This window comes from Phocoena sinus, chromosome 6 (genome assembly GCF_008692025.1).
Source record: "Phocoena sinus isolate mPhoSin1 chromosome 6, mPhoSin1.pri, whole genome shotgun sequence".
Classification (NCBI taxonomy): domain Eukaryota; kingdom Metazoa; phylum Chordata; class Mammalia; order Artiodactyla; family Phocoenidae; genus Phocoena; species Phocoena sinus.
Genome location: NC_045768.1, coordinates 104,013,172 through 104,274,124, shown reverse-complemented (window position 1 = coordinate 104,274,124; position 260,953 = coordinate 104,013,172). Strand labels below are relative to the sequence as shown.

At 45.7% G+C, this 260,953-nt stretch overlaps 2 protein-coding genes and 1 long non-coding RNA gene across 7 annotated transcripts; 2 read left to right on the top strand and 1 right to left on the bottom strand.

The window, feature by feature from the left end:
• Nucleotides 1–81,033: 81,033 nt before the first annotated feature.
• Nucleotides 81,034–197,539, bottom strand: DPYSL2 (dihydropyrimidinase like 2). 3 transcript variants are annotated; one of them, XM_032634124.1, is made up of 14 exons: nt 197,100–197,539; nt 151,510–151,598; nt 149,630–149,814; nt 112,244–112,408; nt 110,006–110,067; nt 109,423–109,503; nt 108,602–108,670; nt 103,467–103,587; nt 94,546–94,702; nt 93,722–93,863; nt 91,512–91,682; nt 86,825–87,004; nt 85,496–85,661; nt 81,034–83,564 (listed from the first exon to the last, which is right to left on the bottom strand). In XM_032634124.1, the coding sequence occupies exons 1-14, from the start codon at nt 197,451–197,453 to the stop codon at nt 83,473–83,475; spliced, it is 2,034 nt and encodes a 677-aa protein (XP_032490015.1). In that variant the 5' UTR covers nt 197,454–197,539; the 3' UTR covers nt 81,034–83,472. The 3 variants fall into 3 exon arrangements, with proteins under 3 accessions (XP_032490015.1, XP_032490017.1, XP_032490016.1); XM_032634126.1 differs by lacking the exon at nt 197,100–197,539 and adding an exon at nt 154,931–155,296; XM_032634125.1 differs by lacking the exon at nt 197,100–197,539 and adding an exon at nt 152,023–152,043.
• A 296-nt stretch (nt 197,540–197,835) lies between these two features.
• PNMA2 (PNMA family member 2) lies at nt 197,836–205,232 on the top strand. The gene is made up of 3 exons (XM_032633862.1): nt 197,836–197,962; nt 200,969–201,097; nt 201,379–205,232. Exon 3 carries the CDS (start codon nt 201,834–201,836, stop codon nt 202,926–202,928), a length of 1,095 nt encoding a protein of 364 aa, XP_032489753.1. The 5' UTR covers nt 197,836–197,962; nt 200,969–201,097; nt 201,379–201,833; the 3' UTR covers nt 202,929–205,232.
• A 43,701-nt stretch (nt 205,233–248,933) lies between these two features.
• LOC116756109 lies at nt 248,934–255,077 on the top strand. 3 transcript variants are annotated; one of them, XR_004350533.1, is made up of 5 exons: nt 248,934–249,089; nt 249,319–250,165; nt 251,039–252,655; nt 254,365–254,513; nt 254,639–255,077. It is a non-coding gene; the product is annotated as an uncharacterized LOC116756109 (long non-coding RNA). The 3 variants fall into 3 exon arrangements; XR_004350532.1 differs by lacking the exon at nt 248,934–249,089 and having other exon boundaries at nt 249,324–249,459; nt 250,076–250,165; XR_004350534.1 differs by lacking the exon at nt 248,934–249,089 and having other exon boundaries at nt 249,324–249,459; nt 250,076–250,165; nt 252,540–252,655; nt 254,639–255,074.
• Nucleotides 255,078–260,953: the final 5,876 nt, after the last annotated feature.

The window sequence follows — 260,953 nt, the reverse complement described above, 5'->3', positions numbered from 1 at the left end:
TCACGGGATACAGTAATAAACAAAGCAGGCGAAAAAAGATTTGCCCCATGAAGTTTCCATTCTAGAGCCTCTTCCAGAAATGCTCTACACATATGCAAATATATGGACCCTTTAAAAATGTTTATAAAAGGAGAATGAGCCAGATATTCTGATTGGTTACAGTAGATGCATTTTTATAGTTCGGTGATTGAGCAATTGGTCGATGCTTGATTATCTTAGATCTGTAAAGTTTTGCCTTAACAAATACCTGACAAAGTTAAGAGAGCAAAGTCTAGTCTCCTGCCCTTGGCAAAGTTCCTGTTTGATACTTTGAATTCTGGAAGTCTAAAACGACTTCAAGAGCCATAAACTTATTTCAACAGCGTTGTCACTGCTTAAAATATTTGGGGAACTCTTTTTTTTTTGCTGTACGCGGGCCTCTCACTGTTGCGGCCTCTCCCGTTACGGAGCACAGGCTCCGGACGCGCAGGCTCAGCAGCCATGGCTCACGGGCCCAGCCGCTCCGCGGCATGTGGGATCCTCCCGGCCCGGGGCGCGAACCCGCGTCCCCTGAATCGGCAGGCGGACTCTCAACCACTGCGCCACCAGGGAAGCCCTGGGGAACTCTTTTGAGAGTACCTTTGGAATCAATTTATATGTGGTACCTCTTCCTCCTCCTTCCCGTGTTATATACTTATGACCACGAATATCCTAGCCTTGACACGCTAGGTCTTTCTGGAACTTCTGGGTCCCCTCTGTTTGACTGTGTGTGTGACTGGTGTCAATGTCTCCGCCAGATTGCTCTGTCATCTTGGTGGCCAAACACAAGCTGGAAGAAGGGTTGAACCACTATAAAAAGTTATTCTGAATAAATTCAGTGGGAAAACATTAGGTCGATGGTGTTCAAATTTTTTTACAAACAGTGCAGTCCTCTCTGTGTATAGAATCCTACACAGAAGGCCGACATGCAGAACAAAGAAAAGCAGAGCCGTTCTGGAACGACGTGGGAGGCAGGGTAACACCGCAAACCACTCAGACACGCCCCACTGCACACACACTCTTCCCTGGTGGCCCCTGAGGAGCCCCCACGGGACCCTTAGGACCCCCAGGAGCAGGGTTTAAGCACCACTGAACTACACATTCTTCTGGGCCAGGGGGTAGCTCACCTTCTCATAGACTTGGCACAAAGCAATCAGCCAATAAAGGTTTTCCAAGTGAGGGAGGGAATCAGGTAGTAAAAGGCTTTTGGGGTCAAAGTGTCTCCCTAAAGAACTTAGTTTTTAAAGAAGCCTGCTAAAGATCAACAGAGGGCTGATAACCAAAGATAACTGCCAAGCAGGGGCCCATTTCTGCAAGAACGATTTGCTGAAGGTTGAAATCCAGAGCCAGCACAAGTTTACGAGGACTGCAGAGGAAAGGGCACTGACGACTCTCTTTGAATCCACGGCCTGGGTGGATGGTGTAACGATAACTGATGACAGAGAAGACAGACACTCAATTTCCAGCAGAGAGAATAATCTATTTAAAAACTGGAAAAGTAGCACAGTGGTATTGAAGCAGGATTCATGGGAATTACAGCCAGGGCAGGTGGGGTGGCCAGGAGATGCTGGGCCTCAGAAACAGTGGCAGGGGTGCAGGGGAGCCGTGGAAGAGCAGAAATGGGGATGGGAGTCTCTGTGGGGCCCAGGGTCCACCATCTGCCTTCCCTGAGCAAGTTCTGAATAAACTGCTGACTGTGACCAGGGACTAGCAAGTAGTTAACACTTGTTTACCAGGTACTGTTCTAAATGTTTTCCATATACTACTGATTCATCCAAAGTTCCCAATAAAACCATCAGGTAGGTTCTATTATTTTTCTCCCTTTTATAGAAGAGAAACTGAGGCCCAATAGGGCTTAGGGGGTTGGAAAATTTACATACCAGTAAGTGGCAGAGCTAAAATTCGAAGCCAGCCAATCTGACTCTGGAGACCAGTCTCTTAATCAATATGCCATGATGCCTCTGGAAGCTAGGCTCTCAGTTTTATTGCCAATAAAGCTTCAGGTTGCAGGAGACAGCTTATACCCGTGGACAACTGAGCTTTGTGAGGAGCTGCCCCATCTGCTCTTTCCAAATTGTCCAATCAGGAAACATCAGGCAAGCAATGAATTCAGGGCAGTACGAAGACCCGGCGACAAAGCAAAGCCGAGGGGCTGATTCCCTGCAAATGGTGGCAAAAGGTAGAGCCATGGGCCTGGGCAAAAAGTCAGCAACTATGACAGTCATTATATGGCTTCAGACACCCCTATATGACAGGCACTTAAGACACACTGCCCAAGCTCCTCTTTACAGCCAGCTTTTAGAGCATGTGGTAAGCTCCTTTTACAGATGAGGAAACCGAGGCATAGCGAGGTCAAGCACAGCTCACAGTTTCCCAGCTGCTGCATGCCAGAGTCACGTTTCCTGTCTGCCTCTAATAAACCTCACTTTCTGGCAAAGATGGAAGAGAAACTTGCTGCAATGCAGAATATTCAAACGCTACCCTAAATTAGTACATTGCCTTTAAAATTCTCCACTGCGTGTAGTCAAGCTTTTAATAAAATGTTGACTATGGCTTCGCTACAAAAGTGTATTCACTGTTGACAATATTCTCTCATTCCAACGTTAGGACATGCGGTTTTCAAATTCAGACAAGATATTTAGAGGTGGGGCATCCCTAGGCCTATGGTTGCTTAACCACACTAATCCCCAGTTCCCCAAGCAAGCATCGTCAGTTTAACACTCTCCTACACGCAACTGCATTAAGCAGCCCCTAAACTAATTTCATGGTCCCATGAGTGAGCTGATACAATCTGACTTCCTGACTTTCTGATGAGAAAGCCAATGAGAGGCCCGGCACCAATAAAACGTGGACACCAGCATCGAGGCACCAAAAATTATTATTCCTTTTGCAGCCCCATTCGGCCTTGCAGCTGGAAGCCTCCCTAAGGACTCAGATCTTGAAATTCTCCAGATAGGAAATATTGCTTCCAGAAAACTTTCCTCCTAGAATTCATCTCAGTAACGCTCTTTTTAATTACTTGCAAAGACAGCAGCAGAGTTACTACCCTTGCCCCCAGTTAGCTGGTAACTGGAGAGTTGCTGACTTAATCACTGCCTGCTACCCACATCAAGGGCGAGAGGGGTCCTGTCACATTAGAATCAATATTTAGGAAGGGAACAAAGAGTCTCTTTTCTCCAGGCTCAGTACTCTGCAGAAATTTGGGAATACTGAGGTGTGAGAAGAATTCACATTCATACTTGGAAGAGACATCTTCAAGTTATGCCTCCAGCTGGAGGAGAAATACTAGATACTAGAATACCTAGAAGAGAAAATACTAGAACAAAACAGGAAAGACAAGATTCTCATGTCTCTGGTACAAGATCCCCGTGCGCTGCTTTGGATCGCAGTCACCTGAGAAATAATCAGTAGAAATGACGAAAAATGTCACTGATCAGCTAGCATCACTTTCCCACCTGCTTAGGGTTAAAAGCTGTGTAGGCAGGCAGGAGAGTCCTCCGCCTTGACCTTGAGGGGCCTCATTTTGGATATGGCAAGAAATCCATGAGGCCAGGGTGACCCTTCCAACCTTCTAGACCACATCCCAGGTACCCTGGAATGCCCAAAATGTCCTGCCCAGTTGGCCCTGAGATTGTTTCCAAAGCTTGCCCGGCTTCTTCCCAAGTCTGTCCATTTAAGCCGTGGCCAAGGAGGGCTGTTTACAGGGTTGTGGGCAGAGCTTGGACCTGCGGCCCAGGGAGTTCAGACACAGGCACACACAGAGCTGAAGGTGGCAAGCAAGTGAGCTGCAGGCCAGGGGCCAGCTCTCCAGCACAGGTCTGGTCATTTGAACCTGCCTTCCAGGTCGTTCTGAATGTGTATTTGTCATAGTAGGAGGAAGAACATACAGTCATTCTTGTTATGGTCCATAATGGGGCTGCAAACCTGAATAGCAAATACGGAACCACTGCTCTTAGGGGAAATACAGGGTTAGGTTCCTGGAAGCCTCTGCTTACAACTTTTGTCAACAGATCAAAATATACCCTTGTTTTATGTGTGCTTCTATTTGAAGAGACCTTATTTAATATATATTGTTGGTTCATTAACATTGAACTCATGGCCAACAACGCTGTTAGATGTCTGAATGAAGCTTATCTAACACAGGTGTTTTCTTCACAAGGCACATCCCAGCCCTCTTGCACTTAAGAACCCCAGACAGCACTTCAGAATTAGACTTGGAGTCATTTTAAACAGTGAAATCCCCAACAAAAAGCAGAAAATGTAAAAAACATGACACTAAATGAACTACAGAAAGGGACCTCGATTACAGTTGGAGTTGAAACAAGAGGCACACTGTTGCTTTGTTCGACCTCAGATGGGGACGCAGGAATGATGGTGAAAATGTCACGAGTATTGATTTGGGAGTTATAAATAAACTTTAGCAAGTAGACAAATTTGCAAATCCGAAATCTGGGAATAATGAAGATGACTGTATTTGATTTAAGATGATGGCATTTGGGCCTCCACTGACACTCTTGCCTTGGTCCAGAAATGCTATGGGTAAGCCTGTAGACAAAAAAAATAGATCCTTCCAGAACTGTATTCTAACTAGTTCCTGGCCAGAGGAAAACCATCAGTCCATTTGTGCAACTTGAAAAAGGTGTGGCTACAAAGAAAAATGACATAACACGGAATTCCCTGGCAGCCCAGTGGTTAGGACTCAGTGCTTTCACTGCTGGAGCCTAGGTTCAGTCCCTGGTTGGAGAACTAAGGCGCCACAATCCACACAGCGTGGAAAAAATAAAATAAAATAATCTGAAAAAGAAAGAAAAATGACATGATAGGTGGTCTGAGTTTCAGAACTTCCACCAGTGAAAGGGCAGAGTGGACTCCTGGGGCCGGGGCTAAAGTATTGGCTGGTGAGGCAAGTTGAAGCCTACATGGATGATTACTAATGTGCTTGGCAACGTCAAAAGAATCATGCCCATATCCTTTGATGGCTCCATGTCTGACCCTCCGCTTCATCCTACTTCTTTCCTCACCATGCCTGGAGCCCTCAGTCCCCTGGCTCAGTCATTCTTCCCTGCATAGCCCAGCAAAACCAACCATCTGCTACAAAACTAATCATTGCTACCACTTATGGAGTCCTCCCCACATGTCAGGCAATATGATAAATGCTTTACATGTGCTATCATTTATTGCTCCCAGCAATACTATAGATGGTTATTATTAATCCACGTTTTACCTATTAGAAAACAGAGGTTTAAAGAGGTTAAGTAATTTGCCCAGGGTCAAGCAGCTAGAGAATCAGTGCTGTAAAACAATACATATTGATTGATGAGGTCCAATATTATTTAGTCCCTCAGCCATACTTGTCCTTGATCAACCTCACTCTCTTCAGCTGCTGCTGCAATCCTGGACATATTTTGGGTCCCAAGACCCTTGCCCCCTTCCTACAAAGAAGTCCTCACTTTCTATTTCAACAACAAAGGTTAGAAGGTAGGTGCTTCTTTGACTGTACCCCCAAACCTACAGATTTATCGAAGCTATCCCAGGAATAAAATAATAACAACTGCCATTTATCAATTGCTAAGAACTTTACAAGTTATGCCTTATTATCTTTACCAAAAAAACCCTGCTGGGAAGCATTTTTGTTCCCCATTTTACAAGCAAGGACGTTTCAGGAAATTCATGGCATGTTTTATGATCTGCTAGGACAAGTTCTCCACATTATCTTTTCCTTTTTCAAAAACTTCTGAAACTTCAAAACCTTAGACTTAACCATTTAGTCAGTCCATCAGATAAATTTTAGTAACGTAGAATTAGTTTGCCATGTTCTAAGAAAATAGTAACAGGATTTTGATTAAAAGGGTATTACATTCATAAATTAATCCAGGGCATACATATCTTTACTATGGGTCTTTCCTCCTGGGCAGGGGGACCTATGCCCAGCCTGGGCTGGGAGTGGGAGCCAGGACCGGGCAAGAGTGGTTGCATCTCTTTCAGCAGGGGGTGACATCCTTCCAAATGCTTAACCTCACCAGTCTCTTGGAAGGAAAGAAAAGCAGCACAAAGCCACACCTGAGACAGGGCCCAGAGCCAGGGAGCTCTCAGCCCAGCTCAGCTGTATTTATAGTCCCTTCACCCCTCCCAGGGGAACCCCCATCCCAAGCCTAATGACACACAGTGCAGGATCCACATCAGTGATTCTGCTGGGGATGGAGTGAGAGAGGGAGCGAGTGATGTTAGAGGTTAAAGAGACACTAACAGGATCCTCAGCCCTCAAGACAACCAAGGATGGATGCTGCTGTATTTTTTTCTTTTTTCAGCTTTATTGAGATATAATTGACAAATACTACTGTGTAAGTTTCAAGCATACAATGTGATGATTGGATGTAATACATATTGTGAAATCATTGCCAAAATAACGTTAGTTAACATGTCCACCATCTCACATAGTGACCATTATTTTCTGTAGTGAGAACATTTTTGTCAAATTTCAAGTATACAATTCAGCATTTTTTTCTTTTAGTTTTATTGAGATATAACTGGCATACACCACTGTATACGTTTAAGGTCTACAGCGTAATGACTTGACTTACATATATTGCAAAATGATTACCACAATAAGTTTAGTTAGCATCTATCTAGATACATGAAAAAAGGGGGGGAAATTGTATTGTTAAGTATAGTCATCATACCGTACCTTAGATCCCTAGAATTTATTCATCTCGTAACTGAAAGTTTATACACTTTGAACACCATCTCCCAATTTCCCCCACTCCCCAGCGCCTGACATCCATCATTCTACTCTGTTTCTACGAGCCTGAAATTTTTAAATTTCATATATAAGTGATATTATATAGTATTAGTCTTTCTCTGCCTGACTTATTTTACTTAACGTAATGCCTTCAAGTTTCATCCATGTTGTCGCAAAGGGCAGGATTTCCCTTTTTACTGCTGAAAACTATTCCATCATAAATATATATATATATATATATATAAATTGGTTTATATGTATCTATATATATCACATTTTATGTATCTAGTCATCTATCAGCAGACACTTAGGTTGTTTCCACATATTGGCTATTGTGAATAATGCTGCAATAAACATGGGGATGCAGATATCTATTTGTGAGAGTGATTTCATTTCCTCCAGATATATACCAAGAAGAGGGATTGCTGGATCATATGGTAATTCTATTCTTAATTTTTTCAGGAACCTCCATAGTGTTTTCCATAGTGGCTGTATCAATTTACATTCCCAATATCACTGCATAAGCTTCCCCTTTTTCCACATCCTTGCCAACAATTGTTATTTCTTTTCCTTTTGATAATCACCATTCTGAAAGATGTGGAGTGATATCTCACTGTGGTTTTGATTTGCACTTCCCTGATGATTAGTGATGTTGAGCATCTTTTCATGTGTCTGCTGGCCATCTGTGTCTCTTCTTTGGGAAAATGTCTATTCAGGTTCTCTGCCCACTTTCAAATTGGATTGCTCTCCAACAAAGTGTGTCCGTTTACTTTTCTGCCAACAATGTTCAAAAGCACAGATGTCCCCCATACTCTCACACCATTCATTCTACTATTATCATCCTATTGTATTCTTTTTCAGTCTGATAGACCAAAATGACATCTTGCTTTGTAAGTATATTTGATTCCTAGGAAGGTGAAACCTTACTTTGTAAGTTTATTGAGAATCTGTGTATCTTCATTTCTTTTTATATCCTTTGTCTCTTTTTCCACTGTGGTGCCTGCCTTTTTAAATTAAATTTCAAATCCCAGCCCTGCCACTGACTAGCAGTAAGGTATCCACTCTGTGTCTTAGTTTCCTCAACTGTAAAATAGGCATTCATCTATTCAGTAGGTTGTTAAACGGATTAAAGGAGTTAATATATGTGAAGGGCTTAGACACATAGGTGACCTGACACGTAAGAACCACTACATGAGGGTAGGCTGTCATTCCAGTTATGTCCCTAAGTAGACAACAAATCCTAAGGTTGTCTAAGCTATACCCTGCTTCCGTCCCAGGTGCTACCAAGCCCGTGCCTCAGGCTCTATCGTCTAGTTAGCCATGCTGCTCTCTGAGTTCGAGTCCTAGGATAGACATCATTAGCTTACTGGAAACATAAACATCTATTTCTTTAAACTTCCTTACTACAATAATACACACCTAAATCTCTTCCCTCTGGAGTGCCAGGTTAAGGAACTGTCAGCCAGTTTAAAGGACCGGATAAGAAGGAATAAAGAGACAAAGATGATAAATGCCAGATTGGGACTGACATATACACACTACTCTATATAAAATAGAATACGAATAAGGACCTACTTTAGAGCACAGGGAACTCTACTCAATGCTCTGTAATGACCTATGTGGGAAAGAATCTAAAAAAGGTTAATATATGTATAACTGATTCACTTTGCTGTACAGCAGAAAGTAGCACAGCACTGTAAATCAACTCTACTCCAATAAAAATTTTTAAAAATAAATAAATAAAATAAGGGTACCAAGAAGCAGTTATAACTGATCAATTTGATATTTCCATATTCAAGAAAATTTTGTATTAATCTCCACTCCGCAATCATTTCATATGTAATATTCTAGCAAACTTGTAAATATATTTTTAAAATAAACTTTATCTAGATTCTAAAAAAAAAAAAAAGAAAAAAATTAAAGGATGATAAACGCTGAGCCAACTCCAACCTGAAAAGCCTACACCCTTGAGATCATTTGAGCTGAGTTCACCACTGTGGCCTTTGAATTAATCTCTAATTTCCCTGGGGCGAGATCTCACCTGCTTCACTGGGGAAATGTCCTGTAGGAAGTGATGGTCCAGATTGACTCTGCTCCGACCCTAGAACTGATTGCTTGTCTCCAGTAACACCCATTCCTCCTTTGAGAACTTCCCCTACCACAAATGCCTGTTCTCTACGGATGGGAACTCACTAAAGAGAGGAGCGTCTGGTCCCACCCCGGCAGGACCTGGAAGAACAGTATTGAACACATCACAGGTCCCTGGGCAGATGTTCCAGACACCCAGCAGTGTGGGTTGAGGTTATGATTCTGATGAGAGAGTGGTCAGGATCCAGAAAACTTGCATCCTATTTTATTTAAAGCTATTCCTGCCAGGTTTCCAAGCCATTTAGGTAAAAAAGGGCAAAGGCAGGCAAGTGACAGCTAATCATAACTAATAAGGATTTGGCCCAAATCCCTCTCTGGTCTCCTGCTTAAAATCCTCCCCGGACTCCCTGCTTAAAATCCTCTACCCTGACCCTCAAGACTAGCTCAGATCCTCTTCATATACATTCTTGCAGCATCCCATACTTCTTGGTAGCACTTATTAAATTATATATATACACAACTCATTTGTAATTATGCGACCAACATATTTAGTAAATTTCACTAAATTTAGTAAAACACAACTGTATTAGTCAGGGTTCTCTGGAGAAACAGAACATTAGGATGTACATATATAAAGATTTATTATAGTTACTATAAAGAGATTTATTATAAGGTGTTGGTTCACACAGTTGTGCAGGCTGAGAATTCCCACAACTGGCTGTCTGCAAGCTAGAGACCCAGGAAGACCAGTGATGAAGTTCAAAGGCCTGAGAGCCAGAGATGGTGTAGATTCCAGCGCAGCTCTGAAGACCTGAGAATTAGGAGAGCAGAGGGCATGAGAGGACCTGTGTCCCAGCTCAAGCAATCGAGCAAAGAAAGTGAACTCAAACTTCCTCTGCTTTTTTGTTCTATTTAGGCCCTCAACAGATTGGAGGATGCTTACCTGCCTTGGTGAGGACCACCTGCATTACTCAATTCAACTCAAATGCTAATCTCTTAAAGAAACACCCTCACAGACACATCCAGAAACAATGTTTAACCAGATACCTGGGTATCCCATGGCCCACTCAAGCTGACACATAACATTAGCCATCACAACAACAACTACCAATTTGGGGTTATACTTTTTAAATTTTCTGTTGGGATTTGGATTTTATGATACCTAGAGTTCTGACAAGTATTTTTTTGCAACCAATTGTTTTCGTATCATGTGGACAGAATCTATGAGAAATCAACACAGAGACACTGCATGGTCCTTAATAAAGTAGAACACATAGAAATGACCTGGGTTGTCAAAACCTCCTCCTACTAGCTAGCTACTCCATCTCTAGGCTCATTGCCCTATGTAATTTACCTACACATCCCCACAGGATTAATATGCTAGGGCTGCTGTAACAAATTACCATAAACTTGGTGATATAAAAACTATAGGAATTGTTCTCTCATAGTTCTGGAGGCCAGAAGTCCGAAATTAAGGTGTGGGCAGGGTTGGTTCCGTGTGGAGGTTTTGAGATAGAAATTGCTTCATGCCACTTTCCTGGATTCTAGTAGTTGCCGGAAAATCTTGGCAGTCCTTGGCTTATAGCTGCATCCCTCCAATCTCTGCCTTTATATTCACATGGCCTTCTCCCCAGTATCTCTGTGTGTATTCTCCTTTACTGTCTCTTATAAGGTCACTTGGCATCAAATTTAGGGCCCAACCTAATCCAGGATGATCTTATCTCGAGATCCTAATAACATCTGCAAAGACCCTTATTCCAAATAAGTTGGTCACATTCTGAAGTTCTGGATGGATATATCCTTTGCAGGGGATATACCATTTCACCCACTATACCCACCGAACTAAATTTTCTCAAGTATCATATGGAAGGCAAATCTTCAGTGGCTATAAAGAGCTATAAAATTAATTGCAGATCATTTAGCCTGGTCTTTGGTGCCTTCCACAATCTTACCTCAGCCTGTGTTTCAATCTTATCATTCCTTCTTTCCATACGTGAAGTTAACACTTCTGCCAGAATTTTCTACTCATTGCCAATCTACACTTTCCTCTCCCTCATCCACACTGAGTAAGTCTTCTCTTGTTTTCTTCATCCTTTGTGATGCATTTTTAACCTCAACTTCTCCAGAAAGGCTCCTCTGAGGATATCTGCGTGGAAGATAAGTATTTATTGTTTGCACTTGCCATTTGAGGGACTCTTGCACTGTCTTTTGACATCTTTTTGTTAGTATCTGAGCAGTTATTTAAATTATATTGTTATTTAGCTTCTCATATGTTTCTGCTTTGTCTTCCCATATTTTAGGTTCTGTGCGATAGGATAACCTGTCCTTAAATTCCTAGCATCCCTCCCTCACAAGGAACCTTTGTTACTTTGATTTAGAGTTCTCCAGAGAAACAGAACCAGTAGGATGTGCATACATATATATACAGAGAGAGAGAGAAAGAATTTATTATAAGGAGTTAGCTCACATGATTATACGGGCTAAGTCCCAAGATCTGAATCAGGAAAGCCGAAGACCCAGGAAAGCTAATGTTTCAGTCTGAGTCCAAAGGCCAGAAAAGACCAATGTCCCAGCTCATGCCCTCAGGCAGGAGTTTCTTCTTACTCAGACTTTTTGTTCTTTCTATTCAGGTCTTCAACTGATTAGATGAGGCCCACATTGAGGAAGGCAATTTGCTTTACACAGTCTACTGATTTAAATGTTAATTTCATCCAGAAACATTTTCACAGACACACTCAGAATAATGTTTGGCCAAATATCTGGGCATTCCATGGCCCAGTCAGGCTGACACATAAAATTAACCATCACAGAGACATACAAAGGAGTAGCAGTTGGCCCCAGCTCTGCTAGTGAATAATGCACCACTGATCTCTAAAATCAGACTCAGCAACTTGGAACCACGAAATTTTACTGCAGGTTCATTCCAGGTTGAGTGAGATGTTTTTCTAGAACCTACTCTTTTTAATTAGAGGCAGTTGCTCTTCCTTTAGTGGCTCCTGAAACAGGATTAATGAAATAGAGCAATGTTTATTAGCAAACCAAATAACAATGTAAATATCAGCTGGCTTCTTATCTTCCCAACCCATATCCCACATGCCATCAGTTCTGACGATGTGTGCTTGAGAGAGACAGAAATCAAGTTCATGGGGTCCACGAGGAATGTTTTAAGATTCCCTCGCGAATCATTACATTTACGCTGATGTACTATATCTGAAAGGTCACTTTGGCTCTACTTTGCCCGTAACAGATAATAAATATTGTTGAATCAGTGACTGCGGAATATTCATTTCTACATTTACACTCACACTGCTAAAATATTTTCCTCCTATGAATGTGATATTGTATGTCATTTCATCATTTGGGGAGATTTATAGAAGAGAATTACGGTGTGATACTGTCATTAATACTGTGAATGAAAATGTACTGAAAATAAAATAAACTCTCTTCAAAATCTGTCTTCCACCGCCTCCACTTTTGCGCTGTAGTACATAATGCCTTACCTAACACTAACTTTTTAATGCTTAGCTTGAAAAAGTTTTCCTGTGACATCCCCTAGTGCCTTTTGTGTGTGTGTGCTATAGAAGCACGTTTTAATATTTAATAGACTTCATTTTTTAGAGTAGTTTTAGATGCACAGCAAAATTGAGAAGAGAAGAGAATTCCCACATACCCCCTCAACTCCCCACACATAGCCTTCCCCACCACCAACATCCAGCACCAAAGTGGCATCCTTGTTACAAGTGCTGAACCTTCACTGATACATCACTATCAAGCCAAGTCCATAATTTACATAAGCAATCACTCTCGGTGCTGTACATTCTCTGAGTTTGGAAAAATGTACAATGACACGTATCTACCATTACAATATCATACAGAGTAGTTTCACTACCCTAAAAATTCCGTGTGTTCCACCTATTCATTCCCTCCCCTAGTGCCTCTGAGTTCCATCTATTTTAGGATAATGGTATCCTGTGTCTGTACCTATGAACCTCCAGAAATAATCTAATTCATTTAAAGTAAGCATTTCTTATTCATCCATTACATGCTGAGCACCGGGCTGCACTCAGAGGCTTGTTAATCAAGAATATGCCACCGTAGCTGTATCTGTCCAGCTGTCACTGTCCTGCCGGGAGGACGCGCATCATTCTAAATAATCCAACAAGGAACACAGTGCAGGGAATCGGTTTTAAATGTGTTTTAATATGTATATGTATAACTGATTCACTGTGTTATAAAGCAGAAACTAACACTCCATTGTAAAGCAATTTAAAAAAAGTGTTTTAAAGTCTGGAAGGGCAAAAGGAATAAGGATATGAACGGGAGGCTAGGAGAACAAGAGAAAAAAGAGAATTGTCACCCGGATATCAGAGAGCTGGCCTGGAAATCCCAAGCCCACACTAGGTGCTGGGCTACTTGAGGTATGCTCACTGCCGCTGGGGGAAAGCGTCGATTGCTTAGGTCAGGGTCCCACTGATACTGCTGAAAACACCTCCGCGTGGGAACCTCCAGATGCCTGTAGTCCCTTAGCCACGTGCCAGTGCCGCTGCCACTGTGCCCAGGGGGTCCCTCATGTTCCTGTGTGCCTTGCTGGGTATGCCAAGGAGGGAAGGCCTTGACAACCAAAACAAATATGGCGACGTCCACGCAATGTGTTGTGTCTGGACTTGCCAGATTTAACAAATAAAAATACTGATTTAGGGTTTCCCTGGTGGCGCAGTGGTTGAGAGTCCACCTGCCGATGCAGGGGACGCGGGTTCGTGCCCCGGTCCAGGAAGATCCCACATGCTGCGGAGCGGTTGGTCCCATGAGCCATGGCCGCTGAGCCTGCGCGTCCGGAGCCTGTGCTCCGCAACGGGAGAGGCCGCAATGGTGAGAGGCCCGCGTACCGCAAAAAAAAAAAAAAAAAATGCCAAGGCAGAAGTCACTTTTTTCCCCCCATGTTTCCTCCTTGCAACCAATCTCAACCCCGAAAATTTCCATTCACTACATCTCTTTCCTGACTCCAAAGTGTATACAGATACACACATATATACATAGCTACACACATTTTTAAAAAGAAAAAAGGAATCCTGCTATTCAAAATGATTGCATCTTACTTTTATATTATTTAATAATATATCTGGAATGAATACTATATCTGAGATGAATCAGGATGTCTAGATCTACTTTGGCCACTTTTTAAAAAAATTGTTATTGGGGTATAATTGATTAACGATGTTGTGTAAGTTTCAGACGTACAGCAAATTGAATCTGTTATACAAAAACATACATCCACTCATTTTTAGATTCTTTTCCCATGTAGTACTTTGGCCACTTTTAATGGCACACACTATAACTTATTCAAAACTCCTCCATAAACGGGCAACTAGGTGGTTTCCACTGTTTTGCTATCATAAGCTAGGCTGCAACAAACTGTCTTACGTACATATGTCTTTATATAATAGCGATATTATTTCTAAAAACATAGATTCCTTGAAGTGATACTGCTGAGTCCGAATACAGACCTGTCTTTAACTGTCTACTGTTTGAAAAAAAAATGTGTTTATCAGGGGTATTTTCTTTTTATTTTATGTACACCTGTATTGCTTAAATTTTTGTAATGAGCGCATAATTTTAATAATAAATAAAACCTCTTTAAAAGAATATAAGGTATAAAAGCCTTTGATCACTTTGGGTCATTCCCTGTAAATCTTTCTTCCCAGAAATACTCTCTGCTATTCAGACTTCTCAATCGAAGCATGTGCACGTGTGTGAGAGCAGGATTTGTCTGGTTGCTTTGTTGATTGGTTGGATCATTGTTTGTTTGGCTTGTTAGGTCTGAGGGAGGGGCTTCTACTGGCTCTTTGTACGTAGGTATGATAACATCTTGCAATCCAAGGAGAGATTTCTACACAAAACTGCAAAAGGACCTGTGCTGTCAAACTCCAAATCCTGTTTTAGAACATCAGATCCATTTCTTCCTGCTCTGGCTTTTGGTATCAGTCCTTTACCATAATCAATCATGGACATATAGGGCTGCAACATCACTTGCTCCTTGATACATAAGTGTACAGATCTCAGAGGACAGGAAAGACACTAAAGATCCAGTTTGCTGAACTAAATCTGTATCTGCCCTGGCCTACCCATTGACAATGTGAATGGCTACACAGCCAAGAAGATTGCTGGTATCCCTACAGCGTGTGATTGGTTTTGTTGAAGCAATCCAATTGATGCAACCATTTCAAGTATTAATTCATTGCCCAGAGCTTGCCCATTATAATTATTTAAAAGTAAATGAATTAGAAATCATTCAGCCTGAACTTCAGTCCAATGGGAGACTCACACACAGAAAAGAACTAATTTTATTTCCTAATGGAGTAGCAATGAGACAATAATAATCCTTTGACCTTAAATATAGAGTCTCAGGACAGGAAGTCAAGACCCGTACCGAATGAACAGGCTCCCAACCCTGAAACCTCCTGGTGAAAACCAAGACTAGTTTTAATAAAACTGTGTGCTCGACTTATTCTATTATCGATAGACTAGTATGTCTCTTGCCAGAAGGACACCTTTCACAGTCTCAAATCTGCAGTCTGGCTATTTCTAGGTGCACCACTGCAATATCACTGACTCCCCTGATGCATTCCACAAAACCAAAGAGGCAGTTAAATTAAATTACGAAGCTTAGTTTTCTTATTCCTGGCCTCCTAGCATTACCCAGAGAGGCTTCTACTTCCATTAGAGAATACTCAACTATAAATCTCGCCCCAAAATGCATTTGCATGTGGCTCTGTAGTCACTGATGGGTCCCAGGGGCTTCCTCAAAATTACCCTCCATTCTTGTCTATATTCCAGTGCTCTGCCTTGCGCTGCCTGAGGATGGGGCTTGATAGCAAGAGGGGCATATCCACAGAGGGGACGGAAGGGAGGGAACACGGTCCAAGGAAGGAAGACGATCCTGTCCTCACAACCAGCTCATAAAAGAAGGAGATGGAGGCTGTCATTTTTCCAGGGGAACTCGTGCCTAAGCCCCTGACCCACAGGAATGCAGTAAAGACCCATCAGTTTTATCCGCAAAGCTTTCTGGGACTTGCCCCACGGTGAATTGGTGCCATGGTTAGATGGCGCCTTAATTAGAATCTAGCTGTTGTAACAGTCCTGGTTCAGTGATGATCTGACAAAGTGTCACAAAAAGAGACAGACTTTATCGTTTGCTTGAAATTTTGTTTTTGCCTAGGGACATCTGGCAGCAATCATAACTTACTCATTTGGACTGAATGAATGGTGTCTTATTTCCTCCCCTATGTGCAAATCCTCAAGTATGGCCATTAGAGGAGGCTGAGTTCTCGCATGTCATCCGATGCTGCTCTGTGCCAAGAAAGTCTCGTTCTCTATTTTTAAGCTCTAAGAACAATCCCATTTTAGGATATTTTTATCTGGACTAGCTTTTCAGTAATTTGCATCACCTGTTTGCCTTTAAAAATGATTTATCTTCTTTCCACATTGGTCACCTTTCTGGATCTCCTGGTGGAATGTTCTTGGGTCTCTATCAAATATTACTGCTCGGGCTTCCCTGGTGGCGCAGTGGTTGAGAGTCCGCCTGCCGATGCAGGGGACACAGGTTCGTGCCCCGGTCCGGGAAGATCCCACATGCCGCCAAGCAACTAAGTCCGTGCGCCACTACTACTGAGCCTGCGTGCCACAACTACTGAAGCCCGCATGCCTAGAGCCCGTGCTCTGCAACAAAGAGTAGCCCCTGCTCGCCGCAACTAGAGAAAGCCTGCGCGCAGCAACGAGGACCCAACGCAGCCAAAACTAAATAAATAAATTTTTAAAAAAAGAAGAAGGAGGAAGCAGCCTTCATCCTTACTGAAGGAACAAGCTACAAAGAATGTCAGTGGTTCTCAACCTTGGCAGCCCATTAGAATCGCCTGGAAAGCTTTTTAAACTCCCAAAGCTCCAAAGGTGACATGCATGTGATTTCATTTAAATGATATTCTTAAAAGGGGGCTGGGGAGACTACAGGGACAGATCAGTGGTTGCCAGGGTCTGGGGCTGAGCGGGGAGCTGAGGGTCTGACCTCAAAAAATGAACCAGGGAAATATGGGGGTTGTTAGAATTGTTCTGTATCCTGATTGTGGTGGTGTAACAAGAGTCTAGGCATGTGTTTAAACTCGAAAGGAGAAAGGTACATCCCCCCAAAAGAGTGAATACCGCTGTATATATTTTTTCTTAAATCCCAATGCCCAGGCTATATCCAGACTAATTAATTCAGAATTTCTGGGTGGGACCCAGGCATCCAAACCTTTGAAAGCTCTTCTGTGGTTTCCTGTGTGTAGTCAAGGTTGAGAAACACTCATCTACGTGAGTCATGTTTGATTGACATGGAAAGTTGCTGCTTTGTCAGTAGCTGATTCCCCACTTCCCAGAGGCAAACTCCATCAGTCAGAACCCTCCCGCCTCAGGTTTGGGTGGGAGGTAGGTTTGTATGATTTGATTCTCAAAGAGATGCTTTTCCTTGTGGATAGTGCGCATCTCTGTCTCTGGGACCCCTTCCCGATGCCCAGAAGTAGTCCCACGAGACATAGAAGGGACTGAGGTCCAGGGTTTCTGGACTATTGCAAATTCACTCTGGCCCCTCCCCCAACCACAGAACGTAAAAGACATTAAAAAGTTGGCACACGTGATCAGAAAGAGGCAAGGGTTCCATGATGGTGCATTTTATGTGTCAACTTGACTGGGCCACAAGGTGCCCAAATATTACTCTGGGTGTCTCTGCCAGGGTGTCTTTGGATGAGATTAACATTTGAATCAGTAGCCTGAGTACAGCAGGTTGCCCTCCGTAACGTGAGTCCAATCAGTTGAAGGTCTCACTAGAACACAAAAGCCAATCCTCTCATGAGTAAGAATTCCTCCTGCCTGTCTGTGTTCAAAGTGGGACATTGGCTTTTTCCTGCCCTTCACACTCAAAATGAAACATCAGCTCTTCCTGGATCTCAAGCCTCTCAGCCTATTGGCCTGCCATTCTAGCACTACACCAATAGCTCTACTGGTTGTCAGGTCTTCAGACTTGGACTGGAATTATACCCTTGCCTCTCCTGGCTCTCTATTTGTTGACTCACCTGCAGATCTTGGGACTTGTCAGCCTCCATAATTGCACGAGCCAATTATGTCTATGTATGTATATGTGTTTATGTAAATGTACGTAGGCGTATGTGTGTCTATCTATAAGTATGTGTGTATGTGTATATGTGTACGTATGTCTACGTGCCCATATGTATATATCCTATTCTATTGGTTCTGCTTCTCTGGAGAACCCTGACTCATACAGATTTCTTAAAATTCACAGCCACTGGCCAGAGAGGCCTAAGCTGCACCAGTTTAATGGTAACGAGAAGCCACTGACCTGGACCTTTCCAGAAAAACTACAGAAAACTTAAATTCCCTGTCTCTTATGCACTTCTGTTTCAAGGCTCCACCTTCAATCCCCAGAATATGGACCTCAGTTCCTTGTACTGCCTTACAGACCACTGCTCCAGAAAGGAGAGCACCAAGGAGAGGAAGGAAGGCTTCTCACAGCTTCGTCCTAGAACACGGTGAACATATCCTCCTTGGAACAAACTCAGGAAGGTCAGTTCACTCAGATCTTTGATTATTGCTTCTATTTCCATTGTTTTGTTTCCTCCTTGGGAATATCTGAAATTCTGAAGCTGGCACTCCCTTTTCTATCTTCAATTGCTATTATCCACTCCCACACCATCTTGGTTAAAAGTCCTTATACTTTTCCTCTGCATTCTGGAAGAGATTATGACATGTGTTCTCCACTTCAGTGCTTCCATTGTTTTCTATCCACCCTGCAGTTTACTGCTTCAATGTGGATAACAATTCAGCTGCTGCCTTTTTAATTCCCTGGCAATTGTCCCTTAATTTACCCAACTGCCTTCTTGTTTGATCCTCTTATGTTTTCATGGCAGCACCTTCTTTTATACATTTCTATCCCTTCACCATTGAAGGCATGTCTTCCTGCATCTTCTTATGCAAATGATACACTAAAATGTGCTTCTACTTCTGCAATAGGTCGTTTCAGACTTTACTCTCCCACTGAATATTCAAAAAGATGTTCCCTCTCCTTTCTTTTGAGGGAGGATTTCATAAGCCCTATGATGAAACGTTTTCTGTTGACTTAACCAATAAAGAGAAGATATCCATCTGGACTCAGTATTTACCAAAATTCAAGGTGTGTGGACTGTCCTTGCCCTGAAATCTCTCCACTAGGGTGATGACGATTTTATTCTCAAATATATGGCTGGAGAGCGGTTGATATATTCAGCTTCTGGATCAATTTTCATGTCCAGGAAGCTTTTATCTGATACAATTGTGTTAAGCTAAAATGTTATCAAATTTTACTTCCAGTACCTGACTCTCTGATGCTGTGAATAGATGAAACGCTTATAAAACTACAATTCCCAAAGTGTGCTACTATCAAGTTCTCTTAGTCTCTGACGCCCACATAGAGTGTTTAATTATGGGGAGTAAGAGAGGGAGTTTAAACTTCTCACGATGCAATGCAACCTTGCCATCTCCCTCCCTCTTCTTTGCACAAGGTTAGTGGAGGTAAAAAAAAAAGGTCAAGCTAGGATGAGGGTGCCTCTAAAAACAGTAGCCACTCAGTGTAACAGTTTTCATTTTTTCTGTCTTTGACTAGATAATAAACATCCACTCTGGGTCTGGCACTCTTGGCGGATGATGAGGATGCAATAGCAAAACAAAGTTTCTCCCTCAAGGAAATTACATTCTAGTGGGTACAGAGTGGATGACCAGCCCAAGAAATTGGTCAGGTGAGTGAGGGGGTAGAAAATGATGAAGGACTTAAGGATTTAGGGAAGACATTTCATAAATTGAGTGTTGTCAGCCCTTTTTCCTCCAGAATAAATATTATACAGAATCCCAATATAGGGGCAGGACAGGAATAAAGATGCAGACCTAGAGAATGGACTTGAGGACACGGGGAGGGGGAAGGGAAAGCTGGGACGAAGTGAGACAGTGGCATGGACATGTATACACTACCAAATGTAAAGTAGATAGCTGGTGGGAAGCAGCTACATAGCACAGGGAGATGAGCTTGGTGCTTTGTGACCACCTAGAGGAGTGGGATAGGGAGGGTGGGAGGGAGATGCAAGAGGGAGGGGATGAGGGGATATGGGGATATGTGTATGCATATGGCTGATTCATTTTGTTGTACAACAGAAACTAACACAACATTGTAAAGCAATTATACTCCAATAAAGAAGTTAAAAAAAGAATCCCAATATAGAAAACACAAAATATCTAGTTAAAATGGAGCGCTCAGCTTCCTTTTGACCCCTCCTGGGACCCCAGGGTATGTCCACAGACCCTAGAGCTTCACGGGACACAGCTGGAAAACCACTAAAATGAGTCCATGAGGCGCATTTTCAATATTTTAGTGTTATTTTTTATTTTTAAACAATCAATAGCCATTCAGAATGGACCCAATTCCTAAAGTGAATGAAAAACCTGGGGAATATCATTTTGATTTCAAAAAAAAGTGAGAAAATTTTAATTTAATAAAACTATTTTGCCTACAAGGCTTATAAACTGACAGTTTCAAATGGTAGTAATTGTGAAAAGAAATCTCCAAATTGTTCAAACCATGGTCTCACTGCTGGAATAAAGAGGTGGACTTCTAAAGTGAGCCCTTTGAGAGAAAGCACTTATTTGAATGAATGATCTCTGATATGTTTATTAAAAACCAGCCCCATTGCTTAAAGAAATAGTGTCAAGTGGTGGGGAAAACAAACGTGTGTTCAGACACACCTGAGTTTGGAGCCCAGGTCTGTCCCACGATAGGTACTTATGTAACCACAGGCAAGATACCTAATGTCTCTGAGCCTAAGTTTTCTCATCTGTAAAATGGGAGTAAAGAGACATTTCATGTAAGAGGAAATACGCATAGCCAAAAAACATGTGGAGATGTTCAGCATCATCTTGTTCAGGGAAATGTAAATCAAGGTTACAGTGAGATGCCATTTTGCCCCAATTTGGTAAGAAAAAAATGTAAAAGTCTGACAATACCAAATGTTGGAAAGCACAGGAAACCATTACATTTCTTACAGATTAATCATAGATACAAAAATTTGTGCAAATATATTGAAACAGTTTGTTGTGATCTTCTAAAGTTGAATATTTAGGGACTTCCCTGGTGGCGCAGTGGTTAAGAATCCGCCTGCCAATGCAGGGGACACGGGTTCGAGCCCTGGTCTGGGAAGATCCCACATGCCGCAGAGCAACTAAGCCCGTGAGCCACAACTACTGAGCCCGCGTGCCACAACTACTGAAACCCGTGCGCCTAGAGCCCGTGCTCCGCAACAAGAGAAGCCACCACAATGAGAAGCCCGCGCACAGCAACAGAGTCGCCCCCGCTCGCCACAACTAGAGAAAGACCACATGCAGCGAAAACCCAACACAGCCAACGATAAATAACTAAATAAAAATTTTTAAAAATAGATTCAAACAAAGTATATTAACTACCGCAACTCAAACAGCCTGTCAAATCAATTGGTGCAGGTCCAGGCCCAGGAAGAGAAAGATACAGGATGAAAGAAAGATGAGTAAGTGAATACAGGCGGAACCAAGGGGGAAAATGGAAACATTCAGGCACTTGTGAGGGAAAGTGAGAAGCCTGGTTTTACTGCAGAAGAGGACTGTGAAATTAGGAAGGAGTGAGCCCCTGGAGCAGAGGGAAGGAAGTAGACCAAAGGGCACTGCAGACAAAATATGCCTCGGTTATCATTCTGTAAATGGGATGGGGGTGGCCCACACACAGCACTGGCACACTGTCTCTCTCTCTCCCAGAAACACACACACACACACACACACACAGTCACACACAATGCAACTCTCTTAGATGACCCCCAAGCAGAATAAAATCTGTCTGCAGAAGTTCATGTTCCCCAAGACTAGAAAAGTGCACAATGATATTTTATTTCTTCAAGATAGTCCCCAGGGCTTCCCTGGTGGCGCAGTGGTTGAGAGTCTGCCTGCTAATGCAGGGGACACGGGTTCGTGCCCCAGTCCGGGAAGATCCCACATGCCACAGAGCAACTAGGCCCGTGAGCCATGGCCGCCGAGCCTGCGCGTCCGGAGCCTGTGCTCCGCAACGGGAGAGGCCACGACAGTGAGAGGCCCGCGTACCGCGATGAAGAGTGGACCCCGCTTGCCACAACTAGAGAAAGCCCTCGCACAGAAACGAAGACCCAACACAGAATAAATAAATAAATTAATTAATAAACTCCTACCCCCAACATCTTCTTTAAAAAAAAAAAAAAGAAATACTGTAACAAATTCAATGAAGACTTTTAAAAAATGGTCCACATCAAAAAAAAAAATCTTAAAATTAATAAATAAATAATAAAAATTTTTAAAAGCTAGTCCCGAATGGATATGGAAGCTATTTCAGTCACTAATTCAGTCTTTCAATCAGTTTTGCGATGTACTGACTATTTATTATAAAAATATCACTATTCAACTAGCTGAAGTATGCACATAAGGAAGGGCGTGTAGCACCTGACTCACAGTAGATGGGACAGCAAACAGGAGGAGAAGGAAGAGGAGAGGAAGGAATCCTCACATCCTGCTGGTGAAAGAGGAAGCTGATTTAATCTTTGTTTGTTTGTTTTGCGGTACGCGGGCCTCTCACCATTGCGGCCTCTCCCGTTGCGGAGCAAAGGCTCCGGATGCGCAGGCTCAGCGGCCATGGCTCACGGGCCTAGTTGCTCTGTGGCATGTGGGATCTTCCCGGACCGGGGCACGAACCCGTATCCCCTGCATCAGCAGGTGGACTCTCAACCACTGCGCCACCAGGGAAGCCCCTGATTTAATCTCTTTGGAAGATAGTTTGTCATTATCTAATAAGTTTAAGATACATACACCCTACGACCCCAAAATTCCACTCCTGAGTAATTACTCTACGAAAATTCATGTTTGTGTGCTCCAGAATATGGTCATAATAGCATCATAGTTAGTGACAGCCCCAAACTGGAAACGAAGTGCCCATAAAAGAATAGCTAAATTGTGGTGTGTTACTCCAATGGAATACTATACAGCAATGAAAATGAAGGAACTACAGCTACACACAGCAAACATGACATGGATGCATCTCAAAAACATAATGTTGAACAAAACAAAAAGATTCGTTCTGTACAATTCCATTTACACAGTTCAAAATCAGGAAAAACCAAATTAATCTTAGGGATGTATACATAGGTGGTAAATCATAAAGCAAAACATGATCCATGTGCTGGTTAATCCTATGTGTCAACCTGGTTAGGATACGGTACCCAGATATTTAATCAAACACCAGTCTAGACGTTGCTGTGAAGGCATTTCTTAGATGCGATTAACATTTCAATCAGTAGACTTTGACTAAAGCAGACTACTCTTCATAATGTGGGTGGGCTTCATCCAATCCATTGAAGACCTTAAGGGGACAAGACTGAGGTCCCCAAAGGAAGAAGGAAGTCTGCCTCTAGACTCAAGCTGCAACATCAGCTCTCCCCTGCATCTCAGCCTGCGGTCCTGCCCTGCCGTTCTGGGACTTGCCAGTCCCCATGACTGCATCTTAAATCTCTCTCAGTCTTTCTTTCTCTCTCACTCTCATTCTCTAAACATGGATGTATGTGTGTGTCCTATGGATTCTGTTTCTTTGGAGAACTCTAATGCAACCATCTAGAACGGGGCTTTGGATCGTTAGGAATATTCTGTGACTTGTCCTAGGTGGTAATTACATAGATGTCCCCTCCTCAATAATGCATTTAGCTGTACATTTATGTTTTATGTACTAGTCTGTACATGTATTATATTTTACAATTTTAAAAAAGGATTTATAAGAGTCTTGCTTTCCTAGCTAGCACTGAGAGGTTCACAAAGAAATGCAAGATACTGCGTCTGGCATCAAAGGACATGCTTTGCAGCTGGATGGCTGGGGAGTCATGATAAAATACCTAGATATCTCCATGTCATATTTTCTTCCAGGGATTTATCTTTGACTCATCTCATTCTCTAAAAACTCAAGTGTCCTTCTTTTGAATCCCTACCATACCGTATCTATACCTCTTTCTACCTTTTCCTGTCTCCTCGTTAGACTATAAGCTCTTTAAGAAAAAGATTTATATCGCTTTCATTTTCGCATCCACTTTTGAGCACAGGATACTTGCCGAACAGTGGGAATACCTACAGGGATGGGGCAGAACATATGAACTGAGAGGTAGAACAAAGCTGGTCGAACACACAAAGCCAGGCAGGGAGACCTGATTCTCTAAGAAACAAGAACCAGTTGTTACCAGCCCCTACTTTCAGAAAGGGGAACCTGCAAACTCCAGTTCTCCATGCGGTGAGATTCTTCATTACTAAAAGATCTAAATTCTATGTTAATGCAGTTCCAAAGCTACTGATGAAAGCTCCTCAAACACTTAGATTTACTCTTTTTGGAGGGGAAGGGTTCAGCCAAGGAGAAATATAATTGTTACTAAGGCATTAATGGAGTACTTTAAAACAGAGAAATGATTGTCTTAGAATTATAGCTTTTAGTTTTTGTCATGTAAGGTTGGGACCCAGGCTCTTACATTAAATTATTGGACACAAGACACAAATGTTAAGACCTCAAAATTGGTTAGATTGAGTTTTGTCCACAGAGCTGACTAATACTTTTCAGTTCTTTAAATGGTTATTTGGACATCAAGTAGACTTAACAACTAACAATTTAGGTTTTCACTTTCTGTGCTCCTGAGTTAATGCATTCAGTGTCTAGAAAAATTAATAACCTTTATGCTAATGTCAGTAACACCACAGAGAGATGCCAACATTTGAGGAATATGTTGGCCCATAATTTCAGTCATTTCTATGCCACTGTCCTCTCTGAAAACTTCTTCATTGCTTTTCTTTTTCTTTATATATCCATGGACTCCTAATGCAGCTTTCTTAACTCTATAGCTTTTTTCTTTTAGTTTATTACATTCAAAACAGAAAGATAAAGCAGCCCTCCATAATTGAATCCTGTGTTAACAGCAAAAAAATGGAATTAAGAAAAAGTAGAGAAGATGGGAAATAAGGAAAGCGTCTGAACAAATGGTTGAAATGGTGGGCAGTTTTCCAGCTTGATCTATGCTGCTCTTAATTGCCAATTCCCAGGAGCTTCTTCTGCTTGTTCTTTAATAAGAGAGGGAATGATCTATGCTTTGACCCAGAGTGAACTTGAAATGATGGATGGTACGAGCATTCAACAATGATGCTCTGTGTGTGCAAAGGAAACGTCTCTTGCCTGGGCTGAAAGCTTAGCTCACTTGGTTTGTAATTCCCATAAACCCCAGAGCCCATGCTCGGTGTGCATTTGAATGTCATAGTGTCACTTCACCTATTTTCAAGGACGATGCTTGTTGTAAACTCTTTGTCCTGGAATTCATAGAAAATGTTTCATACTTCAATGCAAAACCAAGGGAGAAACACATTTGGAGGTCATTTTTCAAAGCTAAGGTGTTGTAATAGCACGTGTCCCCTTATGTAAAAGTTAAATATCTTATGAAAAAAATTATAACTATGTAAAAGCACACTCCCTCTTATCCTACCACACGGAGATAACCACTGTTAATTTGTGCACGTGTGTTATTCCAATGCATTGTAGGTGAGAGTGTTATGCACTGAATGTGTGTTCCCCCAAAATTTATATGTCGAAGTCCTAATCCCCAATGTGAGGGTGTCAGGAGGTGAGGCCTTTGGGAGGTGATTAGGGTTAGATGAGGTCATGAGGACTGAGCCCCCGTAACGGGATTAGTGTCCTCACAAGAAGAGGGAGAGACTACAGCTCTCTTTCTCTCTCTCCCCGTGTGCACACAGAAGATGTCATGGAAGGACACAGCCAGAAGGCAGCTGTCTACAAGCCAGGAACCAGGTTTCACCAAGAACCTAATCAGCCAGCACCTTGATCTTGGACTTTCAGCCACCAGAACTGTAAGAAATAAATTTCTGTTGTTTAAACCACCCAGTCTATGGTATTTTGTTATGGCTTCCTGAGCAGACTAAAACAGGCATGTATTTTTTAATGTGGGCCATAGGTTTTCCATCCCTCTCACTCCTAGCTTTCTTTTTTGACTTTTCCTGGGTGTGAAATGCTCTATAAAAAGAGAAAGGTTTGTCTAAGAGATACTCTTCTCTATAGCAAAGTGGTTAAAAGCAAGGTCTCTAGTCTGTTTGCATTCAAATCTACCATTTACTAGCTCTGCGATACCAGACAAGCTACTTAACCTCTCTGTGCCTCAGTTTCCTCAACTAAAATGAGATGTGTACTGTAACTACTTCAAAGGGCTCTTGTAAGGATTAAATTAGTAAATACATATATTGTACTTAGAATGTCTGCTATACGGTAACCACTCTGTTAAGAATTCACAGCTATTATTCCTATTACTACAATGGAGTTACTGGATGGAGTGCCACGAGCATGAAGCTGAAACTTGAGGAGGAGGTCAGAGAACCAGAGGAGAATCTGGGCAGAAGAGAAAAGAAGAGATACCAGAGAGAGAAAGGTACTCCAAGGCAGCCACCTGACTCCGTAAGGACTAAAAAGCCATGTAAAAGAAAAGTTGCCCTCAGCCCAGCCTGGAACGGAACTTTTTTGTATGATATAATTCAAACTCATTCTGAAAAGAAATTTCTGATCTAATGCTTGAGCAATTTTCTGAAAAACTTTAAAGGAATTAAGACTTGTTCTGGGAAACCATGCTTTGCGCTGTCAGTCAAGAGTGTAGAGGTCCTGCATCCCTGGGTGCATGGTAAAGTCCCAGGTTCACCTCAGTGTAATCAATAATTGTGTGCCTCTGCTCTCTCAAACCGTACCAGCTGGGACGACAAACACTTCGGACAAGTATTCCTTTCTTTATATATAGTGTAACTTTTTGTGTATAGTTTAACAATGATTAGCTAACCATTCTCTTTTCCTTTAAACGTGTCTCCCCCAAAATGAACTCTTAGAATATATTAATTAGTCTTCTCCTTTGCAGCAAGATTAAAATAAAACCCTGACACATGTTCCTAAATGAGCTGCCAGAAAATATGTTTACTTGATAACAACTTGATAGGTAAGAGAAAAGGTGTCTGGTCTCATCTTCTTGTACCCTTGTGATCTGTTAGAAATAAGTTTGTTAACAGCAAAGAATAATTGGAATTTGAAACTAAAAATACAATAGTATTTACATTAGCACCAAAAAAGTACAATACCTAGGTATAATTCTAAAATATATATACAAGATCTTAGGTATAATTCTAAAACTATATATATATATACAAGACCTATATGAAGAAACTACAAAGCTCTGATGAAAGAAATCTAAGAGGAACTAAGTAATTGGAGAGATATTGCATGTTGGTGAATAGAAAGATTCGCTATTGTCAAGAGGTCAGTTCTTTCCAACTTCATCTATAGATTCAATGCAATCACAACCAAAACCCCAGAAAACTATTTTGTGGCTACTGATGAACTGATTCTCAATTTTATATGGAGAGGCAACAGACACAAAATAGCCAACACAATACTGAAGAAGAACAAAGTCAGAGGGCTGACACTACTTGACTTTAAGATTTACTAAAAGCTACAGTAATCAAGACTGTGTGTTACTGATGAAAGAATAAAACAGATGAATGGAACAGAATAGAGAGCCCAGAAATAGACCCACGTAATTATAGTCAACCGATCTTTGACAAAAGAGCAAAGATAATTCAATGAAGAAATGATGGTCTTTTCAACAAATGGTGATGAAACTACTGGACTTGCAGATGCGAAGGAGAAAAAAAACAAACATCTAGACAGACACATCTTTCACAAAACTTAGCTCAAACGGATCATAGTCCTAAATGTAAAACACAAAGCTGTAAAACTCCCAGAAAATAACACAGGAGAAGGTCTAGGGGATCTTGGGTTTGGTGATGACTTTCTTTTTTTCTTTTTTTTTTGGCTGTGCAGCACGGCATGCGGGATCCTAGTTCCCCAACCAGGGATCAAACCCGTGCCCCCTGCAGTGGCAGTGCAGAGTCCTAAGCACTGGACCACCAGGAAATTCCTGGTGATGACTTTTTAGATACAATATGAAGAGCGCAACCCATGAAAGAAAAAATTGATAATTTGACTTCATTAAAATTAAAAACTTCGGCTCCACAGAAGACGTTGTTCAGAGAAAGAAATAAGTCACAGGCTGGGAGAAAATATTTGCAAAACACATACTTGATAAGGGATGGTATCCAAAATATACAGAGAAATCTTAAAACTCAACAGTAAAAAAAAAAAACAACAAGCACCAAATTAAGAAATGGGCAACAGACATCTCACCAAAGAAAAAAAGAAAATATACAGATGATAAATAAGCATATGAAGCAATATCATATGTCATTAATGAATTTCAAATTAATTAGATCAGTAAGATACCACTAACATACCTATTAGAGTGGCCAAAATCCAAAACACTAAAACACCAAATGTTGGCAAAGATGTGGAGCAATAGGAAATCTCATTCATTGTTGGTGGGAATCAAAATGGTTCAAGCCCTTTGGAAGACAGTTTGGTGGTTTCTTGCAAAACTAAACATACTCTTACCATACAATCTAGTAATCACACTCCTTGATATTTACCCAAATGAGCTGAAAATATGTCTACACAAAAACCTGCACATGGATGTTTACAGCAGTTTTGTTCATAACTGCCGAAACTTGGAACCAACCAAGATGCCCTCCAGTAGATGAATGAACAAACAAACTGTGATACATCCAGTCAATGGATTATTATTCAGCAATTAAAAGAAATGAGATATCAAGCCACAGAAAGACATGGAGGGACCTTAAATGCATACTGCTAAGTGAAAGGGGCCAGTCTGAACAGCTACATACTGTATGATTCCAAGTATATGACATTCTGGAAAAGGCAAAACTATTGAGACAGTAAAAAGATGAGTAATCGCTAGGGGATCAGGGAGAAGGAGAAAAGGAGGAGTAAGCGGAGCACAGGAGATTTGAGGACAGTGAAACTACTCTGTAGTTATGGTACTCTGTACCGTGATGGTGGACGCATGACATTATTCGTTTGTCAAAACTCATAGAATCTAAGCTCAAAGAGTGAACCCTGACGTAAACTATGGATTTTATTTAATAATAGAGTATTACTATTGGCTAATCAGTTGTAACAAATGTACCACACTGATGGAAAATGTTAATAATAGGGGAAATTGGGGCATGGGGGTGAATGGGCCTATGGGAACTCTCTGTGCTTTCTGTTCAGTTTTCTATAAATTAAAAGTACTCTAAAAAGTAGTCGGGAATTCGGTGGCGCTCGAGTGGTTAAGATGCAGCGCTTTCACTGCTGTGGCCTGGGTTCAATCCCTGGTGAGGGAATTAAGATCCTGCAAGCCACGCAACGCAGCAATAAAAAGTAAATAAATTTTTTAAATAAAATTAAAAATTGTTTATTAAATTATCTCTAAGTTTGTTTTCTTTCTGACAATGAACTGAGCCTGCACACCCTTCCAAAGGGGTCTTTTTTTTGGCATAAATAAAAAATTAAATGAACAACAAAGATTCATGTTATCAGTACTTTTGTAAACTTTATCTTTTTTGTAACTGTTTATTATGAGCATTTTTCCAAGCTGCTAAATATTCTACAACATTATTTTGGCTATATTGATTTGTGTATCTATATACAATAAGTGATTAACCAATTTCCTATTTTAGATATTTAGATTGGTCCCAACAGTTGGTAAAACAGTAACACTGTGATTACATTCTTCCAGTTACGTTCTTTCAAACATGAGTGATTCTTTGGTTAGGATAAGCTCCTAAAAGCAAAACTGTTTGATAAAGTCATACACAGAGTTAAGGCTTTTAATGTTTATTGCCAAATTTCTCTCCAAAAATGTCACAGTTTTCACTTCCACTGGTCTGTTCTCTTGCCAGACTGCATACTACCATTATGTAAAATCAACTAAGGTAAATGAGGAAAATATACCTGATTATTATTCGTTTAATTTTACTACTAATGAGCGTAAATATATTTTAATACGTTTTTGGCCATTTAGAAGTCCTTATGATTTTACAGAAAGGTACTTTCAGTCAACATATTAAAGGAAATGCTGGCCAGGGATGCAGTTTAATTAAAAAAAAAAACCCTAAATCTCTCAATCTATAGGCCCATGTGTTTAATAATGGCAATTAATTCAAAGAATTGTTTTTAAGTAGAAAAAAAACAAGTGATAGTAATTAATTTTCTTTAAAAAAACTTTAGATTTATAATTTCCCATATTGTTAGTAGCTATCTACTGATAAAAAAGCACAGCACCTATAAAACTTGTCTGTCTAATGTGGGAATGACTAGGAGCAATAATCAGTTTGTTCTATTATGTGATGCCTATGAACATTTTAATCCATTGCAATATGTTTTATATAATTTTAATGAATTTTCTCTTCAGAATGCCAGCTATGGGTTTAAACCTGTGCTATCTAGTGTGTGTATGTGTGTGTGTGTGTATATATATATATATATATATATATATATATATATATATATATATCCACTAACTAGAAGTGGTTAATTTCCCATTTCTTTACTATTTTAACATGGTTACTAGAAAAATTTGAGCTACATTTGTGGTTCACATTACACTTCTGTTTGACAGTGCAGGTTTGGGCTATAAACTCAAAAGTAATACCAGTTGACTAGTGAAAGTATAGGTATTTGTATCTATCAACAAATAAAATTACTATTGGAATTTTTTTTAAAAAAAGCTTTTTGACACCAGCTGGAAATTTTTTAAATAAGATTTTGTTATACAGCACATCTAGTAGAAAAGAATCAATATACAGGAAGACAATAGAGCAAAGCAAATGCCCAAAGCAGGAAGGCTACTTCTACATGCTGACATTTTCATTCTCCTGTACCATGCTAAGGTTGTGCTAATTGATTTGAATCAACTATGTTTGCTGTCAATAGCTGGCCTGGATTCCTTGAAGTCTGAAAACCATCACCCAGAATACAGTAGAATGATAAATCTTCCATTTACTTTGAAACTCACCATCCTGCTACCAATAGGCTTACTGCCAAACCCTTAAAGTTTTATGAAGAGAATGGAAGTTCAACAGTAGATAAGAGATTGCAATACATCTTTGAAAGATGGGAAGTAAATGGAAGTGGGTCGCCAACGAAGCAGAGCTGAGCGTGGATGTCTTGGAACTCAGCCCTGGAAGCCTCAGACTTGCCCTGCAGACTAGGAGGATATGACTGGAAACAGAGCCTTTATGGAAGGTTTGTGTACATGAAAGTTCTCCACCCACCTGCCCTGACAATCACCATAAAGCAAGCAGAGAAAGGGGGTGGCTACAGGCTCCTCCCCAACATACTACCAGAGGACAGAAGAAAAAACACAACATAAATTAGGGATGCTCTTTTGAAAAATGAGGGACTTCCTTGGTGGTCCGGTCGTTAAGACTCCACGCTTTCACTGCAGGGGGTGAGGTTCGATCCCTCGTTGGGGAACTAACATCCTGCACACCGTGTCTCGGCGTGGCCAAAAAATTTTTTTTTTGCGGTACGCGGGCTTCTCACGGTTGTGGCCTCTCCCGTTGCGGAGCACAGGCTCCGGACGCGCAGGCTCAGCGGCCATGGCTGACGGGCCCAGCCACTCCACGGCATGTGGGATCTTCCAGGACTGGGGCACGAACCCGTGTCCCCTGCATCGGCAGGCGGACTCTCAACCACTGCGCCACCAGGGAAGCCCTTTTTTTTTAATTAAAATGAACAATCTGCCTGGCTGTCCACCGACTAAGGATAATGACACCATTTGAAGGGCACTTATGTAACGACTGACCTCTTACCCTCCCACCTGGTTAGCAGGTCACCTCCAAATCAATCATTTTATTGCCTCATGTTTAGATATAAGCAAGCAATCAGTGTTTACTGGACATTTAAGGAAAACCTACAACACGAAAAAAGAGACCAAGATAAATGTACTAATTGCAAGATTTCGTGTGACTAGATTCCTTTTATGAACTCTGAGCAAAACTACAAGTTTGCTTGCAAATTCCAGATGAGCAGCCAGTGTTGCTTCTCTAAAGATACACAGAAGGTCAAGATTGACAGTTTCTGCATGTGGAGCCTGGTGATAAAAAAAGTCAGCCAGGGCTTCCCTGGTGGCGCAGTGGTTGAGAGTCCGCCTGCCGATGCAGGGGACACGGGTTCGTGCCCCGGTCCGGGAGGATCCCACGTGCCGCGGAGCGGCTGGGCCCGTGAGCCATGGCCACTGAGCCTGCGCGTCCGGAGCCTGTGCTCCGCAACGGGAGAGGCCGCAGCAGTGAGAGGCCCGCGTACCGCAAAAAAAAAAAAAAAAAGGTCAGCCAATTAGGGGTTTCTACTAATACCTGTGACTAGTACAACTGGAGAGCATGTTAGTTTGCTACATACTTTAATGCTTCATTTCATCCACTATGGAGTCAGGGTGGTACTTGCAAAATGTTTGCAAGAACTGGACTCATGTTCAGTTGCTAGCTGCTGCTCATGCTTCAAAGTTTGGGAAAAAACTAAATGCTATTATTCAGAACTCCCCAGGAGAAAACAAAAGTAATTCGGATGTACCTTTGTTGATGCTTGCTCTCACTGGAAGAGGAGCTGTTGTCCGACAAACCTTCATTTCCTTGCTTTAAGGCTCTCATGCGGCTATCATTTTAATCACAGGAAATAGACATGAGATGCCGGTGCGTATTCCTTCACGTTTCAGGGAGAATTAAGCCACCACACTCCCGTGATTAAATTCACATCCCAGGCAGTGGCCCCAACGCATCCCAGCAACTCCTAGAAGAGAACCCAGGCAGAACACTCTTTGACATAAATCACAGTGATATTTTTTCGGATTGGTCTCCTAAGGCAAAAGAAATAAAAGCAAAAATAAACAAGTGGGATCTAATTAAACTTAAAAGATTTTGCACAGCCAAAAAAACCATTGACAAAACGAAAAGACAACCTACTGAATGGGAGAAAATATTTGCAAATAATATGACTGATAAGGGATTAATATCCAAACTATATAGACACCTCACACAATTCAGTATCAGAAAAGCAAACAACCCAATTAAAAATGGGCAGAAGACCTAAGGAGACATTTTTCCAAAGATATACAGATGGCCAACAGGCACAAGAAAACATACTCAACAGTGCTTAATAATCAGAGAAATGCACATCAAAACTACAGTGAGATAGCACTCTCATACTGGTTAAAATGACCATCAGCAAAAAGTCTACAAATAACAATTTTATCAAGGTTGTGAAGAAAGGGGAACACTGGTACACTGTTGGTGGGAGTGTAAATTGGTGCAGCTGTTATGCAAAACAGTATGGAGGTTCCTCCAAAAACTAAAAACAGAACTACTATATGATTTAGCAATCCAGATATTTATCCAAAGAAAGAAAGAAAACGAAAACACTAATTCAAAAAAGATACATATGCACCCCAATGTTCACTGCCACATTATTTACAATAGCCAAGATAGGGAAGCAACCTAAGTGTCCATCAATAGATGAATGGATAAAGAAGATATGGTGTGTGTATATATATATATATATAAAATGGAATATTAGCCAAAAACAGAATGAAATTTTGCCGTTTTCCACATGAATGAACCTAGAGGGTATTACGCTAAGCGAAATAAATCAGACAGAGAAAGGCAAATACCATATGATTTCACTTATATGTGGAATCTAAAAGAACAAAACAAACATACAAATGGAATAAAACAGCCACAGATACAGAGAACAAACCATGGAAGTAGGGGGAAAATAGGTGATGAAGAGGTACAAACTTCCAGTAATAAAATAAATGTCATGTGCTATGTTATACATCCGAAACTAATATAATAGTGTAAACCAACTTTATTTCCATTTTAAATTGTTTTTAATTAGTCTGCATCCTAGGCATTGAAAATGATGACTGGGCATTTCTATCAGAGCCCATTATTTTTGAGGGAAGCCAGGGAATGTCATTCTATGGGCTCTTTCAATTCCTTTTTCTTCCCCCGTTTTAGGAATTTATAGAGCTGCTCTATTTGGCTTCCAAAAATAGAACGTGAAGCAAGGAGCTGGTGTGCTTCCTTGACATTTTATACGGAACAGTCACAAACCAACTCTTGGATTTACAGCTTAGTATTGGGTATTCTGGAGGTTTCTGTCCGTGCTCAGCATAGCTGTTGTTAACCTGCTTTCAATAAAATGATGAAAACTTCATTAAGTTGGTGCAGACATCACAATCAGGATGCTAATCTGTTTGGGGGAGTGGACTTGAAGCAATTAGAATGAGTTCTCAGAAAGAAAAATTGAAAGACACAATCTCCAGTGTCTCGATTCTAATCTTGGAAAGCGAAAGTTTGGATGCTTCATGCTACCTAAGGCCAGAAGGAATGCAATTCATGAGTCACCCCTCCCTTGCAACTGCTAAGAAGAACGTAGTAGCAGTTGTCATATCTTTAGGAAACACTTCATAGTGAGTAGTGAAGGGCATGAATTCGTGAGCATAAAACTTGGCTGCATTTCCACCCTGGCCATACAGCGTTGACAGAGGAAGGTGCTGACCTTGCTATCAGTGCTCAGAACCAGAATCTTTGTGCTTTTAACAGGTTCTCATGGAAAGGTCATGGAATTCACACCGGACACTCCTTTAACACACAGGGGATCCACATAAGAGCAAATGTGGCCCAGTCTGTATCCTTGACTCTGATCAACGCTTATCAAGTTGGAAAGGCCACAGAGAGAAACCCTTCCCCAATAATTAACATTTATAAGTGACCCCCAAGTCCAAGTGTTACAAGTCCTATGGGAAGCATAAGTGTCAATGAAGCAGTTAGTATGTTTCATTGCACTTCAGCTGTAACCATATTCAAGCATTAAACCTTCCAAGGATAGAAACTTCCAAACATTGATTTCTCAGATCTCACTTAAGTGGTAAGGAATCCATTCCAGTTATCCCGTGTGAATGTACTTCCTATGAGCAAAGCAGACTCGTGGCCGATGAAAGGGAACAGTCCATTCACACATTCTAACTAGAACTCACCCCCGACTTGTGTTAGTACTTATGGAAATTCTCAAACATTGGTCTGGATTTCTAGAACGAGAATTTTAGTTCTACTTGTAAGCTCTAGGGATCTACAGGAGCAAACAATTCAATATTAGCTGTTCGACCATTTTAATACCAACACAAAAGTAGTTAGCAAACACATTCCTTGCACTTAAAAGCTATCTTGAGCATTCAGAGAAATTTCTGAATAATCATTCATGTTACCAAGGACTAGAATCAAAGCTCTGAATCTTGTGCAATCCTCCCTGAAATGTCAAGTAATCCACACCAACAATTATTTGTATTTTTATATTCCACCAAGAAAGAAGTCACAAGACTATGGATTTTCTATCAGGGGAAATAAAAATTAAGCCTACTGCAGGATTGAAAATGTCTTCTTGAGACGGCATTAAATCCAGACCAACACTGCGTTTCCTGCCGACCCACCGGTACTAATGTTATGGTTTGTTGGGTAATACGGAGTTAGTTTCCCATTGCATTTTCCTAACTGTATCACTTTCTCACAGATGCTTAACAACTTCGCTTTCGTTGTCTACGATGTGAATTAAGCATTTGAGCTTATGTGACTTGGGTCTACCTAAATCTCCAAGAGATTGAGATCAAGTATTCCCTGAAGGTCTGATTCTTATAAACAAACTTGGGTTTGCAATAGGAGCTCCAAGGTTTCCAAAATACAAGCGTTAATGGAAAGCACAGGGCCTCAGTTCTCTTTGACGTTGCAAAAAGTGCAAAGAACTCTTACATTTATCTGCCCCAGAAAGTCCATTTGCTACTAACAAACTAGTAACAATGCTATGTGCTATTAGCAAGAAAAATGTACTTCATCAGAGCCTTACCAACTGTAGACAGAAATATGCAACTATTACTGTTATTGGCTAAGAATTAAAATCAAAGTATTAGCACTTGTGGCCCTCTAGCTTCCCTACACTTAGAGGGATGTACTCCAATTGATCTCTGCCATTCTGCAGCCCACAAAGCAAAGAGGTACATTTTGTTTGTATTTTTAGCCTCACAGCAGGTGCAAGGAAGACATCAACAGCGCTGGACAGACAGCATTCAAAAAAAAAAACTTCCACATGTTGACCTGTATTGTTTGGAGTCAGCTTCAAAGCTCTGGAGCTCCTCCCATACTTTGAAAGGCACACCTGTGGCTTCATCAGGTGTCCTTCAAAAGAAACTGTTTTCAAAACTTTATAGCTTTTCAAATGAAGACATTGGCATATTTTTCTTCCCCATAGTCTTAACTGTGGTGACCCTTCAAAGAAGCCTCTAGACATCACTGTCACCCTCCAAGTAGAGAGCACAGGTGCAAGAGTTGCTCACTCAGTTCTTGGGGAATCACCAAGGAATTGATTCTAGCCTCTTCCTGGAAGCCTGCTTCTGGAAATTGAATTAGTAGAGACAAACATATTTGCGACAGTAAAGCGAAAGTGTTAGTGTACTATTTGATTAGTCATCCTAATGGACACCAACTAAGACACCCCAGGATTGTTATCTTGGCCAAGGAGGAGATTTTAAACCCAGTTATTTCTCTCATCCCAGTAAGCTCAAAACTTTCATGAACCCCTACTAGCTCCCACTATGAACAAAAAGAATGACTGGTATTCATAACAAATATAAATTGTGATCAGCTCCATAAAGGGAGAGAAGTGGGTGATGTGAGAGAGAAACACAGAGAAGAGTCAGGGGTCGGGGAGTAAACTACTGAGGAGGGACAGAGAGCAAACACTGGAATTGCATGACTGACTCTAAAGACACCACTTTCTCCTTCCAAGTCCTTTGCCAGGGAGCAAACAAGGGCGAGCAGGGAGAGCTTCCTCGCAGCAGAAGCGAGGTGTTATCTGCAGTGATGCAGAACAGCACTGCTGCCCTGGCAAGAAGGAATGTTGACAGAGCTTCTAAACATCTCTCATTGCCTAGGACTAGACTCAAGAGCTAGTTAGAGTACAGTAAATTTACCAGCTAGCATTTTTCCTCTTAAAAATTAAAAACTGGGCTTCCCTGGTGGCGCAGTGGTTGAGAGTCCGCCTGCCAATGCAGGGGACACGGGTTCGTGCCCCGGTCCAGGAAGATCCCACATGCCGCGGAGCGGCTGGGCCCGTCAGCCATGGCCTCTGAGCCTGTGCATCCGGAGCCTGTGCTCCGCAACGGGAGAGGCCACAACAGTGAGAGGCCCGCGTACCCCAAAAAAAATAAAAAATAAAAAAACATAAAAACTTTGCCATAGACCGTAGTATGGCTTGAAACACTATGTCTGCGTGCTAATTTAAAACGGAAAATTTTAATTTTGCCATTGTGTAGCTTTGTGTAGCTTTGCACTCCAAAAGCTTACTTGGATTTTTTTTTTCTTGCACTGTTTTGTGTAATGCAAAATCATGATTTTACTGCTACGACAGCATAGATCCTAACATTTATGTATCTTTATTTTCATACTGTATGGTAATTTTAAATTATTAAATAGGCTACTTCACGTATTTCAAATGCAGTTGAGTTGGTTCTATTATTGGACTGTCTGTGCATTGTATGTAGCAAGCATTTTTAATCTATTGCGTACAAGTGGAAAGGGTATTAGAAGTATGTGCTATTATTTCAATAAAGACCTCTTGACACCTAAAAAAAAAAACAAAACAAGTAAGTACATAAGTTAGTCGGTTCTCCTAAAATTTCAAGGATTTCACTCAAGGTGTTCTGCTTTCTGGATTGTTTCCAAGAACAAGCTTCATAAATAAGGGAAAGAAGGAAGTAATAGACCCTTAGTGAGCCTCAGTCCTGGCCACAGGGTATACAGTTAGAAGCTTCCAAGCATCTTCTGAATGCTTGGGATTGGACCATATGCTGGATTTCCCTCACTCAAAAGAATCCACTCACACAAATCATTAATAATGAAACGGAGTGTACTGAAGATCTCACCAAAAAGACAGTGGAGGGACACGTGTTACATCACACAGCCCACAGCACACTCTCTAAAGTCCTCATTAAAGGTCCTTTGGTGTCCCAGCCCCTGCACCAGTTTGCATTCCCTAAACCACCACCGGGGCCCTCCTGTTCACGGGATCCACCCTCCTAGGGAGGTAGTGAGGCGCCATGTTTTATGAAGTTACATGCTCCAGGGCAGGGGTCCGCACCCCCAGGCCACAGACGGGTACTGGTCCCCAGGCTGTTAGGAACCGGGCCGCACAGCAGGAGGTGAGCGGCCGGCAAGCGAGCGAAGCTTCATGCGCCGTTTCCCATCGCTCGCATTACAGCCTGAACCATCCCCTCCCCGCTCTGTCTGTTGAAAAACTGTCTTCCACGAAACCGGTCCCTGGTGCCAAAAAGGTTGGGGACCACAGCTCTAGGGGACCTCACTTAGGATGCTCACCCCTGGCAGTTTATTTTTCTCAACACATTCAGTACTCTTTCAAACAGGAATTATGGTGCGTGAAACTGTCTTAATTACACCCATAAAGGCAAACAAGTAATCGAACAGCAAAGAAAATCAGGCACGGTTGTGCAAGCATCAGCAATAGATAAGCCAGTTTGGAGAGTCAGGGTCACGGTTACAGTCAGCTGCAGCACGTTGGTTCCATGGACAATAGAGCCCAGTCAGTAACTGGGGGCACCCAGGGAGCTGGACCAAGGCCCCAGGAGAAAGGAGCCCCTCAACATCAGCAAGGGTCAAGGCCCAAGCTAAGAGGAACTTGGAACAGGGACCCAGTTTTGGAAGGGAAATAGAGGCAGAAGCCCAGTCCCAAGGAATTGGAGAAGTTAGAGATGGTGTGACTCGAAGGGTATATAGTTGCCCAGAAGTCGTACGCTGCTGTAAGGTCAAAGTACCAAAGCTTTCATTTCTGAGAGCCTTCCTGCACTAACTCAAAACTAGGACTTTCTAATCCGTGGTTTTATATATATATATATATATATATATTTTTTTTTTTTTTTTTGGTGTGTGTGTGTGGTACGCAGGCCTCTCACTGTTGTGGCCTCTCTCGTTGCGGAGCACAGGCTCTGGACGCGCAGGCTCAGTGGCCATGGCTCACGGGCCCAGCTGCTTCGCAGCATGTGGGATCCTCCCGGACCCGGGGCACGAACCCGTGTCCCCTGCATCGGCAGGCAGACCCCCAACCACTGCGCCACCGGGGAAGCCCCTATATTATTTTTATAACTAATAACATTTATCATCCAGGTAATTCTCAGAAATTGTCAATCAGAATGACAAGGTTGAGGAATGTCTGTTTTCCACAAGAATGTAAATTACAACTTTTTTTTTCATTTTTTTTTTTATAACTTTTTAACTTCATGGTTTGTGCTCCATTACTAACAGTCAGCATCAAACTGCAGTGTCTCCGGTTATATGCCCAGGTTCGAAAGGACACATGCATCCCAACGTTCATTGCAGCACTATTTACAATAGTCAAGACATGGAAGCAACCTAAGTATACATCAACAGATGAATGGATAAAGAAGATGTGGTTGGTACACATATATACAATGGAATATTATTCAGCCATTAACACAAATGAAATAATGTCATTTGCAGCAACATGGATGGACCTAGATATTATCACACTAAGTGAAATAAGTCAGAAAGAGAAAGACAAATATCATATGATATCACTTATATATGGAATCTAAAAAAAATGATACAGACTTAGAAAACAAACTTGTGATTACCAAAGGGGAAAAAGGCATGGGGAGGGATAAATTAGGAGTTTGGAATGAACATATACACACTACTATATTTAAAATAGATAACCAACTATATAGTACAGGGAACTCTGCTCAATATTCTGTAATACCCTAAATGGGAAAAGTATTTGAAAACAATGGAACTGTCCTTGGGTTGTTTTTCATCACAACTTTCAATGTCTTTGGTCTAAGATGTTCTATTTTTTCTGATTCTACTTATTTCTCATGTCAGGAAACTAAAGGTGAACTAAACTCCCGCATATGTTTGCTTAGTTTCATTTAATAGAATATTTCACCTTGGTTATTTCCTCCTAATTTTAATTCTTTCTTAGCAAAATGAGACTTAGGGCATATAATGAAATAGTTGTGTATTCAATTTCAGAATGTCTTAAAAATTATTTTTTTGCAAACATCCTAAACTCCCAATAGGAGGAAAATAGGCTAGAAAAGTATATGTCAATATAAAGGACAAGAAAACAGCCATTAAAAGCAACCATTAAGCAGACAACAAAGGAAACGCTGATGATAAACTGTGAAGTAAGAAAAGTAAAATGCTAAATTCTCCTCAGGACATTCTAGAGGCTCAAACACAAAACCTCACCTTGGAGGAAATAGCTTATGCTTCAAACGAAGTTCAGGATTGGGCTAACCTATAGCTGCAGAAACCTGGTAATGTGTGTAGGAGTGGATTGTAAGGATCTCAGGCCAAGAGGACAGAGCGTAGCACAGGACTGGGGTAAATGTATTAATATAGGTCAAACCACCAGAGATGCAGGGGTTCACATGTCCGCTACTACAGCTGGAAATGGTTCTAACAGTCTGCTTGGCTGAAACTTGGACTCAGCAGTAGCCTAAGTCTACTGCGATTGGGATTCTAGAACTTTCCTGGCATGATTTAGAGGAAGGAATTCAAAGGGTTCTCGAGGTAGAAATGTTACAGTGGGACATCATACGTAACCTGCGCACCTATCTGCACCCCTTCAACATTCCCCAAGAGGGCTCAGGAGACCCTTCCTCACTAAGGCATTGAGAATTACAGCAGTGAGCAAACACGGGGACCCTCACAAGCCTCTCTGGTGGCTGTCTCCTGGATGCCAGTGTGACAGTGGACGATGCCTCTGCAGAGATGGGCTCCCGGATTGCAGGTGAATCACGCGATCTGAGAACAGCAGAGGCCAATGGCAATACTTACCCGCCAGGGACAAGGTGGGTGCAATTAGAGTGACAGGCAGCAGAAGCGACATGGCAAGTCAGAAGCTTTTGATCTGTACAGGTCTTTGATCCAATGTGGCTCACTGATTAGTGTTTCTAGGGACAGCATCAATGGGCAACCCACTAACAGAGATCTTGGTGCATATAAAAGGAAAAACTCCAGATCCCGTGATCAGAAACCTGACTTGATTCACTGCAATGAACAACCTTTACTTTAGTTTCTACATTCAAACAATTTCACAGACCCTTGATTGAAGAGGAGACTAGGTCACCTTAAGGAAGGACCCTGCAACATGGTCACAGTTATATACTCCTCCAAGACTCCTCCCAAAGGACATGTGACCCTAATAAATGGTGACTGTGCACTGGGAAAGGAGGATCCCTGAACTTCGGGGATTATAAGACGTGAGTTCAGAATAGGTGATTATTTCTAAGGACCTAAAACCTCTCTGGCATCCACTAATCAAAGTGGGGGGAGGTTATTTATAAAAGTCAGTAGACAGGGGAAGTCTTAGCTCCAATCTACATCACAGTGGGCCCAGTAGGTCCAAGGACTATCCTTAGAGTTGTTTCTCCATTTCCTGAATGTATAATTAGAACAGCTCACTCAGCAACTGCAAGAATCCCCATATTGGCTCCTGACCCCTGGGATGAGAGCTACTGTGGTCAGAAGAGCCCCTGAAATCTCCCCTCTCTGTTAGGATACAAAACCTAAAGCTATACTCCATCCTGAGATGAACGTGCAGAAACAAGGCCACGATCAGACTCAAAAGAAGGAGGAGTGGTGATGCCCATTCTTGTTTAACAGAACTGGCTGGTCTGTCGGGAGAAGGAGAGATCTCGGAGGACGTTGATTATTGTAAATTTAAGCAGGTGCCGGCTTCTATCACAGCTGCTGCTCTAGGTACAGAAACTTAATCTGGAGCCAATCGAACAATTCACAGCTTACATGGCAGATGTTTGGTTTTCTCTACACCACGGACCATAGGAAGCAATCTGCTTTCATTGGCAGAGCCAACAGAACACCTTCAAACGTTGCCAGAGGGTAGAAATAGTGATGGTCCTGACGCCCCACAAATATCATACTGGTCTACGATATTGACATTATGCAGGTCGGCCCTGGTGCACAAGAAAGAGCAACTAAGGGCTTCCCTGGTGGCGCAGTGGTTGAGAGTCCGCCTGCCGATGCAGCGGACGCGAGTTCGTGCCCCGGTCCGGGAAGATCCCACATGCCGCGGAGCGGCTGGGCCCGTGAGCCGTGGCCGCTGAGCCTGCACGTCCGGAGCCTGTGCTCCGCCACGGGAGAGGCCACAGCGGTGAGAGGCCCGTGTACCGCAAAAAAAAAAAAAAAAAGAAAGAAATAGCAACTAAGATGCCTTAGTAAGAAAACAGATGCAAGCCAGAGGCTGAGAGATGAGCCCTGTGGTCTCAGCAGAGCTGGGATGTCCCTTCCGAAGTGAAAACAAGATGCTGCTCCTCGCACCTCTTACCACAGAAAAAGACGTGATAATGCTTTCTTTTTTTATTTTAGAGGAAACATATTGCATTATATATGCTATTCTGACGCATAAGGCTTCGGGTTTCGAGTGGGGCCCAGAGGCCAAAAGGGTACCTGTAGCAGGCCCAGTCTCCAGAGCTAGCTGCTCTGTCATTTGGGCCTTATGACCCAGAATATCCATGACGCGTGAGGTCTCTATGGAAACTAACAATGCAGTGTGAAGTCTCTGAGAAGCTTCAGTAGGGGAATCACAGAGCAGAGCCTCAAGGTTTAGGAGCAAAGCCTGGCCCTCATCCACAGACAATTATTCTCCTTTTGAGAAATGACTCCTGGCTTTCTACTGGGCCTGATAGGCACTGAATACTTAGCTACGGGATATCACAGGGTCATGGGACCTGAGTGTCCCATCACAAACCGGTGTTACCTGATACCCTGCCTCATAATGTTAGGGATGCTCGAGATCAGAGATGCACATTTCCAGGTAGAAATGGTACAATCAGGCTCAAGCACCTTCAGAAGGCACAGGTAAATTGCATGAGCAGGTGTCTCAGACTCCCTGACATGTCTTCTCATTCAGTCCACGTGTACAGTCTCGCGGGGAGTCGCTTAGGACTCACTGACTGAGGAGAGAAAAGCCCCCACCCTTGTCTCAGATGGTCCTGCAGAAGACATGAAGTGGAAATGGCCTACTGCTTACTAACCCAATCAGGAGTGCCCCTGAAAGGCAGCAGGAAGAACTCCAGTAAGAACTCTGTTGTTCTCTTTGGGGAGGGAACCAGAGACACAGGTCTACACTGATTCCTGGGGAGGGGCTGATGGTTTGACAGGTGGTCAGGGACGTAGAGAGAACAGGATTGGAAAACTGGTGATTAGAGTGGTCTGGTGATAAAGAGGTATATGGATGGATCTCTGAGAATAAGCCTGGGGTATGGAGATGTATGTAGCTGGTATGAATGCTAAGCATAGGGAGTCACTGCAGTGAAGGCTGGGTTCGTGCCCCGGTCCAGGAAGATCCCACATGACGCAGAGCTGCTGGGCCTGTGAGCCATGGCCGCTGAGCCTGTGCGTCCGGAGCCTGTGCTCCGCAACGGAGGAGGGAGACAGTGAGAGGCCCACGTACCGCAAAAAAAAAAAAAAAAAAAAGACAACATCCTGAAAAACTGGGCTTCTAACCTTAGAAGAAATAGTATGTATGTTGAATCTGCAGTTCATGTACGATGCTTTTTTCCCTCATAATCAGAATACCTGAGTCCCAGAATCTATGGGTGAAAATGAGAGTAACTCTCTTTACTCACACTCAACAGTACCCTTGCAGAATTTGTTTTCCATCCTTGCCACTGTAAGCTTTGCTGGTTTGAAGACATGGGTTCTCAGGAAAGGCATTCTCCTCCCAGAGACAAATACAATGGTCCCATTATGACTACGTTGGGGTCTTCCTGCCTCTGAACCAACAACAAAAAGGGCACTCCTGAACCAGCTAGGGTTCTTCCAAGTACGTGGGTCACTTCTACACAGCAGAGAAAAGAGGACATTTCTGGAACCCAGTGGCTCCAGTGGATTCTCTAAGAGTCTCTTCATATTTCCCTGCCCAACAGTAATAGTTAATGGAAAACTATGGCAACTAAACCAAGACACGACCTCTGAGGATTCAGATCCTTCAGTGTAAATGGACTCAATTACACTTTGGGTTATAATTCAATACTACCTTATATTCTGTAGCTCCAATTGTTCCATTCTGGCCGTAGGAAACCCTTTCAGATTGGCTCCTATGTCCCTTTGACATACCCTCATCTTTTGGGGTTTTGATCACTTCCTTACTTTCTGGCACTACAAGATGCTCCAGGCTTATCTTATATTTTCCCTGACTTAGATCTAAAATCAGCCATTCCTTCAAAGAATTCTGGTTATTTTTATTGGAGAATAGTATGTAGAAATCAAGATCTGGGCACTGGGTGTGCTCATTGCTACTGGGGTTTCACTGCTTCTAGGCACTCTCAGTGGACAAACCCTAGTGATGTGTATGTATACTAACCCATGTGTATACACACATCATAATCGTTTTAGTATCCATATGTCTGTTTACAAATATTTAGTGAACCTGAGTTCTTACTGATGTCCCCAATTCTAATCCAGTACAACAGAGTTTATTCTAGCCTTTTATCCCTTTGCTTGTCTGTAGCTTTGGGAAAAAAGGTTTAAATATTAACTGCAGCTTTATAAACAAATGAAAACACAAATACTCTAGGAGCTTATGCACATTTTCCCTTTCTTGTGCTTTGTGTGTGTGGTATATATTGAATGCTTTTTCTTTCTCTCTGACTTTCCCCTTTATATTTCATATAAGAATTGTTGGTAGTGGTTAACTGTTGGTTTGTCACTTAGGTGACCGAATATTCCAGGGGGCCTTTAACTGAACTTGGGGAGTAATAAACATCACCCAGAGATGAATGCCATGACTGACTCCTAGAGAGCGCTACTTTTGAGGCTTTATGTCTCCTTTTCTCCTTTTGAGGGGAGAGTCAGAGCCTCATATATTTATGTGAAATATAGTCGCACCTGATTGGGTGGAAGCATAAAGTTGTTACTACTGTCATTTAGCAGTTGGGAATGTGTGTAGAAAGCCGTGTATATGAAGGCTGAGGACCAAAGAGGTGAATTCTAATATTATGCTCTGATCTCTCAGCTCCAAATTCATACTTCTGTGCTGTGCTCTGCGAGGCTAGGACTGGAATTCTAGCCGCAGCAGGCTTCCTGTTAGGTTCTGCCAACAGGGGGCAGTAGCGGGAGATGAGAAGGCTGTAGGAGGAAAAGGGCCACACTCCCTCCTGCGTGCTGTCTGTTCCTTCCAGCACCAGCGGTGGAAGCAGCAGATGCTTCGTTTCCAGCCTCTCTCTGAGTTTCTAGAACCAGCCTCCCGTGCCACCTCAGAGCCTCGGAGATCTGAGTCCCAGCTCCCCAGAGACCGTCCCCCCTCCAAGATGATCCTGCTTTCTGATCATCTCACCCCATTCCCTTCCCTGCCCCACTCCCCTAAGGAGTGGTAGCTGTTCCCTACAACTACTGTCTCTGTGTTGCCTCAGTTTCCCCTTTTTGCTTTGTCAACTCTCCAACTCCTGTTTAGCCAATTCTCTGTATTAAATTTTCTCCGTGAAAACAATTTAGTTCATGCTTTCGTGCCTGGATCCTCACAGATATTGAACAAAATATATAAGCATGAGACTGAGAAACCACAAGCCACAGGCAAGGTGAAAAGAGTTGTCTCAATGTGCTGAGCTCATGGGTGTTTCTGTATCTTTCTCCAAATATTTCTAAATTCCTGGTATGATTTGGTTTCGTAACTGTGCCCTTTCCAGAGGACAGCCTGTATCCTAGGTACCAGGGCGAGCGACTCCTATGCGTAATGATAGGTAAGGAAACCAATTTATGTAACTCACTGGTAATCGCCAGATGGGAGGGGGCAGAAGACAAGTGCTCGGAGGAAAAGCAAATAGAATACTGACAGAGATGCTACCTAACAGAGAAAAAAATGTTTTCTGGGAACAGGAAAACAACCCCAGAGTTCAAAAAGAGAACTCTGTTTTATTACATTAGAAGTTGTCTCTCTTTTTCTTTCCCCGCCATTTGGAAGGAGATGGGGTAACAAGTGAACTGGGGTACTCCCAGGACAAACAAGCTGTGTTTCTAGAAACATTCTTCAAGGGAGGTTGACCATCTGGCCGGCCGTATCCTGTGAGCTGGACGGCAAGCATTAGCACCCTCTGCTGGACAGGACTCTGGGGATAAGTGGACAGCACCCTGCATGTTAGGGACTGAATTGTGCCCCTCTCAAAATTCATATGCTGAAGTCCTAACCCCAGTACCTCCGAATATGATTTTATTTGTAGATGGGGCCTTTAAAGAGGTAATTAAGGTTAAATGAGGTTGTTAGGGTGGGCCCTCATCCAACCTGACCGTTGTCCATATAAGAAGAGATTAGGACACAGACACATACAGGGGGAAGACTGTGTGAGGACACAGGGAGAAGACAGCTCTCTACAAGCCAAGGAGAGAGTCGTCGGGAGAAGCCTTGACACCTGGACCTTGGATTTCTTGTCTCCAGAACTGTAAGAAAACAAACATCTGTTGTGTAAGACACCAACCTGTGTGCTTTATTATGGCAGCCCTCAAGTGAGTATACTGAGTCCTTGATTACCTTGGCCACAGCGCCTCTGCTTTGATCCCACTCCAGAAAAATGCATATTTTGTTTCTAGATAGGGCCGTGGTCCCAAACCCTTATCAAGTCTCCTTCACTGGTGAATTGGGCTGGACAGTGAATGGCAAGGGCTCATCACTGTCTCAAGGCCAAGATGCACCAGGCTTCTATCCAAGAATAAGGAACATCAGGCCATGCGGCACAGTGGGAAGAGCCCCAGCTCTGGAGTCAGGTAGATCTGGTTTCAATCCCAATCACGACACTCATTGCATGAAAAAGCAAAACAATTCCTTACAGATTCCTTCTCTGTAGAATAAGGATAAAGATTTTTACCCCATTGTTGTGGACTGAATGTTTGTGTACTCCAAATTCGTATGTTGAAGCCATAACTTCCTGTGTGGCTGTATTTGGAGATGGGGCCACTAAAGAAGTAATCAAGGTGGGGCCCTGATCCACTGAATTAGCATCCTTGTAAGAAGAGACACCAGAGAACACTCTCTCCCTGTGCACACACGCTGAGAAAGGGCCATGCGAAGACATAGCAAGAAGGCAGCCATCTAAAAGCCGGGAAGAGAACTCTCACCAGAAACCGAACTAGGCAGATCTTGACCTTGGACTTATAACCTCCTGAACTGCGAGAAGATAAATTTCTGTTTTTAAGTCACCCAGGCTATGACACTTTGTTATGGCAGCCGAGTTATCTAATACACCCATAGAGATGCTTTAGGGGATAAAATAAAAGAACACCTAACCAGCTCCCAGTGTTCAATAAACACTGGCAGTGATCATTAAAAATCTGAGACCAGTGGATAGAAATGAAAGGTGAGCACCCAACATGGAAGGGGATGCCTTGGCAGGTGTAACAGCCACCATGAAGAAATTCAAGCATAGGCCAGAGTCCCTTTGGGGAGTGTTGTCACAGAGACAATTCAAGCATCAAAAAGTGGTTGGAGAACATGTCTTTTCAGCTCCTTTCCAATCCCAAGAGTTTTGGAAAGTTTGCACTAGGATTTTAAAGTCCCTGCAAGCTGCCTTAGTATTCACTTTCTCTGGGTAATATATTCCCAAACCTATAAAGTGATGGTAAATGCCATAAAAAATAATCAGAGGGCTTCCCTGGTGGCGCAGTGGTTGAGAATCCGCCTGCTGATGCAGGGGACATGGGTTCGTGCCCCGGTCCGGGAAGATCCCACATGCTGCGGAGTGGCTGGGCCCGTGAGCCGTGGCCGCTGAGCCTGCGCGTCCGGAGCCTGTGCTCCGCAACGGGAGAGGCCACAACAGTGAGAGGCCCGCGTACCAAAAAAAAAAAAATCAGAAAAAGTGCCCCTGTTGAGCTGTCCTCTTTTGTGTGTGTGCGTGTGTACATGGTAGGTGCCATGTGTATATGTGTGTGTGTGCTTGTAGTATTGAAATTTTCTGCTTTCATGCTCCTCTAATATCAGTGTAGCAGCTTTTTCATAGACCACCTGCCAGGTGACAATATTGTCATGTACACACACACAGAGAGGAAAAAGCCAACAGAACAGTTCATCTGTGGCTTCTTCAACTATGTGCAACATGGCAGGGCAGCCCTAAAAAATCCCTCACTGTTTGGCTTATCAAGGAAACTTCTTCCCCACCTGAGTCACTGCATAGGCATTAAGAGCTGATTTTATTAATTGGCAACTCAGGGTTCTTAGTCAAAGGACCCACTCTTGGCTCCAAATGTGTCCCAACATTTTCCTCCTGAAGAGAGACCACTCCCTGGTCTGCCAGCATCACATCACACCGGCCTGGTGTGTGCCTGTGAGGCGTCCAACTTGGGCTCTGGTCCTGGGATCCCCCTCACCGGACCCCAGAATCATCACGATGACTCAGACAACTCTGCCCTTCTCCACTGGTTTCCTCTCCTTGAGAAAAGCCACAACAGGACGCTACAATGAGCAGAACTCCCATCTGTTTTACTATTTGGAAGTAACAATTCCTTTGTCTGTGCTTTGAACGCCTTTGAGTTTTGTCAAAGATGGACAGCTGGGTGAGGCTGGCTACTATCATCAGTAGATGATGGCACAGACCCAATGTGTTAAAACCACGAAAGATGCTGAGAATCGTGAATTCGCGGATTGTGCTGGCAGCGCCCTCTGGTGGACAAAGAGAATGCTGCCTCTTGGTCTCCGCAAAACTACTAAAAAATTGTATTAAACTGTAAAATCCATCTGATAAAGTTAATAAAGTCAAGCATATTTTCCTGTTTTCCAAAATTAATTGGTAAGTTTATTTAATGTTATTGAAGTAGCACAGCGGCTAGGAGTGTAGGATTTTTTTTTTTGCGGTACGCGGGCCTCTCACTGTTGTGGCCTCTCCCGTTGCGGAGCACAGGCTCCAGACGCGCAGGCTCAGCGGCCATGACTCACGGGCCCAGCCGCTCCGCGGCACGTGGGATCTTCCCAGACCGGGGTACGAACTCGTGTTCTCTACATCCGCAGGCGGACTCTCAACCACTGCGCCACCAGGGAAGCCCCAGAAGTGTAGGATTTATAGATATCCAGCTTGTGGGGCTTCCTTGGTGGTGCAGTGGTTGAGAATCCGACTGACAGTGCAGGGAATACGGGTTCGATCCCTGGTCCGGGAAGATCCCACACGCCGCGGAGCAACTAAGCCCGTGCACCACAACTATTGAGCCGGCACTCTAGAGCCCACAAGCCACAACTACTGTGCCCATGTGCCACAACTACTGAAGCCCGCACGTCTAGAGCCCGTGCTCCTCAACAAGAGAAGCCACCGCAATGAGAAGCCTGCACACAGCAACGAAGACCCAACGCAGCCAAAATAAATTAATAAAAATAAAAAAAAAAAAAGACAGCCAGCTTCGGTTTGACTCTCAGCAAAGCTATTTTGTACCTGTATAAACTTTGGCAAATTATTTTAACTCTTTATGCTTCAGTTTCCTACTCCACAAAATATCTCATACTGTGTTGTAATAATTAAATGGGTAAATACATGCAAAGTGCTTAGAACAGTGCCTAGTACTAAATAAATGCTAATTTTTAGTCTTAAAAGATGCTGAGAAATCAGGTGTCTAATTCAAAGTTACCTTTTCTCCAGAAATCTTTTATTAACCAAGGGCCCTGCTTTGATCAGTGCCATAATCAAGATTTCTACCTCTGAAACTGACACAATCTTTGTATCTACCCTTCAGCAGGTGTTTCCTGCCCTCACTGCAGGCTCTTAGCCCCTGTACTGACCCGGACTAGTCTAGCTGGGTCACACCACTATCCCATGATTGTGACAAATACAGTATGATGTCACTTATACGTGGAATCTAAAACAGCCAAACTCAAAGAAACAGAATAGATTGGCGGTCCCAGGAGCAGGAGGGGTGGGGGAAATGGGGACATGTTGGTCAAAGGGTATAAACTTTCAGTTATAAGGTTAACAAGCTCTGGGGATCCTGTGTACGCATGGTGATCATAGCTAATAATACTTTATTATATATTCGCAAGTGGCTAAGAGAGTAAATCTTAAATGTTCTCACCCCAAAAGAGAAATGGTCATTATGTGACGTGATGGAGGTGTGAGCTAATGGTAGCACCAAAATGGTAATCATTTTGCAATAGAGAAATGTGTCAAATGTACACCTTAAACTTACACAATGTTACGTGTCAATTACATCTCAATAAACCTGGGGAAATTTTTTTTAAATAAATGTCTGGGCATGTCCTTTGTTCATTTATCTGTAGGGTCTTGTGTTCTGCTTATCTGTTTTTCTGAGTACTTCATCTATGGAGCTATTGATGTCGCTCTATTAGTATCAAATATCGTTTGCATTATATTGTGTTCATTTTTCCTAAATCTTACGTTTGTTTCTAGATAATCAGGTCTTTGTTTTTAAATAGAAACCTATCTCAATGGAAAAAATAAACAAATAATAAAAATAAAAAATGAGCCCACAGAAGGATTATGGGTGAGGCTATTGGCACATAACGGCATTCTTTTTTTTTTAATAGATTTATTCATTTATTTATTTATTTTTGGCTGCGTTGGGTCTTCGTTGCTGTACGCAGGTTTGCTCTAGCTGCGGTGAGCAGGGGCTACTCTTCATCGCGTGCACGGGCTTCTCATTGCGGTGGCTTCTCTTGTTGTGGAGCACAGGCTCTAGGTGCATGGGCTCAGTAGTTGTGGCGCAGGGACTTAGCTGCTCTGCAGCACGTGGGATCTTCCCGGACCAGGACTCAAACCCATGTCACCTGCATTGGCAGGCAGATTCTTAACCACTGTGCCACCAGGGAAGCCCCATAACGGCGTTCTTGAATCAGACAGATCAGAATCCCACTAAGTTTTTCAAGGGGTTATACATCCAAATGAACAACCAGTATAGACTAAAGGGGACTGCAATAACTTCAGGCCCTATTTGAGACCCAGTCTATGCACCTCCGCAGACAACTGCCCCTGGGCCTCAGCCATTTGCCTTTCTCCCTACACAAAGCGACCCCAGCAAAGGTTCACAGCACTCCTCTGCTCATACAATCTGGCTGCTGCCCCATTACTTCATCTTCTTCTCTCATACAATATTTATTGGGATATAATTCACATATCACAAAATTCACCCATTTAAAGCGTTCCACTCAGTGGTCTAGTATATTCAAAAACTTGGGCAACTGTCACCACTAATTCTAGTACATTTTCATCACCCCAGAAAGAAACCTTGTACCCAGGAGGAGTCACTCCCCCCCCTCCCCCCCCACCCCCAAGTCCCCGATGGTACTAATCTACTTTCTGTCTCTAGGAGTTTGCCTATCCTGGGCATTTCATATAGATGAAACAACATAAGAACTGGCCCTTTTGTCTGGTTTCTTTCACCTACTGTAATGTTTTTACTGTTCATCCACGCTGTAACATGTTTCAGTACTTTATTCTTTCTATGTCTGAATAATATTCCATTGTATGGCTATACTACATTTTCTTATCCATTCATCAACTGATGGGCATTTGGGTTATTTCAACTTTGTGGCTATTATGAATGAATCATGTTCATTCGTGTACGAATTTTTGTGTGGACCCAGGCTTTCGGTTCTCTTGGAGAACACCTAGGAGTAGAATTGCTGGGCCATATGGTGTCTTTATGTTTGACTTTTTGAGGAATGCCCAAGCTGTTTTCCATGGCAGCTACAACATTTTACCTCTCCACCAGCAGCGTATGAGGGGTCCAGTGTTTCTACATCCTCACCAACACTCTTTGTTTATAGTCATCCTAGCAGGTGTGAAGTGGTATCTCGTGTTTCACTTGCCTTTTTCCCTAATGGCAAACGATAACAAGCCTCTTGTCCTGTGCTTATTGATTATTTGTGAATATTTTTTGGAGAAATTTCCATTCAAATCCTCTGTCCATTTTTACACATATCCAGAGAAGCTATGGTTCAAAAGGATACATGCACCCCAATGTTCATTGCCGTGCTGTTTACAATAGCCAAGACATGAAAACCACCTAAATGTCCATCAACAGATGAATGGATAAAGAAGATGTGGTACATATATACAATGGAATATTACACAGCCACTAACAAGAATGAAATAATGCCATTTGCAGCAACATGGATGGACCTGGAGATTATCATTCTAAGTGAAGTAAGTCAGAGAGAGAAAGACAAATATCATATGATATTGCTTATATGCAGCATCTTTAAAAAAATGATACAAATGAATTTATTTACAAACAGAAACAGACTCACAGACTTAGAAAACAAACTGATGGTTACCAAAGGAGAAAGGTGAGAGGGGGTGATAAATTGGGAGTTTGGGACTGACACAGACACACTACTATATTTAAAAGAGATAACCAAAAAGGACCTACTGTACAGCACAGGGAACTCTGCTCAATATACTGTAACAACCTAAATGGGAAAAGAATTAGAAAAAGAATAGATACATGTATACATATAACATATGTATACGCATCACTCTGCTGTACACCTGAAACTAACACAACATTCTTAATCAACTCTACTCCAGGATAAAGTTAAAACTCTTTTTAAAGAAATTAAAAAAAAAACAAATCCGTTGCCCATTTTTAAACTGGGTTTTCTTTTCATTATTGAATTTTAATATTTCTTTGTATATTCTAGATACTAGTCTTTTATCAGAGATGATTTGCAAATATTTTATTCTATTCTCACCTCTGATTTATCTTCTAACCCTACTGATTATCACAGTCTTTCCCAGGTGTGAGCACCAGGGTTCATCACAGCTTTGTTGTTTTTATCACAGCAGTATTCAAACACTCCAGCGCCCAGTTCAGCCAGCTGGAGCCAGGGAAACTCTGGCTTCCCCAGGGGCCACTCAGTAGGATCAGATACTACAACCCAGAAACATGACGGAGTTAGTGCCTCAAGAGGTGGGCACTGGTTAGTGAGGGACAGAAGATTGGAAGGGTCAGCAGACAATCGCCTATTCCTCCTCCATATGATGGACGATTCTGAGACACAGTAGCTTTGATGTGATCAAGCAACCTCCCGCATTTTCTTGTGAAGTTGTGACCAGCTAGGGACCCGTAGGCTGAGACAGGGGCCCCACCTATCTACAAGACCAAAAAAGCTGGTCAGCCCTCCAAAAGGGCACATTTTCCAAAGCTCATTTCTTATGTGACCAAGGAAGATCACGGAAAAGGAAGACCATCACAGAGGCTGGAGTAAGGGACCATGGGAGTAGCACTGGAGACTAGTCAATGTCGTTGACTAGAACACCATGCACTGGCTATCCATCCCCAAGGGGAGAACACCAAACACTGCTTCCCACTGCATCTTGGTATCAAAAAAACACAACATACTCAAGCACTGAATGAAACAATGCTTTACTTACATGGAGAACAGTCAGAGCCAGTTCAGCTCCAATCATGCTCAATGGTCCCTCATGACCAGTGGGTCCCCCCAGCAGCCAACAAAGGGCAGATGGCTTATGTGCACCCCTCTCATGCCACAGTCCCTCCCCCAGAGAGTTTGAAAGACTGAAAGCTGGGGGCTTAACTGAAGGCCATTGGTGCACACACTTAAGCAGAACAAAGGAATATTCACTGAACATGAAACAGGAGAAGACGTTCCCGCACAAGGCATAAGCCCTGCACGGGCTATGTGGGCTTCCTCTGGTAGGAAGTGTTCCAGGCCCAACGCCCATCCTTCTACAGCTGAGTGGAGGTTGAAAGACCAAATGCATGAGACTCTCTTTCCCAACAAATCGCGGGTCCTGCTGCCACCAGTCTCTAGGTTGCTTCCCTATCCTGTGTATCTGCTCAGCTCTTTCTTCACTTGTGTGACGGAGTCTCTGTTTCATAACATTTCTTTGAGATGCATAGAGTGCTTCTGAGGTCCAAGAGTTTGGGAGTTCCTCAAAAAGCTAAACATAAGGAAACTCCCCCCCCCCAAATATGATTTGAGGACACCTCAGGATAATAGCTGTGCCTCAGGTACAGAGGAAAATCACTCCGAACTGGAGACGATCAGAAATTTCAGGGTGACGATTCCTCAGGAAGATGAAATTGATAGAATACCTGATGAGTCTGAATATCATGAGAGAAGATTTAGACAATCGTGGCTTAGGGATTATATGTGTGGTAAGCTCATGAAAACAAAATAATAACCGCTTAAACCGTCATTACGTTGGGAAAATATAGTTTTATCCTCATATTCCATGGAGCTTAAAACTAAAAAGAAAAAGCAAAAAGCAATAAAGCCATGTTCTTTAGAGTTATTGAGATAAATCCCAAAATTATCAGCTAAAAGGAATAAAAAGAATTGCTTCTGGGAGACGGACCAAGGGGCTACTGCTACTTTTTCTAACAAAGCCTGGTAGAATGTGGTACCTCTTAAAGTCCAAAACAACAACATGCATAACTTGACACCAATAAAAGCTGAAAAAACTATTTTTTTTTAAAAGGAAGGAATCTAGAGGCCTAAGCTGCATGGGACTCTCCTCCCAGCATGGAATGCAAGGCTGAGTTTTTTGTCGTTGTTGTTGTTTCTGGCTGCATTGGGTCTTTGTTGCTGCGCGCGAGCTTTCTCTAGTTGCGCGAGCGGGGGCTACTCTTCGTGGCGGTGCGCGGGCTTCTCATTGGGATGGCTTCTCTTGTTGCAGAACACGGGCTCTAGGTGCACGGGCTTCAGTAGTTGTGGCTCCTGGGCTCAGCAGTTGTGGCTTGTGGGCTCAGTAGTTGTGGCTTGCGGGCTCCAGAGTGCAGGCTCAGTAGTTGTGCCACACGGGATTTGTTGCTCCATGGCCTGTGGAATCTTCCCCAACCAGGGCTCGAACCTGTGTCCCCTGCATTGCAGACGGATTCTGAACTACTGAGCCACCAGGGACGTCCCAAGGCTGAGTTTGAGAAAGGTGAGAGTGTATTTCTTGTTGGTGAAGAGGATAATATATTTTGCTAGTCAAAATCAGCTGTTATAGCACCTTGCTCTTCTCCTCCCCCACAAATATGCCACTACACCAGCAAAGACCTGTGAGGACCACACTCGACCCTGAAAAGCAAGGACCAGAGCCAGGCAGTGTGTTCTGTCTCATAGCTCTGGGGGGAGGTCATTTTAAATAATCCCAGAGAAAGAGCTCTGATGGTTTTATTTTTATTTTTTTCAATTAAATTGCTTTTATTTGAATTAAAATTAAATTTTGAATATAATTGGTTTAGCTATTGATTCAGCTGGGTCAAACAAGTCATTTTTTATTTTTACAAAGACAGTCATACTTCATCTCAGGCAGCTCACCCAGCATTTTTTACAGATAACGTTGTTCATAATTCCCATCAAAGAGTGCTCTAAACATGCAACTGAGTCATGCTGATAGACAGGAAACATCTAAGTCATGAGCATGAGGATCTGCTTTCTTGTAACACTGACTTTCTATCCTTTGCAAATTATTCTAACTCCGTAGGAAAAATGGGTAGCCCTTTGGCATTGTGCCTATTAGCTCAAGAAGCTCTGATGGTTTTAAAATCTCAAGGAGGAGGCTGGCTAGAAGATGTCTTGAAGCTGCCAAAGGAATAGGAAATCGAAGGCCATTTCATCTGGGGATGGTGCCTTGGTCGTGTGTCACCTTGGCTGGGCTGAGTTACATTTCCCACAACTGCCTTTCTTTTGTGTTTCCGGTTAGAGTGGTCCCAGAGCAGAGGGGAAACAGCAGCTCGCACACTTTGCTGAGGATCTGCTGACTCATCTCACTGGCGTGAAGCAGCTGCTGGACCTGGACCAGCTCTTCCTTCCCCGGGAGCCTCCCTCCACCTCTCCGACTCCTGGGCCAGGCGTGTGTGTTTAGCTGCATTAAAAAAGTCTCCACCTTCTGCAGGACACTCATACCACAAGGTCAGAGGCAACAAGAACTGACACGGTTTCAGTCCATCCTCAGGGGTTCCAGCCATGCTTGCACCTTCCACGCTGCCCCTGACATTCATCTTCCCTTCCCGACTCCGTGTCCCGTGGACTTAAAGCTCCAGCATCAAGCGTGGAGACCACAGCCTCAGAGAGACTGCCTAACCAGCTCCCACGATTGTGGAGGCCGCCTCTGTAACAATCCCTTGACCCTTTATCCTGTTGCATATTTAGATCCCTTTTCCTATGGGTTCTGCTTCTCTGGTTGAAGCCAGAATAATACACTTGGGATTTTTAGATGAATTTTATCTCCTTCCAGGGATGGGAGTGGGGCAGACTCTGTGTGGAGGCTGACTTGGAAGAGTTAGAGCAGCAATGTTGCACGCTGCATGTGCGGGGCCGGAAAAGCCTGGAGCAAGAGGTGACTGAGGTACCAGAGAGGTCACAACCATGCTTTTAACGGGTGAAGGAGGGAGCTGAGGCACAGAGCCAGTGTCAGTCACATGCAAAACACGTTAGTAAGAGCCATGATAGTTGATGGCAGACAAGCGTCATACCTGTGCTACAGAAGCCTCAGTGGCCAAGGTGCTCGGGGTTGAGTAGAGCAGAGAAGAAACTGGCTTGAGAAGCCAGTGACCCCTTCTCCCCGGACCCCATCCAGACACACGCCTGATCAGGGTGTGTTTGCATCAGCTCACCTGCATGTTGTGTCAGTCAATACCCAGACAGAGAAACAGAAATCGCCTGCATCGTCAGAGTAGAATGGAATTTAACAAAACGTATTGCTTACAAGTGTGTTGGCATCACGGCAGACGTAAAATAGGAGGGGTTGGGGGTTACCCAGAGATCAGGAAGCTGCTCCCAGAGCTGCAGCTGCACTTGCTGCTTCCTGAGCCAGAAACAGGAAGCTCTTGGTATCTGGTTTCCCGCTAGGGCTTCCACTGACAGCCCTTACCTGGGAAGCAGCTAGCAACAGGGACTGGGGAAGGCGTTTTGGGGGCAGCTGTGGGGCTGAGTATTAACAGCACCTGATATGCATGGAGCACTTTTATTTTTCCAATTTGGCTACGAGGAATGGGGAAGACATTTTTATGAACCGCCGCTGTCTTGGGGAGAAATGTGGACAAGAGGAGATGGCACGAAATCTGTTTCACCTAGTCCCTTGGGCCAATTATGATCCATCCTGGAGCAAAGTCAGAGGCATCAGCAGCTGCAGGAGATGGTTTTTTGAAAGAAAGCGGGAGGGCCTGAGGGACAGGGCGTGAAAAATCTGCGGGAATTGGGTTTGCTGGATCGCATCCAAGTGTTGAAATTCCCAGGAACATGAGAGGAGCATGCAAACCGCTTGTTCAGCTGTAAGGATCCAGGTACAAAGAGGGTGGGAAGGAAGATGGAACACTGCTTTGCAGGCAGAGGGAGTTTGTGAAGCTCTGAGGAGCCCCGCGCTAGTTGGCTGGACTCTCATAAAAAGGCACCGCGGGCTGGACAGCTTAAACGACAGACCTATAGTGTCTCATAGTTCTGGAGGCTGGAAGTCCAAGATCAAGGTGTTGACAGGCTTGGTTTTCCCTGAGGACTCTCTCCTTGGCTTGTAGATGGTGGTCTTCCCTCTATGTGTCTGTGTCCTAATCTCCTCTTCTTATAAGAACAGCAGTCATACTGGGTTGTAAGGCCCATCCTAATGACCTCATTTAACTTAATTACCTCTCTGAAGACCTGCTCTCCAAATATAGTCACATCTGAGGTCCTGGGGGTTAGAACTTCAACTTATGAATGGGGGGTGGGAGATACACATTTCATCCTATAACAATTCCAGAGGTCTGCAGAGTCAGGAGCCAAAGAATTCTCAGTAATCTCTCCAGCTCCGAGCAGCCACTCTTCCGTACCAGAGAGCCTCATGCAACTTCTCAACATAAGAAGACATATATAAACACATTAAGGTTAAAAGGACACCTACGCTTCTTTAACAGGTGACACTGCTTCTGATCACTGCCCGCTAATTTATAATGTTGGATGACTACACTCAGGGTCCAGGCCAGTGCTTCTTAAACGTTCACATGCACACAGATCTCCTGGGAGCTTGTTTACATGCAGATTCTGACTCAGTGGGTTGGGGGGATGGGGCAATGTGGCCTGAGATTTTGCATTTCTGTACACTCCTAAGGCCTACCCATATTCCTGGTCTGCAAACCGTACTTTAGGTAGCAAGGTAGTGATTCTCAACCTTGACCATGTCAGAATCTGGGGAGCTTTTAAAACTTCCAAGGTCCAGGCTATACCCTCAAACCAATTAAATCAGAATGTTGATTTCCAGGGCAGGGGCATCCGAATTTGTGTAGCTTCCCAGGTGATTCCAAGGTCCAGCCAAGATGGAGAACCACTTCTGTTGTTGAATTCCCACTACCCAAAGTGTGATGGAATTGGGGAAAAGACAATTCCTGCAGCTGTACCCGCACCATGTCACCCCTACCAGGCATCTTTGACACCGGGTGGCACTCAGAGTGGCAGCCAGTGACACTGCATTCGTGTGGCAGTGCCAGAAACAAAGGCATGGGACCTCTACCAGAGACAGAGAGGATGTGGGGAAACACAGGTGACTCCCCGAAATAACTGGGGGAGAATTTAAGGAAGTTTAACTTTCAGTCAGACCAGCACGTGCCAGATACAAGGTTAGAAAAGTCTGGTGTCCATTTTAAAGTGACCACTTTCACACCACGAGTCTGGTGAAATGCAGGTATGAAATTCAGCTTACAGAGGTTCAAAGACCAGAGCAATCAACGAGGCGAGTGGAGCTATCATCAGAGGCAAAAAACAGCCTAAAAACCTGCACAGCATCCGGAGACGGGAGACTGGTCACCAGGCACAGGCCTGCCTGTTATTGTGCAAAGTGACTTAAAGGTATGAAGCAAGGCAGCCTGGTCTGGACTCATGCAGACGCTGGCCTGACTGCACACAGCTGTCGTCCTGTGTCTAGGAAAAGCATTTCTTTTTCTTAGTGCATTTGGGCAAATGTACAGGACATCTGAACGCTCCCCACACGCATGTACTCTCAGAATAAAGAGGCTTAATGTATAGCAAACAAAAGATCCTATACTAAGTTGACAGATTGTAGAGGGAAACCGAGTTTCCTCCGTATTCCAATTGTCTAAATATAACTGGATCACCCTGGGGGCTGGAGGGATGAGGGTCTGCCTGTCTGAGGTCCTCCACGTGGAACATCTTCAACCTGAACTAGGCCGCTCAATCCAGACTCCCTGGTCTCAGTCTGCCTTCCCCCTGCGCTGTGCTCCCTCCACCCTGGAATCTGCAGGATGCTAAGCAGGCAGGTGAAGCAGGACGAAGGAGGAGGAATTGCCCTGTACTTCTGCTACAATGGTGGCCTTTCAATTTTCCTTCTCTCTCCTTGTTCAAGGTTTGATATTGGAAGCCCTCTGCTCACCCTCAACATGGGGGGCATGTAAAGAACATTCTACAGGGATCTGTGTTATTCTTCCTGTAGGTGGCCACTCTGTACTATATGATGCACTACATGATCACTGATCATGGAGGACAGGACCAGGGTGGGCCCCGGAGCACCTTTACCGTGCTAGACCAGTTAAAGCCCTGACCTCAGTGTTTGGAATCCAGGACACGTAGAGTCAGACCCTTGATCTGCAGGGAATCAAACTGTCAGATCATGAAGGTTAGGTCTGTGTCAAGCCAAAGCCACCTGCAAAGCAAAGTGGACAGGGAAGTCAGCGAGGAGACTGGTCTCCATGGGCCGAAAGCAGCAGACACAGAGGCGCGTGATCGCTGAGAGCAGGAGGGTAGCCAAGTTCACATGAAGCCCAGCGGCATCTCATTTCCTCGCCTCAAAGTCCCATGAGAATAGGAGCTTTAAACTCAGCTTCCTTAGAGAGAGGGATTCCCAGGACTAGTGTAGCTGCTGGCCTGGAGGGCGGTGCTAGTGAATTTCTCCTCCCTCCAGGTTCATGGTTCAATTACCAGATACACAGAGTGGACCCTAAGGAAGAGGCAACAGGAATTGATTTGCCCATGAAGAAGAGCATTTTGACGTTGGGTGATGACACGGTACTACCTTGACATTGATAACTGGGAACTATAGGCACCTGGGCCTGTGCTGTACCTGCTGTCTCTGAGACGGTGAGACCCTTGCTTAGTGGAATGCTCTGTTCCCATCAACCTCTCTCAGGTTCACTCACTTTGGGCCAGTGTCAAGTTATCCAGTACGGACTGAGAAGTGTTTAAACACCATCGTTTCTTCTGTTGCTGGTAAAGATATAGCCAGGGGCCTCTGTTCTAGTCAACATACAGTTTACACCTTTTACTTAAAGCCTTAGCTTCCTGAAAAAGGGAAACCCTAAGTCAAATAACACAGAGGGAGCCCATCTTTTCTTGGAATGGATGTCAAGGGGCTCTATTACTTTAAGGAGGCCTCTTCAATACATCAAGCATTTGATAATCCCCCAGTCTTTACATACAAAGCAAATCACATTCCCTTAATTGCGTACATTTATAACCTAGTTATGGCTCTAAGCACAGACAGTTTTGTTTTTGGGGTTTTTTTTGCAGTACGCGGGCCTCTCACTGTTGTGGCCTCTCCCGTTGCGGAGCACAGGCTCTGGACGCGCAGGCTCAGCGGCCATGGCTCACGGGCCCAGCCGCTCCGCGGCACGTGGGATCTTCCCGGACCAGGGCACGAACCCGTGTCCCCTGCATCGGCAGGCGGACTCTCAACCACTGCGCCACCAGGGAAGCCCAGCACAGACAGTTTTATGGGCAAGTCTTTTTGAACTTTCAAAAAACAGACAATTCTTATGCTATGTAAACTATTCTGTAGCACAGAAACAAAAGGAAACAATCCCAATTAGTTGAAGAAGATATCATAGCCCTAAAGCCGAAATCTGACCAAATTAGCATATACATAAAAAATAGACCAATCTCAATTACAAAAATGTACCCAAAAAGTCTAAATAAAATTCTAACAAATCGATATCCGTTTTCTGATAAAAAAATAATATGCCTGAGTTAATTTGATTTGTCACTTTAACAGATCAGAAAGGAAAAATCACATAATCATCCCAATAGCATTTGTTATAGTTTGGCATCTGTTCTTTAAAAAAAAGAGAATTCTTTCTAAAATAGGCTTTAAAAAATACTTTCCTAGCATGATAAAGAATAACTATGTGAACACAATAGCCGTATTTGGTATTTCTTAAAATGTGTTCTAAATAATTTTAGTACTGAGGGATTTTATCAGTAAGTGTAGAAATGGTGCTGTGGCCAAATCAACTTGAGAAATGACTAACCAAATTAAACAGGCTTTTATGAGCTTATGTGTATTCTAACTTTCCAAATGTTCCATAACCCTTTGACCTTATAGGACATTGTTTGCACAGAGCATCTCATCAGACTAGTATTTTATAGGAAGTCACTTTGGAAAATGTTATAGTGATGGTCTCTCAATAATGTGGAAAACAAAATAAGAATGTTACTGGCTCCACTTGAATGTTGTTCTACAATTTCAGATCAAGTTGTTCTCAGCTAACATACCAGGATGAGTTAATGTAAGAAGTAGACAGATAATCACTGTGGACATTAGGAGATTTGAATGATTCTATCAGCCAACTTGACCTACTGACATTTACAGAACACTTCATCCCCCAACAGCAGAAAATCCATTCATCTCAAGTGTGCTTGGAACATTTTCCAAGATGGACCACATTTAGGGCCATAAAACAATTCTCAATAAATTTAAAGTTATTTAAGTCATATAAAATATGTTCTTTAACTACAATTAAGTTAACATAGAAATGAATAACAGAAAGATCTCTAGATAGTCTTCAAATATTTAGAAACTAACATACGTCTCAATAACTCATGGATAAAAGAAGAAAGTAAAACAGTAACTAGGGTAAGATTTATGGCACTAAAGGCCTATATTAGAAAACAAGAAATAGCTCAGGTTCACTGTGGGAAACTAGAAAAAGAAGGGCAAATTAAACCCAAAGCAAATAAAAGAAAGGAAATTATATAGGACTTCCCTCATGGCGCAGTGGTTAAGAATCCGCCTGCCAATGCAGGGAACATGGGTTCGAGCCCTGGTCCGGGAAGATCCCACATGCGCAGAGCAACTAAGCCCGTGCGCCACAACTACTGAAGTCCGAGTGCCTAGAGCCCATGCTCCACAACAAGAGAAGCCACCGCAATGAGAAGCCTGTGCACGGCAATGAAGAGTAGCCCCCGCTCACCACAACTAGAGAAAGCCCACGCACAGCAACAAAGACCTAGGGCAGCCAAAAGTTAATTAATTTTTAATTAATTAATTAAAAAAATTTTTTAAAAATAAGGCATGAAAAATAAAGGCACCAAGATTAGAAAGAAAGAAGCAAAATTGTTTTTATTTGCAGACTACCTGGTTGTCTAGGTAGAAAATCAAATAGGCCCTACAAAAAGCTACTGGGACATATAAGCAAGATTATCAAGATTGCAAGATTGATATACGAAGATGATTGTATTTCTAAACACTAACAATGAAAAACTGGAACTTAGAATCTATGAAACAATCCCATATAAAATAACAACAAAAATACAAAGTACTTAGGGATAAATCTGACAAACATGAAAGATCTGTCACTAAAAATCTACATGCTCTGCCCTTAAAGAAGTGGGGCATAACTCTTCACTCCTTAAGTGCGAAATGTGCATAAAGTAAGTCCCTTCCATACTAACGAGTTCCGTTCGGAGAGCATGTTTGTAAGTCTAATTTGTTCGGTAAGTCCAACAAAGTTAGCACAGGTACCCAACTAACACAATCAGCTATATAGTACTGTACTGTGATAGGTTTATAATACTTTTCACACAAATAATACGTAAAAAAGAAACAAAAAAATAAAGAAAACATTTTTAATCTTACAGTACAGTACCTTGAAAAGTACAGTAGTACAGAACAACAGCTGGCATCCAGGGGCTGGCGTGGAGTGAACAGGCAAGAAGAGTTACTGACTGGAGGAGGGGGAGGAGGGGGGAGATGGTAGAGCTGAAGGATGGTCAGCGATAGGAGAGGGAGGGCAGGCTGCAATGTCACTCACGCCTGATGTTGATGGCACAGGTTCTGGTTCCTTGCTGGATTTAATTCTATCTACCCTCTTGAAAAAACAATCCAGTTTTTTCAAACGATCCAGTTTTGCATCTTTGAAAGTTCGCAACTTGAAGGTTCGTATGTAGGGAACTTACTGTAATGACTGCCTTCCAAAGGGGACAGTAAGTAATGAAGGAAAAAAAGGGTAACTTCACAGAAGAGAAACCTGAAAAACACTACCTCAATCAGGAGACCAAGACTTACATCGATAGTAATAAGCTATGTCGATAGTATATACCCTTGATATGATGTGATGAGAGACAATATGACACTTTACCTTTGTGGTCATCCTCCAAAAACCAGTAACTCCAGTCTAATCATGAGAAAAAACATCTGACAAATCCCTACTGAGGGACATTCTTCAAAACGCCTGACCAGTACTCCTAAACACTATCAAGATCATCAAACACAAGGGAAATCTGAGAAACTGCACAGCCAAGAGGAGCCTAAGGAGACATGACAACTAATAATGTGGTATCCTGGGTGGGATCCTGGACCAGAAAGAGGACATCGGGTAGAAACTAAGGATACATGAGCAAAGTATGGACTTTAGTTATTAATAGCATATCAATATCGGTTCACTAAATTTGACAAATGTGCCACGCTTACATAAGATGTTAATATTAGGGGAAACTGGGTGTGGAGTACATGGGAAATCTCTGTACTATCTTCACAATTTTTCTGTAACTCCAAAACTATTATAAAGAAAAAATATATATAATTTTAAAATATATATAATTAAAATGAAAATGTATATGCTGATAGAAATTCTATAAAGACCTTAATAAATGGAGAGATGTACCATGTTTACAGGTCAGAAAATTCAATATTGTTAGAATGTTAATTCTCCCCCAAATTGATCTATCCAGTCAATGCAATTCCAATCAGGCTTTTTCTGTAAAAACTGACAAACTGATTCTAAAATTCATACAGAAGTTCCGGAATAGCCCAAGCAACTTTGAAAAAGGAGAACTAAGTTTGAGAACTAAAACTAACTGATTTCAAGACTGATTATCAAGACAGTGGGACACTGGAGTCAAGATAGAAAAATAGGTCAACACCACAGACTATAAAGTTCAGAAATAGGTCCACACAGAGATGGACATCTGTTTTTTAATATAAGTACAAAGGCAATTCAGTGGAGAATGAAAAGGCAATCCATAAATTGGGAGAGAATACCTAAGAACTTGAATCCAGAATATTTTTAAATGCTTAAATATCAACAATATTAAGTGCCAGAGAAGACAGACAGACAGCAAATAAGCATATGCGTCATTGAGGAAACGCAATTTAAATACTAAAAAGACAGACCATACTGTGTATTAGTTAGGGGAGGAAGCAACTGGAACTCTCACCTGCTGGTGGAAATGTAAAGTGGTGCAACCACGTGGAAGTAGCTGGGCAATTTCCTTTAAAAAGCCAAACGTGCCGTGTGACCTAGCCATTCCACGCCTAGGTATCTACATATGAACACATATGTCCAACTGTACAAGAAAGTCCATAACAGTTTTTATGTTATAGCCATAAACTGGAAATAATCCAAATGTCTATTAACAAGCGAATGAATAAACAACCTGTCTCTGTGATGTAATACTACCCAGCGATGAAAAAGAAACGAACTCTTGAGATACGCAACAACATGGATGAAAATAAAGGGAATTAAATTGAGAGAACGAAGCCAGACAAAGAGAAAGAATCCAGGTAAAATGAATCATCCTTACCACATGATTCCATTTACATAAAAATTCTAGAAAATCCAAATTAATTCATAGTGACAGAAAGCAGGTTAACGGTTGCCTGGGGATAGGCATAGGAGGCAGGGAGGGGAGAGAGAGAGGAATTACATGGGTTCAGTGAAACTTTCAGGGTAATTGAAATGTTTATTATCTTTTTGGTCATTACCTTTATCAGTATATGTCAATTATACTTCAATAAAGCTATTTTAAAATTAAAATTAACACTTATTTGGGGCTTCCCTGGTGGCACAGTGGTTAAGAATCCGCCTGCCAATGCAGGGGACACGGGTTCGAGCCCTGGTCCGGGAAGATCCCACCTGCCGCGGGGCAACTAAGCCCATGCGCCACAACTACTGAGACTGAGCTCTAGAGCCCATGTGCCACAAATACTGAAGCCCACGTGCCTAGAGCCCATGCTCCGCAACAAGAGAAGCCACCACAATGAGAAGCCCGCGCACCACAAGAAAGAGTAGCCCCCGCTCACTGCAACTAGAGAAAGCCCGCGTGCAGCAGCGAAGACCCAGTGCAGCCAAAAATAAAATAAATAAAAATTTTTAAAAATTAACACTTATTTTAACTTTTAAAAAGCAAGTGATGGGACTTCCCTGGTGGTCCAGTGGTTAAGACTCCACGCTTCCACTGCAGGGGGCACCAGTTCGATCCCTGGTTAGGGAACTAGGATCCCACGTGCCACTTGGTGCCACCAAAACAGAAAAAAAAAAAAAAAAGCAAGTAAAATTGGAGAAAATAATTGTAAATACATTACAGGAAAAGGGTAAATATAATTCACATACAAAGAGTTTATACAAATCAATGAGGAAAAAATCACTATAAATTGTAAATGGACAAATGACATGAATATACAGTTCACAAAGAATAAGTACGAATGGTTAATAAAGATAAGAAACAGTAACAGAAACATAAATAACACAAAAAATAGAATACTCTCAACTATCAAATTGGCAATACTATTTCAAAAGTTATTATATTCAGTGTTAGAGAGGACACGAGGGCTCATACACACTTTCTCAAGGTCACTTTGATGACGCTTATCGTCTCAAAATGGGCATACCTTTTGACTAAAGAATTCAGCTTCTAGCAATTTGTACTAAGGCTATAATCATGAATGAATCCAAATATTTACCTGCAAGTATGTTCATTAAAGAATTAATTATAATAGAAAAAATGAAAACCAACATAACTACCCAAGAATAGGGGATTAAACATACTATACTTCCTTAGAATCGAGAACCGGCCAGTCATTTAAAATGATATTACTGAAAACTATGTCTGTACAGTATACACAGAATGACATCAGTTTGGCAATGGTGGGGGGGGAATATATGAATATACATACCAAAATGTATTTCCTCCTTTTTGTTTTTTTTTTTACATCTAACATGTATTACTATATTGTTTTTTAAAAGCTTACTTGTCATGTTCCATTCATTTAGGGTGCTAAGCCTTAATTAGTACAGATAAATGAATTTGCATCAGTGGTATATAAGCAGCTAATATATTACCTATCCCAGTTTTCGTAACACCTTGACTCACTTAAAATACAAATGTAAAGAGAACACCTCTCCAACAAATGACTCTATAATGGAAAGCCCATGTCTCCCAGGATACCCTAAATGGCAATGTGTATCCTCATACCCCTGTACATCAAGCAGTAGGACAGCCAAACATGGGCATGGGGAGTGGGAACCGGGATGGGAAGGAATAAGATGAAGTATGGAGAGAGACAGAGAGAGAGAGAGAGAGAGAAACTGACTCTGACTACAGGACATCAACATGAAACACCAGAACAGCCTACAAGAAGAAATGAAGAGCCCAATCTTATTGTATCTGGTTAGTTAGTTGACAACTTGGCTGTAAACTATTAGAAAACAGGCCACCTCTAACAGGAAGACCATCTTATTAATGAGGGACTTTGAGACTTTGACCCCGAGTAGTCAACTGTTTTAGTGATTCGTAAAATCTACACACCCACTTTGCATTAATACATAAAACTCTCCAAACAAGGAGCCATCCCTCGGTCTCTTCATGGACAGAACGTAGCCCATGCATTAGGGAGCTCGCTGGGTGCTCGTTTAGGAATGGGTCATTCACTGACTTTCTCTGTTCATGCTCTGTTTCAAGGGTTGGGAACTGGTGTTTGCACAGCTCATGCACTGCTGCCATCTACTGGAAAACCTGTGTAACCTGTCAGAGCTAAGTTTTTTAATTTGTTTTGTAAATTTATTTTTGGCTGCGTTGGGTCTTTGTTGCTGTGCGCGGGCTTTCTATAGTTGTGGCGAGCAGGGGCTGCTCTTTGTTGTGGTGCGCGGGCTTCTCATTGCAGTGGCTTCTCTTGTTGCGGAGCATGGGCTCTAGGCGAGTGGGCTTGGTAGTTGTGGCGCAGACTTAGGTGCTCCGGGGCATGTGGGATCTTCCCAGAGCAGGGCTCGAACCCATGTCCACTGCATTGGCAGATGGATTCTTAACCACTGTGCCACCAGAGAAGCCCCAGAGCTAAGTTTTTAATAGGCTTCCTTCCAAATTCCTCAACAAACGTTTTGTCAACCGAGCCTATCATCTTGTCATAGCCCTGCCATCCAGGAGGGAAAGGACACAGCAAGAGCAGACAGGACCCTTATTAAAGTGGAATTAAGCATTTAAAGGCCATCGGGTGAAGGACCATTCTAAGTAAGAACCTGAAGAAGAGGATGCCCACTCAAATGGGTAGAAGCTGAATGTCCAAGTTGGGTGTGGAGGAAAAGCTGGAGAACTGGGAATGAGGAAGAGACAGAGAAATAATAATCCCAATGAAGTAACCCTTTATGAACATTACAGCATTTCAATAAGTGGTCCAATATCAGATTTGCAAATGAGTCACTGAGAACGGATAGAAAATTCTTGAGGAATAATAAACAGGACCAGAGAAATAGGACTTCTGTCACATCACTAATCACAATTATTTGCTTATACATTTGCCTTCCCCTCTAGACTGAGACCTAACTAGATTCATTTTCTATTGTATTGGAAGAGCCCACAGACACCTGGGTTTGGTGGAGATTCACCTCTCTACAAGCAGACAGCTATGGTTACCAAAGGGGAAAGGGATGGGGCAGGGAAGGAGGAATTGAGAGTATGGAATTAACAAACTACTATACATAAAACAGATAATCAATGAGGATATACTGTATAGCACAGGGAATTATATTCAATATCTTGTAATAACCTATAATGGAAACTAATCTGAAATACATATATAAATGTATATATATACACACATATAACTGAATCACTTTGCTGTACACCTGAAACTAACACAATATTGTAAATCAACTACACTTCAATAAAAAAAAGAAAGACTCAAATAAGCAAAATAAGAAAGAGGAGAAATAATGACAAATACCACAGAGATACAAAAAAAACTATAAGACAATAGTACAAACAGTTATATTCAAACAAATGGGACAACCTAGAGGAAATGGACAAAAAAAACTATTAGAACTAATAAATGAATTCAGTGAAGTTGCAGGATACAAGATTAATACACAGAAATCTGTTGTTTTTGTATACACTAATAAAGAACTATCAGAGAGAGAAAGCAAGAATACAATCCCGGAGGCTTCCGGGAAGATGGCGGAAGAGTAAGACGCGGAGATCACCTTCCTCCCCACAGATACACCAGAAATACATCTACACGTGGAACAACTCCTACAGAACACCTACTGAACGCTGGCAGAAGACCTCAGACCTCCCAAAAGGCAAGAAACCCCCCACGTACCTGGGTAGGGCAAAAGAAAACAGAGACAAAAGGATAGGGACGGTACCTGCACCAGTGGGAGGGAGCCGTGAAGGAGGAAAGCTTTCCACACATTAGAAGCCCCTTCGCGGGCGGAGACTGCGGGTGGCGGAGGGGGAAAGCTTCGGAGCCGCGGAGGAGAGCACAGCAACAGGGGTGCAGAGGGCAAAGTGGGGAGATTCCCGCACAGAGGATCAGGGCCGACCGGCACTCACCAGTCCGAGAGGCTTGTCTGCTCACCCGCCGGGGCGGGCAGGGCCTGGAGTTGAGGCTTGGGCTTCGGTCGGAGCGCAGGGAGAAGACTGGGGTTGGCGGCGTGAACACAGCCTGAAGGGGCTAGTGCGCCACGGCTAGCCGGGAGGGAGTCCGGGGAAAAGTCTGGACCAGCCGAAGAAGCAAGAGACTTTTTCTTCCCTCTTTGTTTCCTGGTGCGCGAGGAGAGGGGATTGAGAGCGCCGCTTAAAGGAGCTCCAGAGACGGGCGCGAGCCGCGGCTAAAAGTGCGGACCCCAGAGACGGGCATGAGACGCTAAGGCTGCTGCTGCCGCCACCAAGAAGCCTGTGTGCCATTCCGGGGAGGCTGTGCAGCCCGCCACTGCCAGCGTCCCGGGATCCCAGAACGACTTTCCCGGGAGAACACCCGGCGCGCCTCAGGCTGGTGCAACGTCACGCCGGCCTCTGCCGCCGCAGGCCCGCCCCGCCCTCCGTGCCCCGCCCTCCCCCCCCCCCACCGGCCTGAGTGAGCCAGAGCCCCCGAATCAGCGGCTCCTTTAACCCCGGCCTGTCTGAGCGAAGAACAGAGGCCCTCCGGCGACCTACACGCAGAGGCGGGGCCAAATCCAAAGCTGAGCCCCGTGAGCTGTGAGAACAAAGAAGAGAAAGTGAAATCTCTCCCAGCAGCCTCAGGAGCAGTGGATTAAAGCTCCACAATCAACTTGATGTACCCTGCATCTGTGGAATACATGAATAGACAATGAATCATCCCAAATTAAGGGGGTGGACTTTGAGAGCAAGATTTATGATTTTTCCCCTTTTCCTCTCTTTGTGAGTATGTATGTGTATGCTTCTGTGTGAGATTTTTGTCTGTATAGCTTTGCTTCCACCATTTGTCCTAGGGTTCTATCCGTCCGTTTTGTTTTGTTTAAAATTTTTCTTCTTAATAATTATATTTTATTTTAATAACTTTATTTTATTTTACTTTATCTTCTTTCTTTTTTTCCTTCCTTCTCTCCTTCTTTCCTTCCTCCCTCCCACCCTCCCTCCCCCCCCCTTTCTTTCTTTCTTTCTTTCTTTCTTCTTCTACTAATTCTTTCTTTCTACTTTTTCTCTCTTTTATTCTGAGCCATGTGGATGAAAGGTTCTTGGTGCTGCAGCCAGGAGTCAGTGCTGTGCCTTTGAGGTGGGAGAGCCAACTTCAGGGCACTGGTCCACAAGAGACCTCCCAGCTCCACGTAATATCAAACGGCGAAAATCTCCCAGAGATCTCCATCTCAACACCAGCACCCAGCTTCACTCAATGACCAGCAAGCTACAGTGCTGGACATCCTATGCCAAACAACTAGCAAGACAGGAACACAACCCCACCCATTATCAGAGAGGCTGCCTAAAATCATAACAAGTCCACAGACACCCCAAAACAAACCACCAGACGTGGACCTGACCACCAGAAAGACAAGATCCAGCCTCATCCACCAGAACACAGGCACTAGTCCCCTCCACCAGGAAGCCTACACAACCCACTGAACCAACCTTAGCCACTGGGGACAGACACCGAAAACAACGGGAACTACAAACCTGCAGCCTGCAAAAAGGAGACCCCAAACACAGTAAGATAAGCAAAATGAGAAGACAGAAAAACACACAGCAGATGAAGGAGCAAGATAAAAACCCACCAGACCTAACAAATGAAGAGGAAATAGGCAGTCTACCTGAAAAAGAATTCAGAATAATGATAGTAAAGATGATCCAAAATCTTGGAAATAGAATAGACAAGATGCAAGAAACATTTAACAAGGACCTAGAAGAACTAAAGAGGAAACAAACAGTGATGAACAACACAATAAATGAAATGAAAAATACTCTAGATGGTATCAATAGCAGAATAACTGAGGCAGAAGAATGGATAAGTGACCTGGAAGATAAAATAGTGGAAATAACTATTGCAGAGGAGAATAAAGAAAAAAGAATGAAAAGAACTGAGGACAGTCTCAGAGACCTCTGGGACAACATTAAACGCACCAACATTCGAATTATAGGGGTTCCAGAAGAAGAAGAGAAAAAGAAAGGGACAGAAAATATTTGAAGAGATTGTAGTTGAAAACTTCCCTAATATGGGAAAGGAAATAGTTAATCAAGTCCAGGAAGCACAGAGAGTCCCATACAGGATAAATCCAAGGAGAAATACACCAAGACACATATTAATCATACTGTCAAAAATTAAATACCAAGAAAACATATTAAAAGTAGCAAGGGAAAAACAACAAATAACACACAAGGGAATCCCCATAAGGTTAACAGCTGATCTTTCAGCAGAAACTCTGCAAGCCAGAAGGGAGTGGCAGGACATATTTAAAGTGATGAAGGAGAAAAACCTTCACCCAAGATTACTCTACCCAGCAAGGTTCTCATTCAGATTTGATGGAGAAATTAAAACCTTTACAGACAAGCAAAAGCTGAGAGAGTTCAGCACCACCAAACCAGCTTTACAACAACTGCTAAAGGAACTTCTCTAGGCAAGAAACACAAGAGAAGGAAAAGGCCTACAATAACGAACCCAAAGCAATTAAAAAATGGGAATAGGAACATACATATCGATAATTACCTTAAATGTAAATGGACTAAATGCTCCCACCAAAAGACACAGATTGGCTGAATGGATACAAAAACAAGACCCATATATTTGCTGTCTACAAGAGACCCACTTCAGACCTAGAGACAAATACAGACTGAAAGTAAGGGGTTGGAAAAAGATATTTCATGCAAATGGAAACCAAAAGAAAGCTGGAGTAGCAATTCTCATATCAGACAAAATAGACTTTAAAATAAAGACTATTACAAGAGACAAAGAAGGACACTACATAATGATCAAGGGATCGATCCAAGAAGAAGATATAACAATTGTAAATATTTATGCACCCAACATAGGAGCACCTCAATACATAAGGCAAATACTAACAGCCATAAAAGGGGAAATCGACAGTAACACATTCATAGTAGGGGACTTTAACACCCCACTTTCACCAATGGACAGATCATCCAAAATGAAAATAAATAAGGAAACACAAGCTTTAAATGATACATTAAACAAGATGGACTTAATTGATATTTATAGGACATTCCATCCAAAAACAACAGAATACACATTTTTCTCAAGTGCTCATGGAACATTCTCCAGGATAGATCATATTTTGGGTCACAAATCAAGCCTTGGTAAATTTAAGAAAGTTGAAATTGTATCAAGTATCTTTTCCGACCACAACACCATGAGATTAGATATCAATTACAGGAAAAGATCTGTAAAAAACACAAACACATGGAGGCTAAGCAATACACTACTTAATAACGAAGTGATCACTGAAGAAATCAAAGAGGAAATAAAAAAATACTAGAAACAAATGACAATGGAGACATGACGACCCAAAATCTATGAGATGCAGCAAAAGCAGTTTTAAGAGGGAAGTTTATAGCAATACAGTCCTACCTTAAGAAACAAGAAACACCTCAAATAAACAACCTAATGTTGCACCTAAAGCAATTAGAGAAAGAAGAACAAAAAAACTCCAAAGTTAGCAGAAGGAAAGAAATTTTAAAAATCAGATCAGAAATAAATGAAAAAGAAATGAAGGAAACAATAGCAAAGATCAATAAAACTAAAAGCTGATTCTTTGAGAAGATAAACAAAATAGATAAACCACTAGCCAGACTCATCAAGAAAAAAAGGGAGAAGACTCAAATCAATAGAATTAGAAATGAAAAAGGAGAAGTAACAACTGACACTGCAGAAATACAAAAGATCATGAGAGATTACTACAAGCAACTCTATGCCAATAAAATGGACAACCTGGAAGAAATGGACAAATTCTTAGAAATGCACAACCTGCCCAGACTGAATCAGGAAGAAATAGAAAATATGAACAGACCAGTCACAAGCACTGAAATTGAAACTGTGATTAAAAATCTTCCAACAGGGCTTCCCTGGTGGCGCAGTGGTTGAGAGTCCGCCTGCCGATGCAGGGGACACGGGTTCGTGCCCCGGTCCGGGAAGATCCCACATGCCGCGGAGTGGCTGGCCCGTGAGCCATGGCTGCTGAGCCTGCGCGTCCGGAGCCTGTGCTCCGCAAACAGTGAGAGGCCCGCATCGCGCAAAAAAAAAAAAAAAAAAAAAAAAAAAAAATTCCAACAAACAAAGCCCAGGACCAGACGGCTTCACAGGCGAATTCTATCAAACATTTAGAGAAGAGCTAACACCTATGCTTCTCAAACTCTTCCAAAATATAGCAGAGGGAGGAACACTCCCAAACTCATTCTATGAGGCCACCAACACCCTGATACCAAAACCAGACAAGGATGTGACAAAGAAAGAAAACTACAGGCCAATATCACTGATGAACATAGATGCAAAAATCCTCAACAAAATACTAGCAAACAGACTCCAACAGCACATTAAATGGATCATACACCATGATCAAGTGGGGTTTATTCCAGGAATGCAAGGATTCTTCAATATACGCAAATCAATCAATGTGATACACCATATTAACAAATTGAAGGAGAAAAACCATATGATCATCTCAATAGATGCAGAGAAAGCTTTTGACAAAATTCAACACCCATTTATGATAAAATCCCTGCAGAACGTAGGCATAGAGGGAACTTTCCTCAACATAATAAAGGCCATATATGACAAACCCACAGCCAACATCATCCTCAATGGTGAAAAACTGAAAGCATTTCCACTAACATCAGGAACAAGACAAGGTTGCCCACTCTCACCACTCTTATTCAACATAGTTTTGGAAGTTTTAGCCCCAGCAATCAGAGAAGAAAAGGAAATAAAAGGAATCCAAATTGGAAAAGAAGAAGTAAAGCTGTCACTGTTTGCAGATGACATGATACTCTACATAGAGAATCCTAAAGATGCTACCAGAAAACTGCTAGAGCTAATCAATGAATTTGGTAAAGTAGCAGGATACAAAATTAATGCACAGAAATCTCTGGCATTCCTATACACTAATGATGAAAAATCTGAAAGTGAAATTAAGGAAACACTCCCATTTACCACTGCAACAAAAAGAATAAAATATCTAGGAATAAACCTACCTAAGGAGACAAAAGACCTGTATGCAGAAAACTATAAGACACTGAAGAAAGAAATTAAAGATGATACAAACAGATGGAGAGATATCCCATGTTCTTGGATTGGAAGAATCAACACTGTGGAAATGACTATACTACCCAAAGCAATCTACAGATTCAATGCAATCCCTATCAACCTCCCAGAGTGCTTCTCGCTGCAATCCATCTTGGCTGAGAGATGTGAGCGCCACCAGGAAGGACCCTAAGTCAGACCAAATATGGACCAAGCAAGATGATTGGCCAGAGACAACTCGAAAACTAACCCCATTACCGTAAAACCTGAGACTGAGCCATGTGACAGAGCAGTTCTCCCGGGTTTCCTTACCCTGCTGCTCTCTGCCCGGGAAACCCTTTCCCAGTAAAATCTTTTGCTTTGTCAATTTGTCAGCACGTGTGTCTCCTCGGACAATTCATTTCCAAGTATTAGACAAGAGCCCACTCTCAGGCCCTGGAAAGGATCCCCATTCCTGCAACAAATCTACATACCTCATCCAAGAAAATTGGCTCTGAAGAGGGGATAAAATCGAATGGTATCTGAATGGCAATATAGAGTTAGGGGAGTGATTTGATTTTTTTTTTTTTTTTTTTTTTTTTTTCGGTACGCAGGCCTCTCACTGTTGTGGCCTCTCCCGTCGCGAAGCACAGGCTCCGGACGCGCAGGCTCAGCGGCCATGGCTCACGGGCCCAGCCGCTCCGCGGCATGTGGGATCTTCCCGGACCGGGGCACGAACCCGCGTCCCCTGCATCGGCAGGCAGACTCTCAACCACCGCGCCACCAGGGAAGCCTCAGGGGAGTGATTTTTTTATAAAGATATTTGAACGTGTTTCGATGTTGACAATATTAGCCAGTAGAGAGAGAGAGATTAAAGGTACAGGTGAGCAAGTTTTCTGAGATGGTGGGAGCATCTGGCAAAGGTAAAGGGACTGACTTGGATAAGCTGTGGGATTAGGGAGCAGGATAGGGTGGGTGGGTATAGCTGCAGATAGCTTTATTCATCTGGAAGAGAGATGTCGAAGAAGTTTCTGCTTGCTGGTTTACACCTTCCTTGTGGAGAGGCAAGAACACCTCCTGGGGCGGACATGGGGAAAAGAGGGACAGAGATTTGAGGTACAGAATGTAGGGCAGCAGGATGGTAGGATTCCTGGGAAGTAGTCAGTGCTCAGTGTACAGCTGGGGTTAGTGCCACAATGTTCTCAGGATAGCAACCTGCCTAGTTGTGCGATTTCCTCTAATGTAACTCTGGGGTTCGTGCCCAAGCTAGAGAGGAGAATGGTTGGGTTCATTTAGGTTTGAATTTTGACAAAGAAGAAGCAATGAGAGGACAGAGGTCAAGGGATTTTGTTGTTGGCCAGAGAATGAATGAAACGATGTATCTAAGTAGGATAGGGAGGGAAGGCAGGAGGGAGAAGACAGATGGAATGATGGACAGGAGGGCCTGGTGCCGCCAGAAAACGGGAGCAGTGGTGGTATTTGAACAAGTCAACCAAAAGGACCAGAGGATTGGTCAGAGAAGGGATGCGATTGCAACAAGTACAGCAATTCGGGGAAACGCAATGGCCTGGGGAGTAGATAGTAGCTAAGACAGAGTGGGGATTGGATCATAAAATTGAAAGTCTAGGACACTGGATGGGTCATCTACACGGACGTTGAAGTAACTCCTCCTGTTTGGTGGGAGCGAAACTGTGCCATGGTTTGACACCAAATGTCTCCAAATCGGGAGACAACAGCAGGAAGCACGGGAGGGGGCAGTGCAGCCAGATGGCCGAACGTGGAAGAAGTATTGAGGCTTGAGCAGCAAGGTCATCAACCCCCCACCACCTGAAGGATATGGGAAGTTAGACGCAGAGGAAGCTCCACCTAAAAAGACTGAGGACAAAACTTTGTCCTCAGAAAGTGGGACCAGATTTTCTTTTAAGACAAAGATATAGGGATGAATGTTCCGTGAAGATGGGTGTTTATGGAATCATGTCAGAAAGTTTGTTGATCATGAAGCATATATAGAGAGAGAGCTTGGCAGTGGTCAAGGGGAAGACGCACAGAAGAGAACAGATGCCCAGAGGACAATATGTAGGTGAAAATGGAGAAAAGAAAGGAAGATGAGGTACGGGGAACTGGCTTTCCCTAGTCCCGTAAAAAATTAACAAACGGAAATCTCAGTTAAATAGAGCTGGGCCACCAGAAGGGGGAGCTCTCACGTCCTGAGATGATCACAGGGCCCAACAGGAAGAAGAAAAACTCTTCTTCCCTGGCAAGAGTTCAGCCAATGAAAGCCACCGACTCTTTGTTTACTAGAGCCTCCCAACTTCATTTTCCTCTATTTAAATTAAAAAAAAAAAGTGTTCTCCTTCCCTTGCCCCACGGGAACTTGCACATGGCTCACCGTGGTCACAGACGGTTAAGGGCAATTCTCTGCAGATCCCAAATAAACCCATCTTTGCTGGAGAAATATCTGGCAGTGTGTTTCAGGTCAACAGTCCCATGTTGCACAGTAGGCCTTGGGCCTCCCAGAACTCAGCCGTGGCCTGGAAGGAGGCCAGGCAGTTGGGGGTTGGTCACGAATTCACATTCCTCACGACCTGGCACATGGTGTGGATTGCCAGGGAGGAATTAAGCAATAGGCAGGGAGTCCTTCACCCTGGTGGGGCTGTGTCTGCCCTTTGCAGTTGGTGCTCTACATCAACATAGCTGTGCAGGGGCTGCTGGCTGGCAGGGCTGCTATGCTTGGGGATCCAGAGCCAGAGTGTGTTCAACGGGAACAGTGGGAGGACATTAAGGGAACTAGTAGGAGAGTGAAAACACCCATCACGGGGCACTGGTGGGATGCTAGGGGTAGGCTAACAGCTGGAGGACAACCAAGTAACAAGACTGAAGGTGTATGACATCAAAAAGTGGGTGGTCAGGGCTCCTGGTGGCGCAGTGGTTGAGAGTCCGCCTGCCGATGCAGGGGACACGGGTTCGTGCCCCGGCCCGGGAGGATCCCACATGCCGTGGAGCGGCTGGGCCCGTGAGCCACGGCCGCTGGGCCTGCGCGTCCGGAGCCTGTGCTCCGCAAAGGGAGAGGCCACAACAGTGAGAGGCCCAGGTAGCGCAAAAAATAAAAAGTGGGTGGTCAAAAAGAGAGTGGAAGTTAAAGCTGGGAGCCCACTTCCCCGCTGGCCCCCCAGAGTATCCCAGCAGGTGGCCGGCCTGTCTCCTCCTTGCTCCCTTGAGAGACAAAGTGGCCCCTGACAACATTCTGTGCTTTCTCACCTAACACTTAAACATGTAGGAAAAGATAAAAGATGTGTGTCTCCAGCTGGGGGAGAGCAAGACCACAGTAAGCTGACCTCTTTTACTAGGTTTATTCAGGAGTTCCCCAGAGGCCCCCTGAATTGCTGAGGGATGGAAACAGCAAATCTTTGGAGTGACAGGAACACTCAAGGGCAATAACCATCAGACATGTAAGCTCAGTGTGAAGTCCACTGCACATCCGGTCTTTCCTGAGGAGGGATGGACCCTAAAGACCTGTGAACAGCCAGACAGGAAGTTCTCCCCTTCTGCCCCCTTCTGCCCTGAGGGGTCCACCCTCGGGTGCTATCCAGCGTTCCTGGTGTCCCCAGATCCCAAGATGAAGCTGAAGGTCATCACTGGAGGGGGTCAGGACACTTCTCTCTGACACCCCCCTCCCCCCAGCCCCGTTCCCATCACACACACCAGGTTCTGGGCTGCGGGATGAAGTTTATTAGGATGTGGACCGTTTGTGTAACTACAGCACGGACAAGGCTTAGCTGCCAAAACTAATCACATAAATAATCTCAATGTAATAAATTATTTGAACCATACAACTTTATCTGGCATACTGTTTGACCTTCGACCCTCCCAGTGTTCCTTCCAAGGGCCCCTCATGTCACGTCCAGCCCCGCAAAGCCCAAAGCCCTGAGCAGAGGTTACGCTCCTAGCTGCTAAGGGTGGGGGTGGTCCCTGCCTGCCCCATCCGACTGCAACATCCCTCTCCTGACATCAATCTTCAGAAAACGACAACGCGTTCCCACGTCTAGGTCCCTTTGCTCCTCTTCAAGTATTTTTTTTTTTAAGATTTATTTTTATTTATTTATTTATTTTGGCTACATCAGGTCTTAGTTGAGACACATGGGATCTTTAGTTGCGGCATGCAGGTGGGATCTAGTTCCCCAACCAGGGATCGAACCCAGGTCCCCTGCGCTGGGAGCACAAGTCTCACCCACTGGACCACCCTGGAAGTCCCCAAAGTATTTTCAATAGACACTATTTTATTCATTCTTTTGAGATCCTTATAAAAATTATACACATATGTTCATCTCTGCACATACACACATTTGTAATTTTTCACCAAATCAACACAATTTCCCCACATCTGGTATATAAAACATAATGGCCTCAAATTATTGTTTTCCCTTACCCTTTTTGCCCTTCTCTAAACTCTTTTTTCCCTGGCTTTCTGTGTATTTTCTAGGCCTCTCATTTCTTCTTACCTAAAGGCCACATAGCTCCAAATCTGTGTTGGGCTTCGTGAGATCATCGTTCTTTTCTGCAAATCTCTCGTTTGTCCACAATTCTCCTCCATGAGTCTCCCTCACTACCTGCACAGTCATATTCTCTGTCACTTTCCATCTCTCTTTTCCCACCCCCTTCTAAGCAGGAGATTTCTCGTAAGAGAGAGTGGAATCACCATGAGTATAAATCTGGCCACTGGCCCCAGACTGAACGGGGGCCAAAGCCTGGTTCTGGGCAAGTCACTGACGCTCTGTGCTTCTGTACCCTCATCTGTGTGATGGTGTAAGTCATAGTACCTTCTTCTGGGTTGCTGCAAAGACTGAGTTAATGTGTGAAACGCCTTTTGGAGCAGGGCCTGGCACATAATAACCTCTGCTATTATCAGCGTGACTTCAACAGATGTTTTCATTTAACGACTGACACCAGCTCTGATGTCTCATCGTTCTGAGGTCTCTGCAGTCAACTAAAGACCTCTGCATTCATCAGTCTTCATCAGCTAATCTCTTTCTCTTTCAGGAGAGACACTTAGGACACCGTTCCCGACAGCTTCCTGTTCCTCTACTCTGCACCGTATCTGATTTATGGCTTGTCCATTATGGGAGTTAGGTTGGGTAGATAACATCGCCTCTGTCTCACAGAGAGGGGAAATAAGGCCCAGAGATGTGAACCAGCTTTCCCAAACATACATACCTAATCAGTAGCACCATCAAAACAACCCCATCTCAGTTCATAGGAAAGGAGATCTGCCTTTTCTTTTTTTTTTTTTTGTTTTTGTTTTTGTTCGTTCAATACTGAATTTGATCATTTTCATTTTAGCTCTGCCTTTTCTTACAGGACGTGTACTGCAGAAACTTGCCAGACAGTATAACCTTCAACTCCCATCAATTCAACACAAAAACACTTCCTGAAGGATATGCGCTCCACTTACTTATTCTAGATGCTCTAACATCTGTCTTTGGATTAAATTATACCACCAGAGTTATATACCTGGCCCCATCGTTCAGCCACCTGGCACCCATGGGACTCCCCTCTTTAGAGTACCTGCTCTTTGGCCACCTGCCTTCAATTCCCTCCTCAGATGGACACAAGCCTCTTCCCAGCATCTTCACGGGCCTCTCCGTCAGAGGACGAGCCTCACGGCAGGTGTGGACGGCCCTTGGACTGGCTGCTTGCTAGAGGCTGGGCCAGACTTGGACACGTGGGCGGAGCGTCCACAGGCCTGACCGCGAGGACTGTCTTGGAGTGGGGTGAAGCCAGGTGGGTACTAGGGGGAGGCTGGCTCTGGGCCTGGGATTTTCCACCTCAACTCTTATCAGGGGTCCCATGTCAGGGGGAGCCTCTTTGCCCTCCTCTCCCGGACAGGCTCTATTTTCCTAGATCTCGGTGCTCTACCATTAGCCTACAGTGAAGGCAGGACGAGCTCCAGCCCTAGACATGAAATACTGTCATTCTTGGGGGGAACCAGGACCTGCCCTCAGGGCTGCGGACCAGGAATCTCTGTATTCTTTTGGAAGGACTAATTCCTCTTCGGGTCGCTATAGATGTTATACGGTCTTCTGGCTATGTTTCTGTTTTTTTCTATTTGTTGCTAGAACACTCAGTGTTCCCTCACAAATTTACCACCTCATGGCAGTGTGTTGTACCAACCAAACGCAGACCTTATCTTACTTTTCCTGCTCTTATTTTCCCTTAACTCCAACACCCTGTTCATCAAAGCTTGGTAGAGTGTGCATATTTTTGTAAATCACCTTCTATCCTGTTTGCATAGGGCTGGATAGAAAACAAGAGAAAAGAGTAAAAAACTTCATCGACCACATGATGGGCCAGGGGAGCCCCCAAGCACACAGCCTCTTTGCACAGTGTTTTGTGAACAATAATACCGATGCCAGTTAACAAGGTAACTATGGGAACCAAGCACCCGGTAGGCAGGGGTGGGCATGGCTCACCCTCCCCCCACGATGTGCATTCTTGGCAATTGCCTGGAGGGTAGAGGAACGTGTGCTTTACGTCCTGGTTTCCTGCAAGCTCCTTTTTTTTTTTTTTTTTTTGCCCGCGACAGGGATTGAACCAGGCCCCCAGCAGTGAGAGCACGGAGTCTTAACCACTGGACCACCAGGGAATTCCCTCCTGCAAGCTCCTTAACTGGACTCTGGGTGCAGGCCCATATATCTCAGTCTTTTATCTTCCATGCCCCCCATGTGGCTTGAGGATTTCCCAGAGTGCACAAGCTCTAAGGATGCACAGATCCCAGGGGTCACTACACTAACCCACATGGTCCCACCGGATTTCTGAATCAGCTTGAAGGTGACACAATTCCCAACTTAACGTGTGCAGCTCGATTTGGGCGGCTCCCTGGGCCTGTCTTGGGGTAGACTATGAATTTCTGAGACTCAGGGCTCTGCCCAGAATTAGACCTCAGTGGCCTGGACAAAACCACCCGCAACACCCAGTGAAAACACTTGAATTGACACAGTCATCAAAACGAGGCCAAAGGCATCCAGAATTTTCCAGAAAGGGAAGTTCTGATGGAGGCCCAGGCCGAGCAGCCACCTCCTTGAACATCTCAACACAGACACACCCGGAAACAACCACATTTTGCTTTATTAGGCGTTCCATGGTAATATAACACAGAGTTCTTAAGGAATAATAAACACGAGACTTGTTTTTTTACCATAATTATTTTGCCATTAAGACAGTGGTAACAAAAAAAAAAAAAAAAAAAGGTACTCTTCTGGCTACACACATAATCAGCTTTAGCACTGAAAGTTCCTCCACTCGTGGGTCACAATCACAATTCCAAGGATTAAAAACCATCTATGATTAAATCCTACACTGGTTTAGAGCATCAGGTCACTGCAGTTATTCAGTTCTGAGACACGGTCAATTTATTTTAGCATTTACACATGACATTCATTTAACAGACACACAAAGCAAGCCAAAAGGTAAACATGCTTAACACAGCCTGCGGAGATCTTCAGGTTTTAAGTTGTTTGAAGGAAACAATCGTAACAACCGAAATGACCGTCATGGAAAAACAGGAAGACTCAAGTGAAGAGAAGAGAGCTGCAAGCGTTTCTCAGAATTGAAACAAAATTTTTTTTCCGACTGGTTCAAATTCCCTCGAAGGGCAGAGGAGAAGAAAAAAAAGCAAATATATTAAGTTAACCAATTATTCTTTAAAAGTGCAATTTACTTTTAAAATAACAAACAACAACAACAACAACAAAAGAAACCCCAGCCATAACCCCAAAGGCAAGACTTGTGGAGAGACGAGTGTCATGATGGGATGAGCGACTTCTTGATGTTACGCTTTACAAAAGCAGATTTGGTTTTATAAAAGCCTGCAAACATAACGTGGCTTGGGAGGACCTGTAAACACGCTCGGAAGGAGATGCAACAAAGCTCAGCTAAGACAGGGACAAGCACGGGATGGCGAGTGGAAAGGGTCTCCGAGACCAGGAGAGGGCGGGGTGTGGACACAAGGTCGCCTGCGGTCTCTAAGGGGCCACTCGTCAAATTTACAAGGTTTTCTCCCCGCAAGAGCTCTGACTCACAAAACAGATTTTTCCTCTTGCAAACTGAAATGGTCTTTAAGTCAAATTTCCCATGGGTTTCCCGAGGTTAGCAGGCTTCCCTATGTTGCGTGATGTCTTTCTAAATAATTGGACAAGAAAACAAATTTCTTTTCCTCCAAAGTGAGAAGCCCAGTGTGCTCTGGCATCCCAAAAACTACCTAGTTGGTAAACAGCAGGCCCTCAGGGCCAGACCACCATCAGCTCAGCACCTCTGAGCTGGTGGTTGGCTTGAGGCTGATCGGCTCCCTTGGGTGTTGGGCTTGATTTACAGATTTGTTTGTGTCTTTAGCCACTTAGCATTGCACAGAGGAAAAACTCTCAGGTCCTAGAGCCTCAGACTTCTTCAACAGCTCGGCACTGTCTGAGGTCTATCCTGGGCCCGCGTGTGACAGTGTGGATAACTTGGCCCTTTTCTGCACCTGGGAAGCATTTCAAACTCAATCGCACATCCTGGAGACATGGGTGGGTAGCGCTGGTCTTATATGGACTAGGATAGCACATTACGATGGTTGCGATGACAAAGCTCGTATCTTTCCAGGCAGGTTCGTGGGGCCACAATAAAATGGCGGACCTGGTCACTGGAAAAGACCACGGGGGATAGAAGGCAAAAACAGCATGTCAGAGACGAAGGCTGGAAGAAACACAAAGAAAGAGCCAGACACGTGAAAATATCCATGAATGAAGAAGCAAGAGGGAGAGAGTGTAAGCAGAAGAGAGGTGAAGAGAGGAGAAGAGAATCCTCCAAAGATTTCATCTGCAGCAAAATCTAGGCCAGAAAGAAAACCTGCCCTTTATTAACAGTTGACCCAGAAGACGATGGAATGGCGGTGTGGATGCTGTACAGCCTCTCAGGAGGGACATGACGAGTCTGCCCACCACCCTGAATCAGCTTGAAGGTGACACAATTGCATCATTAGGATGTCCAGTTCGAACCCCTTGTATTAATATTGCATTAGGCTTTCCAATTTAGTATTTAAAGAAAAACAAACCTCTCCCCCCCTTCCCCTGCCCACCCCACCTGCAGCCCCACAAAGAAAACTTTTCTAAAAATTTAAAAAGAAAAAGGCAGCTCTGGGCAATTCACTTTATCTTCCCCTCCCCCCGATGAAAAGGAAGAGGATGCAAGCACAACAGAGGCTGGAGATGAGCAACACCCTCACTGTGATTTGCTTTGTTTCGCATGTCTGAGTGTTGGACGCAGTTCTGTGTACGGGCCTGGTGGAGAGACGCAGGTGTGATATTCGTTGATGTGTAGGGAGGTGGGTGACCAAAACTGGTGACTCCGGGTGAGGGACGGAGTGCGGGGGGCCCGAGAGAGGGAGCCCCAGGAACTGGCTGCCCCACAGTAACTATCACAGGCTCTTTAAAAAAAAAAAAAAAAAAAAAAGGGAGGAAGGAAGGAAGGAAGGAAGTCTCCGAATGTCCTCAGGTGTCCCATCTCCCATCCCTAAGCCGACGGCGGCCCTGAACTCTAGCCCAGACTGGTGATGTTAGCACGGCCACCAGGGGGCGCCACGATGCGCTGGGTGGTGCGGCGGGGAATGTTGTCATCAATCTGGGCACCTGGAGATGAGAGAGAAGATGAGGGTCAGAGAAAGCTATACGGATCCCTGCTCTAAACCGAAATGACATAGCTTGGGTTTTTTAAATTAATTTTTATTGGAGTCTAGTTGATTTACACTGGTGTGTTAGTGTCTGCTGTACAGCATAGTGAGTCAGTTATCCATATACATACCTCACTCTTTGTTAGATTCTATTTCCATCTAGGTCATTACAGAGTACTGACCTATAGGGTAGGTCCTCGTTGATTATCTATTTTACATATAGTCGTGTGTATATGTCCATCCCAATCTCCCAATTTATCCCTCCCCCCTCCCTTTCCCCCTTGGTAACCGTAAGTTTGGTTTCTACATCCGTGACTCTATTTCTGTTTTGTAACGAAATAACATAGCTTGGGAGAAAAAGTGTCAGGCCCATTCTTTGTCGTACTAAAACCTCACCAAAAGTATAAGCTACAAAAAAAGGATGGGCCTCACGTGGCCTAGGAATCACACACTGAATAAAGCCATCCTTGTAGAAGCTAGTTGGATCCCATACCTAAAAAGTAAAACTATATGTAAAAGGACACTATATTTCAGGTTTTTGAGCAACTCAGACTACATCCTGTCCCTATTCTCAGTGATCAAATCGAGTGTGGCTTTTCCAGAGGTGCATTCTGTTCCCCTAACACTATCCATCCTCTGTGTAATCAAAGATAGAAGTCATGATATTGAATACAGAATATAGTTCCCTGTGCTCTACAGTAGGACCTTGTTGTTTATCCATCCTATATATAATAGTTTACATCTGCTAGCCCCAAACTCCCACTCCATCCCTCACCCACCCCACTCCCCCTTGGCAACCACAAGTCTGTTCTCTATGTCTGTGAGTCTGTTTTTTTTGTAGGTATAGCACAGGGAACTATATTCAATATCCTGTGATAAACCATAATGGAAAAGAATATGAAAAAGAATATATATGTATAACAGAGTCACTTTGCTGTACAGCAGAAATTAACACAACACTGTAAATCAACTATACTTCAATAAAATTTTTTTTAAAAAGACAGGCGTCATAATGGTCTTTATATTTCAATGGCCTGGTGAAAGCACAGACTGTATCATGCCCATGTTACTTTACGGAAAAACTCATTTTCATTATTTTTAATTTTTTTTGAAAATGGGTAATCTGTATATGGCAACTTTCTAAAAACCAGTATATCTGACAAGAAAAAAAAAATGTATCTGCTTTACTGTTTCTTTAACCCACCATAAAAATTTAGATACGTATCTGTGACTCAAGGAACTAGAAAAGTAGGTTTTTAATCACAGGCAAAATGAAATATTGAAGTTCAAGGAAGGAAGCTCTAAAATCTGGACTCTTCCCTCTCACCTCCCCTGACATCACATAGTTTATCCAGGCAAATAGCGAACAATTATCAAATGGCTTGATTCTAAGCATTTTACGTGTATATTAAGTCATTTAATCCTCAGAACAACCCCATGAGGTAACTACTACCATTATACCCATCTTATAGGTGAGGAGACGGGAGGCACAGTTCGAATCTGGGCTACGAAGTTAAGCTGTTGAAACTCTAGATTCCACAAGCTGAACCGCTACAGTATATCGCATACGTCGGGGAGAAGAGAGTCCTAAAACACCCAATATCCTTTTCCACAATGGACATGATGCACTGAAAAAATGTCCTCTAATATCCTGGGTATGACACATGGTACGCACATCATGACATTATATGTGATATAGACTCGTGTCAAGTTTCTTGAAACCCAACCCATCATCTGCTATGAATTACATCTCTAGCGAGTTACATCTTTGGGAAGAATAGGTCCATCATTCACTTCCACTTCTTCTCCTTCTCAAAAGTGATGCCAGACCCACCAGCAACACGGAATACAGCCCTTCAGAACTGGGCCCTGACCAAACCATAACCATACCAGACAAGCTGAATCCAGACTGATGCAGGTTCCGGACAGGTGGGGCCTGCTGCTTGGCCGGAGACGTCTTAGCCGAGGAGGCTGGAGTGACTGTCTTGGGTGTCACAGACACCTCACACACAGGTCCATCATACAGGCCACGAGGAACCCCTCTCAGCTCTGCCAGCTGCAAAAACACAAGAGCCCCTCGACTCAGGCCACATTCACAGAGGATGCCTCCCTGGCAACCCTCCTGATGGGGAAGGAACAGGTGCCAGGATGGGCCGGTGACATTTGGGGATGGAGGGCTTTCTATGGTCGGGTACAGCAGGGACAGATGTCAGCATGAGGCAGGGCCCCTGGCTCCAGGGCAAAGCTACCCCAACATGGGTCACATAAAAACTGATAAACAGTTCTTCCTATTTTCTCCCAAGACACTTCACCTTAAACCCTGCAGCAATTCCCAAACATGCTGTGAAGAGGATCTGGTCTCACGTTCAAGATCTGGCCCCATACTTACCAATCTTACTGTCCCTTTAATTCCTTTACATCCCTACCCATTCCCTGCCTCACCGTCCCCAAGCACCAGTGCTGGAGACTGTTCACCACGTCCTGAATACTCTCTACATTTTCCATGCTCGTAACATTCTCTCTACTTAATTCCCTTGCCTCCCTTCTTTGACTTATCCAACTTCTACTTAACCTTCAAGATCCAACTCAAAATGCCCTCTCCCCATGACACTTTCCCTTAAGACTCCGCAGCAGGGCTTCCCTGGTGGCGCAGTGGTTAAGAATCCGCCTGCCAATGCAGGGGACACAGGTTCGAGCCCTCGTCCCACATGCCGCGGAGCAACTAAGCCCGTGCGCCACAGCTACTGAGCCTGCGCTCTAGAGCCCGCGAGCCACAATTACTGAGCCCACGTGCCACAACTACTGAAGCCCGTGTGCCTAGAGCCCATGCTCTGCAGCAAAGAGTAGCCCCTGCTTGCCACAACTACAGAAAGCCCGCACACAGCTACGAAGACCCAACACAGCCAAAAATAAATAAAATAAATTTATTTAAAAAAAAAAAAAAAAAAGAAAAAAAAAAAAAAAGACTCCACAGCAGCGGTTCCCTCCTCTGAGTCTCATCACACACTCCTCATGACAGCAGTCTCCCTTCAATCTGGCTGGCTGCGGACATGCCTGGCTCCTCCACTGGCATTCTGAACTCCAGGAATAAAAAGACTGTGTTTCCCTTATCTATGAATCCTCTGTATATACCTCAGTAGTCTGACTCAAGGTGCTTAGTGATTTTGGAATTGAACTTAATCCACGATAGGAACCACTCATAAGATCAGAGGTACTCACCCTGCTCCTTGCCTTGATACGCTTATAAACAAAGTCAGGGAAGGGCTTCCGGGGGATGTAGCGCCCAGAGCCTTCGGTGACATGAAGGGTGCCGTCTTCCAGAACAATCTTCCCCTGGCTGATGACCACCAGGGGAGAGCCACGGCACTCCATGCCTTCAAAGATGTTGTATTCAAGAGACTAGAGGAAGGGAACACAGTAAACTTCAGAATCCACCCTCCATCCTGGCGAGATCTCATCGATCTGGCGGCACCCATGACCCAACATCACTCGGACGAAAGAAAAGCCCAGAGATGAACTCCCTCTCCTGACTGGCCACCCAACAGGACTTAATCTCTATGTCTTAATTCTGTCTAGAACATGGAATAATCTTTCCTACCTCTCAAAAGTTTGCGTTTGTTCATTCCTGAGTTTCGGCACCAAAAAAATCCCCAAAAAACTGGGGGGTAAAAATAATTGAACAGAAAAATCGTATGGAAAAGCACGAGGGTTTGTAAATGCCACATAAATGTAAGAAAATGATGTCTCGTATTAGCAGTGACTTTGTTCTTACTAACTCAAGCTCCAATCAGGTTAAAATCCCAAGAAGCCTTCTCTGACCAAGTTCTAAATTTAATCTTGAAATGAGCCATCCACGAGTAGGTTTTCCCACTGGTTTGCCTGGATTTCCAATCTCTTAAGAGATGTGGTCAAGCTGACGTTCCTAAATGAAAGGACTGTGGTAACTCCAGAGAGAGGCCTTTGATAAAACGTTTGAGGTTTAATTTCCCACCAAGGCAGCCATCCCTTTAGTATCCAGCTTTTCACGGTGAAAGGGGGACATATCCACGTGCCCTCTTGGAAACTATGTGGGGTCTCTGAGTGAGTTTGTTACTGTGACAACAGGAAATAGGGGCACTACAGTCAATGGTAAAACCTCAACTCCTCCACTGCTTCTTCCCCAGATTCCAGACGCCTGCCCTGCTCACAGGTACACGTGGCTGGACCTGGAGAATTAATAGGCAGCTCCATCCATAAAAAGCAGCTGGGCTTCTGGGGAGATTCAGACCAGGTTATCAGCACTGAAGAGTCTGTCTGTGACTAGAGCTGTTGCACTGCCGTTCAGGGTAACAACCCCTGCCTGGTGCAGAGGCTGGTGAGTATGGAGAAGCCTCAGGCTGGCTCTACAGCTCACATTCGACCAGTGGTGTTGATAGAAAAGGGCAACAGGGGGCTGGCAGCCCTACTCAGAGACTCAAAGGTGTAACGTGGAAGCTACTGAAGGAATGAGGGAAAGAGGCACCTGGGGGAGGGAAGGGGTCTCTACACGTGGATTCCCGGGACCAAAGTGTGTCCCCCCCAAGCTTTTCATCGGTTCTAAGACACTCATCCCTGAAATGAGAACGTGTCTCACAGCACGTGGAGCTGCACAGTCAGTGGCAGCCTAGGCTGAACTGAGTCCTTCCAGAGAATTGGGGTCAGCTTTTCCCACTCGTCTGGGGAATGACCACACTGAGGCCGTTTTATGAGAAAGTCTCGGCCTCTGGTTTTTCTGGACCATTGCTGGATGCAGGACTCAGACCAACTTGCCTGACTCAGTTCAGAGGAGCCATTCTTGCCCTTTCTGCACCCAATGCCAAGGTTGAGGAAGGCCATATTCTTTGCCACACTTTCTATCTGGCAGATCCACATCTCATCATCCCAAACTCAGAACGAGCTGGCCCTCGGCAGCACGGCGTATTTTTAAAGGAGTCTTGCATTAGACTCCTCCTCCTGGGTATGTTTTCTTTCACAGCAGCGCCTAAGCTAATGGAATATCTTAAAATCAGTGGCATCTTAGATCTGGTGAAATTCAGGAGTTGTGTGACTCCAGGCAGATCAAATTAATCCTGCCTCAGACCTTCAGTTTTTTCACTTGCCTCCCGCGCAAGGCTTATGTGAAAATGACAACACAAGAAGAAACATATGGGTGTAGATTACCAGCAGAGAATTCCGTCCGCTCTGAAAAGACCTTTGAAAGGGTCATCCTTTAAGGGGTGAATTGAGCCCCATCTCTTCCATGTTCCTGCACGGCTGTCTATACAAGCTCCTCTTGTGACCTCCTGGAGTCATGGAGACAACTTTGGCCATGGTGCCATCGGCCTGGGGTCCACATCCCAGGTCTGCTCTTGGCCAGCTGAGTGACTTTGGACAAATCCCTTGCACTGATCTGAGATCCAGCATCCTCATCTATAAGGGGACATGGCCCACCTTACAGAAATGATGCTAGGATCACAAGAAATAAAAGGAACAAAAGCATCTAGCCCACTACTCATCACTAATTAGGCATTTAGAAAATCCCTGATTAACTGGTTTTTTATTGCACTCTCCCAACAAGACTGCAAGCCCTTTAGTGTCGAAGACATCCTAAGACGCAGATCTTGAGTTTAGTTGCCTATAAATGAGGGACCACAGTGCCCAGAAGAGCTTTGGGCCACCTCCCAGTCTTCAAAGATGGAGGAACCAGTCCCATGACTCGAAGTGACTTAAAATGAACAAGTTCAATGGTCAGATCACAGCTCGGGGCATTCAGAGCCTACTCTGTCCAACTGTGAGGCACTGAGGCTTCGTCACTTACCAGGTGGAGACATTTTTAACCTCTATCCACATAGGTTTCCTAGAATGACTCATCTGGCTGGATGCTTGGCAAATCCAGAAGAGACTTAGCAACAGTGCTGCCAACAAGTTAGCTAACTACTCCAAACTAAAGTTAATTAGCCCCGTGGTAGGAAACACTGTATCACACGGGGAAAGCCTCTTGCTTGCGTTCTCCCAGATAATTAAAGCTGCACAAGCATGCTTAGTGTGGGCTCTTTCAAACAGGTGAGGACAGGCAAGCGGCACTTCTGGAAGCCATGATTTCCCATATGGGGTTGCCTGGAGGTAAAGCCAGGGCAGTGCTACTGAATGTCCAGAGAGCAGCATCTGTCTTCTCAAACCATCACTCCTTTACATCCTGTCTTGTGCTGGGTTAAGAACTCCAAACGCAGGCTCCCTAGCTAGGTCATCTGCAGCTTACACGATGAGTCCAGTCTGCCCTTTCCATTACCTCTGGGGAGGGGGACTCTGGAAGGGAGGAGGAGCATGTCCTCCCTCTAACCCTGACCAAGAGGCTGCACACGCAGTCTGGCAGGGAAGAGCCCTGGACAATTTTGGGTTCTAATCCTGGCTCCACCGCAAAATAGCTATGTAATGTTAGACTGGTCACTTAAGCTCTCTAAGTGTCCGTTTATTTATCTTCCCGATTGGGATAGTAATACCATCCCTTTATTGAGAAGGCCAAATGAAAGGGTAAATGGAGCTGTGATGCTAAATGCATAGGAAGAGATAGGTTCACCAGGCAGGACCCTAGGACCCCTGCCCATAAAGAAGCCAATTCTGGACCCCCGGGAGGTTATGATCGAAGTCACAAGTTGGTGCGGCTAAAAGGCTCTGCTGTGTAGCTAAGCCAGCCAGTGCGGGAGAAGAGAAAAGCCAACTATTAATACTGAGAGCCGAGCAGCCTTCCCTAAAGGCACCCACCATCCTGGCACCCACGGGTGCCAGGGCAGCTCAAGCCCCTCTGCCCAAAGGAGAAAGAGGACTGGGATTTGGCCAAGAGTCCAGTGCTGTCCTGGAGAAATGCCAGAAGCCCAGCCCTGAGCTGGCCCTTGGAGGAGGTGTCGGGACTTGCTGGTCCAGGCCACCCGGGGTGGGCAATCTAGAATCAGATTCCCCATTGAGCAGGCTTTCAATTTAGACCTTGATCTTGAAGAGCCTCTTCATTCACTAAGAATTCACTTCAAGAGTCATATGGGTTTCTGACATAAAACACTCTGTCCTATGACCATTTCTTTTCCAAAGCTCTCCCTTTGTCCTTGGCCTCTCGATATTAAACAGACACACACAATTTTTTCTACGAAGAACCAATGGCACCTACACCTCTACCTAATGCCCACTGACCTCGCAGAATCACAGGACACCCAGGGGCCTCATCTAAACTCCTCATTCTCAGCTGACAAGCCTGAGACATGACATGAAGTCACCTGCCCAGGGTCCCATTAACAAGACAGGGCATCCCCAATCTCTGCAGTCTAGACCGAAAGGCAAGAGACACCCCAGACCTGCAGATCCTAAACTCCTAATCAGAATGGCTGCCCGAGTATTTCTTCTATTTCTTCAAAGTCAATTCATTCCTTTAGGACATAAGAGCATCTGCCTTTTAGGCTTTCGGACGACAACACTGACATGAGAAAACAGTTGCTTCAAAGAATCAAAGTGCCCAGTGGGCATCTCGGGAGTGGACATTTGAATGTTTTATTTGGATCCCTTGCACCAAGGGACGGCATGAGAGGTGCTGCACCAAACTATTAAAATGGAACGCTGCCTGACTTCTAGAAGCTTCTGACATCCAGGCATGAGGCTGGAGGCTCGGAAGGTCCATAGATAGAGACTTCTATCCAGAGAGAGGCCATCGTACTCCAAAGTGATAAGATTAACAGTCTTATTGACCTCACTAACGAAAAGGAAAGAGCTATTTTTTCTCAGTAAATTGCAAGTTATAACATATCCTGTCGGGAAGAGTTCTTTCCTATCACAGCGAGTTCTTTTCATAAATCCTGAGGACTCTCCCTGCCCCTGTCCCTTTCTGTGACTGTAGTTCATTTGGACTGGGTCCACGCGGCCTTACACTGTTGTGGGTCTTGGCAGAGATGGTTTTCACGCTGTCAGGGTCCCAGATGACCAGGTCAGCATCGGATCCCACAGCAATGCGGCCTTTCCGGGGGTAAAGGTTGAACACTTTGGCTGCATTGGTGCTGGTCACGGCCACAAACTGGTTCTCGTCCATCTTCCCAGTGACCTGAGGAGGACAACACACCCATGCACAACACGCACGCACACAACAAAAGCAGACTAAAAAGTTGAAGGGTGGAATACTACTTAGCCATAAAAAGGAACACACTTTTGATACACACGACAACTTGGATACTAAAGACATCATACTGAGTGGAAAAAACAACCTCCAAAGGTCACATACTGTATGATTTCATTTATATAACATTGGCAAAATAACCAAGTTATAGAGATGCACAGACCAGGGGTGAGACGGAGATTCTTCCAAGGGTTAGGGGTGGGTGTGACTATAAAGGGGCAGTAGGAGAGGGGTCTCTGTGGTGACGGAGGACATCTCTATCTTGATTGCGGTGATGGTTACATGGATCTACATATGACAAAATGGCACAGAACTATACACACGCGTTGCACCACTGTCCATCTCTGGGTTTGGATATCACACTCTAATTATGTAAGATGTAACCATGGGGGAAACTGGGTGAAGGGTACACAGGACCTCTCTGTCCTATCTCTGCGAGTTCCTCTGGATCTATAATCATTTCAAAGTCAAAAGTTTTAAAAAAAATTTGAAGGGGCTGCAGGGCCTCTTCAGGAAACATCATTTGGCTTATGTCCTCTTCAAAGATACAGGCACAGACCTTGTAGGCCAGCCAACATGGGAGTCTCAGCCGCCCGTCCCGCAGCAAACCCTGGGTGCCAATCACACTCCCCATGTCCTGCCCCCCACCTTCTCGTCTCTACCACTTGCGCCTCATGTCCCTTTAAATGCAGAACTTGAGGAGATGAATGCATTTCTCTGAGTTCGGAAACCTGCTCTAAATGCAACAGAAAAATGGCCAAAGGAAATGAGCAGGTAGTAAGAGGGAGAGAAAAATACAAATGGCCAAAAACATACAAAAGAAATATACACTTTAGTCAGTCATTGAAGAGACTGAATGTAAAACAATGAGACACAACATTCACCAATCAAATCGGTGATACTCTGGGTTTTTTGATGATAACACCAATTCAGACCTGGTAGAAGTAACTGGGTAATGCCACATATCGCTGGCAGCATACAAATTGGTGCAATCTTTTTGGGAGGAATTTTGACAATATATATCAAAAGCCTTAAAAATATGCACACCCCTTGACCCAGCACTACCACTTCTAGAAGTTTCTCCTACAAGCATCATTAAAGATGTATCCAAGGATGTAGCTATAAGGGTGTTCATCCCAGTAAGAAAATCAGAAACAACGTAAGTGACCAACCAAAGGATTACAAATGAATTACAGTTCAGCATTAAGATGGAATGGTCTGCTCTTAAAAACCAAGTTGTTCAAGTATGTTTAAGGATGTGGAGACTTTTTCATGCTATAGGTTTTTTAAAAGATAGGCTGCAAAATAGTATTCCAGTCACACACTCACACTCACACACACACACACACACACACACACGTGCAATCTCTCACTGGCAAAAAATGAAAGACATTTGCTAAAACGTTCATTGCAGTTGTATCTGAAATAGGGTGTCATAAGTGATTTTTATTTTCTTTTTGGAATAACGATACATAGTTTACATAATTGAAAAAATTCATTAAGAAACAGAAAACCTATTGTTATTACGTTTTAAAATAGTAAAAATAAAAAAACCCACAGATCCCTTAAAGGTCAGGACATGTTCAAAGCAGGCTGAGCCCAGAGACTCCAAAAGACCATTTTAAGGAAACTGAGTCCATTTCCACGAGTGGATTAACTAAGTCACCAGGTTGCTAAGGAAGCTTTTTCTGGACTGATCGAAAGAGTCATATTGTAAAGACTGGTTTTTTCCAGTCTCTACTGGTCCACAGACGATAATGGTGACAAATACATATGGGATACTTAGGAGGAAATGACCTCTGAGGAGTGGTCTTATATTTCTAAACCTAAGAAGTATTACCACACAAGTTCCAGTTTCCAGAATTCTCTCAACTGCCGTTTCCAGGCCTGCATGAGGCCCAGGGCCCTCGGATGAGGAGGCAGGAGAAAGCTGAGCCCTCCCCCTGTGTGAGACCATCGCCCCTTACCACAGCCTTATCCCAGATGACGGACATCCGCTCCTCCGTGCCATTGGTGCCTTCAGGGATCAGGGTGAAGTTGTCCTTTCCTACGGCCTTCTGGGCAGTGTTGAAGGTACAGTGGGCACTGCCAGTGACCTGGAGATCTCCACTGGAAGGAAAACATACCACTGGCTTTTCACTAATCTTTGACCTCAGATCATCATTGAATGTACTTTTTTTTTTTTTGCGGTACGCGGGCTTCTCACTGCTGTGGCCTCTCCCGTTGCGGAGCACAGGCTCCGGACGCGCAGGCTCAGCGGCCACGGCTCACGGGCCCAGCCGCTCCGCAGCATGTGGGATCTTCCCAGACCGGGGCACGAACCCGTGTCCCCTGCATCGGCAGGCGGACTCTCAACCACTGCGCCACCAGGGAAGCCCTTGAATGTACTTTTTAATGGGCCAGGCCACTGAAAGTTTCTGACTTAACTGTCTTCTCCTCAGGAGACAGGAAATTTGGGAAGCTATGGCCTGAGGCGGAAGCTTCATTCTAACGCTGTGTATCTACGTCTAGTTTGTGAGGTATCTTACGGGTGACACTGCACCACAGTGGAACCCTTCTGCTACCTCATTCATCCCCTTTGGTTGACTTTCAGGATGGCCCTTGTTTTTACCCAGAATTGCCCCCAAAAGCGTCAGGGTGACAATCCCCTGCTGCTGTCCGGCAATCCGAGTTTGGAGAACGAGGTCTCTGTTTGCAAGTTTGCTTCTGCCCACCACGTTGGAACCCGCCGGTCAGCTTGGTGCAAGGAAAGACCAAGAACGGAAGGTGGGAACGAGTCGCCAACACTCACCACGACAGCAGGGAGTTCAGAAAGTCCGGAGTGGTCGGGTCGGGGCTCAGGGGCGGGGAGGTGACAAAAGCAGCAGCCTTGGCCCAGTTCTTGCTCCAGTACTGGGAGCCGTCAGTCCCCAAGCTGGCGGTGATGGGCTCGCCATACACCACGGTCCCTGAGAAACAGAGAGCAGAGCTGAGCGCTGTGCAAAGAGCGGGGAGGAAACCACCACTGCTGGGACTCACTGCCTGCCCAGAGGCCATGGCTCACGGGCCCAGCCGCTCCGCGGCATGTGGGATCCTCCCAGACCGGGGCACGAACCCGCATCCCCTGCATCGGCAGGCGGACTCTCAACCGCTGCGCCACCAGGGAAGCCCTTCTTTTTCTTTAATTTTTATTTTATATGGGAGTAGAGTTGATTAACAATGTTGTGTTAGTTTCAGGTGTACAGCAAAGTGATTCAGTTATACATATATCGATTCTTTTTCAGATTCTTTTCCCATGCAGGTTATTACAGAGTATTGAGTAGAGTTCCCTGAGCTGTACAGTAGGTCCTTGCTGAGTACTTATTTTCTGTATAGTAGTGTGTGTATGGTAATGCCAACCTCCTAATAATCCCTCCCCCTTACCCCTGCTCTTGTAACTCAACCCTCTCCCGCTAGGGGATCCCAAACATTTCCACCTCCTATTCTGTTGATTCCCGAATCTATTCACAATCTCCAGCTCAGACTGCATTCAAACACCCAATCCCGAGCGCCATCTAGACTCTTATTTTGGGTGATGCAGGGCACCTCACACTTGACCTCACTGCTCACCAAAACATGCCCCTTGCTCTCCCAGTGTCTCCCAGCCCTTCTCCCAGTGTCCAGCTCTGGTTAACGAGCTGAGAGAGGAAACAATACGTGACATCAGTGGGATGAAGCATTTGAGAGCAAGTACACAACTCTCCACACCTGCCCAAGAGACAGCCTGGATCCCCGAGTCACCAGCCTGAGGGTCCCCAGATTCACAGCAGACTTTGTAAGAGGGCAAAGGAAAGGACTTTGCACACTTACGTTACTGAGATTTCAGAGTTTGCAGAAGCCTAGCCTAATTCAGTATATTGTCAAGAAAGAATGCTGATTTCCTGATGCTTAAATCACGTCCTCTTCTCTATCCACTCATGTCCAAGCCAGAAAATTGGGAATCATTTATATCCATCGAATGCCAATGCTTTAATGCCTTAAATGCATCCTTTCCTTTCCACTCTGCATACCTTCCCTTAAAATCAGGACTTCCTCATTTCTCCCCAGCTCACCTCCTTCCCCACCTCTTCATCCATTCTCCATGGCACTTCCAGAGTGATCTTCCTAAAACATAATCTTCCCGTGTCACTCTCTTGCATAAAATCCTCCCAAGGAGCCCTTCTGACTTCAAGGATAGAAACAAACTTCTCACTGAAGCATCTTGGCCGGCCTCACATCAAAACTGGTCTCTTCTCTACCATCATCCAAAAACTCCATCCCGTCCTCCACTCCAATAATCCAATAATCATTTGGTTTTAAATTTTTTGATTTTTCAGACAAAGACAAATATCATATGATATCACATATGTGGAATCTAATTTTTAAAAAATGATACAAATGAACTTATTTACAAAACAGAAACAGACTCACAGATTTCAAAAACAAACTTATGGTTACCAAAGGGGAAACGTGGAGGGGAGGGATAAATTAGGAGTTGGGGATTAACATACACACACTACTATATATAAAATAGATATGCAACAAGGACCTACTGTACAGCACAGGGAACTCTACTCAGTATTCTGTAGGAACCTTTATGGGGAAAGAACCTGAAAAAGAATGAATATATGCATAACTGAATCACTTTGCTGCATACCTGAAACTAATACAACACCGTATATCAACTACACGCCAATACAATTTTTTTAAAAATAATAATCAATTTTTGATTTTTCCACTTGATGGAGATACCCTTAGGAAAGTGACTCAGTAAATGTGCGTTGAGCTGATTGAAGGGTGAGATATTTTATTAAGTAAAGGCTTCAGAGCTAGAGTTTGATCCCAGGCCAGCCTCACCACCACCGGGAATTCACCTCTTCTACCTGCTCCCACCAAGGGCTCCCCTGCCCCCACAGTGGTCCTGCCAAGTGGGCCCTTTTCTCCAAACCCAGGGCCCTCAAGACCAAACACTCCTCAGTCTGGAATGTGTCTCCTTTCCTCTCCGCGGCCTCTTCCAAGACTTTATCTCTTGGTAACACAGCACTACACCCACTCTGGGACAGCCGCTGCCCTGAGAGCTGGCTCCGGGAGCTGGCCCCTACCCTGACCCCAGCCTCAGGAATCTCACAAAGGACGCTCTGTTCCGCCAGGGAGTGTTAGAGGCCCTAGAGGCCCGGCAGGCAGCTCACTTGAGGAAATCGGTGACAATCCCCAAGCAGGAGGGAGGGCTCCAGCACTCAGGGGAAGCCTCCCTCTGAAGGAAGCCCCAGGAAGAGACGGGTAATGCTCAGAATCACCTGGAAGGTCTCCAGCGTTCCTGACCTACTCAAAGCCTCCCAGGCAGGACTGGGTCAAGGAGCTGCTGGGCAGCTGCAAAAACCACTCTAGCTCATCCCAAAGTAGTAAAACCCCGCAACAAGAAGGCCTTGGCTGCTGTCAGGTACATGTCTATGAAATGCAAATGGCTGAGCAGGCCCCAGCTCCTCCAAGGGCCACAGTTTTCGACTGGAGCATCGGCCAGAATTGGTAGCTCTTCCAAGCCAGCCAAGTCTGGAGGTCCCACTGGCTATTGACTGAGCATGAAGGTGAGGTCTGGGCGAGTCACTAGGAAAACAAAGGATCCGCAACCCTAAAGGTTTCCTGGCTTTGTGGACATGAAACCAATCAAGAGACAGAACTGCCTGGAGAAAAAGAGTGGCTGCCAGTCTTTGGACATCCTTGGACGAGCATCAGTAGTTTCCTGATCTTCCCGTAATTTGATATTCCTCACCCTCTCCCTGAATCCGCACTTCAGTCCTGCCTTTGGAAACTTGAGTACAAGGAGGGGCTGGTTCCTGGAATGTGTCCTGAATCCTACAAGTGTGAGTGCCCTTGACCTCGGCCTTCATCTTACTCTGCAAAATACAAGTCAGATTTGGGTGGAGGAGCCGGTAGAGGAGACAGGGCCCATCCCTTCCATGTCCCGGCCCATGCACCTCGCCGCAAGGGAATGAACTCGGCCTTCGGCCTATGCAAAACCCAGACGTGGGTCAGAATTCAAGGCCACTGCTGACCAGACCTGCCTCCTTAGACCAAGGCAGAGCTAGGACTCCTGGGCCGGGGCCAAGCAAAGATGTGGGCACTTAGAGAAGGAGAAAGACATCTTTCTTTTTTTAAAAACTGGAGTATAGCTGCTTTACAATGGTGTGTTAGTTTCTGCTGTGTAACAAAGTGACTCAGCTCGATGTATACATATATCCCCTCCCTCCTGGACCTCTCTGTCACTTCCCGCCTCATCCCACCCATCTAGGTCATCACAGAGCACCGAGCTGAGCTCCCTGTGCTATACAGCAGGTTCCCACTATCTATTTTACACATGGTGGTGTATATATGTCAATCCTAATCTCCCAGTTCGTCCCACCCTCCCCTTCCCCCTCGTGCCCACATGTCCATTCTCTACATCTGCGTCTCTATTCCTGCCCTGCAAATAGGTTCATCTGTATCATTTTTCTAGATTCCACATATATGCGTTCATATATGATATTTGTTTTTCTCTTTCTGACTTACTAGAGTCTGTCATACAGAGTGAAGTAAGTCAGGGAGAAAGCCATCTTTGCAGCTCATTCCTGCTTTGCCCTGTTCAGGGATTCAGAGGTCCTTGCTGTCTTTTGGGTTTTCTTCTTTTCGGCCCCCAAAGGCAGGGCAGGAGTTACACCGTCCTGAGGAGGCCTCCACCTCTGCCCGTTTTATAAACACTGTACCTGAGACAGCCATGGATGGGGCTTCTGGACCTCGGTCAGGCCGCAGACATCACTGCACTGCATGCCGGAAATAATTACCACTAATAATAATAAACCAGCAAACAGGCTTCACTGGCCTTTCTGCCCTCTTCCAAACACACTTCTGATGTTTTCTTCGTGGCAGTTAGATCTTCATGCTCTCCTTCTGCGGGGAAAGTCTAAACTGAAGGATGTGATCCCAGGCCGGCCTTTGGCAGGCTCCCTAGGATGGCTGGGAACAGCAGGGCTGGGGGTGGTATTTATTTACAACGGGCCTGAGCGCATTCATGAAGAATAAAGGAAGGCTGGGGGTTAGATATGTTTGACAGCTTCCGCCCGGGCAGTTAGTCATTTCCCATGAACGAGAAGCAAGAGGACAAATCCAGAGCAGAAACAACGGAAAACCGTGTGTGTGTGTGTGTGTGTGTGTGTGTGTGTGTGTGTGTGTATTTCAAAACACAGCCACAAAAGCACAGTGAGAAACTACACAAACACTGGGAATTCCCTGGCAGTCCAGTGGTTAAGACTCTGCGCTTCCACTGCAGGGGGAGCTGGGTTCAATCCCTGGTCAGGGAACTAAGATCCCGCAGGCACCTTGACATGGCCAAAAAAACAAAAAACAAAAATCTACACAAATACACACACACACCACTCTCCCTCTCCTCTCAGAGACCCCAGGCCAGAACTCAACACCCTGGCACCTGTCCATGGATAACCCTGTCAGATTTTGGTATCAAGAGTGGTTCTAAAGGAACAGAATCTTAAAGTTTTCTGAACTGGCTCTGGGGTTTCTGAAGTTGGCTCTCTAATCTGATGTGATTTAAAGCACTAATGACTCCACTCCCACTAGTTAAGAGAGCACTGATAGTACATGGCGTGATGGGGCAAAAGAAATGCACAAAACACCACACCCAGTACTTAAAACAGGCAAAGTTCTGGGTAACTGTGTACTTGACACCTTAGAACATTTTTGTCAAACCGAGTATAACAAGATTAGCTGGTTGTTCCTAATTACACTGGACAAAGTGGGGAAAGGCAAGGATGACTCAGGGATTCAAATTCCCAGCTCAAGGGTCCCATAAATGACCCAAACGTTTCTACATCTGCCCCAAAAGAGATCCTCATCTCCAGTAGCCTAAACCAGCTGAAAACTGAACCCAGAGTCTCACCCTGCAAGTGGCTGAACTGAATTCCCAACTTGCAAGCATCTGCCATTAAGGTGAGGGTATTTGGCTGCAATGGCAACTCTTCCGAGTCTCCAGCCTGCCAGCCCACCCTGTAGACTCCAGACTTGCCAGTGCCCATATGGCATGAGCCAATTCCTTAAAATGTGTGTGTGTGTGTGTGTGTGTGTGTGTGTCTGTGTGTGTGTGTGAGAGAGAGAGAGAGAGAGTGCGAGAGAGCACGAGCGCGCGAGCGCGAGCGAGAGCGATTGGTTGTGTTTCTCCAGAGACCTGACCAACACAGATCTTGGTGAGATTTTATAACATTCACAGCCCAACCCATGGGCCACTCTCTGGGTTCAAGATTACTAGGTTGTGCATTAACTTAACACGAAAGAATCGTCCCCCAGGTTGGGTCAGTCCTCACGGGGCCCGTGACCATGTGCTTCTCATTACATCGCCACCATTCCCACTGACCCGCGGGGCATAGGAAGTCTCGTCTCAAGTTTGGGTTGTGAACGTTTCTGCATCTGGGTTCCGGGGGTGGGGAGGGGGGAGAAGGGGGAGGGGTGTGCACGGGATGAGGTCATCAGGCACTGCCTACACGCCACCACTCACACACGGAAGGCATCAGCGCCATGCTCGACCCCTCACGTGGACAAAATGCAGACGGAGGGTGCCTGTTCGCAAGAAATCCCGACAGTCGGTGGAAAGAGAGCTGCCCCGGAGTCTGGAACTAAGGGTTCTATTTCCCACGGGCTGGATGACCTGGGGCAAGATAGTTAATCTCCGCATTGCAGTTTCCTTTCTGTGACATGAGCCTATTACATCGACCTGTGTCTACGGTCTTTTGAAGAGTGAAAACTGCCCAAGGTATCGTGGTGCTGGCTGTGTCTTCATTTCCTTATCTGCAGAGTGGGGTTGGTGACACGTTGTCCTGTGGAAGGACACAGAATGAAGGAAGCAGCACAGGCAATGCAGCCCCGTGGAAACAGTCCTCACTCACGCTCCATCTCACACCTTCACTTACCTAAACACCTCCTGTCTTGGACTTAGGACCTGCAGGTCTCTGGGTGGGAGGCACATGGAGACCAGCAGGGGAGATGCTACTGCTCTAGCCATTGATGGAGTTCTGGTTTTTCAACGGGTCACATTCGCACAGAGATGCTGAGTTGCTTTACACAGCCTGACCCCTCTAAGACCGGGTAGGGGGCTGCACTGCGTGTCTGTGAACAGTGGCACCTTCCTCTGCGCTCTAACCATACTTGGCTCGCACCTCTTTGATAAACTATTTCCCATGTGACCATCTGCTCCTGCACCCTCCCACTGCTAGTAAAGGAGCTAACAGGGCTGGGACCATTTCTCACCTCCAGCTCAAACGCCTTAAGTATCACATAGTAAAAGTTCGTGGAATAAATAAGGGAACTCTCTATTTTACAGGGGAAGAAAAGGAGCCACAGCATGTCGGCAGCGTCCCATACTTGCCTCCAGGGTCCAGGTCAGAGGCATCTTTGCTTTGCTCTTCTAACAAGCCCAAAGTTAAACCAGCCCTTCACTCTTTAATCATCATAGTAGTAGGTACCGTTATTTCATAGCCCTTACGTGCATTATCTCATTTAAGCATCATCCTTTTGCCTTTGTCACCTCTACTATCCTCCCCTGAAGATGGAAAATGAGACCTAGAGGTGGTAAGTCCCCTGCCTACCATCACTTGCTAGTGCCTCGTGGAGCTGGGATTTCATCCAGGACAGGATACTGATCCCAGAGCCCTAACGCTCAATACAGCTTTATGGTGTATTGTATGTATATGTTATGTACCACTGAAGTGGTCCCTTCTTGGTGCTCAGCCCCCAATACACACACAGGGTCTAAGTCATAAAGACAACAGAACGACATCCTGGGGTGCTGAGTCGTGGATATTTGAGAGGGCCTGGACTCCAGCTCTGCGTCTTCAGTTGGGAAAACTGAGACACAGAAAGGAGAAAGGAGCCTCAGCACTGCCGGTAGGGAGGCCTGGAGCCCAGAGCTCCCTCTGCAGCCCCAGAGCAGGGCCAGTGCCACCTGCCCCAGAACCGAGACACCTCCATCTTGAAATTCAGACAAGTGAGAATCCGAATTGGAAAACATGGCCTCGGTGTTTCAATTCTGCTAAATCGAATGTTTAATTATATTAAAACTATATTAAAATGTTCGCTTAACTTTCTATCTCTAATTTTCACCTGGGTATGGTACGGTTACTAAAATAAGCAGCCCCCAACTTCCCCTTTGCACACGTCGTGCCAGCTGTCCACCCCACCCCGCTACATGGAAGCAGCGATTCTGTGATTAGCGTTGGGTGCTCAGGCTGATTCCCGTATTGCAAATGTGTGCCTGGGTGATAAAGGGCCCAGGTGAGGGAGGGTCACCGACAGTAATCATCCACATGTCTCCTAGAAACAACTCAGAGCCGATTCGAAGCGAATGTTCCATTTCAAAAAGGCAGTTCCTTCTAGCTGCCAGGAGAGGGCAGGTTTCCAAAAAACTGGTATCGCAGCAACCATTTCATGAAGAGCCTAAGGACAAAGGCCCCAGGGGAGCTGCAAAGAACAGGGGCTAGGAGTTCATTGCTGGGTCCATCTAGAGGCTGTCAGCTCCTGGGACGGGCTGACTCAGTGGTCATTGAGCAATTTGTTCTAAGTCTTGCACCAACTCACCCACCAGTGAAAAAATCCGGATCCACGTGGATCACACCCCACAGAGAACCAGAAACAAACCAGAGAGGTCAGACTTCTCCCTTGCTGACAGAGAAAGAAAGACACATGGGGAGAGATAAAGGAATCAAAAAAGAATGAGGGGTCGGGGGGAGGGAGAGAGAGACACCAAGAAAGTGGCACAGAGACCAGGAGAAAGCTAGAAGAAAGTCAAGAGAGAAATGGAGACACCGAGCTGGAGAAATGCAAAGAGGCAATCGGGTTGGGAAATAAAATGGGGAAAGAGGGAGGAAGGAAGAAAGGAGGGAGGGAGGGAGGGAGGGAGAACTCTTCTATGATACTCATGTTCTGATCCAGACAAGATCCACCCCAAGTCCACTAAACAGGATCAGGCTTTCTTTCTGTAAGTGGAGCTACACTCCCAAGCACAGACCACGTGGTGTGATCACCCGTACTCACAGTCAAAGGCAGGTTCAGTAGGGCTGTGCTGCATTCATAATGCATTAAGGTGCTCACAGCACATCTCCTGGAAGCAGCACTTAGTAAATTAGTTTCCAAGAACCTTCCCGCTGGAACAGAGGACCAGCCTCAGTCCAGAATATATCGCTATAATCTACAAAAAGCCACTCCAGCACGAGGAGAACAGGACACGAGGGCGGCCAGGGCAAAATCCCCATCCTACGCCCCCATGAGACTCTCTCACACACCCCAGCGGAAATCACTACCAGCCACGGAGGGGAACGGTGCTTAGCCATAGAAGGTTCCCCAGGATTCTGTGGCGCATGGACTGACGTCATCTGTGTATGTGCCTGGTCCATTTAGACTGCGTCAAACGAACTCCGACTTCTCTACAGAAGTGGGGGCAGGAGGCAAGTGTGCCCGTCCACCCACCCTGCGCTGTGCGCGGCTTTAAATAGATGCCAACACGGCCGCGGCCCCGGAACACAGCAAGAAACTGGAGCTCCCCGCCGTGCCCAGCTGTAATTAGGTTAATGCTGGAACGTGAGGAGAGCAGAACGACCCACTTGGCAGGAGGGGTTGGAAAAGCAGCCCTCCCCCCCGCCCCCGGAACCTGCGCGCAGTCAGACCGCAGGGGGCGCTTACCCTTTTTCCGGGCCTGGGCGATGACTTCCGCGGCACTCTTGCTCATCACCTTGGTGATGTACAGGGGGCAGTTGGTCTGGTTGGCTATGGTGATGGAACGGTTCACGGCTTCAGCCTCGACCTGCAGTAGAGCATCCAAGCGTGAGAACTGCACCCACGCTCAGTCTGTCCCCCTGAGCCCGTCTCTACCCTCCTCCCACCGGGAGAGGCCACGGTGAACCAGAGACCACTGTGTCCTCAGGGCTCTACCGTGAGTGGCACTGCAGGCGGGGGATGTGACGTGCCCAGTGTCACTCGATATTGATTGGTTGAAAGGATGGGGCAATTCCTTCCTGGCCCTTGTGGATGATTCTAAGCGTGGTCAGCATCGGCTGGGGTCTGTAAGACATGCAGATTCTCAGGTGCCTCGGGCCCTCCCCCAGACCCACAGGATCAGTAACTCTGGGGGTGGGACCCAGAAATGTGGCTCTTATGGACCCCAGGTGATATTTACACTCGCTAATGTTTGAGAACCACCATGCCTGGAAACCAATGGCTCCCAGTTTGGTGCATTCACTCCAGGGGCATGGTCTCCAGTCAGAACATTCAGTGATGAATTTTTGAGTTGGGCTTCTGTCCCACGCCCACAAATGAAGCCAGCATCATCTAAGAAACAATGCGACCTCACAGGGCTCTGGGAACGGAGCAGGCAGATTTGTGTAAACCAAAGGCCCCTCTGTATAGGCAAACCAATCATCACCAGCCACAGACTGGTACACCCTTCAGCACGAGATGGGAGGGCTGCTCTAACCAGAAACCTGATTCTTTAAGCAGGATGCTTCAGTGAATGATGTAATCCCTTGGCATTACTGCTAAATAACCCCAAGGGATTACCGGTCAGGTGAGACTAGCTCTTAGACCGTTATACCGTACAGGGGAATCAGCAGTGTGTGCCTGGCATGAGCAGCTGAAGGGGCAAGTGAGACGATGTAACAGAGGACCTCAGAAAGCCTTTTGCTCTCTCCCGGATCCGGGCAAAAAGGCTGGCTCCAACTCTTTCAGGCAAGGGACTGGGTCCTCCTTGGTTTGTTGCATCCTCTGGGCAGTTCTCCCGGGATAGCACCTGGTACCCAGCAGGTGCTCAAAAATGTTTACTGAGCAAATAAGTGACTTCATTTTGGGTTAATGGTTAAAGCTAGGCTGTTCCATAAAGAGCTGCTACTTTTCATAAGAAATGACCAAGCTCTGGACTGAATCATCTTAGCTAACCAGTCTCTACGGCAGCTCGGCCAAGAGCTGAAGTTCCGCAACTGCGCTAAGGGGTGATCTAATTTAATATACGAGGACATCCTTCACATTTGGTCTCTTGGGCCTCAACTATGTGAAGAGAGATGTCTCGAGACGCAAAGGCAAACCAAACAGCTCTTGAAAAAGCTCATTAAACATCCAAGTGTTTCTAATTCCTGGCATAGCTGAACAATCGGCCTCCCCTCTCCTGGGCTCCAGTTGCAACACAAGGGCCTCCAGCCCAGGCAGCACGGAGGAGGGACGTCTTGCATCTCTGCGGTCACCATAAAAGTCCACAGGGTGAAATGCAAACAGGACGCCACTAGAATCTGCATGGCTTCCAGGGGTGCAGGTGACTGCCCAAATTCACTGTCCCAACCCAGACTCTTCTGAAAGCGAACAGAGGCGCTATTCATAACTTCACGGGGCAACGGGTTTGGACCAGGACTGCCCCGGGGGAACCAGAATGCACAGTCATGCTGATTAGGGAGTAAATGGAGCAGAAGTGCCAGTTCTAGGGGGCCCTACCCTGGAGCACTGGCTTCTGTGAAGACTGCTTTGGTGGGAGAATCTGGGCCCCAGGGCCCTGTCTGGATTGGCTCATCCGCTGGAAGGTGAGCTCTGAGCCCTCCCCACCCCGTAGTCGGGCAACTGCCGTGAGGGCAGAGGCTCTAAGGTCACCTCGCGGAGAGAGAAGGTCATGTAAACCCCACGTCTCCACGTTTCACCCAGAACCATGGAAGGATCCACGTGTACCGTTCTGGTGCACATGTGTATGCCTCCGATATTAAACATAAACTGTCTCACACACAGTGAACTCTGGCTTCAATATTATGACAACAGTATTACAGTTTAAACATAAAATTTTGTATTTGTCTCCTTACAGAGCTGTCAGGGATTTAGGGGGTCACCTGAGCCCTGGTTTCTGGTTTTAAAGATGGACCACCCCAAGGTCCAGGGAGCAAAGCAACCTATACAGGCACGCACAGAAGTGTCAGTACATGACACTCCCCTTGCGGCCCAGGTCCCCAGCTGTCTGCATACCCCAGCCATCCCATGCTTCAAGGCCCAGTTAGGAGGCTCCCTCCTCCATCAAGAATTCTGTCACCCTTACCTCCAGTGCCCCACTCTCCTCCCAGACACCAGTCTTTGTGTGTGTGTGTGTGTGTGTGTGTGTGTGTTCTGTTTGTTTGTTTTGTGCCACACCACACGGCTTGCGGGATCTCAGTTCCTCGACCAGGGACTGAACCCAGGCCACAGCAGTGAAAAGCCAGAATCCTAACCACTAGGCCACAAGGGAACTCCCCAGACACCTGTCTTACAGCTGTAACTGGCTCAGAACTCCATCACATGCCACGCCCCTACTTACTTTGCATCTCCCCCTTCCTCCCCAGCTTGTCTGGAATCCCTCTCAGAAGGGACCACTTTCTCATCCACTTCTACGTCCCCCACAGGCCTCCATCATAACACATAACAGTGGTGCTTGGGTACCACTGACGGACAGGAGGTTTCTAGATTTCCACATCCCCTATCGTCTCCCTCTCAATCTTCTCAGCTGAAAACTGGGGGAAATCCGACTGGCAGTCTCACACGGTTGGGTTGGAAAGGCCAGCAGGAAGAAGAACAGATTTTGTGTGGTTCAAGCACAAGTTAACTCAGTTCCCTCAGAATGCATCCATGTTTTATCCTAATTATCTCTTACAGAGGTTTAACACACTGTTAACAGATTCCTGGCGATGAACTAAAAAACCACCCCCAGCAGCCAAGGGAGAAGGGGGCGGCTGGCGCCTGGCAGCTCACAGGGCTGACCTAGAGGTGCACCTGCTCAGGGGAAGCACCACATGCTGTGCCCGGCCTAGAGTCGGTGCCTCTGAATCAGCTGAGAGGCAGGTGACCGTGGAAAGCAGACAGAAGAGAAAGTCCCCAAAGCAGCCTCTCGTGAGACCACAGGACCCTCCCGAGGAGCCAGAAGCTCCCCGTGTTGGAGCGTTGCCGCTCTGCCAGCCCCTGAAAGAGCCTTCCCAATCTACGGCTGGGGATTCTGAGGTTCGCAGTACAACAGCGGCTACAAGAGAACTCTCCCGGCCTCGATGTGGAAAAACAGGTTTGATGTTTGTGGTCAAAATAGCAACCAGGACCCCTCTCCTCTGATAGCTTTGGCCTGTTCAGTAAACCCAGGGCGGGCTTGCTTTCTATTTGGGGTTTGCAGGGACCTGGGGATGCAAAGGAGACGGTGGGGGAGACGGAAGCAAGCCCCAGGGAAGGCTCTGAAATGGAAACAAGTGCGCGGCTCTCACGAGGAGCCCCAGGTATCAGGAAGAGGGGCGTTTGCTTTTCCCAGAGGACAATGCCCTCTTCCTCTTCCCAGCTGATCCAGCCCAGCCACCGGATGAGGTGAGAGTCCACTTTCCAATGAAGCCCAGCCCCAAGTGTCACCACCTGGTTACACACAGGCCTGCTGGCTTCCGGCAGGATACTGCTTGCACTTTCTAGCTCTCTGATGCTAAACTTCACACCCCCCGTGATTTCTTTACACGAGACACACTTCACTGCAGGACACCTCCGGGCAGCACCACACAAAGGCAGCAGAATGGAATGGGTCCCCTGGATCCAGCCGTGCAATGGACTGAATGGCGTCCCCTGGAGTTGTGAGAAGGAGGCTGTGTTGCGTTGCCCTCACAGGACGCTCTAAAGCTGAAATGTGGGCTGTTACGCACAGTGTCTGGCACCTCTGGGTACTCAGGAAATGCTAGCTCCCAGTGGGGCTTACAAGGAAAAGAAGGGAGAGGCATCCCTCTGCCCCTCCTGGAGACCTTGCAGCTCCAAGGCTGGATCCCAAAACTGTTTCAAGACTGAACGCAGGGCCAGCCACCTCCAAGGAGGATGGGTCTGGGGACCGTCATGCCTGCGCCGCCCTTCCCACTCCCACAGCTTTATCCAGGGAGATGCGGTTAAAATGATCACCGAGGCCAGCCTTGAAGGGGAAACAAAGGCACAGAAAGGAATCTTCGGAGTATCTGTGCAAGTACCCCTCTCACCCAGCAACTCCCTCCACCTGTTTCCAGGAGGAAAAATCCTAATTTTAAGTCACCATCCACTCCCGTGATGATTTTATCTGCCCCCTCTGCCTGTCTCTTTTCCTGGAAGGACAAAAATCTATTCATTTCCACGAGACCCCCAGCATCCTCTGCTCAGAGCTGCCAAGTCCTCCAACGCCTGACCTTGAGCCTTTCCTTAAAGAGCCAACTCCTGAAAAGCATTCAGAGACCACAGATTCTAATTTAGAAAAACAGGTGCTCTGTCACATAAGATGTGAGCACCCCCTCCTCACTCACAAGCCTCGCCACCCAGGACGGTGACTCTCAGCGTCGGGGCCAGCAAGAACCCTGCTCTGAACTCTCCCTCCTCGATTTTGAAAGATTCTGTCTACCACACCCTGCTGATTATGTTATACCCTGTGCAGACTTATCACGGAAAAACTTACAGTCCCCCTTCTGCTTTCTAGACACTTAGAAGAGCTGTTATGGTAAGATTCTGGAGGCCCTGGTTTATGAACCACAAAACCCCAACTGCTGGAGGCTAATAAAAAAGCTGTTTGTGTCTGTCTACCCAAGAAAGGGCTTGAAGAATTAGAGACAGAAAGAGGAGTCTTTAGGCTAAACAAGCCATACTGCTTTACCCCACGGCACAGTCTAACCCTTCACTTTGCCTGTGTAGACACTTCTCAGTGGGTGATGTGACTTCTCAGAGGAACCAAAACCAGCACCCGAGGAGCCCAATTCTCAACAGGCAGGAAGTGGGTTCTCCGTGGCTCTGGTGGCGCCTGCCCCAGAACAAGGATTCACGCATTCCATTCCACAGACGCTCACCTCCTCGGGCCGGCTCAGCACATGTCCCTCAGGGCCCGTGATGCCCAGATCCAGGATCCGCTGCTGCTCCTGCAATGTTTAAAGAAAAGCAGACTTTCAGGGAGAGCTGGACCCCAGATGGCTCTGACTGCTGAGACGTGGGTAAAAATTACTCGGGCAAGACCTCAAAATGGCACGCTGGGGCTTCCCTGGTGGCGCAGTGGTTGAGAGTCCACCTGCTGATGCAGGGGACCCGGGTTTGTGCCCCGGTCCGGGAAGACCCCGCATGCCGCGGAGCGGCTGGGCCCGTGAGCCATGGCCACTGGGCCTGTGCGTCCGGAGCCTGTGCTCCGCAACGGGAGAGGCCGCCACGGTGAGGGGACCGCGTACCGCAAAAAAAACTGGCACGCTGACCACTCAGCTCTCATCCCAAGACCCCACGAAGAGAGGGCACGGTACCCTGCTTCCACTGCTGCCCGAGCTATGACAGATCGGTTCCAGCCTCCCAAATATGTGCAGCTGTCCCCTGGGATGCCGAGAGCCAATGTGTCCCCAGCCCTGGGCTACAGTGTAAAACATCTATACGTGGACATCCACAGGCAGCCGCGTCACAGCGCCGAGAGGAAGGACTTCTCTGTGGAAAGGCTACACGTCCTACAGAAGATGCCGAGCGGCACGGCACGTGCGTCCCCAACATTCACGCTGTCAGTGAGGCTGTTTGTACAGTCCTACTGGCTCACTCCGCTTTTCCCCACCGGAGCTGAGCTACGGAAGCTGCTCCACTCTCGAGCCTGCCTCTCACCCTGTGGGTCACATCGAGGTGATGAAGAGAAAGCACATACCTCTGCAATGATGTCACCGTTTTCCGCGTGGACTTGAGCAATCGCTCCAATGTCCCGGATCACACTCAGGACTTCATAGATCTGAGAGAGGAAGGGGGTGGGATCAGAGACGGGGACCTCTGTCTTCCTGGTCACAAGTACAACACCTCCCTGACAGCCACAGGGACCAGCACAGGGACCCCTCGCTGCTTCTGTTAAGGCCACGCCCGAGGGCAGTGTTTCTGGCCACAGGTGGCAGAGCAGGACCTCTCGGTAATTAACCGATAATTAGCAGAGGCAGCGTAACCTAAAAGGGCTTGAATTAGGAGAAGCTCTCGGGTGACACCTTCTCTGCACCAGGTTTGCTAAAGAGGGTCGGGGAACACCTCTCGGCCACACTGGCCCACGGCAGGTGGCCGATTCCAGAGCTTGGTGGAACACCTGTCCTGGGGGACCAGGGCACTGGGTTCGTACCCTCCCTAAAGGGAGTTACATCAGGGGCTTCACCCACCAGCCATTTCCCTTGAGCACTCACTGGAGGCAGCTTTCAAGACAACAGCAGTGGTCCGAACATACCGAATGCCAGTGAGCAGGCTTTTCTCACCTGGGAATCCGTTAGCTGGAAGCGATCTTTGAAAGCCATGTACACGAGGAAGGAATTTACCCCTAGTGGACAGACAAAACAGAGAGGTGGAGACGTGACAAACAGATAAACCAATAATCTGGAAGAGAATAAGGAAGGAATCATATTATGCATATGTATGCAGAGAGACAGAAAGAGAGAGAAAGAGGGAGAGACAAAGAGAGACAGAGATGGAGACAGAGAGAATGATAAGGCGAATGTGGTAAAACGTGAACAACAGGCGAATCTGGCAACAGGGTGCGTAAGGATTCTTTATAGTATTTTTACAATTTTCTCTAAAGTTAAAACTGTATCAAAAGTTTAAATTGCCCGTATCTGTACACCCATGTTCAAGCAGCATTACTCACAATAGCCAAGAGGTGGAAGCAAAATGCGTCTGTGGAGGAATGGATAAACAAAATGTGGTCCAGCCACACGATGGGATACTATCCAGCCTTAAAAAGGAAGGGAATTCTGACACAGGCTACAATATGGAGATGAGCCTCGAGGACATTCTGCTAAGGGGAATACGCCAGTCACAAAAGGACAAATACCGTAGGATTCCACCTATAGGCCAAATTCATAGACGCAGAAAGTAGAATGGGGGTTGCCAGGGGCTGGGAGGAGGGAGAAGGGGAAGTTATTGTTTAATGGGTACAGAGTTGCATTTTGGAACGATGAAAAAAGGTCTGCAGACGGATGGGGGTGATGGCTGTACAACAATGTGAATGTCCTTAACGTCAATGAACTGCACACTTAAAAATGGTTCAGATGGTAAAGTGTACTCTATGTTGTATTTTACCACAATTAAAAGTCAAAAATAAAAGTTCCTAACTGTTGGGACTTTAACAAGAAGATGAATTAGAAGACCCTGCAGATGAAGATCTATAATAAATGTCGTTTCTCTGGTAAACCGATTGCCTTTCAGGCCGATTTTTAAGAAACGTTTCTTTAACAAGAAAAGGGCTGTGAGTGTGACGAGCAGATGTCATGGTTCTCACCCTGGCATTTTAGGGTTCTTGCTTCCAGAGGCACCAGACCAGACATCCCTGCTCAGCATTCGTCACAATGGTAAACGACTGTACTGACAACCTACTAGCCTTGGAGCTTAATTCAAGTTGTCGGGGGTGCTGGAAGCCGCCTTGCTTCAGTGCCTCAGGACATCCCTGCCCTTGGCCCCTGCTAGGCAACAGTTGCTATGAGAACCCTCCAGGCTGATGTGGAGTAAATTTATTATAAGTATTGAATCCATTTGAGTGTCGGTACTCTCAAAAGTGAGAAAGGTCAAGGGTTACCTAGTTGCAGTCACATGGGACCTCCATGCCGCAATGAATCTTAAGGTATCTAACCCAATAGCCTCATGTGAGTTTTTTTTCCTAATTGAGACTCATAAAATTTAAGTGATTTGCCCAAGGTCATACTAGCTAGCTTCTGGAAGAGCAGAGGGATAAACCCAAGACTCCAGATTTTTATTCTAGGCTTTTTCTACCAAATCTATAGATAGCTACCAGATCCATGCCTAGATTTTACTCATAGCTCATGGCATTTCTGGGCCTAGCAGTCCCAGATTAGGATCCAAAGAGGTCAACATGTGACCCCACGTGACCTCCAGTCTACAGCCAAGGTCAAGGAGACGCCCAAAGATGATGTGGTCTGGTAACACCACCCAAACCCCCAAGGTTCCTGTGGACAAGAGGGTCCCAGAGGCACCTTGAGGTGGTTAAGATTTCCCCCAGCCTCCCTGGGAATCTTTCAGAACCCAATCCTTAGAACCTTCCTCCCCAAAATAGTCCTATGGACAAAGACAGAGCCCACAGGTGGTCCCAGAGCCTCATCACCCTCAAATCTACGCTGATTCTTCTGGGTCTGCAGGAAGAGACTGCTCAAGTCCTGTACTCAGGGTCCCGGGCTCTCTCCTAAGACCGCCCAGAATCCTCCCTGGGATATCCATGTTATCCTTTGAGGGCAAATCACTCTCACAGCCTCAACTCTCCAGCCTGGCTGGCGCACACAGCTCGCTCGCACCAGTAAGCTGTGACTAGCTGTCTGGCCACCTGCAATGAGCACGAGCTGCAGCCTACTAAGCCCTCCCTCCTGGCAGGCACGGGGATGCAGAAGGCATCGATCAGCACTCTTCCCAGAAGCTCTCCTTCAGGGCTCAGCCAGCTCGTGGGCTGAGAAGGAAATATCCCCAGAAGGCGCTGGGGCAGCACAACCTACCGTGGTCCTTCACCAGGGTCTCCATCTCCTCCTGGATGCCCTTGTGCCACTCGGTGATGTCCACGTGCAGAGAGTAGTCGCAGCAGGACTTGCTGTCGGCCCATTCCCTCCACTGGTCGAAGGCAGCCAGCAGGCTGGTCCCAGGCTCGGGAACCACATGGTCAACTAGAAAGGAACAGACATGCGTCGTCACCAACAGGAGCTTCAAGGGTTGCGGGCCAGCAGCTCTTTCCCCATTTCGACCCTGAACAAGGGCTTCTTGGGTTCAAAATTGAGATGGTGATCTCTACAACCAGATTCTAAGAATCCACTTAAGTCAGCCGACTACCCAAGAAGGAGAAAGCAGAAACTTGGCACGGCACGACTCCTCCAGTGAAACCACGCACGACCTGCCCTGATCTGATTTCCCAGCTCAAAACCGCTGAAAGCACAGAGCTCAGGCACATTTCAAGGACAATGAGTCCTTACGGACAATGGCAGTGTCAGATGGCTGGCCAGAGCCGGCAAGCCCTTCCTTGTGTTGATAGCTGGCCCGTGAGACGCCCCCTACCAGACGGCAAGGAACTTGAGGATGCTGGACCGGAGCCATGCAGACTGGGCCTTTTAGAAGTTCCCCGGCATATCCACTCTCTCATCACCACTCGGATTTCTGCGGCATAATACCACTTTGTAATTTAAGGGAGATCTTTCATCCTACGAGTTCAAAGCATTTTAAAACTGCGGTTATTGTTATATTATTATTGAGGTAGGCTGATACGGAGGACAGAGGCCTCTGGAGTCAGGCTCACCTGAGTCTCTTTCTTGCCTCCACCCCCCACCAGCAAGGTGAGCCACTTAATCTCCACTACCCTGAGTTTCTGTGCTGGTTTAAAATAGGGATATTACGTACCTCATACATTTGTTACGAGGACTCAATGAGACGGCATGTCAACCTTGTGTCACTCCCCAATTTAAATCCTCCAACGGCTTCCCCTTACTCTTCAGATAAAAATTAAAGTTCCCAACAAGGTCCTCAAGATTTTGGCTTGGCCCCTGCCTACCTCTACAGATCACCCTGGACCACCTACCCCTTGCACTCTGATCTCCAAACACAAAGGCCATCTTTCAGCCTCCTCCCTTCTGCCACATGGCCTTTGCACATGTTGTCTCTCCTAGGTCCTGAAGAGCTCTTGCCCAGTTACCATGATTATTATTACTCATCCTCTGCACACAGACACTGAAATACAAACTGAAATGACGTGTCCAAGGTTGGATCAACCTTACATAACCAAGAAGACAAAACCCAGGACTCTTGATGCCTAAAGCAATGAATCATTCCTCTGAATATTAGATTTTCTACACCCAGGGAAGCAGTTCTCAGCTAAGAAAATGCCAGTCCAGGCAATGCTAGTGAGCTCAGATTTCTGAAGTGGATCAAATCTTGCAGACACTGCTCGACTGTAATCAACTGAGCTTGGCTTCGTATGCCTGAAGATACGGACACCTAGGCTGAATTTTCTTTTGACAAAATTTACTTTTTATAAGTAGTAGCATATGTAATTAAATGGGTAAATACATGGCCGGTATTGTAATACATATAACATATAATGGTACCTAACGAAAGCAATGAGCATATACACTTCTAATACAAGTCTGTTCCATCTGTAAAATACTAACACAGAAACCCTGACAAAGTGATTTCAAGTTTTTTTCTTAAATTGTGTCCCCCCTGCCCCTGGCAAAAAGAAAAAAAAAGAAAAAAGAAAAAGAAAAAAAAAAAACGGATGAAAACCTGACTTTGTAGCAATCGCAGTTTGGGCAGTATCTCCCTAGTCACGCCCCTGGTTTCATCACCTGCCCTCCTCCAAAAAGCCTTTGGTAGCTGTCCACCATCTCTAGAGTGAAATTCTAACTCCTTTTCTTGGTTCCTCCGAAAAGCCTTTGGTAGCTGTCCACCATCTCTAGAGTGAAATTCTAACTCCTTTTCTTGGTTCCTCCGAAAAGCCTTTGGTAGCTGTCCACCATCTCTAGAGTGAAATTCTAACTCCTTTTCTTGGTTCCTCCGAAAAGCCTTTGGTAGCTGTCCACCATCTCTAGAGTGAAATTCTAACTCCTTTTCTTGGTCCTGAAGACCGGTCCCTGCTCATCTCTCCAACATAATCTCTGCCACCTACCCCCTGCTCACCACCTTCAGGCCACCCCAGCCTTACTTCACTCTTTGACCTGCCCAACTCCCCGACCTCCAGGCCTTTGCACAAGCAGTGCTCTTTCTTTGGAAATCCATTCACCTGGCTATTTCCTTGGGCATCTCGTTTTTCTCCCTCTGATTGGGTTAAATGTCACCATCCCAGGGTCGCACCCCCATGTGTAGTAGTTTCTGCATCGTTTCCGTACTTTACTCTCTGATTCTCCCCCTCCCATCCCCTGTCTCTGGGATGTAAACTCCCTCAGAGCAGGGGGTGGGTGCCTAGACATAGAAGTGCTCAATACCTATTTTCAACAAATGAATGAATGCTCCCTTCCAGCTCCCACACCACCCTGCAAGATCAGGACATGCCCTCCTGGGAACACAATCAGATTTTCCTGCTCAACTCCAAGCATAGGTAAGATCATCGGGTGCTATGCTCCTTGAAGTTCAGGGTGTATAAAAATTATCTTGAGAGCTTATTAAAACCCAGGTTCCGGGCCTCCCTGGTGGCGCAGTGGTTGAGAGCCCGCCTGCCGATGCGGGGGACACGGGTTCGTGCCCCGGTGCGGGAAGATCCCACATGCCGTGGAGCGGCTGGGCCCGTGAGCCATGGCCGCTGAGCCTGCGCGTCCGGAGCCTGTGCTCTGCAACGGGAGAGGCCACAACAGTGAGAGGTCCGCGTACCGCAAAAAAACCCCCAAAAACCCAGGTTCCTTGACATCAACCCCAGACTTTCGGATTCTGTAGGTCTGGGCTGGGCCCTGAGAACCTGAACTTTTAATAAGCTCCCTGGGAGCTTCCACTCTGAGCATCAGTAACTGAGGGCAAATCTTTTCCCACTGATTTCTTCTGCCAAACCGCCATTCACTCATGCCCACTTTACCATCAGGGTCCTGTTTACTACACAACAGCATTACCACTGACCAAAAATATCTGGTTCTCTCCATATCCAAAAGCAGCTCCTAGAGTTATGAACCCTTGAAAACTCAGGACACAGGCAAAGTTGAGGGCTTCAGGGAAATAAACACATTTCCTCCAAGGGCTAATGACACTCAGAAACGTGTCCACGAAAAGCCTCCACATGTTTTCCCACAGTTCTCTTTAAATAGAAGCTCTCCCGGGAAGAGCTGCTCCAGGGAACAGGGCAGAGCATCATACTCATTTCCGGAGGGAGCAGAGATTCTCCTCCGAGGACAAAGCCTGGAAATGACTTGCATGGAACTCACAGGCCTTTTCCCCGGTGATTTTCCTAAGCCATCTGTCCCTACGAGAGCCTGGCTTCTGCCTGACAGTTGACTTCTCTCCGCTCTTGTAAGACGTGAGGGACAGCTCATCAACCCAGCCTGGCATCGGACCAGGAAAGGATGGCCTTTGGGGTTGGTGAACCCCAAGTTCTGATTCTGACTCCTGCTGCTTCACCCCCCTGCTGTGTATATTCCCTGGGACCCTCCTCTCTTCACATATAAAACGCGGGCATGAAACAACTACCGTTGAGTGCAGGGCTGTAAGAAGTTCAAGAGAGCGTGTGAAAGCACCTGGCAAAACATCTGGCACACGCCGAGTCTTCATTCCCTCGGGATGAGCCATCGGAAACACCACTGTGGTTTCAGGAGGAGGCCTGTGAACCTGGTTTATGAGACAGCCAGAAAGATGCCCCAGGACGGCGGCCTGAACTGAGGGGTTCCAACCAGCGTCCGGAAGTGCTTGTAGTTAGAAGACACCAGCTCTTTCCAAAGGACTGTTATTAACTTCTCTTAAAACTGTCAAAGGACCCTACTTTTTTTTAACAGCTTGACTGAGATATAATTCACATACCAGCCAATTCACTCATTTCAACTGTTCAATTTTTAGTCTCGTCACAGAGTTACGCAGCCATCACCACAATCTAATTGTAGAACATCGCCCAAAAGAGAAACCCCATAGCCATCAACTGCCCCTCCCCACACCCTCCCGTCTCTGCTACTCCCGGCCCAAAGCAACCGCTAATTTGCTATCTGTGTCTACGGATATTTCATATAAAAAGAATCATACAATATGTGGTCTTTTGTGTCTGGCTTCTTTCACTTAGCATGGCGTTTTCAAGGTTCATCCACCGTCGCACGTATCAGCACTTCATTCCTTTTTATTGCCTTGAGTGGTTTTGGTACCCTGTTGTTACGTTTATTGGATATCGGCAAAGTGTTAACACCACGTAAATATGCTGCTCCTGGAAAATTCAAATCTACGACCTCTTTGGAGTTTGTAGTATTTAGAAGACCCTGTTTTTTAAACGTCTTATAGTAACTGTAGATTTACATGCAGTTGTAAGAAACGATACAGACAGATGCTCAGACCCTCCACCCAGCGACACCCCCCCAGCCAGGGGTGATGTCTTGCTAACCTGAGTACAACATCACACCTAGAAAGTCAGCCCTGACATAATCCAAGACCCCAGATTTTTTAAAAGCCAGCGGTTCGTGTTTCTGATCAATTTGCACGGGGCCCTTCGTACTCGGAACACATAGAGATGCTAGAAAATCACCACCGCAGTCCCGGTTCTGGAATTGAGGTGGCTGGACAAGAACAACATTCCAGGTCTGCTGGGGGGAGAAGCAGGTAAAGCAGGAGAAAGATGCGGGGGTGGTCAGCCCTGCCGGGTCCCCGCTCGGGCCCTCCCCCCGCCTCTCCGAAGCCTCACACACAGATCCCTGTAGGGGCAGGTCTAGAATCTCCTGCAGTCGGTACACACCCCGCCGGCGCTCCCTGGGGCCGCTCTTGAAACTATCAGAACTGCCCATCACCAGCCTCCCCTTCCAGAATCGGCACTGCCTCATTCTCCAGGCCCTGCATTTAACTGTGTGTGCATGCACACGTCGGCCTCACCCATTTCCATCTTAGATAAATTAATGGACCTGAATTAAAAGCAAACCATCAGGGAGATAACGACACAAACCACCGCTGAGTTTCGGGGCTGGCGTCTACTCAGCGAAATGCCAGGTGCCCTAGCCAGCAGGGAATGGCTTTTGTTGGTAGAGAGATAAGAGCCTTTGGGGAGCCCAGCCTGACAGTTTCGTTCTGAAAAAAGGCAGAAAGGGAAGAGAAAGCACCTATGCCTGGGGATAGGAGAGGGACACATAGGAGAGGTAATGCTTGAGCTCCTGACCAGTCCTGCCACCTCCTCAGCATGTGACTGTGGGCAAGATATTCAGCCTCCGTGGGCTTGAGATTCCTCATCTGTAAAATGGGGCTAATACTAGTACCTAAGCCACAGAGTTCTAGTGAGGTGTAAAGGAGCCAATATGGGAACTACTCCGAAGAGTGCCTGCTACAGGAACACGCTGAAAAAGACCAGCAGGTAGACAAAGTTACATTCCTTCACAAGGAAAACTCCTACATAAATCCCTTTGTGAAATATTAAGGTGCCTCTAAAGCACATGCTTCCAGGGCTAACTACTTGCCTTGCACAAATATACTGCTTCTCCCACAACGCAAGGAAGCATTTTCCTAAGAGCTAGAACTATCTTGAACATTTTTTCTTATGTAAATTTATTTATTTATCGTTTACTTTTGGCTGCGTTGGGTCTTCGTTGCTGCGCGCGGGCTTTCTCTAGGGGCGGCAAGCGGGGGCTACTCTTCGTTGCGGTGCACGGGATTCTCATTGCAGTGGCTTCTCCTGTTGCGGAGCACGGGCGCTAGGCACGCGGGCTTCAGTAGTTGCAGCACATGGGCTCAGTAGTTGTGGCACATGGGCTTAGTTGCTCCACGGTGTGTGGGATCTTCCCGGACCGGGGCACGAACCTGTGTCCCCTGCATTGGCAGGCAGACTCCTAACCACTGTGCCACCAGGGAAGCCCCTAGAACAATTTGTGCCTGGTTTTCTCATCTACAAGCCAGCGATAACAGTGCACCTCACCGCATTTTTGTGAGCGCTCAATACGATGTAGTCTACCAGGTGCTGGTCAGACATGACCAATTACCATTCGTATTCTCTTCTCTGTGTCCCCCAAAGCATTAATTAAGCAGGAAGACTGGCACACAGAAGGCGCTCACTAAGCACAGGAGAGACCAAACATCACACATGCCTCTAGCAAGCAAGGCCTCGGCCATCTCGAGGACTGGACCACTCTTCCTCCCAGGGGCCCAGCCATGGGACTCTGCGAACTAACACACCCAGCTTAGGACCCCTACCCTCCAACAAAGTCCTTGTCACACACAGCAATCCCATCCATCCCCCATATAGACTCACCACAGCGACTGGTACATCCCAGCCCTCCTGAATGCATGACGGCGAGGGGCCCCCAGCCTTAGGCTAGCCCTGGCCAAAGAAAGGAACAACAAACTCAAGTGTAATTCACAGACTCTGAAGATGCGAGGAATGGCAAAAATAATGAATATTCATCAAGTACTTCCCACGTGTCCAGGACTAATCTATGCATCTTCCTCGGATTATCCCCCTCAATCCTCACACCAGACCCCTGCAGTAGGAGCCATGGTGGCCTGAGTTTTCAGTTAAAGGAGCTGAGGGACAGTGAGGTTGAGTTAGCTGCTCACGTTACTTAGAGCGCACGGGGCAGAGGGCCCGGCCTGCAGGAGGTGAGCAACGTCACGGCACCTGGGCTGCAGCCCTGCAAGTCCCTGGGCAGAACTCTGGAAGGTGGGCCATAACGTGGCCTTAGCTGGCACAGGTGAACTGTGACCCCAGATGGGAGACTCCAGAGCCCCTCTTCAGCCACTCCTGCTTACAAGCCAGCCGGGAGGGGTGGCTCATTGAGAATTAAAGTGCCGTCTTATCCCTTTACTTCTTATAAGGGCAGCAAGTAGTTCAATAATTCAATAAACAGAGAAGAGAACTGTGTCATTAGCCTAACAATCGCAGGCAGACTAACTGCTCGAACCTTGAGGCACTGGGGTCATCCCCTAATTTCTCTCTTTCCCGAACTTCCTTTAATGTAATCTTGTTTTTAAAACTAAACGAGTATATTCATATGAAGTAAGTCGAGCCATAAGAAACCGTTCAGTATCCAGTGATCGCTGGTAGAATCATTAAGCCAGATCTGGGGGGAATAAGGGCCGAGGCAGGAGCCAGTAAAATGTATTTATAAAACAAACAAACAACCTCTTAAGTGATCTTATGATCAGCCAGCTTTGGAGGAAATAAACCATGCTCCTGAAATACTTAAAATCTATTTGGGAAAAAAATACATTAAACGGTTCACTTAAGGGTACTTCCCTGGCGGTCCAGTGGTTAAGATTCCGTGCTTCCACTGCAGGGGGCATGGGTTCGATCCCTGGTCAGGGAACTGAGATCCCACATGCCACGCAGTGCGGCCAAAAATAGATAAATAAAAAGAAAGTCCATTAAAAAAAATATTTTAAAAAAATTTTAAATCAACATTAAATAAAAGGTACATATAGGAATGACTCTGCTCCATCCTTGGGCTACTGCTCTCTTCCTGCCCTGTCCTTCCCACCAAGCTCTGGAAAGGGCTGAATCGCTGTCAACGCCCCATGTCCCAGCCTCCCTTTCACACCCACTGCACCCCTATCTATCCCCTGCCTGAACATGCTCCAGATTCATCCCAGCCCCGTCCCTACCACCTCAGTGTGACTACCCACAGCACCACGGACCCTGCTTCCAGACAGCATTCTGCAAGTTTCCTGTGTCTCAACTCTTCCTGTGTCTTGGGCTCAGCACTCACTGGTGGATGGATTTGGGGACCCGGGCCCTCTTCAGTCTCCGGCAAATCCCCGTGACCAGCAGCTGGAGAAGCAGGTGGGACCCCCATGCTGCAACACCTGTAAGGGTGACTCCTGCTGCCCCAAAAGAGCTGCCCATCCAGAAGCTGCAAGTGGGCGCCTGGAGCTCCCCACACCTGCAGCCCATGCCCCCTGCCCACCAGATTTCCCTTCCCCTGGCCTGGGCCTGGTGGAATGAGGTTCCCCCTTGCTTCCAGGCTGCTGGAAGGTAGTAACCCTGGGAGCCCAGGAGTCAGAGCTGGAGACAGAGGGTGAGAAAGGAAAGGTGCGGAGCAGGGCAGAGAGAAGACCCAGATTCCAAACCCAGTGTTAGTTCTGATTCTAACGATGATCTTGGAAAGGCCTCTTGGCTTCACTCCATTTTCACAATGTAGCACAAAGCATAACCAAAGCTTCCCACTTTAGGGAAACATATACACGCCTCCAGAAATTTTTTTTTAAATAGGAAAGGGACAGTTAAATCATTTTCTAATGTCATACCATTTTGTAATCTCATACCACTGTTTGTATTTATTTGAGATCCACAATGTCAACCTCACCTCGGTATAGCTCTGTAGTGGTTCACCAAGTGCTCTCACATGCTTATCTTGTGTGATGCTCAAACCAGGCAGGCAGGGTGGGTTCACAATGCTTGCACCACAGATGAGGAAATGGGGGCCATGGGACGTGCCTGCAGAGCTCGAATCCCAACCCGCCTTGTTTGACAGCCTTTACTAACCATCACCTTCTTGGCATATCTACGAATGGCACGCACCTCAACTTCCCAAACCTAAACCCTTTTCTATCATCAAAAACATATGCAGTTTCACTTAAGTGGGCAGCTAATGAACTGAACCCGGTGGGCAGAGGGGATACAGCCAATGTGGGTCATTGAAATTCAATTTGGGGCGCCAGGTAAGAGCTTGTCAAAATGTCAGCACCTCGTAAAACCTTTTTCTTTGAGGCTTGGTATAGCTTGCCCACGGCCTCCTTGCATGTACGATCAAAGGCTGAGCTAATGAAATCTACGTGTGGCAATGAAGGGTCATTTATAACGTGTAAATCCTTTAAGAGGATTTATCAACCCAGTGATGCGCAGAAATCCTCTCCTTGACTCATCAAAAGCAGACGTGGGGAGCCTGAGAGCCCATCTGTAGACAACGTGTGGGTCAACCTTCCAGGGAGGGGCCCCCCGGAGTCGACCGGTGGACATGGGGAGGGAAGGAAGTGGAGTCACTTTGCCAGACGGGGCTTTACTTCAAAAACCAGCCTCTGTGGACTTGATGGTTTGCTCTCCGCTCACTTGAAGTGGATGTGCGGAGTAGCGCCTGCAGGCAAGGCATCATCAAGGCGCGAAAGGTGACAACAAATCTGCAGCACTGCTTGACCACCAGGAATGCTTAAAGGACTCCATGGTTTGTGCAAAACGATGGCACTAATTGCCCACGAGTTTTTTTACTAATTGCTTATTGATATAAGCAAGTCCGGCAGACTCCACTTAAAGAGACTGTTAATGGCTACAATAAGGTTCAGATCCAGAGACCCTTAGAAATGGTTCTATCTTTTTACTGATGAGAAATCTGAGTCCCAGGGAAGTTTCAAAAGTCACTAAAGACACATAAAGTGCCGTACCAGTACCAGAATTAATCCCAGGTCTGAATCCACAATCTGTCCTGTTTCCTTTACTTGTTTTATAACAGGATAAAATATTACCAAGAATCCCACCATCCTAATCATAACTGTTCATCTTTTTCTATATCATATTCCACAACTGTCATGTACATATGTTTTATGTGGGTGTAATCAAAAGCCCACTCACTCTTAACTGTGGCTTTTTTCTTAATACCACGCTGTCTCAGAGTCCTTGTAATTCCATTTTTTATGGGAACTATTCTAAGGAGAATCCATTACAACTTTCTTCACCATTCTCCTATGTTGAACCTATAGAGCGCTTCCAATTTTCCTCTCTCATACGTAATGTTTCTATGGACATATTCACGCAAATAACTTTCACCTTATGTTAAATGGTTTCCTCTGAAGAGGGTCCTAGAGTCAGAGTTACTACAGTTCATAATACAGATGACCACGTTGCATTCCAAGCATCATCACTTCCTACCGCCTCTAGCCTCGCATCGGAACGTCACCCCAGGCAGTGCTGGTATTTTCACTTTATTTGCTTGCTATTTAAGGGAGTAAAAAACAAAGCTCTTTTCACTATTCTAGGCCATCTCTGTTTCAGATAAATGGCCACCTTCCAAGACCCAAGTAGGGGACTAAGTAATACATAAGAGAGCAGATCTACCAGCTGTACAAAGAGGTTACTGACAATTTAACCAGGATATGATGAAATGGCTACGGCCACCATCTTAGTTCTTAGTTCTCCTGTGCCCTTATCTCTGCTCTTAGCTTTGTCAATCGGAGCCCTAAAATGATACCCCTGAGGGCGCCTTGTTAGGCCTTCAAGACAGAGGCAGGGCCGCAGCCCAGGCCCCTGGGCCCCAAGTGCACAGACCGAATCTGTGCTTTCTCTCAGCTCCATGTATGCTCACAGACAGACAGACAGACAGACACTTAATAGGAAGTGGCAGCCCCAAAGCGGGATGATGAAACCGTGGCCCAGGGAGAAGGCAAGAAAAGCCAAAGGTGAAAATTCCAGCCAAACTCGTTAGAAATCAAAGCTTCCAACTCCAGGCTCATGTAGAATTTCTCCAAGAGATGTTGAAATCGTTGGCTAACTGCTGGAGGGGGCTCTGTTTCCTGTAATTAGACAGGCATTCTGAGTCTCAGCCTGGAGACAAGCCAGCTTTATGGCACCTCACACCCACATACCGGTGGGAGAAACACAAAGTTTGCTTTACGCACGTGTCTGGATCCTGGAATTCCTCTAAGCCGTCTGAAGTCCTGGGGATTCTCATGGACTTCACCGGCCCTCGAGCTGGCTGGCTCTCAAATGCCCTGGTCGGACAACTGAGCCTCAACTCCACCGGCTATGTACACTCGTGTTCATGAAAAAAACGTTAGAGCACCAGTAAGTTTTTAGAACCAGTAAGTTTTGTGTGGGAATGGTCTCCAGGGCTATAACTGTCCACGCTGAATGTGCCGGAAACCCCACAGAGCGTGCACAGGTTCAGAGCCCTGGCTCCAAGCTCTCCTGTCTGGAGATGAATCTTGGCTGTGCCACTAACTATCTCTAGGGCCTTAGGCGAGTTACTTAAACCACCCACCCCCCTACCTCAGTTTCCCCATCTGCAAAATAAGTATAGCAACCATGGCTACCTCATAGCATAGGGGTCAAAAGCATGAACTCTGGGGTCAGAATGCCTAAGTTCGCACCCGGGCTCTGCCACCCACTAGCTATACAACTCAGGATCCTTCACCCTCTCTGGGCCTCAGTTTCCTTACCTGTGAGATGGAGATAACAGTACCTCCTCACATGGTTGTTATGAAATGGTGTTTCCAAAAGGCGTATACGAGTGGCCTGGCAGAGTCGGTCTTATACAAACATTCATTAAGTGAATTGAAAGTAAAATAGTATAATCTTGAGCATATAAGGCTGCTTGGCCTAAGTCCTGGCGCAAAGGCAGTCTCCATATGCTCGATTGTGCTTTGAGGTAGAATGTGAGGGGGGTCAGGGCTTGGGCGTCGCAGGGGCACGGAATCTAGGAGGCTGAGGGCACCCTTCAGGGCTGCTGGTGCGCCAGGTGGCAGGGGCAGGGCAGGGGGGAGCGGGGGGTGGGGGGTCAGGGTCAGGTGGAGGACCCATGAGGGGTTAACAGAGTGTGGGAAGGGAGCAGATAAAGACATTATTGAGAGAAGGTTCCCGGTGCCACAAGGAAGGACTGGAACTTTGAAGTGTTCATCTAGCTGAACGGTCTTCTGCATAAAACTAAATAAGACTAAAACAAGCAAAACAAATCTGTCCTGTTTATACAGCAAGTAGGCATGGGTCGTAAAATAAAAGACAGTAAATGCTAGAGCAGGAAGAGTCACAGAGACCCTCTGTCAAGAGACATAAATATAGACTTTTCACCTCCCAGGGAATCACCCTCCCCACCTGGCTCCCAATCCCGGGACAGCATGATGGAAACAATCTTCCTATCAAATGGAATGTCTTAGGCATGAAGAAATGTATCCATTTGCATTAAGAATCAAACGCAAGAAAAACGGCCAAGCAGAGCAGAAAACACAAACTAATCATCATTAACAGAGTCCATGTCATTCGGATCACAAGCAAAGAAACCTGACCTTACCCTGGAAACATCACTGCAGTGTGAATCTCGGCAGGCTTTTAGAATATTGAAACTATTTGTATTTTCAAAACCCTAAGGGCTATGGTAACTCCAGGCTGGGATGCATGACCCTGTCCTCCCGTTTCCCTTTCCATGCAGGGAGGTGCAGGAGGTGGGTTCCCTAAGAGGTGGAAGCACAGGCCCGGAGGATTGGCAGATTTCCTGAGCACACCCCCTTCCACTAGCATCCTTTACCAGACACAAGGCCCTGGGTACCAGGATGATGACCAGAGGGTATGCGCATGCCTGTGTGTGTGTGTTCATGCGTGTGCATGTGTGTGCCTGCATGCGTGTGTGCCTGCATGCGTATGACGGGGCAGAGGGGTAGGAGGTGAGCTCCCTATCCTACTTCCTGTGGACTTTTGGCCACACCGCACAGCCAAAAACAGACAGACTCAATCTTTGCACGTGCATGTGGGATCTTAGTTCCCCGACCAGGGATCGAACCTGCATCCCCTGCAGCGGAAGCACGGGTTCTTAACGGCTGAACCACCAGGGAAGTGCCACTCCGGGCTGCTTTAAAAAAATGGAATAGACTTCCCAGTTTTCACCACAAAGTCTGCCATAAATAAATTCCAGACTAGAAACAAATTATGGAAAGCATGCAGGAAAGTAATGAGGGAGGGGGGACCCTAGGGGTTGGGGGGACAACCAAAAGGGTCTCCGTCTGGGGCTAGGGCAGACTCGGCTCTGAACAGCTCCACCTCGAAGAGGGGTGGCAGCTGGCTGTGTCAGGCCAAGATGAGGTGGCTGGGGAAACATGTGAGTAATGACACTTCCTCTGTTTGTCTCAGCTTTTGGTTGCCTGGGACTACCAGACCACAGATTCTGAACTGGCCTGCCAAAAATAAGAGATTACAGGGCTGTTCGGAACATCATGAAAAAATAAAAGTCACACCACAAGGCTTTCACGTGCTAAGATTGGGTCTGTTTTCCTTCCTGCTGGTTCCTTGTTGGGAAGGGAACCCGATGAGAAACTCAAGGACTTGCAGCTTCCTAATTACAGAACTACAGACACATACGTACTGACATACGTAATGTGAAGAACTATGTCAAAATGCTCCAGCCCGAGGTCATTGTCAATAACAGGAAAGAACAACGAGCAACTTCATCAAACAGGGTCAGGTTTGCACTCCTATTGAAGTAGATAAACAAACAAACCCTATGATCTAATGACAATAATCTTTCCGTGAAAATATGGACTGAAGTAGTGTGAGGTTCACACCTACTCTAATGCACGACATCACGTGTGGACACACACCAAATAACATAATAAAGGCGAGAGCACCTAGTTCAAACAAGAACTGTGGTAAACACTGGATTCTAATTAGCAACTGAACAATGATTCCTCCCTTGTACAAAGCTGCTATGACACAGCCTCACTGTTTATGGTGAAGAAAACAGCAGCTATCAGACTGGAGCTCAACCCAGAAACAAAAGCACAAGGAATTTGGGCTCTATTCTGTTTATTCCAACGTTGCACAATTCTCCGTGCATCCCCTCCAAATAAAGGCGGGCAGGGAAATAAGAGCTGGCGATGTCATATGTTGACTGGGATCTATCTAGAGCTAACATAATTGATGGGTGTTTTCCTCCTAGGAACCTGGACTGAATTCAAAAACATAACATAACATCTCTGGAGTCTGAACCATGGCCCTTGTACCATGATGTGCTCCCCGTTTGGGGCTGAGGGCTGGCTATTCAATAGGTCTTTTTTCCCCCCATTAATAAGACTCTGACTAACAGCCAGTGTATCTGGACAACAAGGTCTAAGCTTGATAAGGGACCCAGTTGTTCAGGGAGCCTTAATTACACTTTATAACTGTGTTGATGGTGGAGAGTTCAGGTCCTACACAAAGACCACCCACACGGCTGTACATAAATTCAAATACTTCCTCACATTATGTTCTCTTCCTTCCCAGGAATGACAGGGGTAAGAGACAGCATCCCAGATGAAAAGGACAGCTCCAAGGGAATTTTCTTTTTATAAAACTCCTTTAAGTGTGAAAGCACTTAAATGCCAACAACTTGGAAAACCAGAAAAAATTGAGGAAAAAAAATTTTATTATTCCGTCACCCCAAATCACTATTAATATGTTGGTGTGTGCCTATAAAATCTTTATTCCTACCCACTTATACACACACATATATATTCTTTATGAAAATAGTATCATAATTTTATAGTATAAATTGTACTTCACTAAACTCTTTTTTTTTTTCACTAAACTCTTTTAAAAAAAAAAAGTAGAATCAAATTGGACACAGTGATCAAGGCCTGCTTTTCTCCATCAATATATTGTGAACATATCCATATTAACAAATATTTCCTACACTGGTTTTTAATGACTCCGTAATATTTTGTCCTAGAAGCGGCCATAATTTAACCAGTCACTTATTTTGGTCACTTAGGTTGTTTCTAATTTTTTCTCATAAACAATGTTGCAGTGAACATCCTTAGAACTAAATGCTTGGGCTTCCCCGGTGGCGCAGCGGTTAAGAATCCGCCTGCCAGTGCAGGAGTCACAGGTTTGATCCCTGGTCCGGGAAGATCCCACATGCTGCGGAGCAACTAAGCCCGTGCACCACAACTACTGAGCCTGCGCTCTAGAGCCCGCGAGCCGCAACTACTGAGCCCGTGTGCCACAACTACTGAAGCCTGTGTACCTAGAACCCGTGCTCTACAACAAGAGAAGCCACCGCAATGAGAAGCCCGCGCACCACAACAAAGAGCAGCCCCCGCTCACAACTAGAGAAAGCCTGCACGCAGCAACGAAGACTCAACGCAGCCAAAAATAAATAAATAAAATTTATTTTAAAAAAAAGAAAGAAACAAAGAACTAAATGCTTGCACATAGATTATTCTGGGTCAAGGGGTATGAATATTTTTTGCTCATAAGTTTTTAAAGCTCCTGTTAGATAGTGCCTTACTGTCCTCCAGAAAGGCCATACCAATGTAAACACCTGCCAGCAGTCTATGAGTGCCCATTTCACCACAACACTGGATGTTAGAACTCTTTTTAACATCTGAAAATTTAGTAGACAAAAACTTAGCTTGTTGTTATTTTAACTTGTATTTCTTTTATTAATATTTCAGTTGAATATTTTTGCATAAATTTAGTGGTAGAATTATGTCTTCTTTTGTGAATACCTCGTTCATACCCTTTACTTTTGCTATTAAAGCATTCATCTTTTTATTAAAATGTTAAGATTTCATATTTTAAATGTATCAACCCTATGTCATATATATATTGTAAATAAAATTTCCTACTTCTTGTTTTTCTTTTAACTATTTTACTCTGATAATGGTTTTAGTTTCTACGCAGTCAAGTGTCTCCATCTTTTCTGATTTCTGCCTTTGATGAAATATCTATGACTCTTTGGCTGTATTTTTTTCTGGTTCTTTTTTGACTTTGTTGTTTAAATTTAACTCTAACCCCAAATCTAGAAGATATTCTGGCATATGATTTGAGGAACTTACTCTTCTTTGTTTTTCAAATAGTTAACTATTCCAGCATAATACTGCAACTATATTATAGTTTCACCATGAGTTTGAAATGTTATCTTTTTCATACACTAAATACTTAAATACAGCTGGCACTTAATGGGTTTTCTTTTTTTTTCCTATTGATGTATGTGTCTCTTCTGGAGCTAGTACCATACCACCTAAATTATTATATTTTTTAAAATATCAAGCCAGTAGTGGTCTCCTCCCCTTCTTCATTATGCTTTTTAAAAAATTTTCTTAGTTCTCATTACATATTAATTCTTCCACCAGAACTCCAGAATCTTTCAGTCAGGTGTCCAAAAAAAACAAAAACAAAAACAAAACACATTTTGAAGTTTTGGTTGGAATCACACTGAATTTATAAATTAATCTCTAAAGAATCTGCTTCTTTAAAGTATTAGCTCTTTTGGGCTTCCCTGGTGGCGCAGTGGTTGAGAGTCCGCCTGCCGATGCAGGGGACACGGGTTCGTGCCCCGGTCTGGGAGGATCCCACATGCCGCGGAGCGGCTGGGCCTGTGAGCCATGGCCGCTGAGCCTGCGCGTCCGGAGCCTGTCCTCCGCAACGGGAGAGGCCACAACAGTGAGAGGCCCGCGTAACGCATAAAAAAAAAAAAAAAGTATTAGCTCTTTCTATTCATTAACATAGCACTTTTTAAAATTTATTAAAGTCTTCTCTTAGGACCAAAACATAAAAATGTATTCTTGTAATTCCTAGTTACTTTATATTTTGTGTTGCTATTGTGAATGGGATTTTTAAATTGTATTTTCCAATTGGTTATTTCTGTTATATGGGAAGGCTATTAATTTTGAATACATATTTTTATACTGGGTCATCTTAATAAACTTTCTTCTTAGAGCCAATATCTTCTTCAGTTAATTCCTGTGAATATTTAAGGTAAACCATCTAACAAATACCAGTCATTTTGTTTTTCCTTTCCAACAGTTTTACTTCTTATTTTTCTTGTCATATTACATTGGCTAAGACTTCCAGAACAATGTTAAATAACAGTGATAATAACTGGCATTCTGGCTCCTTACTCATCAGGAAGGGAGACTTTGAAGTACTTGCTGGGCCAGCCCAAGCGCTCCTGCTCAAATTCCACAGCCCAGAGACTTCATGCGAGATGCAGGTTCAAGGCAAAGAGAGAGCAGTTTCAACACATTTTCCACAACTGAACAAAATGCCTTTGGGAAACACATAAGATATCGGATACCAAAAGAGACCAAATGAAGACAACGCTAATATTTCCTATGGTAAATGCCAGACTTGACAAGTGAGGGGATTAGGATGGAGATGGTCAGATGTCAGATGATCGGTCCTACAGTGAAGAAGTGTTCAAAGCCTGGTGGCCCTGGAGCCTGAGGGGCAGCCAGTGGCCCATTTCCTAGCTCTGTGCTTCCCTTGATTCTCAATAGGAGGGAGGCAGGTTCTCTCACACATTTCTTCACCTTCTCTTTCCCCAACTAGGTCCATTTCACCCTCCTCCAGGAAGCCTTCTGAGACTGTCCAGATGGAAGCTGGCCACCTGCCCTTCAGTCCTGGCAGAGTACTCACCTGGCTTTCACCTCCTCCCTGGCGTGACTTTCCCAGAGGCAATGACACCTCACTATCTAAATCTGGCCATTGACCCCCTCACTCAAACTCCACCAAATGTCCATAAAGGACCTCCATGCAATCAAAATAAATTGCCCTTGGGAGGGGTGGTTATAGATTCTCGTTCAGTGTCTGTATCTTCCTACTTTCACAGAATTATGAGGATCTCAATCATCTGGTCCCCAAGCAGAAGGAAGGCTTGAAATGTGAACTTAAATGAGGGAGGGTGACAACCACAGTCAGGTACACTAACAGCACCAGGAAGTGAGAGAGGACAGGAAGGCAGGAGGCAGAGAATGACGAAACAGAGACAAATATTTCCAACAGCTAGAGACCATTTGTGGGGGTTGTCAAAGGCCCACCACTTGGAAGGTGAGCACAGTGCTAAGACATGGACTCAAAATAATAACCCTGGGCCATAAAGCAAGGTTAAATTACGTTCTGTTTCCTCCACTTAGAAGGAACTGGGCACTAACTTTGGAGAGAAATTTTTCATCAAAATAGTTTCAATGGCTTTTGTTTTACAAGGTAAACTTTTCAGGAAAGGATGGAAGGGGCCTTTCAGGAAGGAAGGGACTTAACGTTTATCATGAGCCAGGTACATGCTCAGGACTTTGTACCCGCTATCAAATTTAAGTCACCTCAGTAACCTTGAAGCGTCATATTACAGATCAGAAAACTGTGGCTCAGAATTACCGTATGATTCAGCAATTCCACTTCTGGGTACCTGCCCAGAAGAATGGAAAGCAAGGACTCAAAGAGATGTTTATATACCCATGTTCATAGCAGCACTATTCACAATAGCCAAAAGGTGGAAACAATCCAAATGTCCACTGAGTAGATTTAAAAATGTAGGTATACACATACAGTAGAATATTATTCAAAAGGAATGGAATTCTGACACATGCTACAACATGGATGGACCTTGAAGATATTACGCTAAGGGAAATAAGCTAGTCAACAAAAGGACAAATACTGTATGATTCCACTTATATGAGGTAGGGGGAGTTTGTGTTTAATGGGTACAGAGTTTCAGTTTGAGAAGATGAAAAACCTCTGGAAATGGATGGGGATGATGGTTGCACATCAGTGTGGATATCCTTAATGCCATTAAGCTGTACACTCAAAAATGGTTAAAAGGGCTTCCCTGGTGGCGCAGTGGTTGGGAGTCCGCCTGCCAATGCAGGGGACATGGGTTCGTGCCCCGGTCTGGGAAGATCCCACATGCCGTGGAGCGGCTGGGACCGTGAGCCATGGCCACTGAGCCTGCGCGTCCGGAGCCTGTGCTCCACAACGGGAGAGGCCACAACAGTGAGAGGCCCGCGTACCGAAAAAAAAAAAAAAAAAAAAATGGTTAAAAGGGCAAACTTTATGTTATGTATATGTTACTACAATTTTTTAAAAAGGAAGGAAGGAAGGAAAGGGAAAAAAAAAGTGTGACTCCTCTGAAAATGGAAACTACTGTCCAGCAGTGAAGGTAGAACTCAAACACCATAGGCCAGGGGGCTTCCCTGGTGGCACAGTGGTTGAGAATCCACCTGCCAATGCAAGGGACACAGGTTCGAGCCCTGGTCCAGGAAGATCCCACATGCCATGGAGCAACTAAGCCCCTGCACCACAACTACTGAGCCTGCGCTCTAGAGCCAGCGAGCCACAACTACTGACTGAGCCCATGTGCCACGACTACTGAAGCCCGTACACCTAGAGCCCATGCTCCGCAGCAAAAGTAGCCCCTGCTCGCCACAATGAGAAGCCTGCACACCACAACAGAGTAGACTCCGCTCGCTGCAACTAGAGAAAGCCTGCGTGCGGCAACAAAGACCCAATGCAGCCAAAAAATAAAATAAATAAATTTATTTTTAAAAATAAATTTAAAAATTATAAAAAAAAAAAAAACCCACCACAGGCCAAATTCAGAGTCCAAGACCCCTTCCCTCCATGTACCTCACTAGAACTTCCCTGCCCCGAAGACTCACACTCCATAAGAGCTGCCCTTGCACAACAAAGGCTCTGTCACACCCTCCTCCAGCCTTCCAGGACCCATCTCTCTAGCAAAGGAGATTCCTCCACCCTAAATCCCCCCTTGCATGCTGGGCCACATAGCCTCACAGTCGGAGTCTCTTGGCACTGTTTGTGAGAGTTCTCGCTGAACTTTGACGGTAAACAGAAGGGGCTAGGGACTGGAGAGGAGCTGAATAAAAATAGGTAACTAGGGCTCACCTTCAACCTCAGGGAACAGGGAGCACCACTCCCGCCCCACCCACAGGATGACACACATGGGTATCAGGCCCTCACCACAACCCTCACCCTTCCCACTTACCTTCCCTCCAGACTCCCCCCTACACACTTCCCTCCGAAACTCTTTTTTTTATACCCAGCAAAACTAATGTACTCGTACATTCTAAAGCATACCAGACTCTTATTTACCAAATTCCACATGCCTCAGTCCATTCACCCATGCCTCTCTTTTGCCTGGACACCCCCTCCTGCTGCCCACCCCACAATCAGACTCCAGGGCAAAATCATGATGGCCCTTTAAGGCCCTCAAGTCTCAGACCTGTTCAGGGAAGCCTCCCCCTGACCATCTCTGGCAGATTGTCAAGATTTCTTCTTCCCTATTGCCCCTGAGCCTTCATCTAGAAACGATCATATTTTATGATAATCCTTTCCTTGTGGGTCTCCCCAGTAGATGGCAACTTCTTTAAGAATAGAGCCCAGGGACTTCCCTGGTGATCCAGTGGGTCCTTTCTTTGTGGGTCTCCCCAGTAGATGGCAACTTCTTTAAGAATAGAGCCCAGGGACTTCCCGGGTGATCCAGTGGGTAAGACTCCACACTCCCAATACAGGGGGGCTTGGTTCGAGCCCTGGTCAGGGAACTAGATCCCACATGCATACCGCAGCAAAGAAACCCGCATGCCTCAATTAAGAAGCCCACATGCTGCAGCTAAGAAGTCCACATGCCACAATTAAGAAGTCCACATGCCGCAACTAAGAAGTCCACATGTCGCAAAGAAGATCCTGTGTGCTGCAACTAAGACCCAGTGCAGTCTAAATCAATAAACAAATCTTTTTTTTTTTTTTTTTTTTTTTTTGGCGGTACACGGGCCTCTCACTGTTGTGGCCTCTCCCGTTGTGGAGCACAGGCTCCGGACGCGCAGGCTCAGCAGCCATGGCTCACGGGCCCAGCCGCTCCGCGGTATGTGGGATCTTCCCAGACCGGGGCACGAACCCGTGTCCCCTGCATCGGCAGGCAGACTCTTAACCACTGCGCCACCAGGGAAGCCCAATAAATAAATCTTAAAAAAAAAAAAAAAAAGAATAGAGCCCATATCTGCAGTTCTAATGGCTAGACCAGGACCTACCATGTGACCTACTAAAGACCAACAGAATGAGTGAATGACTGTGTGGATGAAAGAACAGGGTTTCGTAGTGGTGGAAACCACAGAGATTACACAGAGCAATACTGTGATGGCACTGGGCAGGACCTCATCCTTCCGTTGTTATCTCCCTCCCCCCGCCCACATCAGTGCAGCCCCAGGCACCCAGCACCATTCTCAGTTCGCAGTTTTATTAGGTGTTCATCACTATGTCAGAAGCATCCGGAAAGCGAGGATGGAGTCGCCTGAGATCCAGTGCACATACTGAAACCATGCATCACACCTGAGGCCCCCAGCAACACGCTAAGCAGGACACATGCTGTCCAGGGAGCCAGACGACCAGGGTCTGAGTCCTCATTCAGCCTTGTATGAGTTGGGTGGCCTTGGTCAAGTCACTTAACTTCTCTATTCTGCAATTTCCTCATGGGGAGTGGGGGATATTCCCCACCCTATCGATCTTACAGAGGGAGAGGGAGGGTCCCAGGAGACAGCAGCTGTGAGTAAAGCCTCTGCAAGCTATAAATGCAGGATGTGATTAGTTTTATTACCCTGGCCTATGGAGAGGGGGGATGCCCATCTGAGGCAGGAACAGACGGGCCTGGGAGATCCCCGTCCTTGGCTGAGACTGCCCCAGCCTGGCAGGCTACAGAAGGTGTCAGAAGAAGGACATTGGAGCAAAGAGGCTACAAGGCCACCAGCCACTTCCCTCCATGGCACAAGACCATTTACCTGCCCACCCACCATAAAGCAGAATGAAGGGTGGTCGTAAACAACCGCAAAACAGGATTCACTCTGGGGCCCGTCGTGAGACAGCAGTGCGTCTGGAGGAGCAGAGGGGGGCCTGAAGGGAAAGGAGGTGGCCATTCCAGCCAGCCAGGGACAGTGAACCCCAGAGACAGTGAATCCCAGAGTACCCTCTGTGTGGGGGCAGACAGCCCTAATTTCAATTAATCTCTCTCATCTCTACGGACATCCGTGTACTTTTCACATCAGATGTCCCCATGCAGGGTTAGGAAAGCATACTCAAAACCAAGTTCTCACATCATGGATCAAGAGAAGGGTGACTAAGGGTCAGCGAACAAGTGGACTGGCCTTGAAATAAAGCCTAGAGTCAGAACCACAATGAGATACCACTCACACCCCTAGAGATGGCTACAATCCTAATGCAGAAAGTAACAAGCGTTGGCAAAAATGTGGAGAAACTCGTGCCCTCTGACACTGCTGGTGGGAATGTAAACTGGTGCAGCCACTTTGAGAAACAGTTTGGCAGCTCCTCAAAAAGTTAAAGATAGAATTACCACACGACCCAGCAATTCCACTCCTGGACATATAGCCAAGGGAAATGAAAACATATGTCCACACAAAAACTTGTCCACAAGTGAGTATTATTCATTCACAGAAGCCAAAAAGTGGAAACAATCCCTAATGTCATCAACTGATCAGTGGATAAGCAAAATATAGTATATCCTACAGCACAATATTATTTGGCCATAAAAAGGAGAAAAGGACTGATACATGCTACAACATGCATGAGCCTTGAAGACATCATGCTAAGTGAAAGAAGCCAGTCACCAAAGGCCACATAGTGTATGATTCCATTTATATGAAATGTCCACAGAGTAGCAAATCCATAGAGAACTTTCTGTTTTACTGTTTGCCATCCGCTGGGAAATGGCAGGCAGCTGCTAACTGATACGGAGTTTCTTTGGGGAGTAGTAAAAATGTTCTGAAATTAGATAGGAGTGATGGTTGCACAATTCCGTGAATACCCTAAAAATAAAAAAGATTGTACACTTTAAAAGAGTGAATTTTATGGTAAATAAATTATATATAATTTTTTTTAATTTTTAAAGAGTCAATATGGTTTGTGTAAGCCAACACATGTATTCATACATAAATAAATAATGAAAGAATAAATGAATGAAGCCTAAACTGCTAAGGCTCTGTTATTCGGCATCTTTTCTTGATGCAATTCCTAAGAACAAGCAAGAACAACAGACGGCTTTTTTGCAAATTGCCTTAAGGGCAAAGAAAATGAAGAAAGGGCCGAGCCAATCCACGAAGAGGGAAAATTGGGCCGAGCCAATCCATGAAGAGGGAAAATTATCAGGAAAATCACATTTTTCTGGCACAATCATGGATGGAAAAGCCATCAGTGACTAGAGGTCACTTTTAACTGTCAAGGAGACAGTGGAAAGAGAGGATTTATGTCAGAGAGGCAGAAACGTCACACAGCACGTGGCTTCCGGATCCCCAACTCTCTCAGAACTAAGATGGAAACGTTTAAAAGCCCCTCTGCAAAAGTGGAAGGATCTAGAAAATACAGAGTGAGAACGTTCCAACCACCGACATTAGCAGAACCTATTTCTTTTTTATTGATCAGCGTTTCCAGTTTGTGTTTCATTAAGAGGCCTTGCCATGTAATGAAAATTCACATTTCAAAGAGGGATGATAAGACCATCTTCAGTTATCCTCTGGAAAGTAAGCTCTTTCTGAGAGTTGAGTTTTTGTGCAGTGGGAAAGCTTCTCTCGCCATCACCAGAGCTCGCTGTTGGTAGCGAACTAAAACGCACATAAACAGCGTTAGTCACAGATATAAGCGTGCACTAGGGAGAAAGGGCACAGACGTGCAGAAACCCCTGGGCCTCAGTTTCCCCACTGCAAAATGAGGGGACTTCAATAAACCACCTCTATGTCCCAGACAGGGCCCGCACCCAGAGCTTGGGGTCAGGTGTCGGACTCCCATCCGTCCCCCAGTAACAAAGATTTGTGTGTTGAACCTTTACCTGTCCTTTGAGCCAACCATTCATTAAAAGCACCGTTTTCTACACTGTAAAGAGAGAACATGATCAGATATTTTGAACATCCCACTGAGCAGGATATAAAATTCAGCAAAGCGAACCCTCCTTTTCCAAAGTAAGATGGAAAATATGTTTTCGTGAAGGGGAGTCCGGAAGGGAGGGGGGTGGCGGAACTCTCCAATAAACAGAGAGGAATGCTTTCGGTCAGAAAAGAAATTTCGGGCGTTGGTGAGGATGTACCTCTGTAATGTCAAAGAAAATGCCATTTCAGAGCTATGCTGACCATTTTAATTGATTCCCAGTGAAAGAAGAAAAAGAGAAGAGGTGTATAATGAAATGAGAAATGATTGCTGAAACCAATCCCCACAAAACAAAGTTAGCCCTTCAAACGTCTCAGGATCCAGGTGTCATGGTAAAAAGTTTTGGCCATCAGGAGCAAAACGGGGCTGCAGGGTCTACCTCTCCTCCTGTATAACCTGCCCAAGCCACGTCATACCTGCCATCTCACCAAATCCTTCCAGCGACCCTATTAGGCAAGAAAGGCTGATCCAGGGCTTCCCTGGTGGCGCAGTGGTTGAGAGTCCGCCTGCCGATGCAGGGGACACGGGTTTGTGCCCCGATCCGGGAAGATCCCACATGCCGCAGAGCGGCTGGGCCCGTGAGCCATGGCCGCTAAGCCTGCCCGTCCGGAGCCTGTGCTCCGCGACGGGAGAGGCCGCAACAGTGAGAGGCCCACGTATCGCAAAAAAAAAAAAAAGGTCGATCCAGGCCCTTCTGACAATTCACAAAACCACGACCGAGATGTGGGGCAAGTTGCCTGAGCTAATAAGCAGGAGGGTCGAGGTCAGAATTAAGGTCTCCTGATTCCCGGCTCCGTGAAGATGTGTTGTCGAGAAGTTGAGGCCTCAAATTCTTTCCATTATACCTCATGCTTCTCCTTGGATGATCTCCATAAAGGAAACAACGATGCACAGAGCAGCAACCCCGACTCTGAACAACTGTTTGATCTGCCCTGTCCCTGCTTCTCCTCAAAAAGTGCCATCTGCCCGAGGTGTTTCCCAGCCAGACTGTAAAGAGCTGAATCTAATGGACCTCATAGCAGGCCGTGCCAAAGCGATTCAGGGAAATGGGAAAAAACCGGATCCGGGCAAGGAGACCTTGGAAGCAGCTTGCGTAGCACAATCTGGCCATGCATGGAAAGGGCCTCCCAGAAGAAGGATTAAGTTCAGTTTATGAGTGCATGGCATGAGTTACTCCTTTTGATTGCTGTCCAGATCCGCCCCCTGGGATGCAGGGGGACATCAAGGCCATCAATCCAGTGCTTCTGTTGGGAGAGCAGAGATACTCGGCACACCAGCATCTCAGTGAGCATCTTCCCCCGCTGGACGCAGCCTCCTGCTTGGTGACAGACAGTCCCTATCTGATCACTTTCTTCCTTCACAGTGCAGAAAAAAATCACTTTTAAATAAAAGTTGGGTTGAAGGACAAGATTAAGCTTGAACACCAAAATATTTCTGTTTCTTGGGGATTGGATAGCCCAACGCCCCATCGCAAACTGCAGGTGGGCGACCGCATCTGGGATATTTGTAAGCTCCTGGATGCTGGGCACCGAGCAGCGTTTGTGAGCACACTCTTTTCTGTTTGTTTGTTTTTTGGCCGTGCCGCGAGGCTTGTGGGATCTTAGTTCCCCGACCAGGGATCGAACCCGCGCCCTCGGCAGTGAAAGCGCAGAGTCCTAACCACTACACTGCCAGGGAATTCCCATGAGCACGCTCTTTGATTGTTCGAAAGCCAACAGTGCTCCTTATTCTGTGGTCTGAGAGTGCCACGAGCCCAGAGCGTGGATCAGCCCTAACACATGCAAGCTCTGTGGCTTTAGGCAAGTCAGCTGGCATCTCTGGGCTTCCCATTCTTCATTTATGGCATGAGGACAAGCCCAGCTGTCTTCAGGGTTGACGTAAGGATTAGAAATCGTGTGTACAGAGCTTGTATCGGGGCACAGACTCCAATCAATGGTATCCATTATCTGCTGCCTCCAAATCATCTCACTTTCTTCTACTGTTTCTTGTGCAAAGGACGGAATCAGGCAGCTCCCCGCTATGATTCCCTGCAGGTCAGTGGAGGGGTCCGGAGAGCAGCCACTGGGTCATTCCCCTTCCCAGCTCATCAGAGAACAAGAGAACTCAACGCAAGCCCCTTGGAAGAAGAGTGACATATACCTGGGTTTACCTGGTTTATGCTGTTGTCCTGGGATAACAATTAGCAGCAGCCCTTTCACTCTCAAAAGTGCATCCAATTTGGACAATAACTTAAATGCCCATCGTACACGTAGGGGTGAAGCCCCTATCTAATTGTGTAAAATGACACGTAAAACACACCACCAATTCCGAACCTGTTGCTGGGACACTCCGTTGGGTTTGCATTTAAAACTCTGAAGCAAAGATTGCGTTTCCTCCAAAATACTAACTCTACCCGCCTCCACCGGGCTCAGAGGGGCCCCCAAATTATCTGTCAACCCCTCAGGACATAGTTTTCTAACTAAATTCTCTCCTTGCCTTAACTATGGATCTGTTCTGCCTGCTTTTTCTACCCCCATGATTTGTGGAGCTAATGAACAAAAGCAAAAAATAAATAAATAACAATAATAAAGACTCCCAGCTGGACTAAAGAAGTATGAGATGTGAATGTCAAAGCAAGAGCAGCTGTCTGTCTGCAACGACATGGATGGACCTAGAGATTATCATACTAAGTGAACTAGGCCAGACAAAGACAAGTATCGTATGATATCACTTATATGTGGAATCTTAAAAAAAAAGAAAGAAAAGAAAAGATACCAATGAACCTACTTACAAAACAGAAATAGACCCACAGACATAGAAAGTAAATTTATGGTTATCAAAGGGGAAGGGGGGTGAGGGATAAATTAGGAGGTTGGGATTAACATATACATACTACTATATATAAAATGGATAGCCAACAGGGACTTACTGTATAGCACAAGGAACTAAAATCAAAATTTTGTAGTGTCCCATAAGGGAAAGGAATATATATATATATATATATATATATATATATATATATATAGCTGAGACACTGTGCTGTACACCTGAAAATAACAGGACACTGAAAATCAACTATACCTCAATAAAATAAAATAAATTTTTGTAAAAAGCAGCTGTCTGTCTCTACCAGAACTGGTCACCAATGGTCAGGACCAGCGCTGTCATCTCTGAGGGGTCTTACACAGTCCCTTCATTTGATGCTACAAAAGAGGAACAGGACCCTGGCCGCGTCTGCCCAGAGAGGAGTGAGCCGAGTCCCACAGGACTCTCATGCCACATGTCTCTGAGTGTGAGGCCCTCCATGGCTAAAAGCTTTTTTAGACAAAACAGCCCCTGGGGAAGAATCTGTCACCAACACTGCCAGAGGAGTAACCCCAGGCCGTGCACTGGAAGCGCAGCAAGCCACAGGGCTGTGGGAAGGGAGATGTTTGTGCAGAGAATGCAAACCTCCATGCAGACACTGTAATGAATCCACCATGAGAAACGAGGGGCCCAGGCGTTCAACAGCACAGTAACGACTCATGATAAAGTTGGCCCCGTTTAAATTCCTTTTTTGGCTAAAAATTCAAATCTAGCAAGAGTTATTGACTAGATCAGCCACTTGTTGATGACACTGCTTTGCACCTGTGGCATCAAGTGTGTTGTCAAGAAATTTAAGCCCCAAATTCTCTAGCGATTATTTGGAAGGGGAATAAAAGTGAAAAGTAAAAAAAAAAAATTTTTTTTTTTTGCATAAGAAGACATTTTAAAGGGCTTTTTATAGATGACGGTTTTTCCGGCTGCGTTGGAAACATGAACTCCATTATGGGCTTGAAGATGAAAGAAGCCTGAATTTCTTCATGATCCCCCCAAGTGGCAGTAAAGGGAGATATCCATCTGGAATCAGCTGGCACGTGACTGCATCCTTGGATCAGGAATGATGAACAGCAGATAGGTAGATAGATAGAGGGATAGATGATAGATAGATAGCTATCAGATTAGATAGATGGATTAAAGAGATCATATTGATTTATATAGATAACAAACAGCAAGATATACAGACTAGATATATAAGATAGATGATAGATGATGATAGCTTAGGTAATTGAGATATTGATATGGAGAGAGTAGATGGCTAGATCATAGATTAGATAGGTAGACAGATCAACTGATCAACTGATTCACACATGTGCCGAAAGTGTCACAATCATCGTTTTTAAATAAAATAGCACAGGGACTTCCTTGGTGGTCCAGCGGGTAAGACTCCACGCTCCCAGTGCAGGGGGCCCGGGTTCGATCCCTGGTTGTGAAACTACTAATAGATCTCACATGCATGTCGCAACTAAGACCCGGCACAGCCAAAGTAAATAAATAAATAAAATTTTTTTTAAAATAAAAAAATTTAAAAAATAAATAGTATAGCACAAACAATCTCACCTACTTTGCATATAACCCTAAGAAATACGAACCTATTGTCTCCATTTTGTAGACATGGAAATTGCCTCTAGAAATATATTAGATGATCACACTCAAACAGAAAGTATCAGAAAGGGAAATTAAACTTAGACCTTCTGATTGCTGGAACTCTCCCATCCTTGTCCTGCCCTGTTCCTTGCAATCTCAGCCTCTGAAACATGCTCCAGTAAATTTTACCCAGCTGAGAGAAGGAGAGAGGCTGGGACAGAAGATACGAATGGTTGCCTTAAAAGTCTATGATTCTATGTTATTACCAGGCCCTTTTGATTTTTCCCTCAGTCTCCCCACAAGGAAGGATGCCAGTTCTGACCTATCATTAGAAGGAGATTAGGTCATAAACACTATTGATTCAACCTAAAGACAGTAGGGTTTTCTCAGGGAAACCAGCACAGCAGGTGGCCCACAGGGCTGGGTCCACATCCCAGCTCCACTCGGCCGTCAGCAACCCCTGTCATCCCACTATCCGGCCCTGTCCTGTTCATCACCTCTTACCCCCCCACTCTAAGCCCTAACCACTGCCCTGTGAGGCAATCAGCTAAGTAAAACCTTCCAGGACACCAAGGACAGCAACCGAAGGAGGAGGCCCTTTTCAGGGACCTGAGCTCAGCCCCACCCTGTTTTCTAAGCTTCTGGGGGGCACCTGGCTACAGAACTCACCCACCCCAGGTCACACCAGTGGAATCCCCGTCCCTTTGCAAAGAGGACAGGATACAGCAGGGAACTGGGGGCAGGAGGCAGCTCTGGCTTTTAGGAAACCTTGGCAGACGTTCATTCAGTTTCAACAGAAGTCCAACTGTTGGACTAGGCACCTAGATCCACGGCTCCTAACCCTGGCCACCCCCTGGAAGCTTTAAAACTACCAATGCCCAGGGGACCTCCCTGGAGGTCTAGTGGTTAGGGCTCCACACTTCCACTGCAGGGGCCACGGGTTCAATTCTCAGTCGAGGAACTAAGATCTCGCGTGCCACGTGGTGTGGCAAAAAAATAATAAAATAAGTATTAAAAAACAAAACTCAAAACCCTACCAATACCTGGGCCCACCTAGAACAGTCAAGTCAGAAGTTCTGGTCTCTGTGCTTAGTGAAAACTCCCCAGGGGATTCCAGCGTGCAGTCGAGGTTTGTAATTGGCTCATCGCAAAATTCCTTTCACAGGATAGTCAGCCTTGGCCACAGAGACCCTACCCCGCTGCATCCTCCCTATCATTAGGGGCACATTTAGTCACATTCAAAGAGAGCCGGATCCCATATGGGTTAACCAGAAAGAACTCTAATTTCTACTCACTGTCATTCCCCTGGGTCATTCCCCTGGCAGTTAAGAAGACTAAAAGCAAGGAATCTGGGTAAATGGCTTCATCCAACAACGGCAGACAGTTGAAGGCAGAGCCCTCAAAGCCCAGGGAAATAATCATTTCCAGAGAAGCAACAGAGAGGTCTTTGCAAAGAGGAGAAAGGGGGAAAGCTGGGGATAGGGCCCCACATGGAGTAATGGGTCCCAGAGCTACGGACACATCCCTAGGCCAACCCCTTCCTAAGACAGTCATCTATCCCTTTAAAACATTGCCCATCATTAACTGTTTAAAGGACAGAACGTCCACCTATTACAAAAAGGCGCTCTTACGAGAAGCACAGCAGACGGACACCAAGCTGGGCAGGGAAATGAAATGGGGTGCTCCGTGCTAGTTCCTGTCTTGAACAGAAACCACCTTCAACAAAACCACCGAAAACGTACAGTGTGGTTAGGCGTTCTCCTAAGTGACTAAGTGGGTATGTCCCTTCTTCTTACTCTTCCCCTACAACTCAGCAGAGGCTGTGCAGGGACCAGTCGCATTGCCAGGCTCTGGAGGGAAGGTAAGCAATGCGGGGGCAGAGGCAGTGATGGAATGGGGGCTTTCCAACTGTGCTTCCCCAAGCCCTAGGGTTCCCCAGAGGCAGAGGGGCTGCCAACAGGGGGAGGAAGGGGAGAAGCGGGAGAGGATCTGGGCTCTCCCATTGGCCCATCGTTCCGGCCAGAGCTGCCCTGCTTTCCTTAGTCTTACCTGCCAGGTACGGGGTCCCGTGTAAGATTTTCATCACGTGAGAAGAGGGTGACCCGCGGACAATGCTAAAGATCCCAAGAGGAAGAGCAATGGCGTCCGGGTTTTGGTCCAGACGCATTCAGCTGATCATGAGGCAGCCAGCATGGGCAGCTTCCATGTTTGCTGGGGGTCGCATAACAATGGATAGGACAAGATCTCTGCGTTCTGTGAAGTCTTCGCCCAGCTCACTCAGCCGGGACAGGGAACAAGGGTATCCTTGGACATGTGTGTGTCATGCAGGCTCTTAACTAGCCATGCGGAACCCTGAGCCTGCGCGACGCTGACAGCTGAAAGTCCGTCCCTCACATCAAAGGCCAGGAAGACCTTGCTGGAGCCCATCACATCCACATCCCCCTGTCCACGAATGGCTGGACTGGAAGAATCCGGGCACTCCCTGGGATATTTGGGGCCGACCACCTAATACCTGGTACCGAGCAGAACAGAGGAAGAGACTGAAAAAGATGAAGCATCCTGGGAGGTAGCACCGCTCTTCCGGAAGGGCCAGCACACTCTTTACTAGATGCTCTTCTCAGGAAGGAGAGCAACTCTGGGCAACAGGATTGACAAGACGTTCCCAACAGTCAGAATAACCCGCTCCACAGAAAGTCAGAGAACAGGCTCTGGGAACATCCACTACTGAGACTCTCCACGCTCTGTACACAGCACCCACGGGCCACGTCAGAACTAGATCATGGAGGATGCAGGCGCCTCTTTCTATTTTTTACTTTTTGGCCACGTGCACAGCATGTGGGATCTTAGCTCCCCGACCAGGAATCGAACCCGTGCCTCCTGCAGTGGAGTCTTAACTGCTAGACCGCCAGGGAAGTCCCCAGATGCCGTCTTAAGAGATGAAGCCCACCCTTCTGTGGGCTGGGGTGATTTCCAAAGCTGTAACCACCAGCTCTCAGGGCTAGAAACCAGGCAAGACACCCTGAGTAGATTAGGATAACTGCCACAATGTCCATGAAACAGGGCCAGGGACCCAAACAGAAATGTCCCTGATTCTGGAAGGGCCAGGCAGACCCTAAACCCAACTGGACTATGAGGCTGGCTGGAGCCCAACCCAACGGCCTCCTTCCTGAGAACAGCGCCTAGTAAAGAGTGTGCTGGCCCTTCCGGAAGAGCGGTGCTACCTCCCAGGATGCTTCATCTTTTTCAGTCTCTTCCTCTGTTCTGCTCGGTACCAGGTATTAGGTGATCGGCCCAAAATATCCCAGGGAGTGCCTGGATTCTTCCAGTCCAGCCATTTGTGGCCAAGATTTGCATGGCGACGTCTGAGCAGGTCCCGTCCTGTGGCGTCCGCTTGCAGAAGGCACTCGTGTCCGTAGGCAAAACGTGTGACCTCACCCAAGTGGGGACTGGGGAGACGCAAGGAGGGGCAGGCAGAAAGAGGCCACTCCCACAGCCCATCGGATAACGTCGCTTTCTAATCGCCAGCCCACAGGCAGATTTTGTGGCGACAACTTGGGTCCTGGACTTCGAGACTTTCGTCTGACGCGGTCAGGGTTTTTTGTAAATACTTTCTAACCCGAGTCAAATGAATGATGCAAAGGGAATAATCAAAGTATCGATTACAGACACATTCACATTACAGTGTGTGTGTGTGTTCACACGTGGACCCGTCAGAGGCGGGGGAACAAACCCAAATGCCACATGGACGGAGAAATGACAAGCAGTGGATGTGCCCCAGGGACACTCCGAGGACACGTCTCCCCAGGAAGGCCCGGCCACCGGGGCTGTGGGAAGTCACCTGGCCTTGATCTAGGCCTCCTGCCTCTGCAGGCATGGCTCTCTAGGAAGCCCGAGGGCTTTCGGGGATGACTGCGGAGTCCACCGTGGCACTCAGGGCCCACCCCGTGCACACAGAGAGAGAGAGCTCCCTCATGGGGGGACCAGCATCCCCACCACCTGCCGAAAAGACGGAGGGAGAAATACCCATTCACGACCTCAGGCCGATGCTCGAGCTCTGGACTTTCCCCTCCTGCCTCTCTCCCCCTCCAACTGTTGCAACAGCTGACTGGACCGCAGTGACCAGGGGGCTGGAGCGGCCGCAACAGGGCACTGCTGAAGACACAGCTGTTTCGGTGGAAATGAACGCAATTAACACCAGACGTGTAAACCCTCCTCCCACCCCAGGATTTTCGATCCTCTGGCATCACTCAGATGAAGCAGGACACCAAGTCCCATGAGCATCTAAACTCATCCAATCATTCATTCATTCAACCGCGGGCATCAATGGAGTCAGTGTCTCAGGAGTGAGACACTGCTGGGCGGGGAACGTTAACAGAAAGAGGCAGAGGAGCCTTGATCAAACTGTAACACAGGACGCATGTCCCGAGGGCCAGGCCATGAAGACCCACTGTTGGCCGAGGCGCACAGAATAAGTGGTAGATTACGGCAGAGGGGGCTGCATGGGGGCTTCGGGAGGGAGGTAACACCTAAGCTAGCCCTTGAAGGGTAACGAAGATTGCCAGAGGCAGAGGAAAGAAGGGAAGGGCATCCCTGGCTGGGGTAACTGACAATGTGAGTCTCGGCTGGGGCAGCAGGATTGGGTTCTGCCACTTGGGCTGCATTCTCAGAGCCAGAGGGGGTCGCTGAGGGCTTCAGAGAATGGAGGTAGCATGATCGGTCCACAAGAAGAGCCCAGGCTGCAAGGTGATGTATGGGCTGCAGAGGTAGGGATCAGGGCAGTGAGACTCTCAGAAGCTGGGGCCAAAATCCAGTAGAGACGATAAAGGTCTGAATTGGCAAAGGAAGAGATAACACGCCAAGAGATAATACAGAGACAGAATTGACTTGATTCGGCACAAGGTGACCGTGGGTTTGAGTCAGCCTGACCCTGAGGGCAGCCCTCTCTGGGGTTGGGCGCTGGGGTAGCAGCAGGAGATGGAAAGACGAGGGTGAGTCTGACTGGGGGTGGCTGGGTGCGGGAATCGGGGTACCTCTGGGAGCCACATCCAGCGGGTAAGTGACAAGCCCAGAGTTCAGGAGAGACAGCCCCTTCCAGCCCCGAGGCATCTGGCTGTCCTCTCCTTGTCTGTGCTCAGGTCCGTCTCTGCTGTACAGCAGCTTCGGGGCGGGGAAGAAGCCCCCTTGGGTGTGTTGTGCTGGGGGCTCCACACCCCTAGGGAAAGCGCTGAGTTCAGGTTAGCAGGAACATTCAGGCTCTCTTCCCTGAGCAGAGGCTTCTGATCCTTAGCGATCTAGAGTCTGTAGATCTGGCACGGACCCCCGAGATCTAGACTTTCCAACAGCTCCCCAGGTGCACTTGACAATCACCAGATTCAAGTACAGATTCACAGGTCCCATCAGCAGACTCTCCACTTCAAGGGGTTGGGTGGGCCCAGGAAGCTGAATGTTTTAGGAGGTGTTACCCCAAGTAACACCAGGGTACCCAGTCTGCTGACCATGCTTGGAGGACCCCTGCTCCCAAATGTTCGGGTCAGACCCTACAGCTGGAGCCTCTTTTCTCTGCCTCTGTTGAGAGAGTTGAGATCCAGAGGGGGCCTCTATGGAGACGGGTGGTTGCTGGTAGCTGATGTGAGATGGAACGATAATAACCACCACGGCTGAGTGATAACTGCGGGCCAGGTACTATTCTGATGCCTCCACTGTCGATCTCTGTAACAACTCTCCCCGTTTTGCAGGTGAGGCAACCGAGGCTTAAAGCAAAGGTCACACTGCTGGCAGGTGGTGGAGTCACAGTCGCAGGTGTGCGCTCCATAACTGCCGCCTGCACTGATGCGCGGGGTGAGTGCCCTGCCCTCTGGCTTCCCCTCTATAAAATGGAACTGTTCCCGCCTGCTTCCTGGAGACGCTGGGGTCTCAACAACTCTGATGATCATAAAGTCCCCGGGGACGCCAGCAGCGCTTTCTCCAAGCAGCACCCCTGCCGCTTCCGTGACCCTTCAGCTGGTCTGAATGCCACCTACAGGGAGCATGTCTAGAGCCTCTGCCCACGCATCACTGGATGGGAAGGGCAAAGGACATTCCCTCTGCCCCACACGGACGGCCCCTTACAAAGATATCGTTGTACGTTTCTCAATGGGAGGCTCTGTTTGATGGCAATAATATTATTTTCTGCTGCTGACGTGTCACCTCCGTTTCCAAACTGGGAATATTCAGCTGCATTTTCCACCACAGGCTGTGCCATTTCAGACCGAAATGGAGCCTCCAGGTCCCGAGACCTGGGAAACACACAGCAAGCGGCAGGTGAAGACACATCAAGTGACACGGCTTGGAGCAACTCAGAAAGCTGGGAGGGAGGGGCTGCAGGTGGTATGGTGCCAATTTCCTTCAGGGGCTTTTGTTTCCGTAAGTTTTCACTTGAATCCCTTCAACGTGCCCGAAATACTTAGTTCTGGCCTCAATACTCATTAAAGAAGCTACAATCTCACCGAAGGAGCAGGTCGCAGGTCCTGACCCACTAAGCTAGCTATGCCTCTTTGCAAGGCTCCCACTATGAAGCGGGCTCCAGCCGCGGACACAGTTAAAGCAATGCAGAACGCATATAAGCAGGAAAAAGAAGCCTGATTTCCTCATCTGTATTATGGCCACGTTATCTCCCGAGGGAAGGGCAGGCAGTGGGAATTCTATAGAGGTCAGTAACCACAGGTGGGCATTTGCAGGAGTAGATACTTTTCTCAGGATACACAAGCAGTGGAGTTTGGGGTGTGACCACTGTGACCACATCGCCACTACCTCTGACTACTTTCGTCCTTTGAGATCTCCTTAAATCGCCCTCCTCTTTGACCACATCACCACCCCTGCATTAAAATACGCTTGCATTCTGCTCAAGTGAGAGGGGCAGGCAGTCTGATTTCTCCCTCCTCCTTCGTTCCGAGCTGCCATAAGGTCATCCGCTGCCTATTCTGGGCCCTCGGTACAGGTGCAGGACTTGTGGAGACATCCCTGGTCCCTGCACACAAGGAACCCACCTGGCAGGAAGGGAAGATGCCCACAACCGCTGAGAAAGAAGGCCAAAGGGAAGGTCAGGGTGTCAGCAGGAAGGGATGCGCCCTTGGCAGAAAGGGACAAGAAGCAGGAGAGGGGCCAAAGAACCGGACAAGTGTTGAGGAGTGAAAACGCACATTCGAGAATGCAGGATGGGGTCTTTCAAGTAAGTCGGAGAGAAAGCAGGGCTTTGATGCATCGTGGTGCGAAGTGCATCCGATTAGAGGCCAACTCTGTCTCTGAGCTCTGTGAATCGCCAAACGTGGGCGCTGGAAAGGGCATCCAGGGTCATCTAGCGCAAATCCTTCACTGTGCAGATGAGCAGCCCAAAAAAGCGAGGTGACTCGTCCAAGGTCACACAGCAAGTTAGTGCCCTGGTTGGGGTTATTTCCACCTCGGAGGGCTGCCCCTCAGCCCAATGATACATGTCACTGATCGCTCCCTTAGGAAATATTATTTGTGACCTATTAACACTCTGCGACCAAGGCACAGGCTTACAGGGCCCCCATAGGGACTCCAAACTGAGGCAGATTATAACCTTGGCTTGGTCTTCTAGGCTGACACCCAGGCCATCTGTGCTTCTCCAAGCTCCAGTGTGGCTCCACGGCTGGCCCTGCAGGAGGGGTGGAAATGCCGACTGGTGCCAGTGAGTCCTGACAGATGCCACTGACAAAACAGCAGGCGTCAACACTAGGCCAGAGTCCCAAGGGGTGTGCAGACGCCAACACCGCCACCAACAAGAACAGCACCCTCTAGGTTAGAAGGTAATACATGTGGCAAGAAAGAGGCAGCAACAGGAAAGCTTAAACGTGGGTGCTCTTTCTGGTCAGTGATGACACTCCGAAGACCAGAAAGGACACAAGGAGGTGAGTGTGTGATTTAAAAAAGTCGAAGAGCTCGAACTAGAATGGGATAGCAGCGTTCTTCTGGGTGGTAGGGCAGATAAGAGGAAGCTTAGAAACAGACCCTAAAGTTACACGTAAAGAGAGCATCATTCTGAAAAGTAACCAGCAAGATAGGTTTTTTTCTAAAGCAGAAAAGAGCTAAGTTCTTTCCACTTGGACCCTCTTCTGAACTGAACTATAAGCTTTTGAGACAGACTGTATATTGCCTTTCACTCCTGGATAAAATCTTTAAAAAAAAAAATGAAATAGTGCCAATGGCAGCAACACGGATGGACCTGTAGATTGTCGTGCTAAGTGAAGTCGGACATAGAAAGATAAATATCATATGACATTACTTATATGTGGAACCAAAAAGAATAAAATGATACAGATAAACCTATTTGCAAAACAGAAACAGACCCACAGACATAGAAACAAACTTATGGTTACCAAAGGGGAAAGGGGAGAAGGGATAAATGAGCAGTTTGGGATTAACAGATACACACTACTATATATAAAATAGATAAACAACAAGGTCCTACTGTAGAGCACAGGGAACTATATTCGATATCCTGTAATAAACCATAATGGAAAAGGATATGAAAAAGAATAGATACATAGAGATATATAACTGAATCAGTTTGCTGTACACCTGAAACTAACACAACATTGTAAATCGACTACACTTCAATAAAAAAATAAGAATTAAAAAAAAAAAGTGTGTCTGGCGGGCCACTGTGCAACCTGCCTACCTCCTCAAACTCAAAATGATATCTGCCAAAGGGACAATCAACAGGCAGGCTGGAAACCTACATTCACAAGCAAACCCTTCACATTTGTTAGGAAATATACTTTAGATTTAGCTGAATGAAAAGCATAAATCCAAGTGAGCAATGTTTACAGGGCACCCAGCTCTTCACAGCAGCAATTTTCATATCTAAACAACTGATATCTGTGGGTGCTTCTGCAAGCAGGACTGCCCAATTCCATTTATGTCAAACCCAGGCCAGGAAGTAATCCCTCCACTTGATTTTCCTATCAGTGGAACTGACGTTCCTGGTTCAACAGTTCATTTGCTGTACCCCGGCCTCCTTCCAAGAAGATACACACTCAGGAATTCTTTAAAAGTCAAAATCAAATAGTTAGGAGCAAAGGCTCAAAACTCATAGCTTTGAAGATTACTCCAAATGCTGTGTTTTCAAAGTGACCACAATCAAATCACATTTTTCAGGTTAAGGAAGACAGAAGTTCTCAAGCAGAGAAAGCAAGAAGCCACTCTTTTATCCTACAAAAATTCTCTAGAAGCGTATTCTCAAGTTCAACTGGAGAACCTCGGGGCTGGACAGAAAATGAGACTAAGGCTGGCCCACCCTCACCCCCTTACGTGGTAGATCCGTCCACTGCTTAGTTCCGCAACCTTTAGAAGGAAAGACTCAAACGACACAGACTCATTTTTCAAACGATAATGGTTCCCAAGCCCTAAGATTATTCTTTGTAAGCTGTCTTACTGATCATGGTGGTTCCCCCAGCCAGGGCTGCCTTGGTGCCTTGAAAGAAGTCATCAGCAGAGGTCATCCCCTGATCGGGCATCTGGAAGCGGGTATGGACATCGATCCCTCCAGGGATCACCATTCTGGAATGGGCTTCAATGGTCTTCACCCCTCCTGGCACAATCAGGTTTTCTCCTATTTGCCTAAATAAACAGGGTAGGTGACAATGATTGTAAAGAAATGTCCTAAATCAAACGGGATCTGACAGACATTTTCAACCACGCCATAAACGACCCTTCCCTATGTTCTAAAGACTCTTCAGATTATTGTTATCATTCATAATCTGTGCACCCCTCACTCCCTACCCTCAAGAGGCAATGCAGAGCATACTAGAAAACAAAATCTAAATAAGGCATCAGAGGCCAATCAAAGAGGCTTAGTTACCAGAAAACCCATATGATCAAATGATAACAAAGCCCTGAGATATTTACGTAAAATATCACTATACTTTCCTTACAACACACTCAGTTGAGTTAATTATCCTATAACAATTTTCTCCAGACCTGGTTGCACTTTACAAACATTTATTTTCACCATATCCTTTCCAACTAAGAGAAATGAGGAGTAGAAGGGTAGGGAATAGAACAAAACAAAGCAAAGATAATAATAAGTAAACACTATGATTGCAACTATTTAAAAATTTGGAAGCATGTGATCAGCAACTCAGATAACAAAGGCGGCAAAATTAATATTCATTAAGTTGGGTAACAAGGATTCATTTCCAATTTTTAAAAAATATCTCTGCTACCTCTTTATGCTAGTTTTTGGAAAAGGAAAAAGTAATCAAGGGGGAGTTGGTAAAGTTCTAAAACAAATTAGTGATGACTAAAAATATCACACAGGCTTGTTCACTTCTAGGCCAGAGTCTTACAGACCAGATCATGCTGCTTTCCACTTGGGGGAAAATGGAACATGAAAGTCATGGTATTTCAGAGCCTGGAGCTGAGACTGTCACAAGCAAACACACATGGAGAAAACATTAAATGTGGAAATGTTAAAACCTCTTTTAGGATCGTAAATCAGGGTGTGAGTTTCCAGGCAACAGACACGTCCACTACAATTTTCCACTCCTCTGGACTGGTTTGCTGCTTGCCCTTGATAAATGCTGCTTATTTAAAAGATGTCATTTGCAGCAGTGTTTGTCTTTAAACAGATGTGCTATTTCTTCAGAGCCCTCTGAGCTGTCCCAGTCGGAAGGGCACGAGGATATTGAGACGTTCTCAGCTCACTTAACCCTCTAGGACCCAAAAATACCCTAATTCAGTAACTGCTTTGTTGTTTTCTCCTTTGAAACATAACACACAATAAACACAAGGGCAGTCCCATTTGTGTTAGTTCCCACTTAAAACATGAAACCTAAAATTCCTTCGGAATGAGGCAGTAATTTGTCTCTGTGACGTAGTAATTAATGTGGTGTCCATTGCCCCCAACAACTTGGATTCTTGATTAAGGCAGATGTGCTATCACGATAGAAGAGGCTGTACTTCACGTTTGTGTCCTTTGATTGTCCTATCCACCCCACACAAGTGCATTCTAGTGAAACCTTTAATATAGTCAATGGATCATAACCTGAGTATGTGGCAACAAGATGTGTCACCTCGGTTAAAAATAGTCAATTACACAACACGTAAGGAAATGGGTGTGCATTTAACTGTGGTTTTGAATTCCCTAAATCTGAGTTTTCAAACTCACTGATTACCACCAATCAAACTAGGCTTAAACAGATACTGAGTTAGTCTCTAAATCACTACAGCTTGATACTACGGGTGTGAATTGGAGCTAATGCTTAGGAACACTGCAAGGTACCCAAATTTGTGGCAATATTGAGTTACACTTACTTGATCAACCCATCTTCCATGTATATGTCTGCATAGAATGACTGGTCGTCATTAACGATTTTACCTCCTTTGATCAGAAGACGATCACTCTGAAACAAAGAAGCAGTAAGGTCACAATTCGTAACTGATCCATGAGAAACAGTTGGTAGTAAGATAAATGAGCTAAGACCACATTTTCACTGCTCAAAAGTGATGCTCAAAATGAGCCAATTTTGGAAACTCAGTGACAAAGGTGAGTCTGCATTTGGCAATCTACTCATCACTCGATGAGTCAGAACATACTGGCAAAGCTCAAAGCTTATCCTAGAGAAAAAAAAAAGAAAAAGAAAAAAAAACACAACAGAGACAACAACCATCTCTTTCCATTAGACCTACAAGCACAAAAGAAAAAGAATGAAAAAAAACAGCCTAACAATCTTCCTTTAAAGATCAGTAAAAAGATTTCAGATAAAGAAGGCAATCGCTTTAAATGGCTTTAGGCTAAACTTCATTTGAAAAAAATAATACACCCACATGTAGCGGAAGTCGATTCTTGCTGAGATTTGTGTCGGGAAAATTTAACCAGAAGTCTGTTGTCATGGGATACTATATACAAACACACTTGGTTCATCCACAGCAAGGTTTCAATTCAGTATGTTCTTTATATTTGCATTTATCTTCGAGGTAAATCACAACAATTGTAGCAAAGAGGGGGAAAAACCACTTCGAACATGCACCATTTTAACTATTAAGCTGTTAAGAAAAGGTAAAGTTTTAGAATAAAGTAGGTGAGATGGCAAGTTCTAAAATCTAACACTATTATTGACTGTACACAATACTGATACTTTAATTGGTACAAAAAATATATGACAAGCAGCATATAAGAGCCAAGAATGTAACAGAAATGTTACATTATGATTTATCTCTATCCCAAATGCTGTTGATGGAATGCTATGCCACTTCAAAGAACGGCATTCATTTTGACAATGGTTAACTCAAAATTCTGTTAAGAATAATATTCTCAGCAAGTGCTTTATATTTAGCACCTACCAAGAAGAAATTACAGCAACTTTTTAAAAATATATATAAGCTACTAGAGACCTAGAAAAAAAGATACTTCTACACAGAAATGCACACACCCCTGGGTTTAGAAAGTATTTATTGTTTTTCTAACATCATGAGAAACACTAAGATTATTTTAATTGTTGCACTGTAGGGACCTTCATCCTGCTGTAGGGTTTGGAAAGTCAAATGGGAATAAATAGTCAGCAACGATTCCTGCATTTATATGAGGCAAAGGTTAAGACCTTTACAAAATCCTGTCCTGTAAACCATGTCACCCAAACCTCAAATCAAATCTGTGAGGTGATGGGAGCTAGATTCTTGTCCCAAGGACACATAAAGAAACTGAGGCTCAGAGACGTTAAGCCACTGGCCCAAGGTCACCTGATCCAGTGCACTTATCTGTTTACAATGATCTCCCCCTCTTCCGCAGAATCCAGCTCTGATGGGATAAACATCGCCTGGGAGGCAAAGAGAAGCCCTGCCCTTCACCACCTGTTCCCCTTAGTCACTGCAGTACCTGTTTCAGCCATCATGCGAATCCCCGAGCCAACATCTTGTTGAGAAAAAAAATGAAACATCACAGCCCCGCTCACTCGAGTGGCATCTTACATAACAGGCTGGCCGTGCTGATGGAGGAAAGGAAACCACGCTATAGGTCCTACGATAATGCCACCAGATTCTGTTAAAGGGCAGAGGGGGCGCTCTTCTAAAAATCAGTCTTGTTGATTGTTTGCTTTTTGAATTATTTTCTCCCCACACTGTCAAAACGAAACTGCCTTTTTCATTCACGAAGACAGCAGAGTACTTGAGGCTTGCAGCAAATCTGCTCTCCACCCCACTCCCCAGATTCCTTCCTGCAGTGCAAGGAACACATAACGCTGGGTCTCCCGGCGCTCTGCCCTTTGGGATCTCGGGTCCTTGGCCCTCAAGAAAAAGCTAGTACCCACCCCCCGCTGTAGAAGAGCTCATCCTATAAACCCTCCCGAGCACACGCCCCTTCCCCTGTGCATGTGCTCCCACATCTCTCTCCTGCGGATGGGTGTGCCCTTGTACATCCAGTGGAAGTCGGGGTACCCGTGGCTAAGGAGGAAACCAGAGCGAAAGCACTCCCTCAAACCCAGCCCTAAACACATCTGGACTTTTCAAAAATTCTTTCGGTCACCGCCTCAGCCCTGGGTTCTACCCAGCAATCAGCTGGCCCATTGCAATTGCACATCATTACATAACAATGAATTTCCCTCGCGTTCCTCCCTCCCCGGGATTTCATTCGGGGATGTAGAGAACTAGGACTGGCGAGACTTTTCCGGGAAAAGATGGGGGCGGGGGAGCAGCGGGAACAAGAACCTGTGTTCATCGCCGAAGCATCGCAAAGTCATCGCTTGGAGCTTCTCGTGATTTACAAACTAACAACCCCAGGCCCCAGAGCTGCGCCGGCATCTCCGGCCTCTGCGATCATTGTCTGGCCGAGGCCGGGCCATCTGCTCCGCGCGTCGCGCAGCGCCATTACCTCCCAGAGCCCCGGCTCGGCACTGTCCCCAACGCCCACCCTCCCAGCCCGCTTTCCCCAACGCCCACCCTCCCAGCCCGCTTTGTATGCGCCAACACGGACGCCTCCCCGGCTGCAGAAGGGGCAGAAAGACACAAGAAAGCGAGCCCAGAGCCGCCAGGGTCCCAGCCCCAAACCACTGGGCGAGGAAGCCGAGAGGGCCACCAAAAACCGGACCCGGTCAACAAAAAGCCCACGCCTACCTCCCCCCCTCCTCTGCTCATCACCGCGTCCCTGTTTTTCCTTCCCGTTTCCACAGGATCCCGGTACACCCAGCCCTTTTCAGCATCCCTCTGCTGTCATTACGCCTCCGAGCTAAAACACGCTCCTTTTTCTGAGGAACCGGAGGAAGGCTCCAGAAAGCCCTTTATGGTGGGTGGCGGGAGATACAGGAAGAATCCATTTCCCCATCTCCCCATCCAGCTCCTGGAGTCCAGCTCCTGGAGTCCAGCATCGCAGCACGCAGCCGGGAGAACAATATCCGAGCTTCAACCATGCATATTCAATCTGGCATCCATTTGCTTACACCCCGCAGGCCAGCACTACAGCATCTCGCTCTGACAATAAAAGGATACAGCGGATCTGGCGCGCTACCTAAAACGACCTTAATGCACTCACGCTCCTATTTTAATGCCTTAGAAACTATATGGCTTACAATTCTATAGGATTGCGTCTCCCATCACGATCGCCTTCTTTAGCAACAAGGGGAAAAAAGGAAAAAAAAAAAAGTTGGGTCTCTCTTCCTCCCCCTCCTTTAAAAAAAATTCCTTATGTGTTCTGTGCCACAAAAGGTTGCTGGCCGATCGCAGATTTCACAAGTACCAAACTCACCGTGATGCGTGGAATATTTTTCTTCCCCTGATAAGACATCTCTCTCCTGGGAAAAAATTAATTTCAAGAGGGCAGCTTTAAAACAAAAATTGCCCGGAAAGAGACTTGGTATTTTTTGCAGGATTGAAAAATGTGCAGCCGCTTAGCTGGTCTTGCTGATAGAAATTTTCAGGAATGTTAAGGGATAAATGCAATCCTCTGTCTCCCTTTCTTCCTCTCCTCCAACACTGCCTCAGCTAGGGTGGAAAAAAAGAAAGAGAGAGAGGGAGAGAGAGACAGAGAGACAGAAAGAGAGAGAGACAGAGCAGTAGGGAAGGGGGTGGAAATAAACTACAGCAATAAAAGCCTCAGTTCAAGTCGGCCACCGCGGCGCATGCGCCGCCAGCCACTCCCTTTCCTCTTAGGCCAAACCCGTCCGCTTCGAGATAGACGAGTCCTGATTGGCCACAATCGTGGGATATGCAAATGAGTGCAGGCGGGGAGGGGTGCGGCGCGAGAGCGCGAATTGCTGCAGTGTGCGGCGGAGGGCGGCGGTCGGTGCGTGCGCCCGAGCGGGGAGCGCGCCTTTCGCGCCCTTTCTTTACACTGGTGCATCGGCCACCCGGGCTGGCAGCGGCCCCAAATGCAGCATCAGCATCCCAGGGACAGCGGAGGGGTGGTCATTACGGGCAGAGAGAACCGCGCCCCGCGACGGTGGGCTTCGGTGCGGCCCGGGCGGCGGGCTTCGGTGCGGCCTAGGCAGCACGCACCCGCTCGCGCGCGCCCCGGTGGATGCTCGCCCGCGCGCCAATCCGCGGAGGCCGCCGCTGCAGCCCGCGTGGGGTGACTGCGCCGAGCCAATAGCTTTGCTGGCGGCGAGCGCGCGACTGCACGGCCGGCCGGCGCCGCGCCGCCCGGGAGGGGCGCCCAAGTACTCCTCCCGCCGTCGTCGCCTTTCGCGAAGGCTCGCTCGGCCTCCGCCCAGGAGTCGAAGGGGGAATTCAGATGGCCGCGAGCGGAGGGAAGGGGAGCGGGGCGGGGAGTCTCCGCGCGGCGCCGCGCCGGCCGCGCCGGCCACGCCCAGCCCCGGAGAGGGGCCGCTGGCCGCGGGCCTGCGGGCGGCCGGCGCCGGGCTGGGCTCCCCCGGGGTGGACGAGCGCGGGCCCGGGGTGAGGCAGCAAACAGGAAGTGGAGCCGGAGGCCGGGCTTCGGGCATCAGTGGCCTGGCAGCTAGCTGGAAAGGAAAGTCCGAAGCCCTCACTGCTCTGAGTAGGGAAGGAAGGCAGCCGGGGAAGACTGTAGCCCGCTGCTGGGGATGGAAACCCCGCCCTGAAACGTCCTTTTGTTCCTTGGGGTCGCAAGGAATTTAGGGGCAGCGGGGGAAGCAGCAGTCGCCTGTTGAGACCGAAAAAGGCCCAATCTAGGGCCCGGGTCTCCTCTTTAACAGTCACGCTCACCTACACCCATTTCGGGGTATGGTGGAGAGAGAGCATTTCGCTGCTGCCTGCAGTTTTGTTGAGGAGAAACTGTTGGGATTGCAGCGCCCTAGGAGCCCAAAGGATTTGCATTGCTATAGGCGGGCCCATACTTCACATAATGAGGCCGGAAGCCGGGAGATAAACTGGAGAAGCAGGAGGAATGAAAAAAAGGCGAGCTTATATCCTAAAAAGCAAGGGATCCTGAGTCATGGAGAGAACCTCCCAGAATCTGAGTTTAAAACACGGGGACACTTGACTCCCCAGCCAGAGATTCTATCACACTTACAGCAGCTTTTAAGGCCTCTCTTCTTGGGCTAGCAACTGAGCAGGCTGGGACCCGTTGTCTCTGTCCAAGTCCTGCTCCGATGCTCTTACTTCAGAATCCCTGTAGAAGGAAAAAGCTGGACCAGTTGATCCCGAGCAATCTACCAAAGGTCATCTCTTTGGAAAGCTGCCCAGACAGGTACAATGACAAACATCTGGGCTGGCCCACAGCTTTGGGCTTCTCTGCTTGAGATCAAACAATAGATAGAATCCCTAAATAATCTAGGCCTTCAGGCAACCATGAAAAAGAAAAACAAAGAATCTAATTGGCTCACACCTGATCAGCAAAGATTAGCCAGATAAATGCAAAATAACCCTGAGGCTACTATGGGCCCATGTTTCAAAGTCTTTCTGCATCTGGCTACTTTGGATGGTTATTTGTCCAGAAAGTGTAAAATGCACCCTTTCATTCCTATTCCTGTAAATTCTGAAGTCCCAGAAAGGGGCTGTGAGGCATGCAGCAAGCTTCCCGGCTGGTTATTTCATCCCAGTTCCAATTAGCTGTGCATCTTAAAAATAAAAAGGGAGCACTTCCCCCTCCAACTACGTGATGTGCTAAGAGCCAAGTGAGTTGAAGTCAGCAAGTATTGGTGTCACCCTAAAAGGGTCAAAGTCACAACAAGTCTGAGAAAGCATAGAATGCACCCTCCTACCCGAGAAAACCCACTGTAGGTTCCAATTAGCAGTGGCGGGGGAGAGGGCAGCAGGGGGACGAGTGTCCTATTAAATCATAAGGAAAATACTACCTGGCAAACAAATAATGAGTCAAATGAATGTAAAACAAAATAACCTCTAATTCCATTATTTGTTTATATTCTTGTTCTGTCTTCCTGCTCCTGAACTGCTTGATCATAACAGCTTTAACTATACCTTGTTAGTTATCAGTTTGCCCTTGAATATTTTGCTCCCAGGAGCTTTTATGTCCATCTTATTTGTATCAGCCTTGTTTCTATACCCATTCATATGAGGTTCCTAGTCCATGATAACTGACATTACCACTCATAAATATCTAAAGATGTAAGGTGTAAGTTGATTTGTCTGTTCTGAGTAGAGCCTAAGAGTATTTGGCACATAGAAGATTCCAAATAGTTTTAACTGACCAAGGAAATGAACTGTCAGCAATCTGCGTTTTTCAGCATACTTCCCACTCAATGCAATGCAGAAAAGCAAAGGACGTGGGGGAGACTTTTCCACCCACTCTGCATTGATTGACTTGTTAATATACAGTATTTTTACACTGTCTTTAAGCAAACACTCAATGACAATTGCCTGTAAAGTTAAAAATCATTGTCCCTGAACCATATATATGAACCGATTCTCAGGCATTGATTTTTCTGAATTTTTAAAAAGTTAAAGCATTATGGGCTTCCCTGGTGGCGCAGTGGTTGAGAGTCCGCCTGCCGACACAGGGTACACGGGTTCGTGCCCCGGTCCGGGAAGATCCCACATGCCGCGGAGTGGCTGGGCCTGTGAGCCATGGCCGCTGAGCCTGCGCGTCCGGAGCCTGTGCTCCGCAACGGGAGAGGCCACAACAATGAGAGGCCCGCGTACCGCAAAAAAAAAAAAAAAAGTTAAAGCATTATAAGCTGGCCTAGTCCACATTCATGACCCCTTCCCAGAGCCCCTGCCTCCCCACTTCCCATACTCCTCCCCCAGCATCCAGAAAGAGCAAGAAGTGATGAACAGTGGAGTGGGTTAATGAAATGGTTCTATCCCGGGCATCCTGGTGATCTGGAGGAAGGGAGAACTTGCCTCGTGATCCATGAGCAGCAGGGGTGAGTTCTACTCGAGGGCTGCACCTGACCGACCACAGTCTCTCTGGAGCCTCATCTCCCACCTCTCAGCACCCACGACCCCACACCCAGGCTCAGGGGGGTGCATGCAGACACACACGCAGTGCCCTCCGGGCCGCGTGCCTTCTCAAATCCAGGCCCGCGGATGCTGCTCCCTTTTCCGGCTCCCTCAACACTTCCTCTAAGCGCGAGCTGAGGGACTTCCGGTTGGTCCGGTGCTTAAGACTCTGTACTTCCGTTGTAGGAGGTGTGGGTTCAATTCCTGGTCGGGGAACTAAGATCCCACAGGCAGCACGGCGCAGCCAAAACAATAAATAAATGTGAGCTTAAATGTCACCTCACCGGGTGCATCTGCACCCATCCACCCCCCCAAAGCATTGAGCACAGCCTCCTGTATTCACCTCTAATGTAACACACATCCTGTTGCATCGTAATTACTTGTCCATTTCTTCTATCAGAGCATGTCTCCCAGAAGCTAAGAGCCTTGTATTCCTCTTTTTCCAGTGACCAGCACACTGCCTGATCTGTGGCGGGACCCTCAACATTTGGTACATAAACAAATGCTGTAACTGCTATTACAAGAAAAAAGACTCACATCCCTACGGAGGTGAGTTTGGTTGTCAGCAACATCCCCAGCTCAGGCCTTTCTTTTAGCCCTGCCACCTTGCTGGGGCTTCCTTCCTGGCCAGCCCACTCCTGTCCTCTGAAACTGCATGAGGACCTCGTTAGAATGCAGCTTATTATTCCTCGCATAGGTGTAGCTACCTGAATCTTAAGCTACGCCTCCGCTAAACAAAACTGCCACGTACCACCAAGACTGAGAATGCACGGGGCGAGAGCATCGAATCCTAAAACAACTCCAGCATCAGACAAGGCGTCTCTAGTCATTTTTTCCTCAGCATCAGTTTCTTCAATCGTTCTTTTCTCCACCCTCCCATTATTCCTTGCATGTGCCCATATTATGCCATTTATCATATTACTCCATCAACACACTACTACCCTCACCTATAACCAGGTGAGCACGGGTTTCCTTCCATGTAAAGTTTGAGTTTGTGGAGTCTAGGAACTCTCAAAAGTCTTACTCATCTCTTACGCTAATATGGGGCCCGACAGCATAGGGGCTCAAGAAGGATGGGGTGCATGGAGTGATGACGTCCAGTCAGGATTTTTGAGGTGTTCCCATGCTACAACCTGCCAGGAACTGCGGGCGGGAGGTGAGGTACTGTCACTCAGGCACTCCGGGATGACTGGGGCAGTCCCAGACCAGCCCTGCCACTGCCCTTGGTTTCTTCTTCCCCCTTTGGGGAGCAAGGGTAACCATTTCTGCTTCTGTGGCGCCCTGGGCCTCTATGGAAGTGGAACCTAGAGGATGTCACCGAGCAGGGAAAGTCCAAATATAAATTGCTGGCAAAGAAGAGAAGATTTCAAGTCCCCACTTTGCTGCAGTACAGACGCCAAGGGCTGTGGCCTCAAATGCAGCCTGCTGCAGAACGTAAAGTTAATGAGGTGGTAAAGAGAAAGGACTGGAATTCTGCTTTGCCAAAAACTAAGGGCATCGACTAGGACACCAAACGGGAAGTGATGCCTGCTTCTCTGCAGCTGGAATCAGGCCATGACGGTCCTTTGTTTTGTGCATGTAACTCTGAAGGGGCAGAGTCTGCAGAAGCACAGCCAAGGACCAATAGATCCAAGCCTGCCCACTGCCTTTTCCAGTGGGTGCATCCTTTACCGGGAGGGGGACAGAGTGGGGGCAGATGAGGGTCGGGAGTGACTGGCCCTCTGAGCTAGATGCTGATTTTTTTTTTTTTTTGCCACTCCGCGGCATGTGGGATCCTCCCGGACCGGGGCACGAACCCGTGTCCCCTGCATCGGCAGGCGGACTCTCAACCACTGCGCCACCAGGGAAGCCCCAGATGCTGATTTTGCTGGAACTGGAAGTTGGGGCTCTGAAGCGTCCTGATGAAGTCCTTACTGCACGAAGTAGCAAGTTTCATCTTCCAAATCTTGTCCGACATCAAGGCACAGAAGAAAGCGTACACTTCACAGAATCTAGTAGACGTTGGCTTTCTCCTCTTATCTCCAGTTGGCACACAATCCTCCCAAATGACCCCTGCCTTATCTGTCTCGCACAGCACCCTCTGTGGGACTACAGATTTTCCCTGGGCTCTTTCAGTCACAGCCGAGACAGACAGCATCTCGCTCTGGCCATCGTGCCTCACGCTCGCCCTCTAGTGGCAAATGAGGAGAGTGGTTCTGGTCCCCTTGGTCCTTGTCTGGTGTGATGGATGATGACTCAGGACGACGAAAGGGTCTTGGAGACACTTATTCCAGTGTTCCTGGGTCTTAATCACCTGGAGTGATTTTGCCTCTGTGTCAGAATCATCCAGGACCCCAGCTCAGACCTTCTGATTAGAATCTCCAGAGATAAGGCCCAAGAATGTTTTCATTTATTTTTTTATTTGGGGCTGCATTGGGTCTTTGTTGTGGCGCACGGGCTTCTCATTGTGGTGGCTTCTCTTGTTGCAGAGCACAGGCTCTAGGTGCGCGGGCTTCAGCAGTTGTGGCGCACAGGCTTAGCTGCTCCGTGGTATGTGGGATCTTCCCAGACCAGGGATCGAACCCGTGTCCCCTGTGCATTGGCAGGTGGATTCTTAACCACTGTGCCACCAGGGAAGTCCCCCAAGAATGTTTTTAAACTAGTCTAACTCTGGCCTGTAGACCACCCTACCCTCCTTTTACAGAGGAGGGAGCTGGGAGAATATGAACTAAAATGCAGGACTCACTCCTTACCCGGGACTTCCCCCTCCTCAGAGTACATCGATGGTCCTGCTCTTTCCCCAGTACGAGCATCTTATGAAAGAGTGATTAATATCATCATCACTATCTTTCTACCTATCTGTCTTCACTGTTATGTAGTCAGCAAGGAGGAAACTGACATTCACTGAGCACCTACCATAGTCTAGGTACAGCACTGGGTGCTTTAAATACATCTTATTCAATCCTCCCCGAAATCTTACTAGGTAAGTCTCCATATCCTTATTTTCTAGGCAGGAGAGTAAAGCTCAAAGAAACCTCTCTTTCAAGAGCAACAGCAGGATTCTAATCCAGGTCTGTGTGGTGAGCCCAAGCCCAAGGGGCTAGTTCTTTGAATGATTAAAATACTTGTTTAGCAGAAACCAGGACCCACCATGAAAGAGGTGGGTGTAGGTGGTCTGCAGTATCATTCTTTTTTTTTTTAGTTATTAATTCATTTTATTTGTTTATTTTCTTTCTTTTTTTTTTTTGGCTGCATCGGGTCTTAGTTGCAGGATCTTCGTTGAGGCATGCGGGATCTTTCTTTGAGGCACAGGCTCTTCGTTGTGGCACACAGGCTTCTCTCTAGTTGTGGCACCAGGGCTTCTCTCTAGTTGTGGCGTGCGGGTTTTCTCTCTCTAGTGGCGCGCGGGCTCTGTAGTTTGCGGCACGCGGGCTCTCTAGTTGAGGGACGCAGGCTCAGTAATTGTGGTGCGTGGGCTTAGCTGCCCTGTGGCACATGGGGTCTTCGTTCCCCAACCAGGGCTTGAACTCGCGTCGCCTGCATTGGAAGGCGGATTCTTTACCACTGGACCACCAGGGAAGTCCCTGTGGTCTCTTTCTTCACCCCGTTTGCTGCCACTCGAGGCGCCGAGAACTTCCATCAGTCAATCAGGACCCGTGTGCATTACTTAGACACTTCCCCGGTCCCCAGATTAATTCTCCATCTCTTTCTTTCCGCATCATTCAACGGGATTCAGTTTCTCTCGGTGGCCCAACTTTCCTCTCCTTGGAAACATGATAGATTAACATGTGACTGACAGGGGAAGAGCTTGATCGGCTGCTTCCATAAATAAAATGCAAACTCTCACTGCCACCTTCTCCTCCCGACTCTTCCTGGGCTCCCTCCCCTCCCCCACTCTGCAGCCCCCTGGTCTCCTTCTGTTTCCTCTTCTCCTATTCGTGGCAGGGCCGGCTGCTCCTCACTCTTCAATACCCTCTTCAGGGTGCTCCTTGCTGCCCAGCCTGTCTGAAGTCAGCCCACATAGTCGCCACTCTTCCTTGTCTCAGCGGCATCTCAGCAGCAATGATCACAAGTTGGAAGTATTTTCATGTATTCGTTTACTTGGGGAATTTCGCTTCTCCCTCTCAACTGCAAACTCCCTAAGTGACCTTGCCCTCCATCCCACCCAGGACAGACCTCACAACACTCAATAAACACAAGGTGAATGAGCAAACGGATGGCGCGGCCTTCCTAACGACCCCATGCAGGCAGCCTCCTGCCACCCGGCCCCGCTGAGCCAGCCCGCAGCCTAGGTGCGCACCTCTGCCTCCCTGCTGTAAACCCCAGGTTTTTAAAATGCCAGATATCAAGAATTCGCCCCATTGGGTTGAGTTCTGTGGGCTGGCTTCCAGTTATCCATGACAGAGCGAGCGGATCCCCTTCCCACTAAGATCTCTCCTCCAAAAGCATCCTAACGTTCAGCCCCACCTGCAGGCCAGTCTTGGGCACTGCAGTCAGGTTCCTCTTTCCAAGCCCACACCAGGCTCAGACTCACCCACACCCAGAAAACACAGCGGATCCTCATCGTCAGTCTGGGCCCTCCTTGATTCAGAAGCTGTGTCAGTTCCAAAAAGGGCCGAGAAAAAGGATGAACTCTGTTCCCAGGGAATGTAAATAATATTTCAGGAGTTTAAGTCTCTTAAAGGAATCCAGCCATGTTCCAATACTGAAAACTACTCACTGATTCAAAAACACTCCATGCCTCTTGACTATTTTTTCAAACAGGTTCCCTAGAGACCTCTTTGGGGCGATTTATTAGCTCAGTCTGTGAATTCTTGGAAGTAGTCCAGTTGGATATTGTGAAGATTTCAAGAAACGCGGAATTTCCCCTTAATCAGATCGGTCTGCCTTTCCCCCCTTCTTCCTTCCTCTCTGTCCAGCCCACCCAATGTTTGTTTTCAAGTCAGCCAGAGATTATTATCCACTGTGGACCGGCCCAAGGAGACCGAAGGGAAGTTGGGAGGTGAGCTCACAAGCTCCCTATGCACGGCCCCTCCTTGCATTACGACGAAGTGCTGTGCACGGCGAGGCCATCGGGCAACGCACGGGTGCTTGACCGTCTCCAGAAAAGTGTGCCCCTCTGCCTTAGGCCTGGGCTGGGGGCTCTGTGCCCCCAGAGTGTCACCCATCCAAAGACTGAGCACTCCAACTTCGGAGCGCATCCAGCCTCTCTCCAGAAACAGAATGAGACCTCACTAGACACAAGCAGACAAGGAAGTCAGAGAAGGATAAACGGCCAACGGAAGCTGTGCTGTGAGCAGACTCTCCATCGAGGATGTGGGCCTTTAGACCAGAGTCTACACCCACGGGCAACACTGACTTCGTGCGGGCACTGCAGTCCAACTGCGGGCAGAACTGGAGTGCCTGCACTGGTCGACCCGGCTCAGGAGTTCCCCTCTGCTCCTCGGGAATTGAGAAATGGAGTTAAATTAGTAAAATGGCCACTTTAAAGTGACTGGGCTGAAAGAGGAAGAAAGTAATCCTGGTGGCCTAAGAGACTGAGGCGGAGGCGGTGCCCTTCCTCTCCCCTTCTCTCTCCTCCCCATCCCAGGCCACGGCCTTCGTCTGAGGTGTCACCATCGCTCACAGGCCTAATTAACTGGGACCCTGCTTCTGGGTCTTATCCTGTCCTGAAGTCAGTACTTTTTCAAATGTGCACATCTGGCCATGTTACCCTTCTGCTTATAATGCTAGAATGGCTCCACAATAGCTGTGTGTTGAAGTCCAAAATCCTTGGCATCGTGTCCAGGCTTTGTGAATAATCCAACCTCTGCCTACTTCTCTTGCCTTCCTTAGCTCTCTCTGCTGCCCTAGTTCACACCCCGTGCTCTAACCACACCAAACTCTTTGTTTTCCGTGAAGGTGTTGGGCTATTTGTAGCCTCTGTGTCTGTACCCACATCTCTATCTCCCCCAACACACCCATCCCCTCTCTGACTCCTGTACCTCCTCTGTGCAGCCATTCCTGAGCCCCCCAAGTAGAGCTGACCGCTCTCTCTGTTATGCACAGTTGGGCCCTGTGCAGACTTCTAACAAAGCACCTGAAACAGTTTCCTGCACCTATTTCTTTATACCTTGCCTCCTTCTCCTAGAAAATAAGCTTTTTGAGGGCAGAGATGACACTTTCTTTTTTGCAGCACCCCCTGTAGTGCCTTGCAGACAATAAGCACACAACAAATTCCGAAAGAATGGATGGGTGGGTAGATGGGTGGATGATGGATGATGGATGGATGGACTGGTGGGTAAAGGGCGGATAAATGAATAAGCTCTGTGAACAAATGTCCCAGTTATAAAATACAGTTACACTGGAACTTGAGTCTAAAATGACCTTCTAAGGCACAAAATTCATAACCAGGCTCTGTCCTAGACCCCATCCATTTAGGGAAAGCTCCCAGGAGGACCGACGGGCACTCAGGACAACCGTTCTCTCCTAGTAGAAGCGTCTGTGGACCTGTCACTAAGGCCTGGGTGCCCTAACTTGCTACCAGTACCACCTTATATTCATAGATGGATTAGGTCTTCTCTGGGAGACACTCTCCATGTTGCAGAAACTTCTAGAATCTGTGGATGTATCTCCAGACACTTCTCCTTAATGGATATGGTATAGAATAGCTTGAACAGAGAACTTCTTTATAGCACAGTGTGACAAATATCCTTCTTGGTTGGCATGTGGGAAGTTCAGACAGGCAAAGGCAGGACGATCAAGGTCACCTTGTGAAATGTTCTTTCAATCCAGTACTGGGATATATGTTCTTTATCGTGCCTCCTCCCACTTTTTTTTCTTTCCTCTTTTTCTCTTTTTTTTTCTATATCAAATCATTTGGCCATTTTGCCTACAGAACCAAAAGTGGTCATGATCTGGTGGGTGATCCAGGTTATCATCAGAACCGCAGGGGTCTGAATCCTAAACTCATGACCCCCGGGGAGCCATTGGTTTGAGCCCTTCCCTTTCATCCCCCTTTGGGGTCAAGGCCAGAGCTGAGAGACACAGTGCAGATCAGTGCCTGAGTCCTCATCTGCTGGGGAGGCCAGATCTGGGCATTCATATGGTGACCTCAAAAGCAGAATCGTGGAGGAGACTACATCAAGGCCATTGTCATTTCTCCTAGCAAAGATGCAGCAAAATATGTTGTCAGGCTGCAAAGTCATAATGCAAAACACAGCATGCAATATCAGGACACATGGCCATCGCCAGCTTAAGCCGCCCTCTCCGCCTATGCACATCCATAGCTGACTGGCCAAAATGCAGCTGGCTTACATCTCTGTTTCAGCCTACCTAGGTTAATATTCAGTGGCGATTCCTACTGGGACAACCCGGGAAGTGTTCCGCGCTGACTTGTGAAGGTTAATTTGGTCCTCCGAATGACAGCGATGAGCAGGACAGTTGGCCACGATCCAACTCATCCTCTGCCTCACCATGAACAACAGGGAAGTGACTTAGCCTCTCTGCGCCTTCGGACCTTCAGCAACTCAGACAGCAACACCTGACTGAATGCCTGATTCTCCCTTCCCCGACCATGGCAGGGTCCTTCTGACAGCTTCCTCCAGGCCTGTTTAAATTACAACGTCATGTAGCTCTCCCGTGGCAACTGTGTCTGCCCACACCAGTCTGAGTCCAACCAGCGAATTCGTGGCTGAGAGAGATGCTGTCACTGGGAACGTGACAGGCTGTGGTTCCCATCAAAGCATGAAGATATAGTGGTTCCAGGTGATTTCAGGCTGCACCCCAGCCTGGTGAGATCCAGGGGCTGGGATGATCGGTATGGGAGGACGTCCTGAAAAATGGCGGGGCTCCCCTGGAACAGCTGCCTGCTACCTACCAGCTGGTACTCCTCAGAACCCTAGTCTCAGATGCCATCCCAGGGCTCTACTTAACTGGCCTTTGCATCCTAGAGATCCCCCTCCAAATGCCACCACTGCCACCCATTTTGCCTGAAAAGTGACTACAGGTAGCCTAATCATTTGACGGATGGTACCTGCTCAAGTAAGCACCAGTGCCAACCTCTGTTTAAGAGTCAACCTTCCATATTCATCCTGGTGCAGACCATAGCCCCTTCCCACTGGAGGAACCAAGAGTTCTGCCTCAAGGGTATTAAGATAAAACTCCTCCTCACGCAGGGGGTGGATCTCTTACACTCAGGGTAGAGTGGCTAGAAACGGGGTGGAGAGGTGGGATTTTTCCATCCATCTTGACACTGTCAAGTCCCCATAAGTCACCAAAGTGACAGCCCTGAGAAGCGTGAGACAATATGAAACTGCACAAATCATTCCTCTGACCCACATCCTGGCTATATGACAACACCTAACAAATCAGCGCAGATAAAACACAGCCGCATGTCTACGTCTAAGAAAGGGAACCACTTCTGACACAACATCGCCTTTCATGCCCCTTCCATCTAGAGCACTGTGCTTTGTAAAAGAACTTTCTGTAATGAGAGAACGTTCTATACCTGCTCTGTCAGTAGCCGCTAGCCGCCGCCCATGCCTAATGGAGCAGTAGGAATGTGGTTAGTACGACTAAGAAACGGAATTTTACATTTTACTTCATTTAAGTTAAATTTCAATTCAAATAGCCTCTTGTGCTTATGGCTATTGCCGTGGGCGGCACAGATGTGGAGACCAGGGCTTATAACTGGCCTTAACTGACACGGAATACGCCACAAGTTGCAGCTTGGTGGCCCCAGGGCTAGATCAGACCAGAGACACATCTTGTTTGACTACGCAGTGATTTTAATTGATTTTGAATTTGTAGCCAACATTGAAAAATTAGGACACTTTGTATGGAAAAAGCCACACTTCTACCTTCAGAAGCTCTAGGCAACTCTAGTGTCTGTCCCCAGGTGACACAGGTGGCTGGAGCAGGGTAGCGGCTGCCCTGGAGGGGGCCCTGTGTTCTGTGCAATTCGTCCCACCCCTTCCATTTCCCTCACACTGAGGCTGAGTTCCAGCTACTGTCCCTCATGTACCGCGGAGACCCTCCTCATTCATAACCATTGCACATCTACCTACCTGGATCCAGGTAAATTTTGCTCTAGCCAACCACAGACCTCTGGTACCTGTTTGAACAAAGTTTTCCCTCTGTCTGTGACTTTGATGAGCCTTAAATAAGTAGAAGGAGAAAAATAACTTAGGAAACAGCTACTCATCGCCAAGAAGTTGTCACCTACATTATCCATTTACCACTGTGAAATCTGTGTTATTGTTCCCATTTTACAGATGGAGAGACCAAGGCTGGAAGAAGTTAAATATATAAGTTAAATGACTGGGTCAAGGTCAGACAGCTAGAAAGTAACATACCCAGCCAGCATTCACTTCCAGATCAATCTGACTCCTTTGAACACCATCTGTCCTCCCCACAGTGTCATTTCCAGACCATCACTCTCTCATCACGTTGCAAAAGCCCCACCCCAGTGCACACAGTGCCCCGTGCATCTCTGTTTCCAGACCTCTCTCCACATTTATTCAGGGTGTAAGCCACTGGATCGGTCTTTCTCTCTGTGGCACTGCAATGTGTCAGAGGCCGACAGCTGTTGAGGAAATCCATGTTCCTTCTCCTTCTAAGACAGCGGTCCCCAACCTTTTTGGCACCAGGGACCGGTTTCCTGGAAGACAATTTTTCCACGGAACAGGGGTGGCCGGGGGGGGGGGGTGGCTTCGGGAGGATTCAAGCACATTACATTTATTGTGCATTTTATTTCTGTTATTATTACATTGTAATATATAATGAAATCATTGTACAACTCACCATAATGCAGAATCGGTGGGAAACCTGAGCTCGTTTTCACTTGCCACTCACTGATAGGGTGTTGATATTCTGCAAGCAACTGATTCATCATGGTCTCTGTGCAGGCAAACCTCTCTGCTGATAATGTGTATTTGCGGCCGCTCCCCAGCGCTAGCATCACCGACTCATCTCCATCTCAGATCATCAGGCATTAAAGTCTCATAAGGAGCGTGCAACCTAGATCCCTCGCATGCGCAGTTCACGGTAGGGTTTGCGCTCCTGTAAGAATCTAAGGCCGTCGCAGATCTGTTAGGAAGCGGAGCTCAGGCGGTAATGCGAGCGATGGGGAGTGGCTGTAAATACAGATGAACCTTCGCTCGCTTGCCCACAGCTCACCTCCTGCTGTGTGGACCGGTACTGGTCCATGGCCTGGGGGCTGGGGACCCCTGTTCTAGGACACACACCTGGACTACATTTCCCATTATCCTCAGCAACTAGATATGACAGAGTTTCTAGCCAACTGAACGTGGTTGGCTGACAACTGTGGTTGTCTCTTGCGGGCCCTGAGATACAGAGAACTCCCTCTATGCTCCTGCAAGCTCTTTCCTCCTTCTAGCTGACTGGGATGATGGTCTCCCAGACAACCTTGGGAGCTACGTGTTCTAGGTGGTAGAGCCATCAGCAGCCCAAGTCTGCAATTCACTGCATGCAGCAGGAACCCTGTGTCCATTTTTGCCTGCGGATGGAGAACACACACCTTGAACTATTACATGATACAGAAATAAACTCCTCTTGTGTTTGAGCCATTATACGTATTGGAGTCTATTTTTATAGCAGCAATATTCTTTCTATCGCAACTCCTATCATAATCCTATTTGGATTTAAAATTTGTGTGACACACACACACACACACACACACACACACACACACACCCGTCAGTTCATGCACCTTCTTGATCCCAGCAACCTTGGCTTGCCCTTATCTTCAGCCATTGCCTCTCAGGGCTACATGAGCCCTCATCCCCACCACAGCATCAATAGCTGAATCACCTTCTTCCTTCCAAGCTGGACTCCACGGGCCATCACGTGAACAGCTCTCGGCAGCAGCATCCTTTTATTCCTCTTACCCTGCAAACTTCCTGTCCTGGAGCAACCCTAAAAGTCAATATTCCTGCACCGATGCAGTGGAAGGAAGGCAGAGAAAACTCCCACTGCCTTAAAGATCGGGACAGATAATCCCGGAAGAGCCGCCACCTGCACTTGTCCTTGCCTTGGTCACCCCCTCACGTGTCTCAGCAGCTGTCATGACTTTCACCATCTTCTCGGGCCACACTCAAACCTGCCCTCATGGAACTCACAGTCCAGCTGGCAAGGCAGATGCCGAACAAAGAATTACAAATGGAATGAGTATTCCTGGGAGAGAATCGTGCACGCCCATCTTTTCCCCTTCCCCATGGTCTCACTGGAAGAGGTCAACCTGTTCCAGGGTTATTCCTGAATCCATGCTGTCTCCCTCCCTCCTAGATCTCAATCTCTTTCTCTCTACTGTTCACTCCCTTCAGCTTGGAAACATCTTTCATCCTTTCGCGACACCCCCCCGCCCCACGCTTGGCTGTGTGTTCCTCACCAGCTATTTCCTTGTCATTGATCTCCCCTCACTGTTAAGTGGCATGGTCACCATTTCCTCAACTTCAACTCCCATTTGCCTCTCAGCCACTATAATGTGGCTTCTTCCCCTGATTCCACTGAAAGAGCTCTGGCAACAAGCCCCCTCCTTGATAAACCTAAGGAACATTTTGCGGTCTTCATCTAAATTAGCCTCCCTGTGGTACTTAACATTATTGCCTCTACCATTTTTCTTCAAATTCCCCTCCCTTCCTCCCTTGACATCTTTCTTCTGGCTCTCTTTATGGCCTTTCTTTCTAAATGTTCATTGTGGGTTCCTCTTATGCCATCCTAAATACCAATGATCCCTGACGGTATCTCCTGAGCCTCTTTTTTTTTTTTCGTGGTACGCGGGCCTCTCACTGTTGTGGCCTCTCCCGTTGCTGAGCACAGGCTCCAGACGCGCAGGCCCAGCGACCATGGCTCACGGGCCCAGCCACTCCGCGGCATGTGGGATCTTCCTGGACCGGGGCACGAACCCGTGTCCCCTGCATCGGCAGGCAGACTCTCAACCACTGCGCCACCAGGAAAGCCCCCTGAGCCTCTTTATTTGCCATGGTTTCAATAACCACTTAAATGTTTGTGACTTCCAAATCTTCACTTCTGACCCCTCCCAGCCTTCATTCATTCATTCAACAAGGGTATATTAAGTGCCTCCTATGTGCCCAAAGATACAGTAATGAAAAAAACGTATTCCTCTACTTACGGAAGTTACATTCTATAAACAGGTAAAGAAACAAATACGCAAGAAAACTACAGATTGTGGTAAGGACTATCAATGAAGTAAACAGAGGATAGAAAGATGGAGAGGCCCTTTAGATACAGTGGTCTAGGAAGGGCTTTCTGGGGAGTTGACACCTGAGTGGAGATTTAGTCACAAAGGCAAAAATCAGGTCTTTGCCTCTGCCTCAAGCAGCAGAGGTTGGAACAGACTCCACAGGCAGAAGTCAGAATGTGGTGTCTGGGAACTGAACTGAGGGCTTCATCTCTCGCAGCAAAGCTTCAGACTCATTCTGTGAATCGACAGTGAAGACTTAGTCTATCTCTGGACTCAGATAAGAAGAGAGGTCACATCAGAGAGAACAAAAAGATGGAAAAGCTCTGAGGTTAGGATTAGGCGGTATGTTTTTAGAACAGAAAGGAGTCTGGTCTGACTGGAGAACTGTGATCAAGAAAGACAGAGGTGCGTGTGGCAGTATAAAAACAAACATTTCCACAATTCTTCAACATCCTCCTCTTATGGGTGGTGTCTGTGTGCCCTCCCCTTGAATTTGGGTGGGATTGTGACTGCTTTGACCAACAAGTATGTGAGAAGAGATGCCATTTGCCTTCCAAGTATAGCTCATCATATACCATGTCCTGAGTTCTGAGCCACCATGTAAGCAACCCACTACCCTGCGGCCACCATGATGTAAAGAAGCTCAAGCCATGGAGAGGCCAACACAGGAATTTCAATGGACAGTCCCTGCTGAGCGTGGCTTTTCTGCCGTCGTTGCCAAGGTGCCAGACACATGAATGTAGAAGTCTCCAGATGCTGCTATCCCCTTGTTCAAGTCACCCAAAGCCATTCAAGTTTCCCCAAATGAATCCCCAGACATTGTAGAGCAGAAACAATATATTCCTGCTCTATTGTATCCAAATTTCTGACCCACAGAATCCATGAGCATAATAAAACTTACGTTGGGGAATTCCCTGGAAGTCTAGTGGTTAGAACTCTGCGCTTTCACTGCCGAGGGCACAAGTTCAGTCCCTGGTCGGGGTACAAAGATCCCACAAGCTGCGCAGTGAAGCCAAAAACAAAAAACAAAAACAATTGCTATTGTTGGTTTTTGCCACTCCATTTTGGGGTAGTTTGTGACACAGCAATATCTACCTTGTACAACTGAAGTTAAATCAATAGGTAGGGGTCACATATAGAGAACTTTCTAGACCATAGAAATAAATTTGGCTTTTATTCTATGTTTGTAAGGAAACCATTGAGAGGTCTTAGGGAGCAACAAAATCTGATTCATACTTTCTGTATTATTCTAGCTTCAGAGGCGAAAGGATTGTTGGGAGGCAATCCATAAGAAGGGGAGAGAGTTGATCGTAGCTGAGACTAGGGTGGGACAGGTAGCACTGAGAGAAATGGACATATATGTCATTGACTTTGGAGGTAATATTAGCAGTTACCACTTTTTTAGTAATTACTGAGCCAGGCATTGTTCTGAGTACTTTACATGTATTAGCTCAGGTTACTCCTCATAATACTTATCACAAAACCCCTGTGAAGTAGGGTGGAAACAGAGAGATTAAGGAACTTGCTCCGGGACACAAAACCGGTAAATGGCAGAGCCAGGAATCTAGCATCTGTTGTCTGGCCAGAGTCTGACCACTTACCTCCTCATACCCACTCTTTTTGCTACTGTCAACAGGAATCACCCACAGATTGGATAGGAGTTAAGGGCAAGGAAAATATCGTGTGGGAATTCCCTAGTGGTCCGGTGGTTAAGACTCTCTGCTTTCACTGCTGAGGGCCCGGGTTCGATCCCTGATCAGGGAAATAAGATCCCACAAGCTGCACGGCCAAAAAAGGGCGGCGGGGCGGAGGGGGGGAAATATATATATATATATATATATATATATATATATATATCTCAAATGTGAACCCTAGATCTGAGGCCTGATTCTAGGTGAATGACGGTCCTATTGATTGACATCAGGAAGACCACGGGAGAAGCAGGGTGACATGGGGGTGTGAGAATGTGGGAGCTGGTTTCTCTTTTGGGGGGGGAGGAAGATTTCCATTTGAGGCATGGTCATTTGAGAAGTGTTTAAGACATCCAAGTGAAAATAAAGCATTCAGGTGAGAAGTCAGGGCTTATGATTTTAATTTAGGAGCCATTAGTCATGGATGCTAATCGCTACATTTTGAATGTTTTGTCCTCTCAAAATTCATGTATTGAAACCTAATCCCTAAGGTGACGATATTAGGAGGTGAGGCCTCTGGGAGGTTATTACATCATGAGAGCCTTCCTGAATGGGATTAGTGCCCTTATAAAAGAGGCCTCAGAGAGATCCCTCGCCCTTCTACCATGTGAGGACACAGTGAGAAGACGGTTGCCTATGAACCAGGAAGCAGGTTCTCACCAGACACCACATGGAATCTGCCGCATCTTGATCTTGGACTTCCCAGCCTCCAGGACTGTGAGAAATAAGTTTCCGTTGTTTATAAGCTACCCAGTCTATGGTATCCTGTCATAGCAGCCTGAATGGACCAAGATAGTCATTAAAGCCAGAGGACACCATGAGACCACCTGGGGAGAAGGTGAGGTTGATGGGAAGAAGAGGGGCCAGTTCTGCTATTTCTAATTCAATTTTTTTAAAAAAATGCCAGTGAGAACGAAAAAGGAGCAGCCAGAGAGAATCAGAAGGATGTGGTGAAATGGGCACCGAGGAGGCAAGCCCTTCAGGAAAGCGGGAGTGGTGGGTTAAGGCTGGAGAGGCTGACAGAATACCCCCACCCTGACAGCCTGTGAGCATGTCGCCTCAGACATGCTTAGTGACAAACTCCTGGATGGACCTTTCTCTTCTCATTTGCCCACCTTGCTTCTTTGAAGGTTACCGTGGGCGGGCAGAGAGTGAAAAAATTGATCCGACAGCTATGGGCTTATATAAGGTGTGTTAATTACCACGGACAACTGCTCTCTCCTCTCCTCTGCGAGACCCTAGTTCAAATTCAAATTCCTCTTTAGACCTGGAGGCCCCATGAAAACTCATCATATAATTAATGGAATTTCTTTCCTTCTGGTGAGAAATAAGTGCAATCAGCAGACTGTAAACTCCTGTCAATTATACTTAGGTCACCCTGAGGTCCACATGCATATTTACGTATACAAAAATGAACTCAAAACAGATCAAAGACCTAAATGGAAGAGATAAAACTATAAAACTCTAAGAAGAAAACATAGGGATAGATATTTGTGCCCTCAGATTAGAAAGTTGGTTTCTTAGACATGACACCAAAAGCTCAAGCAACAAAAGAAAAGATAGATAAATCGGACTTCATCAAAATTTAAAGCTTTTATACATCAAAGGACACCATCCAGAAAGCGAAAAGACAACCCACAGAATGGGAGAAAATATTTGCAAATCATGTATCTGATAAATGGCTAGTATCCAGAATATATAAAAAACTCCTAAACTCAACAACAAAAAGACAAACAACCTGGCTAAAAAATGGACAAAGGAGTTGAATAGATATTTCTCCAAAGAAGATATACCAATGGCCAATAAGCACATGGAAAGATGCTCAACATCATTAGTCATGAGGGAAATGCAAATCAAAAGCATGATGAGATATCACTTCATATCCAGCACGATAGCTATAATCAAAACCACTAAAAAAAGTGTTATCGAGTATGTGTAAAAATTGGAACCCCTCATATACTGCTGGTGGGATTGTAAAATGGTGCAGCCACTGTGGAAAACAGTTTGGCAGGTCCTTAAAAAGTTAAACATAGAGTTACCATATGATCCAGGAATTCAACTGTTAGGTATATATTTAAGAGAACTGAAAACATATGTCCATACAAAAACTTATACATGAATATTCATAGCAGCATTTTTCATAATAGCCAAAAAATGAAAACAATCCAAATTCCTGTCAACTGATGAAAAAGTACTATATCCATACAATGAACTATCATTTAGCCCCCAAAAAAGGGAGTGAAGTACTAATACATATTACATGTGGGTGAACTTTGAAAATATTATGCAAGTTCTGGCTGCTATACCAAAATGCCATAGACTGGGTGGCTTAAGCATCATTCATTTCTCATAGTTCTGGAGTCCAATATCAGGATGTCAGCATGGTCGGGTTTCAGTGAGAGTTCTCTTCCTGGTTTACAGATAGCAATCTACTCATTGTACCCTCACGTGGCAAAGGGAGAGGGAGAGAGGGGGAGAGAGAGAGAGAGAGAGAGGAGAGAGAGAGAGAGAGAGAGAGAGAGAGAGAGAGAGAGAGAGAGAGAGAGAGAACTAGCGCTCCTTCTCTTTTTAGAAGGGCACTAATCCCATCATGGGAGCTCCACCCTCATAAACTAATTACCTCTCAAAGGCTCCACCTCCTAATACCATCCCAGTAGGGATTAGGAATTCAACATATGAATTTTGAGTGGACACAAAACTAAGTGAAGTCCATAAAACTAAGGGAAGGAAGCCAGTCACAAAGGGCCATACATTGTATGATTCCATTTATATGAAAGGTCCAGAATAGGCAAATCAATAGAGACAGAAAGCAAATTCATGGTTTCCAGGGGCTGGGGGTGGAAGAAATAGAGAGTAACTACTTAATGGGTGTCTCTGGGGAATGATAAAAATGTTTTGAAGGTAGATGGTTGCACAATTTGTAAATAAACTTAAACCACTGAATTGCATTCTTTTTTTTTTTGAATTGCATTCTTTAAAGGGGTAAAATTTTTATGGTATGTGAAGTATACCTCAATAAAAAATGCTTTTTCCAAAACTCACTCCTCTCCTGAAGTCCACTCTGACCTCATATGCCCTTGGAAGACATCTTTCCCACCCCTTTTGTCTGAAAATTGAGCCCACCAGGAACAAATTCCCTCAAGTACCTCTCTTCACCTTCAGCCTTATCCCTGGGTTCACACAGTCTCTTCCCAGCTGCAAGACAAAGCGCTGATCATCCCCAAGCAATGTGATCATCCCCACATTTACCTCTGCTTGAAGCCAGTCCCTCCCTCCTTATCAGGGAACCACTCCCCACTCTCTATCAGTCCTGCCCTCCTACTGGGGCCTTCCTCTCACTACGCAAATACATACAATCAGGGTTCCCCATCTTACAAAAAGCAGATGAACTTACAAACACACAAGGATCCTCCCTGTGCCTGCCTCCCTAGCAAACTTCCTGTCTTTCTTAAGGATACCCAAATGTGATCCCCTCACCTACCCCCACAACCTCACTCCCACTCTCCCCAACCTCACAGCACACAGCAGCTGCCACCCACACTCCACCAAGACTGCTTCCACAAAGACCCAGCAACTAACAGACAACCAGTGGGTCCTTCCAGGCTTCATCCTACTTTATTTTTTTCTGCATTAGACACTATTGACCATCCTGCACCTTCTGAAATTTCCTTCCCTCCCATCTCTATCTTAACTTTTCTGATATTAATTAACATAATAGGTCATCGATTAAGCATCTGCTAATACCAGGCGCTGTATGTCTACAATCCTCTTGGTTAATCCGAATGATGCTGTGGAATAAGGGTCGTCTCTATTTTTCTTATTGGCTCCAGAGCTAGTAGATTCATTATACTGAGGCCCAGAACAAAATAATTGACTCACCTCCAGCTCTAGATGGCTCTATCAGTGCTCTATCAGCTCTATCCATGCTACCACTCTTGCTTGCAATTCATCCTATTCCTCTGGCTGCTGCTCCTTAATCCCTTTTAGTCATTTTGCCACCAGACTTATCTCACCTCTAATAAATTCTTCACCCTCCTGCTAGGTCATTATATAATGATAAAGGGATCAATTCATCAAAATGATACAATTGTAAATATATGTGCAGCCAACATTGGAGCACCTAAATATATTAAGCAAATACAATACTAACACAAAAAAATACAATACTAACACACCTGAAGGGAGAAATAGACAAGAATACAATAATATTAGGGGACTTCAATATCTCACTTTCAACAATGGATAGATCATCCACTCAAAAGCAACAAGAAAATGTTGGATTTGAACTACACTTTAGACCAAATAGACCTAACAGACACATATAGAACATTCCATCCAGTGGCAGAAGAATACATGTTTTTCTCAAGCAGATCTGGAACATTCTCCAAGATAGTTCATATGGTAGGTTACAAAAAAGTCTTAACAAATTAAGAAGACTGAAATCATGTCCAAGTATCTTCTCCAACCACAATGGTATGAAACTAGAAATCAATAACCCGAGGAAAACTGTAAACTTTGTAAATATGTGAAATTAAACAACACACTCCTTGAACAACCAATGGCTCCAAGAAGAAATTAAAAGGGAAATTTTAAAATACCTTGAAACAAATGAAAATGGAAACACAGCATACCAAAACTTACAGGTGTAGAAAAGCAGTTCAAGAGGGAAGTTTATAGCAATAAACACCTACATTAAAAAAAATCATAAACAACCTAACTTTATACCTTCAGGAACTAAAAATAGAAGAACAAACTAAGCCCAAAGTTAGCAGAAGGAAGGAAATACAAATATCAGTGAAGAAATAAATGAAATAGAGACCAGAAAACCAATAGAAAAACCAACAAAACTAAGACCTGGTTTTTTGAAAAGATAAACAAAACTGACAAACCTTTAGTTCAGGAAACTCAGTGAAAAAGAGAGAGAATTCAAACAAACAAAATCATGAATAAAAGAGTAAACATTACAACTGACACCATATAGGTACAAAAGATCATGAGAGGGACTTCCCTGGTGGTGCAGTGGTTAACAATCCGCCTGCCAATGCAGGGGACATGGGTCCAAGCCCTGGTCCGGGAAGATCCCACATGCCACGGAGCAACTAAGCCTGTGCGCCACAACTACTGAGCCTGCACTGTACAGCCCACGAGACACAACTACTGAGCCTGTGCTCTAGAGCCCGCGAGCCACAACAACTGAAGCCTGCGCGCCTAGAGCCCGTGCTCCTCAACAAGAGAAGCCACTGCAATGAGAAGCCTGCGCACCACGATGAAGAGTAGCCCCTGCTTGTGCCCATGCACAGCAATGAAGACCCAACACAGCCAAAAATAAATAAATAAATTTATTTTTTAAAAACAGATCATGAGAGACTACTATGAACAATTGTAAGTCAATAAACTGAACAACCTAGAAAAAATGGATAAATTCCTAAAAACAAAAAACCTACCAAGACTGAATCATGAAGAAATATAAAATCTGAACAGACCAATGAGTGAGACAATTGAATCAGTAGTCAAAAACAACAACAAAAAGCCCAGAACAGATGTTTTCCATGGTGAATTCTATCAAACATTTAAAGAAGAATTAACACCAGTTCTTCTCAAACTCTTCCAAAAAACTGAAGAGGAAAGAACACTCCTAAATTTATTTTACAAGGCCACCATTACCCTGATAACAAGCCATTTAAGGACACTATAAGAAAAGAAAACTACAGGCCAATATTCCTGATTAACATAGATGCAAAAGTTCTCAAAAAAATATTAACAAACTGAATTCAACAACACATTAAAAGAATCTCACACCATGTTCAAGTGGGATTTATTTGAGGAATGCAAAGATGGTTTAACATCTGTAACTCAATCAATGTGATACACCACATTAACAAAATGAAAGGTTAAAAACCATATGATCATCTCAATATATGCAGAAAAAGCTTTTGACAAAATACAGCATCCTTTCATGATAAAAACTTCAAATTAGATATAGAAGGATGCCATACCTCAACATAATAAAGGCCTTTTATGACAAGTCCACAACTAACATCATACTCAATACCTCCTAGCACTGGAAGACCTATACAGAGCAATTAGTCAAGAAAAAAAATAATGAAAGGCTCTAAATTGGAAAAGAACAAGTAAAATTGTCTCTGTTTGTAGATGATATGATCTTATATTTAAAAAATCCTAAAGACTCCACCAAAAAACTATTATAACTTATAAAGGAATTCAGTAAAGTTGCAGGATACAACATCAACATACAAAAATTAGTTGCATTTCTGTACACCAACGAAGAATTATCTGAAAAAGAAATAAAGAAAACAATTCCATTCAATAAAATACTTAGGAATAAATTTAACCAAGGAGGTGAAAGATCTGTACACTAAAAACTGTATCACTTTGGTGAAAGAAATTGAAGAAGATACAAATGGAAAGATATCCTGTGATCACGGACTGGAAGAATTAATATTGTTAAAATGTCTATTTAAAAAAAATTTTTAATAAAAAATTAAAACAAATAAAATGTCCATACTACCCAAAGCCATCTACAGATTCAGTGTAATACCTATGAAAATTCCAATAGTGTTTTTCACATAAATAGAAAAAAAAAAATTCTAAAATTTGTATGGAATGACAAAAGACCCCAAATGTCCAAACCAATCCTGAGAAAGAAGAACAAAGCTGGAGGTATCACACTTCCTGACTTCAAACTATATTACAAAGTTATAGTAATCAAAACAGTATGGTGCTGGCATTAAAAACAGACCAGTGGAACAGAATCTAGAGCCTGGAAATAAATCCTCAGATATATGATCAACTAATACTTGAAAAGGGAGCCAAGAATACTCAATAGGGTAAGAATAATTTCTTCAAAAGATGGTGCGGGAAAAAACAGGATAATCACACGCAGAATTTTATATAGTAGTAGGTTTACATTATAAATTTGTGTGTTTTCAGAGAGTAACTCTCTTCTCAGGGCTTCTACTCCGAAGCTATCATAAGTTATGTGTGCTATAATCTCTGTAGTCTCATTATCATTCTATAAAGAGTTATTTTGAAATCCCAAAGTTTTCTTGAGCCTATGTGGAAACATAACTAGAATTAAGTACACACTTCGTTGCTTGTTTTGCAATAATGTTTAAATTTTTTTAACTATTTTCTAAATTTTAAATTTTATCTCAAACTGTTATTATTTAGAATAATATTTTATTTTAAAATAAAAGAATGTTTATTTATAATACTTTTATTATATTTACAGATGGGTTGTTAGCTCTAAGAAAAGATTATAAGACTCAATTTCTAACCACATTAGCCATATTGTCTACATTTAAAGATGATGAAGAAAATGAAACTGACATATCAGAAGGTTCTTTGAGTCACTTGTTTCATGTAAAACATGTTATTTATGCTAACTGGTAATGAGTTTATTATTGCTATTTTTAAATGAATTAATAAATGTTTTTAAATCCCCAGCTTTAATTTCTAACATGGTAAATATAGAGAGCTACAATCTACATAAACAAACGTTCTTTGGGGTCATCAATAATTTTTAAGGGGACTTCCCTGGTGGCGCAGTGGTTAAGAATCTGCCTGCCAATGCAGGAGACATGGGTTCTATCCCTGGGCCGGGAAGACCCCACATGCCACGGAGCAACTAACCCTGTGCACCACAACTACTGAGCCCACCTGCTGCAACTACTGAAGCCTGCACTCTGCAACAGGAGAAGCCACCACAATGAGAAGCCCACACACCCAATGAAGAGTAGCCCCTGCTCGCCGCAACTAGAGAAAGCCCACACACAGCAATGAAGACCTAACACAGCCAAAATAATAATAATAATAATTTTTAAGAATGTAAACGCACCTTTTAACAATGTAAAATCATCAGTGCTTGAGAAGGGCTGATTTAGAGGACAGATAGAAGAGTGTGAGTCAGCAAAGAGGACTGAGAGGGAGGCTGGTGATTAGGAGGAAAACCAGGGGAGTGTAGCATCACAGAAATCAGAAGAGTGCTTCAAATAAGAGAGTATTAAATAAATGGGTTCAAGGTGGTCCCTATATCTTGGCCCCTATATTATTTATTTCTACACAGTACACTGGGAGGGTTGGCTCAAAGCCCACCAGCACCAAGCTCAAATTCTCATACATCCAATTGCTTTAAATATAGCCCCCGTAAGCTTATTTTTAGCCATTTGAAGCCTGCCTGCTTTGCATATCCTGAAAAACCTCACCCAACATCTGCTAGCAATAGATTTTGAAAACCTTGTGTCTATAAAAGACTCCAAAGTGGTGCCGCCCTTCTGAGGCTTTGATGCAGACACACACTGTGCTAATGAGCAACATTACCTAGAATCATAAACTCCTACCCGCACCGTGTTTGACGCCCTTCTCTCCCTACGAGTTCCCTCGCCCTTTTTCCCTTCTGGTGGCAGCCCACACCTCTGTCCCGGGAAGGTCTCCTGCTGGGAGGGACTTCCCCTCTCTAGCAACTTGTCAAAGTTCCGCCCGCAAAAGCTCATTGTGTGCTACTGCCATCTACTGGTCACGCTTTTCCCTTTACTTGCCCAAATTGTCCTCAAACCCACTACAATGGGCACCCTCATAAACCACTGGGTTATAGGGTAAGATAATGACAGGAAAGGGGCCATTGAATCTACGCCATGGAAAATGTTATGCTCTTGACGAGTTTCAGCAGGTGTAGAAGTCATATGGGAGTGGGTTGAAGGGTGAGTTGTGGTATCCCAAATACATGAACAACTCTTAGAAACCAAAAAGAAAAAGACACATATTCCCACAGAAAAATGGGTAAAGACTATAAACAAGGCAGTTCACAAAAGAAACTCTATACATGACCAGTAACTGTATGAAAATGTGCTCCATCCACTAGCACTCAGACAAAGGCAAGTGAAAATTATGAGATACAATTTTTTGTTGTTGTTTTTTCTGCGGTACGTGGGCCTCTCACTGTTGTGGCCTCTCCCGTTGCGGAGCACAGGCTCCGGACGCGCAGGCTCAGCGGCCATGGCTCACGGGACCAGCCGCTCCGCGGCACGTGGGATCTTCCTGGACCAGGGCACGAACCCGTGTCCCCTGCATCGGCAGGCGGACTCTCAACCACTGCGCCACCAGGGAAGCCCTGAGATACAATTTTTAACCTATGTCACTGGCAAATTTGTAAAATTTGGTATCAGGGGTTGGTGAGATCATGGGGAAACAGGTATGCTCTTATATGGCTGATGGGAGTGTGAAAAGGACAGTCAATTTCAAGGGTGATTTGACAGTATCTATAATAATGTTAGATGTGCTTACCTGGGACCCAGAAGTTACACTATCCAGGGTTTACCACAGAGAAACACTCACAATCCCCCACAAACAAACAAGCACGTGCAGGACGCCCCCTGAAGCATTGCTTATTAGCAATAAAAACTGGAAACAACAGAAAAATGGCTAAATATGCCATGGTACATGCATACTCTAGAACAATGTCATGATTAGGAGCACAGACTCTGGAGCCACATGCCTGATTTTATATCCTGACATCATCACTTACTGAGCAAGCATAACCTCAAGCAAATTACTTAGTTGTTTTCTGCCTCAATTTCCTCATTAAAATGGAGACAATAATACCTACTCCCCAGCGTCATTGAAAGCCCTAAATAGGTAACGCCATGTAAAACAATTAGAATAGCGCTTAGGACATGGTCAGCACACAATAAATATTAGCAATCATTATTGGCATCAGCAGTTTAAAGAATGTGAGTTTACAGGAAATAACATAATTTATATACATTAACAAAGACCTCTGAAACACAGAGAGAAAAAAGGAACAGGCTGCCAATATAGAGTGCTATCTTTTATGTAAAACAAACACACACACGCGTGCACACAAATAATACTACACGTTTTCTCCAAGGATACACGCACATGTAAATATGTAGGAAAGGGGCTGGAAGGATACAAAGGAATGGATAAACCTTGGTTACTTCTGGTCAGGGGAGGGGACCAGGATGGGGAGAATGGTCAAAGTGGGTTTTAGCCTTATCTCTATGCTTAATAATATATTCCTGTTGGTATATATAAAGTTCATTTTTTAACAACAGTGAATGGCAGAGGAAGAAACAGAAACAGCAAATATAAATTAGACTTTAGAAAAGTTTGCTAAGAAAAGGGTAGAAAAATCGCAGGATCTGGAGAGGATTATGGGGTCAAGAGAGGATTTCATGAGTTTTACTTCTGTTGTCTTATAATGGAGGTGTTAAAGGATGTTTGTGTGCTGATGGAAATGAGCCAGTAGATGGCAATAGGGGTAGACAGTTTCCAGAGCGGGTAAGCGATGGTATTCAGGGCATATGTGAGCAGATGGCCATGGGCAGAGTAGGGACCTTCCTTCTGCTGTGAGCTGAGGGGAAGGGAAGTCAGTCCCAGTGATGGAAGGTGAGAAAATAAGTGGGTTCCTCCCTGAAGATCTGCTCCTCTCACTAATTCCCAGTAAATAAAGTGGAGTCATCCACTGAGAGAAGGCAGAAGGAAGGAGTGTGTAAGGTTGGAATGGAGAGAAGAAGATGTAGAGCATTTGTCTTTGTACTCAAAAGGGTTGAATGTCCATTTGCAGTTTGTGGTCATCAGTTAAATGAAAATAAACTCTTCCCACTATGGTGCTCCAAGTAATGCCTCCATACTTTTGCTACGGAACTCATCAAATGGTGCTCTAATTATTTATACACACATCCATCTCAGACTCATTTCACAATAACACGTAAGATTGCAGAGCCCCTACACAGGCCAAGCATTTTACATACAATATTCCACTCAGTCATCCCAGTAACCCCATAGGGTCACTATTTTGATGTCCGCTTTTCAAATGAGGAAGTAGGTCTAAAGGAACAGGTGATTTGCTCAAAGCCATCATCTGGTATAATCAAAAACTCTCCATAACATGGAAAACTCTCCTAACCTTCTGCATACTACATTCTCCAGTGACATTCAAGGAAACCTTAAGAACTGAGTGTGAAACACAACACCAGACTGGTTTGCTCGCAGAAGTACATCTTCTTACCTAACTAAATGGCCAAAAGGAAAGAAACAGAACCAGCTGGCGATAATGTCAAATACTTAAGTGTTCTAAAAGCAATCTAGAGTCCTACTGGGCCCAAGAAGTTCGTAAAATGTCTCTGCCTTGCTTTACCTGGCTCCAAACTTAGATAAATCCATGCAGGACTTAATTCCTGAATCCTGCATGATAATTTCAGAGTCCTCACCTAATTAGGATATGACCAAAAACGCCGCAGATCAGTAGACGGTTATATCAAGAATACCTTTTTTTTTTTGGCCATGCCACGTGGCTTTCGGGATCTTAATTCCCCGACCAGGGCTCGAACCCAGGCCCTCAGCAGTGAAAGCGTGGAGTCTGAACCACTGGAGAGCCTGGGAATTCCCTAACGTTTTAAAGATATACTTCTGCTCGTGTATTATTATTAAGTTAAGGACCACAGTGCAGTGATTAGCATGCTCACTGAATGATTTATGGGCAGGAGGTAAAGCTGATCCTTCCCAGAAATCCTGTTTTTGCTAATTCTGTCACTGCAGTTGGAGGGTATTTCGTGAACAGAGCTGTAGATAATAGCTTTTTGCAGTTAATTTTTTTTCTAGTCATCTTCACTACCAATTTTGGCATCATCATATACCCCGTAAGAAATGTAGTTCATTTATATAAATAAATTAAAAGCCCAGCAATGTGATGGACAGGTTTTGGCTCTACTGCTTTTAGTGACGGTGTCTTATAACTCTGAACATGCATCAGGTTTTTAAAAGTCAGATTATGGAATATGAAGAAGAATGTATATATACACACATACATATAATTGAATCACTTTGCTGTACAGGAGAAATTAACACAACATTGTAAATCAACTATACTTCAATTAAAAAAAGTTTTTTCAAAGAACTAAAAGTCAGATTATGGATTTCTAGACTTAAAAAGGCATTAGGGGACTTCCCTGGTGGCACAGTGGTTAAGAATCCGCCTGCCAACGCAGGGGACACGGGTTCAATCCCTGGTCTGGGAAGATCCCACATGCCGAGGAGCAACTAAGCCCATGTGCCACAACTACTGAGCCTGCACTCTAGAGCCCACAAGCCACAACTACTGAGTCCGTGAGCCACAACTACTGAAACCCACACACCTAGAGCCCGTGCTCCTCAACAAGAGACGTCACCACAATGAGAAGGCTGCATGCAGCAACAAAGACTCAACGCAGGCCAAAGAAAGTAGGGAAAAAAAAGGCATTAGGTCAGAAAACCCAGATAGAACATTCCAACTAAAATAGTAATGAAGACCATACAAATACAGAAGCACCCAATAATTCTATAAATATAAGACCAACAGACACATACGTAAGGCCAGAATCTTGTAATAATCTTAGGTCTACTATTGCCAGCTAGTATTATTACATTAATCATGCATTTTTATGTTCTGTATTTCTAGTCCTTGGACATCTGGGGCCTAGTTGACCCTGGAGAGACTGCTCCTCCCAGGGCTAGCCAGTTCCTAGATTCCTAGACTTTTCTGGGAGTGCACTTTTCATATGCAAACCAATCAATCCAGAATGCATAACCCCACCTGCCACCTTTCTGAAGCTCTTAAACTCAGGGCCACGTCACCTTTCCTAATCAGGTATCAGACAACTAGAGAGAGCCCCTATGTCCCAGGGCCCACTAAAATTATCCAAACTTAGCCGATCCTGTTTACCTTGCCTCGCCTTCCTTCCCAGAAATCAGAATAATGGCTCTTACCCCTGTCCTCCCCTCACTCCCACTGCCTCCTGACCTGCTCTGGTGCTTTCCCAGGTATCTCTGCATGAATGCTCTGTCTCCTGCTTCAAAGAATCTGTGAGAATAAAGACTCCTTCCTTCATGGCAGTCATTTCCAAGTCCGTATGTCTTCCCATACATTATTGAAACAAATCCCAGGTGCATTTTAGAGCAATTGTCGATGCTGGCCTGGGAGAGGTCATGTCTCTTTTAACCCACAGAGGTGAGAAACTTCTGGAAAGAGACTGTGCGGGAAAGGCCAGACAGGTAAGAGGGGTGCCACCTTACCAAGGGGGGGAGGGTTGGGGGGAGGGATAGATGGACAGTTTGGGAGTGACATGTACACACTGCTATATTTAAGATAGATAACCGACGAGGTCCTACTGTATAGCACAGGGATCTGCTCAATATACTATAATAACCTGCATGAGAAAAGAATTTGGAAAACAATAGATACATGTATATGTATAACTGAATCACTTTGCTGTACACCTGAAACTAACACAATCCACTTTATTCCAATATAAAATAAATATATTTTTTTAAAAAGAGAAATGCCACCTCAACCAACGCTGGCCTGGCAGCCAATACCAGGCTGCCTGGGGCAAGGTGTTCACAAATCTAAGTCAAAATGAGAAGAATAAGGACAATACATATAATTTTTCATAAAGCTTAATTTATGCATATGTTTAAATTCGAGAGTTATTTTTCTCTTTATTAGTTTTAGTGCAAAAATGTTCTTCATTTTGTAAGATGAAACTACAGAGTTATGCTGGGCTTTTTTTTTTTTTTTTGGTGTTCTTCATTTTGTAAGATGATACTACAGAGTTATGCTGGGCTTTTTTTTTTTTTTTTGGTTTTTATATTGGCAACATAAAAATTTGGCAGCCATTAAGTTGTTCCCCAAAATTGTTTTTGAAATTTAACAGAAGAGTGAAAGCCAAAGTCTGCAACTTCGGCACCAGAAAATGGGAATTGGACAAGAAGTTAGTGTTTGAATCAATCTTCAAACTCTAAGCCTAATAAAGATTCAACTGGTACACACAGTCGGGGAATGAGGCCAAAGACTGTTCACATACACTCATCTGCTAAAAACATGAATTCTGAAGGGACCTCACCTGAATTGAAGATAGATACCAAGGAAAAAATATCAAGCTTATGAAAAATTATTGCAGAACAAGGAATAAGAGATACGACCTCCTGGGGGGAGGGAGGGGGAGTTGAAGAAACTCTTTTTGGCACCTTCAGTGGAGGACAGGAAGATATCTCTCAAATATAAACAGACAGAAAACACTACAGAATAGACTCTATCACACCGAGCCCTGATGTTAACAGTATGTTAAGAAACAGAAAATACTTGCCAAGAGATGGCCTGGCACTCACAGCAAGGCCTGAGCGATCTCTTGTCAAATGTAAATTTCACAGAGCATCAGTATCAGAGAAGGCCACTCGGTGACCACGATGCATCAAAATAAAGACGAGGTCCCTCCAGAAAATCACACCTGATAAAATATGAACGTTGTCCAAGTCACAAAATACCAAACAAAATCCCCCATCCGAATTAATACATTTAAATCTGCTTATTTAATTAATACATTAAATCTGCAGTGCCCACTGCTTATTTACCAACCAGAGCTTCAGTCTAATCTGCCCTTAGAGATAAGAGTTATTGAGATACCTAATCACAGAAGTGTCACCCCCTTATGACAGCACCCAGTCCAGAGGGTATGCTCGCTTCCTTGGGCCCTCACCAAAACACCACACCAAAGCCCAAATCTCTCTCCAATGCCCTCCTACAGATGCCCCATGGTTCCCTATGGTGTGTGGTCTCTCTCATTGCAGCAAGTAATAAACCCAACTCATTCAATTCTCATTAAAGTCAGAAATCAAACAGGGAACCCTAAAAATAACCACCATTATTCAACATAGTTCTAGGAGTCCAAGCAAGGTAATCAGACCAGGAAGAGAAATAATAAACAAAGGCATTAGAAAAAAGGTATAAAATTAATATTAGATAATTAAACTGTCCCAAAAGAATGAATTGAAAACTATTAGAACGTGAACTGAGTTCAATAAAGCAATCTGTTATAAATTAATTTAAAACTCAAGAGTCATCCAGAATGTAAACTACTAAACATCTCGGAATAAATGTAACAAAAAATTTCAGAGGAATAAAGCAAAGTTTCAGGAGAAAATGTCAAGACATGATATAAACTGGGGTAGAAAGACTTACCATCTTAAAAATAAGTATTTCTTATAATTCAATATATAAATTGAATATAATTGTGGTAAAAATCATATCAGGTTTCTGCCACTGAAAATATCTTTCATGGAAAATGCAGTTGGGGGCTTCCCTCGTGGCGCAGTGGTTGAGAGTCCGCCTGCCGATGCAGGGGACGCGGGTTCGTGCCCCAGTCCAGGAGGATCCCACATGTCGCGGAGCGGCTGGGCCCGTGAGCCGTGGCTGCTGGGCCTGCGCGCCCGGAGCCTGTGCTCCACGGCGGGAGAGGCCACAGCAGTGAGAGGCCCGTGTACCGCAAAAAAAAAAAAAAAAAAAAAAAAAAAGAAAATGCAGTTGAATGGTGGAAAAATATGAAGAAAATTAAGATATGAAAAAGTTACAGTACAGCAGAGGGAAAAAAGCCAATATTTTATAATAATCAGAAATGGAGTATAATCTATAAAAAATTTTTAATCACTGTGTTGTACGCCTGAAACTAATATAATATTGTAAATCAACTACACCTCAGTTTAAAAAAAGTTACGGTAACTAAAGTAGCATTGAATCACTGCGAATCACTACGAAATTAGTAAGGCCAACCAATGAAACAGAGCAGGAAGACAAAAACCATGCAGACGTATATAAGAAGTTGAGTATATAAAAAACAAGCGAAGAAATACTAATTATTCAATCAATGCCATTAGGAAAACTGGCTATTTGGAGAATTAAGTTATACCTTACTTCAAGTCATAGACAAAAAATTAATTGTCAGATTTAAATGTAAATAAACACAAAACCCAAAAAGGTTTTAAAAGAAAATACAATAAATCTTGAACGTTAAAAAAAAAAATGTCAGAAAAGATGAACTGACTGAACTACGTAAAATTTAAATTTGGATGTCAAAAAATAAAGGTCAAAAAAATTAGGTGCAAACTAGGAAAAAACGTGTAACAAGTGGTTTTTAAATGTATCCATTTTAATATATGATTTTTTACATATCAGTGTTTAAAATATGAATACGTTAATAGGAAAGTCTGCAAAACGCAGGATAACACTTGTCACCTATAAACTTGAGAAATATCTATAGGAACTATAATACCCAGTGATGTCAGGGATGCTGAAAAAGAGGATTTCTCACTCACTTTCGGTAGGAGTATAAAGGCTGTATAATACACAAAATGCTATCAGTGGTTATTTCTAGCTAATAAGATTATCAGTGATTTCTTTTGTTTTTAATTGCATATCAGAGTAATCACAATAAACATCGTACTTTGTCATGTTATTCCTAAAAAACAGAACAAAATAAAAAGTGAATTCAATTAGTTTCTCAAAGTTATTATTCCTAAATTCAGCTTGTTAGTCACTGCCCTCCTAATACCATCCCTACCACTCCCAAATCACTGGTCTGGAAAACAAATTTTCTACTCTTCATTAAAAAAATATATAAATATATTTACACATATAAACACATATATGTGCGAGTACACACACACGAAAGCGTTTCCTTTATATGAACAGGATTGTGAGACAGAAAGATCAGACTTAGGCAGTACACAGAGCACTCAAGGATACTGTGCTGTTGCAAGTGCGATTCTAAATGAATTTCAAAGCTCCCACAAAACAACAGAATTTAGTGACATGAATACGATTCTGGGATACAAGGCCCTGGAACTTCTTTGCCAGATTTCATTTGATCCAGCAGTTTTGACAACAGCCAGGGATAATATAACATCAAAAGCATGAGCAACAAAAGAAAAGACAGATAAATTGGACTTAAAATTAAAAGCTTCTGTGTGTGCGTCAAAGGACACTATCAAAAATGAATAGGCACCCACAGAATGAGAGAAAATATTTGCAAACCTTTTATCTGATAAGGGGCTAGTATCTAGAGTATATAAAGTACTCCTAAAACTCAATGACAAAAAGACAAACAACTCAATTTAAAAATGGGCAAAGGATTTGAATAGACATTTCTCCAAGGCTATACAAATGACCAATAAGCACATGAAAAGATGTTCAAGGTCATTATTCATTAGGGAAATGCAAATCAAAACCACAATGGCATACCATTTTATACCCACTAGGATGGCTATAATCAGCAAAAAACAGGCATTGTGCAGGACATGCAGAAACTGAAGCCCTTACATGCTTTTGGTGGGAATGTAAAATGGTGCAGCCATTGTGGAAAACAGTTCGGCAGTTCCTCAAAAAGTTACACATAGAATTACCATATGACTTAACTATCCCACTCCTAGGTATACACCCAAGAGAACCAACAACATATGTTCAAACACAAAAGAATATTCATACCAGTATTATTCATAATTGCCAAAAAGTGGAAACAACCCAAGTATCAATCAACTTGTGAATGGATAAACGAAATGTGGTCTATACAATGGAATACTGTTCGGAATGAAGTGCCGATCCATGCTACAATGTGGATGAACCGTGCAAACACTACACTAAGTGAAAGAAGCCAGACACAAAAGGCCATACTGTATGATTCCATTTATGTGAAGTGTCCAAAACAGGTAAATCCATGGAGACAGAAGGTTGGTTGGTTGCCACAGGCTGGGATGATGGAGGATTGGGAAGTGACAGCTTAAGAGATACAGGATTTCTTTTTGGAGTGATGCAAATGCTCTGGGATTAGTAGTGATGATTGCATAAGACTGTAAATGTACTAAAAGCTATTGAATTGTAGACTTTAAAATGGTGAAAATGAGAATTTTATTACATGAATTTTACCTCTATACAACAAACAAACAAACAAAGAACAACCAGGGATAGCACAGCTTTCTTTCAGAGCCTTTAGTGGAAATGGGAGAAGGAGATTAAGGCCTGGCCCAATGACAGCCCCAGGCAGGTGACTGCAGGTAACACAGCTTGTGAAAACAAAGCCAGGGCTATAAGCTGAGCTTCCTGACTCCTAGCCCAGAATTCTTTCCACAAGGGAGCTGCCTTGGAATCAGGGCCCAGGCAAGCTGTCTGTATGTCTCAAAAGCAAGCCCCAAGCCACCTTCAAGACCAGGTGTTTTCCCTTCAAGGCACTATTTGTTTGCAGCTCTTGGCCTAAGTTACCAGCCTTGGCCATGGGCTGCAACCAACCCAACTCAAGTGTCCCTCAAAACACGTGCCAGTGTTTTTACTGACTCCCTCATTATTTGCTTGTAGTTCATGATTTACATCAAGTGGGAAAATCACATTGTCATCACATTGCTCTAATCTTAGAAAAGCATGTCATTCATACTGTCAGGGTTGGCCTCTGTCCCAGTGATATTTGAAGCCATGTCTTGTGTTGAAAAAAATGATGGACAGAATATCAGCAGTGTAGGGCACATCCATAAAGACAGATCAAAGGTCTCTTTCATAAATGGCTTCAAAGAATACATTGCAAAGCGGAAACAAAAAAAGTAGATTCTCAGAACCTACTCAGAACTATTTTTACAATGGTTAGTTCTTCGGAGATAAAATGAGAAAAGAATAATTAATGCACAAAGCAATTCAGTACCTCACAATGATTAAGATGCTCTTTAGTCACATAGACCTGGGTTCAGATACTGCCTCTGGTTTTTAGTTAGCAAGTTGCTTTGCAAGTTTCTTTTACCTTCAGATATTCCTTTTACAAAATATGGATAACAGTAGTACCTGCCTAATAGAGTTGCCTTAGCATAAATAAGATAAGATACCAAGGGGGAAAGGTGGGGTGGTGGGATGAATTGAGAGATTGGGATTGACGTATATACACTATTGATACTACGTATAAAATGGATAACTAATGAGAACCTACCGTATAGCACAGGTAACTCTACTCAGTGCTCTGTGGTGACCTAAATGGGAGGGAAATCCAAAAAAGTGGGGATATATGTATACGTATAGCTGATTCACTTTGCTGTACAGTAGAAACTAACACAACATTGTAAAGCACCTATACTCCAATACAAATTTTTTAAAAAGAGAGGATATATGTATATGTATAAATGATTCACTTTGCTGTACACCTGAAACTAACACAACATTGTAAATCAACTATACTGCAATAAAATTTTTTTTAAATATAATGCATATAAAGCATTTAACACAGCAGGGCATACCCCATAGAATATATAAAGTTTAATGGGATATGAAATATTTTGCCTACAAAACTAAATTGTACTTTTAAGTTCACTAACTATTTCTGCAGTGGAACTGAGTCATAGAATGGTGTCTTGCAAGAAGAAATAAGGGACTGAGTCAGGAAACCTTGGTTCAAATCCTAGTTCCAGCACTTACTAAATAACAAGACCTTGGAATAGGTCAGGAAATGTCACTACCTCTCAGTGTCCTTAGTTACAGAAAGGGAATAATGCCTATATCAGAAGGTTTGGGGACAAGTTTTAAAATAATATATACTACACATTCTAAAATACAGGATCTAGAACGTAAATGTACATCCTAGGGAGTAATCAAGATGGTGGAGTAGTAGAACGTGAAGCTCAGCTCTTCCCACAAATACATTCTAGGGTTATACAGTGCTACATAAATAACAAGGTTTTACTGGTGTAGGACTGCAGTGGGACTGGGCAGTGAGAGGGACAGTCCTAGTCGTGGGACTGTCACCTGAGTTCCACAGGGTGAAGCAACTGTCATTCTGGACATCGATTTCTCCACCTCTAAAGTGAGGTGATCATTAGGTTTCTTTCAAGGCCAGACATTCAATGGTAGTACACATGTGAATCCATGATGAATTTTGACTCTCCCTTCTTTCTCCAAGAAGTAGAGAGAAGCATTGTCACCAAAGGACCCATAAGAATACTTAGCTTGTCTTTACCAAGGGTGGGAAAATGCCCAGCCCGTGCCTGATTTCCATGGTCCACAAGTTGGTGAACCATGCAATGTTCAAGAGGTCATGTCATGGCCAGATGTTGTCACTGGAGGTCCAATAACAACAATTCTCCTCTCCACCCTCAAGCTACAAGGGAAGGAAAATGGAAGAGGCTGTTCAGCTGGTAGGAGTTTTCTTCCACTCAGGCCTTGGGCCCCAGGCTGGGTGAGTCTATCTCATCCCAACTGTAATTCTTCTCACTTCCTCTCACAATGAGATCATTGCAGATCAATTAATTGAGTTACAAATTTTCCAATCATCAAGAACTTGTTAAAATTTAACTGATTTTAGGAATATTATTCAGCCATGAAAAAGAAAGAAATCTTGTCACAGGCACCACGTGGGTGAACCCTGAGGACATGATGCTAAGTGAAATAAGCCAATCACAAAAAGACAAACTCTATGATTCCACTTACGTGAAGTACCTGGAAGAGTCAAATTCATAGCGACAGAAAGTAGAAGGCTGGTTGACAGGGGCTGGGGGGGATGGGAATAGGGAGTTAATGGTTTAATGGGCACAGAGTTTCAGTTTTGCAAGATTCAGAAGTTCTGGAGATTGGTTGCATGACAGTATGAATATATTTAACATGACTGGACTGTGCTCTCTAAAATGGTTGAGAAGGTAAATTTTATGCTATGTGTATTTCACCACAATTACCTTTTAAAATTTAACTAATTATATGATCATTTGGGAAATCAAGAGTAACCAATAATTATGGATCATCACGATTTCCTTCCCCTCCCCAAGTACCCCTCCTCCTTCGAACCCAGATGGGTCCTCGGTATTTTGGAATCCTGGACACACGAATGTTCATATTTGTTTCTCCCCTTTTGAGATGATGTGGCCTCTAAAATATCAAATTAATGCCCTTGTTAGGCTCCTAGCCAAATCTCTACCACACATCCCGCTAACTAGACATCTATTTTGCTGAACAGGCTAGTCTATTATCAAACAAGTATCTCTGGGGACAACTTGTGTATCAGTTACTCACATAAGAGATGGATGCCTTCAATCATTGGGGTTTCTCTCTAGCTAAGATTAACATGAGGAAGAGATGGTTTTTTTTTTTTTTTGATGTGGACCATTTTTAAAGTCTTTATTAAGTCTGTTACAATATTGCTTCTGTTTTATGTTTTGGTATTTTGGCCACGAGGCATGTGGGATCTTAGCTCCCTGACCAGGGATCGAACCTACACCTCCTGCTTTGGAAAGCGAAGTCTTAACCACTGGACCACCAGAGAAGTCCCAAGAAGAGATTTTTGAATGGGAGAAGGTGTGGTGGGGGTGGGGGGAGGAGAAGAGTGATTTCAGAACTCGTTGCTTTTGGAGAAAGAAAGATCTAGAAAAAGCATCATCATCAGGATGGTGTAGGAGTGGCATTGAACAGTAAGAGGGCAGCAGAATCACTAGGCATCTAGGGCCGGGAATTTAATCAACCTGGGGAGAAGGGATGGGGGCACGGAATGGAAGGGACTATCAGAAAACATTTTACAGACTCGGGGATTTTGTCAAGTTCAGCAGCCCTCTTGTAGAGTTCACTCACTGGCACCTGCCCTAGGGAAGTGGAGGATCACTCCCCAGACACTCTAGTCTATGCAGCTTGTTTGCTGCTGGGAAAAGAGCATGGGAACCCCTTTGGAAGGGATGCTCACGATCCAGTATCCCTGGCTGCACAGCTGGTTCTGGCTAAACTGTGTCCGAGGTGGAATGGAGGGAATTCCTAGGAAGAAGAGGGGAGGCTGAGGGACCCCTGGCCACCAGCAAGGAGAATTAGGCCAACCATGCTGCTCTCTATTCTAAGAGGCTCAGAGTCCTTCATGGGTGGTGATCAACTTAATCTCACTGCAGCCCAAGGTGAACGTCCCCAAGGACACAAAGGAAAAAGAGAGTAATGAGATAGCCTTCCTCATTCACATTCACTACACCGGCTCTTTCCTTTCACCACAATCTACCAACCCAGCCCAAGCCACACCCATTGCTTTCTGGTGCCAACCTGTTCACACCTGCAAATGCAAATGCAGGTGGTCAACCTCCCCTCATCTCCCACAAGCCACGTGGCGTCTGAGCTAAGGAAGCCTCCACCCTCCCTTCCCAAAGCCTTGCTAGGAGAACAGCAGGACCTCTAGAGCGACAGGTGGACAAAGCCACTTCTGACCATACAATAACGACACATGTAAGTACAGATTCAGGGAAGGAGGGAGGCTTGAGTCAGGGAACCCAGGATCCACTCACTCTAGTTCTCCTCCACCTCTCTCTGTTCCAGGACTTCAGATAGGAATGCCCTGGAATGCTGGTAGTTACCCTGCTCGTTAGCTGAAAACTAAGTAATGGTTACTCAATTCAGTCAAAGTGGTGGGTTCAACCATGCTTTTGGAAATAAGCATTACTATATACATAAATATAGATACAGATATAGATATAGATAGATACACAACCCCAAATTCCTTTTCTCTCTTGTATAGACATGAAATCTTCAAACACTGATGCTGGTAAACGTACCAATCCTGGTAAAAGCTCTTAGTCGTGAATGAAAAAAATCCTACAGGAACAGCCGTTATGTGATAAGGCAACATTGAAAATGAAAATCCAGGGAAGGCTGCCGAAAAACCAAGCCAGAATCACTCTGTTACTAGTAACTGGATACCTAAAGCAAATGTGGGTTTGCAGAGGCTACAACTGCCTGGGGTATTGGTTGGGCATTTCCTCTTCAAATCTCCCCCTCCACGTGCCCTAGGTCTACAATTTAGAATTTCTATTAAATTCAGAGAGCGTTCAAACAAGCAGCTCTGATGATCAAACATCCAAGCTTCTAAATGGGCAGGAAAAGAGATGTGTTATTCAACCCAGTGAAACTCTGCCTTTCAAACTTGAGTTTTAATTCACTGCCATCATTATAAAGGCGGTCACTTTCAACCTCTGCCCTCTGATCTGCCATTTTTTAGATGATTTCTTCCTTATCTCAAGGCATTTTTCTGCTTCCTTTAGGACATTAGAATTACCATCACAACTAGTTGAAGATGAGGGTATTACACAACCAGTATGCTATACAATCACTCATTGGGTGTGGCCCTCACCCAGTGTATTTCACATCACTCAGCTTTCAGTATAAGTCACATTATTAGGAACTTTTACTTTGATTGTCTGATCACTTGAAACAAAGTGACTTCTTGGATTAAGTTCTCCCAGTTGACTCACAGTGAAATATGGGTAGCAGGTACCTCCTTCCCATGTGCATAAATCAGAGGACAGAGCTGAGGGAGGAGGAATCAATTAAGTAATCAATTAAGTAGCTGTCATTTGAAAGTGACAGCAAATGGTTTGTCTCTCCTAGAACTGATCCTATAAAAGTCAAAAGCTGCAAAACACTGTGCCACATCCCGAAACAGTAACGTGTTCAAACCACTGTCACCAACCCTTAGTTGTTCTCTGATGAGTTCACTGTAAGCCTACACCCTAAATGCACTTATTGTCACTCGGTGGATAGGTACAGACCACGCCCAACTACTCTGGAAGACCCTTAAGAAGAAATCACATTGAACTTTTAATAGCTAACCTTCACCTCACCCAGAAAAGCGAGGCACACAATAGGTATTCAATAAATAATCAATCATTGATTTCTTGTCTTCACCAACGGGCATGGGAGATAAACAGCAAACAAGTGCTGAAACCTTTCACACTGTAATTTATCACTTAGAAATTAAGGCTGAGGGGAAAAAAATTGCACAAGTATGAAGGTCACCCTGATAAAGAAAAAAACACGTGGTATAAGAAGGCTTAAAATGCACACTGTACATATTTGCCAGAGATAAACATTTTCTGAAATTAGGTTTACCAAATTGGTCTCCTTTGTTTCCTCATTAACATAGTATAGGGGGGTCTAATCCATCTGTGACAGTCTATTCAAAATGTGAGGGGTTTTCCCTTTTCTTTTCTTTTCACCCTTTGAATATAATCCACGCAGTCCCCATCCCCAAAGCCCCTCCCAAATAGTGGCCGGGGGGAACGCTCTGGGAAACCCTTGCTGAGATACTTAGCGGAACTTTGTTCTCCACATGGGCTATTTAGGAGCGTCGCGGTTTCCTCGCGCGATGCCACTGTCTCTCGGGTTCTTCTCGCGGTGCGAACAGGAGTCAGGGTGCTGAGATAGATTCTCCCTTGCGGTCCGGGGAGGCGCTGACCATGGTCCTTGCCTATGAGCTTGGGCCGCGAGCGCGGAGGGCGCCGGAGGAGAAGCGCTGGGAAAGCTCGAGGGGCGCGGCGGGGAACAGCCGTCGAGGCCCCCGCCCCTCCCGACCCCCGGGGAGCCCGCCGGCCTGTACGCGAACCCTCCACTGCACGCTCGGAGCTGCATCGAAAAAGGGTGGGGCAGCCAGCCGCAGCTGCAATTGGAAGCCGCCCGGGAGGATTTAAGAAGAATGGAACCGCGGCCCATCCCCTCCCCCTCCAACCATGAGACACCACCGCCCCCCACCCCCAGCCGGAGATAGGCCCATCCTTTACCCCCACCCCCTCCTTCCCAGGCCCAGGGAGGCGCGGGCAGCCTTTGTGGGCACACAGCCGCCCACCAGCGAGCCCGAGCCCCTCGGCACCCTGCACGCAGGGCCGGGTAGGGTGGGGTGCGTATGCACATGCAGGGAAGCAATACTCGAGGCGGGGCAGGACGGTGGGCACGCTGGGATCCTCGGTTCTCCACCGAACTGGAAGGGGGCGAGGGAGGGGCGATCCCCACGCCCCATCCTCTGTCTCAAACACCGCCTCCCACCCGTACCAACCTGGTCATTGATGTTCTGCAGGGCTTCCTTGCCCGAGGCCCGCCGGATCTCCACCTTCCGGCCCGATTCAACAGATGGCTCCCCGCCGGCGCGCCGGCCCTGCCGGGAGTAGGGCGGCTGCGGGTCCGGGCCCAAGTGGGCGACGTCCCGCTGCTGAGCCACCACCTGCCCCGAGCCCCGGCCCACCGACAGCGAGTCGAAGTCGATGGTCTTGTTCTCCGAGGACCCTTCCACCGGGCAGAACATGCCACAGAATTTCTGCCGAGGCTTGGGGCTGCCTGAGCCCAGGTTTTTAAAAAAGGCAGGGACCTCTTCGTCCTCTGCCGCCTTCCCGGATTGCTTCCTCTCGGCCATGGCGTGGGGAGGCTTGGGGAGGGTCCTCTCCGTCCGTCAGTCCGTCTGCCGGTCCCTAAGTCGGCCTGTCTCTATGCACCAAGCCCCCGGCTGCTGCCGCGGCTGCCGCTCTCTGCCTCCCGCAAGGTGTACAGAAAGGAAGGAGGGCTGGCGAGCGAGCGACCCACCCCTCCCGGTCCCTCCTCCTGACCCCGCTTTCTCCCCTCCCTGCCCACGCCCCCCGCCGCCGCCGCGCGAGCTCTGGCGAGCAGCAAAGTTGGGTCTGGGAGGGTGGCCGCTGCGGCAGCGAGACCGGCGAGGCTGCCAGCTCCCGGCAGCTGCGGGAGGAGGGAGGCGCGGGCGGGGCGGGGGCGGGGCGGGGCTCCGGGGAGGGGAGCGCAGAGGCGGGGAGGCAGGGGAGACAGGGGAGGGCCGCGCAGCCGAGAGCCCCGCGCTCCGGAAGTGAAGCTGCCAGACCACCGGCTAATGGATGCGAGGCTGAGGGCCCGCTGACCGCTGTCGGCGCCAGGGTGAGTATGGGGCAGGGCACGCGGGGGCGAAGATCGTGGGGCGCAGTGCCTGGCCCCCGCGCCCCGCTCCCAGACCTGCCTGGCCCAGGCGCCTCTCCCCCACCGCATTGCGGAGGTGGGCCAGCGGTGAGGGTTCACCGTGGGGAGCGCTCCCTCCCTCTTACCCCGGCTGTGAGATGATGGATGGGGAAAGGGGCACACACTGGCAGGCGCCAGGACACCGGCTTGGGGGACAGAGGAAGGGGCGGCGCTGAAGGTGGGGGAGGCATGGCGCAGGCCACGCGGCAACGTGGGGACCATACGAGGCGCGGACACCAAAGCTTCAGTCTAACCGCGGGCCTTGGTGGGCTACTGGGAGCAGAGATTGAAACAAGGTCCTCACTTAACTGCACCCACGGTGGTAGGGGGGCGCGCAGCATGGCGGGGAGAGACACAGGGGCGTAGCAAATACGGAGGGGGTGGGTATGGAGAGAGAGACCTAGGTCTGCGGTCCGTGCGAGTGTAGCAAAGCGTGAAGTCTGCAAATTCCAGCCCAGCACGGCGCCTTAGGTGTACAGTGAGGTAGGACGCAGGCCCGCTATATTGCCCGAGGGCGCTGGTTACCGTAATTGTGCCAGTACGCCAAGCAGGGCCCAGCAGAATGTCTTCCTTTGGTATCTTCCGCCCCGCTCTCCCGCCAAAGAAGGGGGGACGATACACACTGAAGCCCACTCCCCAAATCTCCAGCCCTTCTCGGCGCCCGGGGCGCCCCACCTCGTTCCACCGCTCCTGTAGAGGACTGCGCCAGAGCCACGGGGTTTCCTAGGTTGCCAGAAGCCGAGCGCCTGGGGCGTTAGTGCGCGTGCGTCCAGGGCAGGGAAAGGAGATGGGGTGATGACTGCCTTGAATTGTGCGAGGCCGAGAAGGGGAAAGATGTATGGGGACTTGGTGTGTCTGCGCGAGTAGATCGGCCGCAGCCACCGGGTTGGTGGCATCAGAAGGCATCTTGATGTATGACAGTAACACGGCCTCTGAGGGTCCTCCTTTGCTTACTCCTATCCCCGTGTATTTTCCATGTCTCAGTCCCTGGCCAGGGTGGATTACAGCCCCGCCCCTCTCTCCACAGTGGCAAAACCCCGCAGAAATGATGCACATCCCTTGGCTGGCTCGAATAGGAGCTCTGGGCATGCTCAGTAGCCAGGGCGGGTTTGGGCTGGGAAACTGTTGACCGCAGGAGCGTCGCGCCGGCAGAGCAACCAAATATTCTGTACCATTGTCCTCCCTTGCCCCTGGCAGGATTAAATGCGGACACCTTGCCCTCCTCCACAATTGTGAGGGATAGTTCGGCGAATGGAGTTCAATTTGGAGGACAACCAATCCCAGCTTGAAGATAAGCCCACCATGATAGGTGGGCAGGAGCCTACGGATACGAAGGAGAGGAGGAAGGAGAGAGGAATGTCCGCATGCAGGGGGATGAGGGAACCAAAGGCAGGCACTGGGACTTAGCACCAGATGTGCTTTGCATTTGAATAAAGGGCTTCCACACGAATTAACATCATTTCCTACTCCCAGCATCCCTCTGACATGAGTGCTTCCTTATAACCACTTTCTAGGGTTCCAGGGTAGGAAAGAGATTTAGATGCTTTGTCCAAGGTAACTATCTAGTTAAATGATCCAACAGTTCCAGCGGGGTCTTCCACCTGAATGTCTGGTTCCTTTTCCAACTTATCCTATCTTTATGTGAGAAAAGACAAGATTTTCTCATTTTTTCCCCCATATCCAAATATTTCCAATCCTGGCCTTATTGTGTATCAGGGACGTTTCGCTTGCCGTCTTTTTATTTGAAGGTTGCATTGCAGGTAGAGATTGCCTTTGGAGGAAGAAGCCACCCAAAGTTAGCCTAACTTCAGCGTGACAGTTATGTAGACCTTGGAGATGTTTCTTCCTGGGTATCTGATGCCTTATGACTTCTCATGTTTCCCCTAAATTTCATAATGGGGAGGAAGGTCACCCCCATAAATTAGAAGAGGACCGTGAGGCATGGAGGGAGGTGTCACTGGACTCAGATCCCTGGAGCTGCTGGGCGAGGACGCTATCTAGCATTTTGCCCTCCCCGCCCTCTGGCATGCACCCTCCTTTCAACCTTCCAGAAGGACTCGGGAAATGTGCCTGCAGCAGCTGCCGCTGTAGCTGCAGATTGGCGTCTGTGGCATATGGACCCCATGTGGACTGATGGAGATTTTTAGGGGAAGAATGGTCATAGCCCTTTAACACACACTCCACGACAGCAACAGGAGATAGACGCTCTTCCCTTTTTACATTACCCAGTCTCCACCGGCTGGACACAGACTTGCCTCCTCTTTTTTTCTTTGTCCTCAAATGACCCATTCAAGTTCAGATGCTATGAAGAAAGCATCATGTTACTAACTTAACATTTATAGCAAAAGAAACCCCTAGTTATGCATTTGCAAAGCATAGCCAGGCATAACCAAAGAGAATTAATTCATAACTCCAAGTTTATTTGGCTCTGAGATTCTTTTAAATTGTTAAACCTGTATTAAATTTTTGTATCTATGTTATTATATTAAAGTCTATTATATAAGTGATATTTCTAAACCTATATTAAATTGATTTTAAAAGTTTGAGTGTTTCCTAATCGGATTTTTTTTTTTTGTGTGGTACACGGGCCTCTCACTGCTGTGGCCTCTCCCGTTGCGGAGCACAGGCTCCGGACGCGCAGGCTCAGCGGCCATGGCTCACGGGCCCAGCCGCTCCGCGGCACGTGGGATCTTCCCGGACCGGGGCACGAACCCGTGTCCCCTGCATCGGCAGGCGGACTCTCAACCACTGAGCCACCAGGGAAGCCCCTAATCGGATTTTTTAGTCAAAGAAATGAAGCAACTCAATATTGTTTAGTAGATTTAATTAAACTGTAAAGGATTGTCATATTTTTGAATAAGTGCATCAACAGTCTTCACATTGGATATTATCGAGTCATAAAAGTACACTATTATTATATTTATACAGGGCGGCTTGGCTTGGCTGGAGAGACACCCAGACGCGCCATTGTACAGAGTTGGGTGACACCTTCCTGTGCTAGAAGCAGAATACATAAGCTCCGTGGCTGTCATGGAACGTTTTGGAATGCATAAACAGGTATCTAGTCATTTCTCCTGATTTCATTCTTCACGCGGGACAGATCTTGGTCCTGTCCACAACTGGAGCTCCATTAGTTGGCATGCCTGATGAGCATATGGTGGGGAAGCCTGATTGCAGGAGGGTCCCCAAGAGAACGAAAAAGTCACTGTAAGCAAAGAAGACTCAAATACAATGTGAGGCAGAATCCCTGGTCTACCCCCCACTTCCATCCCTAACCAGGTACTGATGTTTCCCGGGAAGGAGAGGGCTGTGTGGTAAAACTGAGCCTTGTTTCCTAGGAGCCCAAGCCACTCTGCTGGGAGACTTCCCTCCAGGAGTTCTGGGTGCAAGAGTGAAGGCGACTCCCCACTGGCTAGAGAGAGGTGAGGCAGCAGAGACCCAGAGGGCAGTGAAAACAGCTCTTGCACACGCTTCCGATGGGGCAGCCCCACCACGTGACTGCGTGAGAGAAGCAGCAGCCACTGGGCTGCAGAGCCACAGGCCGTGGTCCTGTCACAACTGAGATACTAACCACCCACCTTGGGTCAGGTCAGGAGACCTCACGGAAAGTGCCGAGCTCTTGCCACTGAGCAGTAAGGGTCATTGGTACAGAAAACTAGGACCTAGGACCCGTTCACTGGTGGGTTATAAGTTTAGAAGTTCATCCAGGATATTCTCAATTCTAAGGCAACGCCCATCTACCCCACAAACGAATCTGTAGCCATAGAGTTCAAGCGAGTCAGTATCTGGGGCAATGGCGCTGGCCCTGTTGGAGGACTGGTGTAGGATCATGAGTGTGGATGATCAGAAATCACTGATGGTCATGGGGATACCCGTGGGCTGCAATGAAGCCGAGATTCAGGAGGTCCTCCAGGAGACTTTAAAGTCTCTGGGCAGGTATAGAGTGCTTGGCAAAATATTCAGGAGGCAGGAGAATGCCAATGCTGTGTTGGTAGAGCTTCTGGAGGACACCGACGTCTCCGTGATCCCCAGCGAGGTTCAGGGAAAGGGGGGCATCTGGAAAGTGATCTTTAAGACCCCTAACCAGGACACTGAATTTCTTGAAAGACTGAACCTCTTTCTAGAGAAAGAGGGGCAGACGGTCTCGGGAATGTTCCGAGCTCTTGGGCATGAGGGAGTGTCTCCAGTGGCCATGCGCTGTGTCTCACCGGAGTTATTGGCCCATCTGCTGGGACAGGCAATAGCACACACCCCTCAGCCTTTGCTCCCCATGGGGTACCGGAAACTGAGAGTGTTCTCGGGGAGCGCTGTGCCCGCGCCAGAGGAAGAGCCCTTTGAAATCTGGTTGGAACAGGCCACCGAGATAGTCAAAGAGTGGCCGGTAGCAGAGGCAGAAAAGAAAAGATGGTTGGTGGAAAGCCTTCGCGGCCCTGCCCTGGACCTCATGCACATAATCCAGGCAGACAATCCGTCCATAAGTGTGGAAGAGTGTTTGGAAGCATTTAAGCAAGTGTTTGGAAGCCTGGAGAGTCGTAGGACCTCCCAGGTGAAATACCTGAAGACCTATCAGGAGGAAGGAGAGAAAGTCTCAGCGTACGTGTTACGGTTAGAAACCCTGCTGCGGAGAGCTGTGGAGAAGCGGGCCATCCCGAGGAACAGCGCGGACCAGGTCCGCTTGGAGCAGGTCATGGCCGGGGCGAGCCTCAGTGAGATCCTCTGGTGTAGGCTTAGGGAGCTGAGAGACCAGGGGCCTCCTCCCAGCTTCCTGGACTTAATGAAGGTAATCCGCGAAGAAGAGGAGGAAGAAGCCGCTTTTGAAAATGAGAATACTGAAACGCCGGAAGATGGAGATGGCTATGGCCACTGGGATAACGGGGCCGGAGACTAAAACCCAACTCACAGGGGGACCCACAGCTGGCATGGGGAGAGACAGCCATTCTACCAGGCTAAGACCTTTTCAGTTTTTTTTTCTCTAATTTATGCAGTTGAAATCAAGGCATTCAAGCCCGGTCTTGATTCTTCTTTCTAAGAAAAAAAATATCTGAGAGTTTTTTGGACCCTACATAGATTATTAATAAACAAAAAATTAAATTCCAAATACGAGATAGTACGCCTAAAGGAATCTGAACCAGGTTTCCTTTAAATACCCACCAATAGACCAAAAGAAAGAAATGATGTGAGAAAAAAAAAATCTTTTGTCATCTATGTAAAAATCCAAGCTGTTTGAATCATCAAGTGTTTTCCTTTCTCACATCAGCAAGAGTACCGAGTACACATCTCTGAGTACCAAGCCACGTGAGGCAGTGTTCAAAGAGCTAACGGTCATAAACCTACCAGCATGGCCCTGCTCTCAGGGAGGACATAGCCTCCGAGCATGAAAAGCTAAATAACCTTACGTGTAAACGAGTTCACGACGCCAATAGAAGCCAAGAGAGGTGTCGTTGCCAAATAAGCACGACATCTCTATCTTAGGTTTCTCTCTTTTCTTACTTGGGAAGCACTTCCCGCTTCTCTGCTGGGTGTCAGATAGATGGTTCCAGGCAGTGTGTTGGGCCCTGAGAACACAGAGGTCCACAGTTGAGGGACATCCTCAAGAAAGGGTAGACATCACAGGATGGCCTGACGGCGCATGGGGCTGTGCAGGCCATGTTTGGATTCAGGCCAGCCTGGATAGAGAGGAGGAGTTTTAGTGGCAACAAAGGGCAAAGAGGAGAGGAAGAGAGCTCACAGTTACTGAGGACCTGCTCTGTTCCGGGCACTTTACACATATGTCATTTTATGTGTACAGCACCCCCAGTGTGGTATAATTATGCTCATTTTAAAAGAGAAGGGAAAAAAACTCAGATGGGTTACATGGTCTGCTCAACATCAAAATGCTATCAGGTGGCAGAGCCCAGACGGAAGTCCAGACCTCTCTGACACTGGCTAATCCTCTCTCCACTGTGATCGCGGTTTTCAAATTGTGCTTTGTAGTTCCGCAGGGATTTTTCAGCAGTTCTATCTTGAAAATGTATGTTAAACTCTTTAAATCTCTAATAAATAACAGACACAAGCGTGTTGATATCCGAATTTTAACACACTGACATTTACCAACAGGCTCGCTTTTGTTTTCAGATTGACTCATTTTGTACAGACCTTGGAAGAAAGGTTCCCTTGGCGATATGTGAGCACACATCCAAGCTTACTTTAATTCTTCATAGATTAAGGAAGCCATAGCATGTCAGAGGTGTTTGAATCAGGCCCGCGCATGTCCTGTGACGTCAAGTGCGCTTCAAGCATAAATGAGCATCATTCAGTTAAATGCTAGGCAAGGCTCCAACACAACTGATGTATAGCATCATGACAGCTTTGTATGTACAATAAACAAGTGGCTTAACTTCTTGAAATATCAGTTTCCTCATCAGAAAAATGGGAGGACAATAGAATAGGGTTGTTGCTAAGATCAAATGACATAATGCCTTTTAAGCACTTAGTGTGATGTCTGGAACGTAGAAAGCCCTCAGTACATCGAGACTCTTTTTATTATTTTCACAATGCTTACTGTCTGGCCAATGCATGCTCTCTTCCTTTTCTAACAGTCCTGCAGTAACAAGTAAATATGTAATCTGCCTGTGAGGTTGTGACAACATTGCATTAGACACCGTTTTGGCTCTCGTGGTAAGTTTGAGCCCTTGTTGTCTGTTATCTTTGTGATAAAATTTCCAGCCATTGTTGACTATTGTTAGTGATTATAAGAAATAACTTCTTTCCGATCGTGAATAATTTTAACTGAAGAATACCCTGAGATTGTAAGAAAAACATTTTCTTTAAAGAGGTTCCATTTGTGGTCATTGATCTAAGTTATATTCTTCAGTACTGTTCAACCAAAGTGACACAACTGTCATCCTGTACACCCTGATTTCATGTGTTTTTTGTAGTCACGAAAATGGCCTTGTTGTTCTCATGTAGTCAGAGTATGCAAAGTAAAGTGTTATAAATGTGAAGTTATAAAATAAATACATGCTGGTAATAAAATTCTGAGTTTTTTCTGCTTCATGTGTTGTGGTTCTGTATAAACTATGCTTGAAGAAGGGATTTCATCACTAAAAAAAAAAAAAAAAATTGAGAGGTAAGATTAAAAAATCAAGCTAAAACCAAAAGGTCTTGAACTCTTCTAGAAAAGAAAACCTGAGAGCAAAATGCTGGAATGGGAATACTTGGGCTTTGTCTTCAAGGATGAGAGAGAGCTCAGTCCACCCGTCATTGATTTCCCCTTTAAAATACAAGAAACGACAGATGGAGGCCAGTTCCCTTGGAGACCTCGAACTCGTTTGCTTAGGCAAGTAACCGTACAGATACATTCACCAGCCTCTATTCTGCTAAGGGTGAAATGACCTAAAGGTGAAATACTGCATTTCTTGGATGAAATAATTTTTCACTATATGGATGTATAGAGGGGATAAAATTTATCTTGCCTCTGGCCCTCGAAATTTCTCTTCCTCTTCTCTACAGCGCAGTGAGGGAGCATTCCTCAGAGGCCGTACACAGTGCCGATTGACCCATTATAAGATGGGTGTCTGGAGGAATACCCAGCAGTCTCTCCCAATCACTTGAGCAAAACCTTCCGGGAGATTGGTCTCCCCTTGTACTTAATCTGTCTCCGGTCCTGACCCTGGAGACCGAGGCTTCCAAGATTACATAACCTACTGCTGAAGTTAACTTTTCACCAGGGGCCGCCCACCTCTTCAGGCCAAGCCTCTCCTTCTGTTTTCTTCTGCTGTCCGTCCTAAACCCAAGACTCTCCGGTCATCTGTTCCCATCTTTACCCTCATGCCCATACTACACTGTGCCTCTTCCCACTGTTGATCTTTAAGACCCTCCAACATGCCAACTGGATATTCCACGAGGTCCTAAACAAACTAGCCTATATCATCAAAGTCCCTGCATAATACCCTGTCACCATATTCCTTAATTGAACTCTGGTCCTCCTGGTGGTCTGTCGCCCTCAAGTCCCTTGAGTGGAAGCTGCTCAGTCTCTCTCACCTCAGGAGAGACTGGAGAGTGGTGACAGCATCTCTTTCATTCACCGTCATCACTTCCCCACCTGCAAACGCCTTTGCTCCCTCCTGGCATATCCTCACTCTGCTGCACCACCCACTGTGGCTTGCTCCTGACAAGCCTGGACAGAGCATTGGCAAAGAAACTAATGTTCTCGGGGTGGGGGGATGCGGCATTTAGGACGGAATCTGGCTGGGTGTTATCCCAAGAAATAGGAAGAAAAAGCTAATGAATACAAACCATGTTCAAGGGGGACCTACAAGCAAGACTGGAAAAGCAGAGTTTTTAAGCTAGAGCCTTGGAAGGTAGAGTTTTGAAGGAGTGGAACCTGAGATGAAACATACAAGTGCGGTTAAGAGGATCTGAGACAAGTATTGTCAAACTCACTCGGGGTGTGTTTTGTTGTTGTTGTCTGACCAGCATAATCTTTGGACGGTCTAAAGGCCCAGGATCAGGGCAGACATCTCTCCCACCCCCCACCTGTTTGTGTGGACCAGGATCTTCTTGAGTTTGCCCAGGGAAGACTTAACACTCATCCAGAAGCTCTCCTGGGGTGGAAGATGGTGTCCCACAATGGGCTTCTCCGAAGCTAGCCTTCTCACTCTAGCAGACCCTGGAGTTGTCCCTGGTCCAGACCTCCCTGCGTTACCCAACTCTCCGCAGTGCCAGAGTGGTCCTTGACATCCCAAATGGACATTTTCTTAAAAACCAGAGTCACGCCAGAAGTGTATGCCAAAGTCAATTCTATCATAAGAGAAAAAAAACAGTGTAGGATTTCAGTGTCTCTTTCAGGCCACCAGCTGGAGCTGCCCATTTATTGTCTGGGCTGCTTTCAGCGGCAGCTGAGACTTCCCCATCTGCCCACACCCCGGCCCCGCCCCCTTGAAGGGAACAGTTCCCAGAGGGAGGAGTTACCTAGACTGCACCGTGGTGCTCAGGCTGGGAGCCACTGCAGGATGTCCTCAGGGAAGGGTTGGGAAGCTCAACACCCCCCACCCCCCCACCCCCGTCCCATCCTGTCCCAGACCTGCCCCTGCTCTGCAGGCCTAAAGGCAGCCCCACTGAGGGCCTCTCCTGGCTTTGGCTCAACAGCTTTGCCAACAAACTCAATTACTAAAAATGCAGCTTTCTTGAAATAACAAGCAATTGTCGCGAAAGGAAACTTTGTTTTTCCAGCTTCATTGAGGTATAATTGACAAATAAAAGTTGTATATATTTAAGAAGTACAGTGTGATGTTTTGATGTAAGTATACATTGTGAAATGATCTCCACAATCAGGCTAATTAACACATCCATCACCTCGCATAGTTACCGTTGTGTGTGTGGTAAGAACGCCTAAGACATGCTCTCTTAGTAAATTTCAAGTGCATACTGCAGTATTATTAACTATAGTCACCATGCTATACATTAGCTCTCCAGAACTTATTCATCCTGCATAAGTGAAAGTTTGTGCCCTTCGACCAACATGTTCCCATTTCCCCCACCTCCCGGCCCCTGGTCACCACCATTCTACTCTCTGCTTCTGTGAGTTTGACTTTTTGAGATTCTACATGTAAGTGAAATCATACAGTATTTGTCTTTCTGTGTCTGGCTTATTTCATTTAGGATAATGTCCTCAAGGTGCGTCCATGTTGCCACAAATGGCAGGATTTCCTTCTACAAGAGTAAACTTTGTATTGTAAATGAACATATGTAAAACATTGGAAACTGGGTTGGTAAAAAAGGGACGCTGATTAAGAAAACATGATGACTAAAGGTAATGTGGTATACTGGATGGGATCCTGGGACAGAAAAAGAAATTTAGGGAATAACTGAGGAAATCTGAATGCTGTGTGGACTTTAGTTAACAATAATGTATCAATACTGGTTCATTTGTAACAACGTACGTATTGTTCATAATAGAGGAAAGTGGGTGTGGGATATCCAGGAACTCTCTGTACTATCTATCCAATAATTCTGTAAATCTAAAACTGTTTTAAATAAAAAGCACATTAAAAACAACAAAAAGAAAAAAAAAGAAGAAGGGACACTGAGTTCTGCTGACTGGTCAAAATAATGCATTCCCTGGTAATATCCCATTCAAGGGTGTTAGCCTTTAATGACATTTCCTGAGCTTGGGGACCTGCTGTTCCAAATAGTGGCTAGTGAGATGCAAACTGGTAAATAAAGAATGGATAAACAACAAGGTCCTACTGTATAGCACAGGGAACTATATTCAATATCCTTTGGTAAACCATACTGGAGAAGAATATGAAAAAGAATATATATGTGTATAACTGAGTCACTTTGCTGTATAGCAGTAATTAACACAACATTGTAAATCAACTATACTTCAATTAAAAAAAAAATTACCCAAATAGTGGCTAGTGTACATTTTAAAGTTTTAAGTAGAAAGCTGTTATATAGGCCTGAGGCAACTGTAAATGTCTAGGGCTGGGTGTGTTGCCATCTTGGGAAAAACATCTATCAACCAATCCAGAATTTCCAGGGCTGTTTCCAATTTCAAGGTGATTTATGGGTCTAAAACTAAGATAGTAATCCTTTGGACTCCCAAGCCCTGTCACTGGCCTGGGTTTACGGCTACAGTTGGCAATGTGGGGTGAGGACCCAGCCTGCAGAGGTTCCCCAGGCCATATTCAGGGCCTTTTAGTTGATGACTGAGAGGGCAACCTGGCAGGACCATGGAATCCCTAGGTCATATTCCTCCCTGGGACCCCAGATTTTATCAGCAGCTGAACTACAGGGGAGCTGGTCTTCCTTGACCAGAGCCTGGCTGGTAGTTCTTTGATGCTTCAGAGCACTCGGTGGCATGGGCCTGAAATGTATTCCACCTGTAACGAGAATGGTTTTGGCTTAGGAATCCATCAAAGTTGTACTACAAGGGATAGGGTTTGGGCCCATGTACCACTTCTGTTACCAGGCAGGCTGTGGTGTTTGCCAGGAGAGGGCAGGTTAACCTGAACTGAGCGATCTGTTTATGAAGTAGACAAAGTCCTCAGGGCACAGGGATGGGCCCTGATACATATTGAGGGATAAGGAGAGAGACCAAGAGGGCTATTCATGCCTCCTCCCCACACCCCAACTCCTGACACTTCCAACCTACACCAGAAACAAAGGACAGAGCAATAGAAATTAAAACCTAGAAACAGACAAGGGGTGAAACAAAATATAAGCAAGGGAACAGACAACCCCAGACAAGTATGAAGAAAAACACATATAGGCACATCGTAGTCAAGCTGCTGTAACAAAAGATAAACTGCTGTAAACCAAGAATATCTTGAAAGTGGCCAGAGGAAAATGGCATATTTCATAGAGAGAAGTAATCATAGGAATTACAGTCTTCCCTCAGTATCCTAGGGGCATTAGTTCCAGGACCAATCCGTGAGGCTCAAGTCCCTTATATGCACAGTAATTGCATATAACCTACGCACATCCTCCCGTATACTTTAAATCTTCTCTGAATTACCTATAATACCTAACATAATATGAATGCTATGTAAATAGTTTTGCTTTTTGGAACTACCTGGATTTTTGTTTTTTGAATATTTCCAGTCCGCCTTTGGTTGAATCCATGGATGCAGAACAGGCGGATAACGCGGGCTAACTGTACTGCTGACATCTCTTAAGAAAATATGAAGGCCAAAGGGGCAGTAACATATTTAAACCACTGGATAAATAAACCTTGCTCAGCCAAGATTTAGTATACAAATTTGCCTTTAAAATCAGCTGAACCTAGAAATATTTGGAAGTGGTTGTCAGGTTATTGAACTATTTGGGTTTTCGGTCTTCTGAAGTCAATTTTAGTAGTTCAGTTTTCTGATTCTTTTCCATTTTATCTAGTTTTTTAAAAAATGTATTGGCATAAATTTGTCGGTGTTCTATTCAGATGTTTTGAATTATTAATGCTTCTACAGTTATGGCTCCTTATTCTATTGTTTGTGTTTTTGCTCTTTATCTCTGGGTTAATATTCCTAGAAGTGTAGCTATTCCATCTATGTTTTTCAAAGAATCAGCTTTTGGACTTGTTCATCCTCTCCATCATTATTTTAGTAATTTTTGTTCTTTTTTTATTATTTCTTTCATGATGCTTAGAATTAATATACCATTTCATTTCCAGCTTCTTGAAGATTGTTTCTTCTTTTCTGTTTCATGATTTTTTTTTTTTTTTTTTTTTGCGGTACGCGGGCCTCTCACTGTTGTGGCCTCTCCCGCTGCGGAGAACGGGCTCCAGATGCACAGGCTCAGCGGCCATGGCTCACGGGCCCAGCCGCTCCGCGGCATGTGGGATCTTCCTGGACCGGGGCACGAACCCCTGTCCCCTGCATCGGCAGGCGGACTCTCAACCACTGCGCCACCAGGGAAGCCCCATGATTTTTTTTTTTAAATGTATTTAAGCATAGAAATTTATAACCAAGTATCACTTTAATTATATCCCATAATTTTGTTATATAATACTTTAAATATTTTCATTATGGTTTTTTTCATAAACCATGAATTAGTTTTTTGAGGGGTGCAAAGTAGTTAAAGATATTGTGATTTACAATAAATACATATCTCAGTCTTCCAGCCATAGTTCCTAGCTCACAGCTCTCAAAATTCTTGTAATTTCCTGAGAAATAAGAGCAAAGGGAGCATCTTTTGTTATAATATTTGTTCTCTCGTTCTCAGTTCCTGAAATGGCTTCAGAGCCATAAAGCTGAAATAGGTGTCTTGTTATTCACAAGCCCATTTTCACAAGAACTGGGTTTGTGTTAATGAGGTGACTTTTGGAAGTCCCCTAAGGATGGGGGCACTGGTTGCCAGGGGGACCAATCATGAACAGACTGTTGGAACTTTCAGTCCCACCCCCTGATTTCTGGGGAGGGGAGAAGGGCTAGAGGTTGAATCACCAATGGTCAATAATTTAATCAATCATGCCTTTGTAATGAGGCTCCATAAGGCAACCAAAAAGGAGGGGTACTAGGAAGCTCCAGCTGGAACAAGAATGCTTCCATGTGCCACCATGATGGACCCCAGGGCTCCACAGAAGCTCCTTTATTCAGAACCTTGCCTCATGCATCTCTTCATCTGGCTGCTAATTCACATCCTTTAATTTCCTTTGTAATAAACTGGTAATCTGGTGAGTAAGCAGGTTTCCTGAATTCTGTGATTCGCTCTAGCAAATTCATAGAACCCAAAGGGGGATGTGGGAACTTCTGATTTATAGCCAGTTGTTCAGGAATATAGGTAACAACCTATAAGCCTTGAAAGCTATAAATTTCCTTTGTGAACTGCTTTACCTGCATTCCACAAATTTTGATTTTTTTTATTGTTAGCCATTTCAAAATATTTCCTAATTTCTCTTATGATCTCTTTTCTGATTCTTGAATTATTTAGTACTATGTTGTCCAGTTTCCAATATGTGGGTTTTCAATCATCTTTTTATTACTAACTTCTAATTTAATTCTTTTGTGGTAAGAGAATACACCTTGTGGTTTCAAAGACTTGTGATCTAACATATGGTCTATCTTGGTGAATGGTCAGTGTGGACTCTACTGTTATAGGTTGCAAGTTTTAATTAAGTCAAGTTGGTTGAAAAAGTTGTACACTTTTTTTATTTCCTTGCTCATCTTCTGCCTACTTCTTTTGTGAATTACTGAGACGGGTGTTACAATATGCAGCCATAATTGTGGATTTGTCTGCTTCTCTCTTTTGGTTCTTCCAGGTTTTGCTTCTTTTTTGCATATGGATATCCAACTGTTCCAGCACCATTTGTTGAAAACACTATCATTTCTCTACTGAATGGGTTTTGAATCTTTGTCAAGAATTAATTGACCATATATGTGGGCATCTGCTTCTGGACTCTACTCTGCCCCGTTGATCTATTTGTCTATCTTGGCACCGATACTGACCACCTTATTTACTATAACACTATAATAAGTCTTGACATCAGGTAGTGTAAGTCCTCTAACTTTGTTCTTCTTTCTCAGAGTTATTCTAACTGTTTTTGATCCTTTGCATTTCAATGTGAATTTTAGAACAAACTTCTCAATCTCTACCAAAAAAGCCTTCTGGAATTTTGTTGGAATTGCCTTTAATCTATGGATCAATTTGGGGATAACTAAAATTTTGACAATAGTCAATTTTCTGGTCCATGAACATGGTATATCTCTCCATTTTATTAGGTCATGTTTAATTTTTATAGCAAAATTTTGTAGTTTTGAGTATTGGGGTCTTACATACTTTTTGTCAATTGTATTCCTAAGTATTTAATATTTAATGCTATTGTAAGTCATTTTGTCTTTTAATTTGTTTGTTGCTAGCATATAGAGCTACAATTAATTTTTATATATTGATATGTGTCCTGAAACCTTGCTAAATTCACTTATCAGTTCTAGTAACTTTTTTTTGATGTCATGGATTTTTTTGCATAAATGATTATGTCATCCGAGATTAAAACAATTTTACTTCTCTCTTTCCAATCTAGATATCATTTATTTCTTTTTCTTGACTTATGGCACTGGCTGGAACCCACAGTACCATATTGAATAGAAGTGGTGAGAACATCATTGTCTTGTTCCTGATCTTAAAGGGAAAGCATTCAATCTCTTACCATTAAGTTTGGTGTTAGCTGTAAGTACGTTTTTTTGTAGATATCTGCAATAGGTAGAATTTCTAAAATGCTCCCCTAAAATCTTCCCACTAATCCCTTGAAAGACTGAATATACAAAATGACAATGGGCAGACCATATATAAAAAAACAGATCTCTGGACTCACAACTTCTGCAGCAACCAGCCCCAAAGAGTCACCACTTGGACAGTAACTGCTAGCTTCCCTAATTTTTGCCTCCACTTCCAACTTAGGAACAAAAAGAGAAAGCCAGGGCTTCCCTGGTGGCACACTGGTTAAGAATCTGCCTGCCAATGCAGGGGACACGGGTTCGAGCCCTGGTCCGGGAAAATCCCACATACCACGGAGCAACTAAGACCGCGAGCCACAACTACTGAGCCCGTGTGCCACAACTACCGAAGCCCGCTCGCCTAGAGCCCATGCTCTGCAACAAGAGAAGCCACCGCAATGAGAAGCCCGCGCACCACAACAAAGAGTAGCCCCTGCTCACTGCAACCAGAGAAAAGCCCGTGCACAGCAACAAAGACCCAACACAGCCAGAAATTTAAAAAAATAATAAAACAAATAAATAAATTAAAAAAAATTTAAAAAAGCCAAATATGCTACCCTTAACAATCACATGGGATGTTCTGCTTACAATTAGCCCACCTCCACCTTCCATATGCCAAAAGCCTTCAATAAGATCTTATGGTAAGTCTTCCCCTTTTCCCACTCCCCAGCCTGATTTTGAGTCTCTGCTAAATGCAAGTGATGGTGTCTTGCCTTTGTTCTTATATCAGTGATCTTCATTTATTCCCATGCCCTGGAATCTGCAAGCATGATGAGATCTCGCTCCTGTGATTATGTTATGTTACATGGCACAGTTGACATTAAGAGGGAAATGATCTGCGTGGGCCTTATCTAATCACATAAGCCCTTAAAATTAGAGAAGTTTATGGGCCAAAGACCTTAACAGACGCCTCACCAAAGAAGATACACAGACAACAGATAAGCATATGAAAAGATGCTCCACATTATATGTCAATCAGGGAAATGCAAATTAAAACAACAATAAGGTACCACTACGCACTTATTGCAATGGCCAAAATCCAGAACACTAGCAAACCAAATGCCCACAAGGATGCAGAGCAACAGGAAGTCTCGTTCACTGCTGGTGGGAATAAAAATGGTGCAGCCACTTTGGAAGACAGTTTGGTAGTTTCTTACAAAACTAAACGTACTCTTGGAAATTCCCGGGCAGTCCAGTGGTTAGGACTCGGTGCTATCACTGCCGGGGCCCAGGTTCAATCCCTGGTTGGGGAACTAGGATCCCACAAGCTGAGCAGCTCGGCCAAAAAAAAAAAAACAAAACTAAATATACTCTTACCCTACCCTCCGGCAGTCACGTTCCTTGGTATTTACCCAAAGGAGTTGAAAACTTATGCCCACAGCAAAACCTGCATGTGGTGTTTACAGTAGCTTTATTCATAGTTGACAAAACTTGGAAACTACCAAGTTGCCCTGCAGTAGGTGAGTGGATAAGTAATGGTAGTACATCCAGACCGTGGAATGTTATTCAGCACTAACAAGAAACGAGCTATCAAACTGTGAAAAGACAAGGAGGAAACTTATATGCATATAACTAAGTGAAAGAAAGCAATCTGAAAAGACTACTTACTGTATGATTCCAACTCTATGACATTCTTGAGAAGGCAAAACTATGGAGACAGTGGAAAGATCAGCAGTTGCCAGGGGTTGAGGGGTGGGATGAATAGGCAGAACACACGGGATTATCAGGATACGAAAAGACTCTGTATGATACTATAATAATAGATCCATTTCCGGCTTCGCTGGTGGCGCAGTGGTTGGGAGTCCGCCTGCTGATGCAGGGGACACGGGTTCATGCCCCGGTCTGGGAAGATCCCACGTGCCGCGGAGCGGCTGGGCCCGTGAGCCACGGCTGCTGGGCCTGCGCATCCGGAGCCTGTGCTCCGCAACGGGAGAGGCCACAACAGTGAGAGGCCCGCCTACCGCAAATAAATAAATAATAGATCCATTTCGTTACACATTTGCCTAAACCCACAGAATGTACAATACCAAGAATGAATGTAAGGTAAACAATGGACTTTGGACGTTGATGATGTGTCAAAGTAGGTTCATCAATTGTAACAAATATAGGGGATGTTGATAAATGGTAGGAGCTGTTGAGAGGGGTTACTCTGGTAAGGAATGTTGATAATGGGTGGGGCTATGCATGGTGGGATAGGAGGAATATGGGAAATCTCTGTACCTTCCTCTCAATTGTGCTGTGAAAAAAAAAAAAACGCTCTAAAAAGAAACTAAAAGAAAAAATTAGAAACCCTTCTCTGATTAATAAAAAGGGAAGTCAGGCAGATTCAAAGTGTAAGAACTTGATACATCATTGTTGCTTTGAATATGAAGGGGGCCATGTGAGAAGAAATGGGGGCCTCAGGGAGCTGAGGGCAGAGCCTGAGTATCAGCCAGCAAGGAAACATAGACCTTAGACCTTCAACCTAGAACCTAGAACCAGGTTCTGCCAGCAACTTGAATGAGCTAAAAGATAGATTCTTCCCCACGCCTCCAGGTGAGAGCCTAGCCAATAACAAAATGTGAGATCCTGCGCAGAGGGAGAAGTCCAGCGCGTTCTGATTTCCGTGTTCAATGTTTTCTTATAAGATTTTTAAATGAGGGGGAAAAAAAGCCTTTTATATTTACTCACTCATTTAATATTTCTAGTACTCTTCATTTTTTTATGTACATTTGAGTTTCTATTTCATGTCATTTTCCTTCAGCCTGAGGAAACTCCTTTTACAATTTTTTGCAGTGCCAGTCTATTGGCAATGAATTATCTCAGCTTGTTTTTATCAAAAATGTCTTAATTTTACTCTACTTTTAAAGAATCTTTTCACTACATACAGAATTCTAGGTTAGCAGTTCTTTTTTTTTAAATTTCAGCACATTGGATGCCATTTCTTTAACTTCGGGCTTACACTGCTTCTGACAAAAATTCTGTAGTAAATCTCATTTTTGTTCTCTTGAATATGATGTGTCTTTTTTTCTCTGGTTTCTTTAAGATTTTCCCCTTTCTCACTGGTTTTCATCAGTTAGATTATTATGTGCTTTGATGTGGTATCTGTTTATTCTGCTTGGTATTCACTGAACTTGTTGAATATGGAGATTTATATTTTTCATCAAATTTGGAAATTATTTTCTGGTCCCTGTCTCCTTTGGGGAGACACATATGTTAGACTACATGATACTGTCACTGAGGCTCTCTTCCTTTTCATTTTGCTTCAGATCTTTTTCTCTCTGTGATTCAACTTAAGAGAATTTCTATTACTACATCTCCAAGTTCATTAAATTTTCTCTTCTTTGGTGTCTAATCTACAGCTAAGCCCATTTGGTATAATTTTCACTGTAGACATTTTATTTTTTCAGCCCTAGATGTCCTGTTTGATTTCTTTTAATATCTTTAATTTCTCTCCTTATTGTCTTCAGGTTTTCCCTTGAATTTTTGAGCATGTTTATGATGGCTCTTTTAAAGTTCTTTTCTATTAATTCCATCATCTCTGTCATGTCTGTGTCTGTTTATATTTTTATCCTGGTTACGGGCATCTCCTGGTTATGCTTCAATGAAGGTCTAACTTTTAATGGATGCTGAATGTGATGGCTTTGTGATATGTCACCTTGGCTAGGCTGAACTACAGTCCCCAGAATTCCCTTTCTAGTATGTTTCCAGTTACGGTAGGGTACAAGGGATATTTCTCTCATAGGAGTTGGAGCATGGAAGGGAAACTGAAGCTATTTTGTAATACACACACACACACACACACACCCTTTCCCAGAGTTTCAATCAAACACAAATCTAGGTGCCGTTTTGAAGAAATTTTGCAGATGTAATTCAAGTCCATAATCAGTTGTCTTTAAGTTAATAAAATGGAGCATATTCTAAGTGGGCCTAACTTAATCATTTGGAAGCCTTTAAAAGAGGGCTCCATACATTTAAAGTCCCCTTGGAATTATTTTATATATATATATATATATATATATATAGTTTTAATTAGGCTGTGAGGCAGGGGTCAATTCAAAAATACTGTTTTATTATTGCTCTACAGTGCCACCTTTGTCATAAATTATATAAATGCGCCTGCTCTTAGCTCTCCATTTCCATTCTATCAGTCAATTTGTCTATGTTTATGTCAATACCATACAGTCTAAAAGTCTTATAGTAGAGTGAGAGTGAGTTCTATCACATCTATCTTCCTCAGCAGTGTCTTGGTTATTCTATCTATGAATTTCCATATAAATTTGAGAATCACCTTGCAAAAAAAAAAAAAAAATGAGGTCTCAGGCCTCCGCTGAGCTCAGAGATTCCAAACAATGACTAGATCTGAAATTCTCTTCTTTCTTCTCCCCACCGTGCTTCCAGCCTACTGTGCTCTTCCCTGGCTGTCTGCCTGCCCTACGGACTCCAGGCTTGCTTAGCCAATTCCTGCAACTGTGTAAGCCAGTTCCTCTAATAAATTCATGTCCTATATATATGACTCCCACTCACCCTGCTTCTCTGATTGAACCCTGACTACTTAACCCTTACACTGGTCGTCATGAATATTAGGTTGTCGGGTGTCTGCGCTTTGTTCTCTTCCTTTAAAGGGCACAGAAGTTAGCTCTAGCAGACAGTTATTTGTGAGACAGCTTTGCATCCTCTGATTGCATCATTTGGCTTGTTTTTTAAGCTTTGCTAGGGGAAGTCAAACAGGGCTGATTTAGCCCTACTACTAATGTATGACCCTTCTGGAGTCTTTACTAAATGATCCAGGCGTTCAGAGGGGTTTCTCTCCTTTGGCTAGTCATAACTCAAACATCTCCAAGCCCTATATGAGCTCTGGGAATTGTTCCGTTTGGGGAATTATAGTTTTCTTTGCCTGGTGATGTGGAGTTTTTTCCTATGTGGGCATAACTAACTACCCAGCCAAAGATTCAAGGGGACCCCAGTGCTGACTTCGGGAGGGCTTTCTCTACATGGCTCCCTCCTCTCTGATACTCTGTCTGGCAAATTCCAGCTACTTTGGCCTCCCCTCAACTCACTGAGACCACTGGCTCTGCTTGGGTACCTCTTGTGCCATCATCAGGAAAGTGTCTCCAGGCAGAAAGCCAAAGCAATCTTAGGGCTCATCTCATTTGTTTCCTTTCTATTGGGAATCACAATTCTGCACTGCCCATTCCCTAATGTCTGAAAACATTTTTTTTAATATAGTTTGTCTAATGAATTGGTGTTTACGGCAGGAAGGTAAGTCTGGTACTAGATATTCCATCATGGACAAAAGTGGAAACCCACCTCCTTCTCTGGAAGATGGAAAAGACTTTCAGTGCATTCAATGCTGGTAGGAAAGAACCATTAGAGAGGAAGAAGTTGAAGACAGAAAAGAGGGGGTGACTGATGGTCAAGGTCTCTGGAGAGCAGGGCTTTGTGCATACATGGCCTTGGGGAAGATGAGAGAAAAGAGTTGGGGACCCTACAAAGAGAGACAGCAGCTGTTTGGGTTGATGTGCAGTCAGAGTGTTAAGGCTGGAATTGTCTTAAGGACCGTCTAGTCTAAAGCTCCATTGTATAAATGAAGAAACTTCAGCTACCGGGATTGTGACTTGATCAAGGTTATAGTTTCTCTGAGTGGCAAAAGCAAATGCAACCCCTCCATTTCTGTCTCTTCCAGGTTTTCTTCCTAACTTGCACCTCTATTTCAGAATGCTTTGTAGGTTCCTTTTCCTCCACCCACATCTTCCAGACTCCAAATCCTTATTTGTGCACCAAGCCAGAAGGAGGGGTGGCTTCAGTTAGGCTTGAAGATGTGAGCTACTTCAGGATGGACAAATAAGGGAGACAAGGGTGATCTGAGTCTGGGCGAACAACCAAAGCAGAATTACAAATGATGCATTCTTCTGGGAGCAGAGAGGAAACTGAGCCAGCTAGAGCAAAGGATTTTGTCTATGAAGGCTGAAAATTAGGGTACCAGATTATGGAGAGCTTTGAATGCCAGGGGGAGGAATTAAGAATTATCTCTGCTTTCATTTATTCATTAATTTATTTTTTTAATGTATCAAATGCTTACTATGTGCAGTCTCTGTACTTGGGACTCAGTTGGGAGCCACTGAGAATTTTAATGAAGGGAGTGAAAAGATGAAAGAGGCAAATACCAGGATGTACATGGAATAATACCAGGTCCTTTGAAACATAATAAGTAGATTCACACTTGAATGCTGAACCTAAGAGACTGTGCTTACTACCAAACGTAAAACAGATAGCTAGTGGGAAGCAGCTGCATAGCACAGGGAGATCAGCTCAGTGTTTTGTGACCACCTAGAGGGGTGGGATAGGGAGGGTGGGAGGGAGGGAGATGCCAGAGGGAAGAGATACGGGAACATATGTATATGTATAACTGATTCACTCTGTTATAAAGCAGAAACTGACACATCATTGTAAAGCAATTATACTCTAATAGAGATGTTTAAAAAAAAAAAAAGAGACTGTGCTTACCTGAAAATATAGGTATTGTCTTTGTTTTCCTGACATGGGTGCACACACAGTTGGCTGTGTATTCAGTTCAGTGAATGGCAGAGAAGAAAACCCCAGAACTTGGATTCAGAAGACCTTGGTTTTGGTCCTGGTTCTGCTTCTGTGTCACTTCACTTTCTAAGCCTTTGTCTCCTCGTCTAAAAGAAAAAAGAAAAAAGAAAGAAAAGAAGAAAAGACCAGAGATTTCTCTTTTGATTTAAATCCTAAAGCTTCCTTCTCTTGGCCAGAATAAGATTCATTAACTTATTCAGGGATCTTTATTAAGTGCTTTCATGCTAAGCACAGTCCCAGTGGCCAGGATACAAATGGAAGAAGATAGCATCCCAACCTCAAAGCATCCCATTCCGGGATCTCATATACATTAAAATACTGTAAACGTGGGTGGATGGAGAAGCAAGGACACAACTACTTAGGTCGCCCAGCCTCCCGCGCTGAATCACTTAGACCCGTCTGGCTTCCTTTGCTGTAAAGAGTGGACACTGGGCCTCCATCAGTCACTTCACAGAGTATGGTATCCAGTGACAGAAGAGACCTTCAGACACGTCAAGACACAAGTGTATCACAGGTCGTGTGGTGAGGGCAGTGAGCTTGCTGGAGCTCTCGGTGGAGCCCATCCCCCTCTGAAAGGGATGTAAAGCAGATACTTTTAGACTGACTTTCCTGAGTCCCAGTCTGACAAATGGAGCCTCTGCAGCCCAGGGGCAGGTCGTATTTGAGTGCTTGGGCTGCCCCAACAAAACACGCAGACTGGGGGCTGGAAGTCCGAGATCACTGCGCAGGCGGGGTTGGTTTCTCCCGAGCCCTGTCTCCGTGACCCACAGACAGCTGCCTTCTCACTGAGTCTTCACAATGGCCTTTCCTCAGTGCTGGTGCATCTCTGGTGTCTCTTCTGTATCCCAAACTCCTCTTCCTATAAAGGCACCAGTCAGCTTGGATTAGGGCCCACACCAGCGTTCTCATTTTAACTTAATCACCTCTCTAAAGGCCCTATCTCCGAAGTCTACAGTCACGTTCTGAAGTCCTGGAGGCTAGGACTTCAACATAGGAATTTGGGGAGACCACAAGTCAATCTACAACAGAAGTCAGGTCTGGGTCTCACTGCTTAGCACAGTAGGCATAAGGATGAAGGGCAAGGGCAGGGGCAGCTCTCCTCTGAGGCGAAAGCACTGCCCATGTGCCGTGGCACCAAAGAACCAAAAAAAAGAAAAAAAATGGAAGCAAGCAGCTTCCGGGGCAGGCACAGTTGCATAGAATGTGCGAACATGGCCCTTTTCCAAAATTAGAGAACTCTGCTCAGTTGTGTAGCTCTAAATAGTGCCTGTTGATGCTGCTGTCAGCTTTTTTCAGACCTCATCCTTGGCATCTTTTAACGCTTTGGTGAGCACCAGCGTGGCCCTGAGGACGGAGGCGTTGGGTTCTTCCCTCCTGGGCCGCGAGAGCCCTCTTGCCGGCCTGTGGGCTCTCTTCATCTGGATTGTTTTCTCCTTCTCTGATCTCACTTTCAATGCTGGCCATTACTCCCAAGAAGAGAAAGGCGGGGGTCTGGCGCACCGAACAAGAAATTATTTCAAAGAAAGCCCGTAGCCATGGGAACCGGTTGTCAAATGCTTTCCTGCGCGGGAGGTGTCGAGTGGGGCCACAGATTTTCTTAAGCACTGCCTGCTTTTCTTTTTAATTTGTGACAAGAACAATGAATGACTGGAGAGGGAGATGGGCAGGAAAGCACTTGTCTGTCAGAAATTCATCCTGACAGTGAGCCAGGGACTTTACTTATGGCCTGTTCTAACGGAGCCTTCAAATTGCAGAGCTTAGGGATGGGGCGGGGGCCGTGGTGGAGACTGCATGAGGAAGCAGTGAGAAAGCCACCTTAGATGGATCAGAAAATGTTCCTAGAGGGACTTCCCTGGCAGTCCAGTGGTTAAGACTCTGCACTTCCAATGCAGGGGGCACCGGTTCTATCCCTGGTCGGGGAACTAATATCCCACATGCCACGTAGCGCGACCAAAAAATTAAAAAAAGAAAATGTTCCTAGAGCTTTTACTCTGTGTTCAGCCTCAGGCTAGGCTCTGTCAGGGATGCTGAGGAAGTCAGATTAGTCTGCAGTTTTGGAGAGTCACAATCGCATTGGGGAAGTGGAACCAAGACCCATAGAATAAGAAAAATGACAGAAGCCAATGTATGATATTGACATGTGTTTGCTCCGTAAAGATGCCCCATCTACATGTACAGTACTGCCTGGAGTGGAGGCAGACTCTGAGAGTTGCATGGCTATGCATGACCCACATCCCTTTTTTTTTTGCCGTACGCGGACCTCTCACTGCTGTGGCCTCTCCCGTCGCGGAGCACAGGCTCCGGACGCGCAGGCTCAGCGGCCATGGCTCACGGGCCCAGCCGCTCCGCGGCATGTGGGATCCTCCCGGACCCTGCATCGGCAGGCGGACTCTCAACCACTGCGCCACCAGGGAAGCCCTGACCCACATCCTTGAATGGCTGTTTCCCTTTGCTTAGGACCAAAGCTCTGGGCCAACAACTAGGTAAGTGGTTAACTGACAGACATCTTTAAGTCCACCTCCGCTTTGGCGTCAAAGCCACCCTCCTCCTGGGGTGGCTTGGACAGTGACCGAGCATGACGCGGCCCAAGCCCCCAGCCGTTCCCGCCCATCACTCCTCTGCAGGCGTTTGCTCAGAGTTCCCATCAGGCTGGAGGGGACAATTCTGTATCGTGGTCTGACTGAACCCATCCCTGCCCCATCCCACTTCCTGCCTTTTCCTCCCACAGGTGTTACTCCTGATAAAGTTTTTCACTCTTTTTTTTGGGGGGGGGAGTATGGTTGCTTTACAATGTTATGCTAGTTTCTACTGTACAGCAAAGTGAATCGGGTATACGTACACATATATCCCCTCTTTTTTGGATTTCCTTCCCATTTAGGTCACCACAGACCACTGAATAGAGTTCCCTATACAGTAGGTTCTCACTAGATATCTATTTCATACCCAGTGGCAAATATACGTCAATCCCAATCTCTCAATTCATCCCTCTTCCCGCTTGGTATCCACGCATTTGTTCTCTACATCTGTGTCTCTATTTCTGCTTTGCAAATAAGATCATCTATAGCATTGTTCTAGATTCCATATACAGGCATTAATGTATGATATATGTTTTTCTCTTTCTGACTTACTTCACTCTATATGACAGTCTCTAGGTCCATCCACGTCTCTGCCAGCTGCTCGGTGGTCTCCTGACTCCTGTCCATCCACGTCTCTGCAAATGACCCAATTTCGTTTCTTTATGGCTGAGTAATATCCCATTGTATATATGTACCACATCTTCTTTATCCATTCCTCTGTCAATGGACATTTAGATTGTTTCCATGTCCTGGCTATTGTAAATAGTGCTGCAATGAACATTGGGGTGCATGTGTCTTTTTGAATTATGGTTTTCTCACGGTATATGCCCAGGAGTGGGATTGCACGATCATATGGTAGCTCTACTTTTAGTTTTTTAAGGAACCTCCATACTGTTCTCCATAGTGGCTGTATCAATTTACATTCCCACCAACAGTGCAAGAGGGTTCCCTTTTCTCCACACCCTCCCCAGCATTTATTGTTTGTAGATTTTTTCATGGTGGCCATTCTGACTGGTGTGAGGTGATACCTCATTGTAGTTTTGATTTGCATTTCTCTAACGATTAGTGACATTGAGCATCTTTTCATGTGTTTGTTGGCCATCCGTTAAACGTTTTCACTCTTAACTCATCTCAGTGTCTGCTTCTCTCAGGACCCCAGCAGAGCCAAATTTTCACCGGTCAGGAGGTGACTATTGGAATCTACAGTTAATCAGAAAATGTTGGTCATGAAGGTGGCCTTAGAAAGCTTTAGTGCAGATGTGCCTATCCTTTAGGGCTCAGGGATACTTCCAAATCTGGAAAAATGTCTCTAGATAGAGTTTCCAGGAGCAGTGGAGGCATCTAACACGCAGGATGGACATGCCTCCTGGGTGCCTGAGCCCAGTGGCAGAGCGCATTCTGGGTCCTTCTGACTGTGGTGTGATTTGTTTCCAGAAGCACAGCCTTGGCCTGGTTTACCGTCCTTTCTAGAGAGCCAATGACCTGCCCAACATCCTTTCCTCAATTCCTCTTCTTCTTAAGTTAACCCAGAGAAAATTTCTGCTGCTCATCACTAAGAACCTGCTCCAATTCACGAGCGAGGAGACATTGGATTACAGGAGGTGACTTTCCTCATGAGAGCGGAGGAAACACTGAATCTGAAAAGTCACTGGAGATGAGGCAGGTCCCAAAGAGAACGGCTAAAGTGCAACACTATTCATAAGGAAGTCTAATAATTCAGACGTTTGAAGCCAATCTCTGCTGAGCTTCTTTGAGGAAGGATGCCTGTGGATGACCAGAGATGTGCATACGGTTTTCTGCCCTGTCATCCCCAGCTCACTGAGCCCCCACCCACCTTGGCTTCTGGCTGGTGGGTACATTTCTGCTTCAGTTAGAGCCTCCAGTGAACAAGGAAGAGTAAAGGTAGGTGTCATAGGTTAAATTGTGGCTCCCGCCGGCAAGATTCATATGTTGAAGTCTTAACCCCCCTGGACCTCAGGCAGTGATTTTATTTAGAAATAGGGTCACTGGAGATGTCACTAGTGAAGATGAGGTCATACTGGAGTAGGGTGGGTCCCTCATTCAATATGACTGGTGTCCTTATATAAAGGGAAATCTGGACACAGACGCACACACAGGGAGATCGTCACGTGAAGATGAATGCAGAGGTCAGGGTGCTGCACCTATAATCCAAAATGTCAAACACCAGAAGCTGGGGGAGAGGCATGGGGCAGATTCTCCCTCACATCCCTCAGAAGGAATCAACCTTGCTGACACCCTGATCTCAGACTTCTAGCCTGCAGAACTGGAAGACAATGGATGTCTGTTGTTTAAGCCACTCCGTTTGCGGTACCTTATTATGGTAGCCCTAGCAAACAAATTCAGTGGGAGGGGGGAAGAATGCACGCCCCCATTTAGGTAACTTAGAGTTTTGGTTTGGGGCAGGGATTGCCCAGCGCCTGGTGATGACCTATGTGGAATATCAATTAGACCGCCAGACAAGTTGGGATTGGAAACTCCGGGTTTCAAGTTAATTCATATCCTGATGACATTCGCTCCAACTTCCCTTCTGTATTTAATGTGTATCCACATGGTTGTATTTGGAAGAAGGTAGAATTTGTAAGAGGGAGGTGGAAACTTCTTAAATCTTTGTGAACACCTCTTTCTTAGACTTAAACCAGGATAATGCTTCACTCCCCTGGTAGATTAGACATTTGCTGGAGTGCCAGCAAAGATAGCACCAAATAGTGTCTAAAAGTTGTCCCCAAAGACTAAAGAGGCTGCCATGATTAGGGCATGGGTCCAGGTTGTTGTAACAGGAATATGGGAGATAAGGAATCACCCTAGTACAACATGATGAATGTCTTTCCTTCTTACCTCCTTCTCTGTCCCTCTGGGCACCTGGCTATGCTCCATCCTCAAGCTGCTCCAGAAGCCCAGCTTCTCCGAGATGTGCCCTGAGCACACTAGGCTCAGTGCCTGGGGCTGATGGGAAGTTTTTCATGTTAATTTTTTATAGAGTCAGATGGGAAAAAATGACTGTCATAATAATGGATTTATAATAGTGAATCCAGCTTGGATTACGTTCACATTTATACCAATACAGCTGTAATACATAATTTCATCTTTCGTCAGAGGAAGGGGCTATGTCCTGACACCAGCTGGGTTTCCTACAATTCAGCTCAGTTCTGACAGTAACTGATGTTAGCACAGACCTCACAAGTTAAGGGCTCAGTCCTACAAGACCACCTTCACTTCAAACACCAGCCCCGGTCTCAGGTATCCCCAAGTTACCCATGCTTCCGCCTAGCCAGCTGCAAATTCGGGGGTTCCCACAACACCTCCCCCACTTGATAATTCAGTAGAACAACTCACAGAACGCAGGAAAGCGCTATACACATGATCACCATTTTATCATAACGGAGACAACTGAGGAACAGCCAACTAGAAGCAACACTTAGGACAAGGTCTAGGGAGGTGGAGGTGCAGCCGCTTCTGTCCCACTGGGGGGATGTATTGGTATATTGACAAGTTCACTAACCAGGAAGTTCCCTGAGCTTTGTTGTTCGGTTTCTGTCAAGATTTCAATACTTGGGCCTGGCTGAGGAAGCCATTGGCCACGTGATCAAACTCAGCCTCCAGCCCCTCTTCCTTCCCTGGAGGTGCATGGTGGGGTTGGGTGAGAACTCCAGCCCTCCGATCATGTGGTGGGTTTTTCTGGCACCAGTCTCCATCCTGAAGCTATTTAGGGGTCCCGCCATGAGTCACCTTGTCCACATAAACTCAGGTATGTTTAGAAGGGGCTCATTACAGGGACTTCCTTGGTGGTCCAGTGGTTAGGACTCCGAGCTTCTACTGCAGGGGGCACGGGTTCGATCCCTGGTGGGGCACGAAGATCCCACAGGCTGCACAGCCAAAAAAAAAGCGGGGGGGGCAGTCATTATAAATAACAAAAGATGCTTCCATCATCTGGAAAGTCCAAGTGTTTTTTTTTTCTTTTTTTTTTTTTTTGGCCACACTGCGAGGCTTATGGGATCTTAGTTCCCCAACCAGGGATTGAACCCGGGCCCTCACCCTCAGCAGTGAAAGCACCAAGTCCTAACCACTGGACTGCCAGGGAGTTTCCTGGAAAGTCCAAGGGTTTTTGAAGATCTTTGCCAGGAACTGGGGACAAAGACAATGGTTTTTTGTTTGTTTGTTTTTGTTGTTTTTTTATTAAGTATTCCATAGGGACTCATGACGGCAAGCCAGCCCAGGGTCTCACAATGCAGCCCCTGAGCTGTGCTCCCAGGGCCCAGTGGGAGCCATCCTAAGGCCCACTGCACCAGCAGTGGTCACAACAACCCAAATCCCAAGGTGGAGTGTTGCTGCAACCCCCAAATCTAATCTGGTCTCTGCTGGTCCCCATCCAAGCTCCAGCTTTGCTCAGCCTTCCCACCTGCAGCCTCCCCTAGGCTTTGGGACCCTCAGTATAGCGCGTGAGTTTGTCCCCTCCGTCCTGGCTCGGTGCTCTCACACTAACCTTGTTTTTTCTCACACTGGACTTCCCGGTCTCAAGACACTGATAAGCCACCTCTGTGGAGTTTGGGCCCCCTCCCCTGGCCTCTGCCCCTGAATGGTCAAGTCTATTTAAACGGTTTCCACATCAGAACCGATCCTGTCCTGATTCTACATCCCCCTTCTCCCCTCCTATCGAGTCTGCTGGCTCTTCAGGCCCACGCTCTCGGCTGGCTGTCTCAGGCTAGTAGAACGGCACCAAAGAAAAGGTCAAGTCCGCAAATCTGTCCTGGCTCCCGCATGTCCCCAGCGACCCCAGGCTGGCCCCACTGGCCATCCCATGACTACTTCACCTACTTGCATTTGCCAGGAACTGGGACATTTGAATAAGGGGAGTAAAAAAAGCAATCGTCTAATTTTGGAACTTCAGGCGCTCCAACAGCTGGTAAGCGGAGATATTTGGGGGGAGAAGACGTCACTCAAATCACACCTCCCAGGAGGCTGCCTGCACAGCCTGCTCAGACAGCCAGCCCCAACCAAACACCACGCCCTTTCAGAGACCAGGAGCGATGCTCAACGCAGCCTGTGCTTTCGCTCAAGATACCGACTTTGTAAATGTTGAGCTGAAAGCCTTATAATAGATGAGACTCAATACAAAGAGCAGTGGGGCACTGGAGGTCTTCAGGGAATTGAAAGAACATAAATGATCAACGCAATGAAACTTGCAAGAGAGGAGAACTTCGACTTACTTCTGCTGGGAGTACCTGGCTTCTCAATATACTTTTCCCTACATTCTTCATTTCTTCAGGTTCCTTCACAGGAGCCCCATGCGTTGCCTATCCTCTTACAATGAAATAGAGAAGAAGGGAATGAGGCAGGGGCGGAGGGGAAGGGCGTGAGTTCTAAGCTGCAGAAAGCAGTCTACCTATGGGGCCGGCCAGGGGACTCGTGGAAACCACTCTGCTATGGGGTCCAGTAAAAGGAAAGTACAGTTTGGCAAGTAATACTGGGTCCCAAATGGCAGCTGTTTCCAGTGGCAGGCCAGGCAAACAGGTGGCAATAAGTGGAGCAGGGTGGGAGGGGGTGGGATTCTAAAAAGTAGAAAGGAAGGCACTGATACTTATTTAACTCTTTCCATATGCTAAACGCTATGCCAGGCACTTTACAGATATTATTTCATTTAACCTCTTGACAATCTCTACCAGAGTATATATTTTTAAGATTTTTTGGTTTCGATGTGGACCATTTTTAAAGTCTTTATTGAATTTGTTACAATATCGCTTCTCTTTTATGTTTTGGTTTTTTGGCCACGAGGCACGTGGGATCTTACTTAGCTCCCCAACCAGGAATTGAACCCACACCCCCTGCATTGGAAGGCGAAGACTTAACCACTGGACCACCAGGGATTCCCCCAGATAGTCCATTTGAAAAAGGAGAAAACCTCAAAAAACTAAAAATAGAGTTGCCATATGATCCAGCAATCCCACTCCTGGGCATATATCCAGACAAAACTATAATTCCAAAAGATACTGTTCGTTGCAGTACTATTTACAAAAGCCAAGACGTGGAAACAACCTAAATGTCCATCGACAGAGGAATGGATAAAGAAGATGTGGTTGGTACATATATACAATGGAATACTACTCAGCCATAAAAAAGAATTAAATAATGCCATTTGCAGCAACATGGATGGACCTAGAGATTATCATACTAAGTGAAGTAAGTCAGAAAGAGAAAGACAAATATCATATGATATTGTTTATATGTGGAATCTAAAATATGATACAAATGAACTTATCTACAAAACAGAAACAGACTCACAAACATAGAGAAGAGCCTTGTGGTTGCCAAGGGGGAGAGGGGGTGGGGGAGGGATGGAGCGGGAGTCTGGGATTAGCAGATGCAAACTATTACATATAGGATGGATAAACAGCAAGGTCCTACCGTATAGCACAGGGAACTATATTCAATATCCTATAATAAACCATAATGGAAAAGAATATGAAAAAGAATGTATATATATATATAGATGTATAACTGAGTCACTTTGCTATACAGCAGAAGTTGACAGAACGTTGTAAATCAACTATACTTCAATAAAATTAATTTAAAAAAATTTTTTAAATAAAAATGAGGAAACCAGGATTCAGCAGTCACCCAGTGGGTAAATGACAGGGTTGGAATCTGACCCCAGATGCTGGCCTCAAAGCCCACGGTCTTTCCCTACTATACTAAAGCATATGAGGGGGAGGGATAGATTGGGAGTTTGGGATTGACATGTACCCACTGTTGTATTTAAAACACAAAACCACAAGGACCTACTCTATAGCACAGGGAACTCTGCTCAATACACTATAATAACCTAAATGAGAAAAGAATTTTTTTTAACTATTAAAAAAACCAAAATAAAATAAGGCATCTGAGAAGTCAGCTAAAGCGGATCCTGGGGACCACAGGGGCTCCAGGGCAGGTACTAATCCTTAGAAGGCAGTCTAGAAAGAGAAAAGCCATTCCCTTCTAACTATAGGACCCAAGTACTCAAGAGTCACCAGGGCAGAAAGCTAAGGGCTGACCATTAACAATAATATCTCAATGGTTGAGTTATAACGTGGGGCTGGAGCTGCTTGAATTCCTCCTGCCTCAGGTCTGGACTCAACTGTGCTTTATAATCTGCCCACTATTTGTCTTCCTTACTAAGCTCTGAGTTCCTTAAGTGTTCTTTGTGTCCACAGCTGGTGGACCAGCACCTGGCTCCACCAGGGGTAGGCGCTCCATAAATGATGGTGGGATGTGTGAATGAACGAATGGATGAATGCGTCCTTAATTGAGGGGCAGCATGGCAGAGACCACTTAATCAGGCAGTGACTGAGCAGACAAAGTATCAAGGGGAAGCTAGAGTCCCCCAATCCACCGCAGGAACTTCAGCGATCCCTGGTTAGAATTCTCTACTAGGATTCTTTGTACTTCTGAGCGGGTTTGACCACTCAGTTTTTTAAACCCACACACGCTTGGATTATTAAATAAACACAAAGTTTATTTTTTTTCCTACAAATTTAAGGGTGAATTGACTTCATTTTTCATTTCACTCACTTTTTGTATGTGGCGGGGGGACGGCGGGTGGGGGACGGGCACTGTACACAGTGTTAGAGAAGGCCAAGGGAAAGCTCTGGGCTTCTCAGAAGCAACCAGTTCATTGCTTATCCAAGGCCACAAAAAGCCTGGAATCCTAGCATCCTCCTTCTGAGATGTTCCCATGGAAACCATGCTTGGGCTATTCTTGCACAAGGGCAACTTCTAGCACAGGCAGCCCTGGCTCATGAGAGAATGTAGTGCCTGAGGTAGGAACCAGCAGACAAATTGTGAGAAGAGAAAAGCAAAAAGATTGCTGCTCTACGACCAGAACATACATCTTCCTCTTCCCTCCTCCCACCCCCACTTTCCCAGGCACCCCGATGGGAAATGTGCCAGCCCCTTAATGACAGGAAGCACAGACCTCCCCTGGCCTGAGTGATGGGACAAACAGGCATCTGCCAGGGAAGGCTACAACGTAAACTGCACCCTGTCATGTCAGCGGAGGAAATGAGACGGGGCTGAGGGGCAGGGAAGGAATTTTGCACAGAGCAATGAATTTGATGCATTCTGCCACGTGGTCTGATGATGATCAGGTATAACCAGGACAAGAGGGAAACGATGGTGCTTCCCTGGACAGGGAGACGATATCCATCCCAGCCATCGCCCCACTCCTGGTCCACTGGTTAGTCGTTAAGGCAGGAGCCACTGGAGTTGCCACCTTTGTTCCTAATGCCAGCTCCTTATCTGCTTCCATGCCACCTGCTAGGTGTGTGACCTTGGGACACTGCCTGACCTCTCTAAGCCTCTGCTCCCTTATCCGTCAAATGAGGGTAATGAGATCGGATGCGTAAGGTTCTTGCAAAGGAGGTGATATATGGGAGGTCCTCACCGTATCTCTATAACTGTTTATACGGCACACGCTCAAGCATAAGTTAGAATCTATTGGCAGGATGCAGGGATATCTTGTAGGACATCGGGAGGGGAATAGACCCAGGCCCCTTAAGGGCCTGGAACCAGGAACTGGGACTAAGCGGTCTCTTGTCTCTTGCGCTTTAGCCTCTCCGCCTCTATCTGCTCATCAGCTCGCCCTGCCTCTCTGTGCGCAGGGGAGAAATGGTCATGCCAGCCCTGACTCCACATAGCCTTCTGACTCATGAGCTCAATATGGGCTAGAAGAGTCTCTGTGCCAGCTGCCAGTTCCAGGAAAATTGTCTCATTCACCCACGCTCAGTCAGGGTTCCCCACTACGGTCCATCAGGTGTGACCAGACAAAGCCTAAGGTCACCTCTCTCCCTTTCGCAGTGGGGAATCTCAGAGAAGGGAGCACAGAACGAACAGGCACCCAAAGTATTCTCTGCTTCCTCAAAGTCCTCCTCGGTGGAATTCTCCCAAAATCTCTGGGCAGATGACTCAGCAGAAGGCTGTGGTCCAGACTTTCTCCTAATATATACCCTGTCCTGCATAAGACAGGCTGCGAGCTCCTGGGAGAAACAGAGGGGCCCCATGTGCGCCCATCACGTGGTCACATCATCCATATGTGAAAGGAGTCAGACAAAGCCGAACTCGGGAACCTCCTTCCTGCTAGTCTAATGTAGGGTGCGGAAATTCAGATCTCACAAATGTGTCCAGATTTTAGCCTCTGGAATATTGAGAGCTTCCCTGGAGCTCTAATGAATGGTGATGATGTAAAACACAAGCTGATGTAAAATATTTCCAGCCTAGTTGCATGCTGGGAGAAAGAAGCATTATTTTATTATACTGGATCTTTTCCCAGAAAGTCAAAAGCCATTCTCCCTTGCTGAGTTTAATAAGATTCATCTGTCACCTGGGTTAGAGTCGCTCACGTTTGGGGGCGATTTTTTATCTGTGTTATTATGCCAGCCTCAGAAGAAGGTAGCCCAGAGGATCAATTAGTCCTGTATTGAGAATCCCCTAGGGAAGTGATTCATTCAGTCACTCATTCATTTGACAAATATTTATCGAGTGCCTGTTAGGAGGGTGACAGTGTATTAAGCACTGGATAAAATGGTGGGCAACAGCAGGAAAAATCCTCAGTCGCACGGGGTTCACAGTCTAATGGTGAAACGGGCACTGTGAAAACCGCACAGTCAAATCACACCTGTGACAGGTGTTCCGCGGGAGAGAGAACCTGTGTTGTAAGAAGGGGGTCTGTCCCGCTCAGGAAGTTGGCTTCTTTGCCAAATGATGCTTGAGCTGAGTGATGAATGCTGAGTAGGTGTTCCCAGGAATCGAGGCGAGGAAAAGGATTGTGACTGGACAAAAGTGCACGTGCCGATGAGTGGAGTGGGGAGTGAGGGTTGTGGTAGTGGGACCCTGACAGGGTTTTACCTATCCTGCAAGCAGGAGGGTAACTTTAAGAGATTTGCCTGTTGAAGAGGTCTCTCTAGCTCTCGTCCCATTTGCAGTCCTTTAGGCGAGAAAAAAGTTAGCCTGAACTAGGTTCTTATTGTATTTGGTGGTGGCAGTGATGGCAGTGGAGAGTGAATGGATTTGAGAAATATTTTGGAGCTGCAATTGCCAGGACCTGGATAAGAGGATGAGGGAGTGGAGTGATGAAGGGTGACCCTGAGGGCTCTGGCTTGCCCAAGTGGATGAGACAGAGATGGGGACTGCGGCAAGAGGCCAGGATTGGGTGTTAAGCATTATAGATTCCTCCACTTCTATATGTCTTTCTTTGTCTAGTCTAGTCTAGATTTATCTCAAAGAGGAATCAGCGCTTTCACAGAGCTTGGAATAAATAGGTTAATAAATCTCATCTGATTTCGAGAGATCAGCAGAACCCAGCTGACACCCGGGTTACACATTTTATGAAAAGAGAGCAACAGATAGAAAATAAGCAGCATGTGAGCAGATGCAAACATCATATGTCATTAGGCAATTGCAAGTTAAAACCACAATGACAAACCACAACACACCTATTAGAATGGCTAACGTCCAAAAATCCAACCATACCAAACATTGACAGGGCAACAGGAACTCTCATTCGTTGCTGGTGGGAATGCAAAATGGTACAGCCACTCTGGAAGACAGTTTGGGAGTTTCTTACAGAACTAAACAAAATCTTATCATACCATCCAGCAATTGTGCTCCTTGGTATTTATACCCAAATGAGTTTAAAACATATGTCTACACGAAAACCTGCACGTGGGTATTTATAGTAGCTTTATTCAGAATTGCCAAATCTTGGGAACAACCAAGATGTCCTGCAGTGAGTGAGTGGATAAACTGTAGCACATCCAGACAATGGAATATTATTTGGTGCTAAAAAGACGTGAGCTATCAAGCCATGCAAAGACTTGGAGGAAACTCAAATGCGTATTACTAAGTGAAAGAAGCCAATCTAAAAGACTTCATACTATATGATTCCAACTATATGACATTCTAGAAAAGGCAAACTTAAGACAAAAGTCAATGCTTGCCAGAGATTGGGCCGATGGCAGTGGGGGATGGAGGGAGGTGGGAGGAGAGAAAAGAGTGATGAATAGGTGAAGCGCAGGAAATTTTTAGGGCAGTGAAACTAATCTGTATGATACTTTGAAGGTGGATACATGTCATGATACATTTGTCCAAACCCACAGAATTCTTTGTACAACATGGAGAGTGAAACATGATATAAACTATGGACTTTGGTTAATCATAGTGATCAGCTTTGTTTCATTAATTGTAACAAATGCACCATACTAAGGCAAGATGTTAATAACAGAACTGTAAGGGAGAGGGGTAGTATATGGGAACTTTCTGTACTAGCTGCTCAATTTTTCTGTAAATCTAAAACTTCTAAAACATAAAACATATTAGTTGAAAAAAAGAGAGCAAACGGACAATGTTTATTTCTGTATGATAAAAGTGACATCATTTTCTTTGGTATTTGACTATAATCCCATCGTTTCAACATAAGGTTTCATTATTTATTTTTAAAATTGTTAATTACATGATTGATACATAAATACTTCCTTCTTGAAAACATGTGAAACACTACAGAAGGACTTAGAGTCGATCCCATTCCATTCTGGAATGGTAACCATAGATAATTTGGTGAGACACCTTCTGCGTAATCTCTGTGCATCTTCTCTGGATATACGTATACCAATGCACAGTTGTTTTACTTGGAAATGCGTTCATCTAGAAACTTTCTTTAAAGTGACTTAAAGGGGGGTTTGATTTGACTCACACTCCAAGAATTCTGGACATGAGTTGGTCCTAGAGTTAGCCCAGAAGCTCAGTGACATTAGGTGACACCACTGTCTTGATGATTCCCAGGAGCTTTTGCTCCTGTTTGCGACCTCGTGTCTACAAGATGCCTGTACCCTTCCAGTGGTCCACCTGCTACATATCTGTGTTCAAGGTGGGAAGAAGAGAAGAGAACTGCTGCATCTGATCTTTTCATCAGGAAAGCAAAGATTTCCAGAAACCTACCAATAGACTTCCGTATGTTTCACTTGCCAAATGTGTCCCATGGCCACCACTAGATGCAGTGGAAGCAGAAAGGTAAATGTTTAACTGTTCCAACCATCCAAGGAGATGGCACCAAAGAGGCAGTTTGACAGCTGCTTTTGGATCTATCTACAGCTGTGTCTGACCGAACTGCTAATTTTTTAGTTTGTATATGTTTTTCAAACAATATTGTGTGTCTTAGAGATTCTCTGTCAGTAAGTTTATACCGTTTTTTAAAAACCCAATCTGAGAGACTTTTAATACAATATTTAAACCCATTTTCATTTATTGTAGTTATCGATATACTTAAATTTGTTCCTGATTATCTTTTATGTTTTATACTTACCATGCTTTCTTGTTCTTTTTTTTTTTTTTTTTTTTTTTTTTTTATGCGTTACGCGGGCCTCTCACTGTTGTGGCCTCTCCCGTTGCGGAGGACAGGCTCCGGATGCGCAGGCCCAGCGGCCATGGCTCACGGGCCCAGCCGCTCCGCGGCACGCGGGATCCTCCCAGACCGGGGCACGAACCCGCGTCCCCCGCATCGGCAGGCGGACTCTCAACCACTGCGCCACCAGGGAAGCCCTCTTGTTCTTTATTTTATTTCTTTTCTGACTTTTATTGGATTGCATTTGTCTTCTAATGATTTCTACATTATTATTCTATTTTTCTACGGATATCCTTTAACTTGAAACTCATTTTTTTCCTATCAAAATCTAGTGCTGATGAGAATATACATCACTACCCTAAATGGATAGAGGGGAACTAATGGCTAAGCTTGGAGGCCCTCCTTATTAAGGATATATTTACTGTCATTTCGTGGGACTTGGGATAGGAGAAGAAGTAGATGCATGCACTCCATATGCCATTTCGATCCAATCTTTCTTCCTTATATTATAAGGGGAAAAGCAACTGAGAAAATTATTTCAGAACTAAAAGGTGAGAAGAAAGCAGAGGATAATGCTCAAGGAGAAGGGATGGGTTAGTGATGGGAAAAGTTTAGGCATCAGGGTACAGTTTAGGGGGATTGGAGCTTTTCTAGGGCAACTCAAACTACCCTGTGAAGCTAAATTTCTCTTCCAAGCATAAGTTCAGCATTCCTTGTTGTGTCTAGTTTGACACTGGCCAGAAGGAAATGAAAATATAGAGCCTGAAGAGTTAGATGACAGGCTTACTCTCAGGCTAAAGAATCAGGGCCAGAGGCAAGGGGCCGAGTCCCATTCTGAGAGTCAACAGGAATTACCAAGACCGGAGCCAAAGAAAGGCTGTATGTTGATTATTTTAATCAGGTATAGTAAACATGCAGGCATGAAAATGACCGTCATGAAGAAAGAAGTCTTTATACTCAGACACCCCTAAAAATAAGCTATATGACATGCCATGCAGGGCCACATGGGGAAGCACCAGGGTCGGTCAGGGGGCAGAGGGAATGAGAAAGAAAGAGCCTTTACTGTGGCTTTTGCAAGAGAGGCAAGGCAGGGGAAGCAGGCTTAGGATTGGCTAGTTTGAATAACTTCAGCAGGCTCTGGGTCACAGGCATTGTCCCTAGTTGTCTAGCACCTGGCCCTGGGATGATTAGGGCAGGCAGACATTGGCTCAGAGGGTGAGAGCAGATGAAGAAGGTGGTTGGAGGGGTGGGGTCTGGATTGGTTGGATTGCTTATGAAAGGTGCACTTGCAGGCATGTCTTTACTAGCTCTAGAAATTGCCCAGACTGGAAGGGACAGTCTCTCCAGGCTCAGCAAGCCCTAGATGTCAATGCATCAGAAAATATCAATACAAAAAATTAAAAGGCATGATTTATACGAAAGTCTCAGCTCAAATCGGGAATTGAGGACCAGGGATCACCAACAAGATCAAGGTGCTGACAAATTGGAAGATAAGAGGGCTTCCCTGGTGGCGCAGTGGTTGAGAGTCCCCCTGCCGATACAGGGGACACAGGTTTGTGCCCCGGTCCGGGAAGATCCCACGTGACGCGGAGCGGCTGGGCCCGTGAGCCATGGCCGCTGAGCCTGCGCGTCCGGAGCCTGTGCTCCGCGACGGGAGAGGCCGCAACAGTGAGAGGCCCACGTACCGCCAAACAAAAAACAAAAACAATAAATTGGAAGATAAGAAATGGTTGCGTGGGACCCACTGTTCTCTAAAGAGGACCTTAGGGATGCTTTCAAAAGGCCGCCCACTAATAAGCTAACATCAGCCTTCTATCTTACGTCTAACGTTTTAAAGGCAATTCCCCACGTTCAGAAGCAGAAACATGCGTCCCAGCTGGAATATCTTATGTCTCAGTTTCCCCACGGCTCACACAAAAAATAAGGGCAAGTCACTGTCCCAAAGATTTTTCTTAGTGAATTTACAGGAAAAAACCTTCACAAGGATAAAACATTGACATTACATTTAACTGTTACACTTAGCACTTCATTGCCATTCCAATGAATAAAATCACGATCATCTCAACTATTCCAGGAAAACCCAGACTTAACTCATCTTGCTCCTCTGTGTACATGGCAGTCTGGTTCCCATTAGGTAGTGGATGGAGCCACCTCCCCTGCAAAGAATAAACTCCAGGGGCTTCCCTGGTGGTCCAGTGGTTAAGACTCCACGCTGCCCCTGCGTGGGGCACAGGTTCGACCCCTGGTCAGGGAACTAAGATCCCTTATGCTGTGCAGGCTATGTTAATTAGCTTGATTGTGGTGATTATTTCACAATGCATAGGTATTTCAAAACATCCAGGGAATTCCCTGGAGGTTGGGTGGTTGGGACTCTCCGCACCCTCACTGCCAACGTCCCGGGTTCAATGTCTGGTCGGAGAATTTTGATCCCACAAGCCACGTAGCACAGCCAAAATTTAAAAAAAAGAATAAACTCCAGGCTCTGCCCTTCAAGAACTCATGGCCCAGAAAGCGGATAAGGTCAGCCCCTGAGGCTGGGACAGACAGAGAAAGAGAGTCAGAAAAGGCCTCATGGGGGAGCAAGGAGACCCACCCCCAAACCAGCAACCACCTACTGCTGGTTGGACCACACTGTGCTGGAACAAACCACCACCCTCGGGAATTCGGCCTAGTCAGGGGAGCAAAGGAAGGAATGCACCCAAACACTTCCCCACCAATGCTGTAGGTTCAGTACCTACAGCACGTACGGTGCACAGAAATAGCACGGCGGAGCACCTGAGCTGGGTTTTTAAAACACAGGAAGGATTTCAACAGCGCAGGGAGGAGAGAACACCAGTGTTCTTGCCAGAGCGGGCAGTGGATGCCGAGGCAAAGAGGCAAGGATGCTCAGGGTACATCCAGCTGAGCTCAGCAGAAAGAACAGCTATGGGAGGGCCTTGAAAACCAGAGTGCAGAGGACAGATGTAGTCAATTGATCCATCAGTCATTTTTTTAAAAAATTGTGGTGAAAAGCACATAAAATTTATCATCGTAACCATTTTTAAGGGTACAGGTCAGTAGCGTTAAGTATATTCACATTGTTATGACATGGGTCTCCAGAATTTTTTCAGCCTGCAAATCTGAAACTCTGCACCCATGAAACAACTACCCTATTCTCCCCCCATTCCCACCCCGGGGAACTCCCATTCTACTTTCTGCCTCTATGAATTTGACTATTCTAGGTACCTTATACAAGTGGAATGATACAGTATTTGTCTTTTTGTGACGGGCTTATTTCACTTAACAGTATCTTCAAGGTTCATCCATGTTATAACCTGTGACAGGATTTTCATCTTTTTTAAGGCTGAATAATATTCCATTGTGTGTATACACCACATTTGTTTATCCACTCATCTGTCAATGGATACAGGCAGGTTGCTTCCACCTTTTGGCTCTTGAGAATAACGCTGCTACGAATATGGGTGTACAAATATCTCTCTGAGTCTTTGCTTTCAATCCTTTTGGATATGAAGTGGCATTGCTGGATGCTATGGTAGTTCTAGTTTTAATTTTTTGAGGAAGCGCCATATGTTTTCCATAGTGGTTGCACCATTTTACATTCCTGCCAACTGGGCACGAGGGCTCCAATTTATCGACATCCTCGGCAACACTTGTTATTTTTTGTTTTTTCGATAGTTGCCATTCTAGTGTGTGTGAGCATCCTTCAGTCATTTTTGAGTACGGGCATGATGGAGTCAGAGCTACATGTTGGAGGTTGTCTCTGGCAGCAGCAAAGTCAAGAGGCAGGAGATGGTCAAGGCTTTGGCAATGGTCAGAGTGTAGGGAGGGCTGGTGGTAAAGGAAAAGAAGCAGCTAGACTTAGGGGAGGCAAGAGACAGGGAAGAGCTAGACGGGACTCAAGTTTCAAGCACAGAAGACCGAGGAAATAGTGATACAATGAGAAAAATAGGAAGCTGGGATGGAGGGCTGCTCGTGGGGAGGTCCTGAGATCGGGCAGGTACCCGCAGGTGCGAGGTTTGTTGTCAAGGCAGGGCTGGTGCCCTGAAGACAGCTCAAGGCTAGACACGGTCATGATGTCCTTCCTACGGCACTTTTATGTATATGATCACCTCCGTGCTCATGACACCTGGTGAGGTGAGTCCAAGCAGGTGTCATTTCCACCAGCTGAGCGATGAGAAATGAGAAAGTATAAATGACAGGCCAAGACCACATGGCATATCAGACAGAATCAGAGCCTGGGTAAGTTCCTGAGTCTGGTTCTATTCCCGTGGCCTCTTTCCTTGAGATAAGACTTGTCCAGGAGCATGAAGGGCTCAATCAGTGGAAGACACATTCATTCATTTGACAAATATTCTTTAAGTGGCTGGCAGTGTACTAGGTGTTGGAGATTTACTAGTTATTAAAATCAAATAGACATGACCCTCCCATCATGAAGCCTATATTCTTGTAGATGACACAGTAAACGAGTAGGCCTTCTGACAATTTTCCTAGAAGCCCAAAGAATTCCTCAGGAGAAGTGTCCCAAGGCGAATTTGTGCCTCGAAAATGGAAGCTGCTCTGCCGAGTCTGTCATGTTAACTCAAGATGGACCACGTGCAGACTTAACGCACCGTATCCAAGACAACAGCAAAGGAGGGCATTGCCTAGAATGAGTCCTTAAAATATTTAGGCACAAAAGGTACTTCTGGTTGACTTTCAGGGAAAACATTATTCTTTTCTCTCTATTCTCTTTTTCTTTTACTCAAAACTCATCAGCAAAAGTCTGTCTTCTTCACTCAATACCAATAATCCACGTCTATAGAGGAGGTTGCCGGCATACCCACGTTCATAGCAGCATTATCCACAATAGTCAAAAGATGAAGCCATCTAAATATCCATCAACATGAATGGGTAAACAAAATGTGATATATACGCACACTGGAATGCTATTCAGCCTTAAAAAGGAAGGAAATACTGACACATGCTACAATATGGATAAACCTTGGAGACTTTATGCTAAGCGAAATAAGCCTGTCACAAAAAGACAAATATCGCATGATTCCACTTACATGAGGTACTTAAGAGTAGCCACATTCAGAGAGACGGAAAGTAGAATACTAGTTACCAGGAGCTGGGGGAAGGGAAAATGAGAGTCATAAGAATGGGTACAGAGTTTCAGTTGGGGAAGATGAAAAATTTCTGGAGATAAATGGTGGTGATGGATATTGTGAACGTATGTACTACCACTGAACCATATACTTAAAATGACTAAAATGATACATTTTATATTTTGTATATTTTATCACTATACATACATGTTTTTAAAAAAAGGTTTCAGGCTTCCCTGGTGGCACAGGGGTTAAGAATCCGCCTGCCAATGCAGGGGACACGGGTTCGAGCCCTGGTCCGGGAAGATCCCACATGCCACGGAGCAACTAAGCCCGTGTGCCACAACTACTGAGCCTGTGCTCTGGAGCCTGCAAGCCACAAATACTGAGCCCGCGTGTCACAACTACTGAAGCCCGTGCGCCTAGAGCCCGTGTTCCACAACAAGAGAAACCACCACGATGAGAAGCCCGCGCACCGCAACGAAGAGTAGACCCCGCTCGCTGCAACTAGAGAAAGCCTGAGCTCAGCAACGTAGACCCATCACGGCCAAAAATAAATAAGTAAAATAAATTTTAAAAAAATAAAATTGAAAAAAGGTTTCCATGCTGCCAGTAGGAAAGCTAGCAAACAAACCTCTTCTCCATCTTGAGGGACTTAGTCTCATCATCTTTAATAAGTGGGGCTGACTAGAGGCTTCTGGGTCTGCGGTCTGATGTTTCCATGGTAACCACAACAAGCAGATGCCTGGCGAGCAGGATTTCACCATCAAAGCAACAGGGTTCACCTTACTGGTCTCCCTCCTATCCGCTCTGTTCTCTAAATTGCTACACAGAGAGCTAAAAATCTGTCGGATGTGCCTCTCTGCCTCTCACGCCCTCACTCAGGTGCTCTGAAGCTCAGTTATTCCAGCGTGCCATGCTAGAGTTTATTCCCACATGCTCTTCTCTCCCTTCTAGAACACCTTGTTCTTCTCATGCCCCACTCCCCCAGCATGTTCCTTTACTAGCTCTTCCCTCTCTTTCCAATTCTTCAGGGCTCAGCTGCCATGTCCCTTCCTCCAGGAAGCCTCCCTCTCCTGACTGCCCGGATGACATTACATCCTCTGTTACATGTTCCCGTGGCACCCTGCCTCCTCCCAGGGGAACACATTCATGGAACAAACCACAGTGAGGGTGAGAAAAGTAGGCAGTAAGAGAGGGGAGAGTCATCCCAGATGCCATTTATTAAAATTAGAGAGAAGCCTGTGAGCATTAGGGACTTTGGACTCAGAACCCATCAGACCGGAAACCCCAGATCTCTTTCTCAGGAGTTCTGTGACCGTAACCAAGTTACTTAACTGCTTCAAGTCTGTTTCCTCTTCTGCAAAGCTGAGATAAAATTTCCTAACTCTCCGGGCTGTTGAAAAGTTGAAGCAAAGTGGCATATCCCAGCAGCTCTAGTCTTGGGTCATTCCCCGCCAGTCAAACGTCCTCAGCCCTCCTTACCTAATACCTGATTTCCTGCCTGCACTCTGCTTCCTCCGCAGCTCAATTCCCAGACTGCAGCCAGAGCATCTTTCTAAACTGCACAAGTGATAACCCTCTGCTTGCCTGGAGTCATTCATTCTCCATCGACTCCAGGAGAAAATCTACACTCATAGTTGGTCCCCTGCTGTGCTCTCTGGCCTCTTATTTCTCTACTGTCCCCTACGGCCTGGGTTCTAGCCACACGGAGTTTCAGCTCAGGCTCTCTCCTGCCTGTGGGTCATCGCACCCATTTCTTCCTCAATGTGAAACACCATCCGCAATCCCACGCTTTGCCTGACAACGCTTACTTGTCCTCAGGTCACTTCTGTGAAGCCCCACCTGGCCTCTACCCCTTGCGTGCACAGCCCCATAGAACTCTATGATTTTCATCGTCCTGCCCGTTATTGCATTTCTTTTGTAAACGGGCTTTACCAGTTTTATTAACGTATAATTGACATACAATAAGCTGCACACATTGAAGTATACAGTTTGATTAGCTCTGACATGTACACACCCGTGAAAGAATCACCACACTCAAGATAATAAATTTAGGGACTTCCCTGGTGGTCCAGTGGTAAAGAATACGCCTTACAATGCAGGAGACGCAGGTTCAATCCCTGGTCAGGGAACTAAGATCCCACACGCCGCGGGGCAACTAAGCCTGCGCGCCACAACGACTGAGCTTGCGCGCCTCAACTGGAGAGTCTGCTTGCCATGAACTACAGAGCCTACGTGCCCTGGAGCCTGTGCACCACAACTAGAGAAGAGAAAACTCGCACGCCACAACTAGAGAGAAGCAGTGAAGAGCATGCACACCTCAATGCAGATCCCGTGTGCCGCAACTAACACCCAATGCAGCCAAAAAACAAATAAATAAATCTTTTAAAAAATGATAAATTTATTTATCAGCCCCTCAAATTTCTTTGTTGTCCTCTGATTATCTCTTCCTCCTGCCCTCTCCAACCCTTCTCTCATTTTCAGGCAACCACCGATTGGCTCTGTCACCATATATTAGTTAGCATTTTCTAGAATTTTATATAAACGTAATCATACAGTAAATGATCTCTTTTCCCTGGCTTTTTTTACCCAGTGTAATTATTTTGAGATTCATCCATGTAACAGCAGTAGTACGTCCTTTTTTTATTGTTGAGTAGTATTCTACTGTATGCATATAATACAGCCTGTTTATCCATTTATCTGCTGATGGACATTTGTGTTGTTTCCTGTCTGTATGAGTGTATGCTTTCATTTCTCCTGGGTAAATATGTAGAAGTGCAACGGCTGTATTATATGGCAGAATATGTTCAGCTTTTTTAACAAACTGTCAAACTGTTTTCCAAAAGGGGTTGTACCATTTTACATTCTCACCAGTAAAGTATGAGAGTTCCAATCGCTCTACATTCTTGTCAATACTTGGTATGGTCAATCTTTTTAATTCTAGCCATTGTAATAGGTGTATGATGGTATCTCTTATTGTGGTTTTAAGTTGCATTTTCCTAATGATTAATGATGCTGAGCATCTTTTCACGTGCTTATTTGCCATCCACACATCTTGTTTGGTGAAGTCTCCAAGAAATTTTAAAAGAAAACAAATTGTAAAAACTAAACCTGTTAGGGAAATCTTTTCATGAACGTAATTTCTACTCTTTACTCCACTATTTAAAGTGGAATAGCTATAATTTTTCACATTTAAAAATTGTGGTAGGGCTTCCCTGGTGGCGCAGTGGTTGAGAGTCCGCCTGCCGATGCAGGGGACACGGGTTCATGCCCCGGTCCGGGAGGATCCCACATGCCGCGGAGCGGCTGGGCCCGTGAGCCGTGGCCGCTGAGCCTGCGCGTCCGGAGCCTGTGCTCCGCGACGGGAGAGGCCACAACAGTGAGGGGCCCGCGTACCGCAAAAAAAGAAATTGTGGTAAAATATACACAACATAAAATTTACCACTTTAACTGTTTTTAAGTGTGCAGTTCAGTGGCATTAAGTACATTCACTTTATTGTGAAACCATCACCACCATCCGTCTGCAGAACTCTTTTCACCATCCCAAATTGAAACTCCCTACCCATTAAAAACTAACTCCTCGCTTCTCCCCACTCCTCCCAGCCCCTGGCAACCAACATTCTGCTTTCTGTCTCTATGAACTTGACTACCCTGGGCACCTCAAATGAAGCAGACAACACTTGTCCTTTTGTGACTGACTTACTTCACTTAGCATAACGTCTTCAAGTTCATCCATGTTGTAGACGTGACAGCATTTCCCCCTTTTTAAGGCTGAATAATATTCTTTTGTATGTATACACCACATTTTGTTTATCCATTCACCCATCAGTGACCACTTGGGTTGCTTCCACTTTTTGACTATTGTGAATAACGCTGCTATGAACATGGGTATACAGATATCTGAGTCCCTTATTAATTGCATTTTTAAATTTTAAATGTAATTTCAATTAATTGCATTTGAATGGCTGTATACTACATTGCCTACAACAGTGCCTGACACATAGCAAGCATTTAATAAATATATATGAAATTGACAGCTAGACGAGAGAATGCATGAGTGAATCCCAAATTGGACATCAGCTCAGACAGAGCTGTATCATTTGTCCCGTGGGTGCCAGTCCCAGTGTCCTAATGTCAGGATGCTGCATCAGTTAAGAAACTGATCTCTTTGGATCCCATCCAAGAAGGGAGGAAAACACTTCCCCTGCTTTAATTTGTCACCCTTGCCTCTGCTTGATGTCCCACGGGAGGCTCAGCTGCCTGAGGTCTCTGGGTTAGTCACAAGATACTCACTCGGGGGGAGGCATAGCTGAGGCTATTCGTTCCTCTGAGACATCTGAGGAACCACTCACTACATTCTGTCCCATGGAATAATAATAACATTAAAAGCTAACATTTTTGTGTGCTTACCCTGGGTCGGTGCTTTAGAAGCATTATCTCATTTAATTGTTAAGTAACCCTGAATTAGGCACTGTAAGGCTCCTCACTTCACAAAACAAAAAGCAAAAGCACAGAGAAGTTCATTAACTTGCCCCTGGTCACCCAGCTAGTAAATGGCAGAGCCAGAGTTTGAACCCAGGCACTCTTGACTCCAGAACCTACCAGGCAGAAGAAAAAGGCACAACCAACCACTCAGGCTGAGAGCAGTTTTCATTTAGTTACGTTGAAGTTAAGCAGAGTCCCTCTAAAATGTTTCTGTCTAAGCCTGAATAATATTTATCGACTACATTTTGGAAAACACATTAAAAAATGTTAAGTCAGGGCTCCCCTGGTGGCGCAGTGGTTGAGAGTCCGCCCACCGATGCAGGGGACACGGGTTCGTGCCCCGGTCCGGGAAGATCCCACGTGCCGCGGAGCGGCTGGGCCCGTGAGCCATGGCCGCTGAGCCTGTGCGTCCGGAGCCTGTGCTCCGCAACGGGAGAGGCCACAACAGTGAGAGGCCCGCGTACCGCAAAAATAAAAAAAAAGTTAAGTCAAATAATCCCACCAAAAAGATAACCACTCAACATACTGGATGTTTCCTCCCCGTTTCTTCTCCTTACTTACATACTTGAACTTAGCTGATATGATGAGTGTCTTCATTCTCTTAACAAAGAGGCAACAGTCCCCCCCGTCTTGATACATCTGCCATTGGCACCCATTCCTCCTGCTTAATTCTCTTCTATAGGTCTCCATTGTATTCCTGCCAAATGATGCAAAACAATGGGAACGTTAATTCGTAGTAATAATGATGGCCTTTGACACTGAGTGCCGGCAAGCCCTGTGCTGAGGAAGCACGTCTGTGCGTTAGCCATGTAGCTCTCACCGTAGCAGAACTGTATTAGATGGGCACCATTATTAAGCTCATTTTACTGATGAGGAATCTGAGACTAAACATTTAGCATGTGCCTCTTCCTCTTACCTTTTCATTCCTGAATAACTTGGTCCTAAAGCCATTGGGTGAAGCCTAGAAAAACAGGTGTCCGCATGGGGGTTGGAGGGGTTTAGACTGGGATGTCAGGCCTCCACTTCACCCCAAGGAGGTGGAAAGGACATCTGCATGAGGCTAGAAGGGCAGCTAAGCTTGATACCGAGCAAGACCCTGTGGCGCTCCTGGGCACAAAAGCCTTTCTTGTCCCCCATTTCTTTGATTACAGGAAAAAGGCTTCACTCAGCCTCCATGACACTCCCTGAGTTCCAATAGGCAGGTTCAAACAGTTGTTGATCAGGGAAGGGAGGGGTTGGGAGACAAGGGAGGAACAGTCAAGAGAAACAATAGTGCAGCCTCGGGGCAGGGTCCTGGTTCCCCATCAAGGAACACACATAACAATATCTTTGAGCTGTTTTGCAGATACTGAAACCCCAGCTAAGTGGGAGAAGTTAACGGTTGACAGTGGTATGCTGCCCACAAGCATGTAGACCCCAGACCCGGTTGGAACCAGAAGGTTTATGATGCTGACTCCCACTTATCTCCCCACCAACCAGTCAGAAGATTGTCCATGAGCTGATCATGCCCTCTTTGAACCATTACTGTATATCTCCTCACTACCCCCTCCAGGTCAGGACACATGGTTTTGAGGGCATTAGCCCACTGTGGCCCCCTTTGCCTGACAAAGCAATAAAGCTATTCGTTTCTACTTCACCCAAAACTCCGAGATTCAATTTGGTGTTGGGGTACAGAAGTCGGATTCGGCTTCAGGTTCAGGGGGTGACAGTGTGAGGTCCCAGACACTGAGGAGGGTGGGAGAACCCACAGGGGTATTGAGGAGTGCCCCAGTGTGGGATGTTAAAACCCAAGCATGTGGAGGACAGAGTCCAAGCAGGAAGGAGGGGGTGTGGCACAGAGTATCAGATCCTGAAAAGGGTGAGGAAGGCGACGGTGTGTGAGTGAGGTGCTGGAGTTCAAGGGGGTGAGGATGCCATCCATAGAGGGAAGGGGTACCTGTGGCAGTGGGAATCAGTTACATAAAAAGGGGGTGATCAGTAAGTAGCCATATTACAGATAATGTAAACCAGATTTCTCCCTGTTGGAGAAAAGAGTTACAAATAAAGGGAGGAAACTAAAATGAATCTTTTGATGCCAGATTGGAACTGGAGGTATTGGCGTGAGCTCATTCTTTTCACCAGTACCTTTCAATATAGAAATAAATATATATGTACAGATGCAAATCTACAAATGTATTCTCGTGTATATCCCTAGCTCTGTCCACTGAGAAAGCACGGGAGTTGCAACACTCCAAATGTAACAAGCACACCTACCACCCTCATCTTGGTTTCTAAATCATTCTCTGCTAAAAAGAATTGGTGCTGCTAGGACAAATGGCTCAGAGTACAAAATGTGCCTAGAATATTCTTCTACTATTCTTACAAGAAGTAAGGAAATGCTTAAAGGTTGATGGGAACATTTCAAAAGGAGATAAATGCACATATATCTGGTAGCATCTCTGCCACCAGGAAACTCACATTTCAGATAAGGAGCTAAGATTCAGAAACATAAAACAGTGGCAGGCACTCATGATCATATATAAACACGTGAAATGACTCTGAATGCTATTTGAGCTCACAGAACAGGGCTGGACCTGTCAGGGAAGGACTGGAGATGGAGGTGGAGCTGCACTAGACCCTGAGGATGAGAAGGACTGACTGCAGTGGGAGAGAATATTCTAGGTGTGTGCATGGGGAGGGGGGTATCCTGAGAGCAGGTATAAAGATATAAATGAGCTTGCTGAAGAGAGGGGCAGAGGTAATGCTAAGAAGGACGGTGGGCAGGAGACAATGGCCTGGCCACAATGAAGAGGGGCCTCACTCAGAGTTGCCACTAGGTTTCACTGGGTATTTCAGTGACATCAAGAGCTGACTGCTTAGCCTCCCATTATGTAAATCTCTGCGGAAAGAGCTTACCTCCAAGAATGAGCCTGTCATCAAAGCAGAGCCCACCTGGAGAAGGAAACGAAGGCGGGAGCCAGGTTCAGGAGCGTTGGGTTGACTACTGCTCGTAGGAGAGAGGAAAGAAGGTGCACACTTGTTTGCATTTATGGGCACATTCTGTGGCTCAGCCCTGACTGTCCCATTACTCAAGCTACTTCCTAAATCACGGTCCCACAAGGGGAAGCTTCACCTGTCCTGGCCATTGTCCAGGGCATTCACACAGCCTACCCTGCCCCTGTCATGGGAGTGTCATGACATCTCTCCCTGCCAAGTCCGCCACACCTCTACCTTCCTCCTCCCCTCCCTTTGGGCTCTTCCACCCTCCCCACCAGGCCCTTCCATGTTGCTTCAGCCATGCCAGAGCACTGATCTCACTGGGAGGCTGCACCCACTCCCATGCCACAAAAATGACCGTCCCACCCACCACTGCCTTGTCGTGGGAGGAGCTATTTAAGATGGCACCTAACCTAAAGGAAGCTAAACAGCCAGTATTCTCACTCCCGGGATACAGGTGGAGAAACTGAGTCATGGAAACTCCTTGCCAAGACTTTCTCAACTCCTCCGCGACTCAGCGAGGTCAAAATTCCACAAAGCCCAATGCACAAAGGCCAGTCACCCAGCCCTGGCTTTATCATGGACATGGGGCCTGGCTGGTGCCAGAAGTTTGGACCAGGGCTCAGCAGTGACAGCTCAGGGATGCCGCCTCTCAGACCTATGACGTTGAATCCTGAACCCAGCATAGACTTGCAAATCAAGGAATTCTGGCTGAAGATAATCTGGATGGTCCTATATCCCTTTGAGAGAGAGAAGGTCACCAGCTGCGTGTGTCTGTCCATTCTAATGCAGTCAGTACCCGTAAACTCCCTCTGTCGTGCTAGGTAAGGATCCCCGACGAAGCCTAAGCAAGTTGAGACCATAGTCCTAAGGGGTGTGCATCTCAGAAGGAGATGGTGGCTCAGGCCAGGTGCATACTCCTTTTGACTCTTAAGACATCTATTCTGTTGAACTCTATTTGGCTCCTAGCTGTGTTTGTAAAATGTCCAGCAAAGCCTCACAAGTTCACTTTCTTCTCCTTCCAGGAGGGAAAAGGACTAAGTTTATTAAGCAGAGCCATGCTGGGAACTGCTCTAGTTTCACATACATTATAAAACTTCACAACAGTGAGCTACTGTCCCACCTACAGATGAGGACTTGAAGGCCCAGAAGGGAAGGGCTACCTCCGTGGGTCACTCTGCAGGCACTGGACGGGCCGGGACCTTTCCGGCTCGCCTCGCACTCCTCCAGCCCTCGACCCCAGCAGGCCCGTGCCCCCATCATCGCATTCGCTCGGCCTGGAGCACCCACATCTCCACTGGCCAGATTGCCCCCGTCTTTCAAGGCTCACGCCTCCTCCGCCCTGACCCTCGCAAACCCCGAGGTCAGACCCCCTTGAAGGGGCCTCTGCCCTTTGAGAGGGGGACCCCTCTCCCGGGGTCCTCATGGTGACCTTGTACTCCAGTTCCACAGCCCACAAACCCGCACCACGCCCACGGGAGGTCCCGCTGTGGGTCACTGAGAAACCCCACCTCTCCGCCCCACCAACGAGCGCCGGGGACACGACCCCGACGTCCCTCGCCTCCCACGCGGGGCAGCAGCCAAGGGAGGGAAGGGCGGCGGCTGTGAGAACAGCCGGCCCGGGAAGAAGCCACATGCCCAGAGACGTGGTGTGACCGGAAACCTCCTGGCGCGGCGACGCAAGGCGCCAAAGCTCTGCGGGCGGCTGCAAACCCGCCCCCGGCCTGGCGCCCTCGCGGGCCCTTCCCTCTCCCGCGCCCCCTCCTCCTGCAGCTCAGGCTCTGCCTCTTCCCCTACTGGACCAGAGAGGATTCACCAGGGACACTGTCCTCAGCGGGACGCGGCGACCCGGCCCTGACCAGGCCGCAGCAAGGCGCCCCCCATCCCCCATCCAGGCCCTCCGCCCTCTTCCCACCTCGCCCCTCCCCTCTCCTCCCCTCCCACCCCGTCACTCTCTCCCTCCTCTCCTCCTCCCCGCCCCACCCCACCCTCCCCTCTCCCCTCTTCCTTCCGCCCCTCTCCCCCTCCTCTCCATCCTGTCCCTGTCCCCTTCTTCCCCCCCACCCCGCCCAGCCCCGCGACCAGTCCGCTCCCTTTCCGCCCCGCCCTCTCCGCGGCCCCGGCATCCCGCGCACCCGCGGCGCAGTCTCCCGGGCTCCGCGCGTCATCGCTCGTCCCACCTCCCGACCAGCCAATCAGTCCTCTCCTCTGCACCAGGCCTGCCCTACCCGGGGAAACCTGTGGTCGGAGATGCAGAATCGAGTACGTCGTGTGCAATAACCTGGCGAGAGGGCAATTCCAAGTGCAGAAGAAACTGGAAGACGGCTGGGGGAAAGCGGGAGTCCAGACATCAGTCATTTAGCCGCAATCCGCGAGCTGAAGTTAATCCATTGTGTTTAGCAGTCTGTCACTTACAAAATGCTTTCCTACAAATGTTCTCTCTCGGTCCTCAAAACAACCCGGTGAGGCGCATGTTATCTCCTTCTCACAGCGGAGGAATGGACAGGGTGGCGAGACCAAGTGACTGCTCCAAGGTCCCAGGCTGGGCGGCGGAGCCTGGCTCGGTCAGACGCGGATCCAGGCCGGACTCCACGTCTTCCCGCTCCGAAACTGAGGGCCAGTGGAGGCACAGGTGATTCTCTCGCTCTGCCCCGTTTGAGATCCACTTGCCTGGACGACTCCTCTAAGAGTTTCGATGGTACAGGCGTGGAAAAACAGGGGAAGATAGCAGGGATGAGAGGAGGAACTTAGGGCAGGACGTTTAGGTAGAGGAAGCCGAGAGAAAAGGGTAAACCCGAAGGGTTGCTTTGGTATTTCTCCCGTTACTAGCCTGGCTAGTGTAAGGGGAGGGGCGGGGCGGTGTTGCATTTTAAAGAGAAAGTCTTGGGAGCTCTTATGGAGAGACAGAAACCCTGGGCAAGCAAGCTTTACTCGCCAGTGCCCCCGAGTTAGCACAGCGCACGGCGCTCCTAGCATCCCAGCGCCGGGAGATCTTGCAGCCCCGCCCAAATCGCCGCGCTCAAACAGCGCCGCCAGGGCACACCCAAAACAAAAGGCCTGGGATCAAGGCCGAGTGAGGATGAGTCGGCTTCTTCGGGAGCCTCCTGCACCTGCTAGTTGTGCCTTACACTAGCAGGTGCCTTACTACGCGTATCTGCGGAGCTCACGTCCTCTACTCCAAGGCCGCCTTCCCAGCGAGGCCTCCCGACCCCTTTCACTGTCTACTTTTTCTCCCTCGCATTTATCAGGATGTAAGCAGTGCTTCTCCATCCGGAATGTGCCGATGCATCCACCTGGGAAACTTGTTACAACACAGATGCACATTCAGTTGATCCAAGGTGGGTTCCCACGTTTCTAACCCGTTCCCACCTTGTGCCTCTGGATCTGTGGGCGACCCTTTACATAGGAAGGACCTAAAACACTAAGACCGTAGTTTTCATATTTATCTCGCTTTACGTTCTTTCACCCTGCACTAGAATGTAGGTTCCAGGAGGGTAAAGATTTGGTTTATTTTGTTGCCTGCTCTACCTCAGCACCTGGAACCTGACACACAGTGGGCCAACATGGTTATTTATTGAAGGAAGGAAGGAAGGAGTGAATGAAATATAAGCCAAAAGAGAAAGCAAAGATGATAAATCCAATGTCATACGAAGGGGAATTCAAGGTGAAAACTGTAAACGGAACAAAGGAAATGGGGAAAAATACATTTTTTTGTATTTATTTTTAAAATGGGAGGAAAGGGCTTACCTGGTGGCGCAGTGGTTGAGAATCCGCCTGCTGATGCAGGGGACACGGGTTCATGCCCCGGTCCGGGAAGATCCCACATGCCATGGAGTGGCTGGGCCCGTGAGCCATGGCCGCTGAGCCTGTGCGTCCAGAGCCTGTGCTCCGCAACGGGAGAGGCCACAACAGTGAGAGGCCCGCGTACCGCAAAGAAAAAAACAAACAAAAACAACTAGTCATTAGTCAGGAAAGGTTAACCATTTGGAAATCTTAAGAGCCATCTCTTTAACTCTTGGGTCAAAGAGAAACTCAAGCTGCAAAGATAGATTCTTTAGAAAATAACACTGAGGACATTTACATTTGAAAAAGAAACTTAAGGGAATCGAAAGGAAGAAATTAAGGACGAGAAGGCAAAAATTAATATTTCAAAAATTAAAAAGCAGTGAACCAATTAAAAAATAATGTTTTTTTTTTTTTTTCTAATTAAGAAAAATGCCTATAGGAGATGGCCAGGAAGAGGGGACAAATGCAGGTGATGCCCAGGAGAAGACAGAAAAGGAGCCATAGTCATATTCACCTCTTTCCCACCGCCTGTGTGGCCTGAGGCCACCCCCTCGGAGTTCAAGTCCGACAGTCCTTTCACACCCTAGGTTTGTGCACGTGGACCTATTACTCAACCTCTCTCTGAACTTCAGCGTGTTCGCCTGAATAGTAGAGATATTACAGGACTAAATACAGGGCGTGGCACATGGGGATGCATACTATTATTATTATTATTTTGTTAATGATGATATTGTTCATGAGAATATTCAGATTTTGTTTCACCCTATGGGAGGTCCTAAAGAGGAGGACGTGAATGGTATCAACCTAAAAAAAAAAATTGACAAATTAGAAAAAGCAACATGAAGTCCATTCGGGAAGAATGGGGGAATTGCCATGAAGGACAAGGAAGCTGTGGTGACCCACGGGCAAGTCCAAAAAGACAAAGGGAAGGTCAACTTTCATTAAGGTTACAGGAGGAAACTGGGGAGGGTTGTTTTAAGCAAGAGTTTATCGGAGGAGAACGAGAGTTCAAGGCTGTGGCGGTTTCTCATCAGCTGCCAGTGGTGGCGGGAGCGCTGTTGCTGGAGCAGGGAGGGCTCTTCCTTCTTATTCTTAAAAACAGGAGATAAAATCCCTGGGTGGAAAATGCCCTCCCTTGTCAGAATAATTCTCATCTTTTGTTCTCCCTGGTGGTGACCTAGGCTGAGTGTGTGAGAGCTCCCCTTTCAGAGCTGCCCGATTCCATTTTAAAGGCGGTCTCCTTTATTTCTCTTCGTGGTGGAAAAGCGAGTGCCAAGTGGCGGGGCGAGGGGAGGAGGGCTGTTCGCCTGGGACGAAGGGAAGACAGGCATCCAGGGGGGCCGCGGGTCATCCCGGTCCAGGAGGCCCGTGCTGGTCAAGGCACGGCAAGGCTTCCCTTCCTCCATCGCCCCGCAGGCGAACGAGGGTGAAAATGAACATCTCGCCACCGTCCATACCTGGAGGGGCCTGGACTAGTTGTCCCTGAGGCTTTTCCTAGTTCTGTTGGCCTATGGTCAGGGAACTCTTAGGCTGAGCAACATAGAAGAAAAGCCAGCTGGAGGGAAGTAGGGCAGTTTTCCAGCTCAGATGCTGAGCGCGATGGCGGTGTTGGTTGCAGGATGTTTATGGAGCCGTGACCCAGGTATGGACCTCAAGATGTTTTTAGCTTCTTGCTTTCCTGTGCTGAGAGAGGTAGGAGCCGGCCAGTTGGGAGCAGACTAGGTTCCCCGCACCCCCAGGAGGCCTGTGAAGGGAGAACGTGATGGGTGGTGGGCAGTCCCAAAGGACACGATGCAAGGAACAGCGCCCAGTGGCCAGCCACCTCCAGTGTCATGGCCCTAGAGGCACTGACAGCAGACAGCCTCTAGGTACTGAGCTCAGCTCATTCATTAGGCAACCTCTCCCACTGGCTCTTATCTCTTGCAGGCAGGTGAGGAAACGGGGACAAATGCCAGATTCCTGATCAGATTAAAGGCTGGACAGAGATGCGTCCATCAGAACCACATGAACAGAAGTCACCAGATGCAATGTCTATCCATCATGTAGGTTGCCCACAAAATCAAGATGGCCAGGAAGCAGCTGGTATTTACACCTGGGGCTCTCCACTTGCCGTCGCTTGGGCAGAGGCAGAGAAAGAACATTGCCCAGCAGCCCTTTGGAGAGTTCCCCCTCACACACACATTCCATGATAATCCGCTTCAGTTGTTATGATTTGGGCAAGTTGCCTCCAAGGATGGGAGTGTGACCCATGACTCCTGTGGAAAGGTGGCCATGGATTTAGGGGGGAGATCTTTTTTCCGAGATTACCTTTGTAAATCTGGATGTGGTCAGGGTGGGTGGAGGGTAATCTTAGCCACCCACAGGAGAGATCCTTCTAGACAATGAAGCAACACTGAGGACGGCAGAGCCAAGCCCTTGTTCTTCAAATTACGCAAGTAGGTCAAGTCCCTTTCTTCCTCTTAAGCCAGAGGTTGTCTGAAACTTTCAACTGGAGTAGGCATAACACACCTGTGTGGATTGAAGTGTGTCTCCCAGAAAGACATGTCCAAGTCCCAACCTCTGGTACCTGTGAGTGTGACCTTATTTGGAGTTAGGGTCTTTGCAGATGTGATCAGGCTAAGATGAGGCCCCATTAGATTAGGTTGAGGACGAAGACACACACAGGAGGTAACACCGTGATGGATGTAGAGATTGGAGTGATGCATCTACAAGCCATGGAATGCCAGGAGCCACCAGAAGCTCGGAGAGAGGCATGGAAATTCCGTCAGATTCTCTCTCAGAAACTCCAGAAGAAGCCAGCCCCGCTGACACCTGAATTTTGACCTTCTAGTTTCCAGAACCCTGGGAGAATAAATTTCTGTTGTTTCGAGCCATCCGGTTGGTGGTGCTTTGTTACAGCAGCCCTAGGAACCTAATACAACCCCTCGCTGATGGTGTTGGCCATGGAATCACCTACCCCTTCCTTCTGAGAAACACATGCAAGAGACTTTTAGGAAGCGCTCTCGGTGGTACCCCCTATTTGACCTAAAGATGCAGTTTGGGGAGTTGTTTGCATCAGATCCCTGGCTTTTTGGCTCTCCTACTCAACTCTCCACCCAGCACCTATGCTGAAAGACATCTTAGTGTAGGCCCTCACCATATCTTACCTAACTTGCTAAAAATCGTCTGCCATCTTTTTCTCTCTTGGTTCATATTCCATACTGCCACTTTTCCCCCAAACCAACCGATTCCATCATTCCTCTTGTTAAAAATCTCCATTGGTTACCCAGGCCCTACAGAAAGCTCTATCACATGTGATCAGAGAATCTGAAGAATCTCATGTCAACTTATCTCTGTCCTGTCTATTCTCATTCCCTTGCCATGTGCCCCATCCCTTTGTTTTTTTAATGAAATGACCTGCATGTATTTGTTTGTGGCTTTTTTTTTTTTTTGTCTGTTTGTTTTTTGGCCACACCATTCGTCATGTGGGATCTTAGTTCCCCGACCAGGGATCGAACCCATACCCCCTGCATTGGAAACACAGAGTCTTAACCACTGGACCGCCAGGGAAGTCCCTGTGCCCCATACTTTGATGACACTAAGCGTGCACTAAGGGACTCTCTCCAGGGTTGTCGCTCTGCAAATAGTATCTCCGGGAGAGGGGGGAGGTGGGCGGGGCAGACAGCGTAAGGAGCCGGTCTGAGAAGGCAGCACAGGCAGCGGGCTGCTGGGAAAAGAGCCCCATCCTCAAGTCAGGAGACCTGAGTCCCAGCCCTGATTTTGTCACGCATTCGACGCACACCACAAGCACGGCACCCACAGGGTCTGTCCACCTGCAGACCAGATGTGTTCCAACTTCCCTTCCTGCTGCCCCACTCTGATTTTTCACATCTGCAGACTGAACACCAGGCCAGGTGCACGGTGAGTTAGGAACAGAGCAAATGGCCACTGGGAGTTGGTTCCCTAGCAGCCGCCACCTCCCCTGTCTTGCCAGCCCCTCCACGCTTCTGCCCGTGCTGATTTGGTAACCGCTGTGTGATGCACAGGAAGAAGCGGAGGAGGAGGGAAGTTATGGGGAAATGGTGTTGGATGCTGAGCAATGAAACCACATGTGTGAAACGGAAGCTGTGATGCCCAAGCCAGAACCACCGCCGGCCAGAGCCCTCAGGGTCTGGAGAATGACCCTTCGCTGACACGGAGGGGAGTCCCCCAAGGCCACAAACTGAGTGGTACTGTGTACACAGCTGACCCCTTGCCTCAAGGTGGGTCAGCGCTGCAGTGTGGTTTATATTCTAGAACCTTCGCCCTATGGATTAAGCCAAATCTACACTTGACTTGAGACTACATCCTGGCTGGGCCCCAGCCTTTCCCTCTCTCCATCCCGCTTCCCTCTCTCCCTTAGGTTTTTTTCTGGAGAGCACGCTCTTAATAAATCACTTTCCCAAAAATATGTCTCTCAGGTCCTGCTTCTGGGGACTTGATCTAAAACTGTGCTTTTAAGAAATAAAAGTAAAATACCATTGACGGGTAAAACATGAATGGGGGCAAAACATATATGGGAATGTGGGAAGGAAACTCCAGATTCATTTTAAAAAGGGAAAAAGAAAAGGCTACGTGAGTGAGTCCGTTTGTAGGGGAAGGAAGCAGAGCTTCCTGTTTGTCCCTGGAGGGCAGTAAACTGAGCCGTTTCCCTGGTATTGAAATCTTATTTCGCCTGATTCATTTCCTACATCACAGGGCAGCTGACAGCTTTCAGAATAAGGATCGGTCCCATGTTCTTGAAAAGCAGCAGTGTTGACTCATGCAAGAAAGCATATCCTCTTTTGAAGGTATAGTAAAGGGGCCAGAAACTCCTTTTAATGAAACTCCAATAGCAAATGCGCTCCTATTCCTTTTAGAGAACAGACTGATCTGTTGAATCCAATTCAAAAAGTTCATCGAGGCCAAAACTGGCCAAACTCACACAGCCCACAGTGGCCACTCAAGTTCCAACTGAGCTCATGCCTCATAAAAAGTTTTCCTGGACCCATGCACTGCTCTCAGGCAAATCAGCCAGATCTTCTAGCACGGTGGCTAAGGGCACAAGGTCTGGAACCAGAATGCATGTGTTTGATTCCTGGCTCTGCCCCTTAGTGGCCCGACCTTAGCATCCCCACTGGTCAAATTCAGGGCTCATGTGTTATTAAATGCATTAATACAGGAGATGAACAGAAAACGGTGAGGTTCAGTATGTGTTAACTTGTTATTATCATAATAAGCCATAGCTCATTCATTTGAGGGCACCTGGGTCTCCACCACTAAGTAGCTCTACATATCTGAGCAAAACACTTCAGCACTTCGAACTCTTAAACACTAGGTTCTATAGGATGCCCTCTGAAGTCCTTTCTGGACCTAAAATTTAGCTCAGTCTGGTTCCCTTTCCAGATCCTGAACTGTGTTTGTAAACCAGGACATTTTTCTCGCTGATTCATGTGAGATTCGTGATGGATGATTTTGTGCGTCAACTTGATTGGGCCACAGGGTGCCCGGATATTTGGTTAAACGTGACTCTGAGCGTGTCTGTGATGATCTGATAAACAACACCACTGGGATCCTTACAAGAGGATCTGAGAGCCAGGAGGAGGGGTACCACACAGACCCAGCAGGCCTTGAAGCTGGAGTGTGCCTCCCTGGCTCCGCCCTCTCCAGGCCGGCTGGGATGTGTCCCCTGACATCCAGGGAGACCTGGATGACCCAGCTTCCCTGGACCATACAATAAACAAGTGGCTGGGGCACTTCTAAGTGTTGTCAGCTGTGTCCTGGCTCAAGTTTTGTCAACAAAATGGATGGATTTATAACTAAGGTTAAAAACTGCTGAGATCTAGTTAAACGATTCTGTCCGTTTTCCCGAGAAAAATGAGAGACACTTCAGCAGTATTTACGGTGGCAATTGGAGGGCCACCTACGGGTCATGCAGGGGATGTGCCCAGAGGGTGGACTCGTGAGAACAGCTGTCCATAAAATGATCATCTTTTGAAGGTGAATGTATTCACAAAGTTACAGTAACTGCCATTCATTGGGCCCTGCCCCATGGTCTTTATGTGTATCAGCTCAGCTAGGCCTCCCAGTAAACCTACCAGGCACATGTTATCATCCCCCTTCCTTGTTTTTCCATTGCAGCAAAGTAGACATAACAAATTTTACCATTTTAACCATTTTTTTTTTTTTTTTTTTTTTGGTACGCGGGCCTCTCACTGTTGTGGCCTCTCCCGTTGCGGAGCACAGGCTCCGGACGCGCAGGCTCAGCGGCCATGGCTCACGAGCCCAGCTGCTCCGCGGCATGTGGGATCTTCCCGGACCGGGGCACGAACCCGTGTCCCCTGCATCGGCAGGCAGACTCTCAACCACTGCGCCACCAGGGAAGCCCCATTTTAACCATTTTTAAATGTACATTTTAAAGTGTACACATAACCATTTTTGAGTGCACCCATGTGGCATGACGTTCACACGCTCTACACATTCTGTTCCCGTTAAACGACAAATCCCCTTCTCTCCTGCCCGCAGCCCCTGGAAACCACCATCTACTTTCTGTCTCCATGCGTTTGAGTACTCTAGGCCCTCATATCAGTGGAATCATACAGTATTTGTCCTTTCGTGGCTGGTTTATCCCACTTAACGTAATGTCTACAAGGTTCATCCACGTTGTACCCCATGTCAGAATTTCCTTTCTTTTCAAGGCTGAACGATAGTTTGGTATATGTATATATCACATTTTAAAATTCATTCATCTTTTGATGAATGCTCGGGTTGCTTCTGCCTTTTGCCTTTTGGCTATAGGGAATAATGCCGCTGTGAACATGAAGGTACAAATATCTCTTTGAGTTCCTTCTTGCAGTTCTTCAGGACATATAACCAGAAGTGGAATCGATTGATATTATTCCCTTTTAAAGAAGAATAAATCGGGTGCAGAAAGATTACTTATCTTGCCTACGTCTATGCAGCTAAGTGTCAGAACAAGGATTCTCCCCAAGCAGACTGACTCCAGTATCCAAGCTCTTGGCCGCCACACTGCACTGCCTCTCACCCGTGACTCTTACATTCTGATACAACCACACCTAGAAGGTTACAAAGCCTGGCTATACTGACCAGAGGAAGGATGCCTAGGGCCTCCCATGCCCCCCCCATTCTCTGACTCCACACCCCTCCTACCATAGGCTTCCAGAACCCCAGACTGACATGACAAAATCTCCTCCAGAGGTTGGACATTCCAGGTTCTTCTCTACCTGTATCTGAGTGTAAGTTAAACTACTTGCTTTGACTGGTTCTTGTGTGATTATGAACGCTTACCGGGCAGTCCCTCAAACAGGACAGATGTGTGTTGGTGACAGTGGTCCATCTCTCTGGCTGTTGGCTAAGTTTTGGAACATCTGAGGGTCCAAACCCGGGCCCCCTTCTCTTCTTAAGCCACGGTCTCTAGGGAGGGCACCTCATCCAGAGCAACAGCTGTACATACCATCTACCATAGATGACTCCCAGACTTACATCTCCAGACCTGTATTTTCAACCACTTGTTGACTTCTCCACTGGATGTCCAATGGGCATTTCAAATTCCAAACAGTCCACAAAGAACTTCTCCACCCCAATGTTCATAGTATCATTGTGTACAGTTGCCAAGATATGGAAGCAACATAAGTGTCCATCAGATGAATATATATATATACACACACAATGGAATACTACTCAGCCATAAAAATGAATGAAATAATGCCATTTGCAACAAGATGGATGGACTTAGAGGGTATCACGCTAAGTGAAATAAGTCAGACAGAGAAAGACAGATACTATATGATATCACTTATATGTGGAATTTTTAAAATACAACAAATTAGTGAATAAAACAAAAAAGAAACAGACTCACAGATATAGAGAACAAACCAGGGGGGAGAGGGAAGGGGGGAGGGGTAAGATGGGGTAGGGGAGTAAGAGGTACAAACTATTATGTATGAAATAAGCTACAAGGATATATTGTACAACACAGGGAGTATAGCCAATATTTTGTAATAACTATAAATGAAGTATAACCTTTAAATATCGTGAATCACTATATTGTACACATGTAACTTACATAATATACATGTACATAATATACAACACATATTATATATAATGTACAACATCGACTATACTTATAAATACTCACAAACAAATACTTATAAATAAACTAAATAAATATTAAGAAAAAAAGAACTTCTCTTCCCACAGCCGCCTTAATTGCTCTTTGCCCAGACTTCTCCCTCAACAAATGGGACCACCATGCACTCTGGCTCAAGCTGGAAACCTAGAAGTTATCTTTGATTCCTCCTTCCTCTCAACACGCATGTTAAACCCATCAGTATGTCTTGCTGGCTCTGTCTCCAAAGTACATCCCAAATGACTTCATTCTCCATCTCTGTCACTATCTCCTTCCAGGACGACTACAATAACCTCCTAACTCATCTTCCTGCTTCCCTTCTTTCCCCTGAGTGATGCATTCTTCCCACAGCAGCTAGGGTGATGGCCTTCAGACTTAAATTGGTTCATTCCCTCCCCAGCTAGAACCTGCCATTGGGTCCCATGGCTCTTACAATAGACATCACTCCCCAGGGCAGAGCAGACCTTCTCGCTTGTCCTCAATCAAGCCATAGTAGGCTGACTCACCACCACCCAAAGATATGAGATCCTAAGCCTGGAACTTGTCAATGTTACCTACTAAAGGGTCTTAGCAGATGTGGTTAAGAATTTTGAGATGAGGCGCTTGTCTTGGATTATCCAGTGGGCCCTAGAGGCTACCACGAGTGTCCTGATAAGAGAGAATCGGGGGAGATTAGGTGCACACATGGGGGAGAGGGCCTGTGAATGCCTGGAACTTCCAGAAATTGGAAGAGGCAAGGAGGGCTCCTCTCCTGCAGCTAATGGAGGGTGCGTACTGCCCTGCCAGCAACGTGATTTCAGACTCCAGAACTGGGAGACAATATGTTTCTGTGGTTTTAAGACTTTAAATGTGTGGTGAGTTGTTACATCAGCCACAGGAAACTAACGTGCAAGCCAAACTCATGGTGTCTCTGGGCCTTTGCACTGCATGTGCAGACCCTCTCCATCTGACCTGTGAGTGGCCAGCTCTTTCCCGTCTTCAGGTCTCAGCACAGTTTAGGTCTTAGTTCCTCCGAGAGACCTTCTCCAACTCCTACAGCCTTTCCTGATAGGCCCTCATCACTTGCTATTACGTCACCCTATTTATTTTCTTTGTAGCACTAAATGTTATTTATTTAGCTTATATGGCAGTTATAACAAGACACATATATAATAAAAGACGATATACAATAAATTTATGTATCTTATTTATTTCTTCCTGCTCTAATTCATAAGAGCAAGGACTTTGTCTTATTCAAATGCTTAAATGCCAAGGCCCAGAACTCTGCTGGGTTAGTTTCCTAGGGCTACCACAACAAAATACCACAGACTGGGGGGCTTAAACCGTGGATATATATTTTCTCACAGTTCTGGAGGCTGGAAGCCCAAGATCAAGGTGTTGGCAGGGTTGGTTTCTTCTGAGGCCTGTTTTCTTTCCTTGTAGATACCATCATCCCCTGAGTCCTCACACGGTCTTCCCTTTGTGTGTGTCTGTGCTCCGGTCCCTTCTTCTTATAAGATCACCAGTGATGGTGGATTAGGGCCCATCCACATGACTTCATTTTACCTTAATTATTTCTTTAAAGGGCTTATCTTCAAAGCCCTTTCTGAGGTACTGGAGGCTTCAACATATGGATTTTAAGAGGACAAAATTCAGCCCATAACGTAGAGTAGGCATGCAACAAACGCGCATGATAAAATTATAAGAATAACAATGAAAAACAAATGAAGGAGATAAATTGGAAAATCGAAAAGAAAAACTCAAACGGACAGTAAACACATAAAAATATGTCTGATCTCACTAGAATCAAAGAAACACAAATTAAGACAACAAGGAGATATTATCATTTACCTATCAAGACAGCCAAGGTTAAAAAGAATGGACAATAGCAAAATGGCTAAGATTAAGAAGAATAGACAATGGCCACCTGTAGGCGTGTGGACACAGGGAACTTGCCCTTTGATGTCTTGCTGGTGAGGGTGTACTTGGAACACAGCTTCTGCAAAGCAGCTTAGCATGACGTACTTTTGCAAAGTACAGTGTTCTGAAGGGTGAGCGACTTCCTTAAAGAAGTGATCTGAAAGGTAGGTCTTAGTCAAGTGAAGGGGGAGAAGGGAGCAAATGAGGCAGAGATAACAGTTTGTGTGAAGGTCTAGAAGTCAGGAAACACGGTGCCTTCAAAGACGTGGAAGAGTAGGGAGGGGTGGTGCCC

Excerpts from the sequence above, each read along its gene's own strand:
- DPYSL2 (XM_032634124.1), bottom strand. The coding sequence starts at position 197,453 with ATGGCCGAGAGGAAGCAATCCGGGAAGGCGGCAGAGGACGAAGAGGTC. Across the intron at positions 110,068-112,243 it reads GACCCTGGTGAAGGACCACG|GGGTAAATTCCTTCCTCGTG; the intron begins GTAGGTTGTGCT and ends TCTGTCCACTAG. Across the intron at positions 87,005-91,511 it reads CTGCCAAGACCCACAACAGT|TCTCTTGAATACAACATCTT; the intron begins GTAAGGCCGCGT and ends CCCTTCCTCTAG.
- PNMA2 (XM_032633862.1), top strand. The coding sequence starts at position 201,834 with ATGGCGCTGGCCCTGTTGGAGGACTGGTGTAGGATCATGAGTGTGGAT.